This window comes from Lutra lutra, chromosome 3 (assembly GCF_902655055.1).
Source record: "Lutra lutra chromosome 3, mLutLut1.2, whole genome shotgun sequence".
Classification (NCBI taxonomy): Eukaryota; Metazoa; Chordata; class Mammalia; order Carnivora; family Mustelidae; genus Lutra; species Lutra lutra.
The window spans coordinates 3,287,181-3,538,847 of NC_062280.1; the positions used below are offsets into that span (position 1 = coordinate 3,287,181).

The 251,667-nt window shown below is 44.7% G+C and overlaps 5 protein-coding genes and 2 non-coding genes across 17 annotated transcripts; 3 read left to right on the top strand and 4 right to left on the bottom strand.

Annotated features, from left to right (window-relative positions):
- Positions 1–14,828: 14,828 nt before the first annotated feature.
- INPP1 (inositol polyphosphate-1-phosphatase) lies at positions 14,829–42,897 on the top strand. Of its 2 annotated transcripts, none has more exons than XM_047720609.1 (6): positions 14,829–15,241; positions 30,568–30,807; positions 33,944–34,004; positions 36,767–36,967; positions 38,959–39,133; positions 41,110–42,897. In XM_047720609.1, the coding sequence occupies exons 1-6, from the start codon at positions 14,846–14,848 to the stop codon at positions 41,675–41,677; spliced, it is 1,641 nt and encodes a 546-aa protein (XP_047576565.1). In that variant the 5' UTR covers positions 14,829–14,845; the 3' UTR covers positions 41,678–42,897. The 2 variants fall into 2 exon arrangements, with proteins under 2 accessions (XP_047576565.1, XP_047576566.1); XM_047720610.1 differs by lacking the exon at positions 14,829–15,241 and adding an exon at positions 29,761–30,394.
- Positions 42,898–45,826: 2,929 nt separating this feature from the next.
- On the bottom strand, positions 45,827–76,971 carry LOC125094958 (translation initiation factor IF-2-like). The gene is made up of 3 exons (XM_047720636.1): positions 76,965–76,971; positions 75,497–76,578; positions 45,827–46,437 (listed from the first exon to the last, which is right to left on the bottom strand). The coding sequence occupies exons 1-3, from the start codon at positions 76,969–76,971 to the stop codon at positions 46,384–46,386; spliced, it is 1,143 nt and encodes a 380-aa protein (XP_047576592.1). The 3' UTR covers positions 45,827–46,383.
- Positions 75,260–144,530, top strand: MFSD6 (major facilitator superfamily domain containing 6). 10 transcript variants are annotated; one of them, XM_047720601.1, is made up of 9 exons: positions 75,260–75,579; positions 84,467–84,476; positions 99,469–101,068; positions 125,150–125,247; positions 137,832–137,993; positions 138,876–138,974; positions 140,340–140,620; positions 142,536–142,658; positions 142,723–144,530. In XM_047720601.1, exons 3-9 carry the CDS (start codon positions 99,522–99,524, stop codon positions 142,795–142,797), a joined length of 2,385 nt encoding a protein of 794 aa, XP_047576557.1. In that variant the 5' UTR covers positions 75,260–75,579; positions 84,467–84,476; positions 99,469–99,521; the 3' UTR covers positions 142,798–144,530. The 10 variants fall into 10 exon arrangements, 9 of the variants coding, with proteins under 9 accessions (XP_047576557.1, XP_047576558.1, XP_047576555.1 ...); XR_007125738.1 differs by lacking the exons at positions 75,260–75,579; positions 84,467–84,476 and adding exons at positions 76,095–76,223; positions 142,350–142,374 and having other exon boundaries at positions 142,723–142,733; XM_047720606.1 differs by lacking the exons at positions 75,260–75,579; positions 84,467–84,476 and adding an exon at positions 76,412–76,762 and having other exon boundaries at positions 99,469–99,514; positions 99,617–101,068.
- A 7,179-nt stretch (positions 144,531–151,709) lies between these two features.
- Positions 151,710–159,080, bottom strand: NEMP2 (nuclear envelope integral membrane protein 2). Its single transcript, XM_047720611.1, has 5 exons — positions 158,991–159,080; positions 158,066–158,180; positions 155,752–155,977; positions 152,390–152,566; positions 151,710–152,244 (listed from the first exon to the last, which is right to left on the bottom strand). The coding sequence occupies exons 1-5, from the start codon at positions 159,036–159,038 to the stop codon at positions 152,049–152,051; spliced, it is 762 nt and encodes a 253-aa protein (XP_047576567.1). The 5' UTR covers positions 159,039–159,080; the 3' UTR covers positions 151,710–152,048.
- A 7,965-nt stretch (positions 159,081–167,045) lies between these two features.
- LOC125096680 (small Cajal body-specific RNA 20) lies at positions 167,046–167,182 on the top strand. Its single transcript, XR_007126340.1, has one exon. It is a non-coding gene; the product is annotated as a small Cajal body-specific RNA 20 (non-coding RNA).
- A 5,148-nt stretch (positions 167,183–172,330) lies between these two features.
- LOC125094959 (translation initiation factor IF-2-like) lies at positions 172,331–225,260 on the bottom strand. The gene is made up of 8 exons (XM_047720637.1): positions 225,116–225,260; positions 221,408–221,530; positions 221,084–221,130; positions 220,033–220,173; positions 175,261–175,805; positions 174,832–174,989; positions 174,600–174,784; positions 172,331–174,271 (listed from the first exon to the last, which is right to left on the bottom strand). Exons 1-8 carry the CDS (start codon positions 225,258–225,260, stop codon positions 174,011–174,013), a joined length of 1,605 nt encoding a protein of 534 aa, XP_047576593.1. The 3' UTR covers positions 172,331–174,010.
- Positions 225,261–231,168: 5,908 nt separating this feature from the next.
- On the bottom strand, positions 231,169–231,272 carry LOC125096691 (small nucleolar RNA U13). Its single transcript, XR_007126348.1, has one exon. It is a non-coding gene; the product is annotated as a small nucleolar RNA U13 (small nucleolar RNA).
- Between the last annotated feature and the right edge of the window lie 20,395 nt (positions 231,273–251,667).

Below are 251,667 nucleotides of genomic sequence, written 5' to 3' on the forward strand. Positions count from 1 at the left end.
GAAAAATAAAAATTTAGTATTCTCTTCTTTGAGAATCAGATGAAATACACACTTGATAATAGGATCCTGGTGTAGTTTATGACATCCAGCCTTACCAAGCAGAAGTTTTAACATTAGGGCTGGTACCTGTCAAGTTTTTTGGAAAAGTTATAGATCCCCCACTCTTCCTCAATGGCAGACAAAATTTGTCTTATTAAGAGGTGATAGACACATCTTTACCAACAAAACTGAAAGTTACTGTTATCAGTGAAAGCATAATTATATTCAGAAAGTAGCTTACTCTTAAATGAGATCAAAGGTTACCTAATCCATTAGGATTCACTGTTAAGTCGATTCAGAAGAATGTTTCTCTGTATCCAAATACACCCAGATGTCCAGCCCCAAACATTTCATCACCACGTAAGTATTGACACATTCGTCAGAAAAAAGGAATTCAGTGAAGAATTTCAGAGGGAGGAAAGTTAAAGGAATTAGTCTTAGCTAGTTAACATTTAAGAAGATACTATCAAGACTTTATGAAAAATTATTTTTCTCACTTAGGTCAAATATAATTACCAAATGCCCACTGAGCAGAAGACACACGGGCATCACAGAAGGAACTACTGACCTGTAATTCAGTTTTTTAACCTGCTCTGGAACATCAATATCTGATATCAGCATCTGACATGGCCATCGTGTCTCATTCAATGTGCCCCAAAAATGAACAGATCATTCAACCCAGTACATTTATTGGAAAGCATGAGCTTTCCTGTTAACCCAAGATTCAAACCTTCCCTGCTCCTGAAGCGTCATGTACATGTGACCTGCACCTCACAAAGCCCCATGCTTAGAAAAGCCCTGTGCTTGGTTTAATGTCCTACTTTTAACAGTTTTTTTAACAAGATGTCTCACATTTTCTTTTCGCTGTAGGAGGGTCTACAGATTATGTAGTCAGTTATGTCCTGTCCCTAGCATGCTAATAGTTTTGTGACCTTAGGCAAATTACATAATCCAAGATGTTTTTCAAAAGTGTTCATATCATCTTGGACTAAGAATTCTAGTTGCAGACAGCCCACAGAATAGGAAAAAAAATTCCAAATGATATATTTAATACAGATTTTGTAGCTATAATATATAAAGAACTGTTACAACTTAATAATAATTTAAAAAATCATTCCAAAGTGAGCAATGAATCTGAATAGGCAGTTCTCCAAAGAAGATCTACCAGTGATCAATAATCATATGAAAAGATTCTCAACATGATTAGCCAACAAGGAAGTACAAATCAAAACCATAATGAGATAATGACTTCATACCCACTAAGATGGTTATAATAAAAAAGACAGAAAATAACAAGTGTTGGGGAAGATATAGAGAAATGGGAGTCTTCATACATGGTTGGTGGGAATGTAAAATTTTATGGCCATTTTGGAAAAAATCTGACAATCCCTCATTTGGTTAAATATAGAGTGACCTTTGGCCTAGTAATCCCACTCCTATGTATATACCCAAAGGAAATGTTTACAGCTACTCATAATAACCAAAGAGTGGAAACAATTCAAATGTGTATCAACTGATGGATTTTTAAAAAGTAATATATCTGGCACACCTGGGTGGCTCTGTCGGTTAACATTTGCCTTCAGCTCAGGTCGTGATGTGCTACAACATAGATGAACCCTGAAAACGCTGTGCTAAGTGAAAGGAACCAAGGACAAACGACCACATGTTGTACAAGTTTGTTAATATGAGTGTCCGGAATAAGCAAATGCATAGAGACAGAAAGTAGACTAGGGTCTAGAAGGGGTGGTAGAACAGCTGGAGGATGCCAGCTAGGAGGTACTGGGTTTCTTTCTGGAGTAATACAAATATTTTTAAATGTATTCTGGTGATGGTTGCTCTATACTAAAAACCATTGAATTGTGTACTTTAAATGGGTGAACTGTATGGTATGTGAACCATATCCTAGTTTTAAAATCAAAGAATTCTGGTCTCTCCACATCCTCATCAACATTTTGTGCTGTCTGTCTTTAATCTTAGCCTGCTGATGTGTGTGTTAGCTCACTGTGGTTTTAATTTGCATTTCCCTGGTGTCTAATAATATTGAGCATCTTTTTGTGTGTTCATTATCTGCTTTGGTAAAGTGGCTATTCAACTCTTTTGCCCATTTTAAATGAGGTTATCTTTTTATTGTTGTTTGATGTAGTCATCATCTAATGCTGTTACAAATTGCCCCAAGATTCAGCAACTTAAAATAACAAACATTCATTATCTCTCTCAGATTCTGAAACGTGGGAATCAGAGAGAGGCTGAGAAGTGGTTGTGACTGAGTGTCTCCTGAGGTTGCAGTCCTGGTGTTTGCTGGGACTGCAGTCATCTGAATGCTCAACGGGGCAGGAGGACCCCTTTCCAGACCCACTCATGAGCTTGTTGGCAAGCTTCAGCTCCTCGCCACGTGGTCCCCTCCACGGAGCTGTCACACTGTAGTGGCTCTGTGTCTCCAGAGTGTGTGATCCAAGAGAGAGAACCACTCAAGAGAAGCCATAGTATCTTTCATAACCCAATCTTGGAAGTGACCTACCATCACTACCTCCTCATTCTGTTGGTCACACGTACCACACCTGGTACAGTGGGGGAGGGGACTGCAGCAGGGCGAGAATACTAGACGGCTGGGCTCACTGAGACCTGTTTGGAAGCTGGTTACTACTCTCGAATTTGTATTTTCTTTTCTCATTCCCAGCCAGTCATCAACTATTTCTTAGAAGCATCTCTCAGATTTGCCCTATCCTCTTAACACCCCAGTGCCACCATTCTGGTACCCATGTGAAACATTCAGATCTAACTTCTCTCTTCTCCCACAAGCATCACACCCTTCAATTCACTGTGCGTTTCACTGATGACAAATCCTCCCTGTACCATGTATCTTTGGCTTATTTTTCAGCTGCTAAGTCATCTCACAATTGTCTCTAGCTATGTAGTCTGATACTGGACACATGTGACACTGAACACTTGAACTGTGGTCCATGCCACTGAGGAACTCGATTTTTCCTTGATTTAAATTTAGTAACTGGAGGGGTATAAAACATTTTTAATATTGGTTACATGTCAAAATAGTAATATTCCAGACATATTGGATTAGGGAAAATATATTATTAAAATGAACTTCACCTGTTTCTTTCTACATTTTTAGTGTGGCCTAAAAAGTTTTCAATTACATGTGTGGCATTATTAGTGAACAGTGATGGTCTATAACATTGAGTTCAAACTGACTGACCTTTGAGGCAACAGAAACAAGAATCCGCCTTAACTATCCAAATGCATTTCCTGTGTAATCTGCCCTCTTCATTCCTGTCATAATCTCTTCTGGATGTCCCCAAGGCCATAGTGTTGATTTCCTGCCTCTGTGCCTGGGCTCATGTGATTCCACAGGCCAGGAAAGCTGTTCTTCTTTTATCCTCTTCTAAAAGTTTTCCAGCCTGAAGACCTGTCTTGAGTCTTATCTTCCTGCAATAGTCTCTTAATCTAACCTGTACTGGACTTTTTTTATTTTTCCTGAATTTGAGTTATACTTCTAATCAGCATCGTAGTTGATCACTCATTTCTTGCTTACTTATTTGTTGAATGCTAATTTTCTCTCTCAAATTATACATTCCTTCAGGATAGAAACTGTATCTTCTAGGTTGTCTGAATTCTTCAAAAACCTACTGTTGGGAACATGATGAACAGCCATACAAATCTGATACACTAATTAACTAATTAGGAAAGAGATTTTGCAAACAAATAACTCTGTGTGTATTTTGATCAGTGTAAACCTGGCACTAGTATGGAAAAATAAGGTTGTAAAATTTATTTATCAAAACACAGATGCTCCTCGCAGATGAATTAAGTACTCACAACATGTGAAAGATTATCCAGAAGCCAACACCAGGCCTGAATGGCAGGGACATGACCCCTCCTTTTTCCTGTTAGAAATCAATGATTGGTCATCTAGGAAAGGCTCTGAAAAGCTTGCCAAAAGGTCACCACTATTGGGTTGAGGTCCCTCAGATGGCCAAACACCAACCCTCACCGCTGAACTCCCCCACTAGAAAAGATCTCTTCCAATGCCAGAAATGAGCTGCTTACTTGGACTGTCCCAATAGCCCACTTCCACAACGGCCTCTGCAGCTGTGCCTTTTCTGAACTCTAACCAGGCTGAGGCAGTGCTGTTGGGTCAGATATACCCTACTTCGTTGCCAATGGGCTAGGTAGGAAGGTTTTAAGGCTCAACCTCTATCCCTCTCTATCAGACCTCGTGGAAAAATACTAACACCCACTCATTTCACCTTCTTTTCATTGCTGAACCTCCCAAAATTTTGAAGTGGCCTTTTGTGGGAAGAGTGTTTTGAGCCAATGCTATTTTTGTTTCATTTTTGTTTTTTGCCAAGCCCCTGACCTAGAACAATATCACTGATCCCAACCCAAGGCTGTGTAAGTGTGGTTGTCTCAGTGTACCCTTTTGGCCAGCACCGACTGCAGGATGCCTAGAGCATAGACCACCTGCACAGAGTCTCAGGTGTCTTCCCAAACAAAAGGAATCGAGTCACACAATTGGAGGCCAAGAAGCAAGGCACTGCTCAGCTATTACTAACAAGCAGTGCAGAAAACAGATCTTGATCCAATAATAATGTTGATCTCAACTTTTTGATGCCCACAGGGTATCAGTATGCTCTCTTACATGTAACAAGGTGAACAGTATGAGATACAGTAGAGCCTGTGACCCAAGAACAGTTCTCGTAAGGTAGTTACCATTTTCTCCCTTGAACTATAGCCAGGATGAGTGGCCTCATAGACCCCAGAGTTTTGGAGACATCCAAGGTGTAAGTAAGTAAGGAGTAAGGCAATCTGGATGCCTTCCCTTTCCTCTTGCTCAGGGCCCAGTGCAAGTTAAATAAGCCCTCTGCAAGGCTAATATCAGTAAATAAACATCAGTATAGCCATGTGATTGTTAGGACATTGAAATACTTCTAAACCAATCAATAAATACCCATGGCCCATGTCAGCAAATCTGGGCAATCTGGCCCCAAGAACCCCGGGTGGGCATCACTGAGAAAACCAACCTAACATCTGCCAGCCAGCAGGCCACAGCTGTCCACACTAGACCACACTGCCACGTGTTCATAGTGAACCAAGTCCTTTCAGGGAAGATAATAGTGCTTGTGTCCCAGAAGGCAAATGCCTGGTGCCCACCAGGCTGCATGTCCCTTGTCGAGACCACCTGCGCAGACTAACCCCAAGGTTGCTCTCACAGCACTGCAGTGCACCGGAGCTGCTCAGGGTTTTAAATATTACCCTTGGCCTTTTGTATGTTTGTGATACTCATTGCGTCCCCCCCAACAAAGAGGACTGGACTATATGCATTGCAATGCAGTTACTGCAAGGACCACGTAGGCCAAAGCTGGATCAGAAAAAATCTCAGAAGTGGGACTGCATCTGGGGGCCCTTTTTTCTCTATCTCCCTTTTCTTGGCCACATGCAATCTCATGCAGACTTGTGCAGTCATTGAGGGCCTGTTACGATCCAGGTACAATGTTAGGTGCTGGACCCTGCAGCCTTGGAGGCTACAGGGTGCTGTGGAAGCCCACAGTAAGGCCACCTGTGATCATCTAGAAGCCAGAGAAGGCTTCTCAGGAGAAGTGGCTGCTTGAGACAGGGGAACACTCTGCATGGATTGAACAGAGCCTGTGACTCTGGCATCCTGATAGTGGCACCGGAGAGGTAGGGTGGGATCAGATCACGAAGGGCTCATGAATCCACCTTTAAAGGGTATTTAAGCAGAAATATGACATAATCAATCGGATTTTAGTTCCGTCAGAATCACCTTGAAGTACAGCTGGTGGAGAAAACATTTCTGGTTCCCCACGCCCCGCCCTCTGTCTTTTCTACACCTTCATACTTGCTGGACTTGCACGAAGTTTCGATGTGCCCTGGCTTGTCTGGTCCCAACTGCATTTCATGACATCATCTCACAATATGGCTTTTAATAGCTATTTATTTACATATTCCTTTTGCTTTCATCGTATTTGCTGAGTAGCCAACCTGTTTCTCGTTTTCTGAACTAAGCAGAGCAATCTGATTAGCCAAACCTTAACTTTTCTGACCCATGAATGTGCCACCTTAGATCAAGGGGCTATGGGGCTTAATCATCTATTTGAGTACTGGGGATGTTTGCGGCTTTCAAGATCATGTGGGTTTGGCAGGGAAGGATGGCTTATTTCTCAGATCATCAACCGATCTCCCTGCCCAGAGTAATGATTCAAAGAGCAGCGGATAAAGATAGGACCATTAATAAAATAGAAACATTTAAAGATAAAAATGGTTCTTGTAAGAAAAAAAAAGTCACAGAAACATTCTACAAGCATATCTGCCCCAACTGTTAACAGCGGTTTTCCTTAAGTGGTGAAAATATGCATGATTCAGTACTTTTCTACAATTATTTATATTTTCTGTTGTTTCTCATGAGAACGGTTGTCTTATTTTTTTAAAAAGTGGTTTTAAGGAAATAACAAATACTGCATAAAACCTACCATATTCTTCTTCATAAGTCATTCTCAAAATATTTTTCAGACAAGTTTTCTCTTTACCACATGCACTGAATTTCTAGGGAGTTGCCCCCAGGTGGTGAATGTACCACATCAAAAAAGACTGAAAGGCTAAAAAAACAAAACAAAAAAACCAAAAGCCTTATGTTTTTTCCATAAAATGGTCTTTCCAAATAAAATTCTTAGAAATATGGCTGGTCCGAAGCTAGTGAGTTATCTCGGTTGACTGTTTACAGCCAAATTACAAAGTGATCTCCTTATTCTACTCTTTCCCCCCTTTTCACTACTGCATTTGACTAAAAAAAGAGAGAGAATTAAATAACAAAAAAGCTTTAATACTTTTCTTGATTATGATATACTGCATGTCAAATTGTATCTATCATTAAAAATACATACATAATGGGGCACCTGGGTGGCTCAGTTTGCTAAGCGGCTGCCTCCGACTCAGGTCATGGTCCCAGAGTACTGGGATCGAGCTCGACATCGGGCTCCCCGCCCAGCGGGAGGCCTTCCTCTCCCATTCCCTCTGCCTGTGTTCCCTCTCTCGCTGTGTCTCTCTCTGTCAAAAAAATAAATGAAATCTTTAAAAAAAAATACATACATAACACATACACAACATTAGATGTAACATTAACATTGTAAAGACTGTAAAACACATGAGCCTTGATACACAGTAATAGTACAATGTTTATTTGTATATTTGTAATACCTGGCATATTCCTCATATGCAATGTCAAATTATCTTCATTATTCAAAAATATGTACATTATATAGGTGTGGTCTTGAGAACTTCAGTTTAGCAGTATATATTTAAAATTACCTCCTCAAATGAGTAAATGAGTAAAGTGATCTGTCCTACCAAGTTTGGTAAGCTGGGTTACAAATTCTGTGCTGTTAGCAAGTCCCACAGAGAACTGTGTAATCAGGAAGATCTTTTGTAACAATAATGGCCTTTAAACTCTTCTGGGTTTCCCTAACACAGTTTGTATGTATGCATACGTAGCAATAATAGTTACAAAAATGTAAGTTAGTTGAAATTTGTTTGAAAGTATGCATAGACTTTCTTCTGATGAACATTAGGTTCCCTAATATCTGCTATCTCTTTTGGGGAGGAGAAATGAAATCAAATGAATGTCTAAATAATATGTTTTTCCACTCATACAGGAAAGCCTTGAGTCCTTCTCAGAGTCACTTTTATACTGTTCTGATGCTCAATTGGTGAGACTGTCTATATTCTTAATACTATATTCACTCTCCCTAAAAGCTGTAATTATCAGTATTTCTTCCACGTAGCTACAATGTTCAAAAACCCTCCTTGAGGCCTCTTTCCTCCAAATCCTAAATCAAAAAAATAAGAATAACTCATCCCATGATATGGTGGTGAAATCAACGGAAATTTGTGAAATTTCTGCCTATATTTAGGAGCAAAAGAGTTGCTTAGAGCAAACGGATGGTGGAAGGCAAGACAGCAATATTTGGTATGTGTTTTTAAGATTCAGAGTGGATGAAGTAGGAAATAATTAGGGGCTGATCCAAGACTGATGGTAAATGGTAACATCAAAGATTTCTCTCTTTCTCTCTCTCTTTTTTTTAAGTTTTAACTTGTGACTTCAGGACAACTTAGAGACAGCTGCTGCTGTACGCTGACCTGCTCCCAGACTCCGGAGTGTGTTGAGGACAGTATGTCCACACTTCTGGGAAGGGCTGGGGAATAGGAAGCCAGAAATGGCGTGGAGAAGTGCCTGGTGGCTGGGAATTCGCTTCCTTTTCCTCATCTTGGTGTCAAGAAATGGTCTCTACCTTTCACTTAACTCATTGGTCCTTACGGAGGAATCTGCTGAACTGCATTTACTATTATTTCCAAGATAAATTTGACTGTATTTGCCAGGTAATATATTTAACTTTTCTTGTGGAAAAAGAGGGGGGAAATCTGCACGAAGAAAGAAACTGTGAAATATATTTACAAAAAAAAAAAAGGAGACAAGTGTATGTTCTTTCTAATTTTCCGAGGTTTTATTTCATTTATAGCATTTCTTTTGTGGAAACTCAAGATTAGTCACAATAAGCAAACTTTTCAGTGTCGGTACATTCTATAAAAACAGTTGTGAAAATCATTTAGGGTCAGATTTAATATTTGTGAAGGCATTTTAAAAGCTAGGATCATTTTTCAGTTGTAAGGTATTAAGAGTCATAGCACAGTCCCATCTGCCCAAACATAGGTCTCCAAATATTACCTAAATAATGAGGCACTTAAATATCAGAGAAGGAAATTACTAAACAAATTAAAAACGCAGTCCAAATCAGCATATGAGAAATCCATTTCTTGTCTCCTCTTGTCTTTCCAGTCTTCTTTTGGCTTAACTTTTTACCAGAACGATTGGTAATATGATGTATGGAGGAGATAATATGGGTGCGGCTTAGGAAAAGAACTTGATTCTGGGTGTGACATTTTAAAGGAGCCTTTTAAAGTTCTGTTATGGAATGCCTAAGACATTAAAAGATCCTTCCCTATTCCCTATGAAATTCTGTCCTATTCCCTGGGAAATGAATTTCATAATTATCCTTGTCACATAATGTTCAAAACATAGATTATGAAATTGTTAACACTTCTAAAAAAAAAAGCTAGGCAAACTTATTCCAAAGCAAAGTTCACAAAAGGAATAAGCAATCTGGATGTAAATATTCTGAGATACTAAACTATGCAATAAAATGATCGTACAAACTCAAAAGTATCACAGAGGATCCAACAATAAGTTGATTTTAGGCTTTCTCTGAATAGCTAAGAAAACAAGAAAATATCCAGGAAAGTTGAAGAATTGGAGGAAATGACTCATTGATGGTGTGCGTGCTCTAGCAGGTAACCTTTGTCCTGAACCAGCAGAACACTCTGCACCTAATCAGGAGGGCTGGGCTGGGCAGTTTACTAAGGAATGTTCAAATGAAGCCCAGGGGAAGGCCCTCCAGTGTCCCTTCCCTGAACTTTTGGCTCTCAGAGTCCAGCATTTAATTTAATTTAATCCAGTGTTAACTGAGATAGAGGAGAGCTGAGACCCTAAGGATCCATATACTTCAAGGCTATGGCAATTACTCTATTCTACATCTAGCAACATGTCTGTGGGAAGTAAGTGGGAATGCATATAATTCCCATTTTATGAACATATAGACACTGTGTGTGAGAGTGTGTAGTGGTAGAATCAAGATGAATACCTAAGCCCAAAAAATTTTGTTAGGCAGAAGCTTATATGCCCAGCATTGGAAACCTCCTGTAAATATACCTGTGTGATTGTTCTAAAAATTTATCCTTTGCTTCTGATGCCTCAGCCTCTTGTAGCCCTTAATACCATATCCAGTTCCCCTTAGTTTATGTACTTCAGCAAATCTGCACTGTAACTGAAGGAAAACGCAAAAAGTTGTAACATTCTATCACAAATGTTAGGGATTTCTACCTCAAATCTAAAAAAAAAAAAAAAGCACATAGATATGCTTTGTTTTCACAAGGGTCATTTGGTCTTTTCTAAGACAAGCATAAACCATTCATACTAGTTAATGATTTAAAAGGAACACAGAAATGAGATTGCACAATATGGTGCTAGGAATTTTTTGCAACTAAATCTATTCAAATCTATTCCTTGTGCGGGTAACCTCCATTTTCCCTATTTGTTACATACATGATAGCCTAGAGTTAAGTCATCTTTACACATGCCTGACAGAGGCCACATGGATGGCAAACGCTGCATGACTCACTAAAATCCAGTGAACGACAGTCAAAGCCAAGTGTGCAGCAGCTGGTTGCTGGTTGAGAGTCGTGGCGGTGGCAGGCATGCGATGTTGATGTATGCGAGAGTAACTGGTGACTTTCCATGCTAGTTTGATATACCTGAGTAAGGAACTGAGCAGGTCTAGAAAGGCTGTGAGAGCTGCCTGTGGCCGCTGCTACTGCTAACCTTTATTTGAGAGACCTTGGTTAATGCGCCATTAAAAATCGTATTTCAGGGGCACCTGGGTGGCTCAGTGGGTTAAGCATCTGCCTTCAGCTCAGATCATGATCTCAGGGTCCTGGGATCAAGCCCCGCATCGGGCTCTCTGCTCGGCGGGGAGTCTGCTTCTTCCTCTTCCTCTCCCTCTGCCCTCCCCCTGCTTGTGCTCCCTCTCTCTCTCTCAAATAAATAAAAAAATTTAAAAAAAATTTTCAAAAAGATATAAAGCATATTAATGATACAGTGAAACGCTCATATATGATGATTAAACAATAGTTCACAAAACAATATGTTTGGTAATATTCATAAAAATAAATGTGCATGCAGAGAGAAGATGAAACCGACTCTAAAATGCTGATGTTATAGTATTGGTGGGTTTTGTTTCCTTCTTTCCATTTTTTCATATTTTTTGAGTTTCCACAAACATTTCTTCATAATGCATTCATTTTATAACCAGAAAAAAGTCAATAATTTCATCTGAAGGTGTTTATTTAGAATATTTAGAATATTTTGAAAAGGTGAATTTTGGCAGTTACTCTATTTTATTAAGAAGCTACGCCATTGGCACAGTAATCCAGAAGAGAATGAAAGAAAGAAAATAGAAGGTTCAGAAATATGGCCTAGTGCACAAAACAGCTTAATGTATACATTGGCCATCACACATTTGTGGGAAATGGATGTTTGCTCAAGAACAATGTCAGGAAAATTGGCTAGATATTTGGGGGGGTGGGATGAAGAATCAACTTAGAGCTTTCAAAATAATTTACAGATTAGTAAAAACTTAAATCCTAAAAATCAAATAGTTTATATGTTGGAGGCAATATAAGAATATTTCCTTAAGGATTCCACTGAAAACATAAAAGTTTGAAGACCACTATACTATACTATTTGACTTCAATAAAATGCAATGCACTGTTACTTCTCAAAAACTAGTGGAGACGTAGGAACAACGGTCAAAGCGTCACATTCCCCCAACACCGGCCTCACGGTCATTTAATTTCCTGCTTTAGGAAACTTGTAAATCTTTCTATAATTACCTTGCAAATAGTCCAAATCTCAGATATAAAATCTGAGAATATCTAGGCCTGTCTCTTAAGAAATAAAAGATTTGTGTACTAAGAGTTCACCAGCCTTCCCTAATGTGATCGGTCTGTCCTAACAAGAGCCGACTTCCACTCAGATGTCTCAACAGATGAGATTTTATGGAAGGGACTATTTACAGAAGTTCTGGGTTAGGTTTAGGGTAGGGTGAAGGGATGTAACACGACATGGAGGTGGTAAGAGACCCGAAGGTACCCAGGGTCTTGCAACACAAGAAGCTGTTACCACCACTAGGACTGACGGGATCAGGGGAGGAGATCAAATCAGCAGAGCAGTGAAGGGGAAGCTGCCTTGCCTCAGAGGTCCAAATGGAGAAAAGAGGTCAGAATAAATAACGCAGTTTTTTTCCTTTCTACCCTCCAACCTATTTTTGGTATCACCCAGTGGTCACTCTTACCTGGAAGCTTGCTGGCAAAAGAGGCCAGAGAAAATGGTTGATGAAAGCTCTGCCTGCAGAGACAAGAATCCAGCAGACAAGGGTGGAAAACGGATCTAGCCGGGAGCTGGTAGAAAATAACCAGCGCACTTACAAGGGTGAGGTATTGGGAACCCTGATCCGATCATAAAGCAATGCTTAACTTAATGATGGTATTAGCCATTCCCTAACGAAGAAAATAATGGTACTCAAAAGACCATTATGCATTCAAGGAGCACAGAAGAGATGGCAAACGGCTCCATCTGGGAGATTGAATTCTGGGTGGATTTTCTCAGTTTGACAGCTAAGGTGCTTTCTTGTTGCCTGTGTGAAGTTTCTTATATTTTTGCTTATTCCAAAAGAATACATATCCACTACAGGAAACACACACATATCAGAAAACCAAACATCTACAATCTCACCCCTACCCCAACACCACTATCAACATCTCAGTGTGTTTATATCTTTCCGGATCTTTTTCTCTGCACACAGACACAGGAGTATGTTGTATTCGGGATGATGACATAGACATGGTTTTCTTTATTGAATTTTTCCTATAATAAGTCAGGAGCACTATCTCATGCAATAAAATACCATTCTGCCACTTTTTAAAAGACTTTAAACTTTTAAAATACTTGTCTGGTTACAACTGATTTCTCTCCTCATTTAGTGTGCTTTCTCTTTTGACTATTACCAAATACACGGTGATGAGCTTTCTTATAGTCTACCCTGCACACATCACTGTCCTCATGCCAATTTCAGGCCACAGCCTGTTTTTCTACAGCCCTCAAGCTTACAGTTCTCATATTTTTACAGGGTTTTAAAAACAAAAGCACATACACAAAGAAGAAAAGCAACAGAGACACATGTGGCTTGCAAAGCCTAAAGTATTCACTATTTGGGCTTTTACAGAAAACATTTGTCAATTCCTCTACTATGAATTCCCAGAAATGCAGTTTTTGAGTCAAAGGGTGTGAACATTTTTGAGGCTTTTACTGCATTTGGCCAAACTACCCTCCAGAAACACTGAAGCAATTTATGTCCTTCTCAGTACTGAGTTTGGTCTCTTGCCACACATCCTGCCTCAAGGGTCCCTGGCCTAAATCACTAGCGTTTATTCTCAGTCAACTCGACCATGTATTAGCTTTTTAAGTTTTCGCTTCCCGTAAAAGTATGGCCATTTACATTTTTCTTTCATGACTTAACTAATTTACATTTTTGTCCATTTTTTACCAGGATATTTATACTTTCTTTGTACGATCTGTTTAAAAAAATGTTACTCTCAAAAAAAATTACTCTCCTATCTTGTAGATATTGCAAATTTTTGGTGGTTTTTACTCATCTTTCAATTTAATGGGTTTTTCTGATAAAAGAAATTAATAATTCTATAGTCTCATTTTTCCTTTGTAATTTTGTCCTTTGTTCCAATTTTACTTTCAGATTAAAAGCAATTCAGTTATATTTTATCTTTGAACTTTTAAGACTACTTTGTTTTTTAAAGATTTGATTTATTTATTTGAGAAAGAGCCAGAGAGAGTGCCAGAGCAGGCGTAGGGGCAGAGAGAGAAGCAGACTCCCCTGCTCAGCAAGGAGCCCCTAGTGGGGCTCCATCCCAGGACTCTGGGATCATGACCTGGGCCGGAGGCAGCCACCTAATCGCTTAACCAACGGAGCCACCCAGGCGCTCCAAACTTTGAAGACTTCTAAAAATTTTAAATCTTTTAATCCTTCTCAAATTTAGTGTCGGAGAAAGGTTTTTAAAGCGTGCATAACTGATATAATGTGAATCCTGGAGTCCTACTGCTGGGTTCGAATTTCATATCTGACTCCTGGAAGTCAAGTTTATTCTTCATTAAGTGGAGGTAACAGTAGGGCCTACCACGGACCCCGCAGAACACAGAAAGCACTAGCGCAGCGTCATGGCTGTTCCTCCTGCAGCCTCCTGCCGAGCTGGAGACCGCAGGAGCCACACGGGAGCAGGACGGTGAGCCCAGGCCGGGGATGTAGGTTTGCGCGCCCTTCCCGGAGCCTGACCGTCGGGCACTGCCCCAGACCGCGGTCTCGGCGGCTCCTCGCTGCCCCGGCCCAGGGCTCAGGGGAGCGCGGGCCGTTTGGGGAAACACAGACAAGAAACCCGCCCGCCGGAACCTCCCCACACCGTTTCCCGATTTCCTGCCGTAGACCGAGCTGCAGGTTCACAGTCCCCGGTGTCCCGGCCCCCCGGCCGACGAGCCCAGCCGGCCCCGCGGCAGCAGCCTCTTTCCCGGACCCTTCTCGGGCCTCGCGGGCGGCAAGGGACGACGCGGACAGCCGGGCGCTCCCCGACCCCGGACTTGGGGGGCCCGCGGGGCGCGTGTGCTCGATGCTCCGCTGCTCCCGCACGTCTCCGCCGCCGGTTCCCCCCGGGTCGCGGGCCGCCGCAGGCGAGGGCTGGAGAGGGGCGCGCCCCACCGCCCTGCGCCGCCCGACCAGGTGCCCCCGCCCGCGGCTCATCCGGCGCGCAGGACGCTCCGCTGCCGTGTGAACCGCCCGCACCCACGACCTTTCTGTCCCCATCGCGGGACCCACAGCCGCGGCGGGAAGCCCTGTCCTCCGGCTGCCGACCCTCCCCGAGCGTCCTCCCGGAGCCGCGCGCGGGAGCGCAGGAGGGAGCGGCCCCGGCGCCTCGCGGGCGGCTGCGGGGAGGGACCGGAACCGCGCGAGAGGGGACCCGGCGCGCTCGTCCCCCCAGCGCCCGCCCCGGATCGTCCCGCGCCCCTTGTGACGTCGCAGACGCCGTCCTCGGCCCGCGTGGGATGCCCTCGCGCCCCCCCCGTCGCCGGCCCGCCCCGGCCCCCCCCGACCCCGCCCGCGCACCCCGCCCCCCGCCCGCGCCCGGGAGCCGCGAGCGTCACGCCGCACCCACGCCGCGAGCCCGGGAGCCGAGGGGCGGCCGCCGGCGGATGCTGAGGTCCGCGCGCCGGGGACGACCGGGCACCTCCCCGCGGCGGCCCCGCCGAGCTCCTGCCCCCCGCGCCCCCGCCGCCCCGCGCCGCCGCCGCGCTTTCCTGCTCTCCTCGCCCGCCTCTTCCGTCTCCGGAGGGAAGCGCCGCCGCCGCCGCAGCCCCGCGCAGGGCAAGCGCCCTCCTCCTCCCGCGCGCCCCGCGTCCCGCCCGGGTCTGCGGCCCCGCGTCCCGCCGCTGCGGAGGCAGGTGAGTGCGCGGGCGCCGGGCGGCTCCGAGCTTCCCCGCGCGGGCCCGACTCGACCCCCGCGCGGCCGCGGGATCCCGGAGACACGGGGGTGGGCGAGGCCAGCAAACGGCTGCGTTAAGACCCGATGGCCCTGAGCGTTTCCCGGGGGGCGGGCGGGGGCGGCCCAGCAGGTGCGGCGCAGCGTCGGGCCCCGCCGCCCTGGGGATGCTCGTGCTGCCGCGGGGCTTCCGGGGAGGCCGCGCACCCCGCCGCACCTGCGCGAGGCCGCACCGCCGGGTCCGTCTCCGCAGGGGGAGAGGCGGGCTCGGGACGGGGCTTCCCGGTCGCTGTGGCCGGAACACGAGGGGACACTCGACGGGGTCTGGCCGGATCGCGGGCACCGTTCGACACCGAAAGCATGGGGGGGGGGGCCAGAAACCCAGATTATTTCGTCCGTGCATGAAGAGTGCGTGTGCACACTTAGGTGTGCATTTTGGAGGTTTCCGCCTCTAAAGCTAATTTTAAGGCGTCGAATAAGCAGGACTTTGCCCACTGTGCGACCGGAATTGACTTCAAAAGAACGGCGGGTTAAGGCTGCGTGGACAGACCTCTCAGGAATCCCACACGTCAAATAAACATTTTTTGGGGTCCTTTTCCTGTGATTCCTAACTTTGAAATCAAACAAGTTTAAGGATCTCAGCCCCATAACAGTCTAATGATGAAAATAATCCACTGAACTACTATTCACTGATGCATTACCTAAGTGACCTCATTTTTCGCTTTAAAAATAGGGAATATATTGGGGCGCCTGGGTGGCTCAGTGGGTTAAGCCGCTGCCTTCGGCTCAGGTCATGATCTCAGAGTCCTGGGATCGAGCCCCGAATCGGGCTCTCTGCTCAGCAGGGAGCCTGCTTCCTCCTCTCTCTGCCTGCCTCTCTGCCTGCTTGTAATCTCTCTGTCAAATAAATAAATAAAATCTTTAAAAAAAAAATAGGGAATATAAAGGAAAAAATGAAAGGGAATGGAAGAGTTCATTTCTCAACATGTATTTGTTTGAATTCTTATATATATACATTTATTTATTTATTTTAAAAAATATTTTATTTATTTATTTGACAGAGATCACCAGTAGGCAGAGAGGCAGGCAGAGAGAGAGAAGAGGAAACAGGCTCCCTGCTGAGCCGAGAGCCGGATGTGGGGCTCCATCCCAGGACCCTGAGATCATGACCGGAGCCGAGGGCAGAGGCTTTAACCCACTGAGCCACCCAGGCACCCCTGAATTCTTATTTAGAAGCTACTTTATTTTTAAACTTTTGTGGATTTTTCTACTCCTCCTGAAGTTAGTTCTTGGTCATGAAGAGGATTGCATAAGGTGCATAAGGTTACACTTTTTGCATAAAATAAGCTACCATTTCTATCCATGCTTTTGGACTAAACCACCACTTGCTTGGAGGTTATGCCTGGACTTGCCATTTGATGTAAAATATCTCATTACAGATTTAAATTATAACTATACTTGTGCTAGTCCAGAAAGAAAATGACATTATTAGACATACAAGGACTCTGAAATGAAAGTTATAAAATTATTCGTTATATATGTACTTATTTTATTTCTGTCTCTGATAACAATTAGGAAAGGTCTTATTCTACTTCATCTTGTAGGTAAATTGTGTAAAAAATAATTATGTTTTATAAAGTGACTAATAAAAACAAATGTTTTCATTTATTAAAGGTGAGGACAGTATATGAGAACTTTTTCTAGGTGTGTCTCCTTCATAAATGTCTTTGTTAAAATACTTTTCATCTTGTAGTGAAGCTAATCAAACTCTGTACATCGCTGTTTTTGTTTGGTTTAGAGTTTAGAAACAAGAGCAGAGTTGACAGCATTTTGCTTCCCATCTCTTGTGGTTAGCATAGTTTCCCAAATTTGCCTAATTTAAAAAATTACTTCAGGTGGTGGACAGCTGGGGGAGGGGGAAATGAATGTGGTTTAAAAAGATTCCAGGGTTGCAACTTGAGACTTTCTGAATTAGAATCTCTAAGTTTAGGAGATGATACTTCAAATAGGTGAAATGATAAAATTTTTTTAAAAGGCGAGGTTGGAAAGCACAAGTGGGAAATACCGCTGCTGTAATGAAGAGCTGACATAACCCCTTCTCATTCCTGTGCATAAAATGTTCTTAAATGGAAGCTATGGTTTTACTAATATGATGATGTCACCCATTTAGGAAACCTGAAACTTTTATATCGTTTTGTAGTTAGGCCTCCTGGTGATTGAACCTAGCAAACATTTTTGCATGTTTAGTCTCTTTTATGTAGTATGCAATGTTAATTCAAGTCCTCTAATGTTATAGGAACCTTTTATTAATGGGCTTTTAATGTAGATTCCTGTGACTAGTAAACCACAGCAAAATACTGTGCTTGATCGTTTCTCTTTCATATAACAGATTTATTTTCTACCCCTTTTGTGCTCCTAACTAGAGAAGACAAGCTCGTAAATTTTAGTAACTTATTTAGAGCTTTTATTAAAATGACCTAACCCCATCCAAAAAAGAAAAAGAAAGTTTTGGGGGAGCATAAAATATGGTCAGTTTTATATAAAAACAAATTAGCAAAAAACAGAGTATTAAACAACTATAAAATAATTTGTTAAGATGAATTACCACAATGGAAAGGGTCAGAGTTTTCTCTCCTTTTCTTCTCTCTCCGTTCCTTTTCTTTATTTCTCTTGTTTTCGTTTGAGGGGTGGAGGGTTGTTTGCTGGCCTGTTTTTTTTTTGTTTTTTTTTTTTTTAAAGATTTTATTTATTTTATTTGACAGAGAGAGATCACAAGTAGACAGAAAGGCAGGCAGAGAGAGAGAGAGAGAGAGGGAAGCAGGCTCCCTGCTGAGCAGAGAGCCCGATGCGGGACTCGATCCCAGGACCCTGAGATCATGACCTGAGCCGAAGGCAGCGGCTTAACCCACTGAGCCACCCAGGCGCCCCAACTGCTGGCCTGTTTTTTAATCAAATAAATATTTAAAATCTCCTAACAATTATCCAAGTTTAAATTCATGTAAATGTTTGCTAACTTTATCAATAGATACTTAAACCTATCCTTTACAGAGCTATGATGGTAGGTTTCCCACAGTGATAATTAGAGTTAAAACTACTAGCAAAAGAGTTAAATTCAAATGACCAAAGGAAACTGGTCTCTAATACTGCTAAAGGAGAGCCTAATTTAGTTACAGTGATGTCATAATTTTTCATTATCTGTTGCTTTTTAAATAGCATCTCATCTTCCAAATTCTAGAACACTTCTCAGGGTTTTTTTTTTTTTTTAGGAGTTTGCAAGAATCTCTTATAATCACAAATAATCCCGGTTTGATCTGGGAATAACAGGTTTGTTTTAAAAATATGGCTGATGGTTGGGGCACCTGGGTGGCTCAGATGGTTGAGCGTCTGCCTTGGGCTTAGGTCATGATCTCCAAGTCCTGGGATCAAGTCCCAGGGCTGGCTCCTAGCTCAGTGGGGAGCCTGCTTCTCCCTCTGCTGGTGGGCTCTCTCTCTTTCTCAGAGGGATAAATAAAATCTTTTAAAAAGATATGGCTGCTGGCTAGCATCATTAGTAAGGGAGATAGAAATAAGGAATCAGATCAAGAAGATAAATATTACCCAGCTTAGACAGTTATCCATGGTGCAGGATTAGCAAGAATGCAAGAGAATTTAGTAGATTTACATATTGGCTCTACTGAAACATTTATGTTTTTTACTATTTTGAACTTTTCAAATAAAAGGACTATATTCTTTTATTAGTTTGTGTTTCTTTAAAAGCAAGTGTTACATTCAATATTGGGTATTGATTTATTCAACACTAGTAAATATCTGTTAAAAATCAACTTTGCCTCTACAAAGTGGAAGTAAAATGACACGAGGTATCCTGCTAAACCCAGTTTGCAAAACATTATATATAACATGACCTATGACCTTTGCTTCCCTAATAATCAGAGAATGTATTTTGGTCATGTTATTTTATCATTACAGTTAAAAAAAAAATAGTCATCTTCCAAAAGGTCTGTAAAGAACTCCTTTGAATCACATTCTCTAACAGTTATAATCTGAAAACTTGCATGAGTAATCCCTTCCAGATGAACTTGGGTGGAAGACAATCCTTTTAAACATGTTTATCTCCAATGAAATAGAAATCAGTTGACTAACAAAACTCCCACTGTGTGTCGTGAGGAGATGGAAAAAAAATGTGTATCCTGGTCTCAAGGGATTTATAGCCTATTAGAGAATAATGGTTCCCCTGGGGCTGGCTTGGATGGGGGGTTTAGGCCCTCATAATGTTCATTAACCCTCTGCCCACACCCAAACTACCGCATAGGAACGTAGAATCTCAGTGTTAAAAACCAGCACGATTCCTGTAAAAAATCAACTTCAAAGCAATAGCCTAGAGCCCTTCTTTCAACAATTGTTATGCCCCTCCCCAGCCTCATTTTTTCCATTCGATCAACAAATATTTATTATGCCCTCATTAGGTAGATGACAAATGCCAGCAGTTTTGAAAATGTGCATTTTTGGGGGCTTCTGAGTGGCTCAGTCGGTTAAGCATCTGCCTTCAACTCAGGTTGTGACCCCAGGGTTCTGGGATCGAGTCCCGTGTTAGGCTCCTTGCTCAGTGGGGAGTCTGCTTCTCCCTCTGCTTCTGCCCCTCCCTACCCTGCTGGTGCTCTCTCTGCTCTTTCTTTTTTTTTTTTCAATTTTTTAAATTTTTATTTATTTATTTATTTATTTGACAGACAGGGATCGCAAGTAGGCAGAGAGGCAGGCGGAGAGAGAGGAGGAAGCAGGCTCCCCACTGAACAGAGAGCCCGATGCGATGCCGGGCTGGATTCCAGGACCCTGGGATCATGACCTGAGCTGAAGGCAGAGGCTTTAACCCACTGAGCCACCCAGGCGCCCCTCTCTCTGTTCATTCTTGCATGCACACGTACTCTCTCTCAAATAAATAAAATAAAAAATAAAATTGCATTTTTCAAACCTATTAATTTTATTTTTTACTCTTTAAAAATTGTAATAAAATAGATATAACACAAAATTTACTATCTTAGCCATTTTCAAGTGTATGATTCACTGGCATTAAGTACTTTCCCTTTGCTATGCAACCATCACCACTATCCATCTCCAGAAACTTTTCCTCATCTCAAAATGATACTCTGGACCCATTAAACAGTAACTCCTCACTCTCCTCTTCCCCTAGCCTCACCAACCACCATTCTACTTTCTGTCTCTACAAATTTGGCTACTCTGGTTGCCTCACGTAAGTGGAATCATACAATATTTGTGCTTTTGAGTACGGCTTTTATCACTTAGCATAATGTTTCCAAGGTTCATCCACATTGTAGAATGTACCAGAATTTCATTCCTTCTTAAGGCTGGGTAATAGTCCCCAACCTCTTTTATTTGGAAAATAAATATAAAGAACAGGGAAGTTTTGAACTAGAACAGACCATAGAAATCATCTCCTTCAAGCTCTGTGTCCCTCCTTTCCTTTCTTTTTTTATGTTTATAAAAATAAGGAACACAAGTCCCTTTTGGGGGGACTTTGGACATCTGGTTGGTTCAAGGCAAAGCAGAGCCCAAGGACCAGCTTTCTTATGGCCTAAACAAAAGCTCTTCACACCAGGGAGCGGAGGCAGACAGTTAAAGGCAAGTGTTAAATGAGTTGGTGCCAAAGTTAAGTGTTGCAGGTGTTCAGAAAAAGAGATGAAGTTATTGAAAAATGTTACCTTTGAAAGGAAACATTGAGACAGATTTGAAGAGTATGAAGACTAGCTTCTAATCAACAATTACCACAACTATAAATTGTATCCTACTGGAAAAGATTCTTTCTACAAGTCATACATCTGCTGTCTTTTCCTTCTGCCTTGAAATATACATTATACATTACATTTGTATTCTTAAAAATATGTATTCTTCAGTTAAGATAGTTACACTGAATCTGCTATTTTTCATATTCTGTGGGATTTCAGGCTACCTTTGTGACACCACAGTGGTTCTGAACACATCCTTGACCATGTATATACACTCAGTTGAAACTCAGCAGAAAGAAAACTATCTAAATGGATAGAGTTTCTGTTTAGTGAAAATGTTCCAAACTATGGAGAAGAGGCTAAAAAGGGGTCACTATCAGATTTAAAAGAATTTCTGAATGGAATACTTTTTCGTAGTTTTCAAATGAGTTCTGGAAATCTTTGCTACCTCATGCAAGCATCGTGCTGATATGGAACACTACTTAGATAGATGGGTTTGCATTTGCTATTGTTGTTATTCCCAGCATTTAATTTGTGTTACAAAAAAGGCAATATAAGTTGACCCTTTGCTGACCAAGGCCCATCATTCTTGGTTGCAATAGCCATAGGATTCCCTGTTCTACTTCTCAGTAACAAAGGGGATACAGAGCTGACTGGTGCATCTTCTATTTCCTTAAACTGTCAGATAAAAATCAGCTAAGCGATGTTCCCTGTCCTCACTCTAGATCTCCTGAATCAATATATCCTAGGGGAAAGTGTAAATATCTGTATTTTTTTAAGATTTTTTTTTAAAGATTTATTTATTTATTTATTTATTTGACAGAGAGAGATCACAAGTAGACAGAGAGGCAGGCAGAGAGAGAGAGAGAGAGAGAGAGGGAAGCAGGCTCCCTGCTGAGCAGAGAGCCCGATGCGGGACTCGTTCCCAGGACCCTGAGATCATGACCTGAGCCGAAGGCAGCGGCTTAACCCACTGAGCCACCCAGGCGCCCCAAGATTTTTTTTTTTTTTACTTTTATTTATTACACACACACACACACACACACACACACACACACACACACACACAGCAAGAGAGGGAGCACAAGAAGAGGGAGTGGGAGATGGAGAAACAGGCTTCCCGCTGAGCAGGGAGCGAGATGTGGGGCTTGACCTGGGGCTCGACCCCAGGACCCTGGGATCATGACCTGAGCTGAAAGCAGACACTTAACCCCTGAGCCACCCAGGCACCCCTGAATGTCTGTATTCTTAACAAGTGTCCCAAGGAGTTTTTGGTTTTCCTGATTTGGAAACGCTGCTCAGCACAAGATCCTGTTTGTAAGTTACTAGAACATTGGAAACAGGACATTTTTGTGGTCTCTTGCTGTAAGCAGCACCAGTGAGCAAAAATATGGACCACTGTGGTGCGCTAGCAGCCTTGATAGAGCTACGGTGAGGCAGACTCATCAGCTTAGAAGTAGACTGTATGTCAAGGGCACCTGAAGGTCAGGAAGGAGGGAGGGAGACAGGCGAAGGTTAAGTAGATGGATTTACATATTCCATATTTAAGGTCTTTTCTAACAAAACCAAATTAAACTTACTATTTTGGTCTTTAATCAACTACATTAATCTTGTCGAGATAGGTCACCCTAGATGACAAGAGTCACTTCAGACTCTGAGCAGGCACACAGTGTGCTTCAGCTGACAGTCGTCCAGATACGGCTTCGGTTTGCTTTTGTGAGTGCGTACGGGATACGTGCAGACTTGTACGTCAGTAAGTGTGGGCCCACATGCCTAGTGGCACCGGGTGATGCTGATAAAAGCCAAGTACAGTGAACAATACTGCGAGGACGAACTCTGTGTTCGCAGAGCTAAGAGCCCACACGTATCGAGCACCTCTCACGTATGCGCTAGAGTTATAGGAAACCACAGGCACCTTTAAATCTCCTGCCAGGCAGAGCACAGATAAGCAAACCAATGTGCAAGTGTCGGTGAGTTGGGCTAGAGATTGGCCTGCCTCTCTGCTCCCACGGCCCAGGTGCACGAGACGAAGGAAGGTCAGGAAGGGCTCCCGAAGGATTGAGCTGTTGAACAGACTCCTCTCTCTCTCTCTCTCTCTCTCTCGCTCTTGCTCTCTCTTTCCCTCCCTCCACACACATACTTTTAAAAATACTTATCAAGTTAGAAATACAGGAAAGTATACAGGTTCTAAGTGCACAGCTTGATGAATTCACAAAGTCAACCTACTCATGCAACTATCACTTAGAACCAGAATTACCAGTGCCTAAAAGCTGCTTCCTATCCCCCGGTCAGTAATTCCTTCTCCTTCTCCAAGGGGAGCCACCATGGTGACCTCCTACACTATAGGTTAGTTTCACCTATTTTCTTTTTTTTTTTTAAAGATTTTATTTATTTATTTGACAGATCACAAGTAGGCAGAGAGGCAGGCAGAGGGGTGGGGTGGGAGGTGGGGAAGCAGGCTCCCCACTGAGCAGAGAGCCTGACTTGGGGCTCGATCCCAGGACCCTGAGATCATGACCTGAACCGAAGGCAGAGGTTTAAACCACTGAGCCACCCAGGCACCCCTCACCTATTTTCAAACTTCAAATAAATTGAATTGGATGGTATACACATATTTTGTGGCTGACTTTCACTTAGCTGTTTCAGTGGGATGCATCGACTTTGTGGCCCATAGCACTAATCCATTCATTCTACCCCTGTCTGGTGTCATCTTACGTGAACATGCCTCACATTATTTCACCTTCTTAGCCATGATTGTTTGCATTATTCTAGTGTTAGGTCATTACAAATCATGCTACTCATGAACATTCTTGTGTTTGTCTTTTAACACATGCAGGAGTTTCTGTTGGATATATGTCTACAGGGAAGTTGATTTCCAACACCAACTTCACCAATTTCATTCCCACCCCGGTGTAGGAGTCTCATTGCTCCACATCCTCACCAAAACTCGAGATTTTTAGACTTTACATTTGAGCGATTTCATCGGTTATCCATTGGTACCCTGCTGTGACTTTAAGTTGCATTTTCCTGATCACTAATGAGATAGACTGCCTTCCCATATGTTTGTTGGTCGTTTGAATATCCTCTTTTATAAAGTTATCTGTTCAAATTTCTTGCCCCTGAACTGATTATGGGAGGGTAAGTTAAACATCAGGCATAGAAGACAGGGGACAGGCGTTATCAGAGGGAGCAGCATTGACAATTAAGATCCTGCCCAGAGCAAAGGTGTAAATGGACAGACAGTGGGAAATCAATTACTAAATGCTAAACTTAGAACCTGTGGATTGATGACAGCAATATCACACAGATCGAAGTAAAATAGCACCAAAAGAGGACAGATGGTCCCACACTGTACAACTTGATGGATCTGAGACATGTTAGACAGTCGAGTACCTGAAGGTTAAACGCGAGTTATCCACTGGAAAGATAATTTCATTTCCTGCGACGTAAAGGTCGTATTGAAATAACTAGTGATGCTTAAGGAATAGTTCTGCTCTGGCCTGGGTAAAGGATAGGCAGCTGCAAGGCCCCGGCGGGGTCAGGAGAGGCGACCTTTAGCGAGTGGCGGGCTAGGCCTCGCTGGCTGCTGGGCTGAGCCCACGGATGCCCCAGCATCCTGTAGGGGCACTTCTGCCCCCTTTCCTTTCCGCCAGGGCGGCCGCCGCCGTCAGCACTTGTCCTCAGAGCAGCACCAAGTATGGGCCAGAGCCCGAGGGGCCAAGTGCGCTTCCCTGGCAACAGCCACGTGTGCTCCACGGGGCCCCGGCCAGCCGCTTGGCGTGTGCCCGCCAGGGACACTCCCGACACCTGCACCCCCGGACAGAGGCCACCACACACACCTTCTCTTCTGCGCCCGGGTCTCTCCTGGGAGTCCGGCCTTCTCCCCCCGCCGCAGCGTTGTCCCGCAGGCCCGCCACACAGCGGCTTCACACTGTCCCTGCTCGGGGATGAGTGAAACACCGAGTCCCGCTGGGAACGGGGTGGGGGGCGATCCCTGCCGCCCGCGAAGAGGTGGGCTGTGTCCGAGCTGTGGGTTCTCCGCAGGAAGAAGTGAGCGTCCTACTTGCTTCCTCCTGAGAGGGCCCCCCGTCCTGTCGAGGGCCCCGTCCACATCCGCGGCTGTCACTGTGAGCAGAGAAGGGCATCGCCGGCCTCTGGCACATCCGGCCTCTTTGCACAAGAATGGACACACTTGGCCCCGGAATCCCCACAAAATATCCTGACAAAATGCCCCCCGACGGTATTTCGATCCTGCCAAGCGCCCCACAGACGGTCTCCTGTGAGGCCAGAGTAGTCCTTCGGCCTCTGGGAGCCAAGTTTCCAGCCAGACGCCCGGAAACCGAAGCGGTCAGACCTGGCCCACATAAAGGAACCTTATTCTGGGTCATTCAGCGAATTACAAGTAGCTTCCAGCCTTTGGGATTTAATGGACTAGTAAATTTGCAGAAAAGATTTCGGTGACCCACATAAAGCTGCCAGCCTCTTATTTTCTCCGGTTAGGACTTGTGACTGTGGTTTCCGTGAAGTTGTATTGAAAAGCCCTCGCTGTCATTTGTGATCCAGTATCTGCAAAGTTAGAGCTGGGTGCTTTTCCAGAAATACCTTATTCGATCTTCACAATGTTCTGGCTACGAAAGTATCATGTTCATATTACAGAGGAGGAGAGAGGCTCAGAGAGGGTAAGGAAATTACCTGATGCTGCACAGCTAGTTTATGGCCAAGCAAGGCTGGGAGCCCACGTTTGTCTCCAAAAGCCCATGTCTTTCCCACTATACTATTTATCACATTGGAAATATGTATGTACCATTCAAATGTCATTTTTTAAAGATTTATTTATTTGAGAGAGAGCAGAAGCTGGGGGGGAGAGGGAAAGGGACAAGCAGTTTCTCCGCTAAGCAAGGAGCCTGATGTGGGGCTTGATCCCAGCACCCTGAGATCATGACCTAGGCTGAGGGCAGATGCTGAACTGACTGAGCCACCCAGGTACCCCTCAAATGTGATATTTCTTTTTCTTTCTTTCTTTCTTTCTTTTTAAGATTTTATTTATTTTGGAGAGAGAGAATGAGAGAGAGAGAAAGCACGGGAAGGGGAGGGTCAGAAGGAGAAGCAGACTCTGCTGAGCAGGGAGCCCTATATGGGACTTGATCCCAGGACTCCAGGATCATGACCCGAGCCGAAGGCAGTCACTTAACAAACTGAGCCACCCAGGCGCCTTCAAATGTGATTTTAAAAACAGTGCTGTCTTGATGAAATGACAGTGGTTAGGAATTAAAATTGAGTTTTGTCTGTGTGGAGAGATCTGGGCTTCCAGGAAAAGTCTTAAGAGCATTTTTTGCCCACTTCAATTTAGCCAGCATTTCTCCAGCTGGAGATGAAAAATCTACTACAGAAACTGTAGTAGGAAAAGCTACAGAGACTGTTTCTAACTGACGTTGTGATATGCGCATGTTAACATACGTTTGCTCTGAGATGGTGACGAATGTGACTTCTGTAAACCTGTTCTGATCAGGGGCGCCTGGGTGGCTCAGTCGGTTGAGCGTCTGCCCTTGGCTCAGGTCATGATCCCAGGGTCCTAGGATGGAGCCCCGCACTGGGCTCCCTGCTCAATGGGGAGCCTCATTCTCCCTCTGCCTGCCACTACTACGGCTTGTGTGTTCCCTCTCTCTCTCTGAAAAATAAACTCTTTAAAATAAAAATAAACCTAAAAAATTAAAAAAAATAATAAAATAAAAATAAACCTGTTCTGATTAAATATGCCTTTAAATATGTTGTCACAAGTAAGGCTTATGAGAGGTTATTTCAGTGTTCACTACATCATTAAAGATTTGGCTATTAAAGTGAATGGCTCCTAGTAGGAAAGACTGACTCACAGAATTAAATTTATTGACCATATAAGTGGGGAAGAGAATCCCACTCCACTTCTGTTTGGCCAGAAAACAAAAGACAAAGGAATAGATTTTGTTGACATTTGCTAAAATTATCAAGGTCTCTCTTTCAGGAGAGGTGTTAGGGAATAAGGTGTAGTCCCCCCAGATTGTGTGTTGAAGCCATAACCTCCTGTGCCTCATGATGTGACTGTGTTTGGAGACAGGGCCTTCAAAGAGATGAGTAAGGTTAATGCAGTCATATAGGTGAGTCCTAACCCAATCTGGTGTCTTTTTAAAAAGAGGAAGGGATGCCAGGAATGCTCGTGCATAGAGGAAACGCTGTATGAGGACACAGCCATCTGCACGTAATGGAGAGTGGCTTCCAGAGAAACCAAACCTGCTGACACCTTGCTCTTAGAACTTCAGAACTGTAAGAAAAGTAATTTCTGTTGTTTATAAGCCGCCCAGTCTGCAGTAGTTATGGCAGCACCAGCGCACTACTACAGGAGGCACTGGGTTTCGGGCATGAGCCAAGCCAAGGCAGCCAGTTAAGAGAGACGTCAGTAGACTATGATAGGTGAGAGTTTATTATCCAGGAAAGACGGTAAACCTCAAGGCTTACCTTGAGGATCAGGGGGAAAAAAGATTTTTTTAGGAAGGAAGTCCATGGTCAGATAGTGATTTTTAATAGTCAAACTAGTGTCTGTTATCAGCTGGGTGTGTTTCTCTACTTTTTTGCTATAAAATGTACCTTATAATAATTGTATGCTTATGATTATTTACCCAATAATGACTCCTTCACTAACAGCTAAGAATTTATGTAAGAATTTTATTGGCTAGAGTGCGGTGAACAGGGAGGGCTGCCAGTTCCCTAGGACTTGAATCTTTTCCAAGTCACTTCCTAGCTGGGTGACTTGGGGCAAACTACTTAACCCCCTCATCTTGGTTTCGTCATCTGTACAATAGAGATGGGAGAACCCTCCCATAAGGTGGTGTGAAAAGTAAATGACTAATACACATAAAGTGCTGAGAAGGCTCCGCGTACAGGCAGCAGCGGGTGCACGCCAGCTGTTATTTTCACTAGGACCTCTCTCCGCACTCGGATGACAGGTAGTGGAACTGTCCCGCCTCGTGGTTCCACAGGGATGTCTGCCAGCAGGTGCCAGCCCCCGCGGATCTGCCGGCGTGGTGGTAAAGAAAAATGAGCCGGCGGGGCGCCTGGGTGGCTCAGTGGGTTAAGCCTCTGCCTTTGGCTCAGGTCATGATCTCAGGGTCCTGGGATCGAGCCCTGCATCGGGCTCTCTCCTCGTCGGGGGGGGCCTGTTTCCCCCTCTCTCTCTGCCTGCCTCTCTGCCTGCTTGTGATCCCTCTCTCTGTGTCTAGTAAATAAATAAAATCTTAAAAAAAAAAAAAATGAGCTGCCCGGAAGAACAGCAGCTTTTAAATCTCAGTGTTCGACATCATCTAGGAGGCTGACCAAAATGCAGATTCCCAGGCCCTGTTCCCAGAGATGCTGATGCACCAAGTCGGGATAGAGCCCAGGAATCTGTCCCTTTAGTGAGCCCCTTGATTAATTCTAACGCAGGTGGTTCTCAGATCCACTATTAAGAAATACTCATCAAAAACAATTTCTTCTGGATTCAAAGCTATTAAATTATGGTAAATGTAACTTACTAATCATGAGTCTATAATACATCTCATTAAAAGTATTTGAAATGTTTAAATAAAACTAACTTAGGTCAAAAATGAGTATGTAGACTTGCTTTTAAAAGTCATCTGAGGGCGCCTGGGTGGCTCAGTGGGTTAAGCCGCTGCCTTCGGCTCAGGTCATGATCTCGGAGTCCTGGGATCGAGTCCCGCATCGGGCTCTCTGCTCAGCAGGGAGCCTGCTAAAAAAAAAAAAAAAAAAAAAAAGTCATCTGAAAATGGGGTGTCCGGATGGCTCAGTTGGTTAAGCGTCTGTCTCTTGCGTTTGGCTCAGGTCGTGATCTCAGGGTCCCAAGATTGAGCTCTGCGTTGGGCTCAGTGTTCAACGCGGGGTCTGCTCGAGAGTCTTCTCTGCCTCCTCCCTCCAGCACGCTCTTGTTTTCTCTCTCTCCCTCTCTCTCAAAAATAGATAAATCTTTTTTAAAAAAATAATCTGAAAGACAGCTTCTGCAAATGTTAGTAAGAGTTACGGATAAACCTGAAGAAATCGAGCATCGAATGCAGACCTCAGTTTCTTCACGACAACTTGGGTCACCCCGGTTGTCTCAGCCTGGCAGCCCCCTCAGGGTTATGGTCTTAAGGAACTGAGTTGAGGACAGGTGGGGAGAGAGATGTGAAAGCAGATTACAGAGAAGCAGGGAGAAGCAGGTTTGGTTCCTCTGGAGGAAATGGTTCATTCGGCCAGAAAGTAGCAGGTTATTGTGCGAATTAGAAAGCTTTGCATGCAGATAGTGATAGCCGTGAGAGGTATTTTTAGGGAGTCAGGACCCTGAGGAAAAATACTGCTGGACTCTATATGATGCTGGAGAAAGCTTCGCCGTACAATAGCCCCGTGTGCCTAATAGTAAAGGAGGATGTATTGTTTTTATTCACTTTCCTTTACTTACTGTTGAAGCTGAATATGTTTTCTCATGGTGGTTAACCCGTAATCTTAAGAAAACAGCATTTGGGGGGCAAACTTCAGACAAAGCAGCTGTGACCATTCACAATTAACTCCTAGAGTCCATTAAGGGGATTTTTTATTTTATTTATTTATTTATTTAAGAAGGAGAGTGTTAAGAGAATGGAATAGAGAGCCTGGGCTTGTGTGTAGGACTGACTCTGAGCCGAGCCGTTCAGTCTTGTGTAACGCTGCAGAAGTTACCCAATCTCTCCAGGCTTTGCTTTCGTGACGGTAAAACCAGGCTGACGCCTTCACAGTAGTTCTCGCAATGACCGCGCGTGCTAGGCCTGTGCAAGCTTTCGATCCGGTGCGGCTGCTACTGAAAGATTGGAAAGGTCTCTCTCCTAATTACGCACCAGCAATGTCGAGGGGGGACAGCGCGCCTCTGAGAAGCCAGGACTGTTCAAGTCCCCGAGAGCCGCCTGCTTTCATTCATTCTTTCAACTTCTGTAGCTCCGCAGAGAGTGGGACTTTTCGTCTCTGCTTCAGAAGGAGGCGGCCGGGCGACGGGTTGGCTGCCAGCCCAGGAGCGGCCCGGGTCTGACAGGGCCCGGCAGGGCTTGCTGGCCCGCTGCTTAGTGCGTTAGCAGGTCGGCCCCAGGCTGTCCGGCTAAATCCCCCTGCACTTCTCTCGTCTTCCCCAGAAGGACAGAAAGTGCCCCTGCAAGTGCCGCGAAGCGTGTGGTCATTCTGAGGTCATCCAGGACCTGGGTTTCCCTTTTAGCATCGCGCTTGTGTCCACCGGCCTGTCAGTGTGGGGGTGTCTCGTGTCGGGTCTCCAGGACTCTGCTTCACTGAGAATTCCGTTCTTTGCACCACGGATTTTTGAGACTAAACGTACTTTGGGAAGCTTTTAAACAGTGAGTTTCCAATGTCGAGCGCTACCTGGTCTTCCCAGCGAGGCGGTGACTCTGACGCGCGGGCTGTTCGGGCCGCCGACCGGGTGGCCGCCACACGGGTGCTCCGGCGGTGCCAGCGCACCCTGACGTCCCGCCCTGACCCGCTTTCTCTTTCGCCTTCTCGCACTTTCCAGCCAACGGCCCGGAGGGCGGCCGCCGCGAGGTCGGAAATGTCCGCGGTCCTGCGGGAGCTGCTGCGGGTCTCCGAGAAGGCAGCGGACATCGCCCGGGCGTGCCGGCAGCAGGAAGCCCTGTTCCAGCTGCTGATCGAGGAAAAGAAGGGGGCGGAGAAGAACAGGAAGTTCGCAGTGGACTTCAAGACGCTGGCGGACGTGCTGGTACAGGCAGTGATCAGACAGAGTGTGGAGGACAAGGTAAGGAAGGTCACAGCCAAGGTGACTGCAAATTATTTGCCTTGTGATTTTTTCATTAGAATAGCATGATCTCTCTCTCTCTCTCTCTTTTAAGATTTTATTTATCTGACAGACAGAGACCACAAGCAGGCAGAGAGGCAGGCAGAGAGAGAGGAGGAAGCAGGCTCCCGGCTGAGCAGAGAGCCCGACGCGGGGCTCGATCCCAGGACCCTGAGATCATGACCTGAGCCGAAGGCAGAGGCTTTAACCCGCTGAGCCACCCGGGTGCCCTGCATACTCTCTCTTTTTCCCTTCCCACCTCAGAATACTAGCACCTAGGATTCTAATAAACAACTTGGGTTCCCTCCCGCCCTGTTTTGACTACAAAATTACTAAAAATGTTCACTGCAGAAGAAATTAAAAATACAGAAAAGCAAATACAGAGAAAAAAATTACCGTTCTGACAGTTGAAGAGAAACATTTGGATATGGAGCTTTTATTTATTAATGAGTTTCTTTTTAATAAATAATACATATTCTCCAGAAAATAAGCAAAAATAAGAATCCTTAATCCTACACCTAGAGAAAACCACAGCTATGTTTTACTAAATATTGCAAGGACATTTTTCTTCTATGCTTATTTGTGTGCATGGTACATAGAATTTGTCTCAGCAGAAATGGGAACATTTATTGACTTCTTTTTTTTAACTTGACATATCATGTTCCACCTTCTTTTTTTTTTTTTTAAGATTTTTATTTATTTATTTACTTGACAGAGAAATACAGCGAGAGAGGGAACACAAGCAGAGGGAGTGGGAGAGGGAGAAGCAGGCCTCCTGCAGAGCAGGGAGGCCAATTCGGGGCTCCATCCCAGGACCCTGGGATCATAACCTGAACAGAAGGCAGATGCTTAATGACTGAGCCACCAGGCACCCATCATGTCCCACCTTCTGATGTAAACTTTTATCTAATGGTTGCCTCCGTTATAAGCTGGTACAGTCCTGAAGACTGAAAATCCCCTTTTATTCTAATAGAAAATCATTGTTTATAACTAACAATGATTGTGATTCAAGGTATCTTAAGCTGGCTGGGAAAAGAAACTACTCATAAGTAGTAATAACAAGTAATAACACCAGCAGATACTTATGAGTCCTTACTATGTGTCAGGCCCTTCTAAGGGCTTTAAATATATTGATTTATTTAACAATTCTAATAATTTTATGAGGTAAGAATTATTATTCCAATGTAATGGATGAGAAAAGGGAAGCACAGAGATGTTAAGTAACTTGCCCAAGGTTGCACAGCAAGTGAATGGCAGGAACAACTTTTGAACACAGGCTGACTGGCTCCAGAGTTTGCACTCCTTGCGATACTATGTTGCCTTTATATGATAATCTAATAATTACACATTTTTTAAGATTTGGGAGGATAGAACTTTATGGCAGAAAACACTACAAAATATTGGAATAGCTTCTATTGAAATTCTCAAAATATTGGGAATCATAAGGAATCATTTAAGTGAATTATTGACCATGGGCAGGAAGAGATAATAAATGGTCCCTTGAAATCTCTACAAACTACGCTTTGTCATGCCCTGTAGTATCTAGCTCCAATAAACAAAGTAAATTTATTTTTGTTACTTATCAAGGTAGTCGGGTACCAGGGATGGTTGAGCACTTGAATTAGAAACTGATCATTAACTTGTATTAGTTAATATTTGCCCCAAAGCCCTGTGACAAGCTCAGCACTTGTTCAATCCTAAAGTATATGCCAGGACCTGTGAACAAAGAAACGATGTTCACTTTCGGCTCACTAAGACCTCTCTGTTTCATGACCCTTCTATCCTGTAACCTCAGAAGCAGGTCCTTAAGGCTTGGGAGTGGAGCCGCAGCCCCTGCTGAATGGACTCATTGGCAGCCGCTGGTGATGCGCACTGTTCTTCAGAAAAGGGAAAAACAACAAGTTATTGTGGGCACTGTTAAAATTATTGGCCATCTGCAAATGACTGGGTTCAAATATTTGAAGCATTTCCTTGCTTTTGTTCCCTGAGAACATTACACATATCATAATTCAGCACACAGTCAGAGAAAAATTCTCTTTACTACAGAGAGGATCAGAAGCAAAATAGGTCTGAAAGCTTCCTGGTTGTACAGACGTGAGTGAAGTTTCTTACTTAGCTCCATTTTTTTTTTTTTCATTCTATGTTGAAGCATTAATTATCAAGGTCTTTCCCTTCTGTTTTTGCTATAGTGCCTTCCTTGGTGAGGAAGTAAGGTGTAGAGAACATGTGAAAATAAAAGCAAACGCTAATGTTATCCTCTAAACTTAATTAGCAATCGGCTTAAGTACTTGGGCAATGCTATTAATGCACATAAGTAGGGCTGTTGAAGAGCAGCAGTTAGAATACCTCCTTTTTTTTTTAAGAATTTATTTATTTGACAGAGAGTGAGAGAAGGAGAGAGAGCACAAGTGGGGGGAGCAGCAGAGGGAGAGGGGGAAGCAGGCTCCCCGCTGAGCAGAGAGCCCGATGTGGGACTCGATCCCGGATCCTGAGATCATCACCTGAGCCGAAGGCAGAGGCTTAACCCACTGAGCCACCCAGGTGCCCCAAAATACCTCCTTTGTAAATACGCTAGTTCTGTGGCCCTGAGAGGGAAGGATGAAGTGTCTGAGATCCGGCAAACTCGGAAGCAGATGTCTGCCGTGATGGGGACTTCCTGGAGGGGTGGGGGAGCAGGAAAACATTAGGAAATTAAGTACTGAACCACGCTGACTTCACTATACTTGGATTGATGTCTGGAATTGTAAATTTTTTTTTTTTAAGATTTTATTTATTCATCTGAGACAGAGAGAGCATGAGCAAGGGGAGAGGGAGAAGCAGGCTTCCTGCTGAGCCAGGAACCCGACATGGGGATCAATCCCAGGACCCCAGGATCATGACCTAAGCCAGAGACAGACGCTTAACCATCTGAGCCACCTGGGTGCTCACATTGTAAATTTCTGAATTTCAGATCAAGTTGTGCTACTCGATTTGAAGCACAAAGTGAAAATATGGTCAGAATTGAACACGTATGTGGGATTTGAGAGGGTTTTCTGTCTGTTTTTGTTTTGTCTTTGTTTTGTTTTTTGGTTTCATTATCATACTCTGAATCATTCAGTTTCCAGGCTTGGGAAAAAAAGTTTTGGGAGAAGAATCGAATGAGTTCACTAATGATTTGGGTAAGTAGAAGAATTTGAATGTATTTTTATAACTTAATTATCATATGGTATTCTAATTTTCAGCAACATCATGAAATAAATGAATGGGAGCCTTTCATGTAAATAACATATTTGAGTGTTAAGCTTCTTCCAGCACCTCAAAATATCATGCCTTTTAAGTTAGAGAGAGGTAGTATCTTAGAATTATTGAGCAAGTCCATATATATTCTTTTAGATATAAATCTGTAGCTCTTTTTTTTTTTTTAAGATTTTTATTTATTTTGACAGACAGAGATCATAAGTAGGCAGAGAGAGGGTGAGGCAGGCTCCCCGCTGAGCAGAGAGCCCGACAGGGGGCTCGATTCCAGAACAACCTGAGCCAAAGGCAGAGGCTTTAACCCACTGAGCCACCCAGGCACCCCAAATCTGTAGCTCTTAAGATAATATATGACCATATTTGGAGAAGTTCATGGCCCTTTGAAAATCTAATCGAAGGTACAGATGCTCTCAAGAAGATGCACACATGGACCATTTTAGGCCCAAATTTTAAGCCCATTCATGGACCTTCTGGGGAGTCTACAGACCACGCCTGAGAATCGAGAGAGGCCCCATCTTTGAAATACTGTGTGTTCTTGAGCAAAGAAAACTTGTTCACCTCATCAGTTCTCTGGTCTCAGAACCTCTGTAAAAGGAGTTGAGTTAAACAAAAGTTCCTTTTAGCACCAAATTTTAACTCTTCTTTGATTAGTTTCCTCTGGGCCAGATTCTCCATTGATGTATCTCCCCATTTCCTGGATGGCAGAGAGACAAATATCAAAATCTCGGATCCTTTACAGCAAAACAAATTATTTTAAGTTTGCCTGGCTGTTTTGTTTGATTAATGGTAGAAGATTAAAATAGTGAACTTTATCATTGATCATGTGACCCATAGTTAAACAGCTACAGGCACAGTTGCAAAGGAAAAAACTAATTTCTGGATTAATGCTGGAAGATTGTCTCCTTCATGGCTATGTATTGCGATGCAGTCAGTTCTGTGACACTCAGAGAAATCTCATTGAGATTTCTGTTCTTTTTTTTTTTTTTAAAGATTTTATTTATTTGACAGAGAGAGATCACAAGTGGGCAGAGAGGCAGGCAGAGAGAGAGAGGAGGAAGCAGGCTCCCTGCAGAGCAGAGAGCCCGATGTGGGACTCGATCCCAGGACCCTGAGATCATGACCTGAGCTGAAGGCAGAGGCTTAACCACTGAGCCACCCAGGTGCCCCGAGAGATTTCTGTTCTTAAGGATAAAAAAAATCTGTGACTAATAAGAAATAGGATAAAAAAAGGATTAAAAAAACATCTGTGACTAACTAATAAGAAATCCAATGCTTGAAATCCTGTGTTCGGCTACCTCAAAACCGATTATTTTATTCTTTCATTTATCTAGAATTATAGGGACAAAAAGTCATTCCACATGCACGTTCCTGAGAACCTGAGGGGAGAAGGGGTCAGCATGCCGGGGGCAGAGAAGTGGGAGCATGGGGGCCGGGGAGGCGAGTGCAGGCTGGAGCTGAGCATGGACGTTTGCAGAAGGAGTTTGCATTTTGCAAACGTGGTGGGAATTCAGTGGAGAATTGGAAGCAAAAGGAGTGATGTGAGAGGATTTTCTCCTTGGATTGATCCCGTGGCTTTACCTGAGCCCCGAGTCCCGGCTTAGTTACGTGGCAGTGATTAGCCTTGACATTCCCCGACTTCAGCAGTTTAATGTGATTTGAATTTAACTTCACTAAATGCAATGGAAGGTTTCCTGCTGATTCAGAGGCATCTCTGTGACAGATTCTTACTGTGCTTCCCACCCGGACTGAGCACCCGAGTCCCCTGGGGTCGTCTGCACTCGGCTGTGGGAAGGAGCCTGAGGTCCCGAGTGTCTGACAAGCTCTCGGGGATGAAGGTGACGCGGCTAGTCCTCGAACTGGCCGGGGTAGCTGGGAGTTCTCACCTACTTAGCATGGAAGTGCCATGTCTTCTGCGTCTTCTATCTTCACCACCGCCGTCACTTTCTGCTGCTGTTCATTTGCCTGTTTTTCCAGCCTCTTCCGTCACTTTTGGTTGGAGCTGGAAACCAGAGTAACCCAGGGTGTAAGGAGCATGTTTAAGAGGGGCTGATCGGGTAACCTGCGTCACCGGGAGCCAGAAGCATCCGTCCCGATTCCCAGTGGGGCTCACAGAGGAGAGGTAGTCCTGCGTGTCCTGTCACACAGTTTGCCACATGTGACGACGAGCCGCACTCAGCTACTGTACTCTACTGAGCGGAAACAGTTTTTAGTTAAAAGCAGTATCCTGGAGAGAGGCAGAAGCACTTGTAGTGCTGATAAAAGCTCTTCTTTCCCATAATACATCCATCCATTAACAGGCTGACCGATAGATATTAAGAAGCAAAAGGCAAAAAACATAAATATCACCAAGGACTCAGGGTTCAGGGGTTCTTAAGTGGTTCACCAGCCCCTTAGATTGGATACAGAATTGTGTGCGGGTGCCCATGGGGACATTTTTCTGGTAAGACAATGTTTTTGATACTGGGAACCCATCCCTCACTTCATATTAGGTATGTGCATGACTTGTGGGCGGCCGTGACCTTGGCAGCCCCCGGGGTGACTCTGGCAGTCAGCTGGGTTAGGACCACACGTGTGAACGTGTCACCCTCACCTGATCTGAGTGCGTGGCCTCTGCCCCTCCCCATCCCTGTCGTTCTCCTCCCTGGAAACTCTGGAAATGTGGCAGCTCAGTTTGTCTTCACTCTAGGGGAGAAGATGATCGTGAGGCTGTGTCCGACGGAGGAGGGGACAGCTGAGCTCCTCAGCAGGGTCCTTGATGGCAACAAATCGGCGTCTGAAGCATTAGCCAGGGTTGTTCATCAGGACGTCACCTTTGGCGACCCGGCTCTGGACGCAGTGGAGGTCGACATACCGCAGGACACCCTGGGGATCTGGGTGGACCCCATAGGTAAGCCGCGGGGGGGGGGGGCGCTCGCTTCCATGTGTCCTCAGCAGTCCCTTGGTCGGGGGAGGCTTGGAAAAATGAGAACGGAGCATGGGACCGAACTGTCCCCGCAGTCTATGATGTTTTAAGGCTGGGAAATGAATAGTGAGGAGTTGAGGTGTGTGTGTGACGCGTTGTTGCTCATGCAGGTGCGTTTGTGACGTCTCGGGAGTGGGTGTGTATCTGTGTGTGTCTGGGGGGTGCACACTCACACACTCGTGCACCAATAATGCGGAGTTAACTCCTCTTCTGGAGGCTTCGGGGCCAGGCCACCAGGACAGCAGAGTGACCGAGCCGTCCCGGTCCCCGGCGAGCGCACCTGCCGGTTCAAGAACGCTCCACTCCACAGACGGGTCCCGCGTGCGCACACGGTCCAGATCATCAGGGCTTTAAAGAGCCGCCCAAATCCCGGTTTTAAGCAAAGCCTCCCAGTTTTTAACCACTGACTGCTGACCGAGCCCAACAAGCAAGCGGTCAGAACCACCGTGCAGACGAAGCAGAGCGCGGCGAATGGGACGCGGTCCCTTCGTGAGCCTCGCGGTCTCCACCATCGCCGTCCGGGTCTTGGTGGTGCTAGAGCCCCACTCCGCGCTCTGGGCTGCAATCCCGCATGTCTGCTTCAGGCGTGCTGTGTGTGCGGCCCCGGCTGTCGGCGGTGGAAACTCTCCTTCTTTTCATTCCCACTTGCCTGACGTCTCCCACCCACCACGACTGGGGCCACTCGCAGGCAAATGCCCATCGTCCCGTCGTGCGGGTGCGCTAGTGCCGCATCCGAAAGGTGCCTTTAATCATCAGGAGTTGTAGCATGTTCATCAGTGGATTCCATAGGCAGACTAAAAATCCTTCCCAAAATCGTTTCTCACTTAATGGTAAATTACCATGAGTTGAGGTTTCTGAGGGACGGGTCTCCCGTTTCTTGGTTCTCGCCTGAGTTGATTCTGTTAGCCAGCTATGTGGATTTTTCTGCAACCCACACCCTTCACCGGCTGTGAACTCACCAGTTGTTGGCAGTCAGCTGCTGGCATGTGTGTCTTTTAAGGAGAAACCTGGTTCCTTGGCTTTTCTTCAAGGAGCACCATCCATTTCTTCCGTTTGTGCCACCATCACTGTCTCTCTCCTTCTTCTTTGAGGGACCAAAAAAACCCCATAAAAATAAAAAAAATAAGGTAATCCCACCCCTGAGAGCTTTCTGGAAGGAGATTTTCCCATCCACCCATATTATACTTTGCCCTCTGGTTGGTAAGAGCTCTAAGGAATCCCACCAGTTATCCTGAGTCATTAGCTTTTAAGTGCTTTTGACCTGTGAGGATTATTTGAGTGCTTATCATAGACAAGGTGCTGGGTTAGACACCACAGGAACTATAGGCACGTCCTCTCCCTTTAGGACTTCCCGTAGGGCTGGGGAAAATGGAACTCAAGCATCTTAAACATGAAGCACAAGAGGTCAGAGAACAAGTCAATACAAGTGACACCCAAAGGTAACACGTGATTGATAACTCTCAGTCTGTTCAGCTGCTGTAACAAAATGTCGCGGACTAGGTGGCTCAGAAACAACAGAAACTTCTTTCTCAAAGTTCTGAAGGCTGGCAAGTCCAAGATCAAGGTGCTAGTGTGGTAAGACGAGGACCCTCTTTCTGCTTCGTAGCCGGTAGCTTCTCGCCGTGTCCTTGCATAGCACAAGGGATGAAGGATGTCCCTAGAGCCTCCTTCATAATGCAGTAATCGCATGACTAAGGGTTCCACCCTCCTGCCTTAAGTACCCCCCAAAGGCCTCACTGACTAATCCTATCCTCTTTGAGGGGTTAGAATTTTGGGAGGACACATTCAGACCACAGCCATCACCAAATAAGTGGGAAGACAGAAATTATACAGGACAGAGTTTATGGATATATCCCTCATTATTTTTGAAATAATCACTGCCTGAATCCAAACAAATCTGCTTCATTTTTTTTCAGATTCCACTTACCAGTACATAAAAGGTTCTGCGGACATTAAATCCAACCAAGGAATCTTCCCCAGTGGACTTCAGTGTGTCACCATTTTAATTGGTGTCTATGACCTACACACAGGGGTGCCCCTAATGGGAGTCATCAACCAACCTTTTGTGTCACAAGACCTAAACACCCTCAGGTAAAAGAGGAGTATTTCCAGTATATTTTGGTTTGGGGAAGTCACCCCCTCAGCTTTGCATATTTTAGTCAGGATGGTCCCTTGACATGACATTACCATGACTTGGTACTCTGAGGTGCTCCTACTAAAGTCTGCAGGTTTGAATTAAAATTCTTTTTCTTTTCAGTCTCAGGTTAAATATAATTTTGGTGGGGGCTTAGGCGCAGGCTGACAGAAACTTTTAAAAGAAAGTCTATCTTGGAGAAAGCTTAGTTTGGCCTTTGGAATATAGCAATCCTGTTCCCTGTTTTCTAGAATCCATTCGAAACCAGATTGCTAGAACAGTGGTAACAGTCTTCTACTACATTTGAAACAAGGTAGATGCTATCCCTATACAGCCAAGTCAAACATTTAGGCAATTTTAGAAGAAATTCAAAACAAATACGAAAAGTATCCAATCAAAAGGTGAGTAGGTATGGCCAGGATTAGACCCTGACCATGGGGCACCCTCCCTACAAATCCTGCCTCTCCCCCCTCCCCTTTGCACAGATTCTGGCCCAGAGCCTGGAGGTGGCCAGGCTGTCTGTGCCACTGCTCCACGGCCTGTACGTGGGTAGACCCAGCACATGGCACAGTCCAGATGGAAGTAAGCGGCTTTTCTTCTGTGGTTTCCGTTTTGAAACGGCCCTATTTTTCCATGTCTGTATGACTACACATTTTTACTGAACTTTGACTTGCTTCATGCCACTAAGATTTATTCTTTTTTTTTTTTTTTAAGATTTTATGTATTTATTTGACAGAGAGAGATCACAAGGAGGCAGAGAGGCAGGCAGAGAGAGGGGGGAAAGCAGGCTCCCCGCCAAGCAGAGAGCCCGATGTAGGGCTCCATCCCAGGACCCTGAGATCATGACCTGAGCTGAAGGCAGAGGCTTAACCCACTGAGCCACCCAGGCGCCCAGATTTATTCTTTAATGAACATAAACTACACCTCTGCAATCTTGACTTTTTCTTCCTCTCTACCCTGCCTTCTTTCAAACTGAAAACGTGTCTCTGGTATCTTTAAAGGGTTGTTAAGAATTAAAAAGATCTGGGACTGGAGGCAGACATACCTGTGGCCTAGAAATGGCTGGCACAGTAGTCAGTGGTGCTGATTCCAGAGTGAGGGTTTCTGGATTTCCGTGCAGAGCCCAGCACTGACTAACACACTTACCACTCTGTTCCCTGAGGCCTGCTCCACTCTCTGTAAACAGCATAACGACCAACATGCTACAATAAGTTAAACACGGAGACAGAAGTGCTGTTGGTGGTGGCGTGGCCACAGAGCATGAGTCCCTCTTTCTTGGTGTTAAAGCCAAAGCGGGGCGGGTGACTGAGACGCTGAGAAAGCCTCAGCAAATGAAGAAAAACCAGTAAGGATGTAAAAGATTTGCAGGTTGAAAAGAGAGATGGTTGATCTGCTCATTTTGTTCCCAATTTAACTTTAAATGCCAAAAGTGGTGAATGAAATTCTGCTGTGTTCCTGGAGGCCAGAAATCCCAGAGTTATTTTCCCATTGCCCGAGATCACGTCTCAAGCCCGCAGCAAGGGCGCGTGCATGGCTCAGCTGAGGAAGTGTCCCCCTGCGGCTCAGGTCAGGATCTCAGGCGCCTGCGAAGGAGCCTGAGCGCCCCCCCCCCCCCAACCTCACATCACGCTCCCTCTCTCTCTGCCCTTCTCCCCTGTTCTTGCTTGCTCTCTCACACTCTTGCTCTCTCAAAAACATAAGTAAAATCTGAAAAACAAAACCCCCAGCATTCCTGATCAGCAGCGACCCGGCAGCCAGAAGCATAAGAAGTACTTTTACAGACCAATGAGCCACTTGCTCTCTGCTTCTAGGCTTCGGGGCACGGAGACTCACTGCGTTATGTATTTTCATGTCATTAAGTTGGAAAACAACGTGAGTAATACAAACAAGTGTGACAGGCTTCCTCTCCCAACTGAAAAGCTGTCTTCCGCAGGTGGAAAGGACAGTGCTACTGGGGCCTTTCTTACGAGGGGACCAACATCCATTCGCTTCAGCTTCCCGACCCCAAAAGAAAGAGTAGTGACACGCAGAGCCGAGGGACCGAAGACACCAGTTCCGAGGGCGAATGCCCCCACGGGCTTTCAGCTGTCATCAGCACGAGTGAGAAGGACTCCGTCAGAGCCGCCTTGGCACGTGTGTGTGGCGAGCGCGTGTTCCCGGCGGCCGGTGCCGGCTACAAGAGCCTCTGTGTTGTCCAAGGTCTTGCTGACGTTTACATCTTTTCGGACGACACCACGTTCAAGTGGGACTCGTGCGCCGCTCACGCCATCCTGCGGGCCATGGGCGGGGGGATGGTGGATTTCAGCCGGTGCCTGCGGGCACCATCCGGGCCGGCGCGCGACTGGCCGCAGCTGGTGTACCACGCGGGAGACGAAGGTGCGGCCGGCGTGGATCGCTGGGCCAACAAGGGCGGACTGGTGGCCTACAGGTCCCAGAAGCGGCTGGAGACGTTCCTGAGCCTCCTCATCCCCAACCTCGCCCCTGCGGATGCGCGCACGTAGAGAACTCTGTCCTCGTGCGCTTCAGAACCCACCCATGAAGCAGTTTCCCGCGTCTCGTACCCTTGGGAGATACCTTCGTCCTGTTGATTGTCAGGCTTCTCCCCCTCTTCTGAGGAGCATTTTCCCATTGTGTGTCCGTAGGATGTTCGTTTCAGTGAATGAACCATGTCCGTGCGGCCGCTACACAGCTGGGCGGGCTTTCAGCCGAGGGCGTTGTGCCATTCGTGTCGCCTGAAACACTTCAATAAAAACCCAAGAGGAAGAATTCCGGCTGCCTTAGTATCACTCCTCTCAGCATGGAAATCCCGCGGAGAATGTCGCTGAAATGTTAGGGAGAGCGTGAGAAGGGCTGTGCTCGGATTCTGCTTCCTGTCCTGAAGGGAAAATCTGCAGCTTTAGCCTTTGGCAGAACGTTTAGAACCTTGAATCTGATGCATAATTTAGCCAAGTTCACGTACGTTCAGTCTCCTTCTGCTTAAAAGAATCATAGCCTGGAGCACTGTGTGTCCCCTCCTCCTCTCGCTCACGGTCTTTCACGCGCGCGCGCACATATCCTCTAACAGCCTCAGGCGCGCTCCGTCCCTGTCGCCCGGGCGGAAGGGGATGAAGAGCTTTCTGCAGTTCTTCCGTTTTTAAACCCCAAACCCGGGCTCGAGCCGCACGTAGGCAGTCCTCGCGTCTGCTGGAGTCCGGCGGGGCGTCCGCCGGGGTGAACGTGGACCTCTTTTCCTGTTCTCCTGAGCGGCCTCGGTGAAGACCCAGGCCCCCATCCAGAGGGATCCAACACTCAGCTCCGATTTCTTCCTGCCTTGCGCCCTCTGGGGGCCAAAGGGTATTTCTGGAGCATTTTCTATTTCTCTATAATTACAAACGAATGAAAAAGACAAACTGATTTTGATAGTCTGGCGTTGCAAACAGCAGATTCAACAGTTACTGATAATCGAGTTACAGCATTTAAAGCCATCGTTGTGTTTTGTGACAGATTGTTGGCTCTCGAGCTATATATTCTAAGCCCTTAGAGTGTTCTCTTAAAGGTTGATTTTAAGTAAAAGTGAGCTCGTTCTTCACAAACCGCATTAAAAACGAAAGCCCAGAAACTAGCCCTGCTCCCTGATATGCGCCAGAATGGAGATATGGAATATGTTCCAGGAAAAACATTTATTGTCCACATGAACATTTTAGAGCATGTAAATTATCAATAAAATACAGTGAAAACAGTCCTTTTCAGTGTGATCTGAACAAAGCAGTTTATCAGTTTATGAGAGACGAAAAGCTAGGAAATCATGTCTATTCTGTTAACATCCATTATGCACGTTCCCTGCCCATGTGCAGGGAAACCAAGGTCCTTTCTTCAGGGTGTGTCTGGGAACGGGTCTGCAGTCTCTCTTGCAGGAACTACACCCATGGGAGCATGATCTCTAGTGTCGATTTCTTTAGAAGAAAAATCTTAAAAATGCTTGCAAAGTGATCTGAGGACATATTCTGGATTTAAATTTTTTCCCTCTATTTTTACAATTGTCTCATGCTCTATTTTTTTAAGACTCACCTTTATCAGGGTGCTGGCTGGCTCAGTCAGTGAGAAGATGTGAGTCTTGATCTTGGGATTGTGAGTTTGAGCCCCATGTCAGGTATAGAGATTACTTACAAAAATAAAGTCTAAAAAAAAAAAAAAAGGACTCACCTTTATCAACCCTTTCCAAAGCCTTTAATTCTTCGCTTTCAAAATCATGTTCCATCGTGTTATCTGTAATCTATTGAAAGTACACTCAGAATATACAGTTTTGGGAAGTAGTCAACAACTCTCGGCAAACACACAACTCACTTGACGGGAACGGGATTTGGGAGTAGTGATGGAGGGAATGTCAGAGGAGTCTGTTGGCCATGAGGGTCAGGTCTTGGTGCATTAGCCACTGTGGTTTACAGGAGACCAGAGAGACGAATCCGCCAGTCACTTACAGGGATGCTGGTAAGAAGACAGCTGCCACTGCACAGCGGGAAGGGCAGGCTCTGGGAAGCCAAGTCACTTTCCCCCACTCTAGTGTCTTCCACGGTGGGGCAGGAATGAGAGAGCTTGCAGTAGCTGGAGTTTGAGGGAAAACTGGCCACATCTCCCTACAGTAAAAGCTAAGCCTTTTCCACTGGGTTTAGCAATCGGTAGCTTGAGGTACAATGCGGTGTAAATGCATCTGCCTTAGGCCAAGTATGTCTGTAAGACCACAGTTCCCACGCCAGGCCAGCTGACCAGCCTCACACTTGGAATGAGCCCAGCTATGCTCTGGTGTATTAGGACAGCTCGCTGCGAGGCAAACTCAGTTAGTTAACTTCATGCATCAAGTCCTGGAGTATAGAAGTAGGCAAAAGAATGAAAAGCCAGAGAGAGTTAACGTATTTTTATCCTTAGCATACAAGGAGGAGCACCATTACAGTGAGAAATTGGTAGCTTTGATATTATTTTTCCCCCAGGAAGATATTTCTGCCCATTTGTCATGCTAATATAAGCAAGGTCATGCATGTGAGAAGTTGTTTTTTAAAAATAAATTCTTAGGATTATAATTGTATTATCCAGATTATTTTGAGAATCGTAATCCAATCTGTAGATAATCTAGGCTTGCACGTCCGGAATGATATCCCCTTGCCCTCAGGTCGCTACTGAGTCCTTAAAACGTGGCTACTCTGAATTGAGATGTGCTATAAATGGAAATACCTACTGGATTTCATGGGAAAAAAAGTAAAATATTCATAATTTGTTATAGACATCTCTATAACACAATTTTTTGCAATGGAACAAAAATCTTAAATTTTGGAACAAAATACTTTAACTTGCAACTTTATGAATATTATAACAAAGCAACAGTTCAGTAAGGCATTAAGTTCACTATTCAAGGTAATTAGTAAACATCTAATAATGGTTTTATTTTCTAGGTCCTATCTGTAAGTTAATCATTTACATTTTGTTGTCTTATTTCTCACATTCCCTATGTTGTAACCACTGATTTATTCCTTCTTTCATGCAATCATATGCAGATGCACACGTATCTCCAATAGCTGATTTAAATTCTGTTAAAGAGAACATGACTATGGGGTAATTCTTGTCCACCATTTTGTTTCAGTAGGCCAAAGGGTATCACAAACCAAACTTGACATATACCTGCTACCAAAGACAGACTTAACAGTTGGGACAAGGGAAAGAACATGGGTTTTAGAATAAACAGACCTGGGTTCACGGCCGCTCACAATGTGATCTCAAGTCAGATATTAAACCATGTAACCTCTTTGAATCCCAGTTTCTTCATCCAGGAATATCATCAATGCCATCTCTCTGGAATATTGTAAGAAGCAATGAAATAATGTATGTACGTCTCTAACACCGTAGATAGGTGCTCAATAAAAATAGCTACGAATACCTTTGGTATTCATAGAGAATGCAGTAAGTCTAAAAATTACCAGGAAACAAAAACTAAGTTAAAAGTGAGACAGTGGGACGCCTGGGTGGCTCAGTTGGTTGGACGACTGCCTTCGGCTCAGGTCATGATCCTGGAGTCCCGGGATCGGGTCCCGCATCGGGCTCCCGGCTCCGCGGGGAGTCTGCTTCTCTCTCTGACCTTCTCCTCGCTCATGCTCTCTCTCACTGTCTCTCTCTCAAATAAATAAATGAAATCTTTAAAAAAAAAAAAAGTGAGACAGTAAGTTAGAGACCTCACTCTCTTCTCAGCCATTTGTTTTGCTAACGGATATGGACAATCTGCCAGGCAACTTAGACGGAGGGTGGCAACGAGTTTCCCTGGCCAGGCGGTAAGGGCGGTCTCCAGGAAGCTTAATTCTTCTGTTGTAATATAATAACATCATATTATACTCGCGGTTAACACATAATGATCACTATACTCCAAGTGCTGTGTTAGACATTTTACTTTCTTTTCTTTTCTTTACGGTAACGAGCTAATTTGTGTATTCCTAGATGTCACGGCATAACACTACCTTTTCCTCCTCACTAGATATTTTGCTTACATTAAAGAACGAAGTCAGGGCCCCTGGGTAACTCAGTTGGTTGAGCATCTGCCTTCGGGTCGGATCAGGATCCAGGAGTCCCAGGATCGAGCCCCGCATCAGGCTTCTGATGCCAGTGGGGAGCCTGCTTCTCCCTCTCCCTCTGACCCTCCCCCATTTCGTGCTGTTTCTCTCTCAAATAAATAAAATCTTTAAAAAATAATTGTTCAAGGTCTTCTTCTTAGAACGTTTTCTACACATTCTTTTCACCTGTTACTGTATACCAGCCACTTGCTTGTTCCTATGAATACCCCTAACTCAGCCCGGCTGTTCTTCAGGACTGTCTCCCACGCTGAGTCGGGTCTTGAAGATCACGGCCTTTGAACGCATTTTATATGCTGTCGGTCATCGCCCTGGCTTCGGACCCCTCCGAGGCTCCCCGCATGAAATTCTGAAGTGCCAAGAGATGTGTATTCTACAAAGGGCTTTCTGTGATGTTATAATGACGGGAACAGAAAAAGCAGAGCTTTTGGCCTGTGCATAGAGTCTGTAAGACAGCCCTTCTGTCGGGGGGAAGGCCAGCCAGGCTAAGCCTGCAGTTACGCTTTATATGGACTTTATAAGAACCACGTGTAGCAAAATGCCAAATTCACAACAACTTAAATAAGATACAAGGGGTTTAGGAAGCCAAACGGTGGCTGTACCCTAACACCCGCGGGGACTCAGGCTCCTTCCATCCCCAGATGACGGCCCTTCTCCTGCGACGGCAGCAGGATCTGCAAGACAGAGGGAAAGACAGGAAGGAAAGAGCAGGTAATTTTTCAGCTCATTGACCAGAACCTAGTCATGTGATTGTACTTGCACATAGGAAGCTGGGAGGTGTACCCAGCCGTGTGGCCAGCAGCCATGCACCCGGCAAAACCAGGCATTTCATCACCCTGGAAGACAGGAGACAGGCGTTGGAGAGCAACCGGCAATCTCTATCGCTCAGTCCAACCGGGCTGTCCGGGCTGGCCTCGGTCTGACCTCTGATCACACATCCCTGTTCTTATCACTAATGTCTCATGACGTTTCCAGCCACATTACTCCCATCCTTAGCCGCACACGCTTATCTATTTCAGCTGCACTTATCTACTTCATCCCCCAAAGAATTAAAAGTGTCATAAATATATACTTTTATTACAATGATAAAGGGAACTTCCGGCCAGCAAAAGCACAGATGAAAATACAAGATGAATGGAAGTGGTTATTTTTCTTCCAAGATCTACGGTAAATATCTGGGCTTCTTGACCCTGCCAAATCCCCGCCTGCCCCCCTTATGAGCAAGCTCACGTCCAGTCTGTTCCCTGCTTCAACACTCCACTCCGGAGTCTGCCCAGCCCATCCCCAGACGCTGGTTGTGACCCTTTGTCCTGCGTCCGCAGCCGCATGTGCGTTGCTACGACCAGCCTTGAACAGCTACCACCCCGCAGCACTGCCCCTTCCATGGCGGGAAAAGTCAAACCGAGATACACACATTTGCTACCTTCCCCAAAGGAGAAAAAAGCAAACGGAAGGTTACAGTTGCCTTCCTGTCCCTGGTTTTGTTTTCATTTTTTCCTCTAAGTGTGAAGAGAGAATAAAAACCGTCAGTTGCAGCCTTTCACACCCACAGCTGACAGCTCGAACTGTATCCAGCTTGGTACAGACTGGCTGAAAGACACACCCGGAGAGCAAGTCTAGGGGACTGCGGGTGTCCCCTCGGAACGGCAAGGACCGCATGGGAGTCCGGTGTGTGCGCAAGTAAGAGTCGGAAACTGATCCAGCGGAAGTATCTGTGTCCAGCACCGACATTTCTGAAAAGGTTTTGTTTACAATTTTATTTGATAATCAGAGTAGCCAGAATTCCGGCTCTGTAACAAAATGCCTATAATCTTAATATGATTTTTCCTTCTCGAGCTGTATTTTCAATGCTCCTGTTTCTGAAGGAGCCATGCCTGTGCAGGATTAAGAGCTTGCTTTCTGTACCCATTAGAAAGGAGGGAGGGGAGAGGGGGAAGGGAAGAAGGGAAGGGAAAGGAAGAAGGGGATGGGGAGGAGGTGGGAAGGGAAGGGAAGAGAAGGGGGGGCAGGAAAGGGAGAGGAGAGGACTCCTGCAGCTATACCAGGCTCCTCACTCAGAAAGGCTTGTACTTGGTTCTGCTATTACCATCTCAAACTTCTCAAAACTTTTATTTTTAAGGAGGTGGGCGGGAAGGGGGGAAGTAGGTGATGGTGATTAAAGAAGGAACTTGTGATGAGCACTCGGTATTGTATGGAAGTAATGGATCAGTAAATTCTACACCAGAAACCAGTATTACACTGCATGTTAACTAACTGAAAGTTAAGTAAAAATCTGGAGGAAAAAATAAAATCCTCTTCTTAGAAAAATAATTTATGTTTGAACTTGTGAGTTAAGTCAGGACAGTGGAGCATACGCATTGATGGGGACACGGCATCCAGTGTGTGTCCCCACCCCCGGCTGCCCTCATCCCATTCACCTAACACCACGGTGCCCTGTGAGCGGGGAATTCTCAGGGGTCCATGACGTTCAATGAGACTCAAAGTGAGCACAAGGTAAGTACGTTACAGTCATGATTACGTGGAGACATCAACAGCCCTGGAGATCCAGAACTTGGCTCCAGTATGAAAAGAAGACAAGGACGTTCTGAGAAACATGCGTGAACAACCAGGTGAACCTAACACCCCCTTTCTTATCTGTTATGTTTCTGTATTAGCAAGTCACTTTGGCTGAAAACCATGGCGTGGAAGGAAGGGGAAAGGCAGGGTCACCTATAATTCCTTCCCTTTCTTGACCTTGCTTGCCAGTAAGCCACAGGTAGAGAGATTTTGCAGAACGTGTGAGTATCAAGAAAAGAAATAAAAACAGTCGAGTTAGTTTCATTTAGTGTTTCCACTGTTCTGGTGAGAATTAAATATGAATTCATGTAGGAGCGATGAAAAATGGATCGTGTAATTTTGGCAACTCCACACATGCGTTAAATGCTTGTATCTGCATTTAAAACTGGCATCACACTATATATAGATGAATAAAATCCATGCTGATAAGTTACATTTTTAAATTTTCTTTACCTAGAATGACATTAAATAGCAAATAAATGATACATGACAGGTTGAGAGAGAGACTGCGGAAGAAAGGAAAAATGCTTTACTTTGATCCCTTGAAGTATTTAAATACTTGAGTACTTTAGTACTCCCCCCCCCCCCGCCTTTTGAACGAAGGCCCCATATGTTTGTATGGCAGGTTCATTTGTGGCACTGGCTGCCCCAATTACGTAGCGGGCCCCGTATCCACCTCCTTTTCACTTCTAACCTCATTGTCTTTCACTCTGGCTGAAATTTTGTCATATCTGTTGGTCAGGCCCAAAGCGAGCCCCCAGTAAGGGAGGTCTCCCCCAACTGAGAGCAGAAGGGTCTTTTCCGTTATCCCAAAACTGAGGTGATAAGGGAACCAAACTGTTGTGTACACACATTTCCCGCATGGCCCTTTATGCTGTGGCACTTCAAGCACATTTGTTGTAAACTTATTAACACCCTCCACCAGGGGCCTCCAGCAGATCCACGCCGGCCCTTGTGTGATATTAAAGGCAAATTCTAGCAAGGTTCTTGTCTTGGCTAACCTCTTCCAATAGGTTCCTTTTAAACTACATTATTATGGTTAAATATGCTGCTTCCTTTGAACAAATCATTCCTTTTACTGTGCTTTAAATGTTCTTTTCATCACGTGCTTCTTGAAGAAACAGAACATGAGAGGGAGTGAAAAAAAACAAAGAGGAAAACCCGTCACCCAGCCACAAGGACTGCTGACATTTTAGTCTGCTTCCCTAGAGTTGGTTTCCTTTGGTGCAGAAAAGAGTGAAAACATGAGCCACAGAGCGCGAGAAGATGTGTAATATGTATCTGGTGAGGGACCTGTACCCCAAAGAGAGAAAGGCCTCCTACAGGTCAACCAGAAAGATAAAGCCCAATATAAAAATGGCCACAAGCTTTTTTGCAATGGGTTTGCAGCCAGAACACAGGTTCTGTGAGAAACCTCAACCACAATGGGAGAGGAAAAGACTCCTATCCACACCATCATCGCTGGACATGTAGGCTTGGGCAGGTCTACCACTACTGGTCATCTGACCTCCAAGTATGGTGGGATTGACAAAGGAACTATCAGAAATTTTGAAAAGGAGGCTGATACGAAGAAAGGCTCCTTCAAGGATGCCTGGGTCTTAGATAAACTGAAAGCTGAACGTAAACATGGTATCACCATTGATAACTCCGTGTGACCATTCAAGACCAGCAGGTATTATATGATCATCATGGCAGCCCAGGACAGAGACTTTCTCAAAAACATGATTGCAGGCACGTCTCAGGCTCACGGAGCCATCCTGATGGTGGTGGCTGGTGTTGGTGAGTTTGAAGCCGGTAGCTCCAAGAATAGGCAGACCTGTTAGCATGGCCTTCTGGCAAAACAGTGAAGGGCTGGGTTGCAAATGGGTTCCACCAAGCCACCCTACAGCCAGAAGAGATACAAGGAAATCGTATAGGAAGCCAGCACCTCCATTAAGCAAATTGGCTACAACCCCGACACGGTAGCATTTGTGACAACTTTTTGGTTGGAATGGTTACAACATGCTGGAGCCAAGTGCTAACATGCCTCCATTCAAGGGACAGAAAGTCACCCATAAAGATGGGAACGCCCGGGGAATCACCCTGCTTGAAGCTCTGGATTGCATTCTGCCTCCAACTTGTCCAACTGACAAGCCCTTGTGTCTGCCTCTCCAGGACATCTACAAAATTGATCGTACTGGCACTGTCCCTGGGGGCCGAGTGGACACTGGTGTTCTAAACCTGGCATGGTGGTCGCCTTTGCTCCTGTCAGTCTTACAACTGAAATAAAGTCTGTTGAAATGTACCATGAAGCTCTGAGGGAGGCTCTTCTTGGGGACATTGTGGGCTTCAATGTCAAAAAGATGTTGGGGTGCCTGGGTGGCTTAGTGGGTTAAAGCCTCTGCCTTCAGCTCGGGTCATGATCCCAGGGTCCTGGGATCGAGCCCCACATTGGGCTCTCGGATCAGCAGGGAGCCTGCTTCCTCCTCTCTCTCTCTGCCTGCCTCTGCCTACCTGTGATCTCTATTTGTCAAATAAATAAATAAAATCTTAAAAAAAAAAAAAAAAAAGATGTCCATCGTGGCAGTGTGGCTGGTGATAGCAAAAGTGACCCACCATGGAAACAGCTGGCTTCATGCCTCCGGTGATTATCCTGAACCATCCAGGCCAGAGCAGCGCTGGGGTTCACACAGCTCACATTGCTTGGTAGTCTGCTGAGCTGAAAGAGAAGACTGATCGCCGTTCTGGGAAAAAAGCTGGAAGATGGTCCCGAGTTCTTGAAATCTGGTGATGCTGCCATCATTGATTCAGTTCGTGACAAGTCTGCCTGTGTTGAGAGCATCTCTGATTATCTTCCTCTGGGCTGTTTTGCTGTTGGTGACAGGAGACAGACGGTTGCCATGGGTGTCATCAAAGCCGTGGACAAGAAGGCATCTGGAGCTGGCAAGGTCACCACGTCTGCCCAGAAAGCTCAGAAGGCTAAATGAGTATTGTCCCCAACACCGGCCACCCCAGCCTTAACTGGTGGCGGAAGAAGGGTCTCAGAGCCATGTCAGTTGGCCATTTAGGTTTAATAGTAAAAGAGTGGTTAATGAGAGCAGTGCACCATAAAAGCTTCAGAGGGAAAGGAGAATGTTTTCTATGGGCCATTTGTGTGTGTGTGTGTGTGTGTGTGTGTGTGTGTGTGTGGCAGTTTTGTTACTAGTTTTTAAAATCAGCATGTTTGAATGGGAACAACCTGACCAGACATCTGTCACAGAATTTTGAGACCCATTAAAACAAAAATTTAATGAGAAAAAAAAATGATAATGACATAATTGATTGACATATCATTGATAAAATAATGATAAATCATTGATAAAATTTTGTCATTGATAAAATAAATGAATGACATATCATTGAGAAAATGATAATGATAAAATAAAATAAATATTTTATTTTTTAAAAATGAAAAATAAATGACCACAAGACCCCTTACAAAAGAGAGTGCTTACACGGCCAATAAGCATATGAAAAGGAGCTCAACATGGCGTATCACCAAGAAAATGCACTTAAACCACATGACCCGCCGGCATAACAAGAATTAGCAAGAGTTTGGAACAACAAAAGTCTCCTTTCTTGCTGGTGGGAGCGTAAGTGTGTACAACTACTTTAGAAAACTAACACATCGTGGAACTTTAGAAAAATATTTAATAAAGCTGAGCATATGCTTATTGTATGACCTTTTCCTAGGTGTGTGCCCCACAGAAATGCATGTAAATATACATCAAGAAACACTTCAAGAATATCCATGGCAACGGTGTTCATAATGGCTAAGTCCTGAAAACCAAGCAAACGCTCAAACCACGGTAGAAAGAGAAACCACTTCATGGAATGAAGAACTACAGACCAATCAAGGCACATTATGCTCTAAGAAGTGACACAGAAAAAGTATATACAACAGGACATCATTCATCATTCATACGATGTCCAAAACCAAGCAGAACTAATGGAAAGCACCATCACGAGCCCTCTTCAGGGATGGTCTTCTTGGGAAATGTCTCAGCGGACCAAGATCACATCCCCCACCCTTGGCCGGGCATGAAGGCCTTCAATGAAATTCAGGAGAACTCATCAGTGTCTTCTGCACCTTAGAGTTCCCGGACAGCTGGTTGAAGACTTTCGGAGTTGCAGTTCAACTCAGCTCCTACCTCTGCTCAATCGTGTGGCTTTCCTTCCCCCTCACTTCCCTCCCACAAAAACCGGTCCCAGCTGCACAGTAATCTGAGTCTGCTTCCCTGGGAACTTGATCTAAGTGAGAATAGTAGCTGCCTTTGGGGCGGCATGACTGGAGAAGGGCAAGAGAGAGATGTGGGGTGTCAGTAGTGTTCTATGCCTTGATGGCAGATACACGGGGCTGTTTACTTTGTAAACATTCATTGAGCTGTAAAAATTTTGTGTATTTTACTGTATGTATGTTATACTTCAGAAAAAAAAAGCCAATGAATATACTTGAAGACTGTGTATATTTGAGCATTTTTCTAATTATTCCATCAAGGTAAATTCCTAGAAGTGGAAATGCTAGATCAGAAACAGACATTCTAAATTTGGGTGCCTACTGACAAAGGGTCCTCCAGAAAAGGTTTACCAACTGATGCGTCAGCAGAGGATGGGAATGTTCATTCCCCATGTGCTGGCCAACACCAGATAGCATCACTTGTCCACTCTGATATGTGAGAAAAAGTAGATCAGATTGTTTTAATATTCTATTGCTTTTCTTTAGAACTAATTACATGCTGATGATTAGTTGGCTAATTTTATGTAATTAGTGAAGTCTAGTGTAGTCCTTGAATTATACCATTTTATCATGCAAAGTAGATAAAAGCTTAAATATTTGTATTAAAAAAACAATATGCAGACATGGTAGAAGGGCAAGTTTGAACTCAGTACAAGAAGCTTTGGAAGGATTCAAGATGTCCACTCATGGAATGAATTGTATTCTAACTACCATTCAGCCTATAGGCATTGGGCAGGGACTTATAAAACCTAGATGATCCTTTCTCTAGGATTCAAGGCATGAGATCTAGTTTTCATGATGAATCAGATTATATATATTGGGATTTTTAAATTATAAAATTCCAATATACCATGCTTTAAAAAATTTTTTTCTTCATGTAGTTTTTCACTTTAAGAGCTCATTCATTTTTGCAACTTCAACTATATATTTGATTCCCAAATTTATAAAAGGAAACATGGAAAAGAGGAGGGCATGGATTGGAATAAGGAAAAGCCCTCATCTCTCTTTCAAACCCCTGACCTATATTTCTAATTGCCATCCCACCATTTCCACCTCCTAAGTAACCACCAACTCCCGAAGTAGCCCTAAGTAACCACCTTTCTTGTCCTGCCCTCCCCTCCACTCACACTCTAATTTTCTAATTCTAGGTCTTTTCTTCCATATCCTGCTCTGAGAGAGAACTCTGGGTCCTGTTCTCTTTCTTGAGCTTTTTCTCCCCACTCTCTCCTCATTTCCTGGCCTCCCAAATCCTTTCATCCTTCAAACTCCCAGGTCACCCCTTTTGGCCGACCTCTCCGTGCCTTTGGCTTGCCCTTACACAGGTACTGTGACAGGGCTTTGAGGAACCCGCATACTTGACAAGAACCTAGACTAGGGGTCAGAATGATATCTGCTGCTGTGGGTCATTCGTGACTGTGGATGGTCATTCCCGGTGCCGCGGCCTCTTCACTGGCAGGACAGTCACACAGGGGCCCTTTTGATGCCAATACCGTACAACCGATTCCAAGTCAGGCTCTCATTTCCCTCAAAACCCTCTGGTGACTTTCTATGACTCCCTGGCTTCAGCTTGGCCTACAAGGCCTTCCCCCTGTCTCCTGCTCCCCGCCCACCCCCCCACCCCCAAGGAAATGAAGAAGGAAAAATAGGTGAGACTCTCAAAATCTAAGAGAAGATTTTGAGACTCTTATCACCTAGCTGCTTTCCACTGGGCTTCTCATCCTTTTACCCCCAGCATGTACAACTTAGGAACTTAAAAAAAAAAAAAGCCTTCAAGGGAAATTGCATGGGGAGTCCCAGGTTCACTGCTTTACATTCTTCTTTTCTCTGGGACATTGAGCCCTCAGATCTTGGCTGCCCAATCTCCAAACTCCAATTTCCATTTCCCTAGTCCAGTGAGACAGGTGTGAGCTGGAGCTCTGTCTTTAGGTCTCACGGGTGAATTTGGGAATACCTTGTGGTCAGCAAAAATTTCTTGAGCAAAATACTAATCATAGTGGGAAAACTGGAGATAACCTCAACGATCATCAGCTGGAGAATGGCTGACATAACTTGCAGTCTCTACACAATGGTCACGTTGTGTAACCAAAGAACAGAAAGAGTTAGGGCTCCATGCCTCGTTAGAAAAACACTCTCTGGGTACAGGGTGATGATGTGTTGTATATGGTGTTGTTAAGTGAAAAAAAAAAACAATGTATGAAAGAGTGATTTACTTTGTAAATTTAAAAAATTTTTAAGCCTGTAAGTATATAGACCAAACTATTCATGGTAATTATGCCAATGGACAGGATTACAAAAGAACATTCATTTTCTGTATCATTGTAGTTTGTTTCCATGCATACACAAGAATTACTTTTATAAATAGGGAAAAGAGTGAAATCAAGTTGATATAACATTTCTTTAAGAAAAAAGTAACATTCTGGTACTCTTGGGGCTAATAATACATTATATGTTAATTTAAAAAAAAGTAACATTCTGGGGTGCCTGGGTGGCTCAGTTGGTTAAATGTCTAACTGTTGACTTTGCATTAGGTCATGATCTCAGGGTTGTGGGATCAAGTCCTGCGCTGGGCTCTGTGCACAGCGCAGAGTCTGCTTGTCCCTCTCCCTCTGCTCCTCCTCACTGTCTGTCTCTTTCTCTGAAATAAATAAATAAAATCTTAAAAAAAAAAAAAAAACCTTGGGCTACAGGTTATATACACCCTCTGGAACATAAACCTGATGAGAGTAGGGACTTTTAGAAATATGTGGCTGTGTTCCCAGCACCTAGAACAATGTGAGTCACGAAATGGGCACATAGTAGTAAGTATCAGTCAAATGAATGAATACGTCCAAGTCTTCGACCTGAATGTGAAACAGTGGAACTAGTTTCCTATATTTAGTAATACACAAGGAGTAATACACATGGTATTATGGAAAATATATTTTAAGGGGGATCACTTGAATATAGACATGTACTTTTCCTCAAATAACATACATTCCTAAAATATGCTTTAAGTATATTTTTTTTCTCTGCTAAGACTGCAAGCTCCTTGACATCATGGCCTGTTGTTTTTCTGCATGCTATGTATTATTCCATTTCAGTAAGGACTGCACCAGAACTTTGAGCACCTAATAAATATTCTCTGAATAATTGCTCAATAATTGATATTTTATTATTTATTATCAGTGATAAAGATGATTAATCACTGGTATGTAAGGATGTAAACTTTATTCCTATTTTATTTTAGCAATATTAAATGTAATAGAAAGTCAAATTATAGTTAAATGAAGATAGATGGAATTATAGTTCCTTTTACATTCCCTATGTGTCATGTCATGATATTTTCAATATAGGGTACACAGAAGATATTTGATATTACAATCAAAGTTTCAAAAACAGTGATGCAAAACTTCTGTATACCTCACAGGACTTTTTTGTTTCAAAGGGAAATACTGTTTACTGCATAATTTTTTATTTTTTTGCTATTTTTTAAAAACATTTCATTTATTTATTTTACAGAGATCACAAGCAGCCAGAGAGAGAGGAGGAAGCAGGCTCCCCGCTGAGCAGAAAGCCATATGCGGGGCTCGATCCCAGGACCCTGAGATCATGACCTGAGCTGAAGGCAGAGGCTTAACCCACTGAGCTACCCAGGCTCCCTACTGCATAATTTTTTAAAAGCAGGGATGAAAATACTTGACAGGTACAGATTCAGAAAATCACAAAAATGTTTACGAAGAGATCCTAAAGATTATCAATTCCAAGTTCATTCATTTTATATAGGAGACTGTCCTAAATCTAAAGGGTTAGCTATCTGCATACAATGGGGGAATTCAGTGCCCTCAGGCCTTAGGGTCCCAGAGTGAACAGTTGGTATGTTTTCAATAATAAATACTATTTGATTCAACTCAACTAAAAGGCAACTTATGGAATGGGAGAAGATATTTGCAAATGACGTATCTGATAAAGGGTTAGTATCCAAAATATCTAAAGAATTTCTAAAACTCAACCCCCAAAACATGAATAACTGAATTTTAAAAATGGGCAGAAGACATGAATGGACATTTTCCCAAAGAAGACATACAGATGGTTAACAGATACATGAAAAATGCTAAAAATCACTGATCGTCAGGGAGATACAAATCAAAAGTATAATGAGATATCACCTCACCCCTGTCAGAATGACTAGAATCCAAAACCCAAGAAACAACAGGTGTTGGTGAGGATGTGGAAAAAAAAGAACCCTCGTGCCCTGGGTTGCCGGGAACATGAGCTGGGGCAGCCACTCTGGAAAAGAGTATGGAGGTTCCTCAAAAGTTCAAAACAGAGCTACCCTATGATCCAGCAATTGCACTACTGGGTATTTACGCAAAGAATACAAAAGTATTAAATCAGAGGGATACAGGGTCCCTGCTTTCCTAGCAGCATTAGCTACAATAGCGAAACTATGGAAACAGCCCAAGTGTCCCCTGACAGATTAATGGATAAAGAAGATGAGGTACATACACACACACTCACACAGACACACGCGTGCACGCGCACACACACACTCACGCGCACACACACACACACACACACACACACACATACACACTGGACTATTACTCAGCCATAAAAAAAAGTCTTGCTATTTGCAGTGACATGGATGGAGCCAGAGTGTATTGGACTAAACAAAACAAGTCAGTCAGAGAAAGACCGATACCATATGATTTCACTCACTCATATGTGGAATTTAAGAAACAAAACAAGCAAAGGGGGGAAAAGACAGGCAAATCACGAAACAGACCTTTTAAAAAAAGACTTTATTTACTTTTTAGAGAGAGAGCAAGTGAGAGGAGGGACAAAAGGAGAGGGAAAGGGAAGCAGAGTCCCCACTGAGTGGGGAGGCCGCTAGGAGGCTTGATCTCAAGACCATGAGATCATGACCTGGGCCAAAACCAAGAGTCAGGTGCTCAACCACCTGAGCCACCCAGGCGCCCCAGGAAACAGACTCTTAGCTGTAGAGAGCAAACTGCTGGTTACGGGGGCGGGGGGACAGGGTCGGACAGTGAAATCGGTGATGGAGATTAAGGAGCGAACTTGTCGTGATGAGCACTGGGTGATGTATGGAAGTGCTAAATCACTTATTGTACACTTGAAACTAATATTACACTGTGTGCTGACTGACTGAATTTAAATAAAAACTTAACAAATAAAAGCAAAAATTAATGGAAACAAAAAACACTATTTGACTTTAAATGACCAAGAACAGTTTATTTCATACTTTCATTTTAACATACATTCTAAAATACCATACAGCAAAAGTTTTAAGTTCTATTTATACAAGTTACTGAGGAAACAAATATTTTCTTGCTGTTGTCTACACAGCTCTCCTGAATTATATGAGTCCATCGTCATACAGAAAAATATTCAATATGAAGAAGGATACTTTACATAAATTAACTCATTGGTAAATTTCTAAACAACCAATGGTAGGATTGGTCAGGCTATGGACCGTAGCTGTAGGAACATGGTTTTCAACTGATCTGTTGAATGAAATAGAAACCAAGGCATTACACTGAATAAAGAGGAGACAATGACCCTTTGGATCACACAGTGAGAGCTTCTCCAGAAAGGCTTTAGGACCATAAACACATTCTGGCTGATTCCCAACATAACATTTTGAGAAGGACCCAGAAGTAGAAAATGTTCAGAAGAAGTGACCAAGTAGTGAGAATTTCATTGTTCTCAGTGGTATCAGCTTTTTTCCATCCTACAGTGTTTGTTTTCTGCATATTTAGAAAATACCGAATTCTGTATATTAATTTTGTACCTTGCCATATTACATAAACCTATTTTTCTTTTTTTTTAGGATTTATTTATTTAAGAGAGAGAGCACGTAGGGGTGAGGGGCAGAGAGAAAGGGAGAAAGAGTCCAAGCAGATGCTGAGCTCAGTGTGGACCCTGATGTGGGGCTTGATCTCAGGATCCTGAGGTCAGGACCCGAGCTGAAACCAAGAGTCAGAGGCTTAACCAACTACACCACCCAGGCTCCCCAACCTAATTTGAGTTCCAGTAATTCTTCAGTTTGATTCCCCTGAACTGTCTAGGTAAACAATCAAATAGTACACATAATACGATTTTGTTTCTTCCTTTCTAACATGTATAACTCATCCGCTACTTTCTTACTGCTTTGCCTGGATGGTCTGGAAGAAAGCGTCCGCAAGCATGTGGAGGACAAGTATGAGTTGGTGTAATTTTCTGGTTCCTTAACACGCACAGACTAGCCTTAGTCATGAGAGTTTATTATAAAAATAAATAAAAACTTTAGATAGCAAGGAAGTGAAATTTCCTAATTTCTTATACAGTATCCGGGTCCTCTGGAAGCCTCCAATCTGAGCACTCCTCCTGGACAGTTTAAAGTTAAGAATGCTCTGAGGCACTGACTTCCTTTCAGTCTGGTGTCGCAGAGGTGAGTTGGGCTTGTAAACAGATCTGGTCCAGTCTGGAGTGGCCAGGAGGGAAGCATGACCTTCCTCACTGACACAGAACAGGAGCCACAGCCTTCCCACCCACCCAGTGTGCTCCCAGTTACACTGACATGTGATAAGCTGCACATATTTCAAGTACACATTTTGGTAAATTGTTTTATAAACCACTCCTGAAGGCACTTCCACAACGGAGGTAATGAACACATCCATCGTCCTCCCAAATTTCCTCATGTCCCCTTATAGTTCTCCCCTCCCCTGCCCCCCTCACCCCCATCCCCGGGCAATCACTGATCTGCTTTCCATTCCCACAGAGCAGTTTGCAGTCTTTGGAGTTTTGCAAACGGAGCTATACGGGACTCTCCATCTTTGGGGCAGTGTCTGGCTTCTTTCACTTAAGATCACGCCTTTGACATTCACCCCTGTATCCTTACCTACTTATTACCACGTGTGTCGGCAGGTGCATCTTCTCACTGTTTTGCAGTGTTTCCTTGTGCGACTAAACCTCAGTCGTTCCTCCATCCACAATCGATAGACACGTGAGCTGTTACAGGTTCCGGCTGCTGCAGATATAGCCGTGATGTCTGGTCCCGCGTGAGTCTTTACGCGAACGTGTGCCTTCGTGTCGCTCAGAGAAGGACCGAGAGTCGAGCCACTGGAGCAGGTCTGTGCTGAGCTGCTAAAGAAACGGCCAAGTCACCGTCCGAAGTGGCATAACTACGACACCCCCGGCTGTGTGAGGTCCCGCCTGCTCCACATTCTCCCCTGTGACAGTATGTTCCGTCTCATTCACCCTTTCTTCCTTTCTTTCACGTGTGCTGCTGTGTGGCTGAGGTTTGATGTGCATCTTTCTAACGCAGAGTTTCTCCCTTATTACTACGGACATCTGAGGTCAAACGATTCTTCGCGTGGAGAGCTGTCCTGTTGCATTGCAGGAAATGCAGCTGCTTCCCTACGTGCCACTGGCAACCTCCAAGCCAGCGGTGACAATCACAACCGTCTCCAGACATTGCCAAAAGTCTCTGCGACAGAGAGGCCAAACGCTACCCAGTGGAAAAGCCTGCTCGCGTGACTAATGATGTTGAGCATATTTTCATGTGCTTATTTGCTATTGACATGTTTTCTTTGGCAAAGTGTTTCTGACACGCTTTGCCCACCCTTAAATTAGTCGTTTGTCTTGGTATTGTTGAGCTGTGAGAGTCCTTATGCATTCTAGATACAAGTCATTTGTTGGAGGCATGTTTGAAAATATTTCCCCCATCCTATGTCTGGCCTTCTAATTTTTATAACATTGTGTTTTGGAGAGGAAAACTTCTTAATTTTGATAAAGTCCAATTTATTACTTTCTATTATCATTTGCATTTTTAATATTCTATTTAAGAAAAATTGCCAGATTAAATGTAAGTAAAGTTTTCCCTTGGAAGTTCTATGGTTTTATCTATTATATTTAGGTGTATGATTAATTTTGAGTTAATTTTGTATGTGGTATGAGGTAAGGTGGATCTCTACTTCTTATTTTTTTTTATTTTTTTATTTTTATTTTTTTAAAGTAGGATCCACAGCCAACATGGGGCTTGAACTCAAGACTCTCAGATCAGGAGTCGCACGCTCTACTGAGCCAGTCAGGACCATGTAAGCAGCAATACCTTGTAAATGCAAATTACTTGTAAAACACGGTTAATTTTTAATTGATTGTTGTGTCCAGCTAACTGGATATTCCCACCTACTAGTTCTATCGGTTCTTTCATTACAGATTGTTTAACATTTTCCACGTAGACAAACACATCATCTATGAATAAAGACTGTTTGATTTTTTCTCTTTTCAATCTTGATGATTTTTATTTTTCTTGACTTATTATATTACATAGAACCTCTAGTGCCGTGTTGAATAGAGGTTGGATTTTGTCAGTTTGTTCTGTTGAGATAATCATGTTTCCTTTTTTATTCTGTTAGCATAGTGTATTACACTGACTAGATTTTAAATATTGATCCGACTGCATTCCTAGAATAAACCAGTGGGTCATGGTGTGTTATAATGTTTAATATATTGCTAGATGTGATTTGTTAAAATTTCATTAAGAATCTTTGGACCTTTGTTAGGGATGTTGGCTTGTAGTTTTATTTTCTTATAATATTTTTGTCTGCTTTAGGGACCAGGGTAATGCTGGGCTCATAAGTTGAGTTGGGAAGAGTTCTCTCCTCTTTGGTTTCTGGAAGTAACTGTACAGAAGTGGTATTATTTCTTAGCTAGAAGTTTGGTAGAACTTAACCAGTCAAGCCATCAGGTCTAGAATTCCCTTTGTAGAAAAGTATTAAAGTACAAATTCAATTTTGTAACAGATATTTGACGATTTATGTTTATCTATTTCTTCTTTAAGTAGCTTTGATAGTTTGTCTTTGAAGAAATTTACGTATTTAATCTAAGTTGAAAAATTTACTAGCATAAAATTGTTCATAATATTATTATCTTTTTAATAGGATTGGTAATGATATCTTCTCTCTTTTTTTTTTTGTATTGGTAACTTGTATTTTCTCTTTTTATTTCCTGTTCAATCTGGTTTGAAGTTTATCAATTTCATTGACCTTTTCAAAGAACCAATCTTTAATTTTATTGATTTGGCAAAAATCTTTTAGATATGATACCAAAAGTATAATCCATAAAATTAAAAATTTTGGTAAGCTGGATTTTATTAAAATTAAAAAACTTTGCCCCACAAAAGGCACTGTTAAGAGAATGAAAAGACAAGCTAGGGACTTGGACTAACATTTGTAAATCATGTATGTGGTAGAGGACTTATATCCAGACTATATAAGGAACTCTCAAAACTCAATAATAAGAATATAAACAACCCAATAAAGATGGGCAAAAGAAAGTGTCTCCCAACAGATGAATGGGTAAAGATATGATATACATATATATAATACAATAATATATTATATATATAATGAAATATTAGCCATAAAAAAGAATGAAATCTTGGGGCTCCTGGGTGGCTCAGCTGTTTAGACATCTGACTCTTGATCGCAGTTCAGGTCTTGATCTCAGAGTTGTAAGTTCAAGCCATGCTCTGGGCTCAATAAATAAATAAATAAATAAATAAAAATGAAATCATACCATTTATGATAACATGGATGGACCCAGAGGATACTATGTTATGAATTAAGTCGGACAGAGAAAGACAAATACTGTGTGACTTCACTTATATGTGGAATCTAAAAAACAAAGGAACAAAACAAAACAGAAACAGACTCATAGATACAGAAGCACAGCTACTGTTGGTTACCAGAGGGGAAAGGAATGAGATAGTAAAAGCGATTAAGAAGTAGAAACTTCTAGTTATAGAATAAATTAAATCATGGGATGTAATTCATAGCATAGAGACTATAGTTATAATATTGTAGCAACTTGTATGGTAACAGATGTTCACTAAACTTATCCAGGGATCATGTTAGAATGTATAAAAATATAGAATCAGTAGGATATACACCTAACACTAGTAGGCTATTGTATGTCAATTGTACTTCAATTATAAAAAGAAATACTTATCCCTTCTTCTTTTTTTTTTTTTAAGATTTTATTTATTTATTTGACAGAGAGAAATCACAAGTAGGCAGAGAGGCAGGCAGAGAGAGAGGAGGAAGCAGGCTCCCTGCTGAGCAGAAAGCCCGATGTGGGGCTCGAACCCAGGACCTGGGATCATGACCTGAGCCAAAGGCAGTGGCTTAACCCACTGAGCCACCCAGGCGCCCATACTTATCCCTTCTAAATAAACTTTCTAACAGAAATGTTTCTAAGCCTCGAAAGAAAGCTAACAAGGCCTAATGGATAATACAGTCTCATCAGTCTAGCTACGTGACCTTAGTGAGATGAAGATCTGTGACCTCATGTTTTTCCTCTGCAAAATAGGAACACTAATAACTACCTTGGAATGCTGTAAAAATTAGAGTTTGTGCATATTAATTAGCACTGGTATATGTTACCTGTCTGGCATAGGTCCAGTCTCATAGTAAGTATTCCATCGGTGGGAGCCATCAGGAGCTTCCTATGCTCATCATCACAGTGATTCCTTTATCTGCATATACCTCCCTCATTAGACAACTGGCTTCTCTTCCTTCCTTCCTTCCTTCCTTCCTTGCCTGCCTTTAAATTAACTTCTGTATCCTTATCCCCACTCCACGTTTACTAACGTACGGCACAGCACCTTGTACTTTTCATTTCAATAATGAAATTCTTTTCTTTTTTCATTTCAATAAAATTTTCAATAAAATTCAATAAAATTTTCAATTCAATAAAATACTCATTTCTTTTTTCATTTCAATAAAAGTTGCCTAAACTTACTTAATTAAAAAAAATGGGCAAAACATCTGACAGACACTTTACCCAAGAAGAGATATGTAAGTATATGTAAAGATGCTCAATATTTTTAGTCTTAGGCAAAGGCAAATGAAAACCACAATGATAGGCCACAGCCCACCAGCTGAGAGGGTTAGAATGAAAACAGCCACAGTAACAAGGGCGGGGGAGAGGGGCCCTCTCTGGCCTGGGAGAAGGCGGCCCTGCAGCCTTGCAGCCGCACTGAGGAGCTTGGCCCTTTCTTACAAGGTTAAACATGCAGTGACACCACGTGCCCCAGCAATCCCACAGTCAACGTCTTTACTCAAGGGAACCGAAAACTTTTCTTTACAGAAGATTTGTATACAAATACTGACAGAAGTCTTACTAATAATAGCCAGTAACTGGAAACAGCCCAGACAGCCTTCGATCCGTGCGTGGGCGAAAAACCGTGCTGTGCGTCTGGGACGGGCCACCGCTCAGCAGGAAGAGGAGGAAAACCACTGACTCGTGCGGCACCAAGGATCTTAAGCAGATGGTGCCAGGTGAAAGCCGTCAGACCTAACAGGCTACATTTTCCATGACTCCCTTTCTGCGACATTCTGGAAAGGCAGACTATAGGTCCTGATGTGATGAGGGGTTGGCAGGAACTGGAAGTCAATGATAAGGGACACAGCACAAGGGAATTTTTCAGGTGAGGGAACTGTTCTTTATGTTACTGAACTGACAGGTACACGACCTTATGCAGCTTCTAAAAACCCACAGAACAATACACCCCAATCAGAGAATCCTGTTGTATGTGGGAAGGCAACTCAAGACAAAACGCAAAATGTTGGCAAGTGATTCGAATTGCAGCACAAATTAATCTAATTCGTTATACATGAGTGACCACATTGAAGGGTCGGGTGAGAAAGGAGCTGACCCAAGCAGCTTTGGAAAACAGTGTTTAAAATGTTTTTTGGGTTTTTTTTAAATGATATTTTCAATTTGTAAGTCTTTATTTGGGGGGACTTAATTTATCTATTTTTAATTTAAATTCAGTTAATTAATATATACTGTATTATTGGTTTCTGAGGTAGAGGTCAGTGATTCATCAGTCATGTAATACCCAGCTCTCATTACATCACACACTGTCCTTCATGTCCATCAGCCAGTTACCCCATCCCCCACCCCCACCCCTCCAGCAACCCTCAGTTTGTTTCCTATGATTAAGAGTCTCTTATGGTTTGCCTCCCTCTCTGGTTTCATTTTGTTTTACTTTTTCCTCTCTTCCCCTATGATCCTCTGTTTTGTTCTTAAATTCCACATATCAGTGAGCTCATAGGATAATTGTCTGGAAAACAGTGTTTTGACTGGATATTGTAAGGCTAAACAAAAAAATTTCCCAAACACTATACTCTAGTTGGTAAACTTGTTTCTGTGCAGTATTACTGAAATGACTTAGACTACTGGTTTTGAACAAGTGAGTATCTTGCAGATAAAGCCAGCTGGGCTTCTCACTGGTCCAGAAAAGTTATAAATAAGCAAAGGGTAATGCTAGAAGGAAACCCATAACACTGGCTTGGAGTGGAGTATATCAATATGAACTTGTGTTTGTTTTGTTTCTCATTTTACGCACAGTTAGGTAGGGGCGGAAATAAACATAGAGCCATATGGATAAATGGGTTAATGAACATACATACATTTCCTACTCTGTCTGCTGATAGGACCTAGAAGCAGTGACATCCCAGTTATAATGAGCACAATCACTTGGTTTCTAAATACCATCCTCACATGAAAAGAACCACAGCTCTTTGCAGAAGGAGTTGATCCTAGTGTCGGGATATTTAAGATGAGCCTAGAGCATCTTGTAATGCCAAAGCTCCTAAAAATAAATAAGTAAAAAGGCCCAGAATAAACACAATGTGGTATATCCCTACACTGGAATATTACTCAACCGTACAGAGGAAAGAAACTCTGACGTGCACTGCAACATGGAAGAACCCTGAGAACATCACGCTGATTGAGCCAAGCCAGGCACAAAAGGACAAACTGAGTGATTTCACTTATATGACGTACCTAGAGGAGTCAGTTTCAGAGAGAAACCAGAATGATGGTTTCCAGCGCCTGCCAGTGGAGAAATCTAGGGAAGGTGGGACTTACTGTTAATGTGAATGTAGTTTCAGTTTGGGAAGATGAAATCGTTACAAAGATGGACGAAGATGACAGTTGCACAACATACTTCATGCTATTGAACTACACAGTTAAAAATGGTTACAATAGTAAGTTTTATGTTATGTATTACAATTCTTAAAAATGAGTTTATGAAGCAACTAACGTGAGGAGTGACTTTAGAAAACTTTTCGGCAAAGTTTATGGCAAAATTGTACTGATTACATATTTTAAATTCTACTAAAAATAATAAATTATACTCAAATTCCAGCCTGAAAAAACAAAAGACACAGAAGTCAATCTAAAAAGAATACCCAATGGCTAAATATGGAACAATTTGAGAAAGGAGATAAATAATGAAAATATTGAATTTTATTTTATTTTCTTAAAAGATTTATTTATTTAATTGAGAGACAGAGTATAAGCGCAGGGAGGGGCAGAGAGAAATTCCCAATTCGGCTGTATGCCCAGTGTGGAGACCAACTCGGGGTTTGATCTCAGCACCCCAAGATGACCTGAGCTGAAATCAGAAGTCAGACACTTTACCAACTGAGCCACCCAGGGAGCCCGTTGTTTAAAAAGATGTATTTGAGGGGCACCTGGTGGCTCAGTGGGTTGAGCCTCTGCCTTCGGCTCAGGTCATGATCTCAGGGTCCTGGGATAGAGCCCCGCGTCGGGCTCTCTGCTCGGCAGGGAGCCTGCTTCCTCCTCTCTCTCTGCCTGCCTCTCTGCTTGTGATTTCTCTGTCAAATAAATAAAATCTTTAAAAAAAAGATGTATTTGAGAGAAAGAGACTGAATTTTAAATCACAGAATAGAATATCCATGAATCAATACTGATATAAAAAATTGATTAAATAGTAAATAAATGGAGAAGAGGGCACCTGGTGGCTCAGTCAGTTAAGTGTCTGCCTTCGGCTCAGGTCATGATCTCTCTGCTCAGTGGGAGGCTGCTTCTCCTTCTAGCTCTGCCCTCCCCCTGCTTGTTCTCTCTCTCTCTCTCTTTTGCTCTCTCTCAAATAAATAAATGCAAAGAATAGAGTAAACATCCATGAGGCAATACTGATATAAATAATTGATTAAATAAGTAATTAAGTGGAGAAGAAGGGAAGATTTTTCTCTACAAAAGAATTCCGGTTAATAAATGTATAAGTAATAAGGACACTGTAAAATGTCCATTAGAGTATCACAGTAATAATAGCTTCCAGCGAGAACCACCAACGAATGTTAAATTAGTGAGTAAAGGTTGGAGGGAAGTGGCATATAGATATGAAGCATGACGTTGTTAATCAGAAAGGGAACGAGAGTGACTTGACAGTGGAGAAATCTAGTAGACATCACCTTTCTCAAAGGATCAAAACTAACATTACAAGTAATGGGACATGGGAAGTGTTGTGTGCCTGGTGTGATGAGAGAAGGGCACGCACCTCAAGGACATTCTTCCCACAAAGATACAGCCTCACTCTAGCCATGAGAAAGTATCAGTAAAACTACATGGAGCCATTCTATTAACCACCGACTAGTATCCGAGGACAAGTAGTGAGGTTTAAAAAAGGGACAGGGAAGACTAAGGAGCAGTCACAGATCGAAGAAGAAACTAGAGAGACACAAGTGGTTGGGTGAAATCCTGGATCAGACCCTGAAACATAAAAAGGATGTTGGTGGAAGACTGGTGAGATGCAACTGGGATCTGTATCAGGGTTTAGCAAGACCAGCGTCTGCATTTCGATCATTGTACTGTGACTCTGCAGGATGTAACTGACATGGGGGAAGCTGGATGACGGACCTCTCTGCTCTATCTTTTTTTTCTTTTTAAAGATTTTATTTATTTTTTTGACAGACAGAGATTACAAGTAGGCAGAGAGGCAGGCAGAGAGAGAAGGAAGCAGGCTCCCCGCTGAGCAGAGAGCCCGACGTGGGGTTCAATCCCAGGACCCTGGGATCATGACCTGAGCTGAAGGCAGAGGCTTTAACCCACTGAGCCACCCAGGCGCCCCCTCTCTGCTCTATCTTCACAACTTCTCTGTAAGTAATAATTTATCTCAAAATAAAAGATGAAAAAAAAAGAAGACTGAAAATACCAAGTCAGAGCAAGGATGTGGAACAAGGAAGGAATATAAATACAACCCCCTTGGGAATTTGTTTGGTGCTAATAAAGGTGAAATCCTGCACATCCTACGGTTTAGCAGTTATACTCCTAGGTATGTAGGATAGAAATTCATACATATGTGCATCAAAAGACAAGTACAGGAATGGTCACAGCAGCATTATTGTAATTGTCAAGGAATATAGATAATCCAAATGCCCATCAGCAGAAGAAAACAAAACAATGTGTCTTCATATGTTGGAAGTGAAATAACTAGACACACAATGTAATCTTGAGCAAAAGAAATCAAGTATAAAAGGCTATATACTTTTAATTCCTTTTACATAAAGCTTAAAAACAGGCAAAACTAATGTACACTAAGTCTGAAACTTAAGAGGTTACAAACCAGAACGACGGTACCTTCAGGTAGAAGGGAGGAGTAGTAACTTGTAAGGGTCACAAGGGAATCTTTCGGGGGTCTGGTCATATTCAGTTTCTTGGTATTGTGATGATGACACAGTGTTGTTATTAAATTTATTATAACTTTGAATTTTACCCTTTGATTTGTATACTGTTCTACATATCATACTTTCAGAAAAAGTTTTAAAGATGAAGAAGTAAGTATATTGTTAAAAATTACATAACTATGAAGCATATTGAGTGCCTTGGTTTGTACTGAAGAGATTTGCAAGACTGGAGACAGGGAAGCCAATTTGGACACCTTTTCATGCAGTGTAGGGACGGGTAAGATGAAATAGCTTCAGAAATGCCAAGGAGATAAAATTGGCAAGACTTAGTGTTTGAAGGTGGTTAAGAATTTGGAAATTTGGGCACCAAGCCATAAAAAGCTAATGAATTTTTTGTTTTTGTTTTTTAAAAGATTTTATTTATTTATGAGAGAGAGAAAGAGCACGAGAGGAGGGAGTGTCAGAGGAAGAAGCAGGCTCCCCACTTAGCAGGGAGCACAGTGTGGGGCGTGATCCTGGGACGCCAGGATCATGACCTGAGCCCAAGACAGACGCCTAACTGACCAAGCCACCCAGGTGCCCCTGAATTATTCTAAATAGGGGAAGAACGTGATGGAAGTGATATTTCTGAAAAGTTAGTCTGTGTGCCACTCGTAGCATATGCTACCTTCTATTATAATCAACCTATTTATAACCATGCCTCAGCTAGTAAGTAAACCACAAGCCTTCTGATGGGAAGGACCTGATTCCATACTTCCTTATATATCCAGGACGTAACTCCACACCACACTTCTGTTAACTTACTGTCATCTAAGAAACAGTATGATGATGATATGGTACTGGACTGCTAATGGACAAGAAAACATTTTAGAAAGTATGTGAAGAAAATTACATTAAAACTCTTACTCTTGGGGACAACTGCGTGGCTCAGTTGTTAAGCGTCTGTCTTGGGCTCAGGTCATGATCCCAGGCTCCTGGGATCGAGCCCACATCGGGCTCCCTGCTCAGCGGGCTCCCTGCTTCTCCCTCCCATTCCCCCTGCTTGTGTTCCCTCTCTCACTGTCTCTCTCTGTCAAATAAATAATAAAATCTTTAAAAAGAAACAAAACTTACTCTTAATTTTTAAAACTCTTATTACATCAAAAACTCTTGTTTACAAGAAATATATAAAGAGATATTTTATTTATTTTTTTTAAGGATTTTATTTATTTGACACAGAGAGAGTGAGCACAAGCATCGGGAGCAGCAGGCAGAGGCAGAGGGAGAAGCAGGTTTCCCCTTGAGCAGGGAGCCAATGCGGGGCTCGATCCCCAGATGCCAGGGTCCACGACCTGAGCCCAAGGCAGCTGCTTAGTGACTGAGCCACGCAGGCCCCCCATGCAGGGATATTTTAGTCACCTAGTGAAGAACTATCTACTGTGCAGTGCTAGCTCGTCTGATTGTCAGTGGTGAAGCAAGAGGGACACTCAGAGTAAAAAAAAAAAAAAGAAAGAAAAAGTAATGACACAAGGGAACAACTAACTCTTGGCCATCATGAATATTTATAATTGTTTTGTCAACGTAATCATATTTTCAAATATACATGTATGAAGTCTGGAAAGGAGACGGCAGTATTATTATCTACAGATTGAGAAGATCATCCACCCAGCAAACTCCAGAGGTGTGAGCGCAAAGACAGCAGCGTGGAGGATGTCTCAGAGCCTTTTCCTTCCGATTTACATTTCACGACTGCTTTTGAGTCTAGTGTAAGTCGCACTTTCTCCATGAAGCCAATGCCACGGAAAGAAGGCCGGATGGTGGCGGGAGCAAGAAGGCACGAGCTCGCGACTCTTGTCACCCTGGCATTTAGCCATTTATTCAACAAATATTCATCAGGTCTCCCTCTGCGCCCTTCCATGTCCTCCCAGCCAAGGCAATCAGCCTCAAGGGCGCGGGGTCAATCTCCCCCACCTTTTCAGCAGGGCACAGGTCGAGGTCAGGCTCAGCGGCGAGTGACAGTGAATGGCACGGGGGGCTGCTGGCTGTGTCTGGAGTCTGTCCTGTCTGCCTCCCATGGTGACAGAAACTGTGCCTGCGCACGGGCCACTCGGGACTGCCGCCGCCCGTCTTCCTTGCGCTGGGTGTGGCCGGACGCGGTGCTCTGCCCCAGGAATCCAGGCGTGAGGAACGAGCAACTTCTGGTCGTGTCCCTAAAAGAAGGAACATGCCTTCCTCTTCTTCTTCTCTTTCCCAGTGACTGGGATGTGAACGTGGCAGGTGACGGTGGCGAAGCTGGGTTGGGTTTTGAGACGGAAATCTTATTGAAAGTGACAGAACAATGAGGTCAGAGGAGCATAAATCTGGTGCCTGGTACCCCTGAGCCTCCCAGGGCGGAACCCTGCGTCGGGGGGGGGGGGGGGCGCGGAGAAACAGGTTTATCCTGCTTCAGGCACTGCATGTGAATGGTTACGTGCGCACGAGTGCAAGTGATACGAATCTCGAACACGACAAGCTGTCCCTGTCTGTACGGAGCTCGCGGCCCGGCATGAAACTGTTGTCTGATGGGCGCCAGGGGAGAGCCGGCACCCCGGGCGTGTCACCCTTGAGGGACAGCCTGGTCTACACTGACATCCTGTTTTATGTGGTGTGGGAAGGAAGCCCAGTGATGTGCTGTCTGCTCAATCGTGCTTTGGAAAAGCTCTTCTCAGGCGCCTGTGGGGCTCAGTCGGTAAGCGTCTGCCTTTGGCTCAGGTCGTGATCCCAGAGTCCTGGGATCAAGTCCCGCCTCAGGCTCCCTGCTCACTGGGGATTCTGCTTCTCCTTCCATCCTTCCCCCATTCATGATCTCTCTCTTTCTCAAATAAATAAAATCTTTAAAAAACCCCATTCTTCTCTAGGCTTCAGTGATAACACCTTCCTGAAATTCCTCCTTCCGTGGCAAATCCTTCTTCATCCCTCCTCCCATACCAACTGGTGACAGTTGGCCTTCCCCGGGACTCTGGTATCTTCTCTCTCCCGGTGGTTCCCTTCGTTCCCCTCTGCCCGCCGGCCTCCTGGTGCCACCTGCGCGTCTCACAGGCCTCTCACGCGGATGATGCCCAAACGTGAGCTCTTCTTTCTCCCTCCAGCCTGCTCCTCCCACAGGCTTCTCCCGTTCAGTGACCGTTACCAGCATCCAGCCGGCTCATGCGGCCAGAAACTTCCGAGTCAGCTCACTGCCTCCTTTCCACGGCTGCCCGCACCCAACAGATCACAGAGCGAGCGGGTGTCTCCAAACCCTCAGCTCCCCCAACTTCTCTCCGGCCCCACTGCTGCCACGGCTCTGTGCCCCTGTGAACGTCTCTGCTCCTGGACGGGGCTTTCCAAGGGAGCCTTGCCCTCCTCTTTCCCCCTCCGCGCCAGTCTCCACACAGAGGCCACGGCCATCCTCTAAAGGCACCCGTCGGACTGCTTCAGTGTCCTTCAGGTGACCGTATCCAGTGTCAGGTGGAATCCCAAATGCCTAACATGAGGTGCAGGTGGCCGCCTCCGGCCGACTTACCCAACCTCGTCTCTTGACAGTCACCCTTCGCTCCCCACAGCTCAGCTCCTTGTGGCCTCACAGCTGCCCCCGCTGGGGGGAATGGGGTGGCCCAAGCTCTTTCCCAGGCCATTGCCCACTTACGTCTCGGGTCTTACTCCACTACTGCCTCCGAGGTCCTCTGCACCCTCCAATCTAACTTAGGCCCCTCCGTCTCTCTAGAGCTCTTTGGTTTCCCCCCTGAAGACTGCTGGTTTGTTCCCCAAACCCACTCACCCAGTTCTCCCGCTGCGACAGAACTGGGCTGGGCATAGAGCTGCTCAGCCGAACTGTCTTCCTCCTTTGCATCCAGACGTAGACGTGGGGCTGTTTTAGCCAAGGGGATGCGAGTGGATGTGCCACGCTCGAACTAGGACTTCCCCTTTAGGTAACTGGGCTTGTACGTCCCCATCCCACGCACTGGGACTGGTGGGGTCTGAAGCGGTCACCTGGGACCAGGACTGGAATCCATGTGTTGTAGAGCTGGTGGGACCCAATAACAGACGGGCCACATGTGGCCTTATGTGGCCAAAAGGACTCTGCAGATGTGGTTAGGTTAAGGCTCTCCAGAGGAGATCATCCCGGATGATCAGGATGAGCCCAGTGACACCACCAGTGTCACCACCAGGGTCACCACCAGGGTCCTTACAAGGGGAGGCGCAGGAGTGTGGAGCCAGGAAGGCAAGAACCGAACCAAAACGGCAGGGAGACAGGCGCGCTCCGAAGCTGCGGGAAGGGGCTGTGAGCCAGGGGCGGGAGCGGCCCCCAGAAGCCGGAGAGATGAGGGGCTTCTCTCCTCAACCGCAGATGCAAGACGGTTGCAGAGGCCTGGATTTTAGTCTAACGACGCCCGTTGTGAACTTCAGACTTCTGGGTTTGTGTTGTTTTGATTTGCTAAGTGTACAGCGACTTGGTGTAACGGCCAAGAGAAGCCGATACCCGGGGCGGGGGGAGGGGGCACCAACCGGGCGCACCAGAAGGAAGTAACAGCGGCGGAGACGCGGAAGGTGAGGAAGGGCCGGTGCAAGCCTCAGGGCTTGTGAGATGACCGACTGGACGACGGGTCTTATGCAGGCGGCACTCGAAGGGGACATGGCCCCGAGACAGGGATTCGGAGGAATTCTCAGCATTCTGTGACTGAGCGAAGGGACGGGGTCAGCAGGCACAGAAACAACGAGTTAGAAGAGAGAAGGGCCTAGAACAAGAGCTAAGTGGAGCACAGAAATGCGCAGAGGAGGACGGGAGCATCAGCCCAGCAGCCCTCCCCCACGGGGGAGACTCTCGAGCCCCGAGTGCGCGCCTGAAACGTCGGACAGCACCAAACCCTACAACCCGACAACACACATTTAGGATGAAGTTTAATTCATGAGCTGGGCCGGGCTGAGAGATCTCCAACACTGACCAGCGCTGACATAGAATGATCGCGACGGTAATACCGTATGAAGGCTACGTGAGCGCGGTGTCTCCTCCAAAACACCCCATTGCGTGGTACTCGCCCTTCTTCTTGTGATGATGGGAGACGAGGAAACGTGTCAGGGACGAGATACGGCGAGGGGAACAGCCCGGCGCGGGGCGTAGCACAGGCTCCCAGGAAGAAGCCGCCTCGGCTTCCAGACCTCGGTTGGCCTCCGCAGTGGACACTCAGGAGAGCAACACTGCCGCCGCTAAGCGGGGCGGTGTGGGTCTCTTGTGCCCAATGTTGCTAACGGGTGGACAGAGAAAAGCACATGACACCGTTTGCTTAAAAGTAAAATCCTCAGCCCTCCGAATGGGAACATAGATGTTTCCCAGTGTTTCTCCGGTCCAGGAAGAAGGACCGGTTCCCAGCCAGAGCCGTGACGCTAGACGACGCTGGCTTGAACGCGGACGCTTCCACTGAGCGGTGCGATCTCCGCCAGGTCACGTAACCCTGCTGCGCACCAGGTTTCTCGCCTGTGACCCGGGAGAGGATCCGCAGCTCCTCGCGGCTGCCCGCGGGGAGAACTGAGTGAACGCGAGAGCGCCCGCAAGGGCCCGGCCGGGGAAGTCCTACGAAGCGTTAGCCGCTCCTGCTGTTACCATTCCTACACACCGTGCTGCTCTGTCTTGTTATTTTAGAATAAAGTCTGCCGAAGGCCATAGGGCAACAAGCACTATATGAAGGAAATACAAACTCGAGGCGGGAGCGGGCAGTGGGAGACAGGGCGGGGCGCGCCCGCAAGCGCGGAGGAGGGGCCGGAGGTCCGAGTGTGCCCGGCTGCGCTTGGAGCGTCCGCACTCGGGAAGCGCGTGAGGCACTCCGTGTTAGGATCATAAAACGGCTAAAAGGTTAACCAGGCTACTCGCCGGTGACCCCTACGCAGCCCCCGTTTGTTCTTCGCCTGAGAAACGCGGAGGAAATGCGCAGCTGCCGCTCGGCCTAACCGGTGAGCGGGAAGAAGAGCCGGGGGTCCTCGTGCGCGCGTCTCGGCAGACGGTGCCTGCCTGGGCTCTGGTACCGGCAGCGCCTGCCGGCCAAGCCCCCTGGTTCCGCCTCGGTTCTGGCCCTTGTCCCCACACCAACACCACGAGGAAGGCGGAATCACGGAGAGGGGCAGAGGGAGAGGCCCAGGTTCGACTCGTGTTTCATCAGCGACGCCCCCGCGTGCACCCGGCCCCACGTGCGTCCCTCTACCGCTCTTCCTCGCCCGCCTGCCTGCTCGGTATTGCGCGTTGATTCGAACCGCACGTGATCTCAACCTCTGTGTCCCTGCCTCTCGGTGCGGCGACCTCTGGGACAGCCTGCGGGGCAGGGTGTTGGGAAGCTCACACCACACCCACCTCAAGGGGGCAGGGATTGGCGGACCAGTCAGTTCTCTTTGGTGCACGTGTATATCTTCTCCCTCGCAAAAGGCGAGGCGCGTCCAGGAAAAAGTTCCCGCCCTAACGAGGCCAATGAAAACAACATTTTCTGCTGTGCTGACCCCCGAGGCCACCCTGCCCTTTCCGCGCAAATCTCTGGGTGAGTCGGCTTCGCTAGTCCCCACGCGGCCACCCCGAGCCCCTGCGGTTTAAGAGCTGCCCTTTCTTCCTCCAGTTTCTCGCTGGTCTCCCTGCCCTTCTACTACATGCAGGAGAGAATCGGAGCCATGTCAGACCATGTTTTTTTTTTTAAAGGTTCCTTCTTTAAGAGCCGGACAGAAAAGAATGACAATTCTGTTATCATAGCTACCAGCTGGGTACCTTGTGAGCCGTCCGTTCCAATGAGGCAGTAGGAAGCCACACTAGGCCAAAATGTCTCGTTCTCCAACAACCCACCTTCATCTCTTTCATTTGAAATTGCAGCATTTACTGCTTTCAATCGTTTCTGCTTTTCCGCATAAGTATTGCAACTGGATTTGGCCTGAAGCTAATGTAGTTCAAGCTTCTGGGACCCTTCCTGGCCTCCAGGACTTCCCATTTGTAATTTTGTTTAATTTTTCCTCAAGAGGGACCTCAAATTCTAAGGCTTCGGGGCCTGTGGAATTCTCATCAATATGATTTCATGGCTAAGAGCCTTAAATCCTGGAGATAAGACTTCCCTTCCTTTTAGTATTCAGTAATTTGGGGTTGGTCACTTTAAGCTTCAGCCTCGGTTTTATCGTTGTGAAATGGGAATATTATCTGTATCTTTAGATTACGGTAACGTTAGATGCCCGGAAGCAGTTTTTCATACACAAGAAACGTTCCTAAATGTTGGCTGTCATCATTGTTGCTATTGTTGTCGCCTGAACAGGAAGGACCGTAAACTTCCTGAGAGCAGGGTGCGGCACCCTGGAGCCCATCACAGGCCGGTGGCCGAGGGATGTGGCCTTCCAGCGCCGGCGCCCGCGTCCCCACCTTCTCACCGCGTCTAACCAGAAATGCAACTTTGGTTACGTTCTCGTTGCGACACACACGGTTACCTCCTCGGCGACGCGCCGGACACTCAGTGGCCCCTTCCCACCTGGAGAGGCTGATGTAGCTCCGCTGCGTCCCTGCCCGGTGAGTCCCGGAACCCGCTGTGCGCCCCGGGCTCCGGCCCCCTCCCTCTCCGGGTCGGCCGGGGCCAAGGTCGGGCGCGCGGCGCCGAGAGCTCGGGCGTGCGTCAGCGCGTGTTTGCGCCTCACGAGCGCCCGGCGAGCGGCGGCGATGCTGCTTCCCTGTCGGCGACCATCTCCGTCCGTCCGCGCGGGAGCCGGGTGCGGGGACCGAGCCGCACCTCCCCTCCGGCGCGCGCTGCGTCCGCAGGACCGGGCCGGAGGTCCTCCGGGGCGCAGGGCGGGCGGGAGGCCGGGAGGAGCGGCCCCGACGCATCCGCCGGCGCCGCAGGAGGCGGAGCGCTGCACCTGGCTGCGGGTCCTCGGGCCTGACGCGGGTCCGGCCGGCCGCGAGCTGCGCGCCCCGGGCCGCGAGGAGGGAGGCCGGAGTCCGCGCCGGCGCTGCGCCCGGCTGGCCGCTGCGAGTCGCCCCTCCGCACGCGCCTCTCGACCGCGCCCCGCCCGCCGCAGCCTCCGAGCAGCCCCCGCCCGCCAGCGATGGCGCGCGCCGCCCCGACAGCCGCCGCCCCGGCGCCCCGAGCCGCGGCCCCGCGCCGGGGGGAGAAGGCCCCCCGCGTCCCGCGCCTCTGAGCGCCGGCGCCGCCCGCAGCAGGTGAGTCCGGGCCCCGCGCGGGGAGGGGGCGCTCGGCCGGGGAGGGGGGCGCGGCAGCCCGGCCCGAGCTTTCCCCGGGGGCGTCCGGCTCGGAGGGCGGGGGCTCCCCTGCCGCACGCGCACCTGCTGGGGGGGTCTCGGAGCCGCGGCTCGGGGCGGGCGGGCGTGGGCGGCTCTGCTCCCGGCTTGCCCGCCCTCCCCCTTCCCTCCCCCCCGGCTTCTGGGTCGCTTGTCATCCTCGTGGGGCGCTGGGGGGGCTGCAGCGGGCCCCCCGGGCCCGGGCGGCACTTCCGCAAACGTAACTGCGGCAGGAAAACAAAGGCGCTGCCGGAGGGGCCCCGCCCGGCGCCGGCAGCTGCGGGGGTGCGGGTGCGGGGACAGGGCCGGGCCCCCAGTGCAGGCCCTTCTCCTCCGCGCTCGCCTGGCTCCCTCGCGGTCAACACTCTCAGGGAAGGGGGAGCGAGAGTCTCCGGACAGATCCAGTGACAGGCCGGGGACCGCCTCTGCGCCGGTAGGACTGACGGCGCCGGATCCCGCAGGTGAATAAACAGGAAAACTGCCTCCACCCTCAGCCCTGGGCCTCCCGTGCCTCCCCCCTTAACCGAATCCTGCCGTGCTCTGACACGTCCCCAGAGCCCTTTGCGGATACTAATGGGGGCTACTCGCCTTTCGGGGTCCTAGTTATTCCCCACCCCCCTGTAATTTTAAGTGGGAAGGTGAAAAATTGGAAACGCAACTTACGCCTCATTTCTCCTCCTCGGAGACAGACAGGTGGATTAATTCCGCTTAAGGCAGGAACACGGTGCATTTTGCTTCTCCCACACACGTTCAGGACCACAGGCATTTCCTTTTCAACCAAAAATATTTAATAAACACCTTACAGAGCTCCTGGAACATATAAAACCTCACCTGATAGTTGTAGGAAAGAACCTTAAGGTGTCGAGGTTCTGGTAACAATTGCTGTCTAGATAGTCATGCGTCCTTGCGTATGTCACATCTGCCCCAGCCTCAGTTTCCTTGCATGTAAAAGGAGATGGTTGGATAGTATGGTGGCCAGGTTTCCCCTTCACTGTTCTAGAAATAAGGATTTTGTGGAAATCTAACCTCTTCAATATAGAGGACTACAAGGGGTGGGAGGACAGTGGGCCAACAGAGGTGTATTTAGTAGACTTCTGGGGTCGGCAGAGCATCCCTTCACTGGGGACTCGGGGAGCTGGCCCGCTGAAGGCGCATGCATCCTTGATGGCCTCGCCAAGTAAAGCGAAAGGACAGGAACCCTAGTCATTGTTAAGACTGGCTTTTGACACCTTGAGCAGCTGGCCATTAGCAGACATCAAGATATTCTCAGTTATTTCGATAGCCAGATGGCCTGTGTTTATCGCAGGTTGGAAGTAGAATTTAGGATTGCTTAAGAGCAGGCTGGGACGTTGCTGTTGAGCCCAGAGCAAGACACGCGGTGAGTAGGAGAGAGGATCACGTTTCAATAATGCATGAAAGGTACTAAGCATGTTTCCAGTAATTTATTTCTAAGGCCCTTTGTGTTTCTGTACGGATGAGGCCAACTAAACCATAAAGTAGAACAACAGCAAGGTTTGCCCGTTTGGTGGCCGGAGGCCTGGGACCCCCTAGTCTGCCTGGATTGCTGACAGTAAGAAGGTACTTTCTGAGCACTTACTATGTCCAAAACACCATCTTACACACTTAATTTCTAAGTCTCTGTGAAAGAAGTCTTTTCCCCAGCACTGAAAATGATGAAAAGGAAGCAGAGAAGAGTTAAAGATTTTACACAAACCACATCATCAGTGAGAGTTAGATGGGACCCTATGTCTCTGGCTCCAAAGCCTAGGAAATTTCCACATGGTGTTCCTCCTTATTCAGGACCCATTGGGCCTCACTACCCAGGCAGATTCCCTCCTTCACTTTTAGACTTTGAAAATTAACTACCTTTCAGGGTACATATATTACATATGTTCATACCTATGTCAGATAATCTGTAATTTGCATTGCACTCATATTCATGCATATACACCTGTTTGTTCTCACCATTTTTAGGTTGAAGGCAAGTGTAAGAAAAATGAAAATAACCAAAGATATATTTAGTATTAGGCCAACAGGATTTTTTGGCTTTCTTTTTTTGATATCCAGGAAATCTTGATTTAGCAATCACGGTGTAGGTGAAAGGAGATAAGCAATAAATGTAAATATGTCTGTTAGCCACCTTGGCGCATTGTCTTGGGAAAAATCAAGATACAGTAAGAGAAAAGAGGAAATAGAAAAAGATATTTAGATGTATGTACTTAAACATGCACGCAGGCCCATGTACACTTCATTGTCCCGAAACCTTTGACATCGACTGCATGGAGGAAGTAGGATGGGCTGGGGTGAAAGGAGGATGCTTTTACTTTTTTCTTTATGAGGTTATGTTTGGACTTGTTTTTTAAGGGTCTGTGTTAGCCTGATTTGTTGCCCTAAATCCCAAATAACACATTTATGTAGTCATTAGCCCTGTTGTTGATTTCAGTCACATTTCTTTCCTAGCTGCTTTTCCCTCTCTATATTTAGAAGACAGTTATTTACCATTTTGTAAAATGGCACTATCTTAATTTAGATGACCAGGGAGCTTTAGGAAACTATCAGAGTCCTTTGTTAAGGCAATGATTTCCTGGTGCAGAGCCCCAAGGAGAAAACCAAACCCAAACAAAATAACCTAAATGTGAAACACCTAAACCTCGAGCCTGTATATCAGTATGTATTTGCTATAGATGCTGCAACTCGTCTTGCTAGTTTCTGGGTCTAAGTAGGTCCCAAGCAGACCCACAACCCTACCTCAGCACCAACAAAAACCACGCAGAGTGTTGTATTAAAAGTAGCCTCCATCTGCCTTGGTCCAAGGTAATGTAAATGCGGCTGAGTCGAGAATGTGCAGAGGGGTGTCTGAGGCTTGGAAATGTGAATGAGAACACTGCATTACCCTAGGACCTGGCGGTCCTGCTGCATTTGAAGCTGGGGGGAGAGGTGGGGCAGATGGAATGAAACGTAGGCTCAGAGGAAAACCTGTATTCCAGAGGTAAGAAAGAGGATTGGGTAAAGGAGGGCTGAGACACCTTTTTTGACATTTGTTCTCATGTGTGTTTGGGAAGGGAAGACCAATCCAGGGAACATGTCACAAATAGAAAACAGGAAAGTACAACTTTTAATAACTCAGGGGAAATCTTTTGATCTGAGACTAAGAGTGGGACTGGGGGGGAGTGGGAGTCTGGCCCTCATGAGTCAGCAGTGGCCAGAGGGAGCTGCTCTGTGGCTTTGTGGAGGATTAAAGGAGAACTAGAAAGGGGAACTGGTGTTGTCTCAACAAGCCTGATTTATAGGTTAATCGTGCCAAGGGAAAGTGAGTAAGGAGCTTGGGGTGGTGGTGAGCTGCCTGTGTGGCTATGTAGAGAGACCTCTGCTGCCCAAACAGGGGCCCTCTGCCCTCCTCACGGTGCCTCAGAGTGGGCCCTGCCGCCTGTGGGGTGCCAAGCAGTAGAGGACGTCTGGAATCCAGAACAGTGGAAGAGCGGGTCCCTGGGAGCCTTGTGGCAAATTCTTGTCTCGTAACTGCACTAGGTACTTTTAGGGACCAGATTGAGAGAACACGCTTGGGCTCGAGGTAAACAAGGTGTCTCTTAACAGAGCGAAGTCTGGAGCCCTTACCCTAAGCATTAAGCAGAACCATACAAAGGGACACGCACACCTTCCACGATTTAACAGGATGCACTGTTCTGGTCCAGCACAGTCAAGCTTCTGTGTGTGGCTGACGGGGAGCTAACAGGGAGTGCCTTCTTGATTCTGTTTCAAAATAAGTTCTGCGGAGCTGGGTTTGATGAACCAGTGAAACTCAAATTCACCTTTATGAGGGAGTTTGAATAAAAGATTTTATTGTTATGCTTTCAGGGGGTAAAAATGACACACATTTTTAACTTACTGTATAATCAGGTTCCTTATGTTTTGAAGGCATGACATCTTTTTAAAAATTATTTTTTATTGAGGTATAGTTAACATACAATGTTACATTAATTTCAGGTGCATAACACAGTGATTCAACACGTCTATAGTTACACAATGGTTACTACAATAAGTACTAGTTACCATGCGTCACCCCACAAAGTTGTTGCGATATTATTGACTGTACTCCCCATGCTGTACTTTTCATCCCCTGATTTCACAGGAATTTGTACCTCCCAATCCCTAACCCTTCAACATGCCTCCCCTGTGGCAACCACCAGTTCTCCCTACATATAAGTCTGATTCTCTTTGTTTTGTTTGTTCCTTTTGTGTTTTACATTCCACATGTAAGTGAAATCGTATGGTATGTGTCTTCTTGTCGGGCTTACTGCACTTAGCATAATACCCTCTGGGTCCATTCATGTTGTCGCGAATGGCAAGATTTCATTCTTTTCTTGTGGCTGAGTAATGGTCCGTTGTGTGTATGGATACCACCTATTCCTCATCCGCTCATCTGGTGGTGGACAGCGGTCGCTTCTACAACTTGGCTGTTGTAGGTAATGCTGCAGTAAACAGATGCGTGTATCTTTTCGAATCTGGTTTTCATTTTCTTTGCGTAAACACCCAACAATGGAATTACTGGATCCTGTGGTAATTCCATTTTAAATTTTTCGAGGAATCTCCGTAGTGTTTTTCATAATGTCTGCACCAATTTATATCTCATCAGCAGTGCACAGGGGTTGTCTCGCTATTGTGAAGATACACAACCCTTTAAGGGTATCTCAAAGCCCTTGTAACAGGGCTCAGTTGTCTCTACAAGTAAGTGGGATCAGCCCAAGGAAAAGCAGGCTTCAATTTAGCAACTCCCCGTGACTTTTCAAGAGCTCCAGGATCAAGGGTGTCCTGATTGTAACTCAAATGCCCTGTTTAAAAATTTTTTTTAAGGGGCGCCTGGGTGGCTCAGTGGGTTAAGCCACTGCCTTCGGCTCAGGTCATGATCTCAGGGTACTGGGATCGAGTCCCGCATCGGGCTCTCTGCTCGGCAGGGAGCCTGCTTCCCTCTCTCTCTCTCTGCCTGCCTCTCTGTCTACTTGTGATCTCTCTCTGTCAAATCAATTAAAAAAAAAAATCTTAAAAAAAATTTTTTTTAAGATTTTATTTATTTATTTGGGAGAGAGAGAGAGAGCATGAGCAGGGGCAGGGGCAGAGTGAGAGAGGAGCAGGCTTCCCGCTGAGCAGGGGGCTCAGCCCCAGGCTGGATCTCAGGACGCTGGAATTATGACCTGAGCTGAAGGCAGATGCTTACCGTTAATGGACTGAGCCATCCAGGTGCCCCATCAAATTCCTTGGTTTTAAAATAACGCCTCTTCTGTATTTTATTTTATTTTTTCTTAAAGATTTTATTTATTTGACAGAGATCACAAGTAGGCAGAGAGGCAGGCAGAGAGAGAGGAGGAAGTAGGCTCCCTGCTGAGCAGAGACCCCCACCCCCACCCCGAATGCGGGGCTCGATCCCAGGACCCTGGGATCATGACCTGAGCCAAAGGCAGAGGCTTAAACCACTGAGCCACCCAGGTGCCCCCTCTTCTGTATTTTAAAAGTGATAAATGCTCATTGAAGGAAAATCCAGCAAAGTAAAAGAAAAAATTAAAGTAATGCCTAACTTCTCAGAGAGAGCCCTACTGATATGTTATTACTTTCCTCGGGTTTTTTGCAAAACATACTTCATTATGAAGTACATAAACTTGCAGGTAGAACTCTTGCAGTACATGGGGGTTTGTGTCGCGCCCCTTTTCACTTAGTGCAATGCAGAGTAGATTGTGAGCGTTTCTCTGTATTCTATTAATGCCAGTCTATTGAGTTCTGTTCTGCTCTCGTTGGATTTACCACGCTTTATTTAACTTTATTTAACTGCTCCTGTCCCTGACTGCCTCCTGTGCTTCAGTTTGGTTATTATGAAAAGTGCTGAAATGAACATCCTTATACTTAAATTGTTGCATTCTAGAAAGGTTTTGCTCTTCTCAGTCAACGAGAGCCCCTGTCGGTCTTCATCCTGACCAGCACTGAACATTTTCATTCTCAAAAGCATTGGTGTGGCGTGTGTGTATTTGTACTTTAATGGGCCCAGCGATCAGTCTTTTTCTGAAAGAAACTGATAGCTCGTGTTAGCTGTCTGTCGGAGTTCTAACAGCACAAGAAACAACTTAGGTTACATATACTGGAATGTGTGTAGGATATAAAGTATTGTTTTAGATGCTAGCATCTAGGGGATGTAAATAAAAATCAGAGATAGGAGTTCATGTGCTTAAATGTACTTTAAGTCTTGAGATCTATATTTTGATCTAAATTATAAATTCATAAAAGATGTGCCTGAGCACCTCTAAATTTCTGTTTAAAATGCCTTGTCTTGGGGCGCCTGGGTGGCTTCTCCCCCGCCCCCGCCTGCCTCTCTGCGCACTTGTGATCTCTCTCTCTCTCTGTCAAGTAAATAAGTAGAATCTATTAAAAAAAAAAAAAAGGGGGCGCCTGGGTGGCTCAGTGGGTTAAAGCCTCTGCCTTCGGCTCAGGTCATGATCTCAGGGTCCTGGGATTGAGCCCCGCATCGGGCTCTCTGCTCCGCGGGGAGCCTGCTTCCCACTCCCCTCTCTCTCTGCCTGCTTCTCTGCCTAGTTGTGATCTGTCTGTCAAATAAATAAATAATTTTAAAAAAAATTTCTTAAAAAAAAAAAAAAGCCTTATCTTATGGGTAGCTTGTACTTTCCTTAGCCTTCTTAACTTTTCCAGTGTCTTAACAGTGTTGGAACAGCCAGGTAATAACACCAGTCATTTACTGAATAAGCTTTCATCAAATACCCCTTATAAATATAACATCATTTTTCATTTGTATGCCCACATGCACATAAGAGCTGTAACGTAATGTTCTATTACTAGTACCTGGAATTGTGTTTTTATTTTTCCTTATAATTCTTATTTTTCCACAATCTGCTTTTCCTGTGTTCCTAGTATTTTTAGATCTTGAACTCATACTCTTATGTTAATATATGTAGAGTCAGCTTTTTTCTGAAAAGATTTGAAAAAAAAAAAAAAAGTCTGTATGTATAAAACAGATTCACATAACAAGGTTTAAAAATAAACCAAAAAGCATTTTAATAGTTATAATTTGTCTTTTTTTAAACGAATGCATCTTCTCTATAAATTGCTCCTCAAGTATAGCAACCAAAGATTTATTGAGAAAAATCTTTCTCTAAAACTGTAAATCTTTCTTTCAGTATCAACCTTTTAAAAACCTTTTGTTTCATGCTTTGAAAATATAAGTCTGAGATTTTCCATGTTGGCTTCTTGGCAAAGAAACAAAGGTTGCATTTATATTCATTGAAACAGTAAATCATTTCATAATAGAGATTGATAATAGGGAGGTAAGTGTTGACTTGCTGAGGTGGCCAGGTTCCCTGTGGTCTGGGCTGGGGCTGGCAGGTTCCACCTGCCCCCTGCGCCTCTCTCTCTCTCTCTAAATAACCCTGTGCCTCTTCTGGTGCCTAGAAGCTGTGTGAAGACACCGTTCAGTGTCAGTCGATTCTCCAGGCTCTCACATGGGAATAACAGTGTGTGTAGGGTTCCCTGTTTGAGAAAAGCAAAGAATTACATTCACATTTGAAACTGAGCAGGCAGCTTCTGGATGACATGTATTTAGCTTTCGGAGACTTCTGGGAGAGACTGCACGGCCCCCCAGGTGGGAACCCGTGGCCCGGAGGACCCGAGGGGCCGGGACGGCACACCGGCCGCTGCGGCTGGAGGGGAGTGACAGGAGCGCTCTGGATGGGCCTGTCTCGGGAGACTGTTGTCTGTGTGCCAGACTGCAACACAGGATTCCCTCTGGTTTAGAAGTGATGCACTGGGGGGCGCCTGCTGGCCCGGCCGATCTCGGGATTGTGAGTTTGAGTCCTATGTTGGGTGTAGAAATTACTTGAAATAAAATCTTTAAAAAAATAAATAAAAGGTAGGCACTCCGTGGCGCCGCCGGGACTCCAGCCCTGCTCATGGGGTGGCTCAGAGGAAGCCCTTGCCAGGCTCCAGCGGCTGCCGGCCCGTGAACGAGGGGACCCTCTTCCTCCTGTGCTTGTGCTCAGCCCTCCTCCACTGCGTTTGCTTTCTGGCTGGTGCCGGTGGCTCAGGGACGGGCTGAGCGGGGTTGGCGTGCACAGAGCTCCTGGGGCCTGTCCCCACGGGTAAAGCAGCGCGAGCACCTGCACGTCCGCTGGCTCCCGCCCGGCTCAAACACACACTGCTTTCTGCTCCTGCTGGAGAAGCTCACGGGATGGAAGTAGCTTAAAACGAAATTCTGTTCGTGGTGTGATTTGAGCTGCTCACTGACTCCTCATGCTGGGCTTGTGAATAAAGGCATCGAAGGAAGCCGGGTTCTGGGCCCTTTTCACGTTGGCACTGCGAGCCCCTGGCCCAGCCCTTCACCGGGAACCCAAAGCAAACAAATAGGAATTCGCCTCCATGATGCTCACCAAGGTCTAAGGCCACCAATTTTTGAATCCTATTTCGTGTGTCTTCCACAAAGTGAAAGTGAAAATCCACTCGGCTTACTGCTGAGCTACATTTAGGATTAAAGACTGTTTCCTTCCCCCACACCCACACCCTCCAGAGATGAGAGTAACTGGTTCCTTCCTCTCTCTCAGCTGTGGAGGGGAATGCTCTGGATTTCAGCTCCTGTCCCTCACGGTTATTATGTTACAAATATAATTGAAATGTTCCTACAGGTGGCTCTATTCTAAATGAATAGGTATTTCTGGCTCGGAGATACCTGATTATCATTCCAGTCCCTAAAGAACACTGTGTCCTCCTGGGAGCCGGTGTGCTGCTCCCCCCTCCCCACACACCTCCACCCCTAGAAGAAACTAGGCTGACGATGCAGAAATTGACAGAAACGTGAATTCACTCTTGCTCTCTCTAAAATAAATAAATCTTTAAGAAAAAACGAAAAATGCTTTTTCACGCATTATTTCGGTTAAGCCTTGGAAACCCTCTTGGGTTTGTGTTTTGATCCCCTTGTTACAGTGAGTAAAGCCAGACTCAGAGGAGCACGGATCTGTCGAAGTCAGGAGAGCACCTGGAACTTCTCTCTGCACTTCCTAAGATTAATCTCTGTCACGTTAAACTTCAGTAAAACATCCATCAGGCTCCAGTATACGCCATCAGGTGCTTGTCAAAAATAATCTTTATTGTGAGCTTAGAAGAGTAAAGGGGATATGCTTAGTACCAGATCCCTCATTCAAGTAGTTTATGATCTAGTCAGGAAGACAGGAAATACCTATAAAAACAATAAAATCATCCACAAGTCTTGCCACAGCTCAGGTATGAGAATAATCAAAGGAGTTTCTTTTATTTCCAGATGTTAATAAAAGATTGCATTAAATGCAATTCATAGAGACTATCTAAAGCAATTCTAGGGTCACTTGGGTCCCGGGCTTAGTCGGTTAAGTATCTGCCTTTGGCTCAGGTCATGATCTCAGGTCCTAGCCCGCCTCTCCTCCTCCCACCCTCGCCATCCCCACTGGAGCTCTCACTCTCTTTCTCTCAAATAAATAATCAAATGTTTTTTTAAAAAAGTAATTTGATCAGGGTGCCTAGGTGGCTCAGTGGGTTAAGCCTCTGCCTTCGGCTCAGGTCATGATCTCAGGGTCCTGGAATCGAGCCCCGAATCGGGCTCTCTGCTCAGCAGGGAGCCTGCTTCCCCCTCTCTCTCTGCCTGCCTCTCTGCCTGCTTGTGATCTCTCTCTCTGTGTCAAGTAAAGAAAATCTTAAAAAAAACAAAAAAAGACCAGTACACTAATATGAAAGATCAAATGTTAGGAAATTCTTAGGGGTTACTGTAGTAAAATATTGCCATTCTGTTTTCCACACTAAAGCTATAAAGATCTTCATAAAATACAAACGTAGCCATTGTATTCTAATTCTCTTCGGTGGCTCTCTGTCGCGCCCAGAATAATACCAAGAAGTTCCCACCATAGATCAGGTGCCATAAGAGCTCAGCATTACACTTTTCCATCCCCCCCCCCAAATGGAGAAGTATTAAATTCCTCATTTTGTCGATGAGGAGACTAAGAGAAGTAGCTTCCTCAAGGCCACACAACTAGTCCGTGACAGAGCCAGGATTCCAGTTGCTGCCAGTCTCTCATCCCCTACTCAGCCACCCCTTCGGAGCGTGTAGAAGGCCCTTCTGGATCAGGCCCTCCCCTGTGCCTCCTCTTGTGGGCCACTCTCTCATCCTTGGAGACCTCCTCACGTTCCCCCGAGAGTCGCCTGTGTCAGCTGTGCTTGCTCCTGCCTTAACAGACAGCACGGCGCCCTGTGGCTGTGGTCGTCCTCTCTTACCACTGGACTGGACAGCAAGGACTTGGTCTTCACCTTTGGAATTACTGATCACCAAACACACATCCCATCCAGTGGTTGGTGCTAAGTTTATATTTGTTGGGTTAAAGAGCCTCTTTAATTTTCAGTAGAAGTCTCTAATGTGGTAGTCTGTGTTCTCTCCTGTCACCCCTCGGTTGATTTATAGGGCCTCTGTGATCTGTTCCTGAGTGCTACCGTCAGGTGCCCCTCAGCCCCAGCATCAACATTTTCAGGCTCTCCTGTTATCTCTTCTTTTCCCCTACCGTGGAATAGTTTTCCCATTCATCTTTGCCCAAGGCAAATCCTACACATCTTTCGGGGTTCAAGTTAAGTCCTTCATTCTCTTGACAACATCTGTGTGAAGTTTGGGCTCTCTGCTCGAAGCTCCAGAAGCACCGCATTGTCTGTAACTTTTCCCATTAATTACTCTGTGCTCTGTAGCTTCCGTTATTCTTGTCACTTGCCATTTAAATCCTCCTCATGTTTTGGGGTCGCCTTGTCAACTATAAAGCAAGCCTTTAAGGCCCAAGACCATGTTTTGGACATCCCTGTCCAGTAGCTGCACGCTGCCTTGAGACACAGCCCCGCACAGACTGTCTGGGTTTGTGTGCTAGCTCAGCTCCTGGACTCACACTGGGCTCATCATTTTCCTTCTCTGGGGCTCACTGGCCTCATTGTAAAGTTGGGAAGGTAATCTGACCCCAGAGAACTGTTGAGATGATTAAAGGAGTTAATTTAACATTTTAAATCTATAGCAGCTATTACTTAAGCCTTGTTGTGTTGTAGTTAGTAGTAACTGTGATGCTAACATAGCCCACTGAGCCCTTATTAAAATACAAATATGTCATCAAGATGGCCAACCACGAGGTATATATTTGCCACTGTATGAGTCAGGTTGTTTGTCACCCAGCAGACAGGTTTTGCTATGAGCCTGGGAAAGGTCCACCAAGAATAACGGAGGCACTTTCTGGGAGGAGTTTCCTTCCAGGTGGAACGATGTTGGCAGCAGCTGTGGGGAGCGGTGAGTGACTGGAGGGCTCAAGCTGGACCTTGGAGCATCTGGCTGGGCTGACAGGACTAGAACCAGTTTGGCTCTTTTACAACTTGGTTTAGCTGTGGAAGAGCCATGTCAAAGTGCTCCAAAAGGAAGGAAGATTCCAAAATAGTCATTCACCTCTGTAGACCTTAATGCCCTTGTAGTTTGGGTGACTATTATAAAACCAACCTTGTGTTTCTTTTTCGTGACATCGGCTAAAGGTTTAGCAGATGCTCAAGCAATCATTATGGGAAAAAGATCTGTTGGAATTGACATTGAATGCTAAATAAGCCTCTGAGGGAAGCTCTTTCTGGAAAATCTGGAGGGTGAACTCAATGTTCAAGATGCAGTGGCCGAAAACCAGGACTGTCGGTCTTGTTTGGGTGGTTTCTCTGCATCTGTACCACTAATACAGTGCGGCAGTAGTTAGAGACCTGCCCTGATGCTCATATCGCGTGAAGGCCTAGAGAATGGTCAGTGACAGTTGACAATGTAGAGCCGGCTCTCGGGGTTCCAAGTGTGAATTTTCCCATTTTGCAGCCTCTGTACTGGTCTCTGAGCAACATAGAGCTGTGACAGAAGTGGTGCTGAGAGGGGATTGGCCTTTATGTGTTAGCCGGTCACTGCTTCCTCTCCGTCACCGAGAGTCATGTTGCTGCTCTGTTATAGTGTTTGTAAATCTGGCCTTCGGTGATTGCTACTCCAAACGATATATTCAGGTTTAAGGTGTTTCCCCCCCTGAAAAGCTGAATCCAGTTCCATACTCACGTATTTGTGGATACCTCTGTATATGTTTGAGTGGTTTCCAGTTAAACGCAAAATGATGGTAGCTGTCAATTTTAGCAAGAATTATTTCATCACCGTCATCAGTAATTCAGAAATACCTGCTGATTGAATGACTCAGTGTAAGTACTGATGGAACGTCTTTCCACATTTAGAAGGCTGTGTTCTATTTTCCCAGTGACGATGTTGGTTACTATCATTAGAGAGTGCTCGGTGAGAAAAATTTTCGGCTTTTCTAATAAATAAAAGCCCTTCTTATCCAAGTAGTATTAACTGTAAGTCTACAGTACAGATTTCCCAGAGAAGTTCATAAATTTAATTCGGTGTCTGAATTGAAATGTCTTCTCTCCTTTTTAGATGTTGTTTTTTAAAAAATCTAAAAAAAAAAAAAAAGGCTCAGAGGTTTAAACAAAGTGTTAGCTGAATGGGTTCATATTGTTAGACTACTTAATACACAGTACCTCCCCTTGGGGTAAACAGATGAAGTACTTCATCCAGCATATAAATATTTTTATTGCTCTTTATACTTGCTCTATCAATTCTTATGGCGAATGAAATGTAATCTAAGTCAGCCAAAGCATGCCCTACTTTGGGGCATATTTTAATTTTTTTAAAATACAGAGTTTGTTTTGGCTCATTTGCTTCTCTTTGTCCCTGATCCCATGATTGCACAGATGACTGCATTTTTGAACTGTATTTTGTTACTGTGTTTTATTTAATTAATTAATTTTTAAAAAAGATTTTATTTATTTATTTGACAGACAGAGATCACAAGGAGGCAGAGAGGCAGGCAGAGAGAGAGAGAGAGGGAAGCAGGCTCCCTGCTGAGCAGAGAGCCTGATGCGGGGCTCGATCCCAGGACCCTGAGACCATGACCTGAGCAGAAGGTAGAGGCTCAACCCACGGAACCACTCAGGTGCCCCTGTAACTGTGTTTTAAATGTGATTGTTTTGGTTCCTTTTCCTCAAAATCAAAATATAACCTGAGAATATTAAGTCTAAACATTAGTGTCCTGAACTGAAACGAAAAGTTTTTGTTTATATTTTTAGAATTAAAATTCTTAAAAGAGTTACTGGATGTGATATTCATACAAAGGTACTGCCTGTTATAGAAGACATTCCAGTAACTTTGCATTTGTTGGTACTTAGAGAACTACTTAACATCTGCATTCATGGAGCAAGAGAAATTTTTCATGGTCTTATGATAATCAAAAATCTTTTGAATAAGATGGTGAGGAAAGAATGGTTTGAGAGAAAGTCGGTCATCAAGATTGAAATTGACGGTCGAATGGAAGGTATTTTGCAACTTTGAATTAGCATTTGGGCATCGGTTCTCAGCATCGCTTGGACAAACCAGAGACTTAACGCCCTTTTAAAAGGACTTGGTGTCCTTCTGTGACCTACTTGTTAAAGACTCAGTGACTGATCTATGGAGGATAATTAATTAAAGCCCACCTGATTGGAGTTCAGGTCGGAATTCATTGTGTACAATTCTGAAAACTATTTTTCGTCTGGGATAGAAGGGCATGGTAGCTGCTTTTAACTATCATCTTCTGTAGAGGTAAAGCTCGTAAGATGGCATACTACCTTTTTAGTCTTGAGTTTTATTTTTTAAAGCAGAGAGGCATGTACTGTTTTTTAAAAAGAAGAACAAGCTTTAAAAGCTTGTTTTAAAGTAAAACAACAACCAGATTCTACCCCATCGCTCATGTCCCCTGTTGGAGGCAACTGCTTCCTCTGCATTTTGGGCTGCTGTTGTGATACTCACCTGTGTATTTTGAAATAGAATGCTTGTATTCTTAAAATCTTCATTTTTGAGTAAAAGCATTAGCTGCTGTCTTCTCACTGTGGAAGATACGGAGTTAATTCTTCTCTGCTGCCCCAACTCTGGGTACCTGCTCAGCCCCCTCCTTCCGCATCTTCCCAGTGTGCTGATGGGGCAGTTTCGTGAGTTCGGAGTCACTGTTTGCATTAGTGTATGACTGTAGTCACAGCTGAGACTTGGAGCAAACTCTGATTATTTTCTTTTCCTGTGCAACCTTTTGTTTTCCTGTAATGTTGTGCTTACTTCGCTTTCCCTGTACTTACACTAATTCACCCCTAAACTCCTCCTTCATCTGCATTTCCTCCTGGGACATTCCGATGTGCTGTTCCTGTCGGGGTCATCTCGCTGTCAGAGGCCATCTGGGAGCCTCCCACCCGCCTTCCTGCTCCACCCGAGGCCCTGGGGCTCTGGCGTGCAGCTGTCACGCGGGACCTGCAGTCACCAACGTGCCTGTGTCCCTTTGCCTCTCTCCCACGTCAGGTCTTTTGTGTCCTGTATCCCCTGTCTTTCTCTTGATTTCGTCCCTTGCTTGGTGGCAACCTGAGAAAGGGCAAAGAAGAGGTATGTTTCTTGAGAAATCACATAGGTTAATGTCTTCATTTCACCTATGAACTTGAATACGATTTGGCTGCCCATAGCTGCCACCATTGTTGTTGAGAAACCATCTCTGGTTCCTGATCCATAGTACGTGACACAGTTTCTTCTCTGAAGCTTTGTGGGGTCATGTCTGTGTCCCAGTGCTCTGAAATCTCCACGATGTGCTTTGCCCTGGGTCTGTTTTATTCTCTGTTCTGGGCCCTCAGTGGGTCCTTTCAGTCAGATAATTTATAGCTCTCAGTTCTGAGAAATTTTTTTGGATTAAAAAAATTTCCTTTTCTTAGGAAATTCCTTTTCCTTTCTCTATTTTCTCTTCTTGGAGTTCCAATTTTTTAGATAATTGACTTTCTGGATGACCCTATATTTGCCTTGTCCTTTTTCTCATACTTTCATCTCTTTTCTTTTTTTCTTCTTATTTTAAGGTCTTAAGTTTCATTCTTAATTTCATTAAACTTTTCTTTCTTTCCAAAAAAAGAAAAGAAAAAAATGATATACCCATTGAACACATCCATATGTTAAAGACCCAGATCAAAAAATCATAAAATTCTTAGTACCCTAGAATACCATGTAGTCACTACTTTCCCCAAGGGGAGCTACTATTTTAAAAATTAAGCTTTTTGTTTTGTGATAACTGTGGATTCACATAGAGTTGTAAGAAATAATACTGACGGCCCATGTATCCCGTGCTCACTCTTCCCCAGGGGTAACATCTTGCACACGTTAGTACAACACCACAACCAGGGTACTGACACGAATATGGTCAAGATATAGGACGATTTGTCACCACCTGAATTTCTCATGTCTCCCTCTTGTGGCTGCCACTGCTTTCCTCCTGCCTCTGCTCTCTACGGAACCCCCCACAATCCCTTATGCGCTCTCCATTTCAGTAATTTTGTTGTTCCAAGATTGATATGTGAATGGAATCATAGTGTGTAATCGTTTAAGATGGGCCTTTTTTCATTCTTCACAGCTCTCTGGAGATCTGTTCAGGAGACTGTATGTACCAGTAGTCTGTTCCCTTTTATTGCTGTGTTGTAGTCCATGGCCTGGATGTGCCACAACTTGTAGAACTGTCTGTCTGCTGAAGGACATCTGGTTATTTCCAGTTTGGGGTATCACAAATAAAGCTGTTAACGGTATTTGTGTCTTGTTTTTAGTGTGAAATGTTTTCATTTCTCAGGTATAAATGCCCAGAAGTGCGATTGCTCGGTCATATGGTTGTCATGGTTTCGATTGTTAAGAACTGCCAAACTACTTTGCACAGTGGCTCTACCATTTTATGTCCCCACCAGCAATGTATGAGTGAGCTGGTTTCTTCCTCTCCTTTTCAGAATTTGGTCTTGTCACTATTTTTACTTTAGCCGTTGTTACACATGTGTAGTGGTATGTTTCTAATTAAATTTACATTTCCCTAATGGTTAATGACAAGGGACATCTTTTCCTATGTTTATTTGCATCTGTATATCCTGTATCTCCTCTTTGGTGAAATGTCTTGTGTCCATTTTCTAATTGGATTGTTTGGATTTTTTTTTTTTTTAACTGTTGAGTTTTGAGAATTCTTTACATGTTCTAGATACTAGTCCTTTGTTGAATGTGTCTTGCAAACATTTTCTCCTATTATAATTTGTCTTTTCATTCTCTTAGTAGAGACTTTTATAGAACAAGATTTTTAATTTTGATGAAGTCTGATTTAGCACTTTTTCCTTTTATGAATCATGCATTTGGTGTTAAGTCTAAGACCTCTTTGTCTAGCACTAGAGCCTAAAGATTTTCTCCTAGTTTTTTTTTCCTTAAAGTTACGTGTTTTTACATTTTACACTTAAATCCACGCCCATTTTGAGTTGATGTTCATATACTATTCATATAATATTCATATAAGGTGTGAGAGTTAGATTGATGTTCATATTTTGCCTGTTGATATCTAATTGCTCTGGTACCATTTGTTGAAAAGGTTATCTTCCCTCATTAAATTGTTTTTGTGGGTGCCTGGGTGGCTCAGTTGGTTAAGTGACTGCCTTCAACTCAAGTCATGATCCCGGAGTCCCGGGATTGAGTCCCACATCCGGCTCCCTGCTTGGCAGGGAGTCCGCTTCTCCCGCTGACCTTTCTCCACTCATGTTCTCTCTCAAATAAATAAATAGAATATTTTAAAAAATTAAATAAATTGTTTTTGCATCTTTGTGAAATATCATCTTGACATCCTTATACAGATTTGTTCCTGGGCTCGGTGTTCTGTTCCATTGATCAGTGCGTCTCTTCTTCTGCTGGTGCCACGCAGTTGTCATTATTCTGTAGCTGAAATAAAGCTTCTTTTTCAAAATTGCTTTAGCTGTTCCTGTTCCCTTTTTTTCCATAGATTATTCATAGGGAATCTTCTCTGTAGCTACAAAGAAATCTTGTTCAGATTTTGGTAGGGATTGTGTTAAACCTGTGCATAAATTTAAGGAGAATTGAAATCTTTGCTATGTTGAATGTTCTGATTCATGAACATCATTTGTCTGTCCTTTTTTTTTCTTTTAAGTGGGCTCCATGCTGGGCCCAATGCAGGGCTTGAACTCATGACCCTGAGATCAAGACCTGATCTGAGATGAAGAGTCAGATGCTTAACCGACTGAGCCAACCACACGCCCTGTCCATTTTTTTAGATTTTTATTTCTTTCATCAGCATGTGGTAGCTTTCAGCATATAGTCCTTTGCATTAACTTATATTTAAATATTTCTTCTTTCTAGTAGATTTTGTAGATTTCCTGGGACTTCCTATGCAGACCATGTCAGCTGCAAATAGATACCATTTCTTTCTTTCTTTTTGATTTGTATACCTTTTGTTTTCTTTTTTTGTCCTTACTGAAATGACTAGAGCTTCCAACACTACATTGCATAAGACTGGTAAGACCAGATGGTCTTGCTTGTCCCCTATCTTAGAGATAAAGCATTAAGTCTTTAACATTACACTTAGTGTAATGTTACCTATAGATTTTTGTAGATAATCTTTATCTAATTGAGGAAGTTTCTCTCTATTCCTATTTTTCTGAGACTTTTCATGAATGAACGTTTAATTTTGTCAAAATCTTTTCCTATACGAATTAATAGGATTATGATACTTTTTTTTTGTTAGTTAATATGGTGGATTTACACTGATTGGTTTTCAAATACTGTAACCAGCTTTGTATCCTTGGAGTAGATCTCAGTTGGTCAAAGTGTACCATTCTTTTTATATATTGCTAAATTTTCTTTTCTAATATTTTAGTAAGGATTTTTGTCTGTGTTTATAAGGGATATTGTTCTATAGCTTTTTGGTGTTTGGGCTGTTTTTCTTATGGATATAAGATTCTGGGTTGACAATTGTATTATGCCACTTTCTTCTGATGCACACAGTTTCTGATGAGAAATCTGCTATCATTTGAATTGTTTTTCCTATATTGGTTAATTGTGAGTCTTGTCTCACTGCTTTCAAGATTTTTTTCTTTGTCTTTGGTTTCCAAATTTGACTATGATGTGTCTTGGTGTGGGTTTCTCTTGTTTGGAGTGCATTCAGCTTCTTGAATCCGTAGGTCTTTTGCCAATTTGAGAAGTTTTCAGCCTTTATTTCTTTGAGTAATTCAGCCCTGCCCTTTTCTTCTCCTTTCAGGACTCTAATGACATGACTGTTTAGTCTTTTGTTATAGTTGCATAGGTCCTTAAGTCTCTGTTAATTTTTTTTTCCAGTCTGTTTTCTTTCTGTTGTTCAGATTGTGTAATTTCTACATTCTGTCTTTCAGTTGGCTCATTTTTCCCTCTCTCCTCCATTCTGCTGTAGAGTCCATCCATTGAATTTATTTTATATTTTGGCTATTGTCTTTTCAAGTTCTAAAATTTCCATTTTGTTCCTCTTTATACATTATATCTCTTTCTGGGACTTTCTATTTCTATGCTTCAATTTTCTCCTTCCTTTCTTTTCATTTTTTTAAGCATGTTTTTAATTGCTTTTTGAAGCATTTTTTTGAAGTCTAACTGGTTCTTGGTATGCATTATTTTTGTTGAAACTTGGAATTTGGGGTATTATGTTATGAAACTCAGGATCATATTTAAGCCTCCTGTTTTAGCTGGATTTTTCTGACATGCTCTAGCAGGTGAATTGGAGATATTGCCTCATTACAGCTAGATGGATGTTGAAGTCCAGCTTCCCCACTCACCCTCTTGAGGGTGAAGGAGCTCCTTGTTACTGTGAAGTAGATATGGGTGTTCTGGCTCACCATTAGGTATCCACTGACACTTCCCTGGCTGGGAGGAATAGGAGTGTCTCATTACTGCTCCCTATGTGGTTTCCACTGATACCACAGTGGGGGTGGGGAGAGGAATCTTGTTATTGCTGGGTGGTGGGAAAAGTTATGAGTCTCTACTAGGTCTCTTCTGATACCACCCCAGGTGGAAAAGTAGGGATATCTTATTACTAGTAGGTGGGGATGTAAGTCCAGGATCCCCCAGTGTTCCCCACTAATGATGTCTTGGGGACATGACCTCATTACCACCTAGCAATGATGAAAGTCCCAGCTCCCTACTTTGTGGTCTCTGATATTGCCTCAGTTTAGGGGTTGGGGTGCCCTGTGATAGCTTGGTGGAAGTCTAGGCTCCCCCTGTAGCCTTTGCTGGTGGGGGTGGGAGTTAAGATTCATTATCCCCCAACCCCAAATCCCACTCTGTGCTATTTGGCTGGAGTAGAGCTGGTATTATCTAAAGTTTTCTGTTTTTCTAGGCTGCAGTTTTCCTCATCCTTTAGTCAGAGAGGACTTTGTGGGGTTTTTGTTTGTTTTTTATTGTTGTTTGTTTGGGGGTTTTGTATTTTTTTGTTTTATTTTTTTTTGGTTTGCACTCATTGGTATTTCCAAGTTCTTTAGCCCCATTCATCCCCATGTTGTTCTTTGGGTAGCAAGGTCCCTAGCTTGTTATAGTCCCATAAGTCCTTGAATTCTGTTAATTTTTTTTTCCAATCTGTTTTCCAGCTGTTTTTTCCAGCCTTTTCTGTCTACCTTTCAAAGTGTTCTGTATTTGCTTTCTATATAAAGTCCAAGATTTTTAGTTGTACTTAGCAGGAACAGTAGGAAAATGTGTGTCTACTTAATCTCTTTGGAAGCAAAAATGAACCCTGACTTTTAATACCACAAATTAGTTTTGCTTGCTTTTGTAACTCTATATAAGTGAAATCATATGGTATATGTTCTTCTGCTTCTTGCTTTTCTCAGTCCATATTAGGTTTGTGAGATTTATCCATATCATTGCATGAAACTGTAATTGTTGCTTTTTTACTGCTGTACAGTATTTCGTTATATGAATATAGCATAGTTTATGTATTCTGCTATAGATAGGTTGTTCCCAGTTTTGAGCTATTAAAATTGTTCTGCTCTGAACATTTTTTTAGACATCATTTGTTGAATACATTACTATTTTATACACATTGAGGAGTTGTCATCAGGTAAACCTTCAGGTTTGGTAGCTATTTCCAGTTATCAAAGTAGTGTATCAATTTACATTCCTAGCAGCAACCTATGAGAGTTCCAGTTGCTCTACATCCTCACCAACACTTGGTATTATCTGTCCTATTTATTTTAGCCATTTTGGGAATATGTTGTATTATTGCATTCTGTTTTAATTTGCTTTTACTGCTCGCTTGACTCAAGCTGAGCATGTTTTTACATATTTATTTTCCGTTTGCATAAGCTCTTTCGTGAAGTGACTGTTTAAGTCTCTTACTCATTTTTCCTATTAGACTACCTGACATCTTTCTATAGATTTTTAAGAATTCTCTATATATCTGGAGACATTCTTTTGTCAGATATATATAATATTCATCCTCACCAGAATACCTTACTTTGCTCTTTGGCTTGACTTTTCCATCTTTAATATTGCCTTTTGATGAAGTTTTTAATTTTAATGTAGTCCAATTTACTTTTTCTTCCTTAACACGGAGTAGTCTTACATCCTATTTAGTAAGTCTTCTTCTATGCTAAGATCTTCAAGATATTTTTCTGTTTACAGTCTATCAGGAGTTGATTTTTGTGTATGATGTGAAGTAAAGGATCTGTTTATTGTTGTTGTTGTTGTAAGTAGTCGCCTTAAATTCTTCTTTTACATCATCCCTTACTTTATCATTTATGCTTTTTTTCCATAACTTTTTCATTCAAGCTTTCCTTTTCTTCCCCTTCATCCTCCTCCTTCTTGAAAAATAGGTATTATCTTATTTTTGTTTCATAGTTGCATTTCTTTTCCTATTTCTGAAAATAATATATTTAGGAAATATTTTCCTCCTCACACAGCTCCTATTTTCTCCAGGTTGATTTTTTGTTTTTGTTTTGTTTCCGACTTTCATGGAAGGCACTTTCTTCAGACGTCTTATGGTTCTGAATGGCTGCCCATATTTAGTGGCAGAACTCCATGACTCTGAACTTCCACATAGAGTGATTGGGTGGGTAGTTTAGTGGGGAGGTTTTGGTGTCGAGATCCTCAGAGAAGAACCTTCCAGTTTCCTGCCTGGAGGATGATAGCCTTGCCAGCCTCTGGAAACCTTGTGAGGGAAGTGGGATGGGGGTTTGGGGCAGGGCTAAGGTTTGGAATCAGTATGTATGTGTTCACTTAATGCCCTGTTTGCAGTACGGTACCCCTGCTCTCAATTACAGCTGTTTCTGTAAGACAGCAGAACCTGTTTTATTCTCTCCAGAGGGAAAAAGCCTCTAGTTGTCTGGTTCGACATGTGGAGTAGAGAAGGGCACTGAATGATCTTAGCTGGAGCTCAGGCTTTCAGTCAACTCCGTTAGCAGCAGCCTCCCCTCCTCGCCTCTACACACACACACACGCACACACACACACACACTTCAACCTAATGTGGCCAACCCATGAGACTCTGAAGGATTCAGAGTAATAAATTCTGTTACTGGCTTTCCCCACTGTCAACCAAAGTTTCAGTTTTCTAAGATCTACTAAGTTAATTACCAGCTGTCTAATTATATTCTGGCTTCCAGAATCTTATTGCTCCATTTATGGGCTCTTTAATTCTCCTAGCTTGGATTATGACTTTAAAAATGTGTGTGTGTGTGTGTGTGTGTGTGTGTGTGTGTGTGTGTGTGTGTGTTTATTTTAGTGGAGTTTAGGGATGAAAGTCAGATGTGCTCCATCTTTCACCTTCACCCAGACGTGTCATATAACTTTTATATACTGTAAAAACAAATATTTCTTTTAAGTTTGAGCTCAGAAATGAAATTAATTTAGAAAATAAGTCCAAGGAGAGTTATTGTTCTTTTCAGATGATGAGATGGGATTGGAGCTGCTGATGTGGATAGGGGAAGGCATGGATGTCGAAAGAAACATAAGTTTAGAACATTGAGAAAAATCAGCTGGATAGCAAAAGATAGGATTTTGCTTTTCCTTGAAGTTTTGTGGGGAAAACAGATTTTCCTTATACTAAAGAAAACATGACTTGGGAACGAGATGGAGTTGGGGGTGGCACAACTTTGGGAATGCACTAAATTCCACTGAATTGTCTACTTAAAATGGCTAATTTTATGTTGTGTGAATTTTACCTCAAATAAAACAATTGGTTAAACCTAAAAATAAGAAACACATGAACATTTAAAAAACTTACAGCTACACTGACATTTGGCTTCGGAGAGGAGGAGTAGAGGACCAATGGACTTATTACACAGGTCTCATTACGTTGTGTTTCACTTCCTCCCTAGCAGCAGTGTTTTTAAATGTTTGCAAGCCTGATTCTGGAAGATTTTCAGCAGGTTAGTCTTGTTTTGGGAGAAAGGGAGAACAAGATCTATTCCAAGAGGGTAACAAGTGAAGTTATTCCTCTCTGGTATAGAAGGTGGAAGGAATTTCCATGTATTTAATGTATATGCCTCCTACCTCAGAATATGCTGATTGCAGCTTGACATCTCTGGATGCCAGCAAGACCTTTGGACTCTTCAATTATCTGTAGAATGGAAAAAAAGGGAAATTCTGATGGAATGTGGCACAGTTCCTATAAATTTATGCCGTCGATAATGCCATTTCATATGAAACACCCTGTCTTATAAGAAGGTTTAATAGCATTTCATTATCCAGAATGTAGCATTTGGCCGTTGATGGTGATGCATTAGCGTGTGCAGCTTAAAGCCATGATATTAGGGTTTGGACCCTCACTCTGCCACTTCTGAGTTATTGAAGCTCACCACGCCTCATTTTTCTCTTCTGTAACACAGGGAAATTAATAGGGATATCGTGCAGTGGATTTGTTTGAAAAGTAAAACCAAGAAACTGTAAATACTATTTATTTTCAATTTCTATATTTGGTTTAGACATAATCCCTATCATTTGTACACTTTCACCAGGAATCAATGAAAAGATATGAGAATGAACCTGAGCTATAAGCCTGCCATTAGAACATGTAATTAGTCAGTCAGTGGCCACAAAAAGTATTTGGTTCTTTGAAAGCTGTTTTTCTTTTTTAGTATTGTGTGGCTGTAAGTGATAAATGGGAGAATTTTTCTCTCACAATTATTATTTTTAGCTGTAGTTTGAAACTCCTCAGCTAAGATCTTGCAAGATGAAATTCTGGGTTTAAATGTTATTTTCATACTAAGCCATCTTTAAAATTTTACTCTGCAGATCAACAGTCGAGATTCTGAAGGTCATAAACTTTCTGATGGTGGTGGTAAGCCATGGCGTCAGATGATAAAGTTGCCATCTTAACTGACGATGAAGAGGAACAGAAGAGAAAGTACGTGCTCGCTGACCCCTTTAATGGTATTTCCAGGGAACCAGAACCACCTTCCAATGAAACGCCCACCTCCACAGAAACCGCTGCTCTTCCTGAGGAGGAAATAGACTGGATAGAGAAACATTGTGTCAAAATAAACAATGATCTTCTGATATCCAAGGTCTTCTATTTTTTCTTCTACTCTGCGTACGGCTCTCTCTATCCGCTCCTGCCGGTGTACTACAAGCAGCTGGGGATGTCGCCCAGCCAGAGCGGACTGCTGGTGGGCATCCGGTACTTCATCGAGTTCTGCAGCGCCCCCTTCTGGGGTGTAGTTGCAGATCGCTTTAAAAAAGGCAAAATCGTCCTCCTCTTCTCTCTTTTGTGTTGGGTGTTATTCAACCTGGGCATCGGATTTGTCAAGCCTGCTACCTTGAGATGTGTACCAAAGATCCCCCCAACATCTCATCCCACTAACTCCAGTCACCTGCTGACCATCCCGCCAACCAACTCTTCCCTTGCGGCGTCCCCACGAATTCGGGAGAAGAGGGCCCTGCTCCCTTCCACCTGGCCAGTGATGCGGGAAACGGAGCCCAATGTCACAGAAACGGTCATCTTTTCGACAGCTCTGAACAAGACCAGTGGGCCCACTCTGCAACCTCAGACAGATGAAATTACGGACCATATTACAGACTTGACCTTGAGTCCAAGCACAATAACGCCTGGCTTCCTGGGAAACACAACCAGAGAGACAACCACCGCTGTTGTCACCACCACCAAATCTTTACCGTCCAGTCAAGTCACTCTTGTTTACGATCAGCAGGAAGTGGAGGCTATATTCCTGGTGATCCTGGTCGTTGTCATAATCGGAGAATTTTTCAGCGCCTCTTCGGTCACCATCGTGGACACGGTAACGCTCCAGTACCTGGGCAAGCACAGAGACCGCTACGGGCTGCAGCGCATGTGGGGCTCGCTGGGCTGGGGGCTGGCCATGCTGTCTGTGGGCATCGGGATCGACTACACGCACACGGAGGTGCTCGTCGACGGGAAGGGGTGTAGACCCCCCGAGTCCCGGAACTACCAGGTCGTCTTCATCGTCTTTGGGGTTCTCATGACCGTGGCTTTGGTCGTCGCCACTCAGTTCCGGTTCCGCTACAACCACTTCAAGCCTGACGAGAGCCAAGGGAAAGCGGAGGAGATCCCTGCGGCGGACAGGAGCAGCTCCACCGAGTCCTCCGAGGGGACGCCCGCCGGCCCAGGCCGCTCGCCGGCCTTCAGCTTCTGGGCCCTGGTGCGGCTGCTGTGCGGCGTGCGCTACGGCTCTGTGCTCTTTGTCGCCTGGTTCATGGGCTTCGGCTACGGCTTCGTGTTCACCTTCCTCTACTGGCACCTGGAGGACCTGAACGGGACCACCACCCTCTTCGGGGTCTGCTCCGTCCTGAGCCACGTGTCTGAGCTGACGGCCTATTTCTTCAGCCACAAGCTCATCGAGCTCATCGGCCACATCAGGTAGGAGCGCGCGTCTCTCGCTGCCCTCCCCCGCCCCCCCCCACCCCAGCCGCTGCCCCAGGCCTTCTGCAATGACCGCTCCCAGGAGCGCATCTAGGAAAATCGGTTTGTTTGGGGCCGGGGCTGGAGTGGGAATGGGGCTTGGTGTCGCTCTTCCTCCTTCAAATGGAAACTAAAGGATGGAAGTAATGAACCTACTTGGGTGACGTGAACCAGACGCAAGATGCTGCCTCCGGCCGCGTGCAGGAGGCTCTGGTCACTGGCTCCTGTGCAGGAGCCCTAATTCAGGGAGCTGGACTGGCCTGCGGCCCGGAAGGGCCCCTGGTCCCAGGCATCTATGAAGCAGGTTTTTGTTTGTTTGTTTTAAAGATTTTATTTATGTATTTGACAGAGCTCACAAGTAGGCAGAGAGGCAGGCAGAGAGAGAGAGGAGGAAGCAGGCTCCCCGCTGAGCAGAGAGCCTGATGTGGAGCTCGATCCCAGGACCCTGAGATCATGACCTGAACTGAAGGCAGAGGCTTCAACCCACTGAGCCCCCCCCCCCACAGGCGCCACAGTGAAGCAGGTCTTAAGTGGGTAGAGCAGATTCGGTTCTTCCAGCTTCAGTTTTCGTCCGCCTCCCGCCGACGCAGATCGGGCTTGGATCCGTGGTTGATGAGGACATCGGTTGTGTCTAAGAAGGCTGGAGCCGCCATAATTGCTCAGCCATGGTGCTACCCAAGGAGATTCTTGTGTGTTTTTTTCTATTACATCCATCTCTGCATTTTTATCTGCCATGAACACATGGGACATGTAAAAATCTTCCTTTCACCCTAATTTCCCATGGCATCTTTTTAGTCAAAGAACAATCTACCAATGCCCAGTGTTTCTTCTGTGATGTTGTTCATGTTAATGTTTGTCTGAAGTTGACCGAACAGTACCTTGCTTCCAGTCAGTCCTCCGCCAACTTCCTGTCAGTCCTCCTGCTCTGCTGTCGGCTGGAAGGCTTAGACCCAGCTACCCGTGAGCACTCTTATCTCAGAGAACAGCGCGCAGGTCTCTCCCTAAATTTGAAATCACTGTAACTGAAAGAATGCAACCATGTGTGTCTGTGTGTGGTGATTGTCAAGTCTGTCTCTGGCAAATTAAAGAGAAGGAATAGATATGGACAAGATTTAAGAAACAGTGATTTTTTCCCCTTTCCTGTTAACTGAAGATTTTAATTAATTAATAACTTACATCATTTGATTTAATTTAAAGCTTCAGCCTACAATCACTCTTTTTCCTAAACAATCGTGAATATTGTTTTCTTGTCTGGTTGGTTTTGCTTCGGGAAGCTGTGTCCTCATGCTTTTGTTTCTCAAGTCTTTGACCCTTTTGTTGTCACTAAACAAAGTCAAGCATTGTGTGGATGGTTCCCAGACCCACAGGGTCCCCAAGGCACATTCAGCGGAACCAATGTGAAAAGAGTCTTGTAATATCAGGGGCTTGGAATGTCCTTCAACTTTGTCCAGGTCATGTTTACATTCTCTGAGCTTTGTGGATTGACCACGATGCATGTAGACACTTCTCTTCAGCTCAAGTGTATGAGGGGTTCCTCTCCTCAACGAAGCAGCTTTTTTAAAATAAATATTTTATTTATTGATTTGTCAGAGTGAGAGAGAGAACATGCAAGCAGGGGGAGCAGGAAGCAGAGGGAGAATGGGACTTGATCCTTGGACGCTGGGATTATGACCCGAGCTAAAGGCAGATGCTTTACCAACTGAGCCACCCAGGTGTTCCTCAAATAAGCATCATTTGTTCATTTGTTCCCAGAAAGGCACTCAGGTCTCATAAGTGAGCAGAGTTCCTAGATGTCATGGTTTAATCAGTCACTAGCATTAATTGAATACTGACTCTGTACAGAATATGAATATGCGTTCTATTTTCAAAGAAATTGTTAGGCTCTTCTAGCGCGCTGAGAAAAGGAAGTTTATTTTTTGTCTTTGCCTTTTGTCTGAGGTGTATATTTTCATGATAAAATCCTAGCAGTTAACTAGTAATTTTGGTAAGTACATGAAGCTTATACTTGTTTTTTTTTTTTCCTTTTTCTCCTGAGCATTATTAATTACTCATTACTTAAAAACCTACAGCTCAGGGGCACCTGGATTGTTCAGTCGTTAAGCGTCTGCCTTTGGCTCAGGTCACGATCTGAGGGTCCTGAGATCAAGGGCCATCATTGGGCTCCCTGCTCAGCAGAGGATTCTGCGTCTTCTTCTCCCTGCGCCCCTTCCCCTTGCTCGTGTTCTCTCTCTCAAATAAATAAAATCTTAAAAATGAAAAAAAAAAACAAAAAAAAACCCCTACAGCCCATTCTACTTAAATTTTCTGGTTTCATGTACAGAAAACATCTTCCTTTCGTTACTTAATGATGTGATGGAAGAAAAAGGCTCTGTGGTCACATTGTTGTCCAAGGGTCTGCTGGGATTCCATCAAGTTGTGGTCATTTATCTCTTTTGGATTTTAATTCTGTCCATTGAACATATTATCTGAACTACTTTTAAAGATTCTCTTAGCTGGCCTGTGATTATGCCCACTATTCAGCAGAACAGGTAGGTTTCTTTTGGTAAGAATTTGGGGAGCCCAGTCAGATGGTGGCGGTTGAGATTTGGGGCTTTGAAAGCGGGAGGTTGACCGTCTGACCTTCTTCCTGGAGCACTATCAGACATTAAATAGTTGACAAAGGGAAATTATCTTTCCATGATTGATAGTCTTTTATGTTTGCCTCATAGACTCATAAGGAGGGATCTTATATATGCATGGCTCTTATATATGCATGGATGTTTTTTCAATATTCTGTGACTGTTTTATTAGGAGCTTGTTTTCAGGAGTCAGTGCTACCATAAAAATTAGAAATAGCCTCATGTGGTCAGAAGTAGATTTTGCCACAACTTTTTAAATATGGATTCATAAGAAAAATTTATACCAGAAAATAGTTTTTTAAAATAGCATGTCCAATTTTGAAGTACTTAGTATTTTAATAGTTACATAGTGGGGCCCAGTTTTTCAGGGAATAAAGTTTCAGTCTAACAAACACATGCAGAGACACACACACGTGCAGAGTAAATGATTTCTGGTTTTGATCTTGGATTTCTCTCCTTCTCTGGAAAGTGGCTTTCTCAGGCAAGTAGGATAATGCTCAATATTTGCACACAAAGGTAAATTTCTTTTGATGTGAAATCACGAGACTTTGGAATTATAGCAAGTATATTTGTAAGCTAATTTATGTAGAGATGATAACTAGACTTTTTAAACTAGAAATGTAAATGTATCTTAAGGGTATATTTATGCTGCTGAATGTTTAACAGTCATGAGTAGGGTTGTGGTCAAAATGCATTACAGTTAGTCATGTGTAAATTTGTAAATCATTACTATCTAATGTTGCACCATCATCTGTTATTTGATTGAAATATATTTATATTTTAAGGGACACAAAATCTATTCAGTCAACTTGACTTTGCCCTAAGATTCTTATACTCAAGGTCAGTTTTGCCATGCAGATATTTACGGATAGGGGTAATAGAGTTAACCACTTTTAGCCATTAATTACTACTTAATAGTAGCTAAGTATCCCAGTGAGCTGGCCGGTCAGTTTGGGAAAGAAGGAAATGTATGACGCAAATATCAAGAGGAGGAAAACAAGTTTTCCTAGTGTGGGAAGACCGAGAACAGAGAACAAGACACTGGGCTACCCGCTGAGGTCACAGGGAAGTGGGACGTGACATTTTTGTCACTGGAGGAACAGCAATCGGCATTATAAGAAGGAAGAAATTCTGCTGTTGGCGCGTTCAGGGATGGCTTCACAGAGAGGGGGAGTTTGAGCCTGCCACGAAGGATCTGGAAAGATCTTGTTCATTTACTTACGTTTTGCTGCTTCTCCTCTCCCCGTTGTTCTTACCATGGTTCTGTGCCATATTAGCTGACTACCACAAGCTTGAAGCTTAAACCATATGCCCAAGGGATACCGATTTGCGGCAGTTCAGACTGTGAACATGGATAAGATCAACAAGGAGATTTTGTGGTCAAAGAAGAGAAATGGGCCGAGGAAAATCAGTTATGGCTGTCTCCAGATTGTATTCCAAATATCTGATCTTACTGAAGTGTTGGTCTATGCTTTATTGCTTGAAGTAGGTAGTCTCATGCTTCAGGATATTTTGTGTTGGGGGAAGGGTATGGGTACGGTCTTTACTGTCACCTTTTGCACATCTTGCTTCAGGAGGAACTGGCTTCCTGAGCTCCCCTGCGTGCCATCAGCTGGGCCAGGTGCCTCTGTGAGTGCTTATGAAGCCAACCTGAGACTTAAACAGGGAAGAGAGGAAAATAGAGGGAGAAGGAATGGAAAGAGCAGAAAGGGAAAGGAAAAGAAAGAAAGAAGATGCTGATTCCTCAAGGGGAAGCTTTCTTCTTGCCCTCTCTCCTGAAAGGCCGTGCTCCACAGCAGTTCTGAGCACAGTCTTGCAGGCACATCGCCTGGTTCAGAGCCTGGCTTTGCGTCTGGAACTGCGGGCTTTGGGCAGGTTATATAAGTTTTTGCATCTCTGTTTGTCATCTGCAAATATGGAAACTGTCAGTACCTACCTCTTAGCTTTGGGTTTTTTTTTCTTTTTCAATGAAGATGAATGAGATAAAACATGGCAACAACTTAGTACGGTAAATGGCATATATTAGGAGTTCAGTTGATTTGTTAAAATTATTACTACTTTGTTAATCTTCAGGTACATTACGTTGCTGTAAGGGCCACTGAATATGAGAAAAACACGGACTTAGTACAATATCATAAGTGTACAGACCATTAACGTTGCAAAGTGAAAATGTTTGTGATTTTCAGAACTAACATTCTTTGTCAAAGACGACCTGGTCAAATTGAGTTTTTCTCCTCATGTTATGTGACTGGATTATTATAGACTCCTTCATGCCATTTTTTAGAGCTGTGAACGGCCGGCATACAGGGTGGTTACAATTGTTGCTGTTGTTATATGTGATTTCTGTTTTTTCTATTGCTTTCCCGCTTACCTTCAAAGACAGTATACCCATTTTTATAGGAAAAGCCTTTAAGGGAGCTGTTTCAAGCAAATACAGATTCTCACTATTAACAACGTATAAGCCATAGAATCCCAGAAGTAGAGGAATTTATGGTCAAGAGTTGAAAGGCAGTGATTTGAAAGGCAAGTCCCTTGAAAAGAACAGCTTCGTAAAGAGAGATTACACCATGTGACAGTGGTCAAGCTGACTCGCTGGTAACCGCATTACGTTAATCGAGCAACTCACAGTTCAGAACGAAAGGCCGGGTACTGCGGGGCAGTGCAAGTGAGGTGCAGGGCTTCTGGTTATTGGTGTTGTATCTGGCTTGTTTTCTCTTTTCCCTTTGGTTGATGGAGGCACTGAGTGAAGGGAGCAGCTCTCACTCCATATAAGCTGCACCCTGGTGGTCGCACAACAGCCCCCTTCCCCAGCTCACAGGCTGCAGGGTGTTCATTAGGGTGTGCACCGGGGACGGCAAAGACAGCACCCGCAAGTTCATTACCTAGCCAGCACAGTGGAGACGAGGCTGCCGTCCAGGGTGCGCTCAAGTTAGACATTCTCTATGGCCTGAAGATTGCATTGTAAGGTATATACCTATCTGGAAAAACACCACACATGCAGAAAGACGTGTTCGTGGATGTTTACTTGCTTGTCCAGCTTCCTAAGTGGAAAAGAGAAAGAGTCTAAATGCTGTCAGCTGGAGAATGAGTGTGTTCGCTGCAGTACAGTCGTAAGAGGGGAGATGATGCAGAGGTAAAAGGAAGGGACTAGATCATATAGTCAATATGAAAGTTCTTAAAAATATGTTGAATGGACAAAACAAGTTTCAGAATGAGACATAGTTTTGGTACATTTATACACATTTTAACAATGCATATTAAAAGTCATATTTGGGTGGGTACACCTATATGCATGGAAAGACATTTACATTTGGAGAGGAAAAACTTCATTTCAAATTCATATTAGCTCTTGTTTTCTGGACAGGCTGTAGAAAAGAGGGGACTGGGATTGGGGACAAAGAGGATAAGGAGAACCTCCACTTAACCTGCAATATTTCATTTTTTAAAGGACATATGGAAAAATACTCATAATTTTCCATTCTTGGCACTGGACATATGTATTGCAGAAGTTTTCTTTTGGATTTCTTATTGGAAAATAGCTGAAAGCTTGTCTACTTATAGTGAATCTAATATAATTATCCTCAGAAGAATTGTGTGTGTGTGTGTATGTATAACTATAGAGACATATTATATCCAAATACATCAAACATGGAGAATTTGTACCATATATATATACACATGTGTGTATATATGTTATCATATATATATATATATATATATATATATATATGGCCCATGTATTTCCCCCAAGCATAAATATAAATGACTAAAAATCTACTTTACCTAAGTATCATGGCCTCATGTTTTCTTTAAAATGAGATAGGGTGCAAATGTATAGTATCTTATTGGGAATTAATATCAAAGTGCCCAACATCCCTGATTTGGGCAGTAATTATATTTCTTTACATAAAGAAAGAAATTAGGGTACAGAAAGCCGCATGAGCTCCCGAAGACCGTCCTTCACCGCAGACGGTTGAGTCTAAGTTCGGGTGTTCGCTCTGGCTGTTTCAGTGTCTGGAGTCATTCGGTGTCCAACTTACCGCCTTTTTTGTGTGGACAAGTCAAAAATCAAAGTAATCTTGCTAATTATGTTTCTACTTATCCACGGAAGCATTTGGTGGACTGCAGTTATATATCGTGTGGGGTACTCTGAAGAGTGGATCAGAACGGAGATTCCCTTAGAAGTTTGCCTCATAGCACACCTGTTCACAGTCACAGCCTTCCCAGCTGGGAGGCAGAACCCCACTCCGTTCTCATTTCTTGATGCACTAAGCATCTTTTCCTCACCTTTTCTCTGCTGAAAACAGCATCTCTGCACAGTAAATCTGTAAGCAAATAGTAGCTTGTTAACTTTTCCTGGAAAAGATAACCCGTAGACCGACTCTCAGGCGTGATGGAGAAGAGAAGCGATGTCCCATGCGTCTGGGCACTGTGTTCCCATACCGCGCCGTGGGGTGCCGCTGCAGGTTTGAGTGCGGCTAGGGGTCCTGTGGACAGGAGCTGGCCATGGGCCTTGCAGGATCCATGGCATCTTGGCCACACATCTCATTCCACTTAGAATGAGAAAGAGATGGGAGCACATTGGTTCAACCTTGGCTTCAGCCACCTTCTCAAGGCCTGGTGGGACAGCTGGGTGATGCGCTCGCTGTCCCGTGTCCTTTTACTCCTGTACCAGTCCACCTCGAAGGGGTGTTGCGCACGTGAGCACATGCACATTTGATCTAGATTCAAATCCCACACTTAGCATGCGTCTGACCTTGGACAGCTCAGCAGTTTAACTTGGATAAGTCTTTTAGGTTCCTCACTTATAAAATGGGGTTAATAATTGCACTAAGCTTCACAGCAGTAGATTAAATGAAGTAACGGCTGGCGACCCTGAGTGCTCAACCATGAGCAGTAGGTGGTTTTCTTACCGCTCTCATTAGCTGAGTCCTCCAGTGACATTTATGAAGCACACACTCGGCGACAGGCACTTCTTCTCGACCCTGGGGCGGACAGCAAGTGTGGGGGAGACGATAAGCAGTGAACAGGTTATTTTACTCCCAGTGGTGATGAGTGGCGTCCAGCAGAAATGATGCAGGAGGGGGGCCCACAGAGTGACCGAGGAGACACGACTGCTTTAGCCTGGGCAGGCTGGGAGGCTTTCTCTGAGGAAGTGACATTTGAGCAGGGTCCTGACTGGAAGCCACCCAGTGAAGACGTGGGGTACAGGGGACACCACAAGTCTGAATGGCATGAGGCAGGGTGAGGCCTCACGGGAGGTCAGCAAGGTGGCCAGGGCTCCTGCAGCACCTGAGGCCATGGTAAGAGCTGGCACGGCTATGCGTCCAAGAGAAGTGGGAGCCTTTGGTGAGGCTGAGCAGGGGGTGACAGGAACAGATTTTGGCTTTTTGGTGTTTTTTTTTTTTTCCAAATGCCTACATGGGTGGTGAATCTATCATTACTATTTACCTTGCTCTAGTTTAGAAGGGACCCATTTTACAGTCATTCTCTGAATTACCAGAAATAGAATCATTTCTTCCTGAGCCCTGAGCTGGTGATGACACGCCACCTCTGTTGACTAATGCTTTCCAGCGATCCAGATGAAGGGCTCAGGGTTTTTAGGTTTTTGTCTTTTAAGCAACTTCACAATTTCAGAAAGCCATACAATCTAGAGGATAAAACAAAAAATGAAAATTAAAAAATTAAAAAATCTCCAGACTTAACAAGAAATATAATTCCAACTGGTATGCTGTCATCTGAGGGCTTAGTCCAGAAAAGTGGTTAGAAAGGCGCATACTGAATGCTTTACCTCCGAGCCCTCTTTTAACCCTTTTGATGGCCTTCTGGGGCAGGCACTGGTGTGTCTGTCTCAGGGAGGAGGGATTCTGAGTGGTTCCATAAGTTGCGGACTATGACACAGCTAGTAAATAGCTGAGGTAAGACTCGAACCCAGGCCCCTCGGACCTCTAGAACCTGTGATCTCAGCCACTTTATTTAGTTTTGATCTCAGCTACTTTGTAGATTCATGGGCACAGGGGCGGCGCGGCAAGTATTTTGTCCCTTGATGCAACCCAATCTCACCTCTTAGTCTAGCATTTTCTATTCTGAGACACAGTGTCCGGTGTTTTTCACCTGTCTCAAGCACTCTCCCATGTCTTGCTCGTAAGATCTTCATTCCTCTAAAATGTCCCATTCTCTCCAATTACTCCTTCCACCCCCACCCAATAAAATTCTCATCCCTCAGAGCAGTGGCCTTCCAGTAGTGTGAGGATGAGAGTAATGCAGAACGCACACTGAATGCAAGTGGCAAAAACGAATGTTTCTAAAGAAGACCGTGTATCACACAGAGTTAATTCACGATTAAATATTATGTTCGCGCAGTGTTTTTTTTGAAGGAAGTCTTTATTAAAGACCAGGTTCTCCTCTAGGATACAGCGTTGAACAAGATACCCAAGGCACCTCTCTCATGAGGTTCATGTGCATGGAAGACCACGAAACAAACAAACGAAAATGTTGAGTGCTACAGAACGTTAACTTAGACACCTATGATATGGGACTGGGAAAAGAGTAAAGCAAATGAATGTGAGAGTTCTTTGGGGGAGGTCTCAGTATAGATGGAGCAAGGGTTACTTTATGAACCAAATGCCAGATCAGTGGTGGTGCCACTCCCCAAGGGAGGGACCCCAGGGTGGGGGAAGAGGATTCTGGAGTATGGAACTTACGGAAATCTTACGAGACGGTGGAGATGCCATTGAGAAGTTGCATTTGTAAGTCCAGATCTTGGAAGAGGGGACAAGGCTAGAGATGTCTTTTGGGAAACATTGATGTGTACATAGGACAGCAAACGCCATCCCATGATTTGAAGTTTTCTGCAACCATCTTCCTCCTCTACTTCCCTCCCTTCCCTTCAGCTAGTCAATCTATTTGGGAAATCATCTACCCCAACAAGGAAATTGTTACTATCAGTGTTACCTCTGGAAGCGATGTCACAGAGCAGGACTATTGAAAAGAGACAAGTTCAGTGCTTCTAGGATGGGGATAAAAATTATATCCTGAAGTCAGATCGGTAGTCTTGATAAATATATCCATAATATTCTCTTGAGGTTACTCACTCATAACTCAAGACTTTCATCCTAGAGTGAGTGTCCATTAGAAGCGGCCCATTTACGTCATTCTCTGAATCACAGAATCCCAGGGGGTGGGGGCTGGGAGGGAAATGTTGGCTAGCAACCCTGAGTGCTAGTGGACCCTGCATTTCTGTGCGACTGGAGAAACACACTGCTGGAGGGAAGATGATGTCCCAAATAGCCTCTCGGCTGTAGGTGTGATTTTTCTGTGCCCAGGGCTTATTTGATAAGTGCAATGTAAACTAAGACAGCAAACCAAGATAGGCAAACAAATCAGTTATTATTTTCAATACACATGCCTGAGCGTAGCATTATTTTTTCATTGTCTTCCCTCAGGAATGCTTATAGCTGGAATATACATTATGCAGCAGAGAAGATTCTTCTGTCTTTTAAGGGAACCATTTTCTTCTCTTTCCTAATTAGGCTAAATCAGAAAATCACTTTTTCCATTTCTAATTTCTAGATCACCAAGAAAAATAAAGGGAAACAATATTATTGTAGGCCTTACAACTTACAGTTTTCATAAATATTTTTATTAGTACAACCACAAAACAGTGAAGTTTTGCTGTCCTCATTTTACAGTGGCTGGATAGAGCTGGGTGTCCTCCATTGGTAGAAAGACCATGTTGGCTCCCTGGGGCTCTGGGGCGGAACACCTGAGAACCTGCAGCCGGGCTTCATGGAGCCCCAGGGTGGGTTCCTAATTGCGTCACAGAGCATGGGCAATTAAGAACAAGGAAGCCTGTTTCTGTAGACTGGATTGTGTTCCCCCTGAAATCCATGTGTTGGAGCCCTAACCCCAAGCGTGATGGCATGTGGAGATGGAGCCATCAGGTGGTGACTGAGGTTATGTGAAATCAGGGCAGGGCCTTCATGATGGGATTAGTGCCCTTATGAAAAGAGACACCAGCAAGCTTGCTCTGGCTCTTTCTTTCAGCCATGGCAAGACAGTCAAAACCAGTGTTCCTAGAGTAGTTGTCTCCTCACAGCGGCTTCCGGGAGGTACTTCAGGGATTAGGAGCGGAACAGATCAGGGATCCTTTCAACCCATCGGTAGGCTAAGCCATCTCTGAGATTTCCCAGGCTGTCTAGAGACCCACAGTGTTGATGAACACGGCCTCTGCCTGTGGTCGACGGACCCAAGGTGGAGATTCTTAGCCCCTGTCTGCCCTCCCTCATAGACCTGTTAGGGGTGTGTGTGGGGGTGCCGCTCCCTAGTTCCTGTTCCTTGCCCAGCCCAAGCCAGAGAGTCAATTTCTGAGAATTTGACTTCAAAGTCATCATGCTCCGGGGCAGAAATCCTGGCTTACCTTGTGTCCTACCTCAGCGAGACACCTGAGCTCTCTCAGGCTACCTCAGCAGAAATGGGCTTTTGGCCCATTTTATCACATAACAAAACTCTGCTTCTCAGTGAACTTTTCTTTTGTGATCCAGGATATGGGACAGCTGTTGACTGGCATTTACTTTACTGCTTTCCTCTTATGCCTTTCGTCCTCATGACTCATCAAGGTTTAAAATGTTAACCGTCTTCTAAAGCCAACTCAAACATACAACCAACTTCCTTGATCCAAGTGCACAGCTGTCACCGGATACAACCACGCCAACACTGCCAGGCCCTGTCGCTGTCCGTCCAATGCAGAGGTGCTTCTCGGGCCCTTGTGTAGGTCTGACTTCATGCACGAACACAGCCCCTTGTTATTATCGACCAAAAGAGCCATCAGCAAGGCACAGGGACCTTGGCCTTACACTGGCCCACGATGTGGCCCTATTCTGCCTCTCCGGACCCTCTGTGTCCTTATGTCTGTAAAAGGATTGGACTGATGCCTTGGCTTCTTTGAGATATGACTTGAAGGGTCCCCTTTCTACTGCGGTTGGTGTTAGTATGTGGAAAACCACGCAGTGGACCTCACTTCTCCCTCCCCACCCCCATCCCCGGAAGGACTCAGACTCCTGATCGGAATGGCCTTTGCTGATAGGTCACAAATGTGCACTAAGCCACTCGTGCACACTCATCCTGGCCGGTGTCCTGATGAACAGACCTTGTCAGAAATGAGCGACGTGGGTTATGAGGAGAGTCACTGGGAACAGGACGGAGGGTTTTTTCTGGAAAGCCAGTTGACTTGAATCGAGGTTAGAATCCTCACCCAGGACATTTCACGGTCTGGCTCTGAAAGAGCGTGTCAGGGACTCGGCTGCCCTTGCTGACATATTTGCATTTTAGTCAGTGGTAGTGGCCACGTCTGCACCGTATTGCGCGGTTTCTCTTTACACGTTTATTCGACTTCTTCAGAGCCCCAGAGTGTAAGCGAGGCGGTCCTGCCAGTTCCTGATGGGTGTCTGTCCCCAGGGGTCTGCGCTGCGACTCCCGTGCCTCAGCCCAGTCAGGCCGTGGCCGCATGCAGCCGCCGAGCCGACGTGCCCGAGAGCGGAGCCGCGGAGCCCGGGAGGAGTAAACCGCGCTCAGATGAGCGAGCGCGGACAGACAGACCGACGAGCGCGGGCAGACAGTCTGACGGGGCCGCGCAAACCCTGCACGACTCTTTCCGAGGGCGCGGCCTGGCTCTGGCTCTGGAGGCCCAGGGCAGCCGCCCCGCCCTCAGTTCACCTCTGACGCAGCCAAGCGCTCTCGAGCACAACGTCGGCCTCTTTACCGAATTGTGCTGGAATTTTCGGTAACCTCGGAGCTGGACGTCATTGTGTGGCCTGAGCTGTGCCCCCCAAATGCACTCGTTGAAGTCCCGAGCCTGGGGACCTCGGACGGTGGCCGCGTTCGGAGGCCGCGTGTGTCAGGGGTGGCGGAGTGACGTGTGAGGTGACGTTGTGACGGAAGGCGGAGTGGACGCCGAAGCCGTGGCGGGTCGCGGTCACAGAGTGGGGACAGCGCGGGGTTCGGGGAGAGGAGCCGCGGGAGCGACGGTCCGGCCGATGCAGTGACCGCAGGCCGCGGCCCCCGGCGCCGCGAGAAGTCGGTTCTGCTGCGCTGGTCCCGGCTGCGGTGCTGGTCGCGGTGGGACCCGCGGACGGACCCGTCGCACGGGCCTCGCTTCGGCCCCGTTCCGCGGCGCCCCGTCCCGGCAGGCGGTTGTTGAGCCTTCGTGCGGCCACTTCAGCCGCCAGAACCTGCTCCTCGCGTGGCGTCACCACCGGCTCTCCGTGGGACGCGGCGGAAAACCCGCTCAGGGCGGCGCCGTGGCCGCGCCGTTTCCCTGAGAAGCCGGCGAGCGGCTGCGGCCAGAGTCTCACCGGGGTCACGGGTGCGCTCAGAGCCCGGTTGCTTCTTCCCGCGGGCTTCCCCCGCGGGTCAGGCGTCGGGGCGGCCGAGCGGGGCCCCGCGGCTCCCTCAGTGCCGGCTTCGCGGCCGGAAGCGCTTCTGCTGTGGCGACGGCTCGCGGGGTGACGCGACTGGTCCCTCCTCAGCCGCGTGGCCCTTGGCCGCGGGCCAGTGTCCCCTCATCGCCTCGCCGCCCCGGTTTGCTCCCGGGTGTCCCGCAGAGCGTCGTACCCCGGACGGTTCTTTTCCCTCGTGGTTCTGCTCCTTTTCGTCTCCTCAGCTATTCCTCTTCCTCAGCGCTGCATCCTGCTGTGCTCGGGCGGAAGCCCGCGCGGCGCAACCGTCGCTGCTACAGAACAGTAACTCCTCCCGGCCCGGTCGTGACTCTCCCTCAGCCTGGATCTTGATGAACGTGTTTAATTCCTCAAATTTCGCGTTGAAGCCCACGAAAACTCTGAGGCCTTTTTCAAACGAACGGCTGTACCGAATGTCGGTGACCTCTCGTCTGGAATGACAGGGTTTGTGTTTGGACACGTATGTCGGTCATCCTACGGGAAATGTTTAAAACAAAAATTTATACAGCGCGTGCGCCTGTGTGTGTTTGATCACTGTTACTCAAGCGGAAACTGTAATGACGCAGCATATGTGCTTTCCGAGGAGTGGGTTCCATTAGTTAAGGTTCTGTTTTCGTTTGAACATCCTTATTTTTCCACCTAGAGATACACACAACCTAAGAAAAAGTAGAGAAACTAAAGGAACAACAGAGAGAATGTAAATACGGCCAGGACCGATGCAGTGACCTGAGTGATGGCTCCCATAGTTAGGCTCTTAGCTTATCAGGCACTGGGAAGAGGAAATATTTGAAGGCAACAAAATAAAGAATAAAGACCAACAGAGGCTCAGACTTCACTTTCACTTTTTTTTCCTAACAGAAAAAAATGGGAAGCATTGGTAGCTGCACAAAACATAGGTAAATAAATAGGCTTTTTCTCCATTCACTCTTCTGACAATGTGTTCTTCTTACGCTCTGTTGTACAAGGACGAGCACAAGCCCACTATAACGCGCTTAATGATGGAAGCTGAGGAGCTTGGTGTCTATTGGGTGATCCCCTTGTGGTGCTGTGGTTGGTATGGGAGTGCCGTTGGCTCTTTGAGCTTTGGGGCAGGGATGCTCACTCAGTCTTCTAGTGAGGTAGGCGGGTGGGTTTCCCAAGAACTCTGTTACCTGCTTGTGCACCATGTGTTGAAGATCTACTGTGTGATGCTTCAGGAGGCCCACATAACCAAACCACGGAGAGCTAGTCCTTGAATTACTGCTTGTTCCTACAAATGACTTAATATGTATCTTCAACCATAGCCTAACATTAATCACAAAATGGTGCCAAATATGGGCATCCTTTTTTTTTAAATCATCCTAGTTCTAGGTCTTTTTGTAGGTCGATTCATCCTTTCACATGCCCATTTCTTATATACATACACACACACATAAAATTATAGACGGAATACATTCATGGAGCACATTGCGTTCACCACCATATCCCTGGCACTTAGCATAGTGTATTCAAATATTGTTGAGTGGTGTTCTATTCATATTTTCACTCTATTGAGGAATATTTATTGAGTGCCTGCTGTATGCCAAGCACTGGGGATCAAATTCAGCCAACATTAAATGGAATTTGACTTTACCCTGCACGGAGCATACATGGCTGGAGGACAGAGAGCTGAGCAGAGCACTGTGCCAAATAGGCTGCAAAGAAAGATGTTTCCTAATGGAATCTTGTTTCTACTAGAAGCTTTGATTCAGAGGTTCCAATTGTGTTACATATTATACTTTTTGATGAACCAAGTGGTCCTTGAAGCAAATAAGCACTTTTCTTAAGACTCTCTCTATAGACTGCCACTTCCTTTGTCTAGAAAGAATACAATAATGGCAATGCTGATTATTTCATGTGCTTTTCTTAACTATATGTTTATGTGGTTTACTCGCACCCCATCTCACATAAGTTCAAAAGATAAAAATAATACTGAATACTAGCTAGGATGTCATATTGTTTTAAGCCAAAATAGAGACTCAGATAATATCCTTTCAGGTTGGAGGACTATGGGTCAAACACCATACATCATTTAGCATGGTTATTTATAGCTACATGAAACATAGTGACTGATCTCTGTTCATTCTTTGAGAAATAACGCATGGGAAAAAATTCAAGAAGTATTAAAAGATACCCAGTAAAGTCTCTCTCCCACCCATGGGACAGTATTTCCGGTCCTCCTCCCTGGAGAGAATCATTGTTATGAGGTTTTAGTGTTATCTTTCCAGAGATATTCTGTTCACATGTAGGTGCAAACACGTATGTGAAACTCTCCTTCTCTGACATAAATATTAGAACGTCATACTTAATATTCTGTAGTGTTTTTTAGCTTGCTTTAGATGGCAGTGTCAAGGAGTTAGAGTTGGCAGATTGATAATAAAATGTACATATTCAAAATTTAAATATTATAAAACAAAAATATAAAATTTGCTAGTCTTTGATACAGGGTCAGATTTTTTCTTTGAAAACAGTGTTGCTGGTTGGGGTTAAACCAAATGTATAATCTATTATTTCTGTCAGTTTCGGTATCTTTTTTTTTAAGATTTTTATTTATTTGACAGACAAAGATCACAAGTAGGCAGAGAGGCAGGTGGGTGAGGGGAGGAAGGCAGGCTCCCCGCTGAGCAGAGAGCCTGATTGCGGGGCTCAGTCCCAGGACCCTGGGATTATGACCTGAGCCGAAGGGCAGAGGCTTAGCTCACTGAGCCACCCAGGTGCCCCAGTTTTGGTATCTTTAATGTGGAACATGAACTTAAAGGTACTTTCAAAATAACCTGAGAGCTGAATTCTTTTAGTTTTTATTTATTTTAACCCAGATTTTAATGGTTGTCTTTCCTATGTCTAATTTGACAGTTTTACCTTTTAAATTTTGATTATTATATAATTATCAAGAATACATAACTGCACAGCAAAGAAAGCAGTCAACAAAACTCAAGGGCAACATGCTGAATGGGGAGAAGATATTTATAAATGACATATCCAATAAAGGGTTAGTATCCAAAATATATAAAAAACTTACACAAAATACAAAAAAATCACATAATCTAACCAAGAATGGGCAGAAGTCATGATCAGACATTTGTCCAAGGAAGGCATCCAGATGGCCAACAGACACATGAAAAGATGCTCAACACCACTCATCATCAGGGACATGCGGATCACAACCACAGTGTAGTATCGCCTCACACTGTCATGATGGCTAAAATTGAAAACTCAAGAAACAACAAATGTTTGGTAAGGAAGTGGAGAAAATGGAACCCTCACATACTGTTGGCAGGGAATGCAAACTGGTGCAACCACTCTGGAAAATAGTATGGAGGTTCCTCAAAAAGTGAAAAGCAGAACTGCCCTATAATCCAGCAAGAGGAACAGCACTTCTTTTTGCCCCCCCCATGTCATTAATTTACTTAAGTGTACATTAAATTGTGTTACTGTAGGTTCATTGAGCTCTTGAGCAAGGCAGGCTCCTTTTGAGGACAGAGATAAAGACATCTTCCTAGTCTTCCAGGAACTCACAATCTTCTGCACACAAGGTGTAGACTGTGACAGATAGTCTAATGGAAACAAATAGTCTAATAGTATTAATGGAAGAACAGAAGGAGATAGGATCAGTTGCTCTTGGAGACATTTGGAGACATTTCTCAGAGGGGATGATCTTTTTCAAGAATGGACTCTTACGGGACTGGAAGAGATTATGCTGAGTGAAATAAGTCAAGCAGAGAGAGTCAATTATCATATGGTTTCACTTATTTGTGGAGCATAACAAATAGCAGGGAGGACATGGGGAGTTAGGAGAAGGGAGTTGGGGGAAATTGGAAGGGGAGGTGAACAATGAGAGACTATGGACTCTGAAAAACAATCTGAAGGGTTTGAAGAGGTGGGGGGGTTGGAGGTTGGGGGAAGCAGGTGGTGGGTATTAGAGAGGGCATGGATTGCATGGAGCACTGGGTGTGGTACAAAAACAATGAATATTGTTATGCTGAAAATGAAAAAAATGATTAAAAAAAAAAGAATGGACTCTTAGAATCACAGATGCCAGTGCCCAAAGTTGTGTCGAGGACAGGTGAGTTGTCAGCTCTGGCACTTCTAGGTAAGCACTTGGTCTGAGCATGGGTGGTGGGAGCTCCTGCCACATGTTTTTCAGGTCACCGACTGTGGCCACGTCTCCTTCCCTCTATCTGGTTGCTTTCGCTACAGTTGGGGCATGAGAAGAGTGTACCTTGATGGAGGCTTGGGTCACCTTCTTAGAGTTGGAATTCCAAGGAATGCCAGCTATGATCCTTTCAAAGCAGCGAGCCATGGGAATGGAACACAGGACAGCAGGAAATGACATAGAACAAGAAGAGGGAGGAAGGAGAGGAGATTCCAGATAGTGATGGTAAAAACCTATTCTGCTAGACAGGGCAGAGAAATCCTGGCAGGACGTCCACAGTAATACTGATAGAGATTGGTTGGGAAGAGGGAGATGGATTTGAGAACACATGAGTTTTCTAGACTGACATTTAACTCTTTGAAGGCCTAAACCTTATATTTTAATTATTTTCTAGAGAGTTTGGATATATTTTTTCAACCTTTTTAAAATTAATGACTGTGGGAAACCTCATCATCTTAAGGTCATCAGTATAAATTGGTGGTCATGCTTGAAATGAGTTTCATTCTTGGGGAGGAGGGCAATGCTTCCATGAAGCTCTAAAATCTTGACTGTAATTAGCAGCTGATGTCTGCCTGGTCTAGAAAGACATCGGTAACAGTATCTGAAAGAGTCTTTTTTTACTGACAAGTTTATATAGACTGTGAAAGGATGACCTTGCAATAACGGAACCCAAATCAGGGGTGAGACCATACACTGTTTACCACACAGAAAATCGAAGCGGATTCATACGCGAGGCAGACTGTAGACTCTGCTCCCAAGCGTCTGATGTTAATGACCAATTCTGTCTCATGAGGAACTGCGAAACTCCAGCCAGTGCTTGTCCGAGTGCTTTGTAACCTGTTCGGAATGTTCTCTGAATCTTAGTTTGTTGCTCGTGTATCTTTGTCGCCCACTGGGCCCATAGGCCACAATTCCTCTGCCCTGGAGTGCGTGCATCCCCATGTGCAGGCCTTGAACATGGCGGCGTGGAACCGCCAGAACTGTCTGCAAATACCCTCCTTTTGATTTTGCTGAAGACAGTCTTCATCCAGAGCATTTTGTCTTATTTAGGGGCCTTTCCTTCTTGGGAGGTTTATGTTTTTCCCAGTAGAGGCTTGCAAAGGCTTGCTGCCAAGTCATATTGCTGAGAATGGGATCTCTTCGTGTTGTATGGCTCTTCTGTCTCCCAGAGCTGAGCATTATCTGGTAATCCTGCTTGGTCTTTCTTTGAAGGCTCAGTGCCTGTGCTGTCTCTGGAAGAAAAAGTGGTTTCCGGATTGGAGCTGAACTGCAGAAGGTCACTCATCGCTTCACAAATCCTGGACTCTGATTCTCCTGTATCTTTCAGATGCCCTGTCTGGTTAATGGTTTTCTCATTGTTTCTCTGCCTGTGATTGTCCTTCCAGTTACCTCTGTCCAGCTAGTTCCAACTCGGTGTCCTAGGCACCCTCAGGGATAGCTAAGAGCCCTCCTTTGTGCTCCCTATTGTTTTGTGAATACCTTTTAATATTAAATTATTTGCTTATATTTCTGTCTCTCTTCTACACTGTAAGTTCCTTGAAGTCAAGGAGGAATTCTTCTTCATTTCTTATTCCCCTTGAGTACAGCCTCGTGTATGATACATATGGTGTCTCGATAATGTTTACTGAGCAGAAGTCACGTTCTTTGTGGCTTAGAGAGCTACAACTCTCTAAGTTGTGGCTCTCTAACAAGGGGAGAGTATTCAGCCACATTATAGAAGGGTTAAAACTAGACAAGTGGCCTCATAACGAATCTACACTTTGTAGGGCATTGCAGAGTGCTCACAATGATATCTGCCAATACCATGAATTGTAGTTACGTAAGAAATCAGAATCTCCTTTTATATTTTTGCTCAAATACAGAATCAAGGTGTTTGAAGAGTAGTTGACAAGTGATTTGCGTTTTCCGTGGTGTAAGTTGTTTTCTACTAAATCATTTGCTTCTTACAATTGTGCTCCTCCTCTTTATAGTAAGTTCACTTACACCAACAACCTATCCTAAAATTGCCTTTATTTCTTGCTTAATTTTATACTTATGGACTTCTTGTTGTGATATAGGAAAGCGATGATGTCGTCTTCGGACTTCTTTACTTTAGGGGTTCAGTAAGTATCTATCTCACTGAGAAGTGTTTTTCAGCCTATTCTTGGTATTTCCAGACCTCTTAGTGCTTAGGAATATTCTAGGACTTTGAACAAGTGCTCTATATTCAGTGTAAACACTTTGATTGTCCAGAAAATGATTAGTAAAACATTTAGATTTCTTTTTATTAGAAAGTCCCTAATTCATGAGTGTGCATGAATTCATTTTCTAGGGCTGCAGCAACAAAGCGCTGACTGGATGGCTTAAAAACCAGAAATTTGTTTCCTTAACGTAAGTTCTCGAAGCCACAGTCCAGGCTCGAGAGGTCAGCAGGTCGTATTCCCTCTGAGGGATTTTCCTCCTTGGCTTGCCTTCTTCCCATCTGCACCTGGTCCTCTCTCTGTGCCTCTCTCTGAACTATTTCCTCTCCTCTGACCAGGACACCAGTCATACTGGCTTAGGACCCACCCGTATGACATTATTTTACCTTAATTACCCCATTACAGGCCCCATCTCTTTCACAGTCACTCCAGGGTACTGGGGGTTTCGGACTTGGACTTCAACATAGAAATTTCATAGGGACACAATTTAGCCCATAACAGTGAATAATGTGGCAGTTTAAAATATCACATTCAGGTATTAAAGAAATTCTTGGGTTGCTGAAATACTTCTAAGTGACTATTTAATAAATACACACCTACTTCTTCCCTTTCCATAGATCAAAATGTTGCCTTCCTTTCTGTTCACAATTTTACTCTTGCCGCTTTCTTGATGCCACTGGCTGCCCCAGAGTGGTTGGTGAGGACGAAATGCTAGTGCTCCTCTCACTCTTGTCAGAAAACAAAGGGGTACTCGGATCCTGTTCTTTAAAATGATGATGGTGATGATGATGGTGATGATGGTGATGATGGTGATGATGGTGATGGTGATGATGATGGTGATAATGGTGATGGTGGTGATGATGGTGTTGATGGTGATGATGATGATGGTGATGATGGTGATGGTGATGATGGTGATGGTGGTGACGATGGTGATGCCACCGCCAGTGCGATTTACTGAGTACCTGTTTTGAGTGAGTCACTGTATGGGAATCATCACAGCCAGCCTGCAACTGGAAGTGATGATCTCTGCTTGATACAGGAAGAAACTGAGGCTCAGCGAGAAGAAGTAACTTGTCGTGGAAACTTCGGTTCCCTTGTCTCCTGTAAGGTTTGGTCCTGAAGGACTATCAGTTGTGAGATTAGAAATGCGGGACAGAAGTGAAAGATATCAAGCTAATAGTCACCTGCTTCTTGGTGGCCATCTGAGACCCAAGGGTCCCAGGTGTTACAGTGACTGGATTTCACATGGTAGCGGTTTGAAGGCACAGCACCATCGACCTCTAGAATGGGGCTGAGTGACTTCAGGTTACTTTTAGGCTAGGACCTGTGGATTATGGCCTGCAGTGAAAACCAGTTATCAGGATTACTGATTCAGAGGTGGTCTCAAAAGAAAGGCTCAAAAAGAAATGCAGTATGAACACAAGGAAGTTGTATTATCAACATTTTAAATAATGGGATTATGGGAAAGTATCAGTGGGAGCTGCTTGACCCGGGTTGAGCTAGACCCGTGGTTCTTCATCCTGGCTTAGTATCAGAAAACCTGGAGGCTTTCTAAAGGACAGTGCCTGGGTTCCAAGCACAGAGATCTTTATCGAGACTAGCATGGGCCTGGACATCTGTTATTTTTAATAGTTACCTGAGTAAATCTGACATAAGCCAAAGTTAACAAGAACTAATGAGCTAGATCATGGTTAGCAAGCTATAGCCCATGGGCCAAATCTGGCCTGCTACCTGTTTTTCTATGGCCCAGAATTTAAAAAAAAAAAAAAAAAAAAAAGAATGGTTTCTATACTTTTAAGTGGTTGAAAAAAAAAATCAAAGAAAATAATATTTTGTGATGCATAGAAATTACAGTTGTCCCGTGAACAACGTGGATTTGAACTGAGCAGATCCACTAATACACAGAATCTTTTTCATAACTATAGTACAGTACTGCAAATATATTTTCCTTATGTTTTTCTTACATTTTTCTCCATCTTATTTTAATAATGTAGTATATAATACGTACAACATATAAATCTGTGTTAATTGACTTTTATGTTATCGGCTGGGCTTCCAGTCAATAGTAACTACTTGTAGTTAAATTCTGGGGGTTGTCAAAAGAGAGATGTGGATTTTCTACTGTGCAGGGAGACTGCGCCCCGACCCCTGCCTTATTCAGAGGTCAACTGTCCTATGAGATTTAAATTTCACTGTTCATAATTCAGATTTTATTGGAATACAGCCATGCGTGCTCCTTCATGTACAGTGTCTGTGGCTGCTTTCATGCTACAGTGGAAGGTTGAGTAGTTGCGAGAGACATACAAACCCTCAACTGCTTATGGCATGGTCTGGCCATTCATAGGAAATGTTTTACTGACCCCTGAGTTAGGCTATGTCAAGATCATCAACAGAGCTAGATTAGAACTGAAAAAGAAGACATTGGTCTGGGTGACTTGTATGTTTTTGTGTGTATTTTGCACTTTAGCGTCCTGTGGGGCTTGTTATGTTGCTGTTGTTTTCTAGCAGTGGGACCCTGTTGATGGATCCAAGCTAGTTTGTTCAGGAAGTCTTTTACCAAACAAGGTTGAAACAGATACTTTTTTAAAAAAATAATTTGTAAAAATTTTTTATAAACATATAATGTATTGTTAGCCCTAGGGGTTCAGGTCTGTGAATTGCCAGGTTTACACACTTCACAGCACTCACCATAGCACATACCCTCCCCAATGTCCATAACCCCACCACCCTCTCCCTATACCCCTTCCCCCGGCAACCCTCAGTTGGTTTTGTGAGATGAAGAGTCCTCTTCTGGTTTGTTTTCCCTCCCGATCCCATCTTGTTTCATTTATTCTTTTCCTACCCCCCAAACCCTCCATGTTGCATCTCCACTTCCTCATATCAGGAGATCATATGCTAATTGTCTTTCTCCGATTGACTTATTTCACTAAGCATAATACCTTCTAGTTTCATCCACGTCATCGCAAATGGCCAGATTTCATTTCTTTTGATGGCTGTGTAGTATTCCATTGTATATATATACACTACATCTTCTTTATCCATTCATCTGTTGATGGACATCTAGGTTCTTTCCATAGTTGGATTGCTGCTATAACATTTGGGTGCACGTGCTCCTTTGGACCACTATGTTTGCATCTTGGGGTAATACCCAGTAGTGCAATTGCTGGGTCATAGGGAGCTCTATTTTCAACTTTTTGAGGAACCTCCATGCTGTTTTCCAGAGTGGTTGCACCAGCTTGCATTCCCACCAGCAGTGTAGGAGGGTTCCCCTTTCTCTGCATCCTCGCCAGCATCTGTCGTTTCCTGACTGGTTAATTTTAGCCATTCTGACTGGTGTGAGGTGGTATCTCATTGTGGTTTTGACTTGTATTTCCCTGATGCAGAGTGATGTTGAGCACTTTGAAATATATACTTTTTCCTTAAAACATACCAGTAAAAAGAACATAGTGTCCACAGAATATGATAACCCAGAACTTTTCAATACTGAGTTCCCCTAAAATCCCTTTTATATCCTTTCCTCTCCCATCTCTGCCCCTCAACACTTTTTCTCTTTCTCCCATCCTTCTGTTCCATATTTGCAGGTGATACCAGCTGGATGCCTTGAAGCTTTCCTTTCCCTGATTCAAGGATGGGCAAAGAGAACTGTGTTTGCTGGAATAATTTTAATATAAAAACGTAGTTGAGCAAGATGAGGAAAATACCACTGACTAACCTATTGGCTTATTTCTTTTACCTTCGAGTTTTCACCCACTCGAACTTAGAAAAAAAGAAAAGCGTTAAGGTTAGGAAGAGTAACAGAAAATGGAAAACAAACTAGAAACAGAAATCCCCACCATCAGGTTGCGGTTTTGTGCAAAGACGCAGCCACCATTTGCTTCCAAGCCGCTCACTCAGCTCAGATGGGAGAGACCATAACCCTGTGCTTGGAGGCATCACTTAAGGCCTTTTTTTTCTCTCGTAATTTTGGTTGGTGGTGTTTGTGAGGAGGAAGCGATGTTGACATATATTCATTAGTTCGGTCAGCATATGATATCATGGATTTATTTTTAAATAAGGAAGATGTATCCGTTGAACTGATAGGAAGAAAGTATTTGATTCCAGATCGTTTATTATTCATCATTGGATGATAGTTTTTGATGACCTTGAGAGTCTCCTTATAAAACTCATTGGTGGCTTGGGTATTGCATGTGGGACCATGTTCATGTTCACGTTCTCATTTCTGTCCTGCCCTTCCCCATCATCGTGAAGTAGCTACAGCCCCCGGCATGTTTCCCCTACAGCCGTCTGGAAGGAAGCCAGTAAAGTCATTACAAATGGCCGTGTGCCCAGACTATCTTAAAAAAGCATTGACTGTGCTTACTAATTCAGTTTCAGGAAGGGTGATGTTCGCTTTTATATTAACGAGTGTTTTGAAAAGACAGAGGGCAGATATGTTGGGAGCAGTTTTCTTCTCCTTGGAGGCCATGGTTAAATTAGTTGTCCTTTAGCTTCCCAGATCCCAGGTCCAAGCACTGCTGGCTGACGGAGGATGTGGACGGGAAATGTATGTAATGTTGGTGTGTTTTATGTCTCGTACAGGGTCTCGACTTACTAACCGTTGCTTGTTTGTGTTCAAGGGTTCTTTACATTGGCCTGGCCTGCAACACGGCGCGCTATATTTACATTTCCTATCTGGAGAATGCCTGGACTGTTCTCCCCATGGAAGTTCTTCAAGGTAAGCCAACAGCTGGACTTAGAATTATTTTTCTCCCTGACTGAGCTAGGACTATGTAAACCTTCAGTGGCCATGAGCATCTGACTCTGAAAAGAAGGGCAGACCTGCTGTTCTGTATGGTTCCGAAGGGTTCAGGAAGAGGTGACATCAGGGGCTGGTTCTTCAGCGACTCTGAGTGTGCTGTTTGTGCAGCCAAACAAAGCTGGGTTGTCTATGCCCTTGTGATTAAACAAGAGGAGGAACTCGAATGAACTCCAGGTACAGTTAAGCCTCTACATCCAAAGGGTTTTAAAGTATAAAAGATTGATCTTTTAAAGACTTTGGTGTTTTGGTGTTTGTAGGTTAATTGTACATGCTGAAAACAGGTTGTCATAATTATTTTGATTCTTCAGCTCTTTTATCACATCTAGTGATTTACAACCTAAAGGTTTATATTCAAGCTGTTATTTTCCCATGAACCTTTTAAATCTTTGCTCAAATGTCCCTGACCAGGGTTCTCTTTGCTTCACTGGACTGCTTCCCTCAACAGATTACAGTGAAAAAAAAATTTTCTAGGAGCCTCTTACCATGGGCTTAGGAGCAGTAAAAACTGGGATTTCTATCCAAAGCTCATTGACATATTAGCTCCTATAATCTATATACTGAAGACTCTTGTTAACCGCTTGGCGGAACCATTTGGTGGTTGGCATGATGATTACAATAAAAGTTTAGGCCAAGATTATCAGAGTCGAGGCCTCTGGGACAGCCCAGGCTCCAAATCATTAATTCTCCTGAGTAGTCTGTGGTTATTTACAGTTTCATTAGCTTTATAGGTTGCCATTCTCACTCTCCCCTAAACCTGAGGAAACAAATACAGTACCATCTACATAATTTCTCATCATGATATCTAAGAGGACTCATTATTGTACATCTGAACAAAAGGTACAAAATGCAAGAGCATTCATCAAATCCCATTGTGGCAATTAAAAAAATTATCCTTATTGAAAGGAGGTATAATTTTTATTCACATGATAATTATAAAATTAAAATATATGCATATTCTAAAGATGCTATTCTCAGGCCTGATCCAATGGTATAATTGTGAAAGGAGATTTGTTTAAAACAGAAAATGGAAATTTGTCTTATAATAAATTATTGTTTATAATAATTAGAACTCTGGAAGAGTCTTGAGGTAGAGCATGTCTCAGCACTGTGTCACTTAAGAAGAACAAAGCACTAACTGTGGACTGTAGGAAAGAATTGGCAGCAACGAGGTCAATGCAACGCAGTTCTCAGGATTTTCCCAGCTCTGGTTTTACGAGGCAGGACCCCCCCCTTACATAACCGCTTTACTTGTTGGTGTCCCACAGTGTGCAGACTCTAGATTAAAAAACAAACTCACTAACTGGTGCCCACAGAAAAGATATTGTAATAGTATGTGCATATATATTTTTCCTCCTTTAATTTAATATAAGTTAGATGGAAAAGGACATAAATGACTCAAGAAAAGAGAGCAAAAGAGAAGCTTTTTAAATGAAATGCAGTGAGACACTATGGACTCTGAAAAAACAATCTGAAGGGTTTAAGAGGTGGGGGGGGGGGGGTGGGGGAAGCAGGTGGTGGGTATTAGAGAGGGCACGGACTGCATGGAGCACTGGGTGTGGTACAAAAACAATGAATACTGTTATGCTGAAAAAAAATGAATTTAGCATAGTAGCACAATATGAGGACAATATGTAAAAATCAGTTGTATATGTACACAGAAGGTATAAAAAATAAAACATGAAATTTAAACTAAAAAAAAATGAATACTTAAAGGAACAACAAAGGAATTTTATAAGAGAAAAATGCTATTATGAATCAAAATACTTTTTTCCTGTTTATCAAAGATCAATGAAATAGCTATAAGAATCAGGTAGCATGCTGGGAATGTCATAAATATAATAAAATATAATAAGGAATAATATGTTAACTTGGGCCCCAAGGACCCACCATCTGTGTGGAAGCTGGATGTGTGAACACAGAATTAGTGCAGTGTGTTAGTAGAGAAATGTGCCCGCTCCCAGAGAAGACGCTCCTTGGGATGAGAGGGCATGGAATGATGAAGATATTATTGAAAAAATTCCCCCTGGGAAGTCACATGAGCTGGATTTTGAAGACAGCATAGAATCCGCTGTGGCGTCGGGAGACGGCCACAGAGCCATGCGCCAGAGCTAAGAAGCAGAAAGCAGAGTGGCCACTTTGGGGAGACAAAGTGTAGCCGTGGCATCCACTTCAGTATTTCTGGGTGCCTCAGGGGTGTTAGCCTGGCTTTTGGGGAGCTCGCCGCGTTTGAAATACAGACGGGCATCCTGTCTCCTGCGGTAGGCTGTGATTGTGCCTCTCTGCTTCGTTTTATTTCCCCTGTGCCCGCAGAGATCTAGTTACTGATCTGAAGCAAGTAAAAGGAGTATCTGGAAATACATAGAGTCTCCTTGTCTCCCAAAGGACTCTGTGGCCACTTCTGAGAGCTCTTTGTGTCTGAGACTGGAGGAGACAGTCTCATTCCCTGGCAGAAGTGAGTGCTTAGTATGTTTGGGCTATACAACGAAATCAAAAACCCTTTGCCTTTGTTAGACCCATACCCCCCCTCTCCGAAAATAGTGGAATAATCCTCACTCCAGAGATACACCTGTGACTGAATAGGGTTGTTTTGCCCATCTAGATTCTTCTACCTTTACAGATACTACCCACATGACTTCAAAGTCTTTGTGTTTGAGGCAGTTCTACTTAGGATAGGGTAAAGGCAAGGGACCATGATGACAGAACACTGGTTTAATTATAGGACAGTCCCATTGTCATGATACAGATTCTCCTTAATTCCTGGACTGTAATTATTAGCTGAGGATCACCGAAGACCTAGTCTCCGTGGGACGGTGGCTGGGAAGGGGACTTTGGCTCTTTTCATTGACCATCTTGACTCGGAACAGTCAGCGCTTCCACTCTTCGATTCCCAACCAGTGCCGCAGCAGACGGTCTTCTTAAAAAAGTAGAGGTGAGGTGAGGTCTGTCTCTTCATGCTGTCGCCCCCTCTTCCCCCAAACACCAGGAGAACTAGTGTCACCTAGTGGGCTCCTGAAGGGGAGGAGACAAGGATGCACTTTACCCCCGGCCTCCCTGCCCATCTCTTCCTCTTCTGGGAGGAAGGACTCCGTGTTCTCCTTCCTTCCTTCTTGTTCTCCTTCCTTCCTTGGAGCGCCTGAGCATCGTCTCAGCATTGGTCTCCTTAGGTCACGTTGCTAATAATGAGCAAATGAGTGGGGATGAAGTAAACTTCCTCCTCTCTAGGCCCCTAGGAAGGAGGCTCTGCAGGTATCCACGCGGGGTCGAGGTGAGGCTACCGGAAGCTCCTGGGAATCCCGAGGAAGCTTCTTTCCCACATGGGGGGCTCTCTGTCACCCATTGCGGGCGGCATCGCCGCAAGCTCATCCTTCGCGCGGCCGGGCCGGCGCCCGCGGCAAACACGCGGCTCTGCAGGCCATGGGCAGCGCCGTAGAGCGACGCCGAAGACCCGCCTCCTGCAGTTTGTTTCAAAAGACGCCGTGAGTCTAAGTCCCGGAAGTGCCGCTGGTGGCGCGAGGCTGCGCCTGCGCACATGTCTCCCGAGTCGTTCGCGAGGACCCGCAGGCGTTTCTCTGTTGCCGTCGCGATGCCGCGCTCCTGACTGGGATGGGGCGCGTCCGTGTCACTGTGTAGACGCCGTCGGACCCGGGCTGCTTATGCCCCTTCCTGTGCCGGTCGCGGCTGTGAACCCTTGCAGACTTCGAGAGGAACGTGGTCCAAACCGTTCTTGCTGCTAAAATGCACGTAGGAAACGCGGGCGGGCCCCGCGGCTGTGACTACAGAGATCGTGTCCAGGTGCTTGACTGGCTCGTTCGAGCCCGGGAGGGTGAAGACGAGTCTGTGTCGGGTCCTTCCCTGCAGGACGCTCCATCAGAGGGGGCCGCGGAAGATTTTTTTTTTTTAAATAATTTTTTTTAAGACTTTATTTGACAGACAGAGATCACAGTAGGCAGAGAGGCAGGCAGAGAGAGAGGAGGAAGCAGGCTCCCTGCCGAGCAGAGAGCCCGACGCGGGGCTCGATCCCAGGACCCTGAGATCATGACCTAGAGCCGAAGGCAGAGGCTTAACCCACTGAGCCACCCAGGTGCCCCCGGAAGATGGTTTTTTAGTGTCACCCATAGGAGAGCTTGAACGGGTATTCAAATAAAAAGGGTATAAATTCCCTTTTTATTTAGCCTCTTCAGCAAGTGAGGACCGTGTTTTCCGTCCCCTGGGGGTTCTGGAAGGCCGTAGAGACAGGTACGGCAGGATCACTGTGCAGCGCTCACCTGACAGTGGAGTCCCGGGCGTGAGTCGGTCTGTGAGCGTCCGTGCGGGAGTTTCCGCGGGCTTAACCCTTGAAACACAAGCAGGCTGCGGGGGACGATGCTCTCGGTCCCGCATTTCCGTCCACTCACCGGCGTGTAAAAGTCCCTGGTGCTGTCCGAGTCCGCCCTCATCAGAACAGTCATGAATACAACAGAGCGGCCTTATTCTTCCGCAGGGCCTTGGTTACAGTTACATAACCTCTTCCAGAACCGTTTCTTCGAACTGGCATTAGTTTGTTCGTTTAAAATTCACTTTAAATGTCTGCCTCCAGGGTCCTGTTCTGGGGATTGCACGTCACACGTAGCAGTTCTTTCCTGAACTGTTGTGATTCACGGGCTGCAGCACTTGACGGCCACCCGGTTCTTTTACAAACACTCGTTTTACTTCCTCCGTTTTAACTCCTAAATGCAACAAACACGAACATGCTTATGCTGTTTGAAATCTCCAAAGAAACGTGCACAGAGGAAGATATACCATTTGATTTCATAGTCTCCTGCAAAATGCACTGTAATTATATTTTCTAATTTTTAGAGCTCTTGAGTAATACAGAAAGTTCTATCTCAAAAATTTATAAATATGTAAAGAAAACTTGAAAACTAGATTTAAAAGCTAAACCTTCAATATAATAACTTTTTCTCTAGGATATCATCCTTTCTCCACTGCACATTTATAAAACATCAGTTTTTAAAACACTGCCCATTTAGAAAACATGTGTTTTTAATCATTTATGTTCCCATCTCATTCTATAAATTATATGATAACTTACCAAAGTATGCACTAATCTACAAACTATTAAGTTCTTAGGCCTGAATTAGACTGTCTTGCATTCCAGCTCCCCTATCAATAATCTAAGTGTTTTGGGGCAAGATACTTAGTCTCTCTAAGCCTCTGACTGTTACGCTATAGAACAGGCTGATAACAGTATTAAATAGCCTAATCTATGCAAAGTATTCAGCATATTAGCTGGCACATAGTTTGCCTTCAATAATGTCATATAACAATGAAAGTAAAATAAAAATTATAAATAAAAATCAGGACCAAGGGCAATATAGTTTAAAATTAAGATTCTGCTCTATGAGCTTAAATTGCAGTTATGCGTTAAAACCTGGCTGTAAATGACAGTCATGCACACTGGTCTCAGAGTTATCTTTGGGAAGTGAAAGTTTTACTGTCTTTGATTGACAGCAGTTCTCACATGAGGCTTGATACGGGGAGATACTGAGCCCGGAGCATACATCGTTGGCCAGTCTTGACGCTAAACACAATTTGGGTGGCAGTTTCCTAAAACTTCTTCTAAGGCATGCTGAAGGCATGGTGCCGGCATGTAAAATTCACAAGGGCCTGTAAAACATTGTATCAGTTACACACCTTAAAAAAACAAAACAAAAAAAAACAACAACTCACTTTATTAACTTGTAAAGTGAAGTTTAGGAATTTACAGAAGCTTCGTTTCCTCTGTTCATTTTTCCTCATACGTGGGATCTGGAACTCTTCTCCAGCCTTTTCCAGGGCACCTTTTCTCTCCAAATGCTTTCTCCCTCACACCCCAACCGCTGACCACCGCCTGCTTACTTTCAACATTGTTTTGCTTGGCTGCCCGTCTGTGTCAAGGCCCTGTGAATGTTTGTTCTCAAGGAGCTCAGTGTCTCTCTCAGAGAAATCCCGGCCCTTTTCACCCACCAGACTGTAAACTCTGAGGCGGTTTAAGAAGATGTTGTGCATTTTCTCGTCCTCAAAGCAGAGCAGGGGTCTGGCACACAGTCTCCTGCTGAGTGAACTCATGAAGGTGATTCTTGAGGGGCTCTATGTTGGGGGATAAGGGAGCTTCGGATTTTCGCACTGATTGTCGCACGCCCCATAAAGTCGTGTTCCCGCAGGTGCTCCGTGCCGATGGCTGCAGGGTCCACGGTTCTGTGGCGTATTCTCCGCTGTTTGCAAAAGGTCCGTTGCTGTTGGTGGCCCAGACTTTGGCAGAGACACTTGCTGTTTACCTGATGTTTCTTGTTCTTCATGGAAACATAGTTAGATTCTGCTTCCCAGCCTCCCTTGCAGTTACGTATGACCATTTGGCTAATTCTTCTTAGCAGGAGGTGAGCAGAAATGATGGGTGTCACTCCTAACCCCAGACAGTAAAATCTTCCCTATGCCGTCCTCTCCTCCCCACTCTGCCAGCTGCATACAGGTACCCAGGGCAACGGGTGTTGAAGGCTGCGGTGTCTCCGCAGCCTGGTCCCCACGTGACTGTATGGAGCACAGCTGCTACTGCTCTTGACCCCTGCCCACTGGACTTCATTTGAGCAGAAAAACAGAAAACAAACAACATCGAATGTATGAAACCACTAAGATTCCAAGGTTTGTCTGTTACAACAGCCGTCATTACCCCAATCAGTACAGATATGTTATTGTGAGCCCAATGGAGCTTTTTTTTTTTTTTTAAGAAAGAACAGCCTCTTTTCACTAGGTTTTTTTTTTTTTTAAGATTTTATTTATTTATTTGACAGAGAGATCACAAGCAGGCAGAGAGGCAGACAGAGAGAGAGGAGGAAGCAGGCTCCCTGCTGAGCAGAGAGCCCGATGCGGGGCTCGATCCCAGGACCCTGAGATCATGACCCGAGCCGAAGGCAGCGGCTTAACCCACTGAGCCACCCAGGCGCCCCATCACTAGGTTGATTTTCAGAGCTTTTTTTAATCCTAGCATTCGAGAGGCACCCCGAAGTAACTGAAATGTACTCTTTGGTCCACCAGTGTGTAAGGTTTGTCACAACTGATTAAGTGTGCCAGCACTGTGGGGATACTGATGTTTTGTTTTGTGAGCATAAGTCAGGGGAAGAGCAAGAAAAACAGAACATTCTAGTTCTCCAGTACCTTGTCAATTCTTACCCCTCCCAGCCATTCTGATGTGATTTCCTCAAGCTAAGCAGCATTTTACATTCCCAAGAGCAGCTGCCCATCAGAAGATATGAACAGACACTTCTCCAATGAAGACATACAAACGGCTATCAGACACATGAAAAAGTGTTCATCATCACTAGCCATCAGGGAGATTCAAATTAAAACCACATTGAGATATCACCTTACACCAGTTAGAATGGCCAAAATTAGCAAGACAGGAACAACATGTGTTGGAGAGGATGTGGAGAAAGGGGAACTCTCTTACACTGTTGGTGGGAATGCACGTTGGTGCAGCCACTTTGGAAAACAGTGTGGAGATTCCTTAAGAAATTAAAAATAGAGCTTCCCTATGACCCTGCAATTGCACTATTGGGTAGTTACCCAAAGATATAGATGTAGTGAAAAGAAGGGCCATCTGTACCCCAATGTTTATAGCAGCAATGGCCACGGTCGCCAAACTGTGGAAAGAACCAAGATGCCCTTCAACGGACGAATGGGTAAGGAAGATGTGGTCCATATACACTATGGAGTATTATGCCTCCATCAGAAAGGATGAATACCCAACTTTGTAGCAACATGGACGGGACTGGAGGAGATTATGCTGAGTGAAATAAATCAAGCAGAGAGAGTCAATTCTCATATGGTTTCACTTACTTGTGGAGCATAACAAATAACATGGAGGACAAGGGGAGATGGAGAGGAGAAGGGAGTTGAGGGAAATTGGAAGGGGAGGTGAACCATGAGAGACTATGGACTCTGAAAAACAACCTGAGGGTTTTGAAGGGGCGGGGGGTGGGAGGTTGGGGGAACCAGCTGGTGGGTATTGGAGAGGGCACGGATTGCATGGAGTACTGGGTGTGGTGCAAAAACAATGAATACTGTTACGCTGAAAAGAAATAAAAAAAAAAAAAAGAGCAGCTGCCTATTTGGGAAGAAAGGATTTTTTTCTTGCTCATCCCTGCATACATTTATTGCAACAGAACATTCTTCTGGGTCCAGACTGAACAGTCTTAAAATTTGTGTTACAGGATCAGACACCAGTGTTGAAGCTTATAAGGTAAAGAGTTGTTTGGGGCATATAAAAAACGTATGATGTGAGCTCTTTAGAGGAGGAGAAGTAGGTAGTAAGAATACACTTTTTTTTTCTTCTTTTCTTGTAGAGAAAGCAGGAGCGGGAGAGGCAGAGGGAGGAGAGGAGGAATCCCAAGCAGGCTCCACACTCATTGCAGAGCCCAGTGTGCGGCCTGATCTCATGACCTGAGCCAAAATCAAGAATTGGAGGCTTAACTGACTGAGCCACCCAGGCGCCCTGAATATACGTTTTTTTAAAATTGACAGATTGTTGGACATGCTTGATATTATCAAAAACCTCGTAAAGTTGATTCCTATAGTTATGTTATAATAACTTTGAATAAGGTTCAAATCCTATTCTCCTATCCTATTGTCTGTGTAACTTTGGACAAGGCACTTTAATCTCTCTGTACCTAGTTTCCTTTTTTGGAAAAATTAGAAAAAAAATAATACTTGTTACTGGGAGGAATAAATGAGATAACGCATATAAAACAGCCCAATTCCCAGCAAACTGCTATAGTATCATTAATGAAAAAAATTTAATATTCATCATTTCTCCTGGTTCTTGGTTCTTCATATGTAGTGTATTCCCAGGCAGCTCAGGTCTTGGTTGTAGGTGCTGTGAAGCTATCTCTGTGTTTCTGTTGGGCCTTGTAGGTGATCCTGAGGGGCCCCAGTAAAGGTAAGGAAAGACTGAGAGGCTGTTTCTGTGACTAATGTGGTTGGTCTTTGAGAGTCAGTTGTTGTCAGGTAACATTTGAGTTGAATTGCACTCAAACATACACATTAAGCACCTATTAATGTGAGTTGGTGTTTGAATTGCCATTCACAAATACTAGTAGTTTCCTGACAAGGAGCGCACAAGGGGTTAACACATATTTCAAGGAGAGTCAGTTCACGTATCTTTGTTACGGGAGATGGATCCTTCTTAATCTTAGAGGACTTGATATTTTAGAAAACCCTTAGAATTTTGAAGAAAAAGAAAGAAAGAAACCCTATTTACTGCTATAATTGCGTTTGACCTGGAATTATAACAAAAATGTATTTGTCATTGTTTTGGTTACATAGATATGTAGGGCCATCTTTGTCTACTTGTAAATCCAGCAATGGAGCGGTCACACACAGATGTAACGATAGATTTGTCTTCACTATTCAAGTTAATTTATAATCATCTAATGTGGTTTCAGGTCTTTGATAATTCATCTTTAAGAAATGATTTCCACATCCATGTTGGACTTTACCCATAAATCCAATTTGGAATACATTCATCTTATTTCTTACAATATTTGAGTTTTTTCCTTAGTGTTGTTAATGAAGAAATATGTGTATCTGAAAAGAAGTGGAATTATCAGCAGCATCTTTAATATAAAGGGAAATATTTAAAAATATTTCCATTGTTACTACTGTGTCAATATTTATAATTAAGACTCTAGAGGTGCCTGGATGGCTCAGTTGGCTGAGCTTCCAACTCTGGATTTCTGCTCAGGTCATGATCTCAGGGTCCTGGAATCACACCACACATCAGGCTCCACGCTCAAGGGGAAGTCTGCTTGGGATTCTCTCTCTCCGTCTCCTTTTCTCCCTGCTCGCTCACTCTCTCTAAAATAAATGTCTTAAAAACAACCTACCTAGGAATCATTCAGTTCTGAGAAAACTGGCATTACCTAAGGTACTTCGGTTATTTAAACAGTCAAATAAAGCAAATACTTTATTTGACTTCTGTGGAAATTAAATATGCATACTATCTCTAACCGTCTAGTCCATTTTTTCTCGTTAAAAAATAACCTAGTTGAAATGATTACTGAAACATATAAACCTCATAAAAATTATTTTTATGATTTAACTATAGGGCATATAACCTAAGGTGTCCAGTAAAAAGTGTTTATTCCATTATTGGATCCACTTAAGATCATCTCTGGTCATTTAACTGTATGCTAGACATCATGAATTTTACTTTGTCGGGTGCTGGATATATTTGTATTTCTATAAATATACTTGAGATTTGTACTGGGATACAGATAAATTACTTGGAAATAGTATGATCCTTTTGGGTTTTGCTGGTGAAGATGACTTAAGTGGGACCAGAGCAGTGTTCAGAGAATTCTCATTCTTTCATTAATACTAACACAAGGCCCTATTGAGTACTCTCCCAATCCCAGGAATCCTGAGTTTTTCCAGTTAGGTGGAAACAGGTGCTCTTCCTGGCCCTGTATGGGTTCGGAGTACTGTTCTCTGTGGTGCTTTTGGGTGGTTCTTTCCCTGGCCGTGGACAGTCTGTACCCTTGCTTTTGCGGCAGTACTGTGCTGAGTGCTTGAGGGAAAGCACGCGCAGACAGCTGTGGTCTCCCTCTGTAGAGCTCCCTCTCTGGTGTCTGCCGTCTCTGGGACTCTCGCTGTCCTGGTCTCTCCAGACTGTGGGCTACCTTTCCTCAACCCAGTTGCTCCCGCTCTGTGCCTTACAGCTTTTAAACTCTAACCAGGCAGTAAGCTAGGGTTGTTCGTTTGTTTCCCATCAGTCAGAGACCATTGTCCTTGTTTTGACATCCAGGGTCTTGGGAACTGTTGTGTCCAATTTTTGACTGTTTCAGAAGGAGGGCAGATCCAGTCCATTGTTTCAGTTTGGTCAGAAGCAAACTAATGTCATATTAAATCTTAAATGAATATTAGTCTTTTAGTTTAGTTTTTCAAAACAGAGGTAATGAGATGCTATTATCTCTAAATGAGATTATTTTTCAGGGATTAAGCTCATGACTTAATCTAGGCAGAACCAGATGATTTCTTAACCCCTTCTAGCTCTAAAACCTGCTGTGGCAGTATCTTTTCATTACATTTAAAGCCGTGCTGTAATAAAGATTCAAGTTCAGACAATGTACAGTTATTATACCAAAATAACCTTTCATCTGTTATCTTTATCCTTCCCTCCCTCCCAACAAATGGTGACAATATAAGGAAACGGGTATTGAGGCACTGTAAATGGTCTCTATGCTCTTTTGGAAAACAAATTGGAACTATATATTAAAGGCATACAAATCATTATATGCTTTGAATCAGTAACTTTATTTGTAGAATTATAGCTAAATCTCACATATATAAAAAGCTGTATATCTAGAAATGTTAATCATGGTACTAATTATAATGGAAAAAATTGGAAATAATCTTAAGTCATAATAGGTGTCCAGTGAAGGGTTAAAACCCAAAATATATAAGAACTAGAACTCAACAGCAAAACCCCCAAACAACCCAGTTCAAAAATGGGCAAAGGACTCGAACAGATATTTCTCCCAATTAGATACACAAATAGCCAGTAAACATATAAAAAGATTTTCAGCATCACTAGCCATTAGGGAATGGAAATCAAAACCACAGTGAGATGACCACTTCACGCCCGTTAGGAATGCTGTCACAAAAAAGAACATGAAAAATGACGAGTGCGGGGAGTGGAGAAACTGGAACTAACTCTTATTTCTCAGGGTATGTAAAACAGTGCAGGGCTTGTGGACAGCAGGCAGTTCCTCAAAGTGTTGAGCACAGCATGACCCTGTGACCTGGTAATTCCACTGCCGGGTGTATGCCCCGAACCACTGGCCGCGCCGGCTCGAGCAGGTTCGAGCCCCCACATTCGCAGCAGCAGCATTCACGAGAGCCAAAAGGAGGGAACAGCTAAAATGTCCAGCAACAGATGAATGGATAAAATGTGTTATCTCCGTGCAAGAGAATATAAAAAGGAGGGAAATTCTGAAACATGTTACAACTTGGATAAACTCTGCTAAGTGAATCAGCCAGACACAGAGGACAGGTACCAATTCCACTGGGAAAGGATGCACTCATGGGAGGTGCCCTGAGTAGTCAGACTCAGAAAAGGAAAGTGCGATGGTGGCTTCCAGAGCTGATGCGGAGCTGTTGTTTAATGGGTACAGAGTTTCAGTTTGGGATGATAAAAAAAAAAGATTCTGGAGATGGATGGTTGCATACGACTTTGAATGTACCTAATGCTACTGAACTATGCACTTAAAAATGGTTAAGCTGAAAAAAAATGGTTAAGCTGGTAAATTTTATGTTATGCATATTTTACACTAGAAATCAAGTCTTCGTCTTTAATAAGTGTGTGTGTGTGTGTGTGTGTGTGTGTGTGTATGTGTGTGTGTGTGTGTGTGTAATGAAGTATTCCGCACTCCAGGAGAGAGTGGCCTACGGAGCGCTCATCAGACCCTCCCTCTCTTGTCCCTCTACAGGAGTGACACACGCGGCCATCTGGGCAGCCTGCATCTCTTACCTCAGCGCAGCTGTCCCCCCCGAGCTGAGGACCTCTGCTCAGGGCATCCTGCAGGGCCTCCACCTGGGCTTGGGGAGAGGCTGTGGTGCTATGATCGGAGGCGTATTAGTCAATTACTTTGGTAAGAATGGCTTTTCCCCTTTTCTCTTTCTTTGTTGAAAAATTACGATTCTTCAGCAGCACCTCAGCAAACACTCAGATTATTACTAAGATTGCCAGAGGCCAAACTCCCGGATTCATACGATCTTACTCACTTTCACCGTAGTCCGTCATCATGAATCCGGGTGCTCAAGTCCTTAAGACGGGCAGCACCAGCCCGTACCTGTGCCCGCTTCGATGACAGGCTAATGGGGCACTACACGGATACCTCAAAGGAGCCAAACGATGAGGAAGCGCCAGTGCTTTGGGGTTGGAGCAAAGTACCCTAAACCTGCTGATCATGATGCTGGAGGAGAGAAAATTAATCCTTGTTATTGCAGAAAAACCTAGCTACTTGCTGCCTTTGGTAGGTCACTGCCTCTCTGACAACACAGTCTGTCCTGTCCGATCTTCCTGTCGGACACCCCGGGGTGGGCTGGAGAAGAGAGGACCCTGCACGAGGCATCTGCGCTGCTCAGCCACCAGGGAAGGCGGCCCAGGGTGCCGGAATTTCTAGCAGTATTAGAGCGTTGCTGTTCCAGCCGCTGATTAATAGGGCTGCTTGGCAGGTGAATGGTCTTTATGAAGAGAGCACCGCTGAGTTTTATGGTAAGAGGGACTCAGAGACGATCCTTTATAAATGTAGTTTTAAAATCTGATGACTGACCAATCCAATAGCAGCATCTGGGGCTCCTGGCACCTACCAGACCTGTCGTCCACTGTACGGGGGCAATGGTTAGTCACCTTCTCTGGTTCGTCCCCAGCGCTGCTGCCTCTGGCCTGGGCTCCGGCACCTGGGCAGTGCGGGATGAGGGCTCTCTGTGGTGCCTGGAATTACCCGAGAGGGCGCTGCCTGTTTCCACAGGGGCTGCCGCGACATTTCGAGGAATCGGCATGGCCTGCCTGGTGATCCTCCTACTTTTTGCCCTGATCCAGTGGCTGGCAGTGCCGGATGAGGAAGAAGGTAAACCTGTCCGTTCTCTCCTACCGGGTCCTAAGGCTGAAGCCCTGGAGAATTCTATACGTAGCCCTCAGAAACCCAGAGGTGCTAACAGACCCACGTGGCTAGATTTTCTCAGGGGTGTGCATCAGTGAATTTTTGTGTACCACTGCGAGGGAGAAGCTATCTCCTGTGTGGAAACGGATGCTGGTCATTTTAAGTAGCTCGGGATTTTCTTGTTTTTGTTTTGTTTTGTAGTACAAGGAGTGTGGGAAGAACTGGTTTTAAATTCCTTTGGCATTCTAAAGGAATGTCAACTTTAAATCACATACATTCGACCGATACAGTAATTTTACTCCTAGGGATGGGAGTGGTATTAATTGCTAAGCTTTTACATTCATTTGAAAAACAGTATCTGAAAACTTAAATTTGAAGTTTTCCCTTACCCAGGCATGACCCTCATTAAAATTGTCACACAGGAAGGAGGTTATTTCAAATATAATGTACAAGTTGAATCAATTTTTTTTTTTAATGAAGAAAACCAACCAGTGATGGAAATGCTCTTGCTTAGATCTTGGATCCCAGAACAAAGCTCATCTTTCGTGTCCTATTCTTCTTTTCTTTTTAAAGATTTTATTTATTTATTTGAGAGAGAGAGAGAGAGAGCGAGAGCATGCGCATGAGCAGGGGGAAGAGGTAGGAGAAGAGAGAGAAGCAGACGCCCTGCTGAAGAGGGAGACTGATGCTGGAACCCTGGCACCATGACCTGAATCAAAAGCAGACACTTAACGGGACTGAGACACCCCGGTCCCCCTGGAGTCCTATTGTTTAAGGAGAATTTGCCTCAGGCACCTCAAGTGCTTGTGCTTAGGGAAAAACTAGCTTGTTACACAAAACCCCAGAGGCAGATTTTAATGCTAACAGGTTATACGGAAAGAAAGACAAATGCTGATTTTTCTTACTAAAAAAAAAAAAAAAAAAATCCTAAAGGGATTATACAGGGTTAGTCCAGGCCTTTAGTAAAAGGCCAATAAAAATAGCTATTACTGTATAGATGCTTTTCTTTAAAAACTCAGTCCTGTAAGTGGGCTTAAGACCACATTCACGATAACCCATGCCCACAGATTAAATTATATCTAAGAGTAATAGGTAATACATTCCATAAACAAATACAGTGTCTATTAACACCTATAAAGAGATCTGGAAGGGAAACATCACATCTGTTATTCAGTACTTGCACCAAGAGGCCCTTGATACACAGCAATTTAGTTAGTAATGTCGCCAAGTACTCTAGAATGGGCTTCTGGGATTGTCTGCTTATTTATTTTTATATTTGTTTAAATACGTAGAAAACTCTGAAAAATGATTTAAACATGATTTTCTCTCCAGACAAGACAATGCTGGCAGAAAGGATTCCCGTTCCCTCTAGTCCTGTTCCCATAGCAACCATCGACTTGGTACAGCAGCAGGTGGAGGACGTCCTGCCGCGCGTGGAGTCCAGACTTCCGCCCAAGAAGACCAAACACCAGGAAGAACAGGAGGATGTGAACAAGCCGGCCTGGGGGGTCAGCTCCTCTCCCTGGGTGACCTTCGTCTACGCGCTCTACCAAATTAAAGAGATGGTGCAGCTGATGAGAGACAGCCGCGCCCCCGAGATACAGCCTCTGCAGGTAAAGGTGCTCCCCCAAGGGGCTCAGCTGTGGTGCTCATACAGCAAGGTTTATGGAGTCTGGCGGGCGAGACAGGCAGGCAGACAAGTAGTTGTGGTAGTCTGTGACGAGGGCGTTACAGACGTGGACACACGGTTCTGCAGAGGGAAAATTCTGCCTTACGGAGCTCAGGAAGGCTTCCCAGAGAAGATATTTCTTAAAGAAAATAAATATAAGACATTGTACATTTCTTTAAAATTTCAGTGTTGACAGTTCCAGTGACGATATATGAGTCTTGCCATGGGAGACCGTTACTTGTGACTCTCTATAATTCTGAAGTTATAGTGAGGACATTATATATGCTAGGACTTCAGTAACTAGCTGATGAATTCGTACCCTGAGCCACCGTAGGAGTCTAAGGGAATCCTCAGCTTGGGGAAGTGTTGTTTGGCTGGTGGCCTCACATGAAAAATTGTTTTTTTTTCCTCATCCCTAGAGATGTGGTCCCTCCTGTGTAAAGTCAGATCATGTTGCTCAAACGGTGTGGGTGACTGTTAACTGATTCTATATTCCGCCTTTGGAAACGATCAAGTGTAACTTCTATGAATAGTTCGGCTGAAGCAATGAGTCTACTTCCCTGTTTACATTAATCACATCCTTTTACTTGATGAGTCATGTCAGCTCTATATCTAGAGTAGCTTCAGAGGACACAGAGGAAAGACAAAAATAAAGAGTAATTGGATAATTTCTCTTTTACAAAATTTGAACTACCTTAATTAAATTTATCATGACTTTGTAAACCTAACATGTAATATTTCCATAACGTAAATCAGATCTGATTGCGCCCCATGTCGTAGCGCACCCTGATCCACGCACCATCTTGCTCACTGTCAAGATTATAAACTCACATGAACGTCCTGCTCAGTCAGAGAGGAGAGTCTTGGGGGCAGGAGGAGTGTATAGAGGACGCGAAGCAGAAGAAAGGACAAGATCTGCCACGCGAAGGGCGGTGTCTTCATTACTCGGGGCACTCGTCCTCCTTTTCATGGAAGCCTGGTGGGCCTCCATATCATCATCACATTTGTTTCTCTGTTATGTCAGGATTACGAGAAACTGGCTGGGATGGCTTAGTTATTCTTACAAGTAAGAAGTCATATTAAGATTTCTTTACATTTTAGAATCCATCACAGAATAAATCACAGAATTAAAACATTTTCTTTGCTAGTCAGCTATTTGAAGTGATGTATAGTGACTCAGAGGAAAATGTGTTTTTAAAAACACACGTTCCCGGACTGTGGCGATGGGGCATCTTACAGACGTGCTAGGGGAGAAGCTCTGCAGCACGTGCCGACTCACATCACTTACAACTGCTGACTCGAGTGCTGCTCCCGATCCCCTTCTTTACGCAGATTTCTGTCTTGTTTAACTTAACGTGTACACTTTAAATCCCAATATTCATCAGGATTCTGAATTTCGGGACACCTTCTGCTGGCCTTGTCTCTGAGGCGGAGAATGCCTCACTTACGTCCAGCAGGTGCTCCCAGCTCTCGAGTTCTGTGGTCTCAGCCAATGGCCCGAGTTTCAATTCCATGCTGCTTGCTCAGTGACTTGTCACCACGGTGGAGGCTCAGTAAATATTTGCTGATGTAAATTGTCTTCCTCGTGATACCAGGCATTTTGGTAGTGATGTTCCTTCATGCACAAGATACGTCTGCTTAAAGTGTTTGTGTTTTTCATGCGGCTTTGGCAGTTGCACATAGGAAAGGAGATGAAAGGTAAGACGTTCTATCTTTATTCCTCTCTCATTTGTTCCCTGAAGTTACTTCGGGATGATCTCCCCATGTTTCTTATAGCTGATTTGAAGGCATATAAAAAATGTTGGATTTATTTGCAAGCAGCCCTGACTACAGAACATCTTCTCTTTTTTTCCTTCCAGGGGACCAGTGAGAATCGGGAAAATTCTCTAGCTGGTGGAGTCCGGCCTGTCCCACGTGAGACTCACTCTGACCCATCTAGAAACCAGCCATCCCCTCAAGCAGCAGCATCTCAGACGCGGAGCGTGGCCCAGCGTGTGGAGGAGAGGGAGGACCAGCAGGCTCAGCCTGCCGCTGGGGTACACTGAGGGCTCCACTCATCTCACACCCTGCATGGAACCGGGCTCCTCTGCCGGGACAGAGGGAGAGGCTCCCCGAACCTAAGACATGCCTCATCCTGAGAAGCATAGCACTGTATACGCTTCTAAATACCTAAACTCATCAACATGGAAACACACACACACACACAGGCGCTACAGTACATACTGGCAGGAACAGGTAAACTCCCATAATCCCGTGGGACTCGCAGAAGGGGAATGGGAGTTCGGTGAAGACGTCCAGCTCCCCGGCTGTTCAGGTTCAGGACTATAGGACTTCCTCGCCAGTGCAGTAAGGGTTGAAAGCAGCAGTTACACTAAGTGGAGGGAAAGGAAGTGTTTCAAGGTGAATGCTGATACAGTTTCCCTCTTCTGATTATTTATTCTAATTATTTGGTTCTTAATGCAAACTGGGAAGAAATAAAATATGATTTTGAATCTCTTAAAGAGAACTGTTTCAAAAATGACATGACATATTTAAAAAAGTAGCCAGATAAAAGTTACTAGCTTATATGCTTTTGTTTAAAAAAAAAAAAAAGGAAAAAGTTTCATTAGAAACTTGGCATATCTCTAGCAAATATATTTTTATATGTATATGGTATATAATGAAAACAGTCAATTCTTTGAGCAGCAAAAGCCGCATTGACTACTGCAAACTAAGCTGAGCTTTAACATGCCTTTTGTTTTAAATGGGCTTTAAGACCAGAGGAGGAAATACTTCAAATCAACCAACCAATTCAGTATCCCGTGGCTTGACAGACAAGGGTTTACTAATATTATTGATACTGTAAATAGCCTCTATCACTATCCAATAATTTTATAGTGATTTGGGCTCTAAGTAGCTGATGGAATTAAAAAAAAAATCACTGAATTCCTAAGGGTTTCTTTAATTAAACAGTACTATTTACAAATAACAGTATAAGATTTAAGTGCCTGGGAGAGGGATACAATTTTTAAAAATTACACAATGGGTAAGTTTTTGTTTTGTTTTTGGTGAGGGGGAAAAGGTGGTGAATAGGAAGCCGGGAATGGGAAGGATGAGAATCAGTAACTGTACTATCCGATCACTGACAGAACAGATCTCAGTATGTTCTTTTCCATGAAGACTCTGGCAGACCCTGGACAGATCAGGGAGAGGGGTGCGGCTGTGAACATCACAGCTACGTCAGAACAGGGCAGGGTGGCTCATGGGAAAAGCTGCGGATGGGAGGAAGCCTCGGGGGAGGGCTGCTGCTTTAGCTGAATGAAGGTCAGCAATGGTATGTGTGATAACTGAGTGAGCAGAGGAGGAAAGGACAGAACAGAGTTAAAAATGAGCAACTCACCTCACCTCTTGACCCTGATTAGACAGGATGAGTTGCGAACTGAGGGCTTCTCCGTGACACCATACTTCTGCCCAATACTGCAACTGGGAGAAGAAATTCTATACTTGGGTGTCTAGCTTTGCCACAAAACACAGCTTAAAAATAAAATAACAGAAAGAAATAGAATTAAGCAAATAGTTATTTTTGCACTTGAACTGAAACGTACTGTACTGTAAATTACCATGACTCATTTTAAGTGACCTTTAAAATCAGATGTATTTATTATGCTTATGTAATTATAGAAATAAAGAAATGGATGACGGGCTGAACCTCACCTATGAATGTACAGTATGTGGATTTGTGAAACTGACTTTAGGAAGTCAAAAACTTATACTGTGTCTTGTGTTTACAGTTCTGATTTATTCCTTTGAAAAGCCTGCTGTTTTGGATATGCACAGTTGACATGTTGAAATAAAAATATCATTTTTAAAAATTTCTTAAATGATAAAGATGTGACCAAATAAAAGCCCTTTACTCTACAAGGACGGAGACCCAGCCCAACAGGCCTTTGTTACGGAGCATTTACTATGCGAGCTGATGCGGTGATTTCTAGCCTTTTAGGGCAGACGCCTTCATGGTTTGTGGACCTCCTGACTTTTTCTTACTGTTGCCGAAGCACCATTTGCATTTTATTATTTTTTTTAATTTGCTATTGATTTATTTACTTTTTAAGTGGGCCCCACACCCAATGTAGGGCTTGAACTCACGAGCCCGAGATCAAGAGTTAGACGCTCTACTGAGCCGGGCAGGCACACTGTAAAAAATATTAAAATGGATTCAAATTAAAATTTGAGAATTTCATAACCTCCCTTGAGACTCCCTGGAAATCCCGAGTTGTCACAAAGCCTGGGCTGATGTCATCACCGTCTTGATGTCTTCTTTCCTACACTTTCCGCCTGTAGAAAAAGTGAACGAACTGAGTGCCGAGGTTGTTGTGGGTCCAAAGAGGTTCGTTGCTACTAAACTGTCACTCAAAACCCTTAGGAGAACGTTGCGCGATCAGACGCCCCAGCCCGGAGCCGCGCCGCAACCCTCAGTCGCTCCTAAGAACGCGCTGCCGTCCCGCGAACCGATCGTGCCGCGGCCGCAGGAGTGGCCGGCTGAGCGCCGCCCGAGCTGCCCTTGCCGGTGCCCGGGCCGGGCCGCTGGGGCCGCGGGGACCACACCTCGGCCGCGGTCCCGCTGAGCCAGTCGCGTGAAGCCGTGAGTCTTGGACAAGGAGCGCCGCGGGCACAGTGCCGGGGTGGGGGGGGGGGGTGCGCCGAGACCGACCTCCCGACCTCCCGTCCTTCCGTCCTCCCGACCTCCCGACCTCCCGTCCTCCCGTCCTTCCGTCCTACTGACCTCCCGACCTCCCGTCCTACTGTCCTCCCGTCCTCCCGTCCTACTGTCCTCCCGTCCTCCCGACCTCCCGACCTACCGTCCTCCCGTCCTACTGTCCTCCCGTCCTCCCGACCTCCCGACCTACCGTCCTACTGTCCTCCCGTCCTACTGTCCTCCCGTTCTACCGTCCTCCCGACCTCCCGTCCTCCCGTCCTTCCGTCCTACTGTCCTCCCGACCTCCCGTCCTCCCGTCCCGACCTCCCGTCCTCCCGTCCTTCCGTCCTACTGTCCTCCCGTCCTCCCGTCCTACTGTCCTCCCATCCTCCCGACCTCCGGTCCTTCCGTCCTACTGTCCTCCCGTCCTCCCGACCTCCCGTCCTCCCGTCCTCCCGTCCTCCCGTCCTCCCGTCCTCCCGACCTCCCGACCTCCCGACCTCCCGTCCTTCCGTCCTACTGACCTCCCGACCTCCCGTCCTACTGTCCTCCCGTCCTCCCGTCCTACTGTCCTCCCGTCCTCCCGACCTCCCGACCTACCGTCCTCCCGTCCTACTGTCCTCCCGTTCTACCGTCCTCCCGACCTCCCGTCCTCCCGTCCTTCCATCCTACTGTCCTCCCGACCTCCCGTCCTCCCGTCCCGACCTCCCGTCCTCCCGTCCTTCCGTCCTACTGTCCTCCCGTCCTTCCGTCCTACTGTCCTCCCGTCCTACTGTCCTCCCGTCCTCCCGTCCTCCCGTCCTTCCGTCCTCCCGACCTCCCGTCCTCCCGACCTCCCGTCCTCCCGTCCTCCCGTCCTACTGTCCTCCCGTCCTACTGTCCTCCCATCCTCCCGACCTCCGGTCCTTCCGTCCTACTGTCCTCCCGTCCTCCCGACCTCCCGTCCTCCCGACCTTCCGACGTCTCGTCCTCCCGACCTCCCGTCCTCCCGACGTCCCGTCCTCCTGTCCTTCCGACCTCCCGACCTTCCGTCCTTCCGACCGCCCAGTGCGGCCGGCGCGGCCCATCCCCGTGTCTCACCTCCTTCAAGGAGGCCTTCGGTCCGCCGCCGCCTGCGGACACGGTGCCCCGACGTCACGAGCCCCGGAACCCGCCTGCGCCGCCTCGGCCGAGCTCCGGGAGCGCCGGGGTCGGGCACCCCACGCCGGCCGGACGCGCGGAGAGATGGGACGGAAGGACGGGCCGAGCCCGGGGCGCGCTGTCTCGGGCCGAAAGCGGCGGGCCGTGCGCCAGGACACGCGGCGGCCGCGGGAGCAGCTGGAAGCCGACTGGCGAGTCGCGGGGAGGGGCGAGCCGTCCGGGCCCGGTTCTCCCTCGGCTCACACCGCCCCCGCGGCTCCGGGCAGATGTGCGGGGCAGCCGGAGCCGCGCCGGGCTGGGGGTGGAGCGCGGGGTCTAGAGTCCTAGTCTGGCCCCGAGTGTCCGCTTCGCGGCGAGAACCCACGGACGCGGAGCCCCGGAGCCCTCCTCCGCCCGCCGCCAGCGACCGCAGCGCCCACCTGCCAGGCGGTTCTGAGAATCGAGGTGCTGGTCACACTCGGTACGGCCGCCACGTGCGCCGCAGCCCCGGGCGAGAAGGTGCGGCTCGTTTCCCCACGAGGCGCCTGGCGCTCTCGGGAGCGTGTTCACATTTACACCTGCACCCGCGCTCTCCCAACTTCAGGGCCGCGTCCGGACGTTCGCCCGCACCCAGCAGGCACCCTGTTCCGACGTGCGGTGCAACGAGTCAGCTGCCTGCGGATCTGAGTTAGTTAAGACAAAATTAAGCAAAATATAAATTGAAGAGCTGGGAAATGACAAGTAACGAAGGCAGTTCCACGGTGTGCAAGAGCCACAGACAGGAAAAGTTTTAAGACATTTATTGCACAGTTTCTCTTCTAAGGGTGTCAAAAAATGTAAGCAAGAATTTTATAAGCATTTAACAAGTTACATACCTTTCTCTTTGCCAGAGAGCTGAGGCTATTACTGTAAATTGTATTTTGAAAAGGTCAGGGACCTTCTGTTCCCTGGAAAGATCAATGGGGGTCTGGAAAAATAACACATAGGCCAGTTCTACTCAATTTAATTCTTTCTTTTTGTGTGTGTGTGCTTGATGGAAGGCAGGGGAATGGGTTCATTGCGCCAGAGCTGGCGTGCATCTGCCATCAGATGTCGTCCTATCTTCAGCTGATTAGCCGTGCAGCCACCGACTTGACTAACTCTTTTTGGAAGACGGCAGTAAAGGCAACACAAAGGCATGGGCCCGACACACTGAGGCTCATGCTTTGATTCTACCACTTTAGCTACTATGTCCTCTGGCAACCTTCTCTGAGCCTGCCCTCAGCTGAAAAATGGAAACGATGCTACAGCATATTACAGAGTGATCAGAAGTCTAAATGAAGAGGCATAGGAAGGGCCTAGTACAGCACATGATACATCGCTAACAAATGCTGGTCCTCCTCCCCTTTCTCCTTTTGATTGCTGCCTTGTTGGAAAATGGATGAAATCTAAAAAGTAAACAGATTCCCCCAAACAAAGTAAGTAAGAAACAAAGAGCAGCTACCCAACTGAATGTATCTCCCATTTATCCTAGTAAACATACGCTCAACACTCAACCCACATCTCCGGTGACCTATTAGGATACCACACTCAGGGGTCATAGCCAAAGAGACATAGTTTCCTGAAAAAGGTAACTAGCCTCCTGCAGACTTCAACAACATATCTGAACAAAGACCATGCCCAGTAGAAGTGGATGGAGATGCGGGTCAATGACCAAAAAAATACAAAAACAACAATCGCAGAAGGAAAAGCTGTAGGGCCTGCATAAGGGAAGGGTGGTCTCTGCCAAGAGACGGAGTATCTCGTCACATTAGCAACGGTAGCCCCACTGAGGGGGTTGCACTGGACTTGGTCTGGTGACATTAAATATGTGAATTATGTACCAAACTCCCTTTGTTCTTTGTGCTCAAGCAACCTTTTTACTACCATTTGACCTTCATAGGGGTCTTCTGGGAGAGAATCTGCTGGTTTCATCAATTCAAGTGTTTTTAATCCTTATGTTATTTTTTTAATTTGTTTGTTTGTTTTTGGCCGTGAATCACTAAATAGACAATATGAATTGGCTGGTATGAGACAGGTCTTCCTATGGTACAATGACAAAAATCAGGTTCTAAATCAACAGGTCAAGACTCACACCCACGTGCTTATGTCTCCAATGTTATGTCACCAACCATGGGGTCTTTCAGGAGGCAGCTTACTCCGGGGGCCCCCTACAAACACCTCTGGCTTATGGCAGGCTTCTTAAAATTCTACATCCATTATGTTATCTATGCATAACAGCTGCACAAAAAAGCTGACTTAAAAAAAATTCTACTTCTCTAACTGGGAAATAATCACATACAGAATAATCTTTTTTCTTTTCTTGACACAAGTGCAGCAGTCTTAATTCTTTCCCATGTTTAGATACACGAATCATCCATCACCTATTCCAGGCCTCTTAAAGTCTGACATTTCTTAGATTTCTAGATTTAATAAAAAAGGTCATAAATTCAAGTATTATCCTAAACATCAGATGGACACTCCCCTCTAATTCAGCCCTTACTATTATGGGCAAATTGTACATGCAATTCACAAACCATTTTTTGTGAAATGTAAAATGTGTTTTAAAAGCTTTAAAAATAACATTTGAATGATACAATTGTTTAATCATTGCCACCTATGCTGAATCTCACCCACACATTTTGGTGTCAAATAGTCCCAACTTGCTAACAACAGTAAGCTTTTATGAGGTACCTCACATAAGCAGTAACACAAAGGTTCAGTTATGGTCCCTAATTGCACACCTATGGTGATAGGAAGCACGAGGCCAACTATCAACCACCTGTGAAGGGCAGAGCCATTTTACTGACTGATCATTTACACAGTTTAAAGGCCTTTAAATAAATAACGGAGGGGGAAGGAGGTAGGGAAGAGAGAAAAAGAGAGGAAGAAGAGAATAAAGATCTCTTACAGGAGTCATCTATATATTGCTTCATGGGGATCAGAACAGTAATCAGCGCTATATAAACCCCAAATCAAATGAACATAACATAACAACATAAACATAATTGTTTAGCTTCTCACAGTTCTCACATAACAAACTGACAAATTCATGATTTCCTCTAAAAATAAACATGAAAAACAGTATCCTGGAAGACTCTTGTTCTTTTCTTTTCGTTGTGATGGTGACACCGAGCCTGACCCATGGAGAGCTGCTTCCTTCTGTGGTCAGCACCTCTTCCAACCTGCAGAGGTAAGCCCCAGGGGGTCTGGCGTGGACAGCCCCTGGGAACCCCAGCTGACTGCCCATATGTTACTCGCACACGCACACGCATTCTGTCAAAAACTGCCCCGGGGTGAATGTGGTGAGCACAAGCACTGATACATCTGATACATTTATATCAGGAATAAGTTTAATTGTAAAAAAATCAGATTAAACTATAATAAAAATGACATGAGAACCATTTATAATTATAAAACATCATCATCACAATCATCATAAATCTGAATGGAAGATTCTTTGGTATTTGAAATCAGTCTCTGAAAGCACAGATTGAATTTAGTGCATTTCACAAAAAATTGCAAAGCTCCAATATTAAAAGTACCTGGCCAAAGAGAAACTTGTTAAAACACTGACACACTGTTTCAAAGAGGAAATATCACTGAAAATCAACCTAGAAGTTCCAAATGGGAGCCATGCTCTCATTCAACAATTTAGAAACACTCTGCTGAATGTAGCTCAGGACAGCAGCTTCAAATTCTCTCTACACCCCTCCTCCGAAATGCTTCTTTTAGTAAAAGGGGAGCCCTCATTCTTTATGCCTCTATTCTTTATGAACCCATCACAGCAAAAAAGCCCATGTTTGTTCTTAAAGTTAACCAGTTTAGCCCGTCCTAACCCTTGCGTTGTTTTGCCCTGCTCACAGCATTTCTCAGCTCTTAAGTGTTGGCCTTCTCGCCCCAGGATTCAAGTTCACAGTCCCTCATTTCACTCTGGAGAATCAAGAAAAAAGGATGTGTTCTGTGTAGAAAGATCACAAATCTGTTTTGTAGGAAACTGTTACAAATATATATAACTAAATTTAAAAAATGGACCAGTCAGCTCAAAATGTCACAGGAAGTTAAATGTCTTCAATTTCAACATACAAAAAAATTACAGAAAATAATTCTCATTTCTAATTTTTACATGTCTATAAAAATATTATCAAGCTTTAAAATATAATCTTAAGAAATGTTTCTCTATCACAGTTACCAAATAGCTAACTCTCTATTATTTAAAAATTTTTTAAAAAGTCACCAATATGGTTAGACCCAAGGCTCTAGGGAGATGGCCCCTAGGCTCACCTCTGAAAGTCTCTTCTTAACCCTGAGTTGCAGGAGACACTAGGGCTGCAATTCTAGTCCCAGTGCTGCCTCTAAATGGTTTTGGACAAGTTATTTATCCTCCTCAAACCTCAATCTTGCCATTGTTAGCATTTTCCAAACTGTTCATAGGAATATTAATCTCATGAAAAAGGGATCTGTGGTCAAATTAAGTCAGAAACTGCTGCACACAACTTCTATTGAGGAGATTCACAATGTGCATCAGCAGCATTAAAGGCTCTGAGAAATCCTGCAGCATGTTTGTTCAACTGTCTATCAATCTTATATGACCTCAGAATCCCTTTACTGACTAGCACTTACTAGCATCCTCTGGATCATTCTCTGGAGAACCCTGGTCCAGTGGCCGCAGGTCTCTGGCGGCACTTTTACGGAGAGCACGTAGGAAGAGCTAGCCAGTCTTCTGATACGGGTTCTGAAGGTTAAGAGGGTTAGGATATAGCGTCCTGGTGTTGACAGGGCAGGTGTTCGTGTTCAGTGGCTCCTTGAAGATCAACATGAGTCCCCTGTTCCTGATGACAGTCTTCACTCAGGGAAAGTGGTAACGACTGTCCCAGAATCTTGAGGGCCACCTATAGCACAGTAAGTATCAGAACTCACCAGGAATGAAAAGTTATCTTCGATATAGTTCAGTCTTCCTTTCCAGTAGGACTTCTTCCCGTAGTAAATGCTTTTGCCACTGTTCCCTAGAACAGCTCTGGCCAACTTTAATAGGATCCTGGCCCTTAACCCATTTCCTTGTCCAGAACGGAGTGAACGCACAGGCGGCCATCAGGCCGTCCTCAGGTTAAACAGCTGCTCCTCCAAGAAGGCGCCCCCGAACCCGTACTGCTCTTCGTGCAGACTCATTTCTTCAGGTGACAAGTGGCTTCCTCCGAGAACAAAGTCTGCAAATCTGATAAGCATTTATTTGTTTTAAATAAGGTCAATGTCATCACAGAAAGGTTTATTTGGAAGATAACATGTTCTCTTGCTATTTATCTTCCTTAATTAAATCTGACTTCATGTCAATAGAGAACAGCAGTTATACACTAGATGTAAAAACGGCAGTGGCTTGTGGGATCCTTGTAGAGAAATTCAGGGGCAGAGCAGAGAAGCAGGCACGCTTAGGAGCACTGGCCGCCACTGAACATACCCACTCCCGTTCGCTCATTCCCTCCCTCTTTCTTACTAGATTCATTACTCACGGTTATTTTAGCACATCAAGACTTTCCTTTCAACACTCAGTCTGAGGGCACTGCTATTTGGATAAGGCTATGAAGAAGGGGAAGCAGTAAGGAAGATGACGTTGGGGCAAAGAGTCTCTCTTGTTCAACTTTGAAAATGATCTTCCATACCGGGGACCCCCATATGCACGAGATCTTTCTGCCCTTCCCTCTCCGACACGTCCGGTAAGTGTCTGTCCTGGCACTGGCAGTGGGACACGAGTCGGGACACTGAGGGAAAGCAGAGCCTCCTCGGCAGCCTCGGCCACCTGCTACCGGCAGGTCTGGTCCCGGTCTGAAGCGCACCTAGCGACCCCCCGCGGCGCCCGCACACTCCCTCGACCCACGGTCGGCCGGAGCACGGGGCAGGGCTTACTTGTTGGGGGCCCGGAGTCTGGAGACGACCACCCACGCCGGGAAGTCCGGCCTGCGGCAGGCGCGCCGCAGCTCCTCCAGGGCGCGGCTGGTCTCCGCGTCCGCCTGCTCGCGGTACTCGTCGTCGGTGAGGAACCGGCCCGCCGGCTTGGCTGCAGCCCGCCACCGCTTCGTCTTCCTGAAACACGCGGCATTTGGTTGCTGGAGTCTGGTCAGAGCGCACTGCTCAAGTCAATCCTTAAGACTTACAAAAACACCTTTCTTAGAAAGGGACAGGGACACCTGACTTCCTTGCTAGGACACTGGAGCTCAGGGCTCTTACCGTGACCGCGGCGCACGGAGCACGCACAGCTGGGCCTCGCTCGCATTTCCTCTCCTCCTGGACCGTCCTGCCGTACATTTCTAGGAATCTGAGGCTCAATTTCTGACAGACATATTAATTGTATTTTTCATCTCAGTGACTTAACTGCACAAGCAGACCATGAAAAGTCTGCTCTTTGATGCTTGGTCCGCTCACTCTCGTAGGCACTAATGGAAGCAATTCTCTGAGATGCCCTTTTAAGGAGACCTGGTAGAATCAATGACCACTTAACGCATAGACCCAAAAAAGAGAAGGGAGGATCTGTGGGATATCGCCTCCACCTAGTGGTGGAGATCCTGAGTAATCCTAGAGGGGAGGAATAAATATTGTACAAGGATCATTTACGTTCGATATTTATAATAAACTCCTCCCTTGCCATATGCTGAGGGGCTCATGACTGGAATTTTTTTTTTCCAATTAGGAAAGTCCTAAAGGGAAGAATCTCATAAAAATGGCAAGATGATAACGTTTTAACGCATCTGTTACATTTAACAATGAGTTTTTAAAAATATCTTGGGTAGCTTAATAATTTAAAAAATAAGCAAATAAAATATTCTTGGGTGCTCTAAAATTTAATTTACCAGAGAGTCCCAAAATCTGGATGAGTATAAGAATTATCAGGAGGTGGTTTAAACAGATACCCTCTTGAGGGTTGGGACCTGAAAACCTTTAAACTTTTGAAGACTGTGTGGTGGTGAAGGGCCAGATCAGGGCACGGCGACATTATTCCTTCTCTTTTTCTGAATACCAGTCCGGTCTCCCTCGAGGAAAACCTCTGGCTCTGAGCAGAAGACTAGGGCACGACTCTGGCTTTGAGGTTTATCCCCAGAGTCAACAGAAGCAGATCCTTAGGCACTCTGAGCCTTGCTTGCACATAAGAACAAAGTGAAAGCAGTAACGTCTACCTCACAGGTCACTGTGGGGATGAAATGAGGTATTCTGTGTAAAGGCCTTAGCATAGTGAGTGGCCTCTAGTGAGACTTCAACAAGGATGGACTGAGAGAGGTAGCGACCCTACACTAGGGCATATTCAAACAGCTCTTTGTAAAACTAAACTACTGTACAAATCAAGGTATCATTTCTCTGGTTGTGTTAGTTAACCCGTATGTTCCTGTTTATCCTGTTGTTCCTCACATATTATTCACTGGCCAAAATGAGAAGCTAAGGAAATTACAGAACATCGATTAGGTTTACGTTAACAGAGTGTGCAAGTGCGCAGGACCATCATGCAGATAACAGAACACACTTCACACTTGGCCTGGCAACTGGATGTTTGAGGGGAAAGAGGCCAAATTCTGTCTTGGGTTCCTCAAGCCACAAGCCTGGCAAAGGGCTGGAGGCCTGGGAAATGTGGACTGGCCAGCCTCCTCCTAGCAGAGGGACCCTCTGGGAATCCCAAGTCACTGTCAGCCTCTGAGGCAGGACCAGGAGCAGCAGCAGCCAGCAGCAGCCCCTCCGACCAGGCCCTGCTGCCTTTCAGCCTTGCCAACATTCTCTACACAAGGGCCCTGTCCTGTCCACTGGTACATGCTTAACACGGTGACACAGTTACATATGCAGTCCCAGATCCGTAAACTACCACTTACCAGAGTCTCCTTCCTCTCGGCTAGGTTGGCCTCATAATATTTATTAACTCCCTCACTGCCTGATTCTAGGCCCTCATGCACCTCTTGCATGCTTGGCTGTGATGTCACTACCTCGGGGCCTCCCGGTTATACACAGCCCCCGATGCCAGAAGGCAGCTGGGCCACATCCTGCCACCCAGGGAGGTTCACGGTCTCCGCTTTGATCCTGACTGCTGAATGTATTTTATTTCCAGATTAGTTGCCAACATTTAAACATAAGAAATTCACATTCAAATCCATATTCCCAGCTTTTCTAAAAAGCAAAAAACAGAAGATCTGGCAAGGCAGGGCCCGTACTCCTCCATGGCAACAGTCAGCTCAAGCTGAGTAGTGACTGCCCCCTTTCTGAGGAGGCTGCACTGTAGAACTTCCCACAGTCCTCAGGAGCGCCCCAGCGCCTGACCCCTGCTCAGCATCGCCCCCTCGGTCCAGCCCAAAGCCACTGGATTTCATGGACTCTGGTCCAAGCAGCAGGCAGAGAGCGCTGACTGAAATGCATGATGCTTCTGGCCTCCACTACCTCAGACCCAGATGAGACTCCTTAGCGCGGCCGTGATGCCTTCCACAGCGTTGCCGATGCCCACCCCGCGCTCGCCAGCCTCATGATGCTACCAGACGGGGCCATCTCCCTGTCAGGAAAGTCCTTTTCCACATTTACTCACCTCGCTGTTTTAATTCATGAAGATTCAGCCTAGTATTTCTTCTTCAGGCACTCCCAGGAACCCTCTCTATGTGCCGCAGTCCCTGATCTTAACACTTAACACTTAACACTTCAAAGACACAGAAACTGTAAGCTGCTGTCTCGATGAGCACACCTCAGGGGGGAGAAACTGTCCCTCCATTTGTGCACCTGACTCAAAAAAAGGTGTCTGGACTCGATGACTAAGGGCAGACATAATACAGCTGTGGCAGTGACGTTCCCTCATCTTTCTGTATTTTTAAAGGGCTTAAGCCTTAGCTTAAAACCTAAAAAAAAGTCCTAAGCATAAATAGTACTTTTCAATCATTTTTCTAGTTCTATTTCATAAGCACAACAAATACCTTTAAAGCAATCTTGGGCCCTAATGAAAGGAAATGTAGAATGAAAGTACAAATTTTAGGCAACCCAGAGTGTAAGTAATTTTGCCACTGATTTTAGTGAATTCTGGGTTAGCTGTAATTACCTAGTAACTGGGGGCAGTTCCCTGAAAGACTAATGAAGATGAGAGATGGAGATGGGATTCGACACTACATTCTCTAGCCTCCTCCTCTCTCAAATCCCCAGATGAAATATAGTTAATCATGAGACGAAATACGACACGAGCAAGAAACTTACCAAAACAATAAATAAAACCAGAGCTCAAAATGTCCAATTTACAAGGCAAAAAAGATACGCACCACCTCACATAACTGAAGGCTTTCAGGGGGTAGCGCAGACTCCTGAAGGACAGGATGAGGACCATGACTGCATAAGAGCACTGGGGCACGGTGACCCCGCAGTAGATCAGGACCAGGGAAAGGAGCCACAGTGTCCACGCCAGGAGATTTACGCTCCTTTCATTGACAAGGGGCCCGTGTTTGTAACAAACAGCAAAGCTGACAAATCCCACCATTAGGACATAGCCTGTAAAAAAGCAGAAGAACTTGAAAATCTGAACTTGAAAAGCTGTATGAAAAATCCTGGCAGAGCCTTGACTTAAGCTAAGAACATATCAGAAAGCCTTCACATTTATGATTTCTTTTTCCAAAGAAGTAAGACTGAAAAACACATAGAGGGATGGTTACTCCTTCCATGTGACACTGCCTTTTGTAATAATCAAGGATATGCAATAATAAATTATACGATATGTATCTGTATTTTAGTCCAGAGTCTCAATGGACCAATGTCTCATGGTTGCTCTGGTTAGGATTTAAGCCTCAGCGTATGTCACAGCTGGCTACAACTCTATTTTTTATTTTACTTTCTAGTTAAAAAAGGGAAAGTACGATTTTATAACGGAGGGACCCCGCTGCACCCCCCAGTGCAGTGCTCAGTTTCTGCACTAACAATGGTGGGACGATGAGACAGTCCGCATCTCCTACTGGGATCCGACGTGAAACGTGCATTCTCGTGTATCCCACTATGTGTTCACTCATACCTAAGCAAGCCTCAAGATCAACTTTCCAGTTCAGAAGGGGAGAGAGGAGCAAGTTAAATTACACCACAAAGGAGTAATGAGAGAAATCCAGAAAGTGGGACACTCTGTAAGACAAGTAGATTGGTCTCGTCAGCATATCACTATGATGAAAAAAGGAATTGTTACGGATTTAAAAAGACTTACGAGACATCGCAGATGCAAAATATGGTTCTGGACTATATCTCCCCTTACACAACCAACATCAAGGGCACTTAGGAAATCTAAACATGACCTGAGTAATTTATGTAATTATTATTTTTTAAATTTAATTGTTATTTAACTACAGAGGAAAATGTTCTTATTTTTTAGAGATGCTTACTGAACTAGTCAGGGGGACATACCATGATATCTATAATTTACTTTAAAATACTTTATCATGGGGGTCGGGGCGCGCCTGGGTGGCTCAGTGTGTTAGGCCTCTGCCTTTGGCTCAGGTCATGATCCCAGTGTTCTGGAATAAAACCCACATCGGGCTCTCTGCTCAGTGGGGGGCCTGCCTCCCCATCTCTCTCTGCCTGCCTCTCTGCCTACTTGTGATCTCTGTCTGTAAAATAAATAAATAAAATCTCAAAAAAAAAAAAAAAAAGAAAAGAGAATACAGGCTAGTTTTATATATATATATATAACAAACTTATCATAGGAACTCCTGGGTGGCTCAGTTGTTTAAGCGGGTGACTCTTGATTTTGGCTCAGGATGTGATCTCGGGGTCCTGAGATGGAACCCCACAGCTGAGTCCCCTGGCCAGCTACATGCTCAGAGTCTGCTTAAGGATTTTTTCTCCCTGCCTCTGCCCATCTCCCCTGCACCCATGCACATACTCTTTCTCTCTCAAATAAATGAATAAATAAATCTTAAAAAATACTTTATCAAAAAAAGGAGCGTTAGCTAAACACAAAATATTCAATTAAAACAAAAAATTGATTGCTTTTGTTTTGGGTTGGTGGACTTATGTGAAAAATTTGGTGCTAAGGGGTTAGAAGAAAACTGATCCTCCCATTCTCCATGATTTCCCAAGTAAAACAAATAAATAATTTTAAAAAGTTATTTGGTTTTGGTTACATGAAATAAAAACAAGTGGTTTCCTAATAGCCTCTCTGTTTCTGAAAATTCAAGTTTTCATTAGTCATTTATATTTAGAATTTCTCACCTTTCATGCTGAATACATGAAGAAAAGGAAAGAGCCACATTTCAGAGAAATTTTTTCATTACAAGTTAGATCTAGCTAGAGCTTAACCACAATTCAATGGCATACAAGCAGTCAAAAGAGACAAACATTTTTTTTTTTTTTGCTCTTTTGATCATTAGTACAGAAAACTAAGAAAGATGTCATAGGGAAAAAAACAGTCTAAAATGAGATCTACTGAACTGAAATCATCAACTGTGGGAATAAAATTTAAAAATACTTTTAACAGCACTTCTCCTTAGTTCAAAAGGAAAATTTAGACTCTGGAAAGAAATGTATTTCCAAAGAAGGACTCCGGTTGTACTTTTCAGCTTTACCAACAATAGAACATACTTTTAAAAAATTACCTACCTAATACATATACTCTGTTTTCATGCCACAGCCACTTGAGGTCCTCCATCCATCCGCACACAGCATAAACTGAAGCAAAGCAACAACCGACCATTAGAGCCCAAAAGGTGCTGTACTGTGTGCGGAAGAAAATAAATGACAGTTTTTGGTTCATTCACTCTCACAAAAATAGGAGTAAACAAATCAACCCTTTCTATTAGAAACTTCTACATCAAATTGCACTGATGTCAATTTGAGATACTCTCTAGAGTCTTGTTGAAGTTATGGTCCATGAACCAGCAGCATCAGCACCACCCGGGAGCCTGCTGGAACACAGACTCTCAGGCCCCCTGGCAGACCAGGAGTCAGAGTCTACATTTCAACAGCATCCTCGGGACACTGGAAGAGCACTATTTTAAAGAAGAAATTTATCTCGAAATAATGCCGGTGTTACAAGCTTTAAAGAGAGTATCTGCAACGTTATCATCATGAACTTCTATTTATCCTCAACTAAGTACAAAGCTTTCTTTCATGAAAGGGGTTCTGGGAACTAATAATAATGAAGAAAATCCCCAGATATAGCAACGCAGCTATTCAAGGCCTTGATCGTTCAGCATCACAGCCTTCCTCAGCTCTGCTAAGACAAGACAGATTTCTACTCAGCACAGGTCAGCCCCCTGCCACTCATAAGAAAAATTTATTACCTAAAAGTAAAAAGGTCTCAAAAAAATTATCACCAAAACTTAATACTTACTTTATGGTATATATAGTAACAAATACAAACGGAACTCTAGAGAAAGATACCTTTTCAAGTCAGTTTATACAATGTAGAAACACAGTTTTAATTAGGAACTGTCACAGTCAATGTGAATTAACTTTGATCAATTTTTCATGTCTATGAGATCATGGTTTCCCTCTTCTATTCATTTATACACAGTATGCCTACCTTAGGAATAAACCTTTTCACCAGCAGCAGGACAAAGACTAATGTCATTAGAACACCTAGCACGGTCCCAGAAGAGTAATAAAAAATAGGACTTCTGTCAAGACAAGCAGATAAAAGCCATTTAAATGTTAAGCAGGACTTTCAGTATTAAAGCCATGTTTAACCTGATACTAAGAATACTAAGAAGAAAAACTCAGATGGTACCTTTAATTATATCCTATACTCTTAAAAAATGAAGTTGTACTTAAAATTTATGGTAAATAGCTTGCCACTAACTCAAAACAAAATGTCTAAGTTACCTTCTATGTTTAGAATCTGATATAAGAATTACTGAGCACCTCCCATGTAGCAGACGCTGGTCTGTGAGCTGTGCATGCATTCACAACAGCCCCGTGAGGTGGCTAGCCAGGTCTGAATTTCACAGAGGAGAAAACAAAGGCACCAACAAATTAAAGACCTTCCCCAAGTGAGCATCTGCCAGCTGGAGGACTCAGGCTTGCAGCCCAGTCTCTCTGAGTTAACTGACTGACATTGGGTTCTAAAGGCCACAGATTACATTAAACGCACTTAATTATACTATGAGAAAGATGAACACTATTGAGAAGAGCAGGCTAAGAAGCAAAATATTATCGAAAAAAGACTCCACTTTCATGAGAGAAGTGGTAATACGCAAAATATCAGGTTATGTTTCTCCAAGAGTCAGACACTTGTTAAATTCAACTTCTGTATCAGAGCCACAAATCTTGGAGGCAGCTTGACTCTAACAGAGAGAGCAAGACATCTGGCATCAGAAAACCCGAGTAGAAATCTCAGCCCTAGCAAGAGCTGTCATGTGATGATGAATGCTGGCCTTCTCATCTATGAAATGAGAACAATACAGCGCTGACGCAATTGTTAAGAGGATCAGATTTTTATTTATTTTTTATTTTTTTTTAAGATTTTATTTATTTGACAGACAGAGATCACAAGTAGGCAGAGAAGCAGGCAGAGAGAGAGGGAAGCAGGCTCCCCACTGAGCAAAGAGCCCGATGTGGGGCTCGATCCCAGAACCTTGGGATTATGACCTGAGCCAAAGGCAGAGGCATTAACCCACTGAGCCACCCAGGCGCCCCGAGGATCAGATTTTTAAATGTATATTAATACATAATACAAAATAATACAAGTAAAAGCACTCTGAAATATACACATACATATCCCGTGTGCTGTTACTCAGTTTTTAAAGGTCTTTCAAGCACTATCTTCAGATCTATTGTTTGTAAAACCACAGCAGGAACTATAAGCTAGTGTGGAAATATTTAGCATGGGGTCAAAATTGTGCTATCCTCTTTTTAAAAGGATAAAAGATAATTGACAAAATTAAGAAAGTAAAATGGATACTTACTGACTCAACGTCTTTGCATAAAGAAGAGGAAAACGCCTGCCACAAACACAAGGAAGAGTTTGAAATCCACAACTGGAGTAAAAAAGACACACACGACAAAGGTTTTACGCCAATGTAGTTAGTGAAAGAAGAGAAAACTCAATTTATTGGAATGTCACTCCAGAAAAACAAAATCCCGAAAATCAGAAAAGAGACTTACTGTTTCGAGTCACACTAATTGTATAGACAAATATCTTCTTAACAGGTTTCACAGAGAAGCACATGGTCTCTCCATATGGATTGATGATTATGGTTATTTCATTAGACTCCTTTGGTGTCCAAAAATTATGAATCATACACTTGATAAAAGATAGAATGGTTTCTGGATATTGACAATTATGTCTTTCTGTGATATATTCAATACTGAGCAGGCCTGAACTGTTAATTTTCACCTATAAAATAAGAACAAACAAATCCATAAACACATAAGCTCCTTCTCATAAGCTCCTTCAAATCATGAGCAGAGGAGTGAAGAGAGCCTGAGATAACAGAGTGAAGAACGGACAGTCAGATGTACACAATTCCGGGGATCCCAGCAATGGACCTGCAGATCCGTGTTTAGTTTGAACATACTGGAGCACAGAGACTTTGTGAGGTGGACGTTTCTTCCCCTGGGTTGTAGGTGATTTAACTCCCTCTTCTAGCAAGTTGTTGTGGCCAAGGGACATGTGAAAAAGGATGGCAGAAAGCAACAGGTGGCAAACTACTTGGTCTATAAAGGGGTTTCTAGCTCTACCATTGTGTACTGTGTTTGAGGAAAAGCACTTCTTCTGGATCAGCTGTGCATGTGTAATTTAGGCTTCTCTCCCCGCGCCTCCTGAAGAAGAACCCAACCACGGGTCCTAGTCAAGTCTCACAACAAAGCACCTGCTACAGTACCAAGCAGACACTGACAATCCAGCCAGTGATCATTAAATGACAACTGTGCCGCTGCCTTTGTCTGTCCCTCTCTATTCATACTCTTCTTTGTCCAAGAGTAAGGTGAGCCGGAAAAGAAGAGGGAGATCACCAGCTCTCAGTCTCCAGAACTCTGGAGCTAGGTGTTAGGTGATATAACCCGCTACCTACCCTCCTTTCTCTTGGACTTCAGCTCCTGGCTCACTACTGCTCTCTATTTCCTGTCATACTTCTCAGGGATTCAATACACATAATACACACACCAAACTCCTTCCTATGCTCTGACTCTCTGCATCTGGAACTCCTCCCCTCTTGTACTCTTGCCCTCTGCCGGGCCTCAGCTCATCACTCCCACGGCCACACCCTGGACCCTGTCATTACCAAACTACAGGCCCTCTATAGGTTGTTTTATGCATCCCACTGGTTGACCACCAACTCCTACCTGTCCAGTAAGCCCCTTATAGGACTTTGACCCCAGGAAGCCTTTGACCTCACCACACATCAAGCATTTTCCCCCTGCTCTTCACCCCTTCCTTTCCAGCTAAATTCCAAGGTCAATCATTATAAATCATTCCCTTGCATATACCCGCCTCCTTTGCACCGCTCTTGCTTCGTCAGCCCTACCTGCAAAATCCAACCCTCCACCCATTTCACGCTTGGATTTGTACCACCAAATGGCACCAGATAAACACACAGCAGTCTGACTTCAAGCCCGAGTGTGAACCTGAAATGGGACGTAAAGCTACAGGTGATCATACCACACATTCCTATCTACTCTCTACTCTCTTCAACAAAGATGTCATAGCTTTTCCCTTCTCAACACCAACACCTCCTCCTCACCCTCACTCTTGGCTGAAAATGGAAGAAGACAAAGTCAACAGGCTCCCAACCCATTACCCAACCAGCAGTGAGTACCTGCAGGGACGTGCTCTGCTTCCTGCCTATGGGGAGGAACTTTCTGCCAGAGAGGAGATTTAAAGGAGATTCAAAGGTATCCTTTAGAGTATCCTTTGTCTACTCAAGGACATCATACCAATAGTCCTGCCCTTTCTATTGGACCATCCTACTGATGTGGGAAACAAAGACAAAAGAAAAATTAAATTTCCTTACTACCTATAGCCCACTGGTTAAGTCCTTGAAACAGGCAGAATGACATTCCTCTAGAAACTCAGCTGCCTGGATGTTAATACTTTGCTAAGGGCAAAAGGCAATCTTAGCCCAACACCCAGGATCCTGTAAGTCTACTTTACACACAAAAATTCCTTTGGAAACTTCCTTAATCTCTCTCTCTCCAAGATACATGTCAGCAATCATCCCCCAAGCATATGACCCACCAATATACAACTGAAGGGTCTGATAACTAAGGTTTCATTAGGCAGTAATAAATGACTTTTTCCCAACAACAGCTAGCCCCCTCAAGGTTCTGGAAACCTTGCTTCCAAAATTCCTTAGAGACTTACGCTGTCCCTAATCCCCTCCCAACTTAAGAGTATATAATGGGCCACTCCTCGTGACCCCAGTGTAGCTCTTTCTGCCCATGGGTCCTGTCCCCAGCTTTAATGAAATCACCTTTTGCACCAAAAACGTCTCAAGAATTCTTTCTTGGCCATTGGCTTCAAACCTTAACATCTTTCCTACATCACTATTAGCATACAAACATGTTGATACTTTTCCCATGGTGGGGGGGGGGAGCCTTCTATTGACTCCACTTTCCCCTCCAACCATCCCTTTGCTTCCCAGTGCAATCAAATTCTCTTAAAAAGTTACCCATACCTGCAGTCTTCAGTTCTTTTCCTCCAATTCTCTCTTTAACCCTCTTCAGTCATGGGAGTGTTTCATGCCCAAAAGGCTGTCCCTGACAAGGTCACCAGCAGCCTTCACGTTGTTACAGCCAATTCATTCTCAGTCACCATATTTGATCCATGAACAGCATTTAGCACTGCTCATCACTCCCTTCTCCTTTTAACACCTTCTTTGTGCAGTGCTCCTTCTCTCTCTCCTCTGTTGGCTCCTTCCTCCTCCCTATGTGTAAGACTGACCCAGGCTCAGCTATTGGTCCTCCAGCTAAACTCACTCCTTAGCACTGTCTATAAACACGCACCACTGCTTACTTTTTCAGAAAGTAACACAGGAAACATACAGAACCTAGTAAGACTGCTACCCACAAGGGCTAGATAGGAATAGGTAGAGGAATGAGGGGGACTGACACTTCTCTGAGAATACTTCTGCATAGAGTTGCAATTTAAAACCATATTAATTCCATCCCTACTAATACATGTTAATAAGATCAACTAAGATAGGGAAAAAACCTAAAAACAATAAAAACAAATATATTTCAAATGGAAATGGCAACAAACAAAACAAAATATATTTCAAATGAATAATATAATCATATTAAAGGAGGTGTGTGGGAATGAGTTAACCTAAGTGATTCTGGAGCACAGTATTTAAACTATACACTCTCACACTAGAGGTAAAACACACTCTAAATAAATACTGACAGATAAATTACTATTCTAGCATTAGACAAATAAATCAATATATTGAGAATAATGAAAACTAGTTTCCCCCCATCAGAGAAAAAAGTTACAAATATGGCAAGGAGATGAGAACGAACCCAGTAGTATGGAAGATACCAGAACTCGTGTTTTTCAACAGATGGAGAGACAGAAATAGAATGTCCACAGGTGTATGGGTGTGTATGTTTCTGTGTGTACACATATGACAATGGTATCCCAGCACTAATAAATACACCCAACGCTGAATGCTCCTTGAAAAAAATGTATGATTCCAGAGTTGGGCTGAAGAAATTATAAAATAAGCCTGGAACATCTTGTTTACCAGAAGATGCTCAAATGATAGGCACAAAATAAAAGGACATATGAGCCATCTTAAAGGTGCTCTTACCGGCCAAATCTAGGACGATGTGAACGTCAGAGTAAATAATGAGGTAACGGACTGTAACCCACTGGATGAATGGGCAATCGTGACACTGTGTAGATACAAACAAACTGGAGGAAGAAAACCTCTTCCTTACTGAAGAGCACTGATGGATGTGGAAAGAATCGTGGAAATGACCATTTGATAAACATCATGATGATAACTGATTCATGCAAGGATCATCGATGGATGATAAAACTAGGAAGTGAAAACCTGATGAGGGAGGAAAAGGACATCTACATAGTTTCAAATTACCTCCTCAAAATACTCATTTATTAAAAGGGCAAAATGGTCACTTTATAGTGGTAAAATTATAAATTTCCAGAGACCACCTTAACCAGGTGATCAAAGTGGTGTGTATCATCAGTAATGGCACAAATCAACATCCTGTGCCTTCTGATACGCTGTCCTATCTTTTCCCTCAGCGTAGAATATGCTCTCTTCACATAGTATCTTGGTAACTCATGAACTTCATTAACATCTTTCTCAAATATCACCTTCTCAACAAGAACTACCCTGACCACTCTTTTTATACTGTAACTTACTCCCCACCTCCCTCATTCCACCTCCCTTACTCTACATTTTCTGTTTTCATGGCACTTACTCGTTTTGTAATTTTCTTCTCTACCTCCAACCCAGGAGTCTAAAAATCATAGGAACAGGGATCTGTTTTAGGATCCTACGATACTGATGTATCCTAAGAGCCAGTAATAGTTCCTAGCCCTTAGCAAGTGTTTAATAAATATGTTAAGTGCTGAATGAAGGGAAGTACTAGGCTACTGAGATTAACTATTATCTTGGCCATCCCTGGGATCAGAGAAGGGCTTGGGATAGAAATTATTTTGGAAAGTAGGAGAGAGGGTGTTGTCTTGAGTTGTGTCTGAACAGTGAGCACACTGTACTCGCTTGGATACCATATTTCTTTGGAATGGTTTGGAGAAGGGCTGATAAAAAGCATGAAGAGTTAATGTTCCCTTCCACATGCCCCTTTCCCTTGGGTCACTCTATGTGATTCCTGAGTCAGCTTTCGTACTGATACGCTGCTCTATGCCATACAAAAGCTATTTTTTATTCTTGAACTAGAACATTTTAATTCTCAGTTCCTAAGACATGATTTAAATGTAGGCTCTTACCTGCATAGTTGACCACATATATTTCCACTCCATTTGGGAATTTCGATTGTAGCAGTAACAGTCCGAATCAGATGTTGTAATAAAATCCATTTCCTTCAGAGCTTTACACCTTAGAACTGAGAGACGGAAAAGAGAAGTACTTCCTAAAATATTTTATTTCCCAGAATCTTTTTTTTTCTTTTTCTTCACAAGAATAATGCTGTTTTTACATTCTCTAACCAATGAATTTTTCTACATGGTAGTTACAGTCCCTCAGTCTTTCCAGCCCACAGGAGACAGACAAAAAAATTACAGTCCCGTGTCAATTCTCTTACGATATATGGAACCTACTGTAGGAACACAGAGAACAGGTACTTCAGTCTTGGAGCAGAGGGTAAGAATTGGGGGCAACTTCCTAGAAAGGGGGAAATGTGAGAGAGCACTGAAGGGGAAGCCGGAGGCAGCGAGACAGAGAAGACAGGTCAGAGGGCGGCAAGAGATGAGGGAAATCACGGAAGCGGTTTAGTCATTCACCGAGGATGGCGTACGGGGAATACACGGGGGCCTTCCAACATCTGCAGTGAGAAGCAAACAGTGGCCACCACTTCAAGGAGTACAGACAGCGCGTTGAATGCAGAGCACTGAAGCCTTTTAGGTAAGCATCAAAGTCCAGCAGGAAACTGCTGACACTCCCCAGGGTTTTACGGAAGAGTTCAGGAGGCTTGGGGCAGAGTTAAGGCATTAACACCGTGAGCTAAGGCACTGGGAACTTCCTAGACATCAATGACAGCAGGAAGCCTGTAACATCCCTAGGCCTGAAATGGCAAAGGTAGGGCTTGATGTTACTGGAGCTTCTCAAGCCAGGAGGACAGTCTAATGGGATGCAATCCCTGACAGAACGTGGGATGGTGGGACGAAGGGAGCACTACGTCTGCCTCTGTCTCCTGCCCTCCTAGCAGGGCCTCTCCCTGGCCAAACACAATGGGAACCAAAGGGCCTTTGAAGCAGCCCCAGTGATACAGCCCACAGACGTCAGCTTCCAGACACTGAGCAGGGGAGGGAAGGACAAACAAACAGAGAATCACCAGTTTTACCAGGGAAACAACAGGCACCCAGTTGTGTTTTAGAAAAAGCATTCTCTAAGCAACGTGCAATTTTAGAGGTGAAGAAGACTGAAAGCAGAAGAACCACCAAGGAGTTTACTGCAGCAACCTAAGCAAGGACAGAGCTGGGTAGGAGGGAGAACGAACAGATTAAAGACCACTCATGACCAGGGACCAACAGGCTCTGGAGAGTCATTAGATAAGGCAGCATAAGAAAGGACAGTTCTGTTAAGTGGAGAGATGGCAAGGCCCTTCACGCCAATACGGAACACCAGAGAAGATGTAAGCTCGTGCAGGGAAAGTGGGATGAGTTCAATCTGGGACATAACTAAGTTCCGGTTGTGGGACTATGTGAAGATGGACGGGTCTGCAGCACAGGAGAAATCTGGAGACAGAAGTAGATACATATGTGTGTCTGTGTGTATAAACATATGTGCATTTGTGTACTATATGTAACATTAAATAATGTGTAACACAACACCATATACCATAATATACAGAGGAGGAGAGACAGGTGCTTTATCAGAGAGGGTAAATAGCATAAGAAAATTATTAAGTAATGGGGTTCATTTTATTCTGTGGCTGCCTCTGTACCAGAATTTAAAATGAGGTGAGATGCCTTTTATTCCTCAGTCAGGGCTGGAGGCCAAGATCTGCCCTTGGGGATCACGGTCAGGGTTGCCACAAGCTGGCAGGCTTGTTTTCCTGTCTCAGACATCTGTGCTTACTGGGAGCCCCCACTTGGTCTACACCAGGCGTGCTGACCCCGAGCCAGACTAGGGTCTGAAGTGGCAGCACCGGGCCCTGGGCCCTTGAGCTCTCCTTGGATAGTGCCAGGTTCTCACAAGCCAATCCTGGCCTGTGTTGCCCCCAAAGTAGCTTGGCGCCCGGCCTGCCCCACAGGCAACACCTAACAAACACACCTAAACAGGTAGTCATCTACCACAGAGATGCCTGTGAGGGAGTGGGGCACTCACCTCCTGCTCTCCTACAAATAATGGCTTTGGCCCCAGGATATATCACTGGGGAGGACAGGGTGTCCAAAAGTGGGGAATTCGGCTGTGGAAGGGGCATCTGAGGCCACCTAACTCATTCTTCCCTGCCTGGATTAGCTGGGTACCAGCCAGGCTGTTCCATCCAACCACTCCAAGTCACGTCTCCCATATGTAATCCCCTACAGGACTGTGAGGAGCAGGGTGGTGAGGGAGAGTGTGAGTGGGTGCTGAGGAGGAGCTCTGCAGGCGTCTGGGCAAGGAGGTCAGACCTGACACTCAGTACAGCAGCCACAAGCACAAAAGCCCCAGTTCTTTTTTTTTTTTTTTTTTAAAGATTTTATTTATTTATTTGACAGACAGAGATCACAAGTAGGCAGAGAGGCAGGCAGAGAAAGAGGGGGAAGGAGGCTCCCCACTGAGCAGAGCCCGATGTGGGGCTCGATCCCAGGACCCTGGGATCATGACCTGAGCCAAAGGCAGAGGCTTTAACCCACTGAGCCACCCAGGCACCCCAAAAAGCCCCAGTTCTAAGGGTTCGCCTTTTCCAGTCTGACAGCTCTGGTCTCACACAGTTGCAAGTGGGAAATGTTCTATGCTGAAGAGCCTACTTCCATCAGCTGACAAAATCATGTTTTAGAGAAGTTTTCAAGTTCTGTTTTTCTTCAGAACAAAAGTTCTAAAAGCATATTTTGTTCTAAAAGCAATAAACCACTTTCTGCGGGGAAAACAAATAAAGTGAACTGAGATGAAAATCCTAAATTCTTCTGGATCCAGGATAAGGTGACACCACCGGCTCTGTCAACAGGAAACAGAGAACGAACGCTGTGGGCACACAGAGAAAGGGACCTTATGCCCATCCCCCATCTCCTTCAAGGGAAATGCCAGCACAACCCGCCACAGCGAAGATGAGCAAGGACAGAGTAACTAGTAACTAGTCACAATTTCGTCCACTTCAGGAATAATACTGAATGAGTCCACACAGGTCCACGGCCTGCTAGAAGCGTCCTAAGCATTCTGCTGGAGAAAGTGCAGACAGACTTGGGGAGAAGACGCAGAGAGTGCCCACCCACGTGACCACACGAAAGTCACAAGAGAATCCAGTATTTTCCATCGGGACACTGTCAAATCATTTAATCTTTACTCTTAACATGGTGAGGAAATGCATATGTTTTTAAATATATGAACAAATTTGCTGAGTTTGAGAGTCTGAGATGCAAACACAAGAGTCTACGAGACAGGTCTCAAAGAGGCACGTGAAGGAAGGTCCAGAGGCCCTCTGCATAGAGGATAGGAAAAATTAAAAACGCATCCCCCAGCATGGCCTGTTTATAAACAAGACCAAAAGGAGAATGCAGAACCAGTGTGACCAACACAAAGCACCCCATGCTGAGGCGAATTCTCGGGTATATCTGAGATGCAAAGGACTCCTGGCCACAGCAAGGAGAGGGCACTCCTGGCCATCCAAGGGCTGCAGCCAGCTGTAGAAAAGACCATGTCAGAGGCAGTGTAGAACCCGGGAGCACCTGAGCAGCGAAAGCACATTACAAGCCTCCAGGTAGTGGAAGCAGAGGTAGGGCTGGAGGGAGGGCTGTGGACCGGCCTCCTGGTGTCCCTCATTGTGCCTCTCCAGGGTCTCCTGTGGTGTCCCTGAGCAGAACAGGGCTAAACCAGGCAGCAAGAGCTGACAACTTTACGCCGGGGGTCCTCAATAAAAGAGGGGAATCCCTGCCTACTGTTGGAAGGGAGTGCATTCCAACAGAAAAGGGGAAGGGTGGGGACGCCCCAGGTCCAGACCGCAGCAGTCCCAGACCACTGTACAAACACTGACTTCCAGCCAGCTCTCTCTTCAGGCTTTCTCCTAATACCACACTTGTGCCCAATGTTAGGCGCTTTTCTTTTCTTTTTTTTTTTAAAGATTTTATTTATTTTATTTATTTGACAGAGAGAGATCACAAGTAGACAGAGAGGTGGTGGGGGGAAGCAGGCTCCCTGCCCAGTAGAGAGCCCGATGCAGGGCTCGATCCCAGGACCCTGAGACCATGACCTGAGCCGAAGGCAGAGGCTTTAATGCACTGAGCCACCCAGGTGCCCCAGTTAGGCGCTTTTCTTAAGGGTGACTCCAGGGCTGCTGCCTGCATTGCCTCTCCCGGTGAGCCCTGCTGCTTCAAGGAATCAGCCCTGTAAGAAAAGGGAACTACTCCTCTTGTTAGCTGTTTGAGGGAATAGCCTCTTTCTGGGACCTGAACTTTGCAAACAAACACTGCCCTCCAATGAGTTTTTTTCTACTTGGTCCTAAGACCATCTCCTAAATCATGCGACGTCTGTAACTCTTACGAGCAAGATGGTGTAATACAGTGTGATAATTTGAATTTAGAAGTAAATGCTTCTCTGTCATCCAAGCCAATCTCCTTGCACTTGGATTACTGTACATGCCTGGTTTCCCTGCTTCCAGCATCACCCCTGTGATGTTCCCCTGCAGGCCATTCTCCAATCGGCATATAGATCATTTAACATCATCAATCAGAGCACATCATTTACCTGCTGAAAACCGATGACTTCAGGCTGCAACCATAACAAAATCCACCCTCCCTTCCAAGGACCTAGTACCTCTGACATTCTCTCCTCTTCTCCCTTCTCTCAGCTGCTCAGGCCACACCAGCCCTCCCACGCTCAAGATGCTGAGACACTCCTGCCTCGAGTTTTCCTACTTGCTGAGTCCTTGACCTGCAATCTGCTCTCTGCAGCTTCTGGCAGAGCTTCTCCTGATAACTGAGGTTTGCCCAAACATCACCTCAGGAAGGCCTTCTCAGACCCCACTGTCTAAAATGGCACACTCCAACCCCTTTCACCCACTTTCTTCTCACTCTACTTTATTTTTCCTCATACTATTGTTAGTTTATACTCTGTCTCTCCATAAAGTCAGGGACAGCATGTTCATTACCGGATCCCCAGCCTTTAAATATCTGCCTTTTGTACGTAGGTTGTAATTTGAGAGTGTTGGTGGGTCATTTGGGCGTGCGTAGCAGAGACAATGAAAACCTGGCCAATCTTTGTAAAAGGCTGCCCGGTACCAGTCAGCACCATAAAAGGAGGTGCACTCTGGCCTTCCCCTTGAAGCAACCTGATGTAATCAGACACCCCATCCAGCCTGGGTCACATCCCACCCACGGAACCCACAGGCTACATCTCCCCCTCACCCACCTCATCATCAATATACCTTAACTACAGGGTTGAAAGCTATAATCCTTACGATCCCTTGGGCTAGGGACCTTCTTTATCCTTCCCGGATAGAGAAGAACAGAGAGAAGCAAGAAACAAGAAGCTTGGTTTTGTTTTACTCATATATAGCACATCAGTGTATCCTGCAAAAGGGACCTCCCAGTTAGACGAAAGTAACTTGCTCTGATTTTCTCCTCGGTCCTCTACAGGATTAAGCAAAGTACAGACAGAGGTAGGTTGCTCTGGTATGGATATCCACTGAAACACTACTAAAGGCATGTTGTGAGGTACTCCCCCTGGAATTCTCCAGAGTGGTCTCTGGCTTTTGAGGTGAAGCTGATGTCAAATTTACACAACACATGAGACATAACAGACGGTGTTAGCATTTCATGGTGTCCTCTGGCTACCCTCATTATTACTAACTCTCTTCAGAGATGAACTTCATTCAGTTCACTTAAGAGCCCCTAAACATCTAAGGAACTAGAAACAGCTACAAGAAACCACAAATCCAGCTTCATGGCAGTTCGTGTAAACCTTAAGCCATGGGCTAGCTGGGCTAAGCATAAAGCAGTAACTGTGACAATCAACACTGTTTATCTAGGCTTCTTCTAGAGACATTTTACTATTCAGTTTTTACTTCCTCCATCTCCACCTGAGGGAGGGAACAGAAGATGCAGCAGCGGGACTGCTTATCTGAAACCTATCAGCTGCTCGAGCCCCGAAGTCTGGGAAGCTGCCTGCTGTCTGCGGGCGTCATTTATTCACGGGGCCTGTCTTTGCTGGTTCATTCTGTCAAGATGGAACTTCCTAGAGGCAGATGTAGGCAAACCCAAAGATATCACAATGATACCAACAAAATGCTCTCACAGTACAATTCAGAAAACAAAAGGGAATTTCTAGGGATTCAGAAAAATGTAATAATAATCATTCATTTGATCAGACGAGAACAATACCTGCCCAGGGACAGCTACTGCTTCCACCTGAGGCTGAGTATGTTTCCACCCCTAGAAGGTGCCCCACAACCCAGGTATTCACGGCCTCAAACCTGATTCCAGATCTAGAGAAAGATCTGCAGGGCCAACCCTGAATACCATCCTTCCTACGCCTACCCCCAGCAAGGCTGTGTTGCAGCCATGATATGATCATCACCTTCTGCAACTCCCTGCAGTCCTCAAAAGATTCTCTTGATTCTGCAATAAAACTGATTTCTGACTTTCTGGACAGTTGCGCCCAGACTGCTAAGACAAAGCATAATTATTTACATTACCAAAGAATTTGAGTCAGGGTGACCTTACCCAGTGAGATTCCTTAGTTCATTTTAAATAGTACTCAATTTATAAATATTCAATTAATCTAATTTAAGACTATATAGCTTATATCAAAAAGGGACAGATGTGTTATCACCCGCTTTAATAAATTACATTTAAAATTACTACTTTGGACAGCTTTTGTCATTTATTAGTTTTCCTAAATGTAAAAGGACATATTTTTTTTTTAAGATTTTATTTATTTATTTGACAGAGAGATAGATCACAAGCAGGCAGAGAGGCAGTCAGAGAGAGAGGAGGAAGCAGGCTCCCTGCTGAGCAGTAAGCCCGATGCGGGCCTCGATCCCAGGACTCTGGGACCATGACCTGAGCCGAAGGCAGAGGCCTTAACCCACTGAGCCACCCAGGCGCCCTAAAAGGACATATTTAAGTTAAAGAATTTAGTCATACATAAAGTAAAAATATTCAAAACTTCAGAAAAAGGCAGGTAGTACTTAAGCCTACTTATAGAATATGCTAAAAATAAAAAGCACAAACACTCCTCAAATCTCAGCAGATCTTAAACAACTTCCAACATAAAAATACTTCAGTAATGTTCCTTCTAAAAATTTAACCTTCATATGGCCCTCATATGGGAAGAAAATATCTTCAGATGAAACTATAACAGAATAATAAAATCACTTATTAAATTAGAGAGCCATTTTCTCCATTTGGCCTATTACTGCTTTTCTTTTGGGACAAGAAGAGGGAAAAAAATAAAAACAAAAAGCAAAAACCAACAAAACTTAGCTCCTGAAAGCTCAAAGGAAGGATTTTTCTGGGTATTATTTGTAGATTCACATTTTCAAAGGAGTTAGCATGGAGCACCAAAGTTAGAAGGTAACTTCTCTATTCTATTAACCCTAGTTTAACCAGAATTGACTATAAATCTTGATTTTTGTTTCTCCAAGAATGTGCATAGAAAATGAATCTGAAATTAGCACATACTGATGCACATTCAGGCCGATTTTAACTTCAAGGACTGATTTTTCTTCTCCTTAGATGAATTTGAAGGTTGTGGTTTCAAACGGCCTATCACTACATAGTTCAAGCCTGGGAACTCAACACGGTGGCCTGAACTACATCATAAGACAACACATGGTTTCAAGGGTCCTCAACCTGGGCTGCAACCATGAATAATGTTCAGCCAGCCAACTACCTGCCTCTCCTGTCACTTGCCTCTGACCTTCCTCCAAATAGGGTGACAGAAAGCTAGCCTGGCTCTGGATGTTCTCTATTTTATGGAAGGGTGTGTGTGCATTGAAGAGAATTTTACAACAATAAAGTATCATCTAATCCAAGCTTCTCATGTTATAAATGGGCCCTATTATGAAAGGAAGTCCCAGCTGTTTGATCTCAGTTCATAAAATCACTTTTACAGCAGCAATGTTCCTTAGATCTAGTCTAGTCCAAGGGTTCCAAAGTGTTGTCACTAGCACACCACAGGATCCAGGATGCTCCACAGCCTGTCCCATATAAAGCGTATCTGGAATGGGAAGAGTTGCTATAAGGCTTCATAAGTTGCCATTTTTCTTGGCTCTGCGCTAGAATTTTTATCAACTCAGTGTACCTCCTGCATGTCTTGGGCAGAACAGTAGTTCTGACATGCATTTATGTAGCTCTCTGGCTAACCAAACAAAAGAAGTCATAGTTAACACCAAATGTTGTAACACAAACATGAGAAATACTAGGTTCACAGAAGGAAATAAAAAGGTGAAGAAAATGCTGGAAATCATTCCACAATGGAACAACTTTATCGTATGATGAGAAAACGACGGTTGATAAAGACTATGGGCCGGGACCAAGGTAATTCTACGAGTGGATGGGGGCATGGAAGGAAAGTCTAGAAGTGAAGGTTCTGGATGTTGATCCGGGCCTACTTAGAAGTTTCTGGCTGCTGCCATGCTCAGAAACCCTCCGTCTTGGACACGTCTGTGATTTATCTGTTGATCCGTGTAGAATGGTTACATTTCTTACTAAGCCTGCCTTTCCCCATCTATAAAATGGGTATCTAACGGTACTTGCTCTCAGAGGACTATTACAGGCATTGGACAGGATAATGCACTCAGAGCACTTTTAACACTGCTGACACTTCGTGAACACTCAACAACTGAGTGTTCGATGACCACCGGTACAGAGCGGTCGCCCAAAGTGGAAGTCACTGCAACAGTCCCAGGGGTTGGCAGCTCCGGCAGAATCCGGCCGTCATCTCCATCCTTAGACAAAGAACCCCGACCTCGCAGGAGGAGGTCCTCTGTCCAGCCTGCAAGACCAGGCTTGGTTGCTCCCTGCAAACAGAGGTGGCCGAAGAGATGAGAAGCTGGTGGACAACAGCTCCAGGAAACCTTTAAAGGATGTTGTGCGGGGGTGGGGGAGGGGCGGAACGATGCTCTGCGCGTTGTGAGCAGCAGCTGCCCCTCCGCGCGGGATCCCGGGAGCACCCCCCCGCAGGGGACCGCGGCGGCGCCCCAGCAGCCACCGTCCCTCATGCCCGCGTCCCACTGCGCGCTGACCTCGCAGCGACGCCGCGGGACACGCAGCATCGGGTCACGCGGGACCGGCCGCGGGTCCCGCTCCAGGCCACAGAGCCCGTCCGCGGAGGAGCCCCGGCCTCACCCCGGAGACGAAGCCGTCGCCCTCTTGGCCCGGGTCCACAGCAACCGCCCCGGGAGAAGCACGGACGTTTCCGCCGCGAGCCACGCGCCTACAGGGGCCGCAGGGGACGGCAGCCGGGGCCGGGCAGCTGCGGGGCCGCACACGAACCACCGCACGTCCGCGCCGCGGCCGCTGCTTCGGCCGACGGGGGGACCCGGCGAGACTCGGAGCTCCGCCGTTTTGCTTCTGCTAAAACCAGGAAAACGTGCAGGTGCGGGGCGCCCGGGTGGCTCAGGCCATGGTCTCAGGGTCCCGGGATCGAGCCCCGCGTCGGGCTCTCTGCTCGGCGGGGCGCCTCCTCCCCGACCCCGCCTGCCGCTCTGCCTGCTTGTGATCTCGGTCTGTCTCTCTCTGTCCAATAAGTAAATAAAATCTTAAAAAAAAAAAAAAAAAAAGCCCAGGTGCCGCCCGAGACACCAGGGAGCCCGAGCAGGCGGGGAGCGGGGCTGGGCCTGGCGCGGGTGCCGGTGCCCGGAGGAACGAGGCAGCGCCCGCCGGGTCCCCGCCCCCCAACCCCCCCACGACGACGCCGGGCGCGGGCGGAGCAGCTGCCGGGCGCCCGCCGCGCGAGAGCCGGAAGCCGGGAGCCCGCGCCCGCCCGCCCGCCCCCCGGCCCGGTTACCTGAGAGCGCGGCCGCCGCCTCCTCTCCGCGCACGGCGCGTGCGGGCGGGGCGGACAGCGGCGGCAGCCACAGGAGCAGCCACCAGCGCCCCGGGTGCCGCCGCATCCCGCCCCGGGACCAGGGCGGTGGCGCGGACCGCGGCGGGCCGGCTGGGCGGTTGGCAGCAGAAACCGCGCGAGGCCCGAGAGACGAGGGAGCGGCGGGGCCCGCAGGCGGGAAAGCCCGAGACCCCGCCTTCCCGCGGCCGAGGAGTAGCCGGCGCGAAGCTCCCGCAGCCGGGGGTGGGGCGCGGCCGGCGCAGGCCCGCGGGGCTCCCGGGCGCCGCCCCCCCACCCCAGGGCTTCCGGGCCTCGCCCCCCCACCCCAGGGCTTCCGGGCCTCGCTGCCCCTGAGGCCGTCGGGCGCGCCGCGGTCCCGGCAGTCTCCGCGCGAGGTGCCGGTCGTGGGGGAGGGGCCCTTCGACTGTGGGTTTTGCCTCAAACTTCCTCGACCCGTGCGTGACCTGCGGGGTTTTAGGGCTGCATCCTTGGACTTGAGTGATGCTCTGTGAAGGGGAAGACTTTGGAGGAACCCCCTTTTTTACCAGTAAGAGTTAATTTTCCCTTTGTTTCCTTTAACGTTGGTGTGAGACAGCAGCAGGCGCGGTCGCTGCCCAAGGACGCGTGTCCGAGCGCCAGGGCGCCCCGCGGGGAGAGGCTGGGACGTGCCTTGCGCTGCGGCCCCGAAGTCCGCTGCGGTCCGCGAGGATCCGGAAGACGATGCGCGGTTGCCACCGGGTGGGGGCGCAGGAAGGGGGGTCGGACGGGCAGAGCAGGTCAGAAAGTCCGGATTTAAAGTTGTAAGTACGTCGCGGTGACGTGACGCGCGGTGTGACACGGATGCTAACAATAAGCTCGCCTGAGAGCTGCCGAGAGTAAACCACGGACGTTCTCCTCGCGCGGACGTACTGTAACCGCGTGAGGTGACGGACCCCAACTTAGTGACATTCCGCGGCGCGTGTCAGTCACGCGGCGCCCCTGCAGCCGCAGCATCATGTGCCAGTTACGTCGCAGCGAAACTGGAGGAAATACCTGAGCGGCCTGAATACCGGTAATTAGCATAGAACTCGCAGACTTAAGTAAATTATATTGCATTTCTGTGTTTCTGAAGCACAGATCTTCCTCAGGCCCTGAAAATCCATTAATGTAATTCACTGTCTCAGATGAAGCATTGACTGGAGCGGAAGGTCCTCTCCTCTCTTTTAACTCTGGTCTTCTGCTTAGGTGCCTCGGAGAAGCCAGTGGTGACAGAAATCATCCCCTAAAAATGACGCAGCTTCGTTTTCCCCAAAGGTGTAAGTAGGACTCACGAACCAGGCTTTCCCTGCTTCAGCGTAAGGTTTAACTATTTGCTCTCAAATCCGTGGCACCATGTGGACGCCCGTAGATGGCTTTGGGAACTCCGTGATCTCCTTGTAAGGAATTCTTGAAGGGGATGAGTTTTACACATAAACCGTTAAACTTCCACCTGTGTGCCCTAAAGACTGTCTCCAGGGAAACAGCAGAGCTCTTGATCCAAGTGTGAGGTGTGCGCTTGCCTCTTGCACAACAGCTTTTCCCCCTAACCACTTTCATTTTGGTTTAGCCTCATTTGGGATGGCATGATGGAAAGTAGCTAAAAGAAACAGGTAGCTCCGTGAAAGACAAATACGCGTTCCTGCAGCGGTATCTGGTAAAGGGCAGGCAGCAGTGTAATGAGTTAATATTTAAATTGCTGGGGCGCCTGGGTGGCTCAGAGCATTAAAGCCTCTGCCTTCAGCTCGGGTCATGGTCCCTGGGTCCTGGGATCCAGCCCCGCATCGGGCTCTCTGCTCAGCGGGGTGCCTGCTTCCTCCTCTCTCTATCTGCCTGTCTCTCTGCCTACTTGTGATCTGTCAAATAAATAAATTTAAAAAAAAAATTGTTGTTCATGTAGCAGGTCTTTAGTGAATATCTGTAAAGAAGCTAACTCAAAACACCACATTCTTCTCTATAGAAGAGCAATACATCTTTTTCCAGAGATAACAATCTTGGAAGGTGGTAGTTCTGTCACTGGGGGACAATCGTGAGACCTCATGTAACGTCCCCCAAACCTTTCTCTGATATGAAGACCTTAAGCTATTGGGGAACGAGCATAAAACACTACGACCACGGGGCCATGGCGAAGACTCTTACTTCTGGTGGAAAGAGAGAAGGGCAAACTCTCTGCCCCTGGGGGAGCAGCAGGAAGCACTGGGGTTCGGGGGCCTGAACTGAACTGACAGAGTAGAGGTTGGCAACTTCTGGGAAACCCTCTTTCATTGAAGGCATACCACAGAAACAAGGCAGCATTTGTCAGCAATGGTAAAAGGAATAAATACTGGAAAAGCCCCACCTTTAAGGCCCAGGTACACAGGACTTGCCTAAGAACAAAGCTGACCAGGAGAAGGGAGAACCCTCTTGCCCCACCACAAGCCAACACTAGCAACAAACAGCCTTACAAGGAGGAAGAAGAAAGTGGGAAGAGATCCCTCTGGAACCCAGGCATGCAAGAACTGCTGAAAGCTAAGGGACACTCAGAAAAACTTCAGCACCCCAGTTTCTACACTAAGAACAAGGTAATAGCAGAAAAATTAAAATCCTGTGGTACAGTACACCTGGGTGACTCAGTTGGTTAAGCATCTGCCATCAGTTCAGGTCACGATCTCAGGGTTCTGACATTGAGCCCCAGCTCCCTGCTTAGTGAAGAGTCTGCTTCTCCCTCTCCCTCTGCCCCTCCTCCCTGCTTGTGCTCGCACTCGCTCTCTCTGTCAAATAAATAAAATCTTTTTTAAAAAATTCATGTGGTATAACAAAGGATTTATTGTTATTATAAGAATAGAACCCAAATTCAGCTCACCTCCTGCTAGATTGATTTAATCACCTACATTTCTAATCTGACAGAAGAGGCATACTCATTTCTTGGTATAAATATTTTTTTACTTCGGTTTTTACTGTTCTTCTACAAAGATATCCATCATTCAATAAAATATTACAAGATACCTAAACCAGAAAAGAAAAAAATCCATTGTTTAAGAGCTTAAAGCAATCAACAAAACCAGATTCAAAAATGACCCATATGTTGGGCTGTGATAATATATTAAAGGATCTAGTGGAAAAGGTAGAAAACATGTGAATATATAGAAAATTCCAGTAGAGACTTGTAAATTATTAAAAATGTGAAATGGAAATTCTAGAAATTAAAAGCACATTGTTAGAGATGAGTAATTCCTTCAATGACCTTAGCAAAATACTGGATAAAGCTGAGGGAAAAAAAAAAAAAAAACCCATGAATTTGAATATAGTAAATAGAAATTATCCATACTGAAATACAAAGAAAGAATTTTTTAAAAAAGAAAGTTTCAACAGAACATGCAAGGTATGTGAAATAATATCAAGTAGTTTAATAAACACAGGTTGGAATCCCAAAAGGAGGGGAGAGGAAGAATGAGACAGGGGAAATATTTTATGATATAAATATGAGAATTTTCCAAAATTGATGAAAATAGTAGATATAGACAAAATCTTAAAGACAGCCAGAGAAAAACGACACACTGCAGAGGGCTTAAACTTACAGCAGACTTCTTGTTAGAAACTACGCAAGTGAGCTCCTGGCTCAGTGGGCTAAAGCCTCTGCCTTTGGCTCAGGTCATGGTCTCAGGGTTCTGCTCAGCAGGGAGCCTGCTTCCTCCCTCTCTCTCTGCCTGCCTCTCTGCCTACTTGTGATCTCTGTCTGTCAAATAAATAAATAAAATCTTTAAAAAGAAAAAAAACTACATAAGTGACATTTTTGAAGTAGAAGAAAGAATACCATCAATCCAGAATTCTATGCCCAGTTATATCTTTCAAAAACTTGAAGACAAATGAAGGTTTTTTAAATTTCATTTTTAGACTTTCACTATAAAAAAGTTAAAAGACATTCTTCAGGTAGGAAGAGTAGTATAGCAGATGGAAATTTGGGTCTATAGAGAAATAAATAGCTTTAGAAATGATGAAAGTAAACATAAAAGTTTTTATTATTGTAATCACTTTAAAAGATGTGTCTAAAGCAAAAATAGTTGCAATGCACTGTGGGACTTACATGTAGAATTAAAATGAATGACCGTATGACAGGGAATGAGAGGAAGAAATGGAAGTATACTACCATAAAGTTCTTTCACTATATTTAAAGGGATATAGTAATCCTTGAAATTAAACTGTGATAAACTAAAGATGTATGTTGTAAACTCTAGATCAACCACTAAAATCTTTTAAAAGGAGGTATAATTAATAAGCCAACAGTAGAGATAAAATAGAACAATAAAATATTCCAAAAGAAGGCAAGTATATAGGATGGAGGGGGAGGGATAAGTAACAAATTGACAAATACAAAACAACTTTAAAAATGGTAGGTCTAAATCCAACCATATAAATAATTACATTAAATATAAATGGCTCAACATCTAATTAAAAAGCAGATGTTGTCAGATTGGATAAATAAGCAAAAGTTTATTCACATGCCATTTACTAGAAATATACTGTAAGTTTAGAGATGTACTTAAATAGGTTAAAAAGAAAAGGATGGGAAATGTTATGCCATAAAAAAATCAATCAAGAAAAAGTTGAGTGGCTATATTAATATTAGATGAAGTAGACTCAAGGAGAAGTAATATTGGGTGCCTGGGTGGTTCAGTGGATTAAGCCTCTGCCTTCAGCTTGGGTCATGATCTCAGGGTCCTGGAATTGAGGCCCGCATCAGGCTTTCTGCTCAGCAGGGAGCCTGCTTCTCCCTCTCTCTCTGCCTGCCTCTCTGCCTACTTGTGTTCTGTCTCTCTCTGTCAAATAAATAAATAAAATCTTAAAAAAAAAAAAAACGAATAAGTAATATTACCAGTAATTCAGTAGGTCTAGGGTAAGGCCTGAGATTCTGCATTTCTAACAATCTCACTAGTGGTCTGAGGACATCTTAAACAGCAAGTTCTTAAAACACTAAGCCCATAAAAAATTGACAGAGAGGGCAGATGGAAAGAATCTAAGTTCAAATAGTTTGGAAAATACAGCTTACTGTATTATCCCTCAAAGACATTTACAATGACAAGTAGTATCTTAAAGGCTTGAAAATTCCTGTAATAAAGAAATTTGCAGTAGGCAGCCTTTAGGATGGCCTCCAATGATTCCCTCTATTTCTTGGTATTTGTGCCCTTGTATAAGCTCCTCTCCTTGAATGTGGGCTGGAAAAACTGACTTGCTTCTAATGAATAGTATATGAAAGACATAGGATGTCATTTCCAAAATTAGGTTATAAAAAGACTGAAGCTTCTATCTTGAGTGTTCTCTCTCACTTTCTCTGGGATCATTCTCACTAGGGAAGCCAATTACCATGTTGTGAGGCAGCACTGTGGAGAGACCCATGTGAATGAGATCTTCCCCAACAGAGCTTTGAGATGTTTGTAGTATTGGTCCATGCCTTGATTGTGGCACTTGAGAGACCTTGAGAGAGAACCACCTAATTAAGCTGCTCCTATTTTCCTGACCCCCAGAAACTATGATATAGTAAATTATGCTAGGTTAGTTTTTACCCTACTAATGCTGGGTACTACTAGTGCTACCTAATAATGCTACTAATGGTGTTTCCATCATGATCTCTCCTGGGTTGAGGAATCCTGGGTAAAACATTTGGTTTACACATACACAACACAAAAATTTAAGCCTATAATTATTTTTCTCAAATAAAATCTATTAATAACCCAGGCATACACAGTTTAGAAAACACTACACTTAATCTTTTGTAAAGTCTTATTTCAAAATCAGACTTTAGCTGTGTAAAGAGCTTTAGAGGTGAGCACCACACTTAAGCTTTCTAGTAATAATGGAAATGAGCCAAAAAAAAGAAAAACCTCACAAAAACAAAAAACAAACAAAACAAAATAAAACAAAACATCAAGGAGAAGGAAAAGGAGAAATACAGAAAGAAGGAATTGAGTGTGGTCAGACTCACAGGTTCTTTGACATCATCATGGAACATTGCTTCCTTCTCATGCGAGGGGATGGGATTAACAAACTGTGATTATTGCAAGGTATTATTCTTAAATTACACCAGCATTTTTTGGCATCCTTCTGGAAGATGAAATGTACTTAATCAAATCAAACCAAACCAATCGAAAACAAAACCCCGTGTAAACAGGGCACCAGCAGAATCTTCTGTTCAAAGCTCCTGGAATATTATGCAGGCTTGCTTTCTATCTTTCCATTAGAAAATAGAGAAAATGTTTGTCCACCAGCGGGTCAGTGAAGTGAGAATGTTGTAGTTGGAATTGCCATCAAACTTTGCCAAGAGGATGCAAAAATAATTGTCACTAGATAATAACACCAGCCCATAAATTTCTATACCAAAACGGGTGATTGAAGAAGGACAAAATTCATTACCTCTTGAAGCAGTTGCCCAGTTGTGCAACAGATCTTAACTGTGGACTTCTGGCAAACAGCCCATGTCCACCGTTAAGATGGAATGAAGCTCTGTGGCTTGGGGGATCTGGATGCCCGAGAGAGTGAAGAAGTTGGCACTTTTGCCAGAATGCTGTTGGTGTGGGTAATAAGTAAATGTTTAGCATTGTGAATGCAGATTCCTAAGACAAACCCTCTGGAGACTGATTCATCAGGGGAAAGCCCCAAATGTACCTTTTTAATATGTATCTGAAGTGATTCAAAATCATTTGAAAATAAACTGAGTTTTACAAGTTTCATGCTTGACAGAAAGTTGCTTTTTCAGCAAATTTGTAACCACAGCTAAAATATTTATGTATTTTGTGTAATTTATATTGCCATAATATGATATATTTTTGGAAAAAAATGTTTAATAAAGAGCTTCCTTAATATTATTTTAGTGACCTGAGTTTTTTAATTCCATCTGACTATCTCCACATGGTGTGGAAAAGATCATAATTCAATTTCCAGCCTCTGCATTTTTATTTCTAGAGTTCTTGTTCTTCATAACTAATTAATTTTCTGTAACTGTCATAGGGTTATAATCAGTCATTATGAATCAGATGTAAAATTTAGCTCATGTCAGAAATTATTTAGGAACTTTCACTTGGTTTTTAGGTAGGTAGAACATTTAATTAAATGAATTAGAATAAAATAAAGGTCTACTACTTTGTGTTCTTTCATAAAGAATTAGTCTGTTACTGCAATGATACCTGCCAATGCTGTAAAGATTATAGAGGCTATAGGTCATAACGCCTTCTTTTTTTTTTTTTTAAAGATTTTATTTATTTATTTGACAGACAGAGATCACAAGTAGGCAGAGAGGCAGACAGATAGAGAGAGAGGGGGAAGCAGGCTCCCTGCAGAGCACAGAGCCCGATGTGGGGCTCGATCCCAGGACACTGGGACCATGACCTGAGCCGAAGGCAGAGGCTTTAACCCACTGAGCCACCCAGGTGCCCCTCATAACGCCTTCTTTTTAAAAATTTCCATTTTTGAATTTTACATGAATAGAGAGAGATAAAAACAAACAACAAATAACAGCAGGCTGTTCAAGACCGCTCCATGAAGGAAAAAAGTAAAAATAGAAATTGACTCGTTGGATCATGTTTTTCTTAGCATGTTTCATTTAGGAAATACTTTGAAATTGACTTGCCATATACTAGTTCCACAATTTTAGAAATAATTCATGTCAAAACTAAAAGAGAGATAGCTTTTCAGTATAAGTGATGATGGGAAGGATTAGCATAAATGTAATTTATAAGAAAGATACTATGTCCTCTATACTAAATTAGCTAAGCCCATTGTAAAAAAATAATTGGTCAAATTCAATTCAAATCTTTCCATTCAAATAGAAAGATGTGGAATTGTTTAAGGTAGTGGTTGTCAAATTTTGGTGTGGGTTAGAGTCCCACCTCCAGACATTCTTGTTCAGTAGGTCCAGTGTATGGCCTGGGAATCTACATTGGTAATTAAGGTAAATAGTTTTGACTATACTGCATTAGTGGTGAAAAAAATATTCAACAGTGATTTATGGTTAGTTGATGATAGCTAGAAAATAGTATCTAAGCGAAAAAATTGACATATTTGGTTAATCTGAAAAAAAAAAGGAGAATGAAGAATTACAGCCTTCGAAGAGTTAATTTAAGGAATGGAAAGCCAGTAACCAGTTATTGTGTTTTCAAAGAGAAGAGAAATCTTTCACCTGGACACCATCCAATGCTACCATTCCACATCACCTGATTCCTAAAGAAATTCTATCGAACTGTTCTTTGCTGCCAACATACCCTAGGGAAGCATTTTTAATCGGCCATTCTCTACAATTAATCTAGGTCTTTTCCCCCCTACTGGAGTAATTTCTATTAAAATGATTATAGTGAAATAATTATATTTCCATTTCTATTTTTCTTTCATGGAAAGTGGAAAACTGCAGATATCCTTTTAGTTTAAGTTCCTTTACTGTCTTCATTAATCATGTATTGACAATGAAAAAGATTTGTGTATGATTCAGGAGCTCTTCAATTCAGTTAAAACAGGGATTTTCTCTTCTTGCGTTCAGTTCTTGATCATGCACTTATTTCAGAATGTCCCGGTGGTCACAGTCCATCTGGAAAATTCTTCAACCTATTTCTTTTCATGTGTTTTTGGAAAAAACTCAAATATTTTTTAAAGGGCATGCAGGGACTTGGGCAATGATAAGTTTCAGATTCTGTTCTTCTGCTTGTATGTTGTCTCTGTCTCTGTCTCTCTCTCCCTCTTCAAACTAGATCTAGCCTATCTCTATTGCCAATATTGCTGTCTCTTTGCATTCTCTATCTAGATACATACCTTTGGCTAGATGCAAGTATATTACGGAGTTGTTATAAAGATTTTTGACTTTCCTTATTTTCCCAGGATGTTGTTGTTGATCATGGGAGAGGAAAGAAAATGTAAGCAACTGTTGGGAAGAAATTTATAATGTTTTATTTATAATAAAAATATTTTATTTATGAAGAAAATTGACATGAGAGTCTATCTGTCCTGAACGGTTTCTATAACACAATCCAAATTTCTAGATTAGTCATGTGTCAGTGGAGATTATGGAAAGTGGAAATAGTTCACATCATATACTTATGATTTTTGCTAATGTTATTAATCCTATTTTGCCTGCGAAGCCTATCTGCCTAAAATTAGATATATCTTGCTAACATTAAGCAAAGTCTATAAAGCTAGATAAAAAATATTATTTAGTACATTTCAGTAACTTTCCCACACACTTATTTGTATTTCTTTGCTGGGATTTATAGGCCCTGTCCTTACCGACAGGGTCAAAAATTCCATCTGTGTCTTAAACAATGTAAATATTTATTATGTCACACGGAAGTAAGTCCCAAGGCAGGTTAATTTAGCAGCGTAAGCATGCTATCAAGATCTCAGACTGTTTTCAGCTTTCTACTTCACCAGTCTTAGCTTGTAGGATTTTGTCCATAAGCTTTTCTCCTCATAACCGAAAAGGGCTGCCGTTTCCTCCAATACTGGGTCCTCACTGGGTCCTCACATAACTGTGACCCAAGGCAGGGGCACTAACTCTTCTTTCATCTCCCCAATAGGGAAGTGAAGTCATTCCTCAAAGCCCTCCCCTTTACCCTCTCAACAGACTCTCTTGCTGGTCCTATCAGTGACTAGTCCAATGTGCCAGGATGGCTCCATCAATTAAGTGTTCGCCTTCAGCCCAGGTCACCATCTCAGGGCTCTGGGAAGGAGAGCCACATAGGCGCCCTGCTCAGCAAGGAGCCTGCTTCTCCCTCTCCCTCTGTCCCCCATTTGTGTTTGCTTTCTCTCTCTCTCTAGTGCTTTCTCTTTCAAATAAATAAGTAAAATCTTTAAAATAAAAGAAGGAGAAGGAGGAGGAGGAGGAGGAGTGACTAGCCCCTGCCCTCGCTGAATGGGGTGGCGTGAGGATCTGGCATTTTCAGCCTCCATGGTGGGAAGGGTATCGTAGAAGGCAAAGACTGGAAGAGCCACAAACGGGAAAAATCATTATGGTGATATTTCTGACAGTCCCCAAAAGCCTTCAGAGGCTTCTGGAAATGGCAATTGAAATTTATGTTGACTTAAGAAGCGAGTTTTATTCCTAATCCTAAACTTTGATAAATGTGTTTTCCTTTAGAAACTTACTCACTAACTCGGAATGGGAGTCACTTCTGGGTCAAGTAAGTGGTCCCCCCTATTGCTCCTGTTTCGTAGACTTACCTGACACTCTAGAGCACCAAAAGTCCTAACTAGCAAATATTTCCTAGTCTAATAATGACAGAGAATAGAATTAGACAAAGGAGTATGGGTTGTAACAGAGGAAGTAAAGAGACAGTAATAGGAATGGTAGAAAAAGAAAACGGTAAGGGAGAAAAGGAAAGGTAGAGTAGACTGAGCGGCGGCTATTTTGGATGGTCTAATGTGAGAGGGTTGGGTTAACCGGGTCACTCGCCCCACTTGGAAGGACGGGCAGGGTGAGCCGGTAAGACTCTGCGGGAAACAGAACGAACTCCTTCAGGCATGCATCCTGCAAGTTAGAATTTGTCTGTCCTAACCATGCTGCAGGTGTGTCCTTGGAAATGCATGTTCATATAGGCTGGCACTCCTTTTTCTTTCTTCTTTTCACTTAAAGATATCTTGCGTAACAACGATGCTTAAACTCATCCACCTAAATATTTAAGGCTCTTAACTTGTTTCAGCAATAATTAAAGCTGAACCCATGAAATATTTCCTGGATTTGTTTGGGATTGAGAGGCTACTCTTCCTGCTTTCCCTTTTCTCATTTCACCTGGTTCTTTATTTTCAGATCCTATTCACCAGAAATATCATAGGTTCTTTTCAACACTTTATCGATCTTGAATGATACATGAGAGAATCTTGTTGAAATTCTCCCTTTGTTGTGATAGGTATACTTTATGTTAAATAGGTTTTGTTGTTTTAATCCTTACATCTATTATAAAATCAAAGTATAGAAAGCAATACAAAATGAATGTGTACCCTAATTAATTATTTTTCATGAGGCAAACATTCTTGTAGCCAACTCCCCAAATTAAGAAATAGAATTTTCCAGCTATTCCAGAAATCCTCCATGTCCTTCACCAATTTCAAACCACCTACCTCCCCCCAAAGTACCCATCATCCTAATATTTATAGTAATTATTTCCATGTGTTTCTTTATAGTTACATGGCAGAAGCACACTCCATAAACATTGTATTTCTGACCACTAAATATTTTTAATATATCCTTTAAATCTCATTCTACAGGTTCATCCTTCCACCATGTGGAGGTGTTTTCATACTCATGGAGCCGAGTGGCATGTTCCTGTGTCCTGGGTGTGTCCTGAAAACTAGCAGCTAGATTCAGAAGCGTCACTGAACTTGGGTTTTATCTCTTTGGGCAAGATGATAAGTTGTATTGTGTTCTTTCATAAGGAGGCATATGATGTCTTGCTGATTCTCTTTTTGTGATATTATTAACTGTTGATGTCTGAATCCATTAACTCCCTGGGAGGTTGCAAAATGGTGATATTCAAATTCCATTGTTTTTTCACTTATTGGTTGAAATACTTTTATAAGGAGATACATGTCCTTATCTATTATTTGATTACTCAGTGATAAACAGTTCATAAAGAAAAGGTAGGACAAAGTACTTGGTTCTTTCCTTCTATTTGCTAGTTTTTAAGAGAATAATTTTTTTTTATCCTTCTCTGAAGGTGACTCTTTTTAAAAAAGATCTTATCATAAACTCATGATTTCAACATATTTGGTAAGTTTTCAACCAATAGCAATTACTTCTCTTTTGAAGCTCATATTTTCCTATCTTTGGCCAATAGGATTCTTTTCAGGTTGGCTTCTGAGCCCTTTTGATATACCATACTAATTTTTGATAACTTCTTAGATATTTGGTATCAGCTGTCCAGGTTCATCCTGTACTTGTCTTGGCCCAGACATGGAATCAGCCATTTCCAAGAGTCCTGATTTCTTCTACAATTTCAAGATCACAATCCAGCTGCTCATGTCTGTTGCTCTGGGGATGCTTGCTTCTGGGCCTTTTCAGTGGCAAAGCTAGGAAATCTATCTATCTATTGATAATTACACCTGCAGACATAATTTTACAGATCAATATGCCTACTATACTGATATTTTCACTTAAAATTCAGAAATTATGGGGTTTTTTAGTTTGCCTTTTTTTTATGCTTTTACTACGTCTATATCTCTTTTCCTCCATAACAAGATTTCTGGTTCCCAAGGATACAGTAGATGATGGAATTAGAACATCTCATAGTTACTCATCCATATTGTACACGTGACAGGCTCAGAATAACAACACACATATTACGACCACAATATAATTACAAAGAAGAGCTTAAAATATTTTTTATATACTCTTTCCATTCTCGCTCAGTTTTTTATTGTTGTACTATTTCTACATTAGGCAAGAATATAGTTTTTACATAGTTATTTCCCTTAACTCTCATTTAATGTTATTTCTTCAGACAACTATGTTTTACTATATGCCTTTAACCATTTTGTCTGAAACTCACCCTCCACTGGATTCTTCAGGAAGGACTAATGAAAACAATATTCTCTGAGATCCTGCACGCTGCTAACTGTTGTTCTGTGACTTTTATGGTTGAAAGTCGGTTTTGCAGGATATAAAAATCCTTAGTTCACGCATTTTATTTCTTGTGTCTCTTAAATATGTTCTTTCATTTCCTTCTCGCATAAAGTATAGCTGTCAAAAAAAAAAAACTGATGATAATCTAATTTTTTACCCTATAAGTTACTTGGTGGTTTTGACTGAATACTCAATGAAATATTTTCATTTTTTAAAAGTTCACTCATTTTACTAAAAATATGTCTTGGTATTGATTATTCTAGGTCAATATTCCCAGCTACATAGTGTGCTTTTTCAATACGTAATTTCACATTCTTTCTTATTTGAGGAAAGTTCACTTCAATTATTTGTTTTGTCCCTTGTTTTGCATCTCTTCTTCAAAGATTCTGTTTACCTGTGTTTGAATCTTTTTTGTCCATCTTCACTATTTGTCACTTCCTTTCAAATGTTTTTTAACATATTTTTTAAACATTTTGTCCCTTTTATATTTTATTTCTCTTAAGACAAAACCTCTTTTTTTTTTTCTTTTTAAGATTTTATTTATTTATTTGAGGGAGAGAGAGAGTGAGAGAGAGAGAGTGTGAGAGGGGAGAAAGTCAGAGGAAGAAGCAGACTCCCCTGGAGCTGGGAGCCCGATGCAGGACTCGATTCTGTGACTCCGGGATCATGACCTGAGGTGAAGGCAGCTGCTTAGTCAACTGAGCTACCCAGGCGCCCAACGCATAACCTCTTTAATTATATTTGCTTTTGTGTTCCTTCTAGTTTAGTGTTGCTTTTGAATTTTTTTTTTTAACTTCTGATTATCTCCTGGGTTCTGCCACCTCAGTGGCAATGTTTTTAAAATTTTTGAAGCTTTAACAGTTTTGATTAATGTTTTCATTTCATGTCTTGTATCATTTTCTTAATGTATTTTAGCTTATCTTGAGATAGAAAGTTTCAGTTTGTATTTGTTCTATATATCTCTTTCTGGCATAGGGATATTATTCTACTAATTATTTTTCTTAGATACTTTGCAAAGGATATGACCTCAATACTTTTTTCTCACTTTATGTAAAAATTGTCTTCTATAACTTTTAGTAGGAGATGTGGTTTTGAGTAAGCTTCTCTAACTTCACAAATTCCCTCTTCTGCTATTTTCATGTAGTTAAGAAGGATCAGCTTGCTTTATGAGATTTCCTGGTCCTGTTGCCTCCCCACAACACACTTTTATTTGGGTCTCCTTCTATCTTTATTCTGTTGTCTCTGTCCAGCCCAATTTTTATTCCACTCTCAGCATTTCTCTTCTGTGGGACACTCTGTCCTTTGAAAGGAGCTGTGGCAGGTCAGTTCTCCAGAGAGTTCATAGGACAGACACGGCTTAAACACCTTCAGGCTTTTTAACAGACATGGTGCGCTCACCATCTACTGGATTGGGCAAAACCTACCTACATTTTCCAGGAAAATAGTCGTTGCTATTTGGGGTTTCTCCCCTTCTCAAGTCTGTCAAAATCTGTTAAGCTTCACTGCTTCTCTCTGCTTTTCCTGCTCAGATGCTGATATGATCCAGGTCTATGGCTGTTGGTTTGTCCTTACTCAGGTGTATTTTGAAGTCTTTGTGGATGCCTCATTACCTAGTATCAGTGTAGATGTTGTTCATGGGTTTTTTATTTTATTGGGTAGTTCTATGTGTTTTGATGTTGAGATTTGGATTCAAAATTACATTGTTGCTGTAGTCATCTTCCTAGAACCCACCAGATAGTTTTAAAATATTCTCTTCTTTAAGTAGAATCCACATTTTAAGAATTGGAAATGATAAATTGCTAATAACTTCCCAAGCTGTGATAATTTTATTAGAATTTCAGCAAAGCTTAGGGGATGTTCTCTCAATGTTATAAAATCCTCTGAGAGCTTTAGAGGTATGTATTTTTCAGTCTACTTCTGACACAATTAAAGAGAGAAAATTTCTGTGTCCTCAAACCAGTTTAAAATATAAAGTGTTCCAGGTATTAATGGAAAAACCAACTTCATATAAAACTTTGGTGCAAAGCAGGTTATAAGCTGAAAATAATAGAAGTAAAATTCTTCTTGCTGTGTAAGAGGAGGTGTGTTTACACAGTGTTTTTACATATATTATCTCATTCCATCCTCAAAATAACCTTAGAGAGGTATTGTTACTCTACTCTTCAGAAGAAATAGAGCTTAGAGGACTTGAGTGACTTCAGATTTTAGCAGGGAGGAGCTACATGCAAAAGGTTTACTCCTCCACCGAGGACTCAGCTTTGGAGAAATCCCTGCGTAGCTTGTGACAGGGATATATGGCCAAGGACATAGATATATCATATTTAAGATTTATTTATTTATTTATTTTAGAGGGACAGAGAGAGAAAGTGGGGGAGGGCCAGAGGGAGAGAGAATCTTTAAAGGGACTCCTTGCTGAGTGGGGAGAAGGATGCGGGGCTTGATCTTTCGACCCATGAGATCATGACCTGAGCCAAAACCAAGCATCCGATGCTTAACCAACTGAGCCACCCGAGTGCTCCATACCAGTCACAGATTTCTCAAGGACCCACAGGGTGACAGTGCTGTGGCTGGATCTCTCTCACGATCTGGTTAAGAGCCACGCCTAGCGCCTCAGTGCCTGTAAGTGACAGAGGGGCACCGGAACCTCAGACTCTACACCCTTTTGTTTGCTTTTTTTCCCGCCGGCTAACATCAGTTTCAGCAGCATGCTTTGTGTGACCTGTGGCACACTGACCTCCATGTGACATCACTATAGCTGTGTGTCATAGGACAGGAGTAACTTGGGTTCATGGGAGACGTGAAAGGACGGTGCCCGAGCATTCCATGTGCTTGCAGGGGTGCTTCTCCGACGTTTACAGGACAATCCTGTTCCAAACCTTCAGGGAGTCTTTCATTACATCCTAATATGTCACCTTAAAATTCATGCAACTTTTGAATTTGACTGGCAATACATTTTGTGTTCTTTGAATACAAAAAGAGGATTTTCCATACGACTAGCTAGCAAGTAACATTATTGCTGTAGGGGAGGACCTAAGCTGTTTCTCCAGTGGTTCTCTTAGTCCCTCCTGACATGTAACCATGTACTCCTAAAGTTCCCCAATTCGAAAGCTTGACAGGAAGTGGAAGAAGTAGGCTGCCACTCTGTCATGGGAATTTAAAGATTTTGCTGAATATTTGAACTTTATTCTCTAGACACTAGCAAGCCAGTGAAGCAAGAAAGACACTGACCTGGTCAATTTTGTGTTTTAAAGGAATGGCTTTGAACTTTTAGGATTATCATGTATAGCAATACATTTTACATGGTGATTCACATGCACAGTATATATATGTGTGTCATATATGGTGCATATACATATGTGTATATATATGTGAAGTATATAGGTATATAGATAAAACAATTCATTAAATCGGTTGCACAACCTATCATAGAATGCAACTTGCAATTTTAAAAAGAAATATTTTGGTGGCAATATGGAGGAAGGGAGACAGCAAGACCATTCAAAGTGCAAACAGGTCAGGATAATCAGGATACAAAGCAGGGCAGTGGCCATGGGGATAGAACTAGAATCCACAGAAATTGGTTACTAATTGCCCATGAGAGTGGCTCAAGGTTTCTGGTTTGAGTGAATATCCATCCTACTTCCTGAGACTAGGGAAAAAAAAAATACAAGTGTAGGAAGGAAAAGAATAAATTCCATTTGGAAGTGATTCTGGAGTAAATGCAGGACTGGTGTGTAGCCAGGTAGGAGAGCTGGAGCTCAGGAAAGGGATGTGAGCAGGAGAGAAAGACCTGGCACTCTTGAGCACAGACGTCTGAATTGAAGGCAAGGGAATGGGGGCAAGATTGCCAGGATGTGTGGGAAGAGACAAATGAGAAGAGGACCAAGGACAGAAGCCTGAAGAGAGCACCTTCATTTACAAGAAGGGCAACGGGGCCCCTGAGTGACTCGGTTGATTGATTTTGGCTCAGGTCCACGATCTCAGGGCCATGACATCGAGCCCCACATGGGACTCTGCGTGGGGCTCTGTGCTGGGTGTGGAGCCTGTTTAGGATTCTCCTCTCCCTCTGCCCCTCCCACCCTGCTCCCACAGGCACTCTCACTCGCTCTCTAAACAAACAAACAAACAAATGGAGGACAGGAATGAGGAGTCTGCAACGGAAACTGCAAAGTGGACGTAGAGCAGAGGGTCACCTGAGCTGGGGAAGAGAATTTTCAAGGAGGGCGTGGCCAGCAGTGTGCAATGCCAGAGGAAGGTCTAATAAGATACAATTTAGCAATTGGAAAGGCATACACCTTGGGAGGTATAATAATTATACCTCGAGAAATAGCAACACAATGGGGCAGTAGTTTAGGGAAGCAGTCAGAAATGTTTAGCAGGGAAGCATCCTGAAAAACTACAGGTGGTCCTGGGAAGTGGGTGGAGAAGGGCACTCTGATCCCTGATGCGGGCTCTGGGAGTAGGGGAGGTTTGGCTGCTCCAGGGAGGCAGCCGGCACCCAGAAAACAGAAACCAAGTTGCAGAATTGTCTCTTCGGGGTCCCAGGGGCCCGTCACCAGTTGCTGAAAAGGAGGATGGTGACAATGAGGCAGGAACTGAGCCGGAAGGGGGTGACATCATAGCCAGGTCTCCAGCTGTGGCTGAGGCGCAGAGATGAAGGCAGCTACCCACTCTGGGGCACGCTGTGTGGGCCAGACCCAGGACTGAGGGCAGAAGGTTCAGGGCAAAAGAAGAAGTCGGTGACTCAAGTGCTGAGTCTGGGGAGTGCTCAGACAAGAGCTGGGGGGTTTCTTCAGCCCGGAAGGAGCAGGGAGTTGAGGCGGGAGGAGCCTGGAGGTGGGGTCAAGCAGCTCCTGCTGCTGGGACAGGAATGCGTTAGACGTTAGACGGCTGGGAGCAGGGGTCAGAGGCAGGTGAGGAATGCAGTGGCTGTGGGCGAGTGGCCACCATCAGATCACACTTGTCCCTCTGTCCCCCACCTGCCTGCATGCACCTCCCCCTCAAGCGCTCACTGAGCTGGTTCGAGCATCTCGCCGCCCTCTCATTTTCAACATGTTGAATAAAATGCTTCTACCTACTCATTTACTATTGGGTCTTAGTCATTTTCTCTTTTTGAGAATTATACCCTAGCAGTATACATGATTCAAAATTAAAGAAAATGTGACATTTGCTCTCCATTACTGATCACCTTCTTTTAAAAACATGTTGGACATCTGGATTAAATCTTTGAACTTCGGGACAAATATGCCATGTGTTGGTGATAACTGTGGTTTTAGGTGATATTTTCTCTTTTAATTCAATGTGTATTTGTTGAGAGCCTACTTCGGGCAAGGAGTTTATATTTCATTTCCAACCACAAAAATATTAAATCTGGCTGTTGTGTAGTAGTGCCCTGGATTTATTGTGAATTTGGTTCATTCACGTGGCTCATTGTTAAGATATGTAGGAGGCACAGCCATTAAGTTGACTTAATCCTGTTAATTAGAAATTCAATGCACAGAGTTCTGGGTAGACTTAGAGATCTAAATATCACTTTTCATATTCCAAGTGATTCTCAAGTACTGAAGTACTGTTATTTGTTTGTTATAATATCATTAGTATTTTTTTTAATTAGAAATCTTAATCATTTATGTGACAGGTATCCAGAGAATTTAGACATTGCATTAATATTGCAAATGGAACAGAGCTGTACTCGTTAAGAACATTGTAATGCTTTTTCTAGGAGGATTAGAAGTTGCTACTGGGCAGGAAGAGAAAGGGATGTACCCAGACCCCATTACCATCATTTTCCCAGGGGCTGGGTCCTCTCTGCCCCCCTCAGTATTGTTCATTTTCTTTTAGCCTGTCCCCTGTCCAGTCACCCTGTGTGAGGCAACTCAAGAAGTAAGAGAGCATAATCTCTGCCTTGAACCACCGTCCTCTCTCAAAAACACTTGAAAGCAATGTGTTAACACAGAATGAAGACCATATGTACTAGATTGTTAGGGCTGCCATAGATCTGGTGGCTTAAACCACAGAAATTTATTTTCTCACAGTTCGAGAGGCTAGAAGTCCAAGAACAAATGTCAGCAGAGTTGGTTTCTCTGAGGCCTCTCTCCTTGATTTTTTTCTTTTTTTTAAATTCAAATTAAATTAATTAACATATAATGTATTACTGGTTTCAGAGGTACAGGTCTGTGATTCCCCAGTCTTATATAACACCCAGTGCCCATCACATCACTTGCCCTCCTTAATGACCATCATCCAGTTACCCCATCTCTCCATTCCCTCCCCTCCAGCAACTCTCAGTTTGTTTTCTATGATTAAGAGTCTCTTATGGTTTGTCTGCCTTTCTGGTTTCATCTTGTTTTATTTTTTCCCTCTCTTCCCCTATGATCCTCTGTTTTGTTTGTTAAATCCCACATGCCAGTGAGATCATATAACAATTGTCTTTCTCTAATTGACTTATTTCGCTTAACATAATACCCTCTAGTTCTATCCACATCATTGCAAATGGCAAGGTATCATATTTGATGACTGAGTAATATTCCAGTGTGTGTGTGTGTGTGTGTGTGTGTGTACTCATACATACATACCACATCTTCTTTATCCATTCATCTGTTGATGGACATCTAGGTTCTTTCCATAGTTGGGCTATTGTAGACATTGCTGCTATAAACACTCAGGTGCACGTGGCCCTTCGGATCACTACATTTGTATCTTTGGGGTAAATACCCAGTAGTGCAATTGCTGGGTCGTAGGGTAGCTCTATTTTCAACTTCTTGAGGAACCTCCATGCTGTATTCCAGAGCGGCTGCACCAGCTCGCATTCCCACCAACACTGTAGGATGGGGGGTTCCCCTTTCTCCACATCCTCGCCAGCATCCGCCATTTCCTGACTTGCTAACGTTAGCCATTCTGACTGGTGTGAGGTGGTATCTCATTTTTTTTTGATTTTGGTTTTGATTTGTATTTCCCTGATGCCGAGTGATGTGGAGCATTTTTTCATGTTTCTGTTGGTCATTTGGATGCCTTCTTTGGAGAAATCTCCTTGACTTTTTAGATGGCCAAATTCTCTCTGTGTCTATACATGGTCTTCCTTCTGTATTTGTCTGGGTCTTAATTTCTTGTTTTGAGGAGACTAATAAGATTGAATAAGGGCCCATTCATAAGACCTCACTGTAACTTAACCCTTTAATGGTCGTATCTCCAAAAACAGTCACATTTTGAGGTACTAAGGGTTCAGACTTCAACATATGAATTTGATGGGGAGGTGTGTAGGACACAATTCAGCCCATAGCACCAAATATGTTTCTTTCTTTCTTCCTTTTTTTTTTTTTTTTTTTTAAGATTTTATCTGAGAGAAAGTGAGAGAGAGAGAGTGAGAGAATGAGCTGGGGGGAGGGGGGCACTGGGAGAGAAGCAGGCTCTCTGCTGAGCAGAAAGCCTATGCAGGGCTCACTTCCAGAACCCCAGGATCATGACCTGACCAAAGGCAGAGGCTTAACCGATTGAGCCACCCAGGTGCCTCTAGTTCTTAAAAATCAAATAGAGGCATTTAAATATTCTACAAAATAAATGTCAAATAAATAAATGTCAAAATACCACTGGTACAAATAACATTACAGCTGTTCTTATAACATAATGAGTTCAGTTACTTAATTATTTTGTAGATAGATTTTTCTGTTTTAGTGGCCCCTAGTCTTGGAGGCTACTAACTTTATTTTTTAAAAAAGAAGAGGATCTTAGTTTTTCTTTTACTGTGTAGTTATTGTTGCTCAACTGTTTCATCTTACCCTTGACTGGATGTCCTCAATGCACAGAAAAATTCTGCATGAAAAGCTAGTTTTTAAAGGATAATTAAAGGACATCAGTAAAACAGATGAGAAAGACAAGAAATCTTTGAATTGGGATTCACTGGGTTGACTGAAAAGAGAAAATCCAAACAGCCCTTTCCTCCTTGGAAAGTTCTGTAAGAGGCACACCCAGCAGACCTGAATTAGCTCAGAGGGAAAACACAGGCAGAGACCCGTGGAAATGGGATGCAAACTCATTAGCTGGCCCAGGTCTGATGAGGCTCCTTCCGGGAGGGAAGCTGACACTGGCACACCAAGGAGCATAAACCAAGCAGGGGTCTCCAGTCCTCCTCCCAGACGCCCACAGAAACTGCAGCACCAGGGTGGGCTCTCGCTGCTCTGCATCCCACTCTGCCTCCCACGTGCCTCTCTGTGGGGTCACAGACACTCTGCATTTACTTCTGGAGGCTGCTACGGCTGGGGCCGGTGCCCTTTCCACCTATCTCATTTGCTGATGGATTGACTGATTCATCCCATGTCCCCGCGCTCCCAGCCCACTTCTCCGCCATGGCCTGCGCCCTGACTGTGTTTAGCTCCTCCGGAAACGAGGCTTGGCTGCTTGTGAACATGAGCTCGGGATGGTCTTTACCCTGATGTCACAGGACTCTGTGCTTCAGTGACAGACTTTAGAGGAGATGTTGAAAAAAAAACCCAAGTACAGTTTTAAAAGAAACTTAAAATATAAATGCCTCTGGGTAACAAATAAGGGAAGAAAAGTGCCCCTTTCTTCTTAGGGTTGTCAGCCTGGTTTGAGATGGAAAAGTTGAGCTCACCTCAGCCACGAGCCTTCGACTGCTCCCTCTCTCCACTTTGGCCACGACTCTTGCTCATGGAGGCAAGTCCGAGATCATCCTGAAAGCTACGAATAAACAGAAACATTCTTCAAAAAGGACAATTTTTAAAATTCAAAATGACTACCTGTAAGATGGCATTATCAGCAAGCTTTGCTTTTTAAAATCAGAATTGCTAATGAATTTTTTCCAAAGCTCTTTCACCATCCTGTGGGTATTTCCCTGAGACGTTCAGATTTATGAAATGGCTTTGTTTTCTCCTCGTGGCCCCCCTCATCGCCCACATAAACCTGGCCTCCTACTCCTTGCTGACTCCGGGGCCCAGCCTCTTCCCACACAAGTGCTCAGTGACCCAGGGCCCACCACCCACCCTCTCCTTTGTTCTCCCACAAATCCACCTCCTCACTTTCTCTCCTTCATCCAGGTAGACATTTTCATACGCCCACTACTCAGTGGCCAAACCACAATAATGGCCTGGGGGTTGGGGAAGTAGAATGCTGCTTCTAATGACCATTATGGTTTTTTGTTTTTTGTTTTTTTTAATTAATAAGCTCTATCCACAAAAGAGTAGTTGAAAAACAATTCTTTTATTCTTATTTTTTCAAAATTCCCTCATATACAATAATTGGATTTTCTATTTTTGAGAACTCTACCAAAATGTACATGCACTTTTCGTGTTGTAACATTTTTCAGTGGGAACAGATGCTCTTTTGTCCAAATTAAAATGTTTTACTCACATTTTGAAGTGAATGAGTGTACCAATGAGACCATGGCTCCCTGGGATGGTTATTTGCAGTGACAGTGTCTGAGCTACAGCTGAAATCGATAGGCACCCTGACAAGATTAATTGGCTATGAATTATGCCTGAGCTCTTCCAGAGCCAACACCAGAAACAAGGGCCAGCCCACTCATCAAGACCCTGCTAAGGACTCCCCACTCTATGGGGCTAGCCCTGGGGAGGCAGAAAGGCCAGCCTCTCCTCCTTGTGTGTGTGTGTGTGTGTGTGTGTGTGTGTGTGTGTGTGAGACGAGTTATATATTTTAGAGGGAAGGAGAGAAAGCACGAGCGGGAGGGGCAGAGAGGGAGGGAGAAAGAATTTTAGGCAGATTCCATTCAGCACATAGCCCCATGCAGGGTTTGATCTCATGACCCTGAGAGCATGACTGGAGCCAAAACCTAGAGTCAGACGCTCAACTGACTGCGCCCCCCAGGTGCCCCTACTTATGTGTGTTTTAAGGCCACCAAAAAGGCTTTCCCCAAGCCATCCTCACCCTTACGTTGCTATGCCTTAAATTCCAGCATTAAAGAGTCATTCCCGAACCTTCTCAGTATTTATAGTATGAAGAATTAGAAAGATGCTGGATTTTCTTCCATTCATGACAATTATTTTCATGTTTCTATAGAGTTCAGATAATATACTACATGATGTGACAGAATTTATTCTGCAATATCACAGATCCACTCTTTAATAGGAAAAGTGAATATAATAGCAGGTTTTAATAAGAAGCACACGATTGAATTTGTGCTAGTAGGGTTTGCTTCGTTTTGTTGTTTGGCTTTTTTGATATTAGAATTGATGGGAACTCCTTAAAGGAAGGCTGGGACCATTTCTTTTCCATTACTCTCTCTGAGGTGTAGTGCCATATCTGACATACAGGGGCACTCAGTCCATGACTGGAAAATTGCTTCCTGCCCCTGGCCATTTCTCTTGTCATCGCTAAGACCCAGGGACACTTTTACTCTACTTTATATACACTACTAATTTACCCTTTATTTTGAGGATGATGCTTTCCCTTAAATTTTCACAACACTGCATCTGTTCTTTATGTAATCATACTTTCTCTCTTGTACCCTGTTTGATCTCAGAGCTCTTCACAGCTCATGAGGACTTTCAAGTTACAGCTCTATTGGATCTAACTTTATATCCTCACATAGAGCAAATCTCCTTACAGGAAAGCTCCTTGCATAAAATGATGCAAGCAAGAGGCAAAAAGCAAGAGACAAATACCTCCCTGTCCATCCTGTGGCCACAGCGGTGATACGACTGCCACTAAGCTTCTAGTCGCTGGCTTCTAGGTAAGACGGTAAACGAACCTAGACATCTGTGTCCTCTCCGTAGAGGCCAGAAGAGGGGATAGGAATAGCAAGGGGTGGTGGAGGGCTAACTGGCCTGGTGGAGATGAAGCTGCAATCCGTGTGAAGTGGGGCAGACTGAAGATAAGCAAGGTATTTTGCCTTGGAGAACCAGAAAGAGGCTCAGGCCTTGGGGTCACCAGATTTGGTAAAGTGGAAGTAAGGTATGCCATGTAAAGCAGGAGGTAAGTTAAAAGCTTGAAAAGGAACAGGCAACTACTTTGTACCCTCAGTCACAGAAAATCAGCACCCAAGGCTACACCCAGGCTATCCCCCAGGAGGAGATAGAAAGTCTGTTTCCTGGAGACACTCAGGAGTTCAAAGCCCTGGGCATCAGAGAAATCAGGCCTGGTAGACGACATGGATATAACATGGAGATTAAACAGTGAAATGAATTAGAAGCCTGCATTGGGAATGATGGGATTATCTGTGTTCTCTCCCCTGCCACACAATCAAAGAACTGTTAAACAAGCAACTAACCCTTAGGCCAGTGTTTTTCAAACCGTGGGTTATGAAATCAGTTATGATGAGTGGACTATGAAATCAGTTTAATGGATCATGACCAACATTGCCATGGGTTGAGTTCCCCAGGAAACAGACTCTAAAACTGAGTTATGGATTCAGAGTATTTATCGGGGCATGCCCTTGGAATCAACATCAGAAGAAGGAAACACAATCAGACAAAGGGAAGAGTGGAACTGTGACTCAACGCCCAGTGACCTCTTCAGCCATGCCCATGGGCAGTACGAAAGTTACAACCGCTCTTCCAAGTTGTTCCAAGTCAGGCCCAGATGGCCAGGTCTTCAACCCCCTCATCCTTCATTTGGAGGATAAGGTCTTTAAAGGGGTGATCAAGTTAAAATAAGGCCCTCAAGAGAGACCCCTAATCCAATGTGACTAGTGTTCTTGTAAGAAGAGGAAGAAAGCCTAGTGTAGGCAGAGAAAAGGTTATATGAGGACCCAATGAGAAGGTGGACACCTGCGAGCAGAGAGGCCCCAGGAGAAAACAATCTGCTGACCCCTTAACCTTGGACTTCTAGCCTCCAGAACTGTGAAGAAATAAATTTCTGTTGTTTAAATTACCCAGGATGTGGTACTTTACTATGACAGCCCTAGCAAATTATTACATCTCCCCACATTGGATGTGGCCATCCTAGGGAGTATGACCTTGGGCAAAGCAGCTCTCTGCACGCCCTGAGGGGCTGACACCTGAAGACTGGCCCTCAGCGCCACTCCCAGCAGCTGGCCAGCCAGTCATTGTGGGGATCTGAATGGTACAGTCACAACGTCCGTCACAAACATTAAAGAAAGTGCAGTAGACAAGGTAGAAAAGATCAAAGCGCATTACATGTAGAAAAAGGAAAGATTTTTTTTCCATGAAAATTTTTTTTATCTTTATGTTTATGTATGTGTGTGTGGACTGGGATGTGATGGAAAATCACTTCTTACTGTCAAAAATGTTTACAAGTCACTTTCCTTGGCAAGAAATTAGAGGAATGTTTTCTGAAAAGCTAAACTGACTCAGAAAAGAAACAAAATGTTTTCTCCACAATCCAAAAGTGAAGTCCGTTACTCTGTAACCCCATCCGCCCACACCGAGTCTCTCATCAGCTTTCAGAAGCCTGTTCTGAAATGTAAACGGACAAACAGGCATGTAAGGCAGCCTTTAACCTAAAAGAGGGGACGCCATGAAAACAGGAAGAGTGCAAGAGGAAACAGTAGCGAATAGAATATTCATACGCTAATCTATAACATTCATATGCTAATTTATAACATTCATACGCTAATTTATAACCTCAAAAATTATGAGATTTTATACATAAAAGCAGAATGCTATGAAAACGAACAATCAAGGAAAAAAACCACGAGAGGGCTCTTAGAAATTAAAAATTCAACAATTACAAATAATTTCATAGACGAATCAGAAGATAAAGTCAAGGAGATTTGTTGAAAACAAGTAAAACATGAACAGATAGATGAGCAATGAGAAAGCCAAGACATGAGGTTTAGAGATTCCGTCCAGTAGGGACAATATCTGACTAGAAGTAGCTCCGGAAAAAGAAGAAACAGAGAAGAACTTATACAAGAGAGTTTCCAGAACTGTAAGGATAAGTCTCAAAATTGAAAGTGCCTACAAGTATGCAGCACAACAAACAAAAACAAGGCACGTTGGGCGCCTGGGTGGCTCAGTGGGTTCAGCCGCTGCCTTCGGCTCAGGTCATGATCTCAGGGTCCTGGGATCGAGTCCCACATCGGGCTCTCTGCTCAGCGGGGAGCCTGCTTCCCTCTCTCTCTCTCTCTCTGCCTGCCTCTCTGTCTACTTATGATCTCTCTCTGTCAAATAAATAAATAAAATCTTAAAAAAAAAAAAAACAAGGCACGTTACTGAGAAGTGTCAGCCACTGGGAATAAAAAAAGAACCTCAAAACTTTCCAGTAAAAGGAAAACAAATGACTGTTCAGGAGGAATCAGTATGCAGGAGACCTCTCGACCACGTTGTTGGACTGGGGAAAGCAGCGGAGCAACGCCTTAAGAACTATGAGGGATAAGTTTTTTTTAACCTGTAATGTAATATCCAGCCAAGTTATCCAAGTGTGAGGGCAGAATACACACATTGTCAGATACAGAAGGACTCACGAAACTTACCTCTTGTGTATCTTTCATGGGAAGCTGCTGCGGGGGACGATCTAGAAAAACAAGAAGGAGAAAGACATCAGATGCAAGAAATAGGGGACTTGCCACACCTGAGCTGAAGAGAACCCACAAGGTTACTGTGAAGGTGACTTGAGTGCAGCAGCTCCGCACGGAGCGAGAAGAGCAACAGGTTCAGATTGTTGCAAGAAGACAAACAGCTGCAGGAAGGATGTCGCCAAGAAAATGAAGAAATTTACAGAAACTTTCATAAATATGAGTGTATCGAGAGATTTACATTTCTGGAACAGAATAAGGAATTGGGTTTAAAAGTTTTTTAAATTTAAACCCAATTAGCTAACAGCTACAAAATTTTTTTTTACTTTAATTCCAGTCGGTTAACATACAGCGTTATGTCGGTTCCAGTGTTCAGGGCAGTGACCCACGGGTCTGCACACGACACCGAGCTCACCGGGATATGCGTGATCCCTGTCCCCTCGGCAATCCCCATCACCCTTGTCACCTACCTTCCCCACCTCCCCTCTGGGAACCATCAATGTGTTCTTATAGTTAAGAGCCTGTTTCTTGGCTTGTCTCTCCCTCTTTTTGCCCTTTGCTTGTTTTGTTTCTTAAATTGCACATGAGTGCAATCGTACAGTGTTCGTCTTCTCTGAGAGCTTAGCACAAAGCTCTCCAGCTCCACCCACATTGCTGTGATATAACCGTATTAGGAGAATTAGAGGAAGGTGTAAGGGATTAAATCTGTATCTTCCCTAAGAGGGAGTCATAGACAATATAAGTAACTTAGAAAAATCAAGAAATAGCAGCAGAAACATGGAAATAAGTACCGGACGAAATGGCTGAAACAGTTGACTATGGTGGCTTTTGGGAGTGGAAATAGAACCAGATCCACAGGCTAGACAGGGAAAGCTGCTTTTTTTCCTTTAGACTTTGAAGAGATATTTAGCTATTGAAACTCTGTGCATTTATGACCTAGGTGAAAATAGACACAGTTTTAAAGGAAAAATGACAACACAGGCATATTAATTTTGAGATATGGACGCAACCATCTTAAAAGCTAAAGGGAAAGCTCAAAAGTGGGTTGCTTTGGAGGATGGCACTGGATTTGGTCTTCACTGTAAGCCTTATTTAATTTTGTAGACTTGTGAGGAGGTGACACTGGAGAACAATTTTAAATAAGAACAATTAATCTGCAAGAACGAATCCAGACACATAGAACTTAGGAAGAGTTTTGAGTTTTAGCTCTGCTACTTGCTTGATTAGGTTCCTAATTTTTAAAATCGTTAATGTCTTCCTTACAAAAGGTAAAGAGTTCAGGAGAAAACACATTTGGAAGCTCCTGGTAGACTGAAAATAATCAAAAAAATTTTCCTTTCCCCCTTCCAACAGATAAAACCAGGGCATGAGTTTTGAGTAGTAGTTTTCAGCTCATTCTTTGAAACCCCTCTCTTTTCTGGACTCATAAGGTCCCTTCCATTACACCTTGAATGTGAAAGAAATACCCAGTGTACATGTGCATAATGAAGTCATTTTTTAAAAAATCGTAAGTGAAGGAGCACCCGGGTGGCTCAGTCGGTTAAGCCTCTAACTCTTGATTTGTGGCCCAGGTCATGATCTCAGGGTCGTGAGAGGGAGCCCCGTGGTAAGATTCTCTTTCTCCCTCTGCTCCACTTCCTTGGGCCCTAAATGTTCTCTCTCTTAAAAAAAAAAAAAAAAAAAAAAGTTAAGGTCCTAAGTGATACAAGAAATGTCTTTGTGTAATCTGACTAACCTTATGACCCATCCATTATTTCAACACTAAAATGAAATATATAGTTTACCCATTTGACTTTTCTCATGCCTTAATAGTTTTTGAATAGGTTCCAGATTCAAATTTTATCTAAGAGTAAACAGAACTAATCTATGCATTGTGGAAAGACATTAAAGCTGGGTCGTGGTGAACAGATTAGGGGTGAGGAACTGAGAAACTGAGCCTCACATTTCCTGGGGTAGGTAGGTCCCTGCATCAGTAATTCTGGCCAAGAGCAGCCCGACAGTTTCCTATAGGACTGTATAATTAGCATGGGTTTGCTTTGAGTGCCATGTCATGAAAAAGGTTGGGAAGTACTGCCTTAAATAGGTGCCATAAAAATCATTACAAGGTTGGACAGTCATTTAGTTAAAGTATTTTTCAGTCGCTTCCTTAGTAAGTTTATAAGAGAAGTAGTTAAATTCACATGCCTTTAAATGATTTTTCGATGCCCCCCAAATCTGAATGGAAATTACTTAACATTAGGTTTATGTAAAAGTTTGGATTATTAAGTTTAGCTATAAGTAACTTAACTCAAGTTACTTATTCATAAGATATTCGTTTCAATAATTAGATCATTACTCTGTCTTGCAAGAAGAACTCTGGAGAAAGTTAGCCCAAGGCTAGCATGCTGGTTTCATCATCATCAAAGATCTGGCTGCTTTCAGCTTTTGGCCTTACACTGTTAAGACAGGAGTCTCAGCTCAGGGATTGCAAATGAGTATATCCACACCCCAAAAAGTAGGATGGAGAAGGAGAAGGGTGTGCCCTCTTCCTTGTACGAAGACTTCCCAGAAGTTACCATCCTATTTCCATTTAGGTCTCATTGTGAGGAACTTAGTCACATGACCTCATAGCTGTGAGCATGGTTGCAAACTGCGGTCTTCTAGCTGGTCGGCAATATGTCGAGCTTAAGACAGGAGTGTTATGAGTTAGAGAAGAATGATTATTTGGTAGGCAAACAGCAGCCTTCACCTGTTTCAGTAACTGCCATGTGATTAATTTCAAACAAAACCATCTGTTGAGTAGTTATTTAATATATACTGCAAGAAAGTCTGACATGAGCATTAAGGAAGACCAATTAGCAAATTCATTATTTGAAGTCTTGATCACTTATTTTTTCTGGATTTAATAATTCATGATTAAGACACTGTAGCTGGGGATAAAAGCACAGATGCTGAAGTAGACGGCCTGGTTTCCATTTATTAGTTGTCGAACCTTGAGAAAATTGCGTAAGTGCTCTGTGCCTTAGTTTTCTTTTCCATAAGGTGGAGATAAAAAAAATAGTACCGGGGCACCTGGGTGGCTCAGTGGGTTAAAGCCTCTGCCTTCGGCTCAGGTCATGATCTCAGGGTCCTTAGATCAAGCCCTGCGTCGGGCTCTCTGCTCGGCAGGGAGCCTTCTTCCTCCTCTCTCTCTCTGCCTGCCTCTCTGCCTGCTTGTGATCTCTCTCTGTCAAATAAATAAATAAACTCTAAAAAAAAAAAAAAGAATAAGAAAGGAGGGGGCACCTGGGCAGCTCAGTTGGTTGAGCATGTAACTCTTGGTTTCAGTTCAGGTCATGCTCTCGAGATTATGAGACTGAGCCCTGTGTCAGGCTCCATACTGAGCATGGGGTCTGGTAGAGCTTCTCTCCCTCTGCCCCTCCTGCTCTCGCACTCTCTCTTTCTCTCCCTCTCTCTCTCTCAAATAAGAAAGTAAATAAATAAATAAACCTTAAAAAAAAAAGGGAAAAGAAAGCAGTTGGGTATTGGTCAAATTGAATCATAAGTGGTTTGTCTTTCTCCTCTTTCCGTCCCACTTCTTCCTTCTAGTGGACTGTGTGGACGACGGCCCACCCCAGCAGCCCCACAGCCGGCTGGTCTCCTGCTGCCACAGGCTTGTACACATTCCTGCTATCCTTACTCCCAGCGCTGCAGCACGCCTTGCCCAGCTACGGTCCTTCCAAGTCATGCTCCCTAGTAACTTCTGGCTACTTAAAATTGTAAATTGCCCAGATTGGAGCAAAAATGTCATTTACCTGTATATTCCTATTATTTTCTGTTTTTTTTTCCCCCAGATTTTCCTCAAACATTTCCACAAATATGAGAGGATCTATTTTCCCCTCAGAAAAACAATATTTAAGTGAAATTTTGATGAGTAGTTGCATTAAGACTATGTTAAAACAGTTTCTCATCTTTTTTAAATAAAAAATATATTACGGAAGTTTGAGAAAAATAAAAAATTCATACTTCCATTAATCTCTGGCTTTAATTTTTGGTTCTAAGACAATTGCTTCCATGGTTGTCATTTCCTTTGCAGTGGGAGGGGATGAGGCGTGGAGGGGTGCCTGGGTCGGTTGGTTATGCATCTGACTCTTGATCTCAGGGTTGGGAACTCCAGCCCCATGCTGGGCTCCACACTGGGTTCTATGTTGGGTGTGGAGCCGACTTGAACAAGTAAAGAAAGAAGGCCTGGAGGAGAACATGCACCTCGGTACGTCTCTGGGCAAACGTGGCAAACTGCATATCCTCCTCTTGCTTCTGTTTTACTGGCAAGAAGCTACTCAAATGACAAGATCTGGATTCAAGAGTGGCTGGGAAATGTGGTCCACAGCTGGGGTCCCCCTGACAGGTTAAAGCTAGAGGTAGGGCTCTGTTACCGAGAGAAGAAAGGAGAGAAGAAGATGGCGTTAGCAGTCTTCACCATGCAAATGTGTCGTAGAGTTGCAACATAGTAAAAACAATCTTATTTTGCTCTTGACTTTATATCAAAGCTTTTTCTACATCACAACGTGATCTTCATAATGACAAAATGAGAAATAGTTTCATAGTAGCTTATTGAATGTCTAATCAATAAATTCTTTAACTCCTTCCTATTATTGAAAATATAGACTCTTTCTAGTTCCTCTGTGTTGTAAACAACGTCACAATCGATCTCTCCAGGACTGTAATTTTTTCATCTTTTTGACATGATTCCCTGAGGATGAATTCCCGGAACTAGGATTACCAGGTCAAAAGAGTGTGTGAACAGTTTATGATCCTTAATGTTTTCATTCCAAACTGGTTTTTGAGGAGCCAGTACCGAGTTGTTCCCAAAGGAAATGTGCACTTTTTTCTTCTATGAATGTGGGGAGAGAGACATAGTCACATGGCATATCCTTGTGGGTAGAGTATTTTCAGTTTTCAGGGCCTGGCTGGAGTGATCAGGAGACACAAAACTTGGGTTTGAATCTCTTCCTCTGCCACTTCCTAGCTATGTAGCTGTAGGCAAGTACTTAGTTTCCCAGTGCCCCTGGATTCTTTATTCCAAAATTGAGGATAAAAATATTTCCCTTATGAGATTGTGAGGTAAACGTTAAGGCTACTGACAAGTACTGTCTTATCATCTTCTATGCACACGTTACAAATGTAATCCCCGCTCCCCTGAAGGTAGATATGGCTATGTGACTTTCTGTAGTCAGTGATATAGAAGCAAAAGTCACATATGTCATTTCCAGGCATACATCTTTTTTTTTTTTTTTAAGATTTTATTTATTTATTTGACACACAGAGATCACAAGCAGGCAGAGAGGCAGGCAGAGAGAGAGGAGGAAGCAGGCTCCCCGCTGAGCAGAGAGCCTGATGCAGGGCTCAATCCCAGGACCCTGGGATCATGACCTGGGCCGAAGGCAGAGGCTTAACCCACTGAGCAGCCCAGGCACCCCTCCAGCATACATCTTTTAAAAAAAATTATTTATTTATTTTAGAGAGGGAGTGAGAGAGAGAGAGCAAGCACACATAGGAGGACCAGAGGGAGAAGGAGAGAGACTCTCAGGCAGACTCGGAGCTGAGCACTGAGCCTGATGTGGGGCTCGATCTCACAACCCTGAGATCATGACCTGAGCAGAAACCAAGAGTCGAACACTTAACTGCCTTCACCACCCAGACATCCCACCAGGTGTGTGATTTAAGGCCGTTTGCTGTTTGCCACATTGCTTTTTTCCTCTTTGGCATGTGGTCAAAGTATGTTGGATCATATTAGCTCTTCAAGTGAGTCCTAGAATAAGGATGACACGGAGAGGGGCCCCAAGCCAACCTGTGATGGATATGCAAATGGAGTAAAAATTAAATCTCTTTTTTTAAAACCACTGAGACTTTGGGATTGTCTGTTATTGCCACATAAGGTAGCCTATTCTGACTACTGCAGATTTACTCAGGATTAATAAAGTAATAAGCTTAAGATGTTGGACCTATGGAAGAGCCTCAATATAGGTCCCACACAGCAATGTTACTGCCGTTCACCCAGTGCCCCCCTGCCAGGCTTTCGTATACACTATCTCTGATCTTCAGAACAACCTTGCATATTATAAAAGCCCCCATTTTATAAAGTAGAAAAACAAAGCTCAGAATGGTTAGTGTTTTACCTAACCTCATCCAGCTAGAAAGTTGCAGAGCAGGATTCGAACCTGGTCTATTTCTTCCCATTTTTATCTTTTTTACTTGTTGTGGGCATTTGTTGGCATTATTTTATTGTTACTATTATTATCATTATTATCATTTACAGCACTGTGTGAGGTTCTGTACCATCTTTGTTTATGAACTTTGCATTTATTCCCGCAACAAAACCTCTGTCTTTTTAAACGTGTTGCAAGACAAACAGAAGCTGGACCAAAGGTTCAGCAGCTGCTCTTCAAGCCCCTGCTTGCTCTCCGGAAGAAACCGCACGAACCCCGGTACCTTCTACAGTTTTCTCGGCTTGAATATGCCTGAGAGCAGTTACACTTTATGTGCTCATGAAAAGAAAGAATGGCTTTAAAATTGAAATGGAATGAGTCAGATTAGAATGAGTTGGATTAGATGACTCCAACATTTACGGACTCTTTCTTTCAACAGCTTAAGAAATAATTCACATACCACACGTTTGACCACGTAAAGTTACACTTTGGTGGCTTTTAGTATATTCACAGAGATGTGTATCCATCACCCAATCAATTTTGGAACATTTTCACTACTTCAAAAAGAAATCCTACACCTCTTAGCTGTCACTTCCAACCTCCCACCACCCTTCACCACTCCGTCCAATCCTAGGCAACCGCTAATTTGCTTTCTGGGCTCTGCATCTTTTTATGGCTCCCCACATGGCAGTTTTCCAGAAGCCCCCAACAAATGGTCCTCTCCCTACCTACCACCCCAGTCCCACTCCCAACTCAGCAAAGCTTTTGCTCAATTATTTATTTATTCATTTTTTAAAAAATTTTTAAAGATTTTATTTATTTGACAGACAGAGATCACCAGTAGGCAGAGAGCCTGTTTGGGGGCGGGGGGAAGCAGGCTCCCTGCCGAGCAGAAAGCCCGATGCAGGGCTCGATTCTAAGGTCCTGAGATCAGGACCTGACCCAAAGGCAGAGGCTTAACCCACTGAGCCACCCAGGTGCCCCAATTATTTTTAATTCAAAGCTCAAATTCTGAAATATCTGGTCTAATTTTTTTCTAAAAACTTTGCTTTACTCTACTAAACTTAGAATTTCCTTGCAATGTAATACTCAAGGTTAAAAAAAAAAGGAAAAAATTTTTAAAGCTTTCATCTGTTCATGACTTTATTATCCAGTTTGTGGGGCTTTCAAAATCTTTTCTTCTCTCTCCTCATTCCCTTACCTTTACAGCTTGTTAGTACCTCTAACTCTTTATAGAAAATGCTCAAACAAGAATAAATTAAAATTGCCCTCTTACATGATCCTGGTTTTTAAAAAGCATTGCTTAGGAGAAAGGCAAAAATTTGAAATTAATGGTTAAAAAGAGTGTTAAAGATCATCTGTGAATTTTAGTGACTTACATTCACAATGACTAGGGAATATGTGATTCACTCTCTATAATGCTCAATGCCATGGAAAATTATTGACAGCTTGTTAAATCAGGTTGGATTTATTACTGTGAGACTCTTAGACTCTTTGAATCAGAAGGCTAAAAACAATGATTTCTAAAACTAGTACCAACTTCCAATGTTTGTGGATGGAAAGCAGTCCTGTGCTGATACATTTTACTGATGTTAACTAAAACAGGAAGCATCAGGGTCGCCTGGGTGGCTCAGTGGGTTAAGCCTCTGCCTTCGGCTCAGGTCATGATCCCAGGGTCCTGGGATTGAGCCCCGCATCGGGCTCTCTGCTCAGCAGGGAGCCTGCTTCCCCCTCTCTCTCTGCGTGCCTCTCTGCCTACTTGTGATCTCTCTCTCTCTGTAGAATAAATAAATAAATAAATAATTTAAAAACAAAACCAAACCAAACCAGGAAACAACAAAAGGCAGCTAAACATTAAGAGGGTGGGAGATGGGAGTTATTCCCCAGGAGGGAAGAAATCAATGAAACGTGGGAATGCGTATACAGCCCTGAAGATGGTATTTCTTCCATATACTGAAACAAGGATGAATTACCTAGTGTATGGGGTGGGGGGGTCTGATTCTAGTCTCGACTTGTACTGTGCTGACTTGTTCTTTGTGTTTTGGATACAGGCGGTGTTAGCAACCTCTCGGGCTCTGGTTAGGACAACCACGAAGCCTGGACACGCGCGTCTGAATAAGCACGTCCCAGGGACACGAACAATGCTGACACTGTGGGGCAGGGAGGCAGTCGGGGAGACAGGGTCTGTGAGCAAGGACACCCAGGGGTGGCGGCTTACTGCAAGGGAAAGGCAGGGACTCGTCAGCAAAGAGGGTTTCTTCATCAGTGAGCTCTGCCAACTCTAATTCTGCCCTAACCCTGACGGCCCTAACCCTGACTGCCCGCTCCCAGGAGCACACCTGCAGCAGGGGCAGAGTCAGGGCTGGGACCTCGAGCGGGACGTGCGGGAGCGGGAGTTGGGCCTCGAGGCCGCAGGAGCCACAGGGCACCTGGGAGTCGGAGCCGGCCTTCAGCCCACTGCCTTGGCAGGGAGGGCGGGAGACAGATGAAAAGGAGCTCAGGACATACATGGCGGCTTCTCGAAGGCCAAATCTGCATGTCAGGATTTTATGCTTTGGGGACTCACTGATTTTCTTGTTTTGTTTTGAATATGGAAAAAAAAAAGGAATCACAGATGTTTCTGGCTATTTATTCACATACGTTCTTGTCCCATTGATAGTCTTTTCTGAGATGGTGTATTCCCAGGGGACAAAAACGGCCCCCGCCTCGCTCGCTTGTTCAGTGCTCAACGCGGCGCAGTGGGCTTTGCTTCATGCTTAGTGCACGAACACAGCAGCTGCTATGGAAAGGTCATGTGTTCTTAGAATGGAAGGAACAAAGGTTGTTCCTTTGTTCGTATTGTCCCATTGTCCGTAACCTTTATTTAGCCACTAGAGGAAAATTCACCTCCCCAAGGAATAGTAAGAGACTCGGCAGACAAATCGTTTGCCAGGAAGAGCACTTCTAACCCCAGGGAAGCTGTCACGTACTGCGCAGCCTGGAGACACGATCAACTCAACTATTCGCATTTCACTGACTCAGCATTTTTTCAATCCTCTGTCTCAGGTGATTAACATATATTTAAATATTCGAAGGTTCTGGTGAAACAGAAGCAATCTTATTCTTCTCTTTTATTGTCCTGTCTATGGTCTGTGGGTCTGCCGGGTCCCCTGGCCCCGGGCGACTTGCCCTGGCTATAGGATGTGAGGGATGCGGCCCTGCCGGTGCTGGAAGAGCCTCCAGAGGAAGGACGGGAAAACCTGCCAGGAGTTAGAGGCAAGGAGGAAGGGGTAATTATGCAGAGCCCGTGCTGGCTCCTGCGGGGATGTGAAGAGAGAAAGCAAGAGTTTTCGTAGTTTCCAAAAACAGGACACGCGGCCAGCCTCTTTCCGTGCTCTGTCTTAGCCTGGCTGCGGCCAAACAGGCAGGCACACGCGGGCTGCCTTCGTGCTTGTGACACACTCGCAGAGCAGGATCCCAGCGGCCTTCCCAGGCCCGGGCGGCCCAGCAGGGGAGCTGGGATGCAGTGGGGGCGGGGGGGGGGGGGGGTCAGGAAAGTGAGGAAAACAGAGGAGCGAGGAAGTCGGGGGCGATCCGGGGCTCAGGTGCGGGGAAAGGCCTGAGACTCGCGGCCCTGGGCTGCCTGGATGTGTGTCTGAGCGATGTGGGAGTGTTTGCCGAGGAAGCTGTGCGGCCTGTGTGTGTGCACGACGCCGTCAGGGAGGGGCTGTACTGATGTGGGAGTGGGAGGGTGTGTGCGGCCGGGTGTGGAGTGTGGGCGGAGCGCAGGGGTGGAGAGAAAAGAGCAAGGAGTGAGCTGGGACTTTCATGCAGCGCCAGGAACACCCATTCACGAGGGAGAGTTGCCAGCTGCCAGCGAGTCACATCTCCTTTATGGGAATGGATCAGTTCCCCACAGTGGATTTTGGCCGCAGATCCTACCCCAGGATGTTTGCCAGATGTTTGACCCATGAAGGGAGGAACACAGTTTCTGGGCTTTTACCACACCCTGACCCATGACCTTTCCCAGGGACCGATGTTTTTGCTTGGTGTTATCATACGGTTGGTCACAGAGCAGCAGACGCTCCTGGCCGGCAGTCCGATGAATGGAACAGTAAATTAAAAAGAAATACTTTCTAGTCTTGATTTCATCATGTGCTTTTTGATGCCTTTGGAACTCTACCATAATATTTCTGTGCTTGGTTCTAAAATTTCTTAGTAACAAGGAAGAGTATATCAACCAGCAGAGGGAAATGTGTAGAATTAATCATTGCAATGACTAAATAATTATAAAGACTGATGGGTGACAAATTTTAATCCAGTTTGAGAAAGAACTTGTACTACTTCGAATTGTTCAAAAACAGAAGATACTGGCTTAGAAGGAGGTTTCATGTCATTAGAGGTATCTAAACGGAGGGAAGACGGCCAGCTCTTGGGAGTTTGGGGGAAATCCAGCAGCAAACAAGATGTGTACTTAAGGTATGTTGAAGAGTCATGCAAAACTCTGAGATACTGTAATTCTAGAACTATACAGTACTTTAAACGACGCGGAATCATTTCACATATTAAGGTGCTTTAGATAGGCAAAAACCAAGGCATTAAATGATGGACTAAGACTGTCCCTGTGTTTAGCACTGTGAGGAGACAGGCTGGATGTGTGGCCTAGAGGCAGAGGGACCTTGAGGCCCGAGTCTCCCACAGTAGCCCCCAGGCAAATTAAATACAGAGAAGGCTGTGCTATACATCAAGAAGTGCCAATAAAAACAGGCCAGAACTCTTTTTTTTTTTTTAAAGATTTTATTTATTTATTTGAGAGAGAGAGAGAGCGCAAGAGTGTACAACGCTGGAAGGAGAGAGACCCCCAAGCAGACTCCACACGGAGCTCAGAGCAGATGCAGGGCTCGGCCCCAAAGATCACGACCTGAGCTGAAAGCCTGGGTTGGATGCTCACCTGCGGAGCCACCCCCAAACAGGCAAGAGCTCTTACCAGTCATTCCTTAATAGCCTCTGCTCCTAAGAGTGACCCAGCAACTCAGCACAGCTCTGGGAGAACGCCGATCTTCTCTTCGGTGACAGAAACTCACGGATGTCGGCTGACCACCGGGTTCAGATACGGACGAGGTGTTTGTTTGAGAGATGGTGCGAAGTCTTGGAGCCTCCTCAGCTTCCAGGCACCGTTGATAAGGTTTCCCAAATGTTCACAGTCACCTGGGGGCCTCCTGAAGGGCAGACACTAATTCAGCAGGGCTGGGATGAGGCCCAAGGGTCTCTGCTTCTAGAAGATGCTGATGACGTTTGTCCACAGGCCCCTTGGAGAAGCAAGGCTGCCAAAATGGGCTGTCAGGGAAGTTTAGTCACATATTTTAGCCACATATTTTCTTGGGCATCAGGGGGATAAGAGTTCATTCTATCCCATCCACGGAATCACAAAAGTAGTGGGATAAAAGGAGTGAAGCCTCGTGATGGTCTCCACAAACCATAATCAGACTCTTCTTACGGCCCCAAAAGTTATTATGTGAAGGAGTGTGAGATCTGCGTGGGCTGGACTGGGGTTCACATAGGGCAGTGATAATATTAAGATCTATTAGGATAAATGTTAGGAACTGCCTGGGAATTATACTGTCAAGTAGATGAAGTTTGTTTTCGTTTCCTCTTACCCATTTGTCTCTATTCTTAGAACATGCTTTTCTTAGGATGGCCCTCTTAGGGAACTTTTACCTTTTCTCTCAGGATTTTGACCTCAAATAATTTTCTTAATCTCCTTTAAGGAATCAGATGGTAAAGAATTTAACACTCCCAGAGAATGTGAACGTTCCCAGGGAACTCCAGAACTTCAAGACACAAAAAGATAAACTCTATCCACAATATGGCAGACCCTATGGCAGGTAGAAAAGTACAGTCTAACAGAGCACTGACTGAAGTCGCCTTTTGCTTCCTTTACCAGCTGACCTTACTCAGGATAAAAGGAGTGGGGAGAAGTGGCAGTATTGGAAGAGTCCCGAGAACGGTCCCACGCTAACCCATCGGGACTTAGAAGGTCAGAGAGTGAAAGTCTTGGTCCAATGGAAAAGCACTTGAGGACATGAATCAGCTCAGACTGTTAACCATTTATTTATCTTGCATTGATGAATCAGAAATAACTGGATTCCGCCCCGTTTCTCAGCTTAGAATAGATAGTAACTGACGTTACGCCATGTATTTTTAACTGTACCAGAATTCTAAGAATTGTCTGCGTCAACCATTCACAGCTTAGCTCTCCAGCAGTACTGTCCATCCAGAGCACAATTACAAACTCAAGGATTATGCAAAACATTCCCTGAGCAGACAAACGGGTGTCTGAAATTCATAGGTGCAAGTGCATGAGAGCTAATGGTCTTAGTGTTCATATAATCAACATCCCACTTAGTGTCAGTAATTCATTACCGAAATCAGATATCCTCTATAAACAAAGCTGACTGGAAGCCTGTTTCTCATTATTTTAAATAGGAAAAATTACAATGTGTTACACATCAGCCCTAAACCACCAACAAATTTCTTAAAAGGCAATAAAAACATAGTAAAATGTGTATAGTACACGTTATGATATAAAAGGACTAAACAACGCTTGCTGGTCATCAAAGAATCGACCCCATTTTCAACAGCTGCTTTGTATGCTGTGATGCCTCTGAGCACAGTGACAGAAAAAATCACCTCTGTTGACAATGTACACTTTTTAGTGTGTGCATGTGATTCTGACTTTCTAATTATATTTCTTTTCCTACATATTGCTTTTTTAAAACATTCTGTTGAGTTTTGAGTATGTAGATATGCATTTTCCCATAAGACGTCATCCAAAAAATTATTTATATGTTTGTAACCTACAATTATGTAACACAAATTATATATAATATAGAACATATATGTAATATATATATATATATACATATATATATATATAAAATATCACACTGTGAAGTTGGATGTCAAAAACCAAGAGATAATTCTATGAGAAAAATGCTAACTGGGGAGCCGTTTGTGGCATATGGCTAGGGGTATGCTAGAGTCCACTTACAGTAGTTCATAAGAACCAATTGTTAAATTTTCAGGAATTTAGCCAGCTGACTGATATCACACTGGTAACTTGAAATTGGCCATGGTGGGAGTATTTATACCACAAGAGTAGGCAAATGATACAAATCAGGGACTCCTCCCACCCCCAGGAGAGCCGGTTGCTAAGCATTTACCAGCTGAGTTACCACTGAGTATGCCTATACGGTATTTCATCAAATGTAAGATATCATTGGTTGTCGGGTGGACTGGAGAATTATAGTAAGGATTTGCTAGGCTTATATCACAGTAAAAAAAAAAAATTCCCAAACCTCACTGGCTTACGCAGTGAGAGTTTATTTCATGCTACAGTGAGGTCACGCATGTGCTGCTAAAGTCTCCGTCACCTCTCTCAGAGGCTTCGGGGTTTCTTGTGCTGACAGAAAAGTCATTTCAAAGTCAAGACCTGGTTTTTAAATGCTTTGATCCAGAAATCACACCAGACACTTTCTACCAGTATCCCTCTGGCCAGAATTAGTCACATGCCACGACCTACTTTAAAAAGCCCTGGGAAATACAAATTGGTTAAAGTATTCGCTAAAACTTCTGCATATTTATTTACTTAAAGATTTTATTTATTTGAAAGATAGTATGAGCAGAGGGAGGGGGAGAGGTATGGGGAGGGGGAGAGGTATGGGGAGGGGGAGAAGCAAACTCCCTGCTGAACAGGGATCCCAATGTGGGGCTCGATCCCAGGACCCTGAGATCATGACCTGAGCCGAAGGCAGAAGCTTAACCCACTGAGCCCCCCAGGCACCCTTAAAACTTCCACGCATTTAGAAGCTGGTTCTTCTGGATCACTTTGGATTCAGAGTCACTGGTCATCTCTACAGAGCAGCAGACACTGTGCCACCAAGCACACGAGTAAGGTGGGATTTCTTAAGTGGCTGCACTACTGTCTCTAACACTTGTTTCCAAATCAGCGGCACAAACTGGGTATAAAGTTTTCACTCTGGAACTGCTGTTCACAGAAAAGCTTTCCCGTCACCGGGTTTATACTCCCACCTCAGGTATTCCCAAATGACGGGTCCAGAGCTGCGCCGTTGTCCAGTCCAGCCTCGGCAGGAACCCCCGAGTCCCTCTACCTTCAGCCAGGTCGGCCGCAGTGGACTCATTTCTCACGGATGCAGGCGGTTGTGTCACGAAATCTGCTGGGCTGAACGTGACTGTAAGAAGCCGTGGTTTTAAGACGTGTCCTGATATCATAGAGGTTGAAATATAAAAAATAAAATAAAATAAGTGCATTATAGAATCATTTAAATATCATACTTAACTAAGGGGGAACCTGGACTAAAATTCGGCTTTAAACATTTTTGAAAACTGGATGAGCAGAAGGAAGAAGAAAAGCACAGTGACTTCAGAGCTATAAGCAATTTCTTTCTTCTCAAGGGATGGCAGCTGGAATTCACCTTCAGGATGGAAAGTTCTTTAATTTGGGGAAAATAATCAGAATGAGTCATTTAGGTGTTCAAACTTAAGCAAATGCCTTGTCTTAAATTGGTGATGCTGAGTTGCTGCACACTGTGTAACTCAACACCAAATGCTTGTTGTGTTGCCTGTACAACTGTGTGACTTTAGACTATATTGTGCCTCAGAAGCATCACTTACTCACTTAGAGGTTTCCATGCATCCTTGTTCAGAAGCAAAATCTGGAGGCTACATGAGGGATAAGCGTGCAGACCTCATGCAAACAGACATACCACTCGAAGGAGCTCGGCAGGTCTGGACTCAGCAGGCCCGGACTACCAACATCTGTGGGCAATATAAGGTTGAATCATTTAGAATGTATTAATGTTGGGCTAATGTGTTTTGATGCATTACCTTACTGGGAACCATGGGACAAGTTCACGATTCTGCTGGTCTGTCATCTTAGGAAAAGTAGTAAGATACTGGGACCAACAAGTGAAGATTGGAGAAGTTGGCTTGAACCAAAAGGAGGAACATCTCCTTCACATCTCTGGAGCTTGGCTGTGGGTTTGTGTTTGGAGTTGTGGATATCTCTGACCTGCCTCTGTGGTGGAGTGAGCTGGGCAGGGGTGGGAACAAAATGGGTCTGAGCCTCCCTGAGTTCAGGGGTCAGCAAGCTGGAAGCCAAATCTAGCAGCAGGTCTATAATGTCCTTCTCCTCTGCTATTCCTCAACCTTCCAGGAGGCTTGCTGATAGTGCAGCCTGGTCTCTGGGGGCGTCAGTGAGATAAGGGCGGGTCTGTCTCACAGCTGAGATGACATGACACAGGAGAGAGTGGGGCACTTTCCTCTGAAGTCAAAGAGGTGGGGGCAGCATATTAGGAAGGAAAGGGTTTTTTCTGGAAGTCTACTCATAATAGTGAGAACAGAAGCCTGAAGTGAAAGGAAGAAGGTCAAAATTTGTATTTCAAGTAAGCACAAGGTCGGCCTGGGTGGTTCAGTCGGTTAAGCACCTGACTTTGGCTCAGGTCATGATCCCAGGGTCCTGGGATCGAGTCCCGCATCTGGCTCTCTGCTCAGTGAGGAGCCTGCTTGTCCTTCTCCCTCTGCCCCTCTCCTTGCTCATGCTCCCCGCCCAAATAAATAAATAAATAAATAAATAAAATCTTAAAAAAAATAAAGCAAGCACAAATATTCAGAGAAATGACAACAAATAAACACAACAGCTCCATGGGACCGGGTTAGAGTCAACCAGAGCCCACCCATCTCGTCTGACACCCTGGCCCCTAAGATGCGCGTCTCTTACAGCCAGGATGATACTGTGTGTTCTCTGTGAAAACCCCAAGTACTCAAACTCACAAGGTTAAGTTTGGCAAACTGTCTGAGATCCCGTCAATGTTCACACAACCATGGAGAGAGATTTTTATACAACGTGTTAATATAAAGAATATACATAAGATACGGTAGCTTAACTCTCAGATATTTGGAAAACTTAGGTGTTACAAGGGTAGATTTCCCGGAGAAACCTGGATGGTCAGAGACTTGCTTACTCAGTCATGGCACTGGCGCTATAGGACAACTCAGTATTTTCCCTGAAAGCATTTGGAGACGTTCCCTGTGTGTTTCTAACAATGCTCTAACAGCTCATATGAATCTAACAAGCATGAATTTATCTAAATCTTTCTTTATCCTATTTATATTTGTGGACTTTGCAACATCTTGAGGATAATGAGTTCCATATGTTTACTACCCACTGTATAAAGTAATGCCATCTTTTATTTATCTTTAAACTACTTTCATAGAATCTCAATGGGTGCCCTTGGGTTTTTAGCATTCCAGGATTTGAGGACGTTCTAACTCCAGGGCTGAAGCCAGCACAGACAGGCAGGGCTTTATGAAGATAAGAAAAAACAGCCCGTCTGGCACCAACTGTAGGAATGGGTACTCCATCTTTCAGGCAGATGTGGCCTCGTTCCAGGTTCATGGTTCAGTGAGCAGAACGTGGCAGGATGTCAGGCCCCGTGCGGTCCCTGCTCTGCCCGCCCCCTCCTCACATTGCCCTTGGCCAGGTGCCCTTGCCGTGCACGCAGAGCTAACTGGTTCAGTGGTGTGTAGCAGCGCTGGGCCTCGCCCCAGCCACAATACCCAAATTCACAGATTTCGATAATAAACTCTCTCAGGTACTAACCTTCCTGCCATATCTTAGTCTTCCCGTTGACTCCCAAACCAGAGCTACTGACCCTTCTCTGCCTTTCTGGGGACGTGGGGCTCAGGCTGAGGAGCAGCCCAGGCACTCCCTTCTTCTCTGGGCCACGGAGACCCAGTGAGAGTCCACAGCACACCCTCGGGCTTTGGGGCAGCTACAGAGCAGAGGCCAGAGGAACAAGACAGTAACAAATGTCATTTCCAGGGTTTCAAATGGCTAATGTGGAGATGATCATCTTAGAATCATAGTTTAGACTTTAGACTAATTTGCCCTAGACTCTCTGTCTGCTTGCTGTCCACATAGAGTTCCCGGATCCTTTCTCTCCGTTTTCAAGCTTGACGCGGGCTCTCTTCATTTGATCTGTACCAGCTGTGGTACCACCTGCCACTTTTCAGATTTCATTCTCTATTTCCTTTCACAAAACACATTCAAGTTCTAAGTAATACAAGAACTAGCAACAAGGATAATACAACTTAAGAAAAAATACCTAGGATCATTAGTTTACCCCCTCCTTAAAAAAAATCTCCAGGCCAGTTCTCCACTCATCGAGCCCAGTGCCTGCCTGACACTTGGTGGATACTCCGTGAAGGGAGGAATGACTACAGCTCCCTTGCAGTCAGTTTTGTTCTGGTTTCATGTGTTGGTGTATAGGTATTTGCAAGGCCCTTGGTCTCCTTTCCACCTGGCGGATGCTGACCTTGAGAGACGCATGAGTTACGTAATCAGATCCTTCTGGAATGCTGGCTACAGCCCCTGGTCATCCGGTGAAATTTAATTGTTCAGCTTTCTCTTTTTTCAGAGATTTTATTTATTTACTTGACAGATGGAAATCACAAGTCGGCAGAGAGGCAGGCAGAGAGAGGAGGGGAAGCAGGCTCCCCGCTGAGCAGAGAGCCCGATGCGGGGCTCGATCCCAGGACCCTGAGATCATGACCTGAGCCGAAGGCAGAGGCTTAACCCACTGAGCCACCCAGGTGCCCCAGTTGTTCAGCTTTCTTTCATCCCAGGTCTCTGTTCCCATATTTAAAATATATCAGGTATTTCAAAAACTAACATTTCCTTTTCAATTGTGCCCACTGATTAAATGCTTACGTAATTTACCCTTCTACTTCTACTATAGGAGGAGTTTTCTGGGGAGAAACGTTCTATACAAACCTCAGCTAATAAAGGTTTTTATCCTAAGCACTTTTCTCTTCAATGGAAAACTCTGCTATTTTCAAATTATTTAATAAAATTTTAAAAATTAATGTAAAAAATTTTAAACACGTAGAGTCAAAAGTAAAAAGAACCCCATCGTGTGCTCATCAGCCTGCTTCAACCGTCTTCAGCAGCTTTGGAATCTAAGCCGGGTTGGTTGGTTGGTTTTGACACGCCCTGACTTCTACGGTCCCTTCTACTCCTGAAAGTCCAGGTTCTTCCAGCTCTTGTGGAGGGTTTTGTTTTCACGTCTTGTGGCGGGTCGAATATTTATGATCTCATAAGCTCCCAATGTCTCCGCATAGATCATCCACAGAATGACGTAGGCCGCGGCCGGGCGCGCGCCGCTCCCATGGTGCTAATTGCCAGGCGTTTCTCCACCTGCGCTCGTGTGAATGAGGCATGACTTGCCCTTTGTTGCCTTAACGCGTGTTTGTACGGCAAAGGCCTTGAAAGTGAGAGGTAACAGGGATACTCACTGACTGCGAGGGAAAGCCTCTGGTTTCCTACGCTCAGGACTCATCCCCCGTAACACAGCCTGCTGCTTGGACTGATGTCACCCGGCCTGTTCTCATCACCCTGCCGCAACTGGGACTTGGGGAACTGAGGCAAAAATGCCCCTGCTCTGGCTGTTGCGTTTGCTGTGCGCCATAACCGCCTTCGCCTCCGACCTGGAACTCTCAGGGTCTTGGCCCAGCCGCTGTCGTTCGGTGCCGTACTGACTTGCTGGCTGGCAAGGAGGGCAGGTGTCAGACCCGTCCCAGTTCTTGACAGTTTGGGCCACGATGGTGGGGTGCTGGCGAAAACAAGGCTTTCCGGAAGAGGACAGAGGAGTGCCTCACAGCCAGCTAACAGGATTTGAGCGAAGTCCATGGGAATCGGTAGTGAACGGACTAAGTTATATGGCCAACCAGGAAGCAGATGTTCGTCTGCCTGTTTTGCTTTGTTGCCTGATGAGACAAGGAACGGGAAAGGGGGTTGCAGGCTGAATGTCAGAGAGCTGCGCGCCCAGAGCCTGGCTCGTTGGCTACCTTCCGGCGGACGGGGAGCTCCTTCCCCAGCAGAGGGCTAACCTCACATCTGCCCCACAGTAACAGCTGGTACCAAGATTTACCCTGGGCCGGCGGAAGTTTCCACCCCGTTCAGACATGTTACATACATGTACGGCCACATGGTGCGTGAAAGGAAGGAAATTTGCTACCGCAAATTTCTGGATCCAAAGCCCAGACAAGTCAGTCATTAGAGCTACGACGGGTGGCCTGGGAGCTGAGGGGTGGGTTCTGTAATGGTTATCCGGGAGGACAGTGACAGCTGTGCTTTCTGGAGTCAAAGCCTCGGAAGCCTGTAAGGCCAGCTCTAGGTCCCTGCGGAGAGGACAGCCAAAAGGTCTCAGGACCTTCTTTGCGGTGAATCCTGGCTACCATGACGGAGCACCGGCCTTCGTCGGGAGGTTTTCCCGAGACAGAGAGACTCTTGTGGAAACCATTTACGAAGCGTTGACGAAGATCCAGGCTCTTCCTGCTCTGGGTTGGGTTTATAATGTTGATGGCTGAGAACGAGGAAATGATCTCTGTCTATCCTCTCTGACCTCAGTCACATTAAGTCGAAACCGTGAGCAGTGGGGGCTGATATTTCCTTATCCCCATGGAGGATTAAAGGCCACGAGCACCCATTTCGGGAAGCTGGGGAATCTTGGAGTGAATTACAGCTTCCGAGGCTCCGATGGACGCGGGGGCCCCGGTCACCATCCCACCTGCAGGTGTGCACGGAGAGGCGCAGACCCACCGCGGAGCCGGGCAGGGCTCAGAGCAGGGGCAGGCGCGAGCCTGAGGGTTCAGTGCGTTGTTGCTGCTGCTGCTGCCACATCTCGATGTCACTAAGAACCGCTGCTTGTGCGTCTCTGTTCCATGCGCACCAGAGAGAACCCCCCGACCGAGAAGAAGGAGCATAGAGAACGCTAATGTGACCCACAAACATTTTTTGTGGCGCCAGGGAATTGAGATGCCCTTGGAGACACACTAGGAGCGTACCGGGGGCCTTGGCATGCGAACGAGACCCGTCCTGCTCTTCGAGCGCCGGCGGAAGCTGTGCCTCAGCCCGCAGCACGGATTCAGCGCTGCGGCCGGTACGGCAGCCGCAGCTGAATGCGGGCGCTAGTGTGCGCGAGTCAGCGTTTAGCAAGCACCTGCCGCTAATGTCCGGAGCCTTCGTTATGAAATGTCCCGTCACCGGGCAGGTCACAAGGCTCAGTTCAACCACTGACGTGCATTACCACACCCCTGTCATCAGAGGTGACCAAGAAACCCTGACAGAATTCAGGCACCTGCTGACCGAGTTGTTTCTTGAAACTCTGGGAGTGGATTCCCAACACTCACTTTTTCTGTCAGTCAAGGAGAAGCTGCCACGTCTTGACGACAACCCCCAAAAGGATGCTCGTGCTGGACACTGAGTAGCCGGAGACAGCATGCGCCTCGTCAGGGGAAGCCGTCTGGTTCTTCCCACGGGCAGACTTGCAAACAACCACCTTTGACGGGGGCCCCCACGAACAGGCTGCGTTGGAAGCTGTCTGGAAAGTTGTGACAGCGCCTCTCGCTTGGGAACCCGTAACTCTAGGGACCCCTCTCAGTCCCCAGTCTCTGCGGCTGATGGTTTGGTTAACCAGAGCATCCAGCAAAGGGAGGCAGCCTCCGCCAGAGACGCTCCTTCGAGGTTCTGGATCCATTACCTTCATGATGTGACGATCGGGACAACTGCTCTGGACAAAGCCTATTAGCTTGCTACTATGTCCTTCCGGAAACCGAATGCTGACCCATGGAAGCCTCGTGATTCTCTGACATGACAATCCTATTTTTGGGTGCATCAACTCAGATTCAATGACTAAGTAAGGGGGACAGGCCCAGCAAGCTTCGCTCATCCAGTGGAAACGGCAAGAATGCGGCCAGCGTGGCCTCAGCGGCTTCTAGTCTTCACCTACTCTTTTGGGGATAACCGTCCCCCATTAAGCCAACTGAAGCTGAGTCCCCCGCTCTACAGGGCCCTTAAATCACAGCACTTCCCCCACCTGCCTTGGCCTGATGGGCCCCTGGGGTGTAACCCGGTGCTGCTCACGGGACTGCCACGGTTGTTCCATTCCAGTGCCAGCGATGCGGACCCCAAATAAACAAAGTTGCCCTGAGCATTGGGCTGAGCTCAAGGCTGTTCTTACAGGTCTGGACAATACTACCTGTGAAGAACTCTTACATTTTTACTGATTCTTGGGCCATTGCCAGTGGTTTAGCTATTTGATCTGCCAGTTAGAGACTAAAGACTGCAGAGTAAAGACACCCGCCTTTGGGGCTGCAAACTGTGGGAACAGACAGGGGCTGCTGAAGCGGCCTGGGTGAAACCCAGGCTGAGAGTCTGTTCTCTGCTCACACTGACGGGATTCAAGTTGCTAGGCCTGTACGGCCCAGATTTCTGCCATCCCTGCCTGGATCCATCACCACCCTAGACGTGGAAACGCATCTAGCGTCAGAGAGGGGCATAAATTAAAGGCTTCTGTGTTTCTGATGCAGAGGCCATAGCTGCCTGCCAGGCTTGAACTCCTGCCAGAAGCTGACTCGTTTGTCTTGTCATCAGGGAGGACACATCACCTGGGGCATCCACCCCACCCACTCTGGCAGACTGCCTGTGTTAGACCTTTCATTCGCTCAGACCTACCCACAGGACCTCGCTTCTGTGGTTTCTTTTGCAGGTGATGGTGTTTCTGCTCTAGGGTGGTCGGCCCACTCTGGCCATGCTGCTGTGACCCTTGAACCCATCTACGTACAGTTTCCGGCCGTCTGCAGTGTTGGTGGTCTGACAATGTGCGCCTCCGATCACAAGCCACTCAACAGTGAGCTGATAGTCAAGGTGTCTCAGGGACCTTTCAGGCTCCCTGACATCCTGGCTGAGCACTGGAATGGCTCCGTAACTGCCTCAATAATGCCTCTGACACCCCCCTTCATCTCTTCCTGGTCCCCACGCATTGGGATGACAATGTGATCACTGAACACAACCTCCCCGGCAGGAGATAATTTCCTCTCAGCTGCTGCCTGGGTAGTGATTAGGATGCAAGGAGTACAAAGTCATATAGTTCTAGTTAGGAAATTTAGGACTCTACTCTGGCCATTCCCAGTTAAGATGCTTTTACTTTTCTCCTAATGGCAAACCCAGGACAGCCCGGTTGGTTCCCCTCTGGTTGCTGCAAATAATAAACGGTGTTTTGGCTCTGATTTCTTATTTTCCTATTTCTTCTACTAGAATAAGTGAAGTTATAGTGGGTGAACGTGTTAGCTTGCAAGTAGGGTACGGTACCAGACTCTGCGTTGATCTTGACACAGTCCCTACTGGGAACAGCGGTCTGGAAACCATACTCACAGCGTTAGAGCTCTAAGAACTGATGCTTGAGTTTTACCTTTCTGCCTCATGTTGCTGGACTGAGAGTGGGAGCTCCGTTACATGCTCTTACGGACTCCACAAGATTAAGCTGAGAACATTTTGACAAAAAAAAAAAAAAAAAGGGAAATGAGTAGGATTCAGGGACTGTTTCCTTAATATTACCATACAGGGGAAGAAACTGTGTATTTTCTTTGCCAGTTGCTATCACACTTCTGAGAGTCCCAGGTGTGATGATCTGTGTGAGAGCGCGTGTCTTAATGACCTGTCCCTGGCGGTGCCACAATGTGCACAACAAATAATGTAATTACAGTAAAGAGTGTGCGCAGCTCCAGTCCAGTTGCCAAATGGAACTTTTACTACGGTTGCCGATAGCCATGCATGTGTTTAAAGAATCTGTTGTGAAAGCTCCTCTTGTCTTTATATTGTGATTCTGCACCCCTGCAGGGAGGCTGTGGGTTCACAGGTCCCCGACACAGGAGGAACAAGGACGGGGACAGTGTTAGTTCGCACCGTGTGCGTGTGTGAGAGCGTGTGCACGGGCACGTGCAGCCCTTCAGAACATTCCAATGCGCTCAAACCCCAGCAAAGGGGAAGGGTGGTTTTCTCATTCCCTAAGAAAGGTTGCTGCAGTCACCAGAGAGCCCAACCTCGGAAGGTCTTGTTTATGTAGGCAGGGGACACGTTTTCAGACGCGTGTGATGGCTGTTGTCTGCAGGGAATTTCACAAAGCTTAGGGGTCTAGAGACCGAAGCTGGCACAAAGACAGCCCTGGAAATGATCATGGGCCACCGGACTGCGGTACTGGCTGCGGCTGGGGACTCTGTGTCTGACTCAGTAAACACTGACTGTGCGCCTGCTGTCAGCAGGTGTCGTACTGGACACTAGGGTGACACTCGAGGAGGGCGCAGGAGGCTGGCCAGGCCGACGCCAGCACCCGCAGCCTCCCCAACCCCACTCCCGGCTCGCGTGTGCCATTCTTCCCGGAGTCTCCCGGCTTCTACACACGAACACTTCACTGGAGGGAAAACAACTGTAACTTGGCCATGGCGAGGCCTCTGAGAGGTTAGGGGTCGTCTTTCCTGGGGGGGGGGGGGGGTCTCCTTTAACACGTGAAAACCCTTCGGAACCTCCCTTTGCCTCACTTCCCTCCTGGCCCCTCCGGAGTCTATACCCGCCGCCCTCCAGACCCCGAGCAGCAGCTCTTTCTGCCCACAGGTCCTGTCCCTGCGCTTTCTGAGAACCACCGTCCTGCACCCAAGTCATCCCAGGGGATCCTTCTTGGTCGTTGGCTCTGCACCTCACCGCACGGAGCCTCTCACCTGTATTCCAGCGGCCCGTCACCCCCGTCACGCCGGTCACCCCCGTCACGCCCGTCACCCCCGTCACGCCCGTCACCCCCGTCACCCCCGTCACCCCCGTCACGCCCGTCACCCCCGTCACACGGATGCTGAAGTGCTGGCCCATGGGGGCGTGGGTCCCGTAAACCGACCGTAAACCGGTCGTTCCTCTTCGCGTGGGTGTGCAGGACCCTGGATGGGAACGCAGAGGGAAGTGGTCTGCTCTGCCCGGGGTTAAAAAGAAAATCGAGAGCGGACAGTGGCTTGAGGTCCCCCGTGTAGGGGGCAGAAACGCGGCCGTCGGAGCACGGGGGGCCGGCGCCTGGTCAGAGTCCTCGGCCTGCGTGTGACGTAAGCCCAACCGTCCGCGACCGCTTCTCGGGAGGGGACGGAGCAGGAAACCTTGTCACGTCTGGTTTCTTTACCGCTAAAACAGGAGCGAGGGCGCTGATGCCGTTTGGGTGTTACTGGTGCAGCGCAGGTCCGCAGCCGACGGCCAAGAAACCTCCGAGGTCTTCGGTGCAGAAACGGTGGTTTGATTAAAGCTTGGGGACAGGCCCCCCGGGCCGCAGGGCCTCACCGGGGCTGTGAGGAGCGGCCGGTCGCGTCCCAGGGGTTGGGCCGGTGAGGAAAGACGGAGGTTCCGCAGGACCCTGCTCTGCTCCCAAAGACCCTCCGGACACGGACGCGCGAGGCCCGTCGTCGTCCAGCCACGGCCGGTCCTTCCTTTCCTGGTACGACATTGGCCTTCAGACAGCGGGGGGTTCCCTGGAGGAAGGTCACAGGGACCCGCAGGCCGGGAGTCAGCAGGGGGTCGCGCGTGGCTGGTCCTCGGCCCCCTCGGCAGCGGCTCCGCCCGGGAGAGGGGATGGAGGAAAGAACAGTCCGGAGTGTCCCGGGGCGGGCCGGGTGCTCCCGCCGTGGTCGCCCTCCCCGCGGACCTTCTGCCCCGGGGCCAAGCGATGCACAAAAGCCCAAGGACCGGTTTCCGGGGCGATCAGGGGCTCGTTCTTTCAGGCGCTCGTTGCAGGTTCCAGAGCTTTTGGGGTTTGAAAGTCAAATAGTGGAGTGAGTGTGAGAAGAGGAGAAACACCGCGACCATTTTTATGGGCTGGTTCTCATGATTCTCTTCTGCAGTCCTCAAAACCACCCTGGAGGGGAGGTCTCGTTTCCCTGTCCCCGAGATCACTTTCTGACGGCTGTACTTTCTCGTGTTACTTCATTCACGTTGTTTTGCGTATGTCTTACCCTTCATCACCCTGACATAGGCTTCGTTTTTTTTGTTGTTGTTTTTTCCTTAGCGAGGGTCCCAAGTTCAGGTACGCAGCAGGCCGAGGAGAAGAGCCGACCGTAGTCACCCAGGGACGCGGAACGAAGCCTCGTGTATGCACGTGCGCAACTGGCTGAGAGTTTGGTATGTTTTTTATATATGCAGAGAACATACTTACTTCTTCATTAACAGTAATTAATGATTAATTTACATCAAAATGGAAGTTTCCTTAAAATAACAGGTAAAAGGCACCTGGGTGGCTCAGTGGGTTAAGCCTGTGCCTTGGGCTCAGGTCATGATCCCAGGGTCCTGGGATCGAGCCCCGCATCCGGCTCTCTGCTCAGCAGGAGCCTGCTTCCCTCTCTTTCTCTGCCTGCCTCTCTGCCTACTTGTGATGTCTCTCTGTCAAATAAATAAATAAAATCTTTTTAAAAAATTACAGGTGAAGAAAACAAATCTAGGTTACTTTTTGGCTTCTTTTTTTATCAGCATATCACAAACATAATGTTCTCCAGAGCTCCTGATTGGAATGTTCCTTTATCTCTCACCCGGAATCTTAGCAGGAGGTCAGAACCTCACAAGGGCTGGGTATGGCCCTAAGACTTTGGAGTAGATTTATGGTATCAAAATAATTTTTCTTTCCATTGCTATGCTTTCTTCCCATATGAGACAAGAGGACACGGAGGAGAAGACACTGCCTTACATTTTTAAAAATCCCTGATCAGCCCCGAAGACTCTGTATGCCCTAGCTTCTCAGCGGTCGATGCTTCTTTTGGCTTTTCCAAAGCTGCTCATACTACCTAGGGCATGGAATAAGCAGTTCTAATTAAAAGACTCTAAAATACAGCACAGCTCTAAAAAGAAAGTTTCTTTTTCCCCTGCACTATAGACTAAAGGGAAACACTGAGGCCAGCCAAGGGCTCTCCCAGGAGGTCAGTCAAGGAAGTCTGTCTCTCCATCTCGCTGCCCCAGCATGCCCTGGGATTACATTCTCATGCCCAGGGGCCAAAGCTGGGTTGATCCACATCTGAGTTTCAGCCGCAGTGGAGAATAGAGGAAGTCTTACTAAGCAGCCGTGTCCTCAAGGACGTGATCTGGACAGTGCATACATTAGCTCATTTCTCAGCGGCCTGAATTTAGTCACAAGGGCACTCCTGGTAGCAAGGGAACCTGAGAACTGTGGTTTACAACCTAGTGGCCATGCTTCTAGCTAGAGTTCAAGGAGTCCTATTACCGAACCAGCGGAGAAGAGATACTAGAGACAGCGATCCCAGAGTGGCCATGCGGTAGCAGAGCAGAACCTCCCCCTGCCAGTACCCCGAAATATCTCCTTCATAACATGTATCATAGCCTCTATTATTATTCATTTACCTGTTTATAGTGTGTAAGCTCCTGGGCTGGGGACACTGTGCACCGCTGTATCCAGAGCTCCTCACTGGAGCTCTACGAACACAGGAACACCTGTTAGTGGTCAGGCTCGATTTCTGGGAAAGAGGAAAACCATCTAATGGCTCTCCTACAGGTCCTTGCACATTGTAGGGATCCAGTAAATGTTTGTTAAATGAATAGACCTAGCTACAAATCCAGTAGAGAGGCAAGACAAATCCAATCAGAGAGACAAGGAGTGCCATTTGAAAAGCCCTTACATAAATATTTTGTTTTTAGAATTCAATAATGTAGGTAAAATATACTGATAAGTATAAAGGAAAGTCTTACCACTGAAAGAAAATCATGGTTAACACCTTGGTAACACTCGTACACAATTTTTTCCTACATGTGCGTACATGCACAGTTTTTAAAACTGGTATCATGCTATATATACTGACATGCCATATTTTTCACTTTACTGCACTTCTCAGACATTACATTTTCTACAAACCGAAGGTTTGTGGCAACCCAGCCCTGAGCACGTCTACAGGCACCATTTTTTTCCAATAGCACTTTTTCCCTCTTCGTGTCCTTGTCACATCTTGGTAACTCTTGGGGTATTTCAAGCTTTTCCATTAAATATAACAAATATATGTCACAGTGGTCTGTGGTCAGTGATCTTCAATGTTACTATTGTCATTCTCTTGGGGCACCACAAACCATGTCATATAATAATGAACTTAATTGCTGAGAGTTGCGTGTATCCTGACAGTTCCACTGACCGGCCGTTCCCCCATCTCTCTCCCTCTCCTCAGGCCTCCCTACTCCCTGAGGAGCAACGATATTGAAATTAGGCCGATCAATAACCTATCATGGCTTCTAAGTCTTAACTGAAAAAAGAGCTGCATAGTTCTCACTTTAAATCAAAAGCTTGAAATGATTTGTCTTCATAAGGAAGTCACGCCAAAAGCTGACAGAGTCGGAAAGCGAGGCCTCTCGCACCGGTTCGCCAAGTGAGTACAGAGGAAAAGTTCTGGAAGGAAATGAAAAGTGCTACTCCTATGAACACATGAATGAGAAAGTGACACGGAAGAAGTTTTAACGGCCTGGATAGAGGATCGATCCATCTGCAACAGTCCCTTAGACCAAAGCCTAACCCAGAGCAAGACCCTCACTCCCTCCAAGTCTCTGAAGGCTGAGAGAGGCGAGGAGCGGGAAGCCACAGCGGGGGGTTCCCGGGGCTGCAGGAAAGAAGCTGGAACTTCTCCGGAACATCCACGGACCCGCTGAAGCAGCCCACGCTGGCGGAGAAGCTGCCGTTAGTTCTCCAGAAGATCCAGCTAAGGGAACCGAGGAAGGGGTTAAACTAAGTGAGAGATTTTACGTGTAAACGCAACAGCCTCACAGTGCAGGAGGATGCCTTCTAGGACTCGCACAGCTAGAGAGGAGAAGTCAGTGCCTGCCTTCAGAAGACAAGGGACGGGCTGACTCTCTTGCTGGGGGTGAATGCAGCCGGTGACTTAAGTGGCAGCTGAGGCTCCCTGATCGTTCCGAAACTCCCACGGCCCTTGCGAATCATGCCACGTCTACTCTGTGTTCTATAATGGACCACGAGAGCCTGCGTGAGGGCACATCTGTTTACAGCGTAACCGACTGAGTAGTTTAAGCCCACTGTTGAGACCTACAGCTCAGAAAAAGAGATTCCTTTCCAAATAATCCTGCTCGTTGACATTGTACCTGCTCACCCGAGAGCTTGGACAGAGCTGTACCGTGCGATTATTGTTGTTTTCAGGCCTGTCAACACAACACCCATTCTGGGGCCTGTGGATCAAGGAGTAATTCTGATTTTCACATCTTATTATTTAAGAAATACATTTCCTAAGGGTAAAGCTACCACAGACAGTGATTCCTGTGTCGGATGTGGGCAAAGTAAACCAAAAACCTTCGGGAAAGGCACCATTTTAGATGCCAGTAAGTACATTCACGATTGGCGGGCAGGGGTCAAGATATCAATATTAACAGGAGTTTAGAAGAAGTTGATTCCAACCCTCAGGAATGACTTTGAGGGGTTCGAGACTTGAGTTGAGGGAGTAACTGCCAATGTGGTGGAAATACCAAGAGAACTAGAATCAGAAGTGGAGCCTAAAGATGGGCCTGAGTTGCTGGCAATCTCGTGATCACACGGGAATAGATGAGAAGGTGCTTCTTATGGGTGAGCAACGAAACTCGTTTCTTGAGATGGAATCTACTCCTGGTGAAGATGCTTTAAGATGGTTGAAATGACAACGTAAGATTTAGAATACTCCATAAACTTGGTTGATAAAGCAGCAGTAGGGTCGAGAGGAATATCTCCGATTTGGAAGAAAGTTCTACTGCGGGTAAAACACGCTCAAACAGCATCACGGGCTACAGAGAAATTGTTCATGAAAGGAAGAGTCAATCAATATATCAAACTTCACTGTTGTCTCATTTTAAGAAACTTCCGCTGTTACGCCAACCTTCAGCAACCACCACCTTGATCAGTCAGCAGCACCAACCTCAAGGCAAGAACTTCCAACAGCAAAAAAGACTGTAGGCTCCCTGACGGGATGGGATGGTTAGCATTTTCTAGGAATAAGATTTGTTTATTTGAGAGAGAGCGTGAGCACAAACTGGGGTGAGGGTGGGCCAGAGAGAGAGGTACAGAGTGCAGAATGCAGAGCCCAGGCAGGGCTGGGTCCCACGTGTGTCCCTCAGATCATGACCTGAGCTGAAATCAGGAGTCAGATGCTTAACTGACTGAGCCACCCAGGTGCCCTGCAATAAAGTATTTTTTAACTAAAGTATATACCTTGTTTTTTATGACATAATGCGATTGCACTCTTAAAAGACTACAGTATAGCATAAACATAACTTGTGTATACACTGGGCACTGGGAAACCAGATAATTCATTTGACTTGTTTTATTGCAATAGTTGCTTTATTGAGGTGACCTGGAACCCAACTCACAATATCTCCAAGGTATGCCTACATGCAGCTTATTTATTTTTAGTTATGAGATGTATTTAATGTTTTTATTTAAGTGTAGTTAACATACAGCGTTACATTAGTTTCAGATGTATGATATAACGATTCAACAATGCTACACATCTCTCAGTGCTCATCAAACGTAAGTGTGCTATCCGTCCCTTCATCTACGTTTTCCATCCTCCTACTCATGTCCCCTCTGCCAATCACTGATTTGTTCTCTGCATTTGAGTCTAGTTTTTTGTTTTGTTTTGCCTCTGCTCACAATCTGCTTAAATAGAAAACTTCCCAAGTATACTCACAAGAAATAATGTTTCTTTTTTTCTTTTTCTTTTCTTTTTTTTTTTTTTTTTAGAAATAATGCTCCTTTTATTTTATTTTATTTTTTTAACATTAGATGGGGATTGTGCCCAGGTTTGAGCAAGGTTTGAGGTGGTCACATGTCACACAACGCCCTGGACAGCCAATCATAATGCTTATAAACTACAAAAGGTCTCAAAACACTGCCCGAAGTATGAGGATGAACACAGATAAATCAAATTGTGTGCTATAGTTACATTTCAGGTGGTGATTAGAGAGAACACAGAGTAAGTCTTGCATGGACACATCTATTAGCTGGCAGACCCATATCCCATGCTGGGGGCTCTTTGCAGAGTAGGGGAAAAAAGAATTCTCTAGAAAAGTTTGTCAACCCTGAGATGCATATTTTTATTAGGATCTAATCCTTCGTTTCCACAGAAGGGCATTGCTTGCTTTTCTTTTCATCTTTCCTACCCAGAGACGGGAAATTTCACTGGAAGAAAACTATCCAGATTTATTTTTACTTTTATCACTGACAAGCATATAATGCAAACTCCCATGCTGGACAGGACAGCTATGGTTATCCTGCCAGAATACCATGTGTGCTGTTTTCCTGGGAGGTGAGGGAAACAACTAGGTTTGGAAGTCTGGTGTACGCATGTATATGAATATACAGATGACATTTCTAGATCCAGAGGTACCCATCCACCCATAAGAATATAGAGCTGGCATCAAGTCACTAAGCATAAAAAATGCTGTGGGTGTCTACAACTTTTTTTTAAAAAGGCATTATCTGCATTTAAAATATGTTTTCTAATTTCCAAAATAGTCTGTGTAAGAAGTTGGGAAATTTGGGTGAAAAGATGCGAGTGGGGGAAGGAAAGTAATGGAAAAATTTGGAAACATATGCATAAATGCATCACAGTCTTTTGTGTTTCCAGCCTTTTACACATGTGAAAGCGGGAGTTTCCAGGTCTGACTTAGCCCAGCAACCAGTATGAGTGTGGCCAAGTCACTTCCCCTCCTTGAGCCTTTGTTTCTCTATCACCAAAATCATACAGGAGAGGAAAAGAAGCCAGAAGCTGCCATCAGTATAGGATGTAGCCCTGCCCAGCAGCACAGAGTCCCATCCAGCCGGCATGTTATGGCGGTTACTGTGAGTACATTAGTTGTGTTATTTGGCACAGACTAATTCTATGGGTTATTGCTATTTTTTCTTCTGCCTGTGTGTTTGTTTGAAGGATGGTGGTAGGTAGTTTTTCTAAATGGTGTTTTACCTGCTTAAAATTTCTTGTGTGATCTCTACCAACATGACGGATACCTCAGGAGCTCTCAGCTGTACCTGAAAGCCTCTGATGCAGGTGGAAGTTTTAGTTGAGTCAAAAGCCTCCTCAAGATTTGGAGAAAGGGGAGCCTCTTACACTGTGGGAACGCAAGCTGGGGCAGCCACTCCGGAAAACAGCATGGAGGTTCCTCAAAAAGTTGAAAATAGAGCTACCCTACGACCCAGCAATCGCACTACTGGGTATTTACCCTAAAGATACAAATGTAGTGATCCGAAGGGGCACGTACACCCAAATGTTTATAGCAGCAATGTCCACAATAGCCAAACTATGGAAAGAACCTAGATGTCCATCAACAGACGAATGGATAAAGAAGATGTGGTGTATATACACAATGGAATACTATGCAGCCATCAAAAGAAATGAAATCTTGCTATTTGCAATGATGCGGATAGAACCAGAGGCTATTATGCTGAGTGAAATCAGTCAGTCAGAGAAAGACAATAATCATATGATCTCCCTGATATGAGGAATCTGAGAAACAAGACAGAGGATCACAGGGGAAGGAGCAAAAAATGAAACAAGATGAAGCCAGAGAGGGAGACAAACCATAAGAGTCTCTTAATCTCAGGAAACAAACCGAGGGTTGCTGGAGGGGAGGGCAGTGGGAGGGATGGGGTGTCTGGGTGGTGGACACTGGGGAGGGCATGTGCTATGGTGAGCGCTGTGAATGTGTAAGCCTGACGATTCACAGACCTGCACCCCTGAAACAATGCATTATATGTTCATTTAAAAAAAAAATTAAAAAAAGAAAAAAACCTCCTCAAGTGTGTTTCCGAGGGATGGGCACTGTTCACAAAAGGAGGGTGGTTGGGGACTTGCCTCAAGAAGACTATAGTGACGAATACAGTCACTTGGACGTGCGGCGGGTGAGGCAGGGCCCGGCCCAGACGAGGGAATGGCCGCGTGCGGGGCAGTGCTCATGGGTGCAGAGGCGCTCGCCCTGAGTGACTGGTGGTGAGTGAACATTAAATCAAGCCGAGGGGACGCCTGGGTGGCTCAGTTGGTTAAGCAGCTGCCTTCGGCTCAGGTCATGATCCCAGCGTCCTGGGATCGGGTCCCACATCGGGCTCCTTGCTCACCGGGGAGCCTGCTTCTCCCTCTGCCTCTGCCTGCCACTCTGTCTGCCTGTGCTCATGCTTTCTCTCTCTCTAACAAATAAATAAATAAAATCTTAAAAAAAAAAAAATCAGGCCGAGGTCCTCGAAACCTTGTGAACACTAGACCTCACTACTACCCACACAACAGCTCTAGAGAAAGGAGACAACACGTTGCCTGCAAACGTCCTGCTGTCTTGGACCAGGGCTTGGAAGACAAGAGGGAAAAGCCGATAGCTAATGGGAAGGCAAACGCAGAGAACGCCTGCACCTCAGTGGCTGTTGCAGCACTGTCACGGCACAGTCACAGCACAGTCACAGCACCGTCACAGCACTGTGTGTTGCAGCACAGTCACAGCACAGTCACAACCTTTCATGCAGAAGGAAGGTGGCACAGAGCTGACCCGTGCAGGGGTCCGGAGCGGCAGGCTCGGGCGCAGGCTTCCGTTCTCAAATCCGAGCATGAAATCAACAATCCTCCGCCTGTTCATCACAAGGCTTCCTGGAGCGATCTTGCTCGGGGAGTCGGGGCGGAGGAAAGAATAAAAGGTCTTTCCAAGTCAGCCTCACATCTGGTTTGAAAGTAGAGTTTCTTCACTGGAACTGCTGATCGGCAAGGTCACCAGTTTGTGTGGGTCTCAAAGGGCTCTTAAGAGTCCGGCTGTGCTCTGCTTGTGTGCCAGGATCGTGCACACGCACACACGCGCACACACACACACTGCCCCGTTTACATCTCCAGGCCACGGTGTCTCAGTCTCTGAACTATTATTTGGGTCAGTGAATTCCTCATTCTGGGGCTGTCCTGCTCATTGTAGGATGTTTGATGGCTTCCCTGGCCTCACCTACCAGAAGCCGGTACCATCTCTCCTCTCCCCTCACCTACCCACCCCCCAGCTTTCCGTGATAGCCCAGATGTTGCCATATGTCTCCCGGTGGACAAAACCTCCCTTGGCTGAAAATCACTGCTTCCGGCCGAGATGGGGAGATTAATTGCGAGGACAGAGCGTGAGGAACATGACGCTTTTCTAGGATGCAGAGATTTATTCTCAAGGTTATTTCTATTTATGGAAATTACTCAGGCTTGCAAGTGTTTTTAGGAAGCTGATTTCTTCCCAAGCAAGCCAAATATTACAAATATCCTTTTAGGCTGTAACTTACAACTGCTTTTCTACAGAATGTCCTAACGGAGTCAAGCATTTGCCTTGAAGAAAGCTATCGGTTCATTCATTGTTTTCCTGACCTGTGGCATTGCCGGCCTTCCACCTGGGATAGCATCACGGATGTTTGCTTTTTTCCCCCAAAACTTTGCAAACTATTTTGATACACTATTGAAAATACATGTTAGCAAAATAACTTTTTTTTTTTAACAGCAATTCTTAAAGAACACATATTGTCTACTTGCTAGGAGAGCAACTATTTTTTTTTAAAGATTTTATTTATTTATTTGACAGAGATCACAGTAGGCAGAGAGGCAGAGAGAGAGAGGGGGAAGCAGGCTCCCCGCCGAGCAGAGAGCCCGATGCGGGGCTCGATCCCAGGACCCTGAGACCATGACCTGAGCTGAAGGCAGAGACTTCACCCACTGAGCCCCCCAGGCACCCCACAGAGAAACTATTTTTAATCTGAATGTAACTGAGGCACAGTTACCTGATCCATTTCACCACGTTGCTACACGGAGCGTAAGATGTTTTGCTGGCTGCACAGTATGCAGTTTGCCGACAGCACTGAGCTCACCAGGTAACCTTATGACCCGAACCTCCTATCAGAAGAGCAACTAGGAATTGATATACCTTAATTCGAACTTAAGGATATGCCTTTATTCAGTGTTTACATCTTTTTTTTTTAAAGATTTATTTATTTGAGATAGAGGGGGGGGGCAATGGGGACTGGGGGTGGGGAAGGGCGGAGGGAGAGAGAATCAAGCAGACCCTGAGGTCGTGACCTGAGCCCAAATCACGAGTCGGATGGTCAACAGCCTGAGCCGGCCAGGTGCCCCTTCAGTGCTCACAGCTTACCTTGACTTGTATTTTTACTCCCAAAGAGAAGGTAAACAGAGCAAATGGTGAGGATTTTTTTGTGTTTGTTTTTTGGTGGTGGCACGCCAGGACTTTCCTTCCACAATTGATTTCAGCATCATTTATCAAACACTGACTGAGAGCGAGGAGTTATGCCAGTTCTTAGCAGATTTTATTTTTGCAGTAAAATCAGATGTATTTCTTTTAAAATTGTGCTCTGATACATCTTTTCTCTATCATTTTGATGTCAGAGAAGATTAACTACCACAAAAGTTAATGTTTTCTCTATCTATAAATGCAAGACTGAAATCAAATAATGGGAGAGGGAGAATGTACAAAAGGCAGGTGAGGTTTTTAAAAAGCCAAACATATAATATTGCAAGATTAAAATAGGTGGAGAGAATTCTGTTTGTCACTTTACTGTTTGGCATCAAGTGGGCAAAAAACAGACACTCTCAGACTAAGCTTTTATTTTCATCTGGATGGACGGCAGGCCCAGAGCACCACGGATTAAATTCTTGAAATGTCTGTAATTTGAAATGAGTTCTGAGAAAAATACATACTTTCTGGCCTGTAAACTGACCACCATATTTTTCCATATTTGCTACTGATTTATTATAATGCGTTAATAGGGCCAGCATAAATATTACTGCATTTAAGGACTTTGATTCCTACTTGCTTTTAGATTCTGTATCTTTTAAGTTAGGTGCTGGGTCTCTAATTTGGTGTTGATTTGCTTCACTGCGTGGGAGTTATGTAAAATTATCCAACCGATATAAGCCAGGCGTTCACAGCTCTCTATGCATCAGGGACTGTGCTGGAAGCTTTCCAAGAGTAGGTGTCTGTGACCTACATAGCAAGCATGACAAAGATGGCACATGGCCCTGTTCTCAGTGTCCCTTAGGCAAGCTGTTTCCTCAAACTCCCTGACCTCCTCGAAGGTTCCCGGCCTCCCTAATCCCAGTCGCTCTCCCAGTCACTTGTGAGAACCGTCTTTGGCAACAGTCGGATCCATGGCGCCTTCCTGTACCGACACGAGAGTCTGCCACAGTGCAGTGGCCTCCGCCGTGTCCCGTGGCTGGTGCCGTCCTTACCCCTGTGCGCCTCCACACCCTATACCTCTAGCTGGTCCGAGCGGTACAGAGGACCTAGAACTTTAGGAAACGACTTTCCAAACGCTTTTAACTACAGCTCTAGATGTCACAGAGAACAATACATTCGTCACCTTCAATGAAAACTGTTACTTTAACAACATTCCCTCTTGTTCTTCCTCTCATTCTTTTCTATATGTGGTTTCTAATTCTTGTTCCTTGATTATTCTTCTCAACGAGGGAGAAGATTTCGGTTAAAAAGCAGCCAGAAGGTACTGGAGAAGGGAAGGAGACCCGGCAGTAGAGGGTGCATGGGGAGGGTTACCAGCATTCATTTAAGGGCAAGGCAGGTGCTGCTGGACTAGAAATCCCTTGCCTGGTACAGGAATGTACAGCAGCAGTCCTGGGACCAAGTGGCCAGGATGGTGGCAATGTGTCGCTAGCTCTGCGCTCTCCGCTCTCCTGCCCTCCCACGGCTCACAGCTCCACAGTCCTCCTGTGAAGGCTGCCCCAGATGAGAGGAGGTAGTGCAAACAATCAAGTGTTACGGACCGAATTCTGTCTCCCCCCACCCAACACCCACATATGCCGAAGTTCTAACTCCCGGTATCTCAGAATATGACCTTATCTGGAAATACGGTCATTGCAGACATAGTGAAGATGAGGTCATTCCGCTATAGGTAGAAATACAATACGATGAGGGTCTTTATATAAAGGGGAAATTTGGACACAGAAGCGCACAAGCATCCGTGTGAAGACTGGAGTTCTGCTGCGACGACGAGCCAGGGGACTACCAGAAGCTAGAAGAGAAGCTGCAACGAGTCTTAGTACCTTCAGGGGGACTAAAGCCCGACCAACATCTTGACCTCGGACTTCCAGTTTCCAGAACTATGAGACAATAGATTCCTGTTGTGTAATCCACATGGTCTGTGGCAATTTGTTAAAATAGGCCAAACAAACTAATATAATAATGTAGCAACAATGGAGTTGTCCTGATCTTGAGTAGAACCTTCCAGAAAAGGTACTGGTTTGATGAAGCTTAGAAGCTAAGCGTGGTCTAATCAAATACCTAGAAGGAAGCCTGTGTATATGTATAATAAACACACACACGTAAGGGCATAAATAAAAACACACTGCAACCATTTCTGTTACACTACTGGGTCACTCCTGGGTTTCCTAAATGTCAGAGCATCTGTTTCCCCAGGTAGTTCCAGGAGCTGAGCCCTCTAGACTAATCTCCTTCTACAGTGCAACTCAACCAACATTTATTAACCTCGTGCCAAGAATTCTAAGCAATAGCAGTAGAATAAAGCATCAAGCACACTTCTGGCCCTTAAGTGGCTTTGTTGTATAACAATTAATGATATTAGGCAGAACTCCGCAGGAATCGTTCATTTATTAACCTATATGGGATTCTGTCCACTTATACCCAGGAATGCTCAAGACTTTGAGTCACAGGTGACAGGAACACACAAGTTGGCTTAAACAACACACAAATAAAACCCTGAGCAATTCAAGGATGCAAGTATGACTTAGGGAGTGTATTAGTCAAGGTTCTCCATGGAAACAGAATCCATAGGAGACACAGAGGGAAGGAGAGAAGGTATGGGAGAGAAGGAGGAAGGGGAAGAGAAAAAAACAGAGACATAGAAAGAGAGAGAGACAGGAAAGAGAGAAATGAGATTTCTTTACGGAATTTGTTCACATAATTGTGGGGTGATGTGTAGGGCAGACCAGCAGGCTAGAAATTTAGGTCCGAGTGGACACTGCAGGTCTTGAGTCTCAATTCTGTAGGGCAGCAGCCTGGAAACCCAGGCAATGTCTCCATATTGCAGTCTTCAGAAGATTTCCTTCTTGGGAAACCTGTCTTTGCTCTTAAGGTCTCCAGATGATTCCAGGAGGCTGCCGTACATTGGCTGCCTTACCCAAGCTCTGAATTAAATGTCAATCTCATCAAAAGAATACCCTCACATAGAAGCGCCTGGGTGGCGCAGCGGGTTGAACCTCTGCCTTTGACTCAGGTCATGATCTCAGGGTCCTGGGATCGAGTCCCGCATCCGGCTCTCTGCTCAGCAGGGAGCCTGCTTCCCTTTCTTTCTCTCTGCCTGCCTCTCTGCCTGCTTGTGATCTCTCTCTCTCTCTCTCTCTCTCTGTGTCAAATAAATAAATAATACTTGGAAAAAAAAAAGAATACCCTTACATAAAGATCTAGATGAGTGTCTGACCAAACGACTGGGCGCCAGAGCCTAGTCAAGGTGACACATCAAGTTAACCACCTCCAGCAGTGTGGGACCCAGAGAGTGCCCCGAATCGGCAGAAATCCACCTCTTCCCAGCTCCATCGGGGGAGGCTTGAAGTGACCCATCTTCCCGTCTGTGCCCTGGTTGACCACCACCGATCACCGTGGCTAAGAGAATGTAATTCCCCGGCTGGGGCTGAGAATGGGGTGGGGGGTTGTGCTACAGAAGGGGTGTTGAGCAGCCACCAGGAGCTGTCCAGTCAGAGGGGTCCCGCCAGCCAGGAGGAAGAGATAAGTGAGTGTCATTTTGAAAGGAAAGAAAACATTTTGAAAGGAAAGAAACGGAAAAGAGAAAGGAGAGACCCTCTGGGAGAAAGGAAGGGCTCATGCTGGAGTCCGACAGGTTCCTGCAGCTGAAGGTGAGCACCCATTCCAGTGGTCACACCAGGTACCGTATGCAACTGACGGGCTTACATCACATTAGCTCAGTTTAAACTATCTTTGACTCTCAGGAGATATTTCTTTGAGGAAAATTTATGTTTTTTCATTGATTTAAAGTCAGTAATTTCTGTTCCTCTAAACACAGAATTGCTTTTAATTATAAATGCATGACATTTAAAATTATTTAAATAAATATTTTTACACCAACGGGTGTGGAATGTGGGGTGTGGGATGTGGGGATGGAAGCAATGAATTTTTTCCTGTACAGAAACCCTGCTAGAAAAATATTTCCCCTTAGTCATCGTTCCAAAAATCATCCCTCTCAGGGATGCTTGTTATTTAAAATTAAATGGAATTGGCATTTGGAGACTTTTGAATAATTTAGCTGGACTTATTTCGGTGATTACATAATGGTTACAAACGGGTCAAGGTCCCAGTCATGTCAGAGAACTGGGAAGTGGATTTGTGCACACGGCCACCTCTCCTCCGCCTTCCCGCTCCCATCTTCTGCTTCCTTCCCCCTGGGCAGCTCCCCCCACTTCTCTCCCACTGGAAGCCCCATAGGAATAAAACTACCTTTTACTCATCCCCTCTGGTGTGGTCTCTGATGGATCACTGCGGTGTGCCGAGTTGCCCTGAGCTTTGTGATCTGGGGATCCTGGGCATTTAGGCAGACAGAGAATGCAGGGAAAGTTCTGGAAATTCTCAGCAAACAAAGTTCCTTTAGAACAAAGTCAACAATGTTAAAACAACAACAGCTTTGCAAGTTTCTAAACGCACAGCTGCGGCTCCTGGCAGCTGCTGACAACAAAAATCTCCCTCGCAGCTAATGTCTGTCAAATAGTGAAAACCCACTCCAGGCAAAATCTGAAGTATTCTCCTATATCCCCACTATTCGCCTTTTTTGAACTTCCCTTTTTTTAGATTTCTTTTTTCTTTATGATAAAATGAAAAGAAGTGTCACACTCCAAAAGGAAATCTGGGTCTGAGGAAGTAGCTAGGGATGGTTTTTCTGCTCAGCTACAGGGGTCTCCTTTCTTCTCTCCATTTCTGCTTTCCTTGCTGGGAAAGAGGCGTAGACAGGGTCGCCCGGAAGAGCACCCCTAACAGTGCAGTGGTTTGAATCCCCTGAGGGGGCTGGAAGGGGTCCAATATAAAAGATGCTTTCCTCTACTCCAGATCCCTCCTTCTGGCACCTGAACGGGGCTGTAGATCTTGAAGATCCGCTTCTCTGTGGATGACAAGCCCCCTTTGCGTACCCCAGCCACTCAGGCAAACAATCTCTCCTTCTTTCAAACACAGACCGGCCGCGCCCCAGCTTTACTCAACGATTTCCATTCGTGAACTTTCACAAAAACCATCGCGTGCCAACTCAGTGCCCTGAAAGGACTTTGCAAACATCACTGCTGATCTGAATACAGCCTGCGAGGCCGGTTGACAGCGTTTCCCACCTCACCAGCGCCACTCGGAGTGGCTAGGAAACATCCCCAAGGTCAGAGCACAAAGTGGCCCAGTCAGGACGCCTGGTGTCTGGAGCAGTAAAGCCCGTGTCTACTCACAGACGGGTTTTCGTTTCGTCTGGCCGTCTGGCATGCATCTGTCAAAAAGTGGACACTTTGACTCTGCTGCCTCCCTAACCGGCAGTCTCGGGCTACATGCTGACGCCTCCCAGATCATTTCTGCCTCTACCCTAACGTCTCCGGTACTTCACAGTCCACGTGATCAACACTGGATGCACCTGCGCCTGGTTCCCAGTCTTTAACGCAGTCAGGTCAGCTATTGGCACGAGAAACCCACCACCCCCGACTTTCTCCTTTCTCGTCCTTCTACTTTTTTAAAAAATTGGCCACCAAGTCCTGTAGATCCTTCCTCCCACACACACACGTACACGTATTCTGCGGTAAAATCCTCCTTGACTTCTCTGCGTTTCCACTGCGGTGGACACACACCTTGACTGCAAGACCACACACTGCTGTACTGGGAGTGTCTGTTGGCGGCGACATGTCGCCCCTCCCGAGGAGCTCTGTCGGCAAAGGGCATCACTGCTCCGGCCGCGGTAGATGCGCGGCAAATGCGCGGTAAATGCCCCCGGGCTGCGTTCAGCGGGGGCGCAGCTGAGGAACCAGGGTCTCCCGGTGGCTGAAGTGCCGCCTCGCAACCAAGCTGCCGCCTGGGCAAAACTGCGGACATTTCAAAGTCTTTGTCTTGCACGTCGACGACCTCTCCTTTCTTCGTTCCCTTTTCCTACCAGGAAAAGCCCCTCTCCTTTTTGACCCTCAGTGACCTTTCACATTTTTGCTGTCCCTTTCCCCAAATCAGGAAGGATCTAGAATCATACTTGCATCGCAGCTGGAACGCCCAGGTTCACTGCACACGAGCTGGGGTCCTGGCAAGTTCGTAACCTACCTGAAACCACATCCTCACTGTCAACATCGACGTGAAAATGCCCTGAGGGCTGCCCTGGAGATCCAGTAAACAAACGAACCTAAAACTCTAAGTAAAGCATTAGCACCACCCTAAGCACATAATAATGGCCCGATTAATGTTAAAAGAAGACTGCCTTATTTATACCAATATGCTAATTCTTCGCAAAGTATTTTCTTTAAAAAATTGCTATCTAATTGTGGAATGTATTGCCTTTTTTTTTTTAAAAGGAACCTGAGAGGAAGTTGTTTTTTTTTTTTTTAAGATTTTATTTATTTATTTGACAGACAGAGATCACAAGTAGCCAGAGGCAGGCAGACAGAGAGGGAGAGGCAGACTCCCTGCTGAGCAGAGAGCCCAATGCGGGGCTCGATCCCAGGACCCTGAGATCATGACCCGAACAAAGGAAGAGGCTTTAACCCACTGAGGCACCCAGGTGCCCGAATGTATTGCCTCTTATTAAAGAAACCCATTTGTCCAACTCATGGCTATTGAAAGTTCCCCGGTCGGTGCCTTGCTTCGCATCTGAGAACACAGGAAAGAAGACTGGATCCGGCGCTGGAAAGCGGAATTTCCCACTTTTGTGATAAGGGCAGCGGTACAGAGACTTACACCAGAGGCATTTCCAGGGTTCGGAAGAAGGCGTGTGGCACAGCCTGGTGAGCAGTGCTGAGGGCAAGCTTCCCAAAGAAGAGTTCCCCAGGGGCCGAAATCAGTCAGAGGAAACATGAACAAAGGGACAGAAGCCAGAAAAGCTTTGACAGGAGAGGACAAATGGCAAGTCCTTTGGTGCGGCTGTGGCTTGGACGCAAATAGGAGAGGGCAGGGGAGTCGGAGAGACAATCCGGGGCCAAACCCTCAGGGACAGCAGCTTGTAGGTGGGAAGGTGTGGGCTGGGGTTCTTCCCTCCCCGGAAATCGCAGCTCTGTTTGCATATGGGAATCACCGGAAGCTTTTGAGAATGCTGAGGCCTAGGTCCGAGACAAATACAGAGAGATCACTATCAGTGCAGCTGAAGCATCGTCTATTTTATGAAGTTCCCCAAATGACTGTGACATGCCGCCCACTTGGAGAACTGCTATGTCCTCTAGTCCTCCAAATCGCAGCAGTCCAAATCCGGCCGTGAAGGTAACAACGGAACCATCACTGACCTCTAGCATGGGAGTGGGGGCAGTAAGGAGCTATATTTTTTAAATTATTTAACTTCTTATTGTGGCAAAACGTATATAACATAAAGTTGACCATTTTAACCATCTTCTAGTGTATAGTTCAGGACCACTCAGTCCACTCACCTTGTCGTGCAACCATCGCTATCCACTTCCAGAACTTTTGTGTTATCCCAAAATGAAACTGTGCACGCTAACCACTCGTTCCCCCTTCCTCCCTCCCCAGCCTCCGGCCCCCACCGTTCTACTTTCTGTCTTTATAAACTTGATGACACCTGGTCCCTCGTGTAATGGCACCATGTGGTACCTGTCCCGCGACTGGCTTATTTCATCCAGCGTGCTGTCTTCCAGGTCACCGATGTGGCAGAACGTGTCAAAACTTCTTTCTTTCTGAGGTCGAATAGTAATACATTGCATGCATCTACCACATTTTGACCCATTCATCCATCAACAGAAACCTCAGTTGTCTCTACTCTTTGGCTACTGTGAATAATCCTGCTATGAACATGGGTGTACAAATGTCTGTCTGGGTCTCTGTTTTCAAATTTTTTTTTTTTTTTTTGGTGGGAAATTCTGAGCAGTGGAACTGCTGGGCCCTATGGTAATTCTCTATTAATTGTTTTGAGAACTTCCATACTGTTCCCCACAGTGGCTGCACCGTGTTACATTCCCACCACCAATACACAAGGGTTCCAATTCCTCCATTTCTCTACCAATACTTGTTATTTCCTGTTTATCTTGTGGGGTTTTTAAAATCATAGCCATGCCAATGGGTGCAAAGTAGCATCTCATTGTGGTTTTGATTTGCATTTCCCTAATGATCACTAACGTGGAACATTTTTTATGTGCTTCTTTGCCATCTGTATATATTCTTTGGAAAAATGTCCAAGTATTATCCCATCTTTTAGTTGGGTTGGGCTTTTTTTGGAGAAGCTCTTTATATATTATGGACCTTAATCCTTTATCAGATACATGATTCACAAATGTCTTCTCCCACCTCATTTGTTGTCTTTTCACTCTATTGACAGCATCCTTTCATGAAGAAAAGTTTTTAATTCTGATGAAGTTCTACTCATCTACTTTTTTCTTTTGTTGCCTGTACTCTTAGTGTCATAACTCCTGTGCTTTACAGATGCACGCACAAGGTCCTGCAGGCTGGGCTCCCCGCAGAGAAGCCTGAGCCAGAGGCTGGTACACGCCGTACTTCAGGTGGCGTTCTTGGCATCGCCACGTGTGGAAGCAAAGGGGAAGGAGCATGGGCAGAGGGAGAAATTGGACCGTGACAAAATCTCAAGGAAAGCCCCAAGTGATCACCTCAGTGAATTCCAAACCTGAGGAGGACCTCCAGAGATGTCCTCCGTTTGGGTGAAGGGACAGCCTTTATATTTGACCAGTATTGGATACAGGGTGCTGCCAGAAGGGGCTATGACAAGGGTGAGGCAGTTCCCCAAAGGAGGCTGATAGCCCAGGATTACTGGCCATTAGCACCCCGCATCTGAGCAAAGAGGCTTTTATTACCGGAAGGGGATTTGGGTGACATATCATGCAGTGCATTCCCAAAGAGGTCTCCTCTTGCTTGCTTGGATGCTCCTGGCCACTGGCATTTTACTGTAATTTATGACTGCACCTAAGGTCACCAGAAACCCACAGCCTATCCTTGCTAGGCCCACCCTTTTCCTTCCCTTCTTTACTCTTCATTTATCAATCCCTGGTCTCTCTCCTCCCCAGACTGATGCTAATGTCATGGCCCAGAGTTCTTGCCACCTCAAACCTTTTATTACTTAAGACATATGAGCAGGAATGAAAGCAGAAGGCAGTAGCTTAAATCCTGGAGTCTGGGTGTTTGGGATGAGGGAATGGCAGAGAAGTATTACTTGGGATAAAATACTTAGACACAGAGAATCCCAGGACGGGAGCCCAGGTACTGAGGGGTAGATACTGAATCAAGTAAGTGAGCACACGATGAGAAAATTAAGAAGGTAAAGGAGAATAATTAAATACTAGTTGACATTAGGGACTCAATAAACATGGACTTTAGTTTTAGATGCTGAAAAAATGGCAACATGGAAAGAAAAAAATACAAAGTTAATATTCAGGTCTATTTGTGATGCAGTATAAGAATTCAATATTTAATAAAATGTGTTAAAACTTACATGTGTTAAAATCCTACCTCAAGTTGTATTTGATTAGAACAGTAAACTCTTACTGTCACAGATACGGGGTTTCATAAACTGCGGTTTACACGGACTAGAGATCTGCCCCGAAGCCCAAGGCACCAGCAGTGCTCACTGCGGTGCGGCCTCTTCTGGGCTGAAGGAAACGGCCCTTCCACAGCCCACAGGCGCTCACAGATACAAAACCTATGAGCTGTGTTCCTAATCCTAAATGCTGAGACATGCTGCTCACAAAAATTTCTCTGTAATAATCTTATTTGTGTACTGCAACTATATTTTGTGACTTTGTCCAAAAAGAATTTTCGACTATCCGAATAACTAGATTTATGAACATTTCGATTCCTAGCCCCTAGGTAACCCACTCGGCTTCAGTTCTCATTAAAGTCCACACTACCCAAGGCCTTTATGTCATCTGAAGTCAGGCTCCATTTGGAGGTTCAGTGAAACTTTTTTCTAAGTATTCCCGAGAAAGTATTATCTATTTGGAAATGGTTTAGGGCAATACAGATGGAGAAACAAAATGTAGATTTTATATTTTTCTTTCCCTTTTCTAGTTGGGTGGCACTAAGGATACCGGAATTTCCTCCCAAGCCCACCTTACCGCATCCTGCCCCCACTCTCACCCAAAACTAAATTACCCCCACCGGAGAAAGAGGGAGTACATGCTGATTGAAAGCATTTTCACCTTCACAAATTTCCACTTGATTCCTATTTAATATCAGAGTGTCATTTCCAATGCTCGCTCTGACCCTATCTGTACTCCAGTCCACAGCCTCAGACTAAGAGAACATGACATTTCTCTGGGAAAATTTACCCTTAAAAAATCCCCAAATGCGAATTCCCTAGAAAATAATATGATTACACATTCTTTACAAACAAGTTCTTGTATTTCCTTTATACTAGAGCCTCCCTTCTCTTCGGACAGCCATGTGGGAATTGGATGATTTCCTTAGCTGCATTACAGTTTTCTTTATCCTCATCATGATGATTATCACTATTAAGTTTTGAGCCTACATTTTTATGATTCAGTCTTGGAAATGGTTTTTAGAGTCTCATGATCATTTCCTTAATTGTTTCCGTCTTTCAGGCTTTTACTATGACATTAGCTATTGTCCTTTCTTTAAATTGCCTGAAAATCAGGATTTAAATTTTATTATCAAGTAGCTAAATGGAAAATCCCTGTCTGGGGATTCTTAGGGAGGCCATGTGAGAAGCTTCTCAGGAGATGCTGACTCCTCATAGAGCTGGGTTACAAGCTCAAGATCCTAGAACTAGGTCAGAAAACCCAAGACCTGAGCAGGTTCTCCACTCTGCTCACAACTTTATCAGTGTGAGAACTCATCCAGGATTTAGCCAAATCATCCTGCCTTTCTCTGGTTTGTCCCCACTGTTTGCTTAATGTGGCTCAAATTACAAATCCAGTCATATCTCCTTTTGTCTATCCATTCTCCACTCTTTGCCAAGTGTTCTAGGCAGTTCCTTAGTTCTTATCATCAGTTTCTAGTAGTTCCCGACTCCCCAGGCCAGACTGGAGCACTACAAATGTATCTCATAGGGATCAACGGCACCGCATGAGAAACACCTCAACTTCCCCGTGAGACCCTTAAAACATATAGAGTTACTGTGAGTTTTCGGGTATCCTAATCCCTTCTTCCACCATCACTCCTTTCCTCCCTCCCACCAAGCAGAAGTTCTTAGATAGGAATAAATGATCTCATCATTGACTAAAGAGAGACAATTCCCAATTACTAACTTCTAACTTCCTCTAGGATTAGGTGTTATCTGAAAACAGAGGAAGATTCTTTGTTCTTTCAAAATTCTTTTTATCCCCACAATTCTTCCCTAAAATGTTGGGAGTTGGAATGAATATAAGCAAAGAATACTCAGTCTTCTATCAGAAGTAGCAATGCTGATTCCCATCCGAAGGGCAGATAGGTCTTGCCACTGAGACGAATAGCAAACCATGTGTTGCTTGACTCTGAAAGCACACAAACTGGACTTAAAAAAAAATTGTAATGTTATGATTTGCTTTTCAGATTGTGATTGTTATGCACAAATAATGCAAAGCTGAGCAGAGTCCAGCCTGGGGTGTGTGCAGGGCTCCAGAAACATAAGACGGGCGGTGTTTCTATCTTGCCATCTCAGGTAGAGGAAAGGCAGATAGGTCGGGAAGCAGCCAAGGGAATGACGTATTGGTCCTTGGGCATCACATAGAACGATGAGCAGCTACTGAAAGTTGAGAGTGAGAGATGAACAATGGCCGCTGGGGAAAATGGCAAGCTAACAGGCAGGAGGAAGTTGGGAACAGAGGGCAGAAGTGAGAATATAGAACCAAAGTCATTCCCTTAATTCTGTGCTTCTGTGTCTTCCCAGGCTGAGACCGTTTTTGCCTGGGCGGCCAGTCCTGCCTCGGCTCCTGGGCTTCCCCTTCTTGAAGGTACCACTTGACACCTAGCATCACTATCACCGTCAATCAGTACTGATTTTCCCAGGATGCAGAGCAAGTCTTCATTTGCCAGATCCCTTGCAAACTAAACTCTCAGTCAGATTTGATAATGTCTTTTCTTCTCAGAAGTGTTTTGAGAAGGTTTTCGGAAGCTGACACCTTCCCTGACTTCCTATTTTATATAACACCCATGGCATATGTGCTATGGACATTTGTGCACACATGTACCGTATCCTCACAACAGAAGGATAGCAGGCACGAAGCTATTCTATTTACCTACCACAACCATTTGTTTGCTCTCATGGGTGGGAGACAAGAAAGAATGCTTGGAGGACAGCAAAAGAAAGATACCCAAAATTTCCTTTTGCAATATTCAGCCTTTCCCAGAACAAAATACATAACCTATCTCTAGTAGGCATTTTTTCCACATCTTACTACAATCCTGAAAAGGACAAGAACTCCCCCAAAAACTTCTAGATCTCATTAGTGTTAGCAATTCAGCCCTGTGCATCAATGAAACATAAAGAGAGCTACACAGAGAACTTCCTGAGGTCCTGATAAAGGTCATCTACCAAAAAAACCTCAGAGCTAATATCCTACTGACAGTGAAAGACTGGATGCTTTCCTCCTTAGATGAGCACGATGATAACGCATCCATTCCCGCCACTCCTGTTCAGCACTGTGCTAGAGGATCTAGACTGAGCACTTAGGCAAGAAAAAAACAAAACCAAACCAGAAGGCATCATATCGGTAAGAAAAAAGTAAAACTATCTCTATTTGTAGATGACATGATCCTGTACATAGAAAATCCTAAAGAATCCACTAAAAAATATTAGAACTAATAAGCAATGTTAAAGGTTTCTGGACACAAGATCAACACACAAATATCACCATATTTCAATATACTAGTAATCAATAACGTGAAAGTGAAACTAAGAAGATTTCATTTAAAGTAGCATCAAAAAGAATAAAATAGGAATAAATTTAGCAAAATATGTATAACATTTGCACACTGAAAACTCTAAAACACCGTTGAAAGAAATTAAAGAAGATCTCAATAAAAGGGAAGAAACTCCAGGTTCATAAATTGGAACACCTGATACTGTTAAAACGGTGATGCTTGCCAAACTGGTCTGCAGATCAGCTGTAGTACATATCTGAATTCCAGGGGGTGCTTTTTGCAGAAATTGTCTCATGTTTCCCTGTTTCAAAATTTGCTGCAAAGCCTCAGTAAACAAGTGTATACTGGCATAAAGATAAACATATAGATCAGTGGAATGGAACTGAGTCCAAAAACAAACCGTCACATTTACGGCCAGCTGATTTCTACAAGAAAGCCGGCTAAGACAATTCAAGGGGTCGGTAGGTATCTACATGTGAGAGAATGAAGTTGGTTGCTGACTCCGGATTGTATAGAATAATTACCTTAAAATGGACCGAAGATCTAAGTGTAAGTTAAAATTACAAAAGTCTTAGAAAAAAACATTAGGAATAAAATTTTATGATTCTGAGTTCTCTCAGATTTGACACCAAAAACACAAACATCAACAAGAGAAGATAATTGAACAGCATCAAAATTAAGAACTTTTGAGCTGAACTTTAAGAAAATAAAAGATAACCCATAAATTGGAAAAATATTTGTAAATAAAACACCTGATGAGGAATTTGTACCAGAATATATAAAGAATTCTTAAAATTCAACAATAAAAAGAGAAATACCCCAATTAAAAATAGGCAACAGGCTTGAACAGATATTTCGTCAAAGAAGATATACAGATGACCAATGATCACATGGAAAAAATGCTCATCATCATTAGCCATTAGGGAAAGGCAAATCAAAACCACAATGAGATACTACTTCATACCTACTAGGATGGCCATCACCCCAAATTTGGACAATAACAAGTGTTGGCAAGGATATGGAGAAATTTGAACCCCTATTCTTTGTTGGTAGGAATGTAAAAATGACATGTCATTTTGGAGGAAAGTTTCAGTTCCTCAAAAGCTAAACACAGAGTACCACTGACTTGGTAATTCTAGTTTCAGGTATAGGTCCAAGAGAATTGAAAACATACATCCACACAAAAACTTGTACACTGATATCTGTAACGGTGTTATTCAAGATAGCTTAAAAGGGGAACAACCCAAATGTCCATCAACTGATGAACGGGTGAATGAAATGTAGTAAATCCACACAATGAAGTATTATTCAGCCATAAAAAGAAATAACCATGGATGAAACATGAAAGCATTATTACGAGTGCAAGAAGGCAGACACTAAAGGCCACATAGTGTATGATTCCTTTTATATAAAATGTCCAGAGTCCACAGAACCTATGAAAACACCACAGGGACAGAAAGTGTAGTTGCCAGGGCTTGGGGGAGGGGACATGGGAAGTGACTGTTGATGGATTCAGGGTTTTTTTCTGGGGGATGAAGAAGTCGTGCAATCTGTGATCACTATGCAACTTAGTCAATATACTAAGAACACTGAATTGCACATTTTGAAAGGGTGAATTTTTTGGCATGTGAATTGCATGTCAATAAACCTGTTACAGGAAGGAAGGAAGGAAGGAGAAAAGAAAGGAGGGAGGGAGGGAAGGATGGAGGGAGGGAGAGAGGGAGGGAAGGAAGGAAGGAGGAAGGAAAGAAGGAAAACAAAGTGAGTCGTACAGAAACTAGCCTGTGATGGTTTATTCAGGTCTCTGTCTCCCCCCCACCACAACCTGATGCTGTCAGGTATTTGCATGTATTAGCTTGTGTTCAGTTTTGTTTGTTTCTTTCTTCTTCATTCTTCTCTTCTCTTTAATCTTGAGGCTTCAATCCAAGTCGTCCAGCCAAATGGGTTCTCAAACACGTATTTCCAACATATCAGAGTCCACAGCCAAGGGACCCAGATTCAGGTAGGAAATTATGACCAAATTCAGTTTTGTAACAGATTCACAGACAGGGGATCTCTAGAGACCGCAACACTTCTTTTTTTCAAACATGGTGACATGACATCAAATTAATGATGGGTTCCCTTTAGTGCCAGGTTGATATCTGAAAAAAATAATCAATTTAAAAGTTAGAATGAGCAACAAACGTAATGAAACACACATTCAAATGTACCCTGAGAAATGCCCTTTTACCACTCTGGAAAACAGCATGGAGGTTCCTCAAAATGTTGAAAATAGAACTACCCTATGACCCAGCAATTGCACTGCTGGGTATTTACCCTAAAGATACAAACGTAGTGATCCAAAGGGGCACGTGCACCCGAATGTTTATAGCAGCAATGTCTACAATAGCCAAACTATGGAAAGAACCTAGATGTCCATCAACAGACAAATGGATAAAGAAGATGTGGTATATATGCACAATGGAATACTATGCAGCCATCAAAAGAAATGAAATCTTGCCATTTGCGACGACGTGGATGGAACTAGAGGCTATCATGCTTAGCGAAATAAGTCAATCGGAGAAAGACAACTATCATATGATCTCCCTGATATGAGGGAGAGGAGATGCAACATGGGGGGTTAAGGGGGTAGGAGAAGAGTAAATGAAACAAGATGGGATTGGGAGGGAGACAAACCATAAGTGACTCTTAATCTCACAAAACAAACTGAGGGTTGATGGGGGGAGGGGGGTTGGGAGAGGGGGGGTAGAGTTATGGACATTGGGGAGGGTATGTGCTATGGTGAGTGCTGTGAAGTGTGTAAACCTGGCGATTCACAGACCTGTACTCCTGGGGATAAAAATATATTATATGTTTATAAAAAATAAAATTTAAAAAAGATGTAAAAAAAAAGAAATGCCCTTTTATATTACCATATTAAGAATATATTTAAAAAAAAAAAAGGAGCTGTACCTGTGGGCGTATAATGATTTTGCGTAGCCATGCGCCACCTTCCTCTGACTTGCTCAGAACACTTCTGAGCATTTACTCCAGTGACTGTCACTACATCCCTGTGGGTGGCAAGTGCTGCACCACCACGTGCAGGACGGCTACAGGTCAGATGACCCAAGGACGCACAGTCGTCCCCTGAGGGCTAGAGCACGCGAAGGTGGGAAATGCAGAGGGTCCATCTTAGGAGCCTCACCCACCTGTGACCCAAGCGGCATCTCCCCGCACAGGTGACCTTCCTGACCAACGCCGGCTCCGAGTGCCG

Bases quoted from the DNA above. Each gene is read 5' to 3' on its own strand.
- INPP1 (XM_047720609.1), top strand. From the start codon at position 14,846: ATGCCCTCGCGCCCCCCCCGTCGCCGGCCCGCCCCGGCCCCCCCCGAC. The intron at 30,808-33,943 runs GTAAGGAAGGTC...TGAATCATTCAG, and splicing joins GACAGAGTGTGGAGGACAAG to TTTCCAGGCTTGGGAAAAAA. The intron at 36,968-38,958 runs GTAAGCCGCGGG...ATTTTTTTTCAG, and splicing joins GATCTGGGTGGACCCCATAG to ATTCCACTTACCAGTACATA.
- LOC125094958 (XM_047720636.1), bottom strand. The intron at 46,438-75,496 runs GTAACCGTGTGT...TCTGTCTTGCAG, and splicing joins TCCGGCGCGTCGCCGAGGAG to ATCCTGCTGCCGTCGCAGGA.
- MFSD6 (XM_047720601.1), top strand. From the start codon at position 99,522: ATGGCGTCAGATGATAAAGTTGCCATCTTAACTGACGATGAAGAGGAA. The intron at 140,621-142,535 runs GTAAAGGTGCTC...TTTTCCTTCCAG, and splicing joins CCGAGATACAGCCTCTGCAG to GGGACCAGTGAGAATCGGGA. The intron at 142,659-142,722 runs GTGGCCCAGCGT...GGGTACACTGAG, and splicing joins CAGCATCTCAGACGCGGAGC to GGCTCCACTCATCTCACACC.
- LOC125094959 (XM_047720637.1), bottom strand. From the start codon at position 225,260: ATGGGCCAGCACTTCAGCATCCGTGTGACGGGGGTGACGGGCGTGACG. The intron at 221,531-225,115 runs GTGAGAGGCTCC...CGCGCACACTAG, and splicing joins GACGGGCCGCTGGAATACAG to CGCCCGCATTCAGCTGCGGC. The intron at 174,785-174,831 runs TTAGCAGAAGCA...CCGGGTCCCCCC, and splicing joins ACCTGCACGTTTTCCTGGTT to GTCGGCCGAAGCAGCGGCCG.
- NEMP2 (XM_047720611.1), bottom strand. From the start codon at position 159,038: ATGACATTAGTCTTTGTCCTGCTGCTGGTGAAAAGGTTTATTCCTAAG. The intron at 158,181-158,990 runs GTAGGCATACTG...TTCCGCACACAG, and splicing joins TGAAAAGGTTTATTCCTAAG to TACAGCACCTTTTGGGCTCT. The intron at 155,978-158,065 runs GTAGGTAATTTT...GCTTTTTTACAG, and splicing joins AAACAGAGTATATGTATTAG to GCTATGTCCTAATGGTGGGA.